Consider the following 288,358-nt stretch of genomic DNA (forward strand, 5'->3'; position numbering starts at 1 on the left):
CAGGTAACTGGGTTTGCGTCGTCTGTTTGCTAAATGGCAGTAATCATCAAAATATTGTACAGAAAAGGTATTAAAGGAAAGGTTAATGCATGCAGCACCTGGAGAACTCATATTTTTAATGATTTTGCGTTGCATCCTCTTCAGGCATGAGGTTAATAAAAGTACATGGTGGAAAAAGGGTGTAAACTCAAGAGTATTTCACTATTGCAATGTTAGGTTGATTCTTGTGTCTTTTTAGGTATTTAAAACCCTGGGAAAAGGGTGTAAACTCAAGAATATTTCACTATTGCAATGTTAGGTTGATTCTTGTGTCCTTTTAGGAATTTAAAATGAACAGAAAAAAGTATAGGGATGTACAAACGTACATGAAGAGTCATTCCTTGAATGCTAATTAGGAGCCCAGATATTCTGTAGTAAATGAGGCATGAAACACATTGCCCAATGTATGATGTCCTAAATATAGTGGCACTAAGTATTTAGCTATGTTACAGGCAATATCATAAATCATGAGAACTCTAAAATGAGTCCAAATCAGTGCTTAAATAATTGCTTTTTCCATAAATGAGTATTTTGATCTCTCATCTTTAAGTGGCAAAAAATCCTTTTGCTCTATAGAAAAATGAAAAAAAAAACCTGACCTACCACATATTGTATTTGTATCTTTTGTTCTATGTCAACTTTTTTTAATCTTGGGAAACTAATACTTTCTTGAAATGGGTAGGAACCCGATCCCAAATGTATTTACAGTAAGTGATATAACACACCAGTCTATTTTTGGTCTGCTATCCCTCAAAAAAAGAAAATATTGTTGCTCAGTTTTTTCTCTGGGGGGAAAAACAAGACCAAAGAACCAACAACACCAAAAAAACCCAGGAAAAATGAAATATAATCAAACACAATCTAACTTAATCTAAAAGATATGTAAGGTAAGATTTCTAGAATAAACTTGATAAAGAGCTCTGTCATTTTCTTGTGGCTCTTTCACAAGTTTTAGAGACTCAGGAGATTAAATTCTGGGGACTTAATAACACCAGTTTTGTGTGGGGATCTGGAGGTTAATCTATTAGTCAAAACACTCTTTAGTCCAAAATTAAAGCCTTTGTTCACTTATTTCTGCTCAGAAAACATAGTTCAGATGGAAATAACTATAAAACGGATTCACTGCTATGCAAAGTGAAAAAACTGAATTTCAGGTCAGAAAAGACTAATTTGGACAATGGGAATGTTGGCTTTGCTTATGTATGGTTAATGATAAAGGTAAGACGTAGTATCATGAGTCATAAGGAAAAGAACTATTGATGAGATAAATTAGGCTTAAATGTATCATATACAAAAGTTATATTCTCCTGAATATTTAATGGTACCTATAGTCTAGACCAAACTGACGCATTGTTGCGAAAATGTTACTACACTGGTTGATTCAGCATGAAAAATACCTGGATTTCCCATATCTAGTTAATCTTAAAATGATGAATTAAAGTTCTATGCATTTTTTATTCTTGTGTAGAGTACACTTTATACCTTTAAAGAATGTATCACTCACAGACTACCTGCTAGACCATTTTAATGGGAGAGTGCCATACTTTTACAAAGTTCTCAGTGTTCACAAAGTTTGTTATTCTCCAGTGATAATAGAGAACCTATGCTTTATAAACTAAGCAGTAACTTAGAAAATTTACTTAATGTAGTATCAATGCAAATTTGAAATATTGGTGTAGAATACTTTTTTAGTAAATGACCTGCAAAATTTGACATTTTCTTTACAAAAATCTTTTTTTTCTACAGTAATATATAATTAGTGAATATCTTGAAATTGACCTATTTATGAATTTATTGATAAATTATCAATTTTTTCCATGCTTCTTGTTTCAGAAATTGTCTATTACCCATATTTTTAAAACCATGGAAGAATTCAGAGATCCAGGCTGAACAAAGTTAAGAGTTGTAGATAGCAGAGCAGTTCCATGATCCTCGTCAAGTCACACAGCATTTTACACCCTGCAATGTGCTGTCACACATGGGTTATAAACAGTTTGAAATACAAATAATGAAAATATATGATAGTATTCAAATTACACCCTTTAAATATGCAATAGTAGCAAGTCACTTCAGGAAAAAAAGAATAATCTGGAAGGCCATTTCTTTAAAAGAAAAATCTCTTCAGTGAAGTAAACATAGGTTACAAGAACTCAAAGCAGACTGTGTGTGAAACCCAGGAACACAGAATTCATACACTCCTATCACTGTGCCATGAGTTCCATATCTGAAAATATTGGCTTGTCCCACCTGGCACAGACAATAAAGGTACCGTTGGCAGTGTTATTTCTTGGCATTTTTTAGTTTCAGGTTCAAATCACACAGAAAAAGAAAGAAAAGAACAAGAAAATGAAAGAGAAGTGACTAATTATTTTCAATAACTATCTGTTTTTCTTTCTATAACCTAATATTAATTGATGAATGAATAATGTTGAAAAATCTAACTAGAGGGGATATTTTAGTCCTCGAGCAAAGTGAAACTCAGGTTTATTAGTATACATTTCCCATGAGCTGAAATCATTATTGCATTTAATTGCTTGACAATTATTTCTGTCACATCAATTTAATGGTTAAACCAATTATTTATATTACAAAACATATTTTTGCACCAAATTCTAATTGAAAAACACAAATGGTTTTTCAGTGTTGCTTAACCTATACATTATTAATATTGCAAGGGCTAGGTTTAAAGATTTTTGGGGAAATTAGAACTCAGTCAGGTGATGAGTTTTTAGAGATTGATTATGTAAGCTCAAAATTACAGCTCTCATAACCCTGTACATGAAATGAATATCAAGTCAGGTAGACCTGATGACTATTATAAACATTTTTTCCTCCTGCATTCAGACAACAAGAGCTACCAGCTCTTAGGAGATTTTTATCCACAAGATGGCAGCTCTGTTTGCGTGGTCACTCCTTTTAGCAATGTTCAACTTGAAAATCATAACATGGTATTTTTTTTTTTAGTTTTATAGCAGAGATGATTTTCTATCAGTGTAGGAATTTTAAAAACATCCCCAAACATGCACAATGGATATACATTGATTAACCCAAATATTGAGGTAAAATTTGATAGGAAGAACATTCAACAGTGCAATATTTAGTTTAGAGTTTTTAAAAAAATCTCCATTAAGACCCATATGTTTTTCATGCTTTAATTTCCAGGCCATCAAACCCAGCGTAACCTTTAACAGATTAAATTTAAAGAGTATAAAAGTTTTTACTGATAGAAAAGGAAATTCTTGTTTGCCTGAAGGAAACATAGGCTAATAGGTTTCCTCTCTAGGTAATGATCTATTTTAGTTTGCTTTATACCTAAACTCATCAAGAATACTTATTTATGTTACTAAAATCTAATAGATATCTTTATTTCTATGTTAAGAAATGCTGAGGATGGATCAACCACAGACAGTTAATAACCATGTGTGCCTTGTGAAATGGAGAAAGTACAGAAAACCACCAATAACAGGGTCTAGCTCTTTCCAAGAGGTTCACTCAGAGCTGAAATGGTTCACAAGAATAGATGTGAAAGAATTTTCTCCATCAATGAAACCCAGTAAATTAAAATGAAGCTTTACTGAAACAATACATAATTTAACATGGAAACAGTTTTCCCCTGGAATAACCATTTCAAAGGAAATTTGGCCTAGCTTCCTGTCTGCATGCAGTCTATGATGGCACTTCTGGAGTGGAATCACTGATCCCTCAGACAGGAGTAAGGAATTCTGTTTCCTAAAATTTATCATTGACCAAGACCCTTTACACATATAATTATAAATCAGTGCACAGGAGCTTACAGGCTTGTAGAAAATGCAGAATTGATTGATTTAGCTTCCATCTTAATGAAAAAGAGATGAACTCTTTTTAAGTAGTTGGGGCAGCAGTACGTGTGTGAATGGTTGTGATGGATCACCTAATGGGCAGTAACTTGTTAACAAGGCAGCAAGGCCAAGATTCATGGCTTAAAGGCTCTTACCTGCTCTCAGTGTTTTACACAATGGAGAAAACACAACTCTGAGATGTGAAATTCCAGAGGACAAGATCATATTTGGCAACTTAGCTCACATCAGCATTGCCTAGGTTGAGGTGAGCAGCAGAAGAGAAGCAGATTAAAAGGGTCTAAGGAGAAAAGGTGATCTGATAGAAGGATAAGGCCATTGGAGATAGTTTAGACTGCTGTGAAGGTAAGGCAAGCTGCCCAATGCACAATATGAACCTGAACTCAGTTATGTCAGAGCAGATGATTCAGTACAAATTACAATCCCAGAAGGAGTGGTTCATATGGCCAACTGTAACAGCACACTACTCGTCAGAGTGTTGTCACAACAGAAGTGCTGGTCTTTCATCAGAGAATGTCAAAATACATTTATGTCACAAAGTTACATGTTCATTCCATAAACTCAACTGCAAAAAGTGTCAGGAGAAAAGACTCAACTCTTCTGTACATGCATATGTGGAGGCGATGCCCTATGTCAGCATAAGTCGGCTGTTATTTTGGGTCTACTGTGAGGGTCTAATTTAATTCACTTCTAAAAAAACCCAAACCCAAACAATTTTATATGGATTAGAATGATGCAATAAAGCTACCTGGGCCAAGTACTGGCAGCATTTTCAATAAGAAAACATGAATGTGAATTTTGAATTTTTACACTGAATAGATAAATTTTCAGAAAAAAGCTACTGAAATGTGGAAATATTTTCTACTTCTCTGATGATCACATCACTGCAGTACTTCAGCTGGTCACAAGGTGGTCACAAGCATCTCCTTGTTAAATGGCTACAATTTTTCTCCAACTGGAACTTTCAGAGAAACATTTTACAAATCTGATTCTAGAGCTGAATGGTATTTATACAAAACCTCTGACAAATTTTCAGATCTCAGACCTATTGAATCTCTGGGAAAAAAATTGTAAGACAAAACTGATAAGAACACAGTTGCATAAATTTTCTACATAAAATAGGATAATTTTGTAAACCACCCACTCAGCACCTAGTTTCCATAATTGCTTTGGAAATGTTTTGAATATTAATCTATTATATTTTGATAATCAATTACTTCATTATTGATGCCTAGATAAGGCATTTAATGTTTCAAAATTGAAATATTATTTGGTAAGGGCAAACAGTAGAATAGAAACTCATAATGACTTCACACATAAGAATATAACCTGAGTTAAAAAACACAAACTTCACAGATTTTTTTTTTAATTTAAATTTCCCTTTTGATAACATTATCTGTGAGTGTAACCCCAAATAGAAAGATCAAAAGCACTGCTGGAAGCTGTGATTGCTTTGTAATATAGTTTACCTAAATTAAGGGTCACAGAGGTAAAAGAATGAGTACAACTTCCTGAAAATCGTGGTTTGAATTCTAATGTTCATTTCAACATCTTGACCTGTAAGATAGTTGACCATTTTGGAGCAGAATTTTCAGACACTACTGTAGCGAGGGAAGCTCTGTCAACATTTAAATCAGCAGAAAAAGGCAATTTTTGTAGATCCAAGTCTGAAATGCTGGTCTTTGAGAACACCTCTCGTGATCACTACAAAATACGATACAGGCATCCACTTCTTGAAGTTTTTCAGCATTGGGCATGCCAAATTCCAATTTGCAAGGGATACTAAAGGTACTCGATATTAATGACAATCTACAAAAGACATAAATTATGTCATAAATTCATCACATGAGATAATAATTTACTAGCTGTACAACCCTTTCTCCTTTACACTGGGATTCAGCTTGTTCTTGAGTTTCATTCTCACATGACAACTTTTTCAGCTGTTCAGTTGAAAGCTTATCAAAGAGGAAATTATTCAGAATAAATATGTCAGTGTTTGGTGTTTTACCAGGAGATTTTGAACCAGTATGAAATGAAGAGCTTGTTTCTGCAGCTAGCATGACAGTGTACAAAACCATGTCACACTAAAAAGGCAGAGGTGAATGATTGAGGTACAGTGTTCTGCTGACTGACCAAACAACCTTTCGGATATGCTAAATGTTAAGATAAATTTGAACTGACAAATAACTACATCTTTGTTATTTATACACAAAAAAGGTTATTTTCAAAAGCATTTATAGCAATATCTAATACAGTCATTATATTATTAAAATAAGCATACTGCAAATACAGAAAAAAAAATTTAAAGAGGATACTAAGCAAGTTATTCATCTTCAGTGTTGATTTTTAAGGGAATACTAAATACAAGATGCAGACCTTGAGGACATTAACATATGAAGTGATTTAGTCTTGAAGACATTATCTTCGTCCTGACATTGGTTTGAGAAACAGAAGTGAAAAGGACAGCTTGTTGTCAGAGGTCTCTGCTGGTGACTGGTGAGATGCATTTAAAAATTGCTGTTATATTCATATTAATATACAAAGTTATATATGGTGTATATGGCATGTCATACAATGCATTTAGGCATATTTTAAAGTAGCGTTTCTGAAGGCAGTAAAAGAAAATTAAAAAAAAATAATAATACAAGTTTTCAGTACTGCTTAATATAACTAATTCTAGGGGACAGTAGTAATGATAGGAGAAGAAAAATATTTTTGAACTAAAATATGGTAGACTTAGATTGCATGTAAGGAAGTAATTCTTTGCTATGATTGTGGTGAGACACTGAAGCACATTGCCCTGAGATGCTGTGGATGCCCAGTCACTGGAAGTATTCAAAGTCAGCTTGGATAGTTTGATCAATGTGACCTGTTGAAAGTTGTCCCTGCTCATGGCTAGGTGATCTCTGAAGTCCCTTCCAATCCCAAACATTCTGTGATTCTATTATTTTGACAAAATCATAATTATCTGCCATCACAGGAAGTGTCTTGAATGTTACAACACTGAGGTGCAATTAGAATTATTATTCAGTAAAGCACACATACAGTTTCCTGTAGATTGAAAAGCACATACAAGATACAATACTAACCACTACTTTATTAAGCACAGTCTATTAAAATGATAACATCTTAGGTTTCAGAACAGCTTTAGTAATTAAAGCTGGTCAAACCATTCTGCACAAAATAGCTGAATTTTGGGAGGAATGTTCAATTAGCCTGCTAGATTAAATCTTTCTTGGTTTAAATCTGTCTGCATGATTTAAAATGCAAAATCTCTGCTATATATGGAGTTCAGTTTTAAATTAACACTCACAAGTTCAGGTATCTACACGTGGGTTAGGTATCTAATCTCACTTTATAATCATGCAGAGCAAATCAATGCAAACATTGGAGCCTAGAAATAATTTCATTTTGCTTTAAAATAGGTATCTTTGGACAGATACAGTTGCCTAAATAAACAACAGTTGTTCTAAATAATGTTTAATATATTTTGAGATGGCCAAGGGTATCTGAAGGATCAACATGCTGCAGTACTTCAGCTGGTCCCAAGGTGGTCACAAGCAACCTAGCCCGCATCAGCTAATTCAGCTACTACATGCCAGTGTAGCTGAATTCTCCTTTCTGAAAAGTGGAGGGTAGACACAGGAGTTAGAGGAAACCTGCAGCCTCCTCATCCAAGGTCTCCAGGCCAGGCAACTAAACAGCACTTTGCAAAAATCCAAAAACCAGTTTTGCAAAGAATGTATGTTTTACTTGTTTTCCCTTTTGGTGTGTACTTAAAAAAATTTAACTGTGAGGTAAAATAAACCCAGTTATTGTAATTCTATGGAGTGTGAGCATAAATTACATATATATCTTACACTTTTAGGTGAAACACAGGAAGAATGGTGACCAATATTATGTTTTATTGTCTCAATATTACCTAAAATACACCAAGGAAGGAAAACCAAATGTATATGGCTATTTTCATCAGCAGGATTGTGAGAATACATGTGCTCTCTGAGGTAGGACTTCTCCATAATGTGTTTGCTTTTGAGTTGTGAGGCTGAGATTTTAACAGCTTTATTTTTGTGATTTTTTTTTCTGAAGAAGACATTAGGATATCTAGAGCAGAGTGTTTGTGCAGAATCATTCTGCACAAAACTGAAATTCAATGTTCTCAAAAGAAAAATCTGAGCAATACGAACATGAAAACACAGGAGTTGCATCCTATCTTTTATACCTTTGCTGTAAGTTTTTTCTCTTGTTTTTTATTTCTGAAGGTCACATCAAGGAATTATATTTGTACACTAGCACCTGTTAGCACAATATCTCACTGCATTTGCAAATTTGTAACACTTTCTTTGGTTAAATGAAATCCACTGCTTCTACATTAATTCTGTTGTGTTTCTCTTGCTTGTAATTAATTTCAGGAAGTAGATTTTTTTGTTTGTTTGTGTCTAGTGAATTGACCCTGTCTGTATGCCAGGCCCCCAACAAGACCATTCTATTACTCCCCTCCAGAAACTGACAGGGGAGAAAAAATATAACAAATGGCTCATGGGTCAAGGTAAGGACGGGGAGAGATCACTCACCAATTGCTGTCGTTGGCAAAACAGACTCAGCTAGGGGATATTAATTGAATTTATCACTAACAAAATCAGAGCAGGGTAATGAGAAGTAAAATAAATCTTAAAAACACCTTCCCCCAACCTGTTCCTCCTTCTTGGGCTCTACCTCCTCTCCCAGCAGCACAGGGAGACAGGGAATGGGGGTCATGGTCAGTTCATCACAGGTTGTTTTTGCTACTGCTCAGGCAGCGGAGACCTTCCCCTGCTTCAGCGTGGAATCTCTCCTGTGAGAGACATGAACAGTCTAAGTCCATCCCAAGGGAAACAGTTCTTCACAAACTGCTGCCATGCGTTCATTACCCAGGGGGTCACAAGTCCTACCAGGAAATCTGCTCCATTGTGGAGACCTGCTCCTCTCTCCAGAGGGCTGCAGGTCCTTGGCAGAAGCCTGTTCCAGCATGGGTTTCAGAGCCTCCCTTCATGCATTCAGCTGCTCTGGCGTGGGTGTCCCCCATGGGCTGCAGGTGGGTCTCTGCCCTGCCATGGACATCCATGGGCTGCAGGGGCACGGCTGCTTCACCACGGCAGCGATGACCACGGTGGAATATCAGCTCTGCCACCTGGAGCACCTCCTCCCCCTCCTTCTCCTTGGTGTCTGCAGAGCTGGTCCTCTCACGTATTCTCATCTGCTCTTCTCTGGCCACAGTTATATCTGAGTAATAGATTTTTTTTTTTGCCTTCCTAAATCTGTCATCACATTCCCATCATTGTTGATTGTCCCAGCCGTGGCCAGCAGCAGGTCCATCTTGGAGCCACTGAGGCTCTGCATGATGTGGAGGAAGGTTCTGGCAGCTTCTCGGAGAAGCCATCCCTTCAGCTCCCTCAGCCACTACCCAAACCTGGCCACACAAAGCCAATAAACTCTGTAAAGCATATCTTTCTTAGTTATAAACATTTTTTACTGCCCCCTCTATATACTGCTGGGTCAGTGAATCTTCCACTTTCAGAGGACATGATAACTATGTAACAATGACAAGTTTTCTTCCTATTTAGAGTGCATGACAGAGGAGTTGCTTGAAATGATGCCAAAACAGACCACTATTTGACTGTGCTGACTTCATGGGTAGAGGCTTTCCCCCACCAGCTCTGCTAAACCAAAACAAAGACTCATGTTTTCCACACTAACCTTGTTTTAATCTAAAAAATTCCCAAAATTTATTCGAAAGTATACCTTTTGATATAACCTTGCTTTGGATTCAATTAATAATTACTCCCTTTTTTGATTATTTTCTGCCTTACTTTAAGTTACAAAATTATATAAATATTATCTATTCTGAGTTTTCTTATTGAAGTTAATGACTCATATATTCCACTTCATCTGCTTAATAAAGTTGGAATCCTATTTTATCTTTTCTTTTCTGAAATTAATAATCTGTATGACCTTTGCAACCTTTCTTTGACTTAATATTAAATCTTCATATCTATTTTTGCTTTCTGTGTCTTGAATTGATGAATCCAGTTTTGTTCCATTCAATAAAATTGTTTCCTTTATTCAGTTGATCTTAATTTTTATTTAGATGAGAGAATCCTTTATTGCAATTTCCTTGCCATAATTTCTCCATTTCCATGAAAGGTATAAAAAAATAACAAATCAAGAAATATTATTTTAAACAATTAATCTATTGCTTTACTACAGAGTTTCTTTCACCTCTGTATCCTCTTCCCATCCCATATATGTTTTTTTAGTTTTTACCCATTTTATGTTTTATTTGAATTTTTAAAATTTTGTTTCTGTTTTGTCTCAGTAAGGTGCACTCTGAGCCTCTTGCAGCACAGCTTTCCTCCCACATGCTCTCTCTGCAAAATCAAATTTGCAGTGTGGCTGTAATTCATCCCTGTGGCAAAAGGTAGGAACAAAGTCCATGAATTGTCTAAGTCCAACGACAGCCTTTAAATAGACTGTATATTATCACTGTGCATACAAATGAGACATGTAAATGGAGTTTCCCCTGTCAATTTGTTTGCCAATGTTAGATATGTACACCCCAAAAGTAGCTCCTTGGGGAAAAAAAAAAACCCACAATGAAAACCAGCAATCCTAACATAAACCAATCAAACCATGACTTTTATAGACTTTCAAAGGTGATATAAATGATATCTCTTATAAAAAAATTAATTTTCACATTATCAGTATTCTTATTGACAAGATGGATGTTTGAGGGTTTTTTCCCTTTATGTATTCAATTGTCTTGAAATTATTAACATGAACTGAACTCGACAGCTGAAATAAATGTCCTTTGTGAACTCACCAAAAACTAAAGGTGAGTTCTAAGTCTGTTTTGTAGGCTAGTTGAAATGTTTATTTACTTCATATTCAAAACTCCAAGATGTCATTTCAGACCTTTGGTCAACCTCCATGCTTAGGACCTTTTCATCAGTCATTATTTCTGTTGCCATGTGATCCCTAAGCTGTGATTGAAGTTTGCATTTTTAAAATCACATTTTACATAAAAATAATTTTAAAACTACATTACCTAGATGTTTCCTAAATAGGAAAGAATCAGAGAATCACAGACTAATAGGATCACAAATGAGTAAGGTTGGAAAGGGCCACAGTGGATCATCTAGTCCAACCTCAAAAATAGCAAGTAATACATGAGAATCATGGAATCATATAATACACTAATCATCGATGTCCATCTCCTGACCCTGTACAGAGTGGCCACAAGAATCACACCATGCACTTGAGAGGATTCTCCAGATGTTCAAACGCTGTCAGGGCTTGTGCTGTGACCACTTCCCTGGGGAGCCTGTTCCTATGCCCAACCACCGTCTGGGTGAAGAACTTTTTTCTAATATCCACCCTAAACACAACTTCACGCCATTCTCTCAGTCCCTGTCACTGGTCACCACAAGGAAGAGATCAGTGCCTGCCCCTCTTCCCCTCACAAGGAAATTTAGGCTGTGATGAAGTCTCCCCTCAGATTCCTCCAGGCTGAACAGACCAAGTGACCTCAGACACTCTTCATGTGGCTTTCCTTCTAGACCCTTCATCCTCGTCACAGCTCTTTAGAAGTTCTCTAATGCCTTAACATCATTTTTGCACTGTGGTACCCTAAATTGCACACAGGACTCAAGGTGAAGCTGTACCAGTGCACAGCAGAGTGGGATGCTGGTGAAAAAAAGTTAGAAAGAAAGTCTACCAATTGAAGGCCTGCTTCTAAATCTATAAAACTAGTATAAAATACACTAGTGTATTAATATAGAAATTCTCAACCTTTTTATTTAGCTTTACCTCAATGTGATAGGGAACACATAATCTATAACAAAATGTTAGTTATTGCCTTCAAGTTAGGTGAGGCTGAATCTCCAGCAGATTTAAACTAGTGTAGCTTTTATTTGTTGAAATTCAGTTGTGTCTTTGTAGATTAAATGGGGCTGTGCCAACATTTCATTTGAAACTTTCACTGTGTACCAAAGCATCTCTTATGAGTGAAATGTCTCTGTAGGTTAATTTGGGGTCATTTAGAAGAAATTTAAAGGAAGATATTTCTAAATTTTTAATCACAAAAAATATGTTAATGAAATGATCTTGTTCATTAGGAAAAGTTCTTTGGGATGTTATCTGGGAGGAATGGTAACTACTTTTAATTATAACACCCTGTCTAGTCTGAATAATTTAACCACAGAGCATTTTGTGTTACAATGAGTCATTGCTGCAGCCTATGATCCTTCATTCTCAAGCAGCTCTTTTAGACCCCTCACTCTCATTCTCCTTCTGTTTGCATTATTCAACACCTTGGAGCACTAGTTAAAAACACTCATAAAGAGGCAATGATTGTGCTTCAAAAGCTTAAAAAGAAAGGAGTTCTTCTTGGTATTTCTTATTTTCCATTGTGAAACACTGTTTTGTACTTGGAACTAACCTTGCTTTGTATTTAAAGAACTGTTCATCAAGATTATTGTGTTCAAGGATGATATTTTTTGTGCACAGTAACTTTCCATGATGAATAATTTCTTTCAGCTGCCTTCAAGAACCCTACTCACAGACATGTGTGGGATCTCAGTCTCTCAGAACTGGGGTGCAGGGTGAACAAGACCCCCCCTGGGGGGCTCGGGAGTCCTGGAATGCTGCCAGAGATGTCTGGTGGCTGGACTTTGATCCCACATGGGAGATGACATCAGTATGAGGACGGGAGGATTTCACTGGGGTGAATGGTGAAGGGACAAGTTAATTGGAGTGTGAGATACAGGGCTTAAGATTTCTGTACAGGGGGGTCTAGAGAAGTAAGATGGAGGAATTGGGGCGTGCCCTTCTCCTTCTTCTTCTTCCTCTAGACCTCCATCTTCTGTGGTGATGTTGGCACTCCGGGATTGGACCTTACTAGGGGAACACTGGTTAATAAGGGTAGAGGGTATTGGAGAAAAATGATAAATATGGTATACGTAACTCCGGGTACAAAGATAGGTGACCGCCCCAGGGGCTTTCAGTGTGTGCCCATGGCTGACTGCTGAGCAGAACTCTGTCAGGCCAAGAGAAAATCTTTTAGATAAGCAATTAATAAACACCAAGACCAAGAACAAATCTGAAGCTTCCTCTCGTCCTTTCGAACCCGGGGGCCCAAGGCCATCTTTGGGCTTTTCCCCAGACCATCTGAACAGCCCAGAAATCCCACAACTGGCGTTCGCTGTGCGGGCTATCTCCCACCAAACCTTTCGGGGGGGGGGAAAGCCCTGAAGAGCTGAAGAGCCAAGAGAACAGCACTGATAACTCCAGAGGAGGGAAGCCTGAAGAAAGAAAGAAGAAAAAGAAAAAACTGGCCGGGAGAAGCTGCAAAAATCAGCAGTCACTGAGAAATCCCATCTCTCAGCTTCTGCTGAAGACAGCTCGTAGCAGAGCGGCCTGGACTGGGACCAGAAAGGCGCCTCTGATCCATCCCTCGTAATCTGCTGGACGGAGAACAAGGGCCTCCAGACCACGCTGGCGACAGATTCGGTAAGAAGGCCAAAATAATATTATGGGGGCAACACTCTCCCAAGAACAACGGGAAATCTTATCCACCTTACAAAGTGTAGCAGAATTATATACAGAAGGGATCCCAAAGAAAGAATTAAAACAGCTGTTATTATGGGCAAGGCTCAATTACCCACTTGCAGAGACATATCTTTTGTTCGAAGTCGGGTTTTGGCAAGAGATTAATAGGCATTTATATATTTTAGCAACAAAAAAAGATGAGACAGCGTTAAAGCTACTCTCGCCGGCAAGAATCATGTTACAAGGTATTGCAGTCCAGTCTAAAAAACTGGAAAAGCAGCGAGAAGCTGCGGTACCCTCAGAGGAGGGGGCGGAGCGGCAGAGCTCCGGAAAAAAAATTGCTCTGGCTTTGAAAGGCCAGGGGGAAAGGGCTCTCGAAAAAAGAGAGCGGGAAAAAATATTAAAACCCCCGATCAAAAAATGCAACAAACCCCAAGGGCGTCCTGAAACTCCAGAGAGTGTGGAGGAGTCAGGAGCAGAAGGGGGGGAGCAGGAAGATAAGGGATCGGGGGGGGGGCCTGCTCGCGGCGAAAGCGGCGACGCGGCGGCGGCGGCGGGCGCGAGCAGCGCCGGTGAGGATGAGGACACGCCCGCGGAGGGCGAAACTCGCAAAAACCGGGGGATAGACTCACATACCAGCGCGGGGGCGGCGAGCGCGCAAGGCGGGCTGAGGGAAAACGCGCAGCCCCGGAGGGCCGCCGCGGCGGGACGCAGGAGGCGCGCGGGTGTGACGTCAAAGCCGGTGCGACGATCAGCTCGAATCGCGGGTAGAGCCGGGGTGCCGGCGGGGGAGGCGAACACAACATCAGAGGAGGAGGGGTCGGATTCTGGGACAGACCGAGGGGCGGGAACCTCGGAGGTGAAACAGGGGGGAGACGATGATGACGTCAGCTTGGGGGACACCGGAAGTAGCTCAGAGAGCACGCACGCGCAGAGAGTAAGACGCGGGCGGGCCCGAGCCCGGTCCCCTGTGACGTCGCGGGTGAGGAGGGGCCGTGTTAGGGATTCTACGTCCCGCGGCTCCACACCGTCTCCAGATCTGGTGCCTTTAGTCTCGAGCCTCGGAGTTTCAGTTCCTTCCCCTCACGGGAGACGCCGAGCCGGAAGAGGAAGTAGGGTAGTCGAGATTGCACCGTCATCCGAGCCAGGGGGGCCGGTGACAGCGCCACCTAGTGGCAGGAGGGCAGAAGTGCACGACATGCCGGGTCGGCTCGGCGGAGCCACAGCGCCATCTCGTGGCGAGACTGCAACAATGCAGCAATTTTTTCCAACAATATATAAAAAGAAAAGCACCTCGAAGAAAACAATGTTAACACGACAAAGGGATTATCCATCCACTTCGGGATTTCATGAAGATGATGAAAGCTCAGATGAAGAACAGCTACAAGGGGAAGATGTCATAAGGATCACAGCATCGGAAGGTGTCCCAACATGGATGCTATCAGCAGCAGAAGCAGCAAAAAGCTTCTTGCATTCATTCGATGCAGTAAAGAAGAAATATCAACAGGATCCTCGAGTTTCCTTTTCGGATTTAGGAGCAAGGCCAAAAACCTCAAGGCAAAAAATGAGACACTATGAATCACCGATGACATCTACAACACCATTATTCATGCAAATCCCAATGGAATCTGATGAAGAGGGGTTTCAAGAGCCGGTGAAGACAATGGATTGGAGGCAAATCAGAAAAGCATTGGAAAAGGAAAAGCATTTATTCCCGGGATCAGGGGATTTGACAATGCCAGTGACATATGATGCCCAGGGACAGAATCCAAGGTGGGAAAGGATGGGTCATGAGACACTCAAAGACCTAGGGAAGGCAGCTCAGACTTTTGGGCTGAACTCACAATACTTCAAACAGCTATTAAGAGGGACATTCTCTATGTATGATCTCACACCATATGACATTCGAAGTATTGTGGCAATGATCCTCACTGACACACAGAGTCTTGTCTGGGAAAAAAGGTGGAGAAAATATCTTGCTGAGTTGCGGAACAGATACCAAGGTGGGCCGAATGCGAACCTCACAGAAGGGCAATTAGCAGGGGATCCTCCAGATGACAATCCAGGGGAACAAGCAGCGCGGCTTCCACGGAGAGTGTTAAGCGACATCAAAGAAGCAGCGCGATTGGCAATCATGCAAATTACGCCGACAGGAGCTCCGGATGTCCCGTTCTCTTGCATCAGGCAAGGTCCCACAGAGCCATTCATGTCATTCATCGACCGACTCACGCAAGCCGTGGATCGACAGGTGACAACAGAAGAAGTGAAGAGGCCTCTCTTGGAGAATTTAGCTTTCGGCAATGCCAACCCGGATTGTCAACGGGTGATTAGCACCATGCCAGGACGGCCATCCTTGGCAGAGATGGTGGAGGCATGCAGCAAGGTGGGGACGCCTCAGCACGTCGCAGCGATTGTAAAGGATGAACTAAAAGAGGAATGGGAGAAACAGCTAAAGGGACGCTCAGAAGGGCAATCAGAGGACAAGACATTGGAGAAGATGTTCGAAAAATTACTTCATCAACAGGACGAAAATATCAACAAAGTTCTTGCGGCAATGCAGAAAAGAAACAGACCCCAAGGAGGACAGTGTTACGGATGTGGGGAATCTGGGCACATGAAAAGGAATTGCCCACGGACACATATACCAACGCCAGTCCAGAGAGCGGAAAGACCAATTTGCGCACGGTGCGGAAGAGGAAGACACTCCGTGAAAGAATGTTATTCCCGGACAGATGTGGAAGGAAATCCGTTGCCGCATCCGGGAAACGGGAAATTGAGCGCGGGAAATCCCCGGCGCGCTCCGACACAAATACTGGCGGTGTCACAAGAACAGACAGGGCAGTCATCAGTGAGCGACAAGCAGATGCCCTCAGCAAAACCCTCAGTCGATTCCACAGTGACCCAGACCTCCTCCCACCAGGGGCACAGTGTGCATTGGCAGCTTCAAAACTAGTATGCTTTCTAGATGAAAGTCATGCGGAGATACCAACAGGTATCCGCGGGGACTCATACAAGAAACAAGATTTTTTGATAGTTGGGCAAGATAAGTGCAGTATTCTTGGGCTCATTGTCTATCCAACAGTTGTCTCAGCAGACAAAAATACAGAGTTAACAGTTTTGGCAAGAGCGCTTCGTCCACCATTGACTGTACCAGAAAATACTGTGGTTGCGAGAGCCTTCGCACTGCCGCCACATGCAGTTGGAGAGGTCATGTCAATCTTCGACGAAGAAGGTCTCCCTATGAAAGAGCATGTTGAAGTACATACAACATGGGTGAAGCACATAGGTCGAGACCGACCCACGCTCACGTGCCAATTGACATGTGGGGACAGGACAATATCGATCAGAGGTATGCTCGACACAGGGGCGGATGTAACAGTAATATCGTACATCTTTTGGCCACGCAATTGGAGTTTGGTCGCGCCATTGGGCTCTCTCTCAGGCATCGGGGGAGCATCTCTGTGTCTGCAAAGTGAGAATTCCGTCGTTGTCACGGGGCCAGGAGATAAGACGGCGATCATTCGTCCTTTTGTCGTCCAAAAGCCGATCACAGTCTGGGGTCGGGACCTTTTGGCACAATGGGGCGCGAAGATCGAAATGGATTTTTAATAGGGGTCACTGCAGCACTCGCCACACTGAAGCTGACATGGAAAACAGATGATCCAGTTTGGGTGGATCAGTGGCCCCTTGAGCGGAAAAAATTGAGTGCTTTGAAAGACCTGGTCCAAGAACAATTGCAGAAGGGACACATCAAGCCAACAGACAGCCCTTGGAATTCTCCGGTGTTTGTCATCAAGAAAAAGTTGTCGGGCAAATGGAGGTTGTTACACGACCTCAGGAAGATCAACGAAGTCATAGAAGACATGGGGCCACTTCAGTTGGGACTTCCATCTGTCTCAATGATTCCCAGAGGTTGGCAGCTTGTGGTCATTGACCTCAAGGATTGCTTTTTCAGTATCCCACTCCATCCAGAGGATGCTCCGAGATTTGCCTTTTCAGTCCCGAGTATCAACAGGGAAACGCCTCTGCAGCGGTACCATTGGGTCTGCCTTCCACAAGGCCTGAAAAATTCTCCGACGATCTGTCAATGGTACGTGGCGCGAGCTTTGGCACCAGCACGAAAGAAATTTCCGAAGGCGAAGATCATTCATTACATGGATGATTTGCTCATCGCAGCATCAACACGACAGGAGCTGCAAGAAGCTCGTGACTGTGTGATCGCAGAGGTGCAAAAGGCAGGTCTGGAAATCAGCATTTCAAAGATTCAAGAGGTTGCACCTTGGAAATATCTAGGGTGGAAAATCTCAGAGAAAACAATAAAGCCTCAAAAGGTGGAGATCAGCACAAAGGTCAACAATTTGCATGATTTGCAACAGCTTTTGGGAGAAATCAACTGGATGAGACCAGTTTTGGGAATCACAAATAGTGACATTCCAGCACTGCTTGATCTCTTGAGAGGAGACACAGACATTCGTTCTCCCAGGACACTCACACCAGAAGCAAGAAAAGAGTTGGAGAAAATCTCGGATGCGATACAGAAAAGGCAGGCACATCGATTTGTTCCATCGTTGCCTTTTCAGTTGGCAGTGCTGGGGAAGAAAACGCAGTTCCATGGTTTGATCTTCCAATGGGATGAATCACAAAAGGACTCTTTGATAATCATAGAGTGGATTTTCCTACCGCACAGGCCCGCGAAAACGATTCTCACAGATCTGGAGATGGCAGCACAAATCATCATAAAGGCGAGAACAAGGCTGCTGACAATGGCAGGAAGAGAATTCTCAGTCATCAGGTTACCTCTGAAACGAGACTACTTCGATTGGGCAATGCAACAATCGAAAGACCTGTTAATCGCATTGTTAGCGTTCCCAGGAGCTTGCACAATCCACTTTCCCCAACACAGAATACTGCAATCGCAAATATGCTATAGAGCAAAACCACAGATAAGTGAAGAACCTTTGGACGGGATCACCGTGTTCACGGATGGCTCGGGGAAGACACACAAGTCAGTGATCACGTGGAGAGACTCAACGACAGGGGATTGGGAATCAGACGTGAGGATGGTTCAGGGCTCTCCACAAATTGTGGAGTTGGCAGCCGTTGTCCGAGCATTTCAGTTGTTCAAACAGCCTCTCAATCTGGTGACAGATTCCGCATATGTTGCGGGTGTGGTCAAGAGATTGGAGGGTTCGCTCTTGAAAGAAGTCAGTAATGAGCTTTTATACTCATACCTGACAAGCTTGAAAACACTGCTAGAGAGCAGGGAAAGGGAGTATTTTATCACACACATTAGAGCGCACACAACACTTCCAGGGTTTTTAGCGGAAGGGAATGCTCGGGCGGACAGGTTGACAATGCCCATTTTGCAAACGCTGCCGGACATTTTTGAGCAGGCAAGGTTAAGTCATGCGTTCTTTCATCAGAATGCGCAAGCACTGATGGAGTCCTTTCGTCTCACAAAGAGTCAGGCGAGGGAGATCATTAGTGCTTGTCCAGACTGTCAGCTTGTGCAGCCACCTTCTTCTACCGGGGCCATCAATCCGCGGGGGCTGCAAAGTCTTCAGTTGTGGCAAGCTGATGTCACAAAATACCCATCTTTTGGGAAGCTCAAAAATGTTCACGTTTCTGTAGATACATTCTCAGGTGCAGTCTTTGCTTCAGCACATGCTGGGGAAACAGCAGACCATGCTTGCCGACACTTTCTGCAGGCATTTGCAGCATTAGGTGTGCCTCAGGAGATAAAAACAGATAATGGTCCAACATACACAGGCAGGGTGCTTGACAGATTCCTGAAAAGATGGGGTGTCAGACACACTTTTGGTATTCCGCATTCACCCACAGGTCAGGCAATCATTGAGAGAACACATCACACCCTAAAATCCCTTCTGGACAGACAGAGAAGGGGTGAGCCAGAGGCAACACCTCACATGAAATTAAATAAGGCATTGTATGTGCTGAATTTCCTAAATAGCTCATCCTCGGAACCTGATCCACCGATCGTGAGACATTTTCTAAACAACACACAGGCAAAGCTAAGGGAAAATCCTTTAGTTTTGATCAGGAACCCAGAGACCGGACAAATAGAGGGTCCTTTCAGACTAATCACTTGGGGAAAGGGTTTTGCTTGTATCTCCACAGATCGAGGTCTGAAGTGGGTGTCAGCGCGGCACGTGAAACCATTCCGAACGCGAGAACACGAGAATGCTGATCCAAGAAGCAGAGAGACGAGTACTCAGACAGAAGTTGAGACTCGGGCTGCGAAAAACGACCCAGAAGAGAAATGAAAAGAAACTAAGGACTTTGGGGGGTTTTCACATAAAAGCAAAAAAAAGGGTGTCTTTTGGTGCAAACAGAAGGGGGAGATGTGGGATCTCAGTCTCTCAGAACTGGGGTGCAGGGTGAACAAGACCCCCCCTGGGGGGCTCGGGAGTCCTGGAATGCTGCCAGAGATGTCTGGTGGCTGGACTTTGATCCCACATGGGAGATGACATCAGTATGAGGACGGGAGGATTTCACTGGGGTGAATGGTGAAGGGACAAGTTAATTGGAGTGTGAGATACAGGGCTTAAGATTTCTGTACAGGGGGGTCTAGAGAAGTAAGATGGAGGAATTGGGGCGTGCCCTTCTCCTTCTTCTTCTTCCTCTAGACCTCCATCTTCTGTGGTGATGTTGGCACTCCGGGATTGGACCTTACTAGGGGAACACTGGTTAATAAGGGTAGAGGGTATTGGAGAAAAATGATAAATATGGTATACGTAACTCCGGGTACAAAGATAGGTGACCGCCCCAGGGGCTTTCAGTGTGTGCCCATGGCTGACTGCTGAGCAGAACTCTGTCAGGCCAAGAGAAAATCTTTTAGATAAGCAATTAATAAACACCAAGACCAAGAACAAATCTGAAGCTTCCTCTCGTCCTTTCGAACCCGGGGGCCCAAGGCCATCTTTGGGCTTTTCCCCAGACCATCTGAACAGCCCAGAAATCCCACAGACATGCAGGAGAACAGCAATTCACTGTGATGGTCAGGAGTGAGCACTGCTGATACCAAGAGAGGAAACATGTTCCAGTATCCTTTAAAATGAAAAATATCTTCCTTGCAGTCCCCTGCTGGTTAAGCAGAATGACTGTTAACTCAAAAATGACTACATGCAGATGAGGAGGGATATTATGGCTTAGATAGGATCTCTCAGTAAAGAGATGAAAATGCCATCATTTTTTAATAAATAATCTGAAATATTTAAAGTCAGATTGTTAGGTGGTTTGTTTTGGTTTTTTGGTTTTTTAAATTCCTTTAGCCAAATTTCAGCAGCTTCTTTCTCATTCAGAATGATAATAATCTGCATGATAGAAAACAGAAATCCAAAAATTCATTTCCTCTAAAAAGTCTCTTAGAATATATATATTATTTTCCACTAAATGTAATTTTCTACAGTGTGTCTTTCAGATTGACAGTACTGAGGGACAGCTACTGAGAGGAAACATGCATTTTCCATTGTAAAACTAGATTTTAGACCTAGTTAGAACATATTTCTTACAGATATGTCAAGTCCTCCTTGGCTTGTTATCCTCCTTGTAGCTGCAGGGATGGCAAATGTTGAAAATTCATAATGTTCTTTCTTTACACAAACAAAACCCAAGAAAATAGTTTTTCTAAAAAAAAGAGGTCATTTCTACTTACACAGTTAAAAGAAAAATAAAAATTTCCATCTGGGTGTTTAGTTCTCAAATGGAAAAGAGCAAAATGCATCCTAGAGAAGTCATTATAAGAGACTATCCAAAAATAATTAATAAGAAGATGTGTAGAAACTGTCATATGTACATATGATGAAAAATAAATTAATAGAGGTTTACATTGCTTTCATTGTTTTCCACAATGAGTGCTGTTCAATTCTATTTGACCTTAATTAGTGTAATTGATAGTAGTTTTAGAGCTGCATGCCATTTTAATAATGTAGTTACAGCTTTCATGACAGAAGAAAAATGAAATAGCAGCTCGGAGTTATCTATTAAGAGTGAGAGAGCAGAAAGGTAAAAGGAAAGACTCCTCTTCCAAGACTCCAGGGCTTTTATGGCGTTAGTAATGAATGCCTAATGTATTCTAAGAGGAGCACACTGATCCCCAAGGATGTAATGAAGGGCAGTAGGAGGTAGGATCAATATGAGTTAGAAATTTTATATCATTAGGAAATCACATGGCTACAAGAGTACACAGATAGACCAGTAAAAATGCCAAAGCTTGAATACAAACCATGTATATACATGCATGTATGAATAGGATTACCTGGGCCTGTGTATTTGGGGCTCAGACTGTGTCAGAGAGAGTGCTTAAAAGTTTTTTTGGGAAAACAGGCAGTGTTACATCTGGTCACAAGGTTAGAGAGAACAACAGGACAATCAAAAATTACTTTGGGATGGATTTGAAATAAGACCAGGGTATAATGAAAAAAAAAAAGACAATGAATGAGAGCAAAACATTCTAAATGAGTAGGTGCATTCATTAGCTTCAAGTGGCAATGTTTTTCTTGAAGGTTTCTCCTATCACTGTTAATGACACTCAGTTTCTGAAGCTTGGAGGCTTTACAAGGAAAGAAAACTTGTTCTACTCTCTCTTTCTCACAGATATGGTTAAAAAAAGCAGCATAAACCAAAATAAACTTCTACCAGTGGTACTCAGTGCATATTATACTGCAAGCATGTCCAGCTAACTGCCAATTATATCTAAATCTGTATTCTACTAAATTCCTCTCTGGCACTACAGTTTGACACAGTACTTTTGTAAAAGTTACAGGGTGTGATGAATTCATTCACAGAGGCTTACTATATTTTTTGTTCTAACAATTATTTTTATTTCTTTAAAATAAAAATAAAAACATGAACATAGAGTTAAAAAATATGGCAAAAGATGGCTGAATGGAAAATGAAAGAATCTGGGGACATATACTAGTTTGTAACTGTACATGTAACTAGCAAAGAACTTAGTTGACTTTAGGAAGACCAGCTTTATCATGAAAATAAATAACAAAACATAGCTCTTATAACTTCAGCAGAATTGTACCTATTTCAAAGACCAAGCAAAAACGTCTGAAGTGAGGTACTGACTACATTATTCATAAAATATTTTTGAAGTTTCTGTCGTGATGGCATTTATATACAAACACACTTAAGAGTATGCAACTCTTACAGACATGTGAACACCCAGATGTAAGAAATAAAAATTTTTCTAAAGATTTGTAAAATAAATTCTCATCCAGCTTTTTTTCTAGTCTTGCAGAATGATTGTTTATTTTCTTTTTCCCTTGTGTTTTTGCTGTCCTGTATTCTTAAACAACAAAATGGACTTTGATAATAGGGATTTTAAAACTTTCATTACCTAGGAAAAGTGAAAAACATTCACCCTGTTGTTAACTCTGTTGTTGTTCCAGCTAAGAGTATATTGTGGCTACATGATGGACAAAGTTCTTTTTTTGAATCAATCAGTCCAAAGAAGGACACACTTTCTTTTTCTGTGTATATCGTTATGACATGTTTTAATATTGGAATTAATACTTAAGGGTCAATTAGATCCAGAAAACAATGAACTCAAGGTTAGACACAGGATTCTGCCTTTGATATGAAAAAATATGCACAACAATTGCTTTTGTTATATAGTTACATCAAATTGGTGCAATATTAGATGACTTTTCCAAAAATTTTAACTATGCATATTTAGTCTTGCACTACTTAATTACTAAACATGCAAACATTATTTGCTTTCTATATCTTCTTCTCCTCTGCTTTAACTCAAGAGTCCTTTAGCTGTAGCCACCATGTGCTTCAGAAAGTTAAATCTTTCAATAAAAGGGCAATGTACAAGAGAACCAGAGGTGATATTTGAAATCAGGTCACAGCTCTGATTTGGGACAGCACCTTGATTTCAATATGGTTTTCCCTTCACAATTATATAAATCATGAAAAATAACTAGCATTTTTGATTCCTCCTTTGTCTTATACACTGCTTACTCAGTCCAAGTACAAATTAAAATTTCAGAGATTTACCTAAAATTTATTTTCTGAGTTCCTTATAGGTATTCAAATCTACTTATTAATCAGTGAAAAGCATAGCATTCGCTCTCTGAAAAAATGGAAACCTCTTTTTTTGATTCAAAGCCTCATTTTGGTCTAGATGATTTAATTTACTGGGGGAATTGTAGCAACATCAGTATCATCCTCCAATCAATAAAACCAAAACCACCACAAATCCCAGAGCATTTTTATCTATATAATACTTAACCATCATCTGTAAATGTTTCTCTGAATGAGACAGTGTGAGTTTCCTGGTGGATAGTTATGCTGTTATGTTCTTGACTACTCTGTGTACTGAATCATAAATTGAACTGTGCAACAAAATCTGCTTGGCATGAGCAGGTTTGTAAACTCACCTGCAAACTCCCTAAATTACTCTACTTTCTCCTTCTGGTTAAGGATGGAATTACCTTGTAGGGACTTGAAAATATGATTGTGGCAAGGTATTTGCTATTTTATCCTGAAATAATCATGAACCACTTTAGACATGTAAATCCTGGACTTAAGCTACTTTGGGTTTTCAGAACATCTTGGTGACTGAATTAACTAAAGCTTAAAAACACAAGATTTTTAGCTTGTGAGTATAAAATAGGTCGATTCATATTTCATGTTTCATATATGAGGACATTTATTACAATAGTGGTATTCTTTTCACAGCACCTCATATGTTGCAAGCTGGGGTTGTCTGAGACTGACTTATCATCTTACATGGCAACATGAACAGGATTTTAGCTTGTCATTGAGAAAGTGAAAGGTATGTAAAGAATTTGAATTTTTTGGGGTTTTTTTTGTTTGTTTATTTGTTTTAATCGGATGACTACAGTAATAATCACGGAATATTTTTTTCTCTGAAAGGTCACATGAAGTATTTGTTTGCACAGTACATCAAGTGGCTGTTGCTGGAAATGTATTTCAGCCTTTCCTGGTAATATATGAGGATAAAGACTCTCAGGTATATAATACTGCATTCTTAACTTAGCCTTCTTAAGCAGTAATTACATCAGAAGATTGGGGTGAACAAGAAGCAGAGTAAGCAAATAATCCATTTCTAAGATAAATATTTCATAAAACTTGTCTTAAAAAAAAAAGCTAAAATAAACCCTTTGACATAGATTAAAATCAAAGTTTTCCATTTTCAATCTTCAATTTCAATTTACTGAACAAACAGTTTGGACATCTTTCTTTCTTTTTTACTTTCTGGCCTGACTCCATTTTTATCAAATGTTAAGTGATTTGTAAAAACCTCTTATATTTACATAGTAATAAAGAAATGACATTTTTTTCCATCTTACATGTAAAAAACTGCTAACTTTATGTCTTAGGTTGCAAATGCAAGATATTGCCGAGGGTACATATTCTTCCACCACTTTCATCTGTTAGAGGTGGGGCTGTTATCTTCTGTTAATAGGCCACTTGTTAAAATCAGGTGGGGCAGTTTACTTTATCTCTTCCACAACTCATCCTCCCTCTGAGAAATATCTCCTGTTAATGGGCCCTTGAGTCCTGCTGCATGACTGATAAAATTACATCATCCCGTTGTGGCATGCTCTGCCCAGGGGGAGGAGCCAAGCATTCCTAACTGGATATAATCTGAGATTTGGAACACCACAGGCAGCCTTTTCCCACTGGATTCCCAGAGGAAGATAAGGCCCATCTGCACCACCACTGGACCTTCAGAGGAAAACTACACACTTCTACAGATCACTGCTTCAGCACAACCACATCTGCCACTCCAGGAGGACTGCAGCCACCATTCAGCACTCTGACCCACAGGGTCAGAGTATTCTGACAGGTCGTATTCTGACTCTGTCAGTGTTGTTTTGTATTACTGCATTTTTAAAAATTATTTTTCCTAATAAAGAACTGCTATTCCTACTCCCATATCTTTGCCTGAGAGACCCTTAATTTCAAAATTATAATAATTTGGAGGGAGGGGTTTACATTTTCAAGAGACACGCTTGCCTTACTTAGTAGACAACTATCTTTTCAAACCAAGACACTTTACTATACTATATATCTATATATCTATATGTCTGTATAGATATACATCACTGACTTTATTATTGAGGATAAGAAATTGACAACTGCTTCACACTAGGAATCTAAATATAATGATCATATTTGGCCAAAGAAAAACCCAGTTTCTTCTAATAAAAGAAAAAGGGAAGCAGAAAATTTTAGTCTGTAGGTGATATTTTATGATACAAGTTATAACACCAGTAAACAAGAAGTTAGGAGTTGCTGGTGCTTGGCCAAGTGTAAAAGTATTGCCTTCAAAAATAAAAAAAAATCCACGCCCAATTATTTTGTCTGGTACACACAATATTAGCCATCTGAATAACACATTTTCCCAGAAACAGATATTTGGATCCACCCAATGATTCAACATGTTTAAAAATTCTCTCATTATCTCTTTTAACTGAACAATTGAGAGAAGGAGTTATAGAAACTCACTGCTGTTGAAAACCTCTTCATCCTGGTTGTTAGATAAAGATTCTACATTTGGAACTGGGCATGTTGAGAGATGTAGTTAGCAGCATAGACCAATATGTGTATTTTTACATACTTTTATATGTATTTTATATATATAGAGAGAGTTATATCTATATCTTCCTTGCCTCTCTTTCCATCAGTATTTTACTTTCTTTACAGGCTCTTCCATATGAAACCAGATGAACAAACTTTTGCAAGTCTGAATACAGCATGTTCCTAAATTTCTTTTATTCATTACATTTTTGACATCTACGCTTTAAATGAAGAACTGAGGGAAAGATGTTTATTTTTGGGGTTTTTTTGTAGACAACATATATTGTCTATGTTGGGTATATTTCATTATTTCATAGTATTCTAAGTCCCATTTTTTAATTATTTTTTGAACAGCAAGTTGTCACATATTGATGTAAAGACTGGCCCTGCTTCAGCAGCAGGGTGGGACCAAGTGGCCTCCAGAGGTCCTGTCCAAACTCAACAATTCTGCATGATTCAGTGAAATCAGTGCACAGTTACAATTTTAGCTTAGCAAACATTTGAGCCATTTAGCTGCTTGGAGTAAGGGACTGTATCTTTCTATTGTCAGCTCAGTCACTGCACAGTTAAGCTTTTTTACACTTCTGTGTATATACCATCTGGAGTGGTGACTCTCTGCTTTTGAAGTTGTTGGTTTACTCCAAAAATGCTGTGTCTGTCAAGTCATCCTCTGAGGATTCTTCATGTGAAATATTAAACAAGCCAGGTCCAAACTGCTGCATTGTGGTGGTAAGAAGCAATCCACTTCTCAGCATTGTCTGCATTTTGTGTAGCTGTTTCTTTTAACCCTTTCATATAGCAAACCAGTCTTCCCCTTCTTAAAGAACATGTTTTTTGCAAAACATCAAGATTCCATTTTGGTAGTTCTGATTTCCTCTGATTTTAATCATAAATCATTAAACATTCCTCTCCTTTTTCTCCAGTAAGCATATTTCTAGAAGAAATGTGATAGGGCACATGTCGTGAAAAAGACATGGTATGTGTGTGTACATTAGCAACAGCATTTTTCCTGGTGACCAGTGTATAGAAATATTAGGCCCTGTGTTTGTAACAGCTTTGTTTTCAAGTACCTTATAGGCATGAGCATCAGAAAAAGTACCTCCTTGATTTCTGAGACTTACACTGACTACTGCTAAAAACTGTTGTGGGGAGCAGTAAATCACCTAGTTGGTATCATAATCAGAGTTCTTTGAAAGATAAAAAGTACCTTTACCCCCCTTTCTATGAAAAAGCTCCCGCTGGTGATTTTACAAGAGGAATTTGTTTTGGGCATGTTTTTTTTCAGAGTTTGTCAGGGAGGTGGAGGGGTGGGGAGTTTCTTCTTTAATTTCCTTTTAGTTTTTCTCTCTTCTATACACTTGCAGTTTCTCTCAGGAAATGGAGTCTGTTCAATCCAGATTATCAGAGTTTAAACTAAATTGCCACATAAATCTTCTAAAACACTCTTCTGCTTCTTTTCACATCACTATGATGACAGCTAGTCATCCTTCTAAGGAACTTACATATTCTTCATGCTCTAGATCTCCTTGTCTAAATATGTTAGGGATAGATGGATGCTTTTCCCTAACTTTTCTTCAGTTTGAACCTGCTTGGTCCTCCCTTGTGGAATTGAAAAGCTGGCATCATTTGTTAGATCCTCCATGCTTTCTTTTGGCTGGATGTTAGTAGAGAGTGAATTAGGTGCTGTATTGAATTCATGAAACAGGTTTTACTTTTGATTCCAAGCAGGCAGAAAAACATCACAAAGCCATTGCATTCCTAGTAAATTGAAGAAAGAAGATAGGGAAATGGTATCTTCTAAGCAAAAAGACTTGGCAAAAACTAAACATTTCTGGAATTTATTAAAAAAACCCTTAAAAATAATAGAGTTTGGTTTTATAAATTATGCTGTTTACTACATAAATAAATAAACCATCATAGAAACAACATTTCACTTGTTTGAAGTTCAGACAATTCAAAGACCCTTGCACAGTATTATTTCAGTAGTCTTTGGTAGATTCTTTGTAATATGACCCTAAGCTACATGACTGCAGTCTTATTATAGCTTTGGCATCTTCAGATCCAATGTCTTAGTTGTTGCCTTCTCAGATGAAGTTTTTCAATCAGTTTAGTTTCCAGACTTGCCTCTCTCCTAGTTACTGCTGCATACTTGCCCATGCCCCATCATATAGGCTGACTCTATAAATCAGCCTCAGTCTCCCTGTTGAGAAGAGAAAACTCTCCTAAATTTCAGAACTTATGTTCATATTCAAAATACTAATTTCTTCTCTTAATTTAGAGACATGGCAAAAGTGGGCTTCTCTTAAAAAAAACCAAAAACCCCAAAAACTTGACAAAAGAGGACAAATATTTCCATACACACAGTTGAAGCAAGAAGAGATCCCACAACTGATGGATTACCTAGAAATTCAATATTAAATGCAAAAACCTATGTTAATTCTATATTAAGTATGCACCATTAAATCTCAAAGTCAACCAGTTCAAAGGTTAAGAGTTTCACACATCAATAGCATTAACAGAATATATTTAATAGAAAATTGAATAAAAAAAATGAAGCATGCAGAATAGAATCTCCAACAGAGAATATATGGAACATGTGGCATAATAAGGTAGAGAAATCAAATAGAAAAGTAACTATATGAAAGAGCAATTATATTGCTTTGAAACAATAAAATAAAATTTTTTAAATGTACTAAACTGTTGAAGTTAAAGAAAAAACATCAACTAAAATCAAATTAGTATTATCAAAAAATTCTGCAAGTAATTTCTTTTCATTCTCTAGCAATGGGAATATGTGACCACATATACATCATTCTTATGGACTCTTCAGATTCTTCAGAAACATTGTACTTAAAAGAATGGCTTCAGGATACAAAGGTAATTATCGTAACAGCTGAAAACTTTAGTTTTCAGTGTTGATCATAAAGTTCAGAAAATGTAGCAATCTCAAAGCTGAAACCTTCTTTGTATTTTCTGCTTTATATTTAAAATCCTACAATTTAAATGCACTCATAGTTTACATATAACTATGTTTATATATTAGTTTTAATATTGTGACACTGTGACTGCTTTTATAATAGAGAACATATGTCTGATATTTCTCCAGTAGGCAGTAGAATTGCAATATGTGATGCCCCAATTTGTTTAAGTCTCTAAGTATATTTAGATTAAGTAATTAAAGCTAGCACTTGGCTATTGGTAAGGTTTTCATGAATTCAGGCCATTTTGGTAAGAAATGTTTGACGTATGCTGTATGTTAAAGTAGTAACATTAATGGGACTATAATGCAAACAGAAATCAAACATCACTGAATCGATACAATAAAGATTTTGCGACCCTCACATTTATTTGTTGCATCACAGATGCCATAAATAGTTTCTTAATCTATATGCAAATTAGATTATTTCATACTAGGAAACTGCATTAAACAACTGCTGGAGTGTCTTTAAAACAGCATTTGGGTGCCTGTAAAAAAAGATGGCTTTTGTACATGAGTTATGAACCACAAGACAAAACTTTCTCTTTCCCTTTAGTTTGGTTTAAACTTTTGCATGGTATTCTATATAACTATAGATTTTAGGTCCTCTGAATGTTCTTAATGAACCAGTGCTTGCCTCTGTGTTTCAAGACTCACAGATCTGAATTATCTGCTGCCATGCCTAAGCATCTACCTTTGGAAACACATGAATGCTTTTGCAAGATCAGTGACACCACTACTGTACTTCACTGGTATTTCAGAAATTGTTTTTATAGTGATTAATAGACTTTTACACCTGTAGAAGCACACAACAAGCAACAAATTGTAATCCATCCTTTCTACTGTGAAGCAAACTGTCCCTCGCTACTGCATGCGTTTCCTCCAGCTTGCTTTTCAAGATAGACTCATCAGTAATGACCAGGCCAATCTCTTTAACTTTCCTTATGTATAATACAAATATCACCTTCTGGGCTCCTACCACAAAGGTGCTAAAAGGAAGTCAAATCTTTAACTGCTCACTAGTCCTCCTGTGGTTTTCCACTGCATATCTGAATCCAGCCATGAGGAGCTGCTGAAAAATATAGACTGCATTGCATTAGTTGTACTACAAAGTTCAAGTCTTGATTCTTTGTTTTTCAGCACATAAAAGAGGATAAATTTTGTCAGTTACTACTGAGCAGATGTAATCTAACCCTCCCCTGTCTGAGTGGTGATTTCAGGTAGACTTCTCCCCTTGACAGGCATTTCTGCTACTTACAGATAAATCTGATGTACTGAGCTTCTGAAGATTGAGTACTTTCCTCCTGCTATGGGAGCCTCTTTGGGCCTGCTGAACATCTATGGGTCACATCCAAATGAATGTGTTTGCTCTTAAACTATTTGAACCATGCCCCCATACAGACTGTCCTGTCAGTGTTAGGCTGGAGATTCAGGGTAACATTTTTAAAGGACAAAATATTTATGTATCAGTTGCATTCAGTCATTCACAGAGAAACCTTAACAGAAAAGAACTGTGTTTGTTAGAACTATAAACCAAACAGGATAGATTGTAAGAAAAAAAAGGTACAGCAGTGTTTTTTCAAATTTCCGAAGGTAAACAGGTCTGAAATTTTTAAGCACAGTTGGTTAAACATTGTGCATGGACAGACAATCTACTTATATTACAGAGTGTGTTAACTACTGAGTACTTAAAAACAGAGAGACAAACCACAAATAAATACCCCTGAAGCAAACTCTTCTATGTCTAAAAGAGGACTGAAAAAAAACCAAACAAAAAATCCCCCAAAAAATACACAACAAAAAAATTATTCTTAAGATCTGTCATGACAGCAACATGAATTCTAATTTGAGATCTGATTTTCCTATTTGCGTGTATGCATTTGAAAGAAAGCATCAGAGGAAACAGGCATACCTGTCTGAGTTATAATTTAATTTGCCAGTTATTTCTAATCACTTCTTTCTTGATAGGTAAAAATTGTCATTGAGAACCTGCACATGTACTAACCTGATCTGATTGTTAGTCAGCACTGACAGTTTGCCTGCACAAATACAGCTGGAAGTTGACCTGTATTACTTCTGCAATACCACCAACATGCCACATACCAGAAACTCTTCTATAGCTATATTTTAGACAGTAACATTTCAAAAGACAATGAAACAGCAAAACAACAAAAGATGAACTTAGAACTGGTTACTTAACTTCACATGTAAATATTTTAACAAGATTTCTATTCAAACACAATGACGTTTTCCATATATAGATTAAGGCTTTATTTTAACTTCTGACAGAGAAAGTATCAAGATATCATCATGCACCTATACAGAATACCCCTAGCCTTGGATTACACCTGTGGCCAAGGAAAGATGCAAAACTGATAGATGAGTCTGACAAAGCTAGCCTAGCTTATTGAAAATAACCCATCTGAACATAAATTTAGAAATATGTAGAAACAGAGTGATATAAAACTTTTACAATAGATGTTTTCAGTAAATGGTGCATTTTTGGAGCCATACATTTCCATTCTACAGTTCATTTTCATTTTTGTCTCCAATACATCTAAGGGCTGTCTGCCTGAGTTGTATATTTTATTCTACTATTTCTTCCTCCAATCACAAAGATATGTAGAATATAAAGTATATTGAATATTAGGGATATAAAGCTTTCAAGATTTCAGCTTCCGTTATAAATTACAAAGATAAAAAAACATAAATGTAAGTTTAAGTTCTATAGAGTTGAGAGAAATATATTCTCTTTTGAATAATCCCTGCCCTAAGGAGGGCATAGACTACCTAGATATTATTTTCGTTTTTTGGTATAGATAAAGGAAATAAAAAAACTTCCTTATATACATCTTAAATTACAAATTGCATGATCTCATTTAAAATATTATATTCAATGATTTTAAATTACTTTTATTGTAAATGGAAATAATCCTACATGTTTTGAATGTATCTTTTATACACTTGTATTGAATAGAATATATAAAGAAATAAATAGCTACATATACCTAGTGGTATACCAGAAGAGCAGGGCAGTACAGAACATGCAAAATGTTGTTACCCTTACATCAACAGTAGCATGGTATGTGTTCTGTGTCCACCAAAATTGGTGAATTTATGAATCAAGAGTAACCAGAGAGCTGCATTACAAAATCTCAAATCTAACAATGGTCTTGGAATGGTCACTGGTTATTTTTATAGTTATTTTGTGAAGCATAAATAACTAGAAGGCTTCAAAGAGCCCAGATGAACTCCCTCTACCTTTTCCAACCCTTTCCTGTCATATCGTAGTCTAAGAATCATTCCAGTCTACGCTGTTATATTGACAACTATTTCTAGTCACTGCAAAAACTATATAACCGTGCACCTTAATAATATATTCCATATTTGGGGACCAGCAATGTAAACAACATATATCCACAATTATTATCTAAAGTCCTTCCACTGCATTGTTCTTCTCTCCATAGTATTTTCTTCAATTAATATAAAATACTATAATTAAATTTATTGAATTTTTCTACCAATCCACATTTGTGAAAATGGATACAAGGAGAAAAAGATTGTCTTACATCTGAATGACAACTTCAAATACTATTAGATCTATTATATTTTTGAATAAAAATCATTGGTAGACATTGTAGGCATATTCCAGGTGAAATTTGCTTTCATTATATACAGATAGAAGTACCAGAAAAGTGGTCAAACAGGATAAAAGGCAGGACTTCAATTACATTTCAAGGCAAACTATGTTCATGAATATCAGTATCTGCCTTTCATGAAAAGATTATGTCATTAAAAATTGCTGGAGAGCAAACCCCCAACACAAAAAACAGATGAGAGATGTCCAGCACTCTGACAACTTCCTCAAGGGAACAGATATTAAAATGAATCCTAAGTCATACTATTAATTACTTTGTAATTTCAGTAAGTGATTCATGGTATGATTTGATCTTCACAAATTCCTTAGAGCAAAAATTATGACTTTGTTCAGTTCCAGGAAGTAAATGATTTTGCTATTGAAAAATAAATTGCTTCAATTAAGAACAATTTCCAAGACTGAGTTCCTCAGCACAGACTTTCAATTGTTCTTATTTAGCTCCTTTTTCTTTTATACCTGACTTAATATATTGACCTAAAAATTCAGATTTATTTTTTCATTTGAATGCAATTTCTTCTGCTTTTTTAATGACAGAAGATTGTCTCCTGCTCTGTACAATAACTTTTTAAGTAACTATACTAAACTACTTAGTTTAGTAAAATGGCAGGAATGTAAAAAAATTAAAGTTATTTATAAATACACATGTAATAGAATAGAATTAGAATAGAATTCAGATTAAGATTGATTCCACAGCATTAACCCTCCATTTATGATCAATCATAAAGGCCATTTATAAAAAATATTTCATTCTTTAATGTTTTGATCTTGTGAACATTACTGGGAATATTTTCATTTTAATATCCAAACACCCTGAGAATATTAAATTTGGTTTCCATTCCCAGCATGTGTGTGAAACCCTCTTGTATTTATAATGCTATTGGAGATATTTGTAGATATGTTGTCTTTAAAGGTAGCTACTTTGTAATGTAGTTATTGATGCATACAGGAATTTCTTAGAGCTTGTTTGTCATAGGTAAAATGAAGACTATTTCGTAGGATGGGAATACTTATACATACTTACGCCCTTTTCTCTTTGGCTTTCATTTGTTAAAAAAGTGATATTTTGATGGATTTTTTTTCTTTTTTTGTTATGCACAATTATTTATACAATTAGTAAGCAAAACCAAAGATGTATATGTCATGCAACATAGAAACATGGTCATATTCACAAATATATTTTCATCTTTCTTACATGTTTTGGGTTTTTTTCACCAATATCTGATTTCCATTGTTTGCAGCACTTATTCCTAGGAGCAAAAATCAAAACATTTTGTGTTTATAGTACCACCCATTATTCACAATTTGTATGCAATCAAATAATTAGCTGCAAATTCAGAAATTGACACCAGCTACAGGAGAACTCAACAAAACATGTCATGTGTAGAAGACAGCTGCTTTAGTGTATGTGAGTCAGAAATGTGTCACTGGATCCTTAGTTCTGCACCTTTCCCTCTGACTTGTTTCTTTACTTACTCATTTAAGATGCTCAATGTTTTTGAAACAATTTTATACAATGAAGCATTTCTTTTCATTTCATCAGCTTTCTTACTAAAAATAAACAAACATTGCCTCTTCATATTCTCCAAATAAATTTGACTTTTTAATGAAAACAAAACCTTGTGAGCATCAAGAGGTGATTTCATGATAAGAGGTGTTTGGTGGAAATACCAACTGAAACTATTCCACATCCTTCTTGTAATGAGGACAGAAGGTGGGATTACTCATTTTAAAACCTGAATCAGTTTGCTGTTCCCACTCACCAAATGACTCCGCCAGCAGCTGCTGCCAACAAATTGTGGCTGGTTAAGGAGCCACAGGCAGTACGGATGGAACAGCAAACACCAGTGGTGGGGAATGGAAAGAAAAAGTGGGAGCATCTTAAACCAGGATTACTGGATCCTTTGGACCAAGAAATTACAGCAGACAACATTTGATATCGTGAACAGTACAACAAATATTTGGGGCGCAAGAGAGGGAAAAAAGCTACTAAGGTTTTCCATGAATACTTTGATATAAACATAGAGTTTGGAAATGCCTGAGTCAGCCCTGTTTTCTGTATGTGATGAAGCCAGATAAGTAACCGCACTTTTCCACTGGAGTTCACGGTTCGTAAAGCTGTCACCGCTGACACTTGCCTGATAGCACTGGGGAAATGACCGCTCACAGCACAACAAGAATGCAGATTGAATTGCTTTGACTATGGGTGTCTTGGGACGTTGCTAAACATTTTATCCAGGAACCAAGTCCTGTCAGTTCTTAAAACAACTGGAAAAACTGCCCTGTGATACAGATCCTACTCTCCACATCTTTTAGACTACTAATCTCAATTCCATTTAACAAAAACAATGGCATCCAAACCGACAGCTCTACTTGCTGAAAGTATTCTTAAATTAATTTGCATTATGCATAATTCAGTGTTGGAAAAGACAAAACTTGATTCTAGAATTAGTTGAATTAATGTGCAGAAAATAATGAAGAAATAATGAACTTCATATCTAATTTTAGCTTTAGCTTGAATGACCTTTTGCACGTAAAGACTTCTTTGGAAATTTTAGAACAAGTTAAACCAAGTTAGAAGGACTCACACTGTTCCCTAAAATATAAGCATTTAGTGTTTGCATGTTGTTAGCCCAAAATTGGAGGAAGGTTTCTGAAAATGTAAGTATGCACTGGAAATTAAATCTTCTGGTTCTCCATAAAGTTAAAAATTCAGTCAGAATATTTTTATTGTGATTTCCTGTACAGAATATCCACAGAGTAGATGTCTGAGAGACTGAAATGTTATGGTTCATGGCTTAAACATTGGTGTGAAGGACTTTTGAAATCTTTATAAAAAGCTGTGACCACTGAAGCCCACCTGTGCTTAAAGATGCCTCCTGAGTGAAACTTTGGACTGTGAGTTAAGACACCTAAGGGAACTTAAGGTAAAGGTGACACTATTCAATCACTTCAGGTCTAAGAAAAAACAAACAAGGCTGAGGGAGAAAAATGTATCCACAAGAAAGCCAAACCCAGCAGCTGCTCTGGAAATCTGGTCTGGCTGAGTTCAGAGTGGGGGAGGCCATAGCCCACAGGCTCATCTGCTGAGGCCAGGTTTGCACACTCTCCCACCAGCCCAGGCGGGAAGAGGAGAATTTTGGATGTGTGTCGTAACCACTGGTGAGAGGCAGTGAGCACTCATCCTCCCTCGCACAAACCGGATGAGCTGTATACCTCCCCAGCCCAGGAAGGCCACATCCACGGGACAGTCACATGAGGGGCGGCAGAGGCGGTGTCATAACCCCTCAGGGACCCACCAAAGTGCCTCCAGATTCCAGAGACCTTGCAGCACAGGACTGTGCATGATACAAAGTGAAAAACCAGAACTGCTTCAGAAGTCTGCTGCAGCAGACTGTGTCAAACTTGCTTCCCCTCAGGAAAGCTATCTGGGCATTCCCACCTGGCTAATTAATATGTATATTAATCCATTGGCCTCGGTGGGTTTTTGCCAAGAAGACCAGACGGAGAGGATTAACAGGACATCACTGGGATCCTCTGAATGGTGATATTTTCCTTAGTCTGTCCTGTCACTATTTTTCTTTCCCCTCATCTCTTTTCTATTTCTTTCTCTTCCCCAGCCCCCCCCATCCCCTGCCCCATCTCTCATTTTTTAAAGTTTTAGTTTTCTTTTTTAACTTCCAAAGAAATGCAAGGAAAAATCATCACTTCTAAATCTCACTGCAAATGACTATACTATAGAGTCGAAGCTGCAAAAAATAATTTTAAAATATTCTTTTTGGATAGAGGATCAAAGCGAAATATCTACCAGAATTAGAACTGAAATGGGTTTGAATTCTGTAGTCCCTCCACAAAACTACTTATTTGACTTTGATTATATTAAAATGAAAAGTATGCAACTCACTTTCATATGATCTAATTGAATAAATTATAAATAAAGGAAAGTAAAAGGGAAAAAAAATAACAGTGTCTCAAGTAAATATGCACGTCTGTGGTGATGGTGTATTCCTCTGATGCAAAATTCATTCATCACTTCACCCTTCATACATGTACACTCACCCAGTTAAATTTATTCATTATTTAAAATTATAAATATAATGTATACATTATATGGGGTGGTTATTGGAATAACTCTAACTATATACTTTTTAAACCTCCTTTTTGTGTAAAATTTATGATGTACAATTGTAAAATGTGTACAATTCAATGTTATATATACAAACAGTTCATGTTTCCAGTGCATACATATCGTAATACGCTGAAATATACCTTATTTTTATTACCTTATATATTACCTGCATATACATAACTGTATAATATATATTACCTGTACGTATAATACTATAATTTATTTAAATATATATCTTATACAATCATAGAATGGTTTGAGTTGGTAGGGACGGCAAAAAGCATCTAGTTCTAGCCCTCTGACATATGCAGGGATGGCATTCACTACACCAGGTTGCTCAGAATTCCATCCAGTTTGACCTGAATACTTCCAGGGATGAGCATCCACAACTTCTCTGGGCAACCTTTTCCAGTGCCTCACCAACCTCACAGTAAAGAATTTCTTCCCAATATTCAATCTAAAATTACTCTCTTTCAGTTGGAAGCTATTCCCCCTTGTCCTGTCAGCACATACCCTTCAGCTGTTGGAAGGTAACCATTAGGTCACCCAGAATCCTTCTCTTTTCCAGGCTGAACAATCCCAAACCTCTCAGGTTTTCCTCATAGGAGAAGTGCTCCGTCCCTCTAATTATCTTGGTGTCCTCTGGACTGTGTGGACTGTCTCCAGCAGGTCCCTGTCCTTCCTGTGCTGGGATCCCAGAGCTGATGCAGCCCTGCAGGTGGGGTCCCACAGGAGCAGAGGGGCAGAATCCCCTCCCTCCCCTGCTGCCCACACTGCTTTGGATGCAGCCCAGGACACCTTTGGCTCTCTGGGCTGGGAGTGCCATGGCTGGGTCATGTCCAGCCTCTCATCCACCTGCATCCCCAAGTCCTTCTCAGCAGGGCTGCTGTCCATCTGTCCATCCCCCGGTTTGGATTTGTAATGGCAGTTGCCCTGACCCAGGTGTAGCTCATTGCACTTGCTCTTATTAAATCTCAAAAGATTCCCATGGACACATTTTTCAAGCCTGTCCAGGTGTTTGGATGGTATCCAGTCCTTCAGGTGTGCCTACATCACTCAGCTTTGTGTCATCTACAAACTTGTTGACGATGCACTCAGTCCCTTCATCTATGTAATCAATAAAGATATTAAATAATACTGGTGTGTAGGTATATATATACACACACAAAAAAATAAGAAAACAAAACCAAAACCAAACCCTCAATAAAATAAAGAAATTATACAGTTCATTGAGAAGACACTGACATATAGGTATCACTAGTACTTTCCAAAAGTGAGAAATTGCTCAATATTATGCTCAAAGAGTTACATGTCATTTCAATGAGTAGCTTAAAAAAACAATTCTTACAATTTTTCTCAAACAATCCACTACCCAGTCAAATGTAGCAATGTGCAGAATGGTGTAATACACAAAACTAAATGTCATATTTTTTTTGGATTTTCATATACCAGTTTTATTCTGATTAAATAATACAACTTCTTAAAGTAGAAGCTTCCATTTTTATTATTTTTAATTAGTTCATGCAGAAAGATGAAAAAATTAGATTATACTCACAAAATGTTATTTATTTCATAACAATTTTTTTTCTAATGAAGAAAAATGAAAGGGGAAATGATTGGTAATGTAATTGGACTTTGCATTTATATTTCACATAATATAATGTGTGAAATATTACCAGAGTACCTGAAAGGAAGATAAGCAGACAAGTGCAGAAAAGTGCCAATTCAGGTCTATATTTGAAAGACTTTTTGATATCTCAATAGTATAAAATGCAGTAAAAATGTATATGAAAAAGAAATCATTAGTATTCCAGATTATGAATAGATGTATTTGACTGTGGGAACCTGAATAAAAGTTATAGGCCATTTGAAACCCACTTGATTTTGAATCAAAGTCAGATCAGTGGTGCCATGATATGCTATTTAAGAACGGAGTAACTAACCTGAAGAGTAGAAGTTTTAAAGTGTTTTCATGTAGTTTTGAAAAAAGATAAATGTTTGCTTCAGATTTGGATCTATTACTAAAAATAAGATACTTCTATCACCTGCTGTTATGATAGAGCTAGGATTGTCATACCTGCCATACGCAGTCATTTATCAAACACTACATTATGTATGAGAACAGGTGATTGCTTCAGTGTTCCTGAGAATACATGGAAACATGGAAAAATGCATGGAGAAGCCTTTGAATAGTGATCTAATTCTGGGTAGTATGAAATGAATTAAAATACGAACAACATAAAAGTACATGATTTTTCATGTTTTAATTCAGTACTGTATAAACCTCTATATGTATAATATGTAAAAGAAATTGGACAACAGGATCTGTTTCCTTGAATATGAAGAGTTTATTCTGAGTAGAGTTTGAGAATTTAGGGAGGTAAAAGAAGATTAATCATTTTGATTCTGTGTATACAAAATGGGAAGACAAAGTCAGGGCAAGACAAAGATATAATGACACAAAAGAAAGAAAAAAACCTTCAGATTTTCCTCACAGATGATGTTATATGACTTGAAATATGTAAAGTAGGAGGTTCTCATAGAATAAAAATCATTGTGAGCGTGAAAAAAAAAATATTGTGAAAGTTAGGGTTTCTGATAAAGAATTTCAACAAATTCTTCCAGGACTGGGACATTAGCATCACAGGGAGAGGTGGAAATGAGAGCTGAAAGGACATGGGAAATTGGCCCTTCAATCATATCTGAAAGGAATTATAAATGTCTTTTTTGAATGTGATATCAGAATGCCAAACTGACTGTCCAGGGCTACTTAACATGTTAAAAAGGAATAAGTAATCTAAAAGAACGTATGGATTATCTGGCACAGTATAATGTATTCAGGTGGTTATGTCATGGAGGTCAGGCGCAGGCACTGATAGTGAGATTTTTAAATCACATTAAGGGAAGCATCCTTTATTTCTTGCTAATATATTTTAAATGTTAATTTAATATTTGAAAATACATTATATACAGCATAGCCACAGAATTTAAGTGTATTATTTTGATAAAGTACAGCTAAAATAAAGATTATTCTATTCTATTAAGTCAAGTTGGTAAGAATTTTTATATGGTATCTATGATTATATCTAGCAACTCACTTCAAAGTTACAATTGCCAAAAAGAAAAGTTATTAATTTCTTGTGAGCTAGGTCTAAAGAACATTAATCCTACTTGGAAGTTATCACCAGGGAAAATTTAAGAAATTTATGTTCAGGTCATGATCAATATCCTTGATTTAACTAACAGAGACAAACTCTGGCTCCCCAGAGTCTTCTTCTTTGCCAAGGAACTTAACCTAGAAAAAAAGACAAACCTTACTCTCTCATTTTTTACAATTATAACACTATTAAAAAGAAGTTTTAAATGAGAAGCTAATAACCAAGGGAAACAAGTAATTGTACCTAATGACTTAAAAATCCCAAGGTAAAGGTAATAAGAGTCACAGTTCTTAACTGTGGACTGAATATACATGTAAATGTTGACATGCATAAAGAAATTATTTGGAAGACCTGAGAAGTAACTGAGAAATTATCATTAAAGTCAGGTTCAGTAGCTCTTCCTCTCTGAGGATTTGTTTATTGGGACAGTTTTCTTTAATGAAATTAGGGTTGATATGATCTGAATTTTTGTTACAGTTAAATTTAATCATCAGCTGAGGAGGAACTTTTAATGTTTAGCAGACCATTTTCATTTGTGCTTCCTAACACCTATCTATAAAATATTTCTTCACCTTTTTTTTACTGTGTACTATATTATTCTCTTGCTGTATGTTTTTGTAAAGAAGACAGGAAATGAAGGCTACTTTTAATAATTAGAGAGAAGCATGTTCAGACTTAGAATACTACAAAAATATACTCCTTTATGCAAAGCTAAAATACTGTGGACTTAAGTGAGGTTAGAATTGTCCCTGTTTGAAAAAATTCATGTGTCATGAGAAAATAAATACTAATAGGGGTGGCACAAATTGCATTGCTAAATGCAACTACAGACATGAACACATCTCAATAGTGAATAATAGATGCACATAGAACCCCATTTATTTCTACAACTTCAAAACAACTATGGAATAGTATGAATTCATACAAAAGAGGTTGGAAAAAATCAAAAACACACATGCACACATCCTCTTTAATTCATGTTCCTTCCAACAATGTCACATTTGCCACAAATTATGTAGCCATAATATACAGGTAATTTTCCTTCACTCCATCGGACAACATGTGCAACATACCCTTACCCTCCTGTCAGGAGGTATAAACTTAAATATCTCCATTAATCAAAATTGTTGTCAAATTTAATATTGTTGATCAGGTTCACTCTGCAGTACTGTCAGCTGTAAGTAATGAGAAAATTTTGGTTTCTCACTTGTAAATTAGTCCCTGGGTCTTCTAGTGTTTATGATCATCTTGTTTATGATAATTCAAAAACTTCAGTACTTCAAGAGCAAAAGCATTATACAGAAGTGGATAGTATTTGTACAAAATCTTTATGATAGTACTAATGTCCATCATGTCATTTCTATTCACCTTTTTCACGAACAGGTATCCAAAAAATTGTGAAGAATCTTTTAGGTATGCTATATGTTACATCAGATGGTTTAAGTAGATACTGTTAAGGAAGAAGCTGCAAATACAACAGCATCTTGTCTTCCACTCACTGAATGTCACCTATGATCTCTGAGTTGAACCAAAATCTATCAAGTGCCATTAAAGTATAGTACATGTGGCTCTAGACTGAAACATACTGCACTCTAGTAAAGCACAGCTCCTGCCAAGCAATTGGGACTTTCTTCAAGACACTGTCATTACTTGTCTTACCACCCTTCTTCATTGTCTTGACAAAATTGGAATGTAACTGATGGGAGTACCAGTGAGTCCAAACATTTTTGTTCAATCCCTTTCAGCTGATGACCAGTCTACTTATGGAACTCAGTGCAATAGTCTTGATTGTAGGGCTACATAAACAGACTGCTTTGGGTCTTGTTCTCACTAAACTGACTATGGGTTGGGTAGCAATGCTTGGCTCTTAAAGTGTTCCATGTTCCCCTTTCCAATAGATTAGAGTGTAGATTCAGGCAATTGCTTATCTACCACCAGACACCTTTGCTCTGTGATTCTCCTTTGAATTCATCTCCAATATGTATGTGGCAAAACAAGGAGGAAGAGAGGAAAAATAAATGGAAAGTTGTGTCAGCAGAGATGCGAACTAGTCTGAGTGATGCCATTTTTTAGACTGAGGTGTCTTGATCTATGGATGCATTGCTGAGAGTGAGTGTTTGGTTGAGGGCAATGGTTTCTATAACTATAATAGAAAAGAGAATTTTATTAAAAGAACATTGAATTAAACCATTGGATGGATAGAAGGGATTGAGAGGGTCTTTATTATTTACTTATACCCACTTACATATCCATTACTATTACTGGCTTTAGCTAAAAATTTTCCTTTTCTATCTCATGCTAGCTTTGTAAAATTTCTGCAAGTCTCATGGACAGCAAAAGATCTAGAAAATAAATTTTTTGAATGGGCATTAATCATATACATTTATATTTTTTATGAATTCTTTAGCAGTCTGACATATAACTTAGCTAGATGAGGCCATGCAACTCAATAATTGTTGTGTCACCTAGTCATTTCAAAAAGGAGTAAACACTTAATATGAGATCAATGCTTAGTGAGTAGTTCTCTGAATTATTTTAGGCAGACAAAACAGACATTTTCGTTGCAATCTAGGACTTCTTCATCCTTCTTAATCCTGCCAGCATTACTGTAATTTGTTTTATAGTAAGAAGCCAACCTCTTGAAAAAAACTTCCAGGAATGCATTAATTTCAAGAATTATAGTCAGTAGTACTGTGTGTTAGAGGCATATCAATATTACAATAGCCTAGAGATGGATGAGAATTTGATTGGCATCAGTAATGAGAATTAGGGAATTGGAAAGTATACAACAGATTAGATAATAAGGAGGGAAAAACAACTACTTAGGGAATCTACCTATTAGCTAAGAAGGGCTTTGATGCAAAATCAAAACAATCACAGCAAACTTGCATGTTTCCTGTTATAATGTTCATTTAATCACTCAGCCCACAGCCAGTGAGACCTCAGGCACACTGGGCTTGATTCTGAAGTGTGAGTGCTTTGCTCACACATAGCGGCCAAACACAGTCACTTCTGGAAGATGCCTGCAGCAGCCTGGGAATAAGTTGCACAGAAATCTCTGTCTGTATCCATAATCATAGCAGCATGACTATGGATTATTGGCTCTTACTGACCAGAAATATAGAGTTAATCACATCAGACCCGTTATTCTATGTAGCAGAATGATAAAGAACTCTACCAAGTGTTATCCAAATCACTAGAAATTCTCCAAATCACTCTCTTCAGTATATTTGCTTATTAACCTATATTAACAGGCAGCTGTTATACAGGATGGATTGGCAAAATAACACAGAATTAGCACTTTATAAAAAATGTTCATCACAACGAGAATTAATACACACATTAAAATGTATTAGTAGTTCACATCATCCACACATTAATGTAGTGCTTCCTCCCTGTATTATTTGGATTATTCCTTCTGGCATTTTGCATTGTCAAGCGGTATGTTCTATGCCCAGAACACTGTTGTTAATTTTAGTAATCTACATAGATATCTGAAGAGCCCGTACTGAAAATTACTCCCTGGAGAAGATAGTGTTTATCAGTGATGATGAAAGATGTGACAACACTATATATTTCACTGGTTTGGCAATAAGCATAGTATAGAATTTGCATACCAATGATTTTTTATATTTGCTTATTTTTCATGCAGGGCTTGTATTATCAAATTAATACATGCATTGGAATTGGCTTTTTTCCTAAGTTTTCTTCTAGGGTTTCAGCAATTTTAAATGAATGTTTTTATACAACATCCTTGTTATTACCTCACTGAACTGTGCATATATATACATACATATATATATATATATATATATATATATATATATATATACACACACACACATATATATATATATATATATATATATATATATATATATATATATATATATATAATAATCATAATTCCCCCCGAAGGACATTAAAAAATATTACAACATAAATTTAAATTGAAAAAACCTTCTAACTTGACTCTATAATTATTGATTTTATATGAGGGTGTCTACTGACTGTAAATTTATTGAATCACATAGGTAGAAAGCAAAATACTTCATTTTGGTAATTTAAAATGTAATTACAAGGAAAAAGATTAATTTCTATTGGACATTGATTTATAGGCACTTGCAAACTTAAAGTCTTGAAATATATTTTGGGATTAGAGAACTTTATAATCTATACATTTCAGGACATATTCATCGTTACAAGTAGCCTTTTTTGAATGACCATGAAATTTGAAGTCAACAGCACATTCATTAACTCACTGTTTTGCCCATCAAGACAGCTAAAATTTATTTCATTATAGCTTCCAAAAATATTGAAATGCCTAAATATAGTGATGTATTAATTTTGATAAGAAAAAGTATTAAAATCTCTTTAAGTTAAGGTGTATTTTTGGAAGTACATTCTGACCTAATTTATGAGGTGCTCTTCTAGAGAGTTGTACACTTTTCCAGTTGAAATAGAGATCTTCTAAATCTGGCAGTAAGTATGTGCTAGTACCTTGAACAGTTAGCATCTGGCCAAAGAAGAGTAAACCAAGAACTGGAATAAATAGTCATTTTAAAATTCCTTGGTGACCTTTCAGGGAATCTATGCTTTTTAATATAATCCTAGGTATATGACCTGGAAAAGGTATTAAACAATGATGTATATATGATGATATTAAAATTATTTAGAAAGGTTAAAGTTGACAGCAAAGAATTGCAGAAGTGGTTTATGATACTAAGTAACTGAACCATAAAATGACAGAAGAAATTCAGTGTAATCACTGTTAAGAAAAAATATGGGAAAAAGTTTTTTTGTGCATATATTTGAAAATGGGTCCTAAACTAATCTCTTAGAAAAAGCATTAAGGTTATTAAGGTTAATGTTATGAAAACAGCTCCTAGCAGCAATCAAAATTGTGACAAGAAAAAAGTATACAATAAAATTATAAAGCATTGCTGCAATGTTTCACAATTGTGTAATTCCTATGTATCTTGAATGCTGAATATCTTTCAGGTCTCCCTAACTAATAGAAAAAAGTATGAGTAAAAAGGAAGTATGAAAAGTATTGTGTATGAAGAGATATTAAATCAATTGGGATTCTGGAAAAAGATTATTGAGAAGAATATAAGATTGCAGCTGAGAAAGATAAGTGTTATTCATCATTTCCCACAATATTAAACTAAAAAATAATCAAAAGAAGTATTCAAGAACTAGTCTTGAACTAACTGAAATTTGTTTTCGTTTTTTTTTTACTCAATGTGTAAATGACTTGTGAAACTTATTGGCAACATGCTGTGCCAATATAACTGCTGCTGCAGTTATTAAGTGATATCAAACAGAAGGATGTAGAGACAAATTCCAGTTCAGAAGGTACTAAACTACAGGATGTCAGTAGCTGTGAGGTTAAACTGAGTGAAGCATTAATTTATTCTTGCATCCACAATTGATCACTGTCTAACACAAGATCTTGAAGTAGAAGTCTTTTATCTTGCCCATTATCGTCACTTTTATGATCATTTCACAGTCTGATCAGTTTCTTGAAGTAAGAAAGTTAAGTATTTGACTTGTGCATTTTTTATATGGTCCTGTGCATGAGTAAAATTAATGAACTGAAGCCCAGTAAATTTAGATGGCTCTATCTGCAGACATGCAAAGAACTTGTATCTTGTTTTGGCTATTATTAATTAGATGAAAATCCTAAATAGTCATAGTGCTATAGACAGTGATAAATAGAGATAAGAATGAAAGACAAGGCCACATAAATGATTAGAAAAATCTTTCCCTTTAGTAACAATCTGAGTACAAAAACTTGATTTTCTTAATATGTGCCATTCAAAAATTGCATATATTGTTGTGGTAAGTACTGTATTCTGATTTACTTTTTAAGAACATCACAAAGCTGAACACATTGAGCTAGGAGAAATTCAAGTTTGTAGAAGTGGCAGATTTTTTTTCTTCCTAAAACTTGCAGAAGAATGACAAAGTACAGCTTCAGAGTTTCCTGTGATTCTATTCAAAGAATTCCTGCATGTTTGAAAGGTTTCAGCCTGTGCAGCTGAGAAAGATAAACTAGTATAGACTCAGATATTCTGTAAGAAAATGGAGAAGTAAAAGACCTACAAGATTGCTATGGCCTTTATTCCATCAGTGCAGAATTGTTGTCTGATGTGTACTTCAGGCATTGGACTAGTTTGCCTTGAAAGACTGAGCAATAAGTTGATGTACTGCTTATTACAGCGAATACTATTTTATGGTTTAAAATGGATATATATTTTAAAACCATTACCCGAATTTACAGTACCATTTCAGTCACATTTCTCTTGGAAACCCCTCCTTGCATGTTCATCAGAACCATACAGATTGCTATTCTGGAGGAAAAGAACAGCAACAGATATTAAAAAAAGAAAACAATTAAATTTTTCCTATATCTTTATATACTTCTCAACTCTTACCCTTTTATGAGGAGTTTTAACACGTTATATTCCTTTTCACTCCTTGTGCATAAGGGATTATGAAATTGAATTTTAAGTTAAGATCTCTTAGTATTTATCTTACTGTTATTAAATCTGGTTGAAGAGGTACAGGAGTATAATATTTTGCTTTTTTGTTTTAAGCTAAAGAAAAAAAAATGATGCTTGTGTTATTAAATTTATATGTGCCAATCTGATTGTGATATCTTCACCAGATTGATGAACACTAACTGGTTCTAGCCTATTGCACCTTGCTCTCCTTCACATGCTGATCTGATAAGAGAAAGTAGGCTTCATGTATAATAAAGTCAATCTTTTGTGGGCCTCTTTTCCTATAAACAGCCCAAGACAGAATTTAATTTTAAAAAATCAATCATCCAGAATAATAGAAGCTCCTGATTCCCAAGGACCTGATCTAGATGAGACAAATCAATAAACCAGTATTTCCTCCAGCAGCATGGAAGACAATAATAGTCACGGTGCTTTCATAAGCAGTGTGTTCAGTGAACAGATCTTTCATATGATTTCTGGGTTTGACATCAGATCTGTAAAGTTAAATTTTATCAAAGGTTGTAGTTTAAAGAATTTTGTGGATTTTCAAATTATTTATTATTTTCACATCTTCCTTTGTAACATGAATATGAAAATTTCCCTCAATAGAAATATGTTAAACTTCATTTGGGTTTAACACATTTACTGCAGATTTCCTTTGGTACATATGGATTTTGAGATGCAGCCAGTGCCTCAGACAAGAAAAGTACTTTTCAAAATACCTTAAGTCTGCTGTAAGAGGATATCTGTGTTTCAGTTTGCATAGAGCAGCAATAGAGCAAAGTACTTTTTACAGTGGCATATACTCATAGATCAATTATTTTCCAATATATTATAGAATAGCTATACATACAACAATTCAGAATTGTTACACATACAACAATTTGGAACAGTTTTATAATGGAACTTCAAATAAAAAAATGCTCTGAACTACTGTCCTTGAAAGATCAAAGGGGGTCACAGAATAATATATTTTGAAGACAACTGTATGGTTGTAAGCCATGCAAAAGATAGCACTGAATTGAGATATATGTACATAATAGATGAATTCAATGATCTTGGAGGTTTTTTCCAATCTTAATGATTTTATGATTACTTCCAATCCTTATGATTATTGAACATTAATTCTGGCATTCCCAATAGCCCATGAGATCTGGATAAATTTTTTTCTGGATCTAAATTCCTTGTTAAGAGACAGTGTAAGTATTGTGCTTTTTATTTATTTTCTCTCTTCAACACATCCATAGGCTGTCACCTAGAGATGTACATTGCACTGTGCTGTTTGCATTAACAGTGTCTTCAAGAGTTAATAATTAATGGGTTCAGGCACAAACATTTTCTGCAGTTTTCACCTCATTCCAAGACTGTTCAGTTTTCTGCCAATTTTAAAAATTCAGACACCAAAAAAAAAATCAATGATGCTGAATACAGTAATGCATATTTAGAAAGATATATGGAATAAATAAATTTGTTCTTCAATGGCTTGTGAAAAATCCAGATTTTATTTACTTATTGGAGTCTTTACTTATTCCACACCTAAAAATTCAACATACAAATTCTGGGCATGCAGAATTCTTCAGAGAATTCTTAAAATGCTATATAGCTTGCACAGCATATCTTTGTCTATACAAATCCTGATTTTCAGATCAAACAGAAGGGAGAAAATTTTTTAAGCTGCCTTTATTGCCATGCCAAAACCCTCATCTCCAAGGCCTTGTATAAAGCTGAACTTGTCAATTTGTAATTAAATCTTATAGGATACAGCAGTGATACTCGTCAAAGAAAAGGCCTTTTATAGTCTGCAATCTTATGTTCAACTAACAGGATGACACAAAAGTCACATTTCACAGAAGTTTTATGTCTGTTATTTCATGCTGGAATAATGCTGCATAAACTAATTAGCCAGTATAATAGTGTCAGGGTATACTCAGAGAAAAAAATGGATCTGGCAAAATACCTCTGACTTTCTAATATTTATAATGACCTGTGTATTACTGAGACAATATTCTTACACTTGAAGGGTTAGTCTTTTGCAGTGCTAAGAAATAAATCTTATTTAGTCTAAGGCACTCAAAATCTCTCAGTCTAAGGCACTTAGATCATACATAATTAATGTAGGATGGTGTAGCTACCATTTCACAAATCACTTTTTTTTTTTTACAGTTTGAAACAATGGCCACAGTTCTGGAAAAACCAAAGCTGGAAAAAAGCTAGTAAAATTAAAGACAAATATCATTACAACATAGGTCCTTCAGTTAATTCATCCACTGAAGTAGATAGAATGCAATAAATGAGATAACACAATAAGTTTTTCAAGGAGTTGAATTAAAGCAGCAATGCACTGAGGGTAGCAAGAAGGTTTTTCATATCTGTGAATTCTTGGCATGTATTTTTTGCTGTTTTTTTTTTTTCTGTTGTTGTTTGGGGTTTTGTTTTTTGATTTTTGGTTTTTTTAGGGTTTTGGGGGGCTTTTTTGTGAGTTTTTTTGGTTTGATTTGGTTAATTTGATTTTTGGTGGGGGGTTTAGGGGTTTTTTGGGGTTGTGTTTATTGGTTTCTCTTTTGTCTTTTTGTTTGAAAGACAACCCATTAAGGAATATCACAGAAAAAGGCAGGAAGATGGAAAAGAAAGAAGATTGAAAGAGTAATGAAGGATTTGAAGGCAGGTGAATTTACTGCTTTAAATTTATCACAGAGTTCTAACTCCCAGAAAACTTCTTTCTTCAGATTCTTGTAGATTTGCAGGTAGTTAAGATATGTATAAACTTTTAGAGGCATGATGAATGTTTGTAAAGCACATCTGTCTTTCAAATAAATGAATGAAGATGATACTGGATTCTCAGAAAACCACCAATCCCTGCAAGATCTACTAAAATGAAGTCATAATATTGGTATAGTTTCACAATAGCAAGTGAGTTTCAAAAATTGGAAAACTAAATAAATGTGTAGGAAACTGTCACATGTAAATATTTTTCCTGTGACTACATGACTTTTCCAGGGAGTTACAAAGCTCTTCATATTGCTGCATCCGTGTAAGCAATCTCAGTATCTGTAAGGATGAATGGAAAAAACATTCACACAGATCCTGACCAGCAGCTCCTCTTTTGTAGTCAGTGTGGAGAACATTTTCAGTCCAAATCTGTATATCATTTGGATATTTATATTGTTGCTCTCTTATCCTGACAAGAAATTTAGACTTTTATCAAAATACCAACATATTTATATGACAATTTCTGCTACTAGAAAGCAGTGGCAACTTTACCCTTTTTAGATATTTGATACTGCTTTAAAAGGATGACTATTCCAGATTCACATTTAAAAAGCCTGTATTTTTATGCATTCAGAAAGGACAGCCAGGTATATTAATTAATGTCAAAAAGATTTACAGTAGGATTTAAATGTTCTTTTCAGCAGAGGCCAACAAAACAAGTTGTAAAAAAGAAAAAAAAAATTATAGCAGTTTTTAACTATAGAATTATGAGTTATGGAGTAAGTATTTTACTTCATTCAGCAGGAGGTTAATATCTTCATGTCTTTCTTCCTTTCTTTAAAAAGAAAATCAGGCTTAAAGAAATTAGAAAATTGAAATATTACTGTGAAATTACCAGATAGCCCATCTTTCTGATAGCTTATGGAGCACAAGAAGAAAATTGAAATTAGTCAGTGAAACATTAATTTCTACAACTAGGACTAAAATTTTAATTTCCAAATCTACTGCTGATGTTCTAAAGTGCTCAGAAAATCATGTATATGTTTTAGCTTAAGTAGTAATGTAGTTAGGACAGATTAACTCCTTGTGCCTAGTTTGCTTTACTTTTTATGCATTACATGAAAATTAACACAGCTGGGATAAGAAAATTAAAAAAAAAAAAACAAAAAACCAAACCATCAATGAAAGAGAGAAGCATTGAAATAATATCTGTGATATTTAGGTGACATGTCCCAGATTAAAAATGGAAGTAAAAATGTTAGCCAAAAATGTTTTCATCTTCAAAGGAAAAACATTATGAATTACTGTGTATAGATTTTTTAGTATTCAGGAAGTTTATCATCTTTAGCAATGCTCAAAAGCCAACTAAGACAGAATGTTTAATATCTCTAAAGGAGAAAAAATGTCGGCTTTTCATGAGATGCAATTTCCTGTTCATGCCTGACTTGCAAATCTCTAAGTAACTGGACATGTTTCAGTTTTGTGTTCTTGAGAAAGAGTTATGAATTTAACAATTTAAAAATAATTATGTCTCTATAAATGCTTTTAAATTGGTCGCCAGTACTTATTAGATGGAAACACAAGGTTGAAGTTCCTAGTTTAACTTACAGATTTTTCATTTAAATACTGTGAATTCTAAATTATTGATTTAATAATCTATCTTTCATTAGGCCTTAATAAGTACTGATATATAAAAAAATTATAATTTAACTGTGGAAGTGATGGGGAAGGAATTCTAAATCCATGCAGTTTAAGGTTTTTCCTTTGGTCTACAGTATACTGTTATTTTAAAGTGGAAAGAAACTACTTCCATTTGGTTTGTGCTTCATCCCAGTATAGAACATGAACTTCTCGACTGAAAAAAACCAATCAATTTCTGGATATATTTTGCAGCTATAAAGACTGCAATAAAAAATCATAATAAAAAACCCCAAACAAACAAACAAAAAAACCCCAGATATAACAATCTTATAATATATTTTACTTTTCCTTTATTGCATTAATTTCTTATCATGTATAGGGAAATGGAAGCATAATAAAGCATTTTCTAATACCCCCACTAGGAGAAGAAACGTAATTTCCAACAAAAATTATATTTTGAGTAAATGTAACCTTTATCCATTGAAAGCATGCTGATTGACTTTTAGGAAAAAAATGCATTATTTCCAAATTAAATGATTATTCATTTGCAGGGATCAGGACTTCAGGAGGTTTTTAGAACAGACTTAGGCTTGAATAAGACTACACCAAAAGGAGTAGATTTATCTCTGCAGCTCTGTAGCACATCCCCCTGACCCCAGAAAGAGGACCCAGTGACAAAGCAAGAAATTGAGTCTATCTTTAATTGCTACAAAAAGGTTTGCTAGTGGATACCAAAAAATTCATTAAGAATCTTGACGGAATAATTACTGGCTATTCAGTGGCTACATCAGAGATAGAATTAAACTACCCATTGAATGACTTTTATCTATCTACATGGTATTAAATAAAGATCAGCTTTTCCAGAATAATATTAGAAAAGATAATCCGGTGTAAAGTCTCCTGAATAGCTGAAGATTTGAGACACGAAGTTCTTGATAGAAACAGCCTGTCTGAATCAAACATGTTCCACCCAGGAACATGGTTCTGATGACCCCCGAATATGACCTACTCCCAGTGGAAAACAATTTAATGCTCTACTGCACACAGAACAGTGTATATGAATACTGGGGAGCTGGGGAGAACCCAAACAGATTAATTACTGACAGGTACATTTGAATGTGACTGCTTCTTAGGCACTTGTCTGCAGCCAGGCAAGATTGTTTCACCTCAGTCAGAGAAACATGGCAGGCTCTGCAAGCTCTCATTAGGCAAACGGCCTCCATTGTCCATTAGAGGGAAAATCCCCCTATTATTTAAGGAAATGTGACAGCAGTGGAGCTGAAGTTTTGGCAGGAAATTCATCAGTGCATTACAAAGCTTTTTGCCTTCTACAACTTTCACCAGCCTCTTTCCACTCTTTTATCTGACAGCTCAAATGCCTCAGGGTTGTGGTCATGGCAAAGGTCAAGAACATAACAGCGGGACTGTAAAAAAGAGATTCTTTCAGGGGGAGAAGCTGCCATACACAAGCAAGGTAATTGAGCACAAGACAATGAGATGAAAGCTCACATCTCAAAAAAATATCTAATTAGTTACCGTTACTTCTGAAAAACCATTAAGAATCTTAAAAAATTATTTAGAACTCTTACATACTCTCTGAAACCTAATGCAAGTAAGGAATATGAAATTATCCATTATAACATAAATATTGGAAAGCCTCCTATGTTGGGAACAATTGCAAACATGCATAAATAATAAGTAGTCCTTTTTTAGAAAAAAACCCATGACAGTTGCAAACTATTAATTTAAAATATAATAAAATAATGTATTGCTTATACCAAGATGACTTAATTCGTATACAAATGTGTGTTTTACTGAAGACTAATTTACTTCAGCAAGATGCTTAATTAAATAAGAACCTGAAAATGTGTATTTCTGTTATTAAAAAAATTTGCAATGTTATAGTGGTCGAGTTTAAAGCTAAGAAGTTTGCTATGTCTTTAATTACTTATCATCAGTGGTAGCAATGAGGTGAATTTGAATTATCTGTCACAATGCCCAGTTGTACGCTTATCAGGTCAAGGAACAGGTTGACTATCTGATTAAAAAAGCCACAAAGAAAAAACAGAATCTTAACTTCCTATTCCATCAAACAATAATTTTTAAACATACACATATTCAGTGTGTGCAAGGAATAAAGGAATTTAACAAGAATGAAATAGTTTTTGTATGTACATTCATTCAGATATGAATTTGACAATGGACCAAAGTGTCCATTGTCAGTACTTGGTTCCTATTAATATGCACACATCACATTAAAACATACTTGAAAGTAACTCACCCAGTAAAAATTCTTAGGCTCAAACACCAATGGTTTTAAGTATAGGTGTAGTTATACCAACATCTTTCATTCTCCAGATTGTATAATAAAATGCATTATTCAAACAAGAATGGACTGACCTCAGAGAGATAAATAGTCTTTATTTTTAAACTGGTTTTATAAGATTCATTTTTCCAACTAATCCCCACACATATAGATACCTACAAAATATGCTGCTGGATGAGATAAATAACATCACATTTAGAGACCTGAGATTCTTCTGATCTTCATTTATAGATTTCATACAGGTGTTCTAGTCTGGATGAGATGTTTAAATTGGGAAGCTTGGATGAAAAATGATGTATGTTTTTTTTGAACATACATCTGTGTTGTTCTCTATTGTTATGACTGGTATTAAGGAGACCATCTAAGGAAGTATATTTCATTATTCCATCTTTATCTAGTCTACATTCAGAACACAGTAATAATAATATTAATAATAATAATAATAATAATAATAATAATAATAATAATAATAATAATAAAAAAAATATTAACAATTATTTTAAAGTTTGAAATATTGTCATAAACTATGTCAGGCAAAAATAGCTGATTTTGCAGAAAGAAACTGAATTAATTTATCTTGAAATATATTAGCAAGAATTGGTTTCTACTGCACTGTCTGCAAAATATGTTATCTTAATTTTATATGTAATACTTCAATATCTGTACAATCTAAATGAAACTCTTGGAAAACAGCAGAGTGACCATTACTGTTAGAATTTGCTGAAAAAATGCTTATCAAATATTTAGTTGCCTTAGACTTTACAATCAGCAATGGCACTATGCAGATTGATTAGGCCTATCTAGTTGTAAAAGTTATAACAAATGCTTGTTGCTTTCAGTGCATTTATCTCATCTGCAATATCTTATGATAATTATTTCACCTCTTTAATTTTTTTTCTGGAGCTGATTCTTTCTATGAAATACTTGAATAAAACACAATTGTATACATGTTCTGAAATTCCAGGAAATGTATTTCAGATATTTCAATATTCTAAAATTAAAAAATTCATGATGTACCTTGCTGGCCCTTGAGTTTCATTAATCTATTTTCACAGTGTACATTTTATGCTGAGTAGACTAAAATGAGTTTAAAGAAGGAAAAATTATAAATATTTATATTTGTTAGCATTTGTACATATAATACAGAAATTTATAAATCCCTTAAAAAGATTTTATTTTGCCATATGTGTCACGTAACACACCTTCTTACATTATATAAGTGAGATCGCTAGTTTTATGCCAAGAAATATTTTGGGAGTATTTCACACTAATAAAAGCAGGATATTTTCCTGCAGATATTGTATATTACGTGCATTTCTGTATCTGTGAATTGCTCAACCTCTGTTTTTCTATCTACCTTTATGTTTGTGTATGTAGAAACATATGTATGTAACTAAATTCAACAGGATGTGCAAAAAGCAAGGGAGCACTATTCCTCTCCTTTTCCTGTCATCATTACCATGGCTCAGAATGGCACACAGTCTCCTGATGTGCAGTCTATGCACACTCACTCCACTCACTGAAGGTGCTATTACCAGCTTTGGAGATGCCTGAAGCTGATTTCTTTGGGCACCACTACATACTTATGTGGGTTAAGCTAATAGGCCCTAAATCACTCTTTTATGTGGTCAACGGAGAGCAGATGGCCTACAGTATCACTGAGTCAAGAATTTGAATATTTCCCCTTAAATCTTGGGTTACCAGAAGACAAGAAAACAATAGAGAAGACATTTTTTTTCAAAGGTAATCAGCACAATGGAAACAATGGCAAGCAAAAAAATTAGAATCAAGAAGGGTTGTCTTGGAAAGAGAACATGAAGGAAAAGGCAGCAGAGAGGAGGGCTGGCAGGGAACCTGATCCCCTGACTACCTCCAGCATGAATGCAAGGAGAACTGGTCTTCCCATCTCGAAGATAACAATTTCTGATATATTAGTGATGCAATGAACTTCTAACATATCCACCAACAGAAAAGGTAAAATTATAAAAATAACAAAAGAAATGCCTGTAAACCTCCTCAGTCCCAGTGAAGGGAAAATACACCTAAACCTCTTAAACTTAATTTCTATTTGAGCGGTCGTATGCGAGAGAGAAGCATTTACAGTTTGTAGAGCAGTGTAATTTCAAGGACAGAAAGTGTTTATTTTAATAAAATAAAACAAACATAGTCTAATTATTTACAATATTAAGCTTTCATGACTAATGCTGAAAGCATGGCTAACTGTAATGCATACTCTAAAAAAGGATTAATTCAAACTTAAAATTCATGTAGGAAATATTATTTAGATCAAAATTAGGACTTAAAGAATAAATCATCATTAAAGTGACAACAAATTATATTATATAGTGAGGTAATTCTCCAGTGTTTTTAACATGTCCAATAATACGCTGCAATAAAAAATAAGAGTCAATTATAAGAAGAGCTACTATTTGTAGTGAAACCTTGACCCTATTTGAAGATGTTTTAGTACAATTTTTAGAAAAAATTAAAGATGACACAGTCATAAAATACATAAGCTCTGGCAATTTGTTGGAGGAGCCACAATTTTTTATAATTGTCAAATCTTTATTTATATTTGTGGCAATACCATCAATCATAAAGATTCAGCTTGGTATATTTACACATGAATAGGACCTGTTATCACAATTATTTTCCATTTTCTGCTAGCTTTTAAAAAGTAATTTTGGATAAGCATTGTAAGAAACATGTATAACAATACATAAATCAAGATGAAATCTAATTTTGATGCATTTAAGGTATTGCAGGAAGTCACATAACTCTCTGCCTAACAGGACCTCATTCCTCAACTAGGAATAAGATTTTATCTATTTCTCAAAAATAAAAACCTAATTTTATATTTGGAAAACATAGATAAAAGCTAAAACTGGAACAAGCATATCCCTGAAAATAAAGTTCTAGGGTAAAAAGGAACTGAACTAGATTCTGTGTTGTTGGGAAAATATGGTAGCAAGAAGTACTTTATTTGGGGAAAAAAAGCCAATGGGCTGGATTAAATTTTTTTCATGCATAAATATGGGAGATGCCAAGGACGTCAGGGTAATTAAACTTCACAGACTAATAATCCATGGCTGCATGTTGGTGAACATTCTTGTTATGATACACGAGGTATCTATCTGCAAGAGGATGTGAAACTTAATCAACTAAAGAGCTGCCGATATTTTGGTTTCAAAGGTCTGAATCTTACCAAAAAGCATACTAGAAGGTTGTGATAACAGATGAAGTTTAAGCTTTATGATGATGTGTCTCAGGGAAAAAGAACAACAGCACAAATTTGTGCACATTAAGAAATGTTACTGTTCTCTATCTTTCATACTGTTATATCTTGTAAATTCTTGATAGTGCTAAAAGAGTTCAGAAAGAGGTCTTGAGGGTATGAAGACGCATAACTAGATTTCTCACTTACATGAATTCTAATATAAATTTAAAGCATCTCAATTTCAAAGTTCAAAAAATAAATGAGGCTATTTCAAGAAAACAAATCAAAAAGCAGCCAAGAGGTAAAATGCATAACTTTTACTCTCTCTCAGGCACTATATTCTGCCGTTACATTATGAGAAATATATTTTGTCTTCAGATAAAGTTATAAAGTCAACTTATTGTCACATCACTTTTTTATTCTTACACATCTGAATAAAAGTTTGAGAAGAACGACTAAAGAGTAGTATTTCTCATACAAGAAATATAGGCCTTCCTCCCCTGATTTCATTGTTAAAATTTAAAAGACGTAAAGCAGAACAATATACTGTCATTTTTACAAAAATCATCATTCAAAGATAGATTGGTCTAGTCAGACTAAGCAAATTACAAGAAACCTGATAGTCTTAAAATGGCAAGAGAAATTACTTCTGAAGATCTCAAAGCGGGTGATCAGGCTAACTATACTTATCACAGTTCTTTCTTGAACTATCTGTAAGAAAATGCATCCTTTTCTTTGATGCAATGCTTTAACAATCAAATAACTAAAAAATATTTTTTCTTGACTATTTTTAATAATAAGAATTTATTAAAGCCATCAATAACTCCCCAGTGTTTCATTAATATCAGTGACCTCACAGGAAGTTGTAACTCATAGTAACACACTCCAACATTCATGATTATGCAGTGATCTTATTTAATATTATGCAAAAGAGAGGTTAGATAGGGTCTCCCTAAAGGTTTAAAACACAATTCTGATACTGTGTCTATTTTCACAAGTAGTGGGATGATTACAAGTGAATTAGCAGGTCAAAGCAGAGAAGACCCTACAGCTAAATTGTGTTACATGGCATTATAGTTAATTTGACCACCAGGACTAAGTGCAATCCACGCTGAGGTTGCACAAGGCCAGCATCTCCCTCTGGGCTGGGGGAAGAGGAGGGAACACGTGGCAGGCAATAGGGCAGGTTCTGGCACCCTGGCTTGCCCAGCCAGGAACAGGGCATCCCTCCCACAGGCGCTGGGGCTGCTCCATGGACAGGGTGAGGATCTGACCTGGTGAGGGGAACCAGTGTCTCACAAAACCCTGAAGCAACTTAATTTTCTCCAAATGATGGACTCAGGCTGGAGCTGGGTCAGGACATCAGCCCACAGGCTGGACTCATATGAGACACTTTTTCTCACATATGAAACACTTTCTCACAACTACAGGAAAAACTACACTTGAACCTTTGGTAAGCCAAACAGAGAGAAGCCGGCAAAGAAAGAAGCAATGAAAAAGAATACAAAAAACCCCGTAAAGGGATTCAGTAACAAGATACAGTAGCCAAAGAAAAGGCAAGGACAGAAATTACATCAAGACAAGAAAAAATCTCTGTGGACAGCAAAGGAATGGGCTGTAAAACCAGAGGGCTGGTGACTGACAAATTAGTTTTGGCTTCATATAGAGCATTTCAAATATGATGATGTTTCTCAGTGGTTAGAAAGCTTTATTTTCACGTGAGTGCTTTGTAAACACTGATGTAAGCCACACAATCCCAGTATTTCAGATGCTCCGGTCTGCACTACATGAAAAACCAGTGTTCTGCTGGAGTGAGTTTTCCAGTTAATTTTACTCTGAAAGTAATCTTGCTTTGACTTGGCAGACGCAACCCAACACAATAAATGAGGAAGTTCAGAAGGGTTGTTTCAGAATTGCATTACTGCTCCAAACCAAAATGCTAATAAGGATTGATCTTCTGTCAAATATAAGTGTGGGGAAAGCTAGAACAAGTGCTAGACAAACATCCTCATCAACATGACTTTTCCCTGCTTTTCTGTTGTAGGGCTGTCCCTAGAGAAACTGGGGACTCTGATCATCTTCTAAGAGCATGGAACTTCCATGCTGTGTTCCAGTAGTAGCAACAGATACTGGCTCAAACTCATGAATCTTGGAGAGCACAAACAAAGAATATTCAAAATCAGGAGACCTTAATGTCTTATCAGATACCATAGAACTAGATCATTTCAGTTCAGAATGAGATGAATATAAAGGGACATAGATTATCTCAAATATATTAAAGAAGTGATTAACCAGATAGGAATGTTGCAAAATTGAGACCAAAAAATGCAGTAACTTTAAAAAAAAAATCTTATCCACTATCCACACAATGAAATATATTTCCTATTCTTCCTATTCTTTTGCTACTATTCAGTTTTATGTCAGCAGCATATTTATTTATGAATTCGCATTATAAGTAGCATACATATTAGGAAAAATTACTGTTTCTCTTTCCCTACCTTTTCTTTCCACTTTCTGTTAACAGAGCAAGACATCTACCAGGATAGTAATTTTAAAAAATAGCAGATCTTTTTTTAAAAAAAAAACAGAACCACAGATCTATAAACCTAGCACTTATAGAACTACAGACAGGGGGGGTTTAGTGATTCAGTATGAAAAAGGCCCACTTCTGTATGCTTTATATAATTTCAGAAAAATATGTAATTAGCTGAATGTGAGACACTTTCTTTTCCCTGAAAAACATTTAGGCAGTTATCTAAGGAAGTACAGACATACCACTCCTTGACAGTAAATGAAATTTTCTGACCTCAAGAAAACAGGCCCACAAGCAGATATATATATATATTTATTAAAAATTAGGAGAAATCTTATAAATGATAAAGACAGTGTGGCTTTTTGAATGCCATTCCATAGTTCCATCAGAGAAATTACATCTTGAAAATTCATACATTGGCTATTTAAATTTTTGAGGTTACTTTACTTCAGTTTCTCTCTGAAAACTTTCTCTTCTGCTCCTCTGCCCAATAGTTAAGTATATGTGGGGAGACAGTTGTTGAAAATGGAAAATTGGTGAGAAGAAAGAAAATTAGGCTAGTTTTAGAATTTTTTGTGCTGAAATACCATCCTTGCATCTGGGAGAAGCTAAAAATACTCAGTGTAGAAAATTTCACATATATGTGTTTGCTTTAGGTTGTTTTCTGTCTGCTGAAAATAAATGGAAGTCTCTCAAATCAGATAACAGGATGCTCTTAGAGACTTAAAAGCATTTTTCCCATAGACTTGGCCCTCCTTGTAAGGGAGGAAGAGAGATGAGAAATTTGGAGATTGTAAAGTACAGCCATGTGAAGGATTGTGCTTGTGTCAGACCTTTTTTTTAACATGGGGTTGGACAGAGCGCTTGCACTTTTGGCCCCTGCTAAGTTTGAGTTAACTTAGCAGTGCATGTGTCCCCATTCTGCCAGTGTAGTGATGGAATAAACCTACTTTTTACACTTCAGGTGTGGATTTTGCTCTTCTTTGTTACGTGCAGATATTTGGTTCACACTGTATATTTTGTTGCAAAGATTGTGGCTTTTTCGAATTGGATTACACAATAATCGGCATTCCACTTTACGTACATTTGAAAAATATTTTGCAATGAAAAATGTTTTCAACATGTGAAATAATACACAGGTGATTGTCTAAATGATTTTTAGAAGACAACAGAATCAGGCACAATGATATATATTTCCTAATCAGAAATAGAAAGAAGATGGCTTTTTATCACTGTCTCCATTATCCCTCATTATTTCTAATGATCTCCTCTTTTATTAGTTGTGAAGTCTAACAGAAAATTGATGTAATTTAAAAATGTAATATTGATCAAAGATGGATCCACAGGTGCCTTACTTCACCACCAATAGGTGTAAAAATCTATTTTTACTTGGAACACGTTTGCAAAACTTGGTGCTCTGAAGGGAACAATAGTAGTGCTCTGTGCTTTCTGATGCATCTCTGAGAATCTTTAGAAAGTCTTATAATTGTAATTTCAGTTAATTACTTCTTGAAAAACTCTTTTTGTATTACTTAAATTAAGTAATAACAATATTCCTAGTTTAAATGTTAGAAAAATTTTACCATACCATGGTAAAATTCGAAACAAAATATTATTTTTCTGAATTTAAAAAAAATTTTCTTTATTGCCTAGCTGAAAAATGCAGGGAATTTTTATAATAGAGGGATCATATGCAGGTATATGTTTTACCTGTCTATTTGCAGTACTATCTTTTCTGTTCAGATTTCCAATCGCCAAAAAAGATATAATTTAAAAAATCCTACTGAGCAAATAATTTTAGCCAGTTGCATGAGGGAGGGGGAGTGAAAAATGGCAATAACAATAATACTTGTGTAGCTACCAAGAAAGATTGTAAATTAAGTAAAAAATGTTCATCTTGAAATATATCTATTTAGAGACAGTACAAACATTCTGATTCTAAGTATTTTACTTTTTCTATTAATAGACTAGACATCTGTCCTTATATTTGGAATGATTTTTCATGTTAAATTTATTTTAATATTTAAAGCACATTAGTTATATTTAGATAAAAAATAAATAAACAAAAATATAATCTTTTTTCTGTTCTTCTCCAAAACTGCCAGCAAATTGATAGATGGAAGCAGAACTAGCCACAGAAATTCAAGAAAAACAACTGCAGAACAGTTTGAAATAATTTTATGAGATATTCACTTTTTTGAGAATGACTTTTGCCTAAGGAAATGCCTGCTTTTCAGCCTGGGGTTAACTACCACTTTAGACAGACTCTTGTGCTTAATGTTTCTCATTAATTAACTCCAGGCATACCCTGTGGGAATATTAGGTTCCTAGACTCTCATTAGTCAACAGAGCAAGGATAGAGTATTTGGTCTATCTTCAAACTGTTTTGAAAAGGAGGCTACTTCTCTTCAGAGCAAGATTATTGCCTGCCTACAAAGAACACCTGCTTTCTAACAGAGCATACAGTTCCCTAATGTCCAACTTTTGAAACCTAAAATGGAATATAGCTTCCTTTATACACCTGAAAATTGAGAAAATTTAACATTTTCGTATTGAATTGCCTGTACTTTTCAGAAACATCAAAAATCTTTTCCCACTCATCAAATTTATTCTGCAATATTAGTGTATACAAAAAAGATTTATGAACATCCAATCCTAGTCAAACATACTTGTAGGGTTTCAGCCATGCTGATGGAATATACAGATTTGTCTATATTACAGACAATTTTTCAAAATCCTCAAAAATTATCGAAACAAGAATTACAGGTATTAACAACAATATGTGCAGGTAATTCAGAGATGACGGCAGTATTTCTGTACATCACTGGCACATTTTCTTATAAACCGTTAATATTCTAAATTACTTACAGACTCATTTTGTTAGTTTATTCCTGTATAAGAAGCTTTTTGTATTCTGCATTCAAATCCCAGATGGAATGGAAGAAATTCTTAAATCTCAAAGTTTACTGGACATGAAGAGAAAATAGCGCATCTCACACAACCAACTAAAATGATGTGGATGTATTTATGCACGTAGACACAGATGATTAAATATAATTATCTCTCTAGACATCAGCTTCATCTCACATAGTTCCAACATTTTAATTGGAATTAAGACACATGAGACTGTGCTTTATTGATTCATTAACAACTGCATCAAGAGTACTGTCAAGCATAAGGCTAAAGTTTGCATACTTCTAGCCTCCTGAGAGATTTATTATTCAATCACTTCTAAAAAACCCAGTGTAGGTCATTATTACAATATGGCATAGAATTATTGCATATATCTTAGAGAAATGGCACATAGCAACAACTTTGGAAAGTCTTCCAATTGCTGAAAACAATTCTCAGGGTGGAAGATGGCAAGTGATAGAAAAATTCAGGTGACCAGACTCTCGGAGACACAGAGCTGGCAGCCCCCAGGTTTTAACAGGCTTAGATGGTGAGGGTTAAAAACCACATGGCCTTCTCTAGAGCTCTGCCTGGGATTTGGTAAAGATCTACCGCTAAATAACTGTGGACTTTTGGACTCTGCCATTATTTCAGTTATCCCCTGCTGTCTAAAATGTTTACGTCTCCCTGTGTTCTCATTTAACACTGCCCTATTTACTTATTACTCCCTTTTGCATTGAAAAAGCCCATGGTTATCAGACAACCTCAATGAAGCAGATGCTTTCACCTATAACTATTTTACAGTCTTTTTTACTGAATTCAAGATTACCCGTCTGCCCTTTTGACTTCCACCTATTACAAAAATGATCAACACAAAGCCACAAAAAGAAAATAATTTTTTGTTCAGCAGAGGAGACAGTTGCTTCTGTCTCTTCACGAACAACTAATGACCCCGTGATCATCCACCCACTTATTGCTCTCATTTTACTACCTCTCCAAAGTCCATTATTGCTTGCTCAGTACTCATACCCAACAGACATATAGTCTGTTAGGCTTTCAATCTGTTATGCAAACACTGACATTTATCATTGGCTAACTTACTTGAAAAACAAAGAAAGCACCATTTTTCTCTATTTCTGTAGATGCTTTCTTATATCCCATTAATGAGCTAATTCCTTCTGGATGCCTAAGGAGCAGACTTAACAATTTCAGTTTTCTGCCTAGAGCTCCTTTGTGCCTTTTTCCCTCCACATGTGTCAACCATAGGCTCACTTAATGAACCCCTTCTTTACCTTATCTCATCCAGACTTTGTATTGCCTTTCTGAATCCAAGACTTCTGCTTGAAATTTCCTTCACTTTTTGAAATGCTTTTATCTAATACTTTCTCAAATTGCCTTACACTTCATTTTTTTTCTTTCCAACAGGAAAGATGTTTAGAGAATACCACATATAATCCATGAATTAATGCAACAAAATACACTTTGCAGAAGAGGTACTTTGATTTAGTTACCTTTCAGTAGACTATTGTCTGTTTTGTTAATGCTGTCTTTTTTACTGTACTGATTTTACAGGAAAACCATTTCCCTCATTGATTTGACAAATCAGTCTTGAAGCAATGCTTTTAATTACTCTGTTTGAAAGAAAAAACCTGAAGTGTCTTTATGCTATAACACTGTAGAAGCAACATGATGAACGATAGTAAAAAAAAAGTAAAATCACTGAAACACTGTATAACTGTATAGCTGACATGAAAGTAATTTTGTATTAGGAATTGCAAAATGTCCCTGAGTAAGGCATTCTGAAATTCATATCTTAAGTTATTGCAGAATGATTTCTCTTGTTCAAATGCCCCAGTTTCATATCTTTGCTTAGGAAGAGCTCCAGGGCTTGCTTTGTTTTACTTCTTTTTAACATCAACAGCTGCCATAAGAATGATAGTTCAGCTAACCATGTTCACTCATTTCTAGGTCTAGGAGAAGGAAAGGATATTTATACATCTGGATTCTTTCTGTTATTTCTTCCAATCTTGGTTTTATTCATTCCATCAGACCTCTGTTAATCAAACACAACATCCATCTGCATAGCATACTGAAATTCTCTTTCTATGGCACCCCACATATAAAAAAGTAGGATACCATGGGTACATCTTACTTGTTGCAGAATAAGAATGGCAGCCAACCTATATTCACTTAGCTCATGTGAAGTGAAAGTCAGAAATAATCCTAAATCCTGCAGCTAACTGTAGAGTTTTTCTTCTCAAATTCCTTAGCTGAAAAAATATAATAAATAATATTTTCCTCCTTAACATTAAAAATTTATGAACACCAAAAGATTATAAAATATTTGTTAACAAAAAATTGATAGAGTCAAATGTAATATTTTCGATACTGTTCTAAGGACCTTAAATTATTACAGATATTCATGTTGAGCTGGACATAGGACATCCAGAGAAGTTTTTTATTTTATCAGTAATAACCTATGGATTTCACATCAGGCAAGCATTTAAGATGTTTCTAGATATGTCCATACAGTCAAGGATATTGCACTCAGTGTCTCATGGATCAGATGTCATAGTCACACATGGTTGAGAACACAAGTGTTCCTACAGAATTGGAGCTTAAGAAAAAAAAAAAACCCATAAAGTTTAAGAAAAAAATTGGTTTTCATTTATTATTTTTGAGGCAAAGGAATAAAACTAAGGAAACGCTCTGATCACTCTTATGTGTACAAATATTCCTGAGCATGCACAATTAAATATTCTTATCAATAAGACATGTTACTCAAGTCACTGAGTGCACTATATTCAGCAGTACTGCAGTCAATAGTCATAGATATGATTCAGAGTTATTGCCTAAAATTTTGACAAAATTGTGAACTAAAGAGACATCAAGATAAAATTAATGTGCTGTTTTGTTAATATTACTTATTTCCCTACTAAAATTATGCCAGCCATTACTTGATCAACTACTCTAGCTTTCTAAATTGTGTTGCACACTGTTTATTATAAATAGCATAGATTTTTTTATATACCTCTTTAAATTTTCTATAATTCCATTTCCAAATGAAAACTGCAAACCTCTCTCTGCTTTGAAACTTGAATATGCTTTCAAATCAAAGTTAGGAGTCATAGTAATGCAAAACTCAGATTTGACATTTTCATACTACAAGACGTGTATTTGTTAAAGCTTTCCTTGCCCTGTCACAGGTCAATACCAAGGAACTTCTAAAAACTATCAGTTTTAATGCCAAGAAATGGTCTCTTCATATTCAGGAAAATATAAAGTTATAGAACCAAAATTCCATATTCTATTTGCATATTCAATCAGGAATTTGAGTCATAATCTTCTTAAGAACAACAGTCACTATGTAATCTGATTAGCTTCTGTTTGTTTGTTGGGTTGTTGGGGTTTTTCTTAAGTTTTCGTTTTTTGGATTTGGAAGAATACTCTGATCTTTTTTCCCAAATAATCCATGAAAAAACAATCACAGCAATGAAAGATGCAGTAACAATCCATTTGGCTAATCCTTCCACAATCCTGGCATTGTTAATAAAATTCATCAATTGCTTGTCTAAGATACCAACTGGGTAGTAATAATAAAAGTTCAGCATTTGGTCTGAGTGCTGTATTACCACATCAGCATAATGATTCTTGATAGTCATGACAGAAAATGTGAATCACTAGAATAAAGGAAATCCTATAATTAAATTTCCATTTGCCTAAATACGAGAATAATTTAAATATCTCTGTGTGTGTGTGTATGTATGTATATATAACACACAGCCATGTTGCTCAATAAGTTCAATAAGCATAGTATTTATAAGTAAGATGAGGTTATTTCAAAGAATGGAACTTACAGTTTCCATTTCACCTGTTGTGACACTTCACATTACACTTCGAAGAGATAAGGAAAAATTACTAATTTTCACACATATGCCAGTAGAATTTAAATGGTTAGCATTGAAATTTTTATTCAGTTTTTCTCTTTTGTCAGAATTATATTCAATTGGGATAAAAGAGTCAGGTTAAATTAGAATAAACCATTTTTTCCCTCCCTATCCAAGAAGGTCTAAGTCTTAATATTACTCTATATCCTTTGACATATGCCCTAGTCAGAAGCACTGCTTCTTAAGAATCTGACGCACTAAGGTTTTGTAAGGTAGATATAAGTGGTGAAAGCAGAAGAAACACCTCACAATATAAGCATTTATGTAAGGATTTTATTAAATCTTAAAAATACGAGAGTTACTGTGCTCTACGTCACCTCAGAAGCCTTACCAATGGTTTGGAGTTTTTTCTGGAGAGGAATAAATTGTTTTAAGCTGACTGTGGCATAGTTGCTAATATCTGTACTGCAGCTGCAGCACAGTTTTGAGGCAGAAATGTCAATGGGCTTTATGCAGATATGCAGATATGTATGTGCATGTACACATATCCATAGATATCTTGGTATATGTACATATGTTTCAGTATAGACATATAGAGACATGTATAGGGTGTTGGTTTTGTTTTATGGATTTTGAAGTCTTCAGGTGTTTTGGTGTGTGGCTGTTCAGTTTGGGTCTTTTTTGAGGGTGGGGGGGAAGTTGTGGGGTTTTTGTATTGTTAATTGGCTTCTTTTTCAAATAAGTGAAATTGTGTACATAGTGTTCTAGAGCTGCATTTAGTGACTTTAATGAGTTTATCAGACTTACTGGGTGATACAATGAAAAAAAGGATCTTAAGATTTTTTTCTGAAATGTAAGAGAGGGTGCTATGATAAGACAGTCACAGTCAGGACAATGTGACTGTTATAAAAAAAATTGATAATAAAGGTTTGGTCTTCATTTTCTGTTCTCTCAGCTTACTAAATGGATACCAATAAGAATAGGGACCAATGAAGTGGGAGGCAATACTCCAATGTTAATGATGCCATAATTTGCAAATACAGGATAGAGGATTTATGCTGGTTTCATTTTGCTTGTAAGTGCATCTGATTGACCCCAAAATATATGGTTGTCAGATACCTAATGGTCACCAGAGACTTGACAACCTGAATTGCTTAGGTCTAATGAAGATAAATAGCATTCTAGATACAAATGCATACTACATACCGAAGGGAAAATGACACGGATGTTGTTGCTAGGCAACTCATCTCCCCATGTACAACACACATTCCTATGATTTTACTGTATATGTAGCCAGAAAAAGATGGGGATGGAGGGCAGGGGATACACTAGTATCCTCTTTCACTGAATTACTACTGCATAGTAACATATCAGATTAAAAAAAAAAATATTCACTAGTTTTACTGTGTTTTTAAATATAAGACACTAATTCCTTTTTATGGCTTTTGTATATAAAACAGGATAAGAAAACACCTACACTGCTCATCAGTTTTAAAAAGTTATATTGTACATTTTTAATTGAATAATGATGCTCTCTTTAGCAATTTATGTTGGTAGCAATTTACTTGATACAGTGCCAATGATTTTCTGTAGCTGGATGAAATTGTATTTTGTCCCAGTTCAAACAGTAAGGATAAAGGATTCAGCTTTATCACCATTTATTCTGTATGCAGCCAATTTATGACAGATTTTTGTTTTCTGTTTTATCCTCTTTCTCCTCTTATAGAATACGTCTTTGATTGTTCTTGTTACACGGAGGTTTTCTGAGTGCTATACAAGCACTGCATAAGCTTCATAATTGAGATTTATTTCCAAAAAAAGCAAAATTGAATTACCATTAAGAGAAGTGTATAAAGCTAAATGATATTCTAGCAAAGCTCAGAAACCCATCCCATGACAATCATTTCCCTAAGAACCTGCTCTCTAAGATTTTCTTGGTTGCACTTCATCGCCGATTAATGCAGAAGTAGAATGAAGATTGTTTACAGTAAAAGCAATTGTCATTTTGCATTCCATTCCACTTTGATTCTTTGTTTTAGAAACCACTTTAATGTACTTTGTTCCTGCATTTTCACATAGCTACTTGGTGACAAGAATAAAGCTATAGAAAGACATCAGCACACTTACTATAGTGTAACAAATACAGTGAATTTAAAATTAGTTCAGCAGTGTACTTGATAAAAAGCTGCATGTTCTTTGATACTGGCCCTGACTGTCTTCTAGAGAGTCTTCTATGGCAACTATAATAAATATTCAACATTTTTAAGATGCCAGAGGAATGTTTCTTATTTTTACATAAACCAGACTCAGACGCAGTTTTCCTCACAGCTAATGCTGAGATAGGTAATTGGGAAAATCCTAATTTAGTAGCCTCCAGATCAAGCCATGATACCACCCACATGCAGTTATATTTTCAAGAATCTTAAACCTAAAACTGAAATCAAGCATTCAAAGAATTATTATTTTTTGATTCATTTTTAAACACTGTTTGTCATCATTTAGGTCACTGAACAATAAAAATTTTACGATCACTTTAAAAGTAAAATACTGATTGAAGTTTGATTTAATGCTGTATCCAACACTGAACAGGAGAATGTGTAGAACCTCCTGTAACTTAAGTCTCAAGGCTATACATTGTGATATGGCTCTCTAAAATAACTAAGTTTTTTTTCCACTTTTAATATGAAAAATATAACGTCCTCTATGTTTTTTTCTAAGATTTTTGTTTCCGCTTTTGCATCTGGCTTGGAACTGTGTTTAATATTGTAACTATAACTTCTTGTGCTACATTTTGCTGCAATGTGATGCTGCACAATGCCCGTTATAGCATGCTTTATGGCAGTGCTGTAGTGGTCAGATAAGTAGAATAAACTATACTTGTAGGTCCCTCTCATCTGGAACTATTCAAATAGCACACATATTGCATTGAAATGCCATAAAAATGTTGATCAACTTAAGCCATAGCTTCTGCATCAGAACTAAAGAAAAATATGTGGAAAACATGGCGTATTGCATTGACTCTTCCATGCTGCAAGCTGTATGTAACTCTTTCCTTTCTCTGCTGCTTTTAAATGGAATTCTTACTGCCCTGCTTAGGAATTACCCAGGGCTGAAAATGGAAATGATATTTTTTTAGTTGTCCTATTCCATTCTTCTGAAAAATACATATTGGCTTTGGACACTAAACTCAGATTGAGTCAGGTATACAATATCTGTCACAAAGAAGACTCAGAGGGTCAATTTTTTTCTTAGTAAGTGCATTTAAGAGAGTTAAGGCAATGGACGTGGAGTTGGTTCCCCCTATGCCATTGAAGGCAGGAAATTTATGCCTCTTTACTTTGGTGGAGCAGGGCCTTTTAGAAGGCATGAGTTCTTTTGCTTTACTCAATTATACACACTGGAAAGGAATACAGTTTGATAGGATTTTCTGTTGCCATTTGGTGAGGACAACATAAGGAATACTTAGTGCTTTGCAAATATCTCAGTTTTCATACCAGAGAGTATGTCTCAATGTAGCAGAAATGCAAGATGGGCAAAGCTGAAGAGCAAAGAGGTTCACACACTTTTATCCAGCAAAGATTACTTTCAACTGTAAAAAAATGTCCCATTATCCTGGACTTAGTCCTAGTATTAAGTGGTCACTGGATGCAAACAGAATAACCTACAAGGAATGCCTTTCCTCAAAATATTCAGTGTTATTAATTTCTTCAAAAATTCCTTAGCCTTTTGATTTTATCCTTATAACATATGCTGATGAAATTTGTTGAAGATTATGCACAGTGGGATGCAGGCTTCATCATATGATAATCTTTTATTTCTAATGTTCATTTATAATCAATGAGATTATTTAAAGTTAAAATTCACAATATTATTACTGGAACCACTAGGTTCCAGAACTGGGTACCACTAAGATAAAAGATCAGGGACTTTGAACGATGCTGTATTATTAAGTAATTCAAGAATTTACCAATAGCTCTATCTGCTTTCTTTTGCTGGCTAACTTAACAACAACACAGGAATTAGGAAGAGATACTTAGAAGTGAAGTGATTAGAGTGTCTTTTAAATGTTTTCATGCTTAATTAAATATATCAAGAATATTCAGATATTAAAGGAATAGTCATATATAATTATGCTTTTAATATTGACATGAACTATAGCACATCAATACAATGGAATTTATACACTGAAGAATGGCACAGAAGAAAGAATGCAGAAAACCTGAAACTTCTGTATCTTTGAATTTAGAACTAGGCTTTGTGGTTTTAGGCAGATTTCAGCTGTACCTTCAGAAAAAGTTTATTCTTTCTGTAGTAGGAAATAGCAAGAGGAATTATACAGGAGTAAGATATTTTTAACATTTTTATTGGTGAGGCAAGTATGTGACATAGTTATGTTAAACAATGTAACAGAACTGTGGAGAAAAGACTTTATGAAAAACCGCTTCATTTCTGTGCCCATGTAGGATAAAGGCCCTCTGGAGGCTACAGACTTACAGGCAACAAAAGATTTGACACATACAAATTCATAACAAGGTAGATATATATAGTCAAAAGTAGAACTTTAAGAAAATATTTCCCATATAAAAGATTTTCATAAAAACTAGGTTTAATTTATTGTATTGGTACTGTGGTGAAGCAATGTAATTCATAATTAAATTTTTTTAAAATATTTTTTTCTTTTGTCTTCTGCCTAACATGTAATTTGCTAAAAGTTATCTTATAAAGTAGCTATAAATATTCCAAAATAAAGAAATAGATCATCAGGATGTTAATTATATTATTACCACTGCACTATTATTTAATTCTTTAATTTTAAAAAATTTAAAATATCAGGTGTTTTTCAGAAATTGTCAAGAAAATAATATGGTTGGTATCATAAAGGGGCTTGGACTGTTAGGCATATAAATAATTTTATAATAATTTTTAATAAAACAGGTTTTAGAACATCTGTAAGGTCTTAACAGATATTTATCCACTGAAGTTTTTAACAATTTTCTTGTAGAAAGTTGAAATGGAAAGTTTATCTTATACCCTATACTAATTCCCTTTTCTGTAAACATACTCTCTCACCTCCATGCAATGAAATGACACGTTTTCTCTTTAAGTCTTCCAAGAACTATTTCTAGGAAGAAAAAATTAAAGTGAAAAAATCTCTTGGACTGTATTTTAAGAGGGATCAGTGTTTCTGACAAGGGAAAACATGCTTTCTAAATATACTGCTTTAATGCTCCAAAACAGTCCAACTGGAACTACGACAAAATAAAATAAAACTGTGCCTTGTAGCACAGTTCCACATTGGCAATTGCAATTGCCTAATTATTGACAAAAAAATTCATTTTAGAGTCAGGCACATGAACCAATTAGGACACAAAAGAAGTCAAGCCATTCCATGAATTTTACTGAAAAGAGAATTCAGATCAACAAGTACGACAATAATTTGCTATTCAGTTACAACCAAAGATATATAGATGCTGATGTCATTAACACTGCAGTGTGTAGTGTATCCTAAATTATTCAGCAAGTTTGAAGAATGATTTTGAGTCTGGGGAGAAAGCCTTGGTCTCACACTATATATCCTAAGTTCAAATATTTGAAACTACCTTCCTTTGTTTAGACTCTGCTTGTTTGTATGTTTGTTTGTTTTAATTGGAAGAGAAGGCTTAATCTCAAGTTATTCATAAAACTTCTACTTGAAAAAAATGTGACCTCCCCTCTCTACTGGTTTGCTGTTTCTTAGTGGGGGCTATGTAGCCTTAAATATTATATGAACTGCCTCATTGGAGGATTCAAAAACATCACTTTGAGCACAAGACCCAGTCTTCAACAACTACAAGGAAATAAAACATATGGAGGGTCTTCAGCTGCATTCTTTGTGGGAAAATCTATATTGCCAAGGGGATGTTTGTAACTTGATGATCATAGAGTAAAATAAGCAAGCTAAATATTCGTTTAGTTTACTCAATATTTCTTCTGCCTGTGTTAATAGAATTTGTTTTCCCTTCATCAAAGCTTACGTGGCAGAAATCCTTCACTGAGGCATGCTGTACAGATAAATTCTACAGTTTATGTCTGTATAATATAAAAACAATCTATTTGGCATCTATTGTTGAATCCCATCATGTAATTGTCCACATTTTCCTTAAAATTTTTCCAAGATTAAGGTTTCCTGCTTTGTTGAGGGTGTAGAAATCTGTGTTGTCAGAGAGATTTCCAGTAAGCAAGCTTAGACATATTAGAACTCTTCCAGCTGCCCAGTAATCACAGAGTCTTGAGCATAGAAAAACCCAGGAATTTTCTTTTCCTCCATTGTGACCACTGAACATAATGTCTTCCTGATGCAATTGGCTGGACTAGGCAGGATTTCTGTGGCTGAGACTCCAACCTTTTTCACTGCAGGCTTATTACTAGTTAAAGAATGATGAGAATGAATTTTGTCGGTCACTAAGAGATCCTATATATACAATTAATGAACTGGTCAGTAATTAATATTGAAACTTTCAGCCATAGGAGATATTGCGGAGTTAAGAATAATCTGAAACATATAGCTTATGTGTTTGCAATAACTATGTAAAAGTAATTACAATAATTCAGATATTCTCACAGAATCTATTCCAGCTTTAATAAACCTTAAGTTTGTTTTGCTCCATGTTTTTAATGCTTGAATTTAAAGTACCGCTTGATGGCAAAACATTATGCAAATACTGTTGTGCAATATGCACTACAACTTTATTTGTCTAAAATTGACATTGCTACATCTTTCAAATGACAATTCATCATACTGACATTTCATAAAACATTAACAATTCAAAAACTACTCTATGGCTCACAAGTGAAATGCATGCTCGACTGACGACTTTGTAAGAGATGCAAAGGCCTATTCTTCGCTGTGATCATAATGAGAAATAGAAAAAGGTTGTGTCATCAGTTACTAATTGAATCAGCCACAAAATTTATTCTTACAGCTCTTGTTAAAAATATCACCTTAAGAATTCTGTAAAATTCTGCTTGGTTTATAAAAAATGTTTTTTTCTATTATATTCTATGTCTGTTTGTATACAGCATTCCAAATGTCATTTGTTGGTACTGCTTCTCTGATATTTTATTAATTTTAACCTGTATGTATTTAATTCTGTCATATTTTGTAAATACAGTATACCAAAACAAGTTAAAAGAAAATGAAATGTTTGCACTAAAGGCAAAATTTTAGTTGTCTTTAAATCAATATTTATGGACTTGCTTAGTGTGATACCAGTTTAGACCACATAGAGACTTTTGAGAAATAAATAAATAACACGATAATGGCTATATAAAACTTGATTTTCAACTTATTTCCCTTCCCCTTTCAAATCTAGTTAAAAACCTTCTCAATCAGCTCTGCAGCACACGGGCTAGAATACTTTTGTCCTTCCTGGACAGATGAAGCCCATCCAACTCTAGCAGGCCTAGTGCTGTTAAAAATTGCCCCATGATCAAAGAAACCAAAATTTCACTGGTGACACCAGCCCTTAAGTCACTTACTGATAACGTGGGTTTGTCACTTCTAACCTGGACAACCAGCAGTGGGTAATGATCAGAGGGATGAATCAGTTCAGGGAGTGTCCTGGTAAGATCTCATACCCCAAGAGGGCAAGCACTGCTCGATCAGCTCCTTTAAATCACCTCAAAGTGACCCTCTGACCATCCCCTGATCACCTGAATAGCTAGCAAGAGGTGGATATGAAATAATTTTCACAAATATATAAAAACTCTAACAGTCCCCATGGAATCAAGCCATTTTCAATGATGAAAGAAAACATTCTGAAAATTTTCTGCATTCAAGTATAGGGAAATGGCATGAAAGCTAAAGGTGATTTTTAAGAAGGAGCAACTTTAACTATTGCAAATGTTTTAATAATGAAGACCCATGGCCACAACAATAGCAACAGCTGGTATACGTGGCATAAAAACATTGCAGAAGTGTGGGTCTGATAACTTAGAGCAAATGAGTACTAACAAAATTTGTTAGGTAGCTGTCTTTTAAATTGTCATATCTTCTTAAGAAAATTATGATTTGGATTTCCATGGTTATTGTCTATCATTGATAAGAATAAAGATGGGAGAAAGCATAAAATATATTGGATATGTAAAATCAGAGTTGATCTTATCAACATAAAGAACATTTAATTTCATTAATGTGTTCAAAGAACATCCTTATTGACAGGCCAAAAATACACAATTGCATATATTGCTCTTTCCACTGTTTTTCTAGTTATTCAATGGAAAGGAAGATATTAATAGCGCATGATTGTGAATTGTTCAATGCAATAATGACATCTGCTAAGAATCCAGTTGCAGTATCTCAGTACCTTAGGATTCCTGAACAATCTCTTTGCAAGTTTTGTTACTAACTAAATCTCATTGTGTACTAAAGAAATGATTTATGGACCTAATTGCTAATGCATAAAGCCACATCTTTTTTCATTTACTTCAATGAGTAATAGATGTTTGTACTTTGGGTTTTGACATTGTATGGAAAGATTAGCAGAAGTGTTGACTTTCGCAAATCATGTCTATTAAGCTTTAACTTAAAGAACCAACTGTATTATGTCTACTGCAACAAGTCCATCCTGAGCTCTGTTTATGTGGGCTTTTTTGGAAAGTAATCTAGATACTAACTTCAAAAGAAATATAATCACATATCCATGTCTTTTTTTGCAAGTTTTTATTGCTTGTGCTAATTTAAGTCCAATCTGTTCTAAAGATATTATCTGTGGACCTAACTAACAATACATTTAAGCAGTTTCAGAATTTATATTTTAAACATTGATCATTTATAACAGGGCAATTTTGAAATATTTACAAAGGGTTCTCCCACAAGCCCCACAAAAGCAGCAACAGAGATAGACAATCCCATTGTTTGTGCTTTCCCAGTATACAAAATTAATTAGGTAACTGAACACTGGTTTTCTGTGCATTCAAAGGGTTTATGTGGTGTAGAATCTAGGAATTGCCTTTCACAGAATTATAGAAACAGTTTTCAACTGAATTTGAATCTATGTTTTATTTAATTACTTTGAAATTTAATCAGTAAAGAAAGCAAATTGTTCCAATTGAAAGTTCCTACTTTTATTCAGAATTAGGAGTTTCCAATTGAATTTTGTATAAAATATTAAACACAATCACAGCCATGACAATTCCATTACTTATGGAAATGTAACATTTACTTGGATAGCTGTAGCACAGCAGAGAATTCAAGAGAATCTCAGGAAATGCTGAGTTGGATTGGACCCACAAGGATCAGTAAATCCAACTCCAGGAGTCCAGGAGTGGGTTCCAGTGCCTGAAAAACCTCTCTCTGGGTGAAAAGACATTTTCTAATATCCTCCATAAACCTCCCATGACATAACTTCAGGCAGATTGATCATGATACTTTCCGTTAACCTGTTCTTGGAAATTACAAAATATTATCCAAGTTAGATTGAAAATAGGAACAAAAACATTTCCTTAATTACTTCAGTAGAATTAAGTGCTTCTCTAGTCTGATGTTTTTATTGACTCTTATTCTAGCCTATATTAATTTTCTTCTGCATTGTTAATGCTTCATTTAGGTATATTATATTTTAAATAAATCTTCAGACAAAGACAGAAAAAGAAAATATGAAACCACAGCCCAAACTGGATATTTAGGGTAGTTTCTCCCCTGTTCTATATCTGTTATATCAGTTACCAAACCTGAAATCAGGGCATAGAGAGAATTCTGAGGAATAGCGAGAATTCTGAGGAAGAATATCATGCTGACAGCAGAATCTGGAAAATCCATCACTTCTAAGTGTCCCAAACTTTGTTGCATTGCTAGGATTTTTTTTTAAAACTTGATTTTTTCTCAAAAACTCCAGCATAGCAGCCTGAAATAAGTTTTGAAGAAAATTCAACTCTGTAACATTGCAGCTTAAGTATCATCAAAATTATTGACAGCTTCAAGTAATTTTCTCCAGATAGTTTTCTTGGAATCAATTTCATTTTTCCAAGGGGCTACAAGAGCAATAATTATTGAACTGAAAAATGAGGAGGAAAATGTGAGATCAGTCAGTTTAAGATGTGAAACACTCATATTTCCTATGGTGGAAGAGAAAATTTAAGCCAAGTTTTCCCCATGCTACATGCCTAAGTTTTAAGGAAGATGACGATGGCAATGATTGCATTTCTAGCCATTCTTCTATTTTTCTTTTCTTTTATTGTTTTACTTTGGATATTCCACTAAATCTACAGGAAATCAGGGGAAAAAATAAACCTAGATATATTTATTTTACTGTCTTTTAATCAAAAGCAAAATTTTCCACTCTTTTTTTTGATGTAAACTCAAGAGAGGATTTAGAAATAAAATAAAAAATGTAGAAGTTCAACTCAAAGGAAATGCTGAAACACAGCTCTTGTATTCTTTAAAAAAATTTTATTTCACTCTTACGCACATCAAAATACAAACTTATAATCTGAGTGCATGTAGATATTTTCACACTGTTTTAAACTCAGATTCTGTAAAGTATCATGTATCCTTTGCGTAACACCCCTGTTTGTAAACCCTATAAAAATCTTAACTTTCGTTTCCCACATTTAACTGGAATGAGTAATTTACTAAGAAAAAGGTTCTTCAGATACATAAAATCTGTTGCTAGTGCACGTAAAGTATTATATGTCCCATATCATATGACTCTCATAAAAAAAAAATAAAGAAAAAAAGAAGAACCCTTATAAAATTCCTTTTGCAAAAGCAGGGGTGTATATTATGTATTATGACCATGAAACATCTTTACAGAAGTCATCAACAGAGGCAGAGCCTTTCATGGATGTATGGCAATACAGAGGTTTTTTTCCAAAAAATTATAACTTGAAGTGAAAGTAAATAAATTACTGGTGTTTCCTAGAAATACAGTACATGTTGAAAGATAGTTAGTTTACTGTGACAAAGAACCTTCCATTACTTTGTTTAGTATGATAACCACAGTGGTTTTGAAGATGTATTCCTATAAAATATTTCAGATTCTTCCTCTAACCTATTTTAGGTTCATCTTGGCCAATATACTAGTAAGACTAGAAAACAGCAGACCAAAAAACCATAACTTGAGTAAACTGTCTGGATCCGACATATTTAGGACATACTGAAAAAAAGTATTTGAAAATTGAATCTATAGTCTGACAAGAACCATCAAAAGTCACTTTTAGTATTCTTCATTTGGTTTAGATATTTTGTATTTCCTGACCTGTAATATGTTCTTCATTTTCAGATGAAGTTTTAAAGAAAGCATATAGGAGAATAGAAAAAAATCAAAATAATATAAACTAGTACTTTTGCTTATTATGGCTAATAAGAGATGCTTTTTGTGCTTAAGTGAATAGAATCACCTTTCATCCCATAAATGTATTCACTGACTACCACTGCATCACTGATTATTTATCTATGGCACAACAACTGTGACAATCCAGTTTTCTAACTGAAGACATGAGAATTGGATGGCTACTTCTTCTTCATCATCAAAAGCGGTCTTTTTAGGTTCTCCCAAATAAACACATCCATTCCAAATTTTTTTGCCTCTTAGTGAAGGCCCTTTATTAAAGCATTAGAGTCTTCTAATACTCAAAAATGGAAAACTGACATGTTTTTATTTATTTAGTATGCCTTGTTAAAGATTTTGTAAGCCTTATGACAAGACCCCCCCTTTAAGCTTCTGAGTTTTTAATCATTAAGTTGACCCCTCACACAAAAGACAAGACATTCATAGACCATATTTAAAAAGAATCAGAACACTCACTTTCAAAAGAGAGAAAATGAATAAAATAAGTAAAAGAATCCATATGCAAATAAAAAAGTGCTACTCATTATCCTAATATAACATAAATGATTAAATTATAAGAGGCATAAATATGTAAAAAGATATAAAAATAGAAATAAATGTGGATATCTTTCCAAACCCAGTGAAACATTAGTATTCATCCTAATTTAAAGCTGTGCTACCAGAAAGTTATTTAAAACTATGCTGAATTTCAGCAGCAGTCCGAGAAATTGAAGGAATTTAGAATGAGCTGTTAAAACTTGAAAATCAACTATTAGATGGCCGTTTCCTCACTGACATGCAGAAGACAATGCAATAGGAACAAGGAGACAGAACAAAAATTTCAATTAAATATCAAAAAAAAAAAAAAGACTAGATGTGGCACTCAGTGTCATGGGTTAGTTGATGAGATTTTAGGTCGTAAGTCGGACTTTATGGTCTCAAAGGTCTTTTCCAACCTTTCATGCTGTGATTCTGTAAAGAAAAACCTTTTACACCATGAGTGATTAAACATGGACCAGCCTCTTCAGAGATGGAGTGAAATCTTGCCCAAAAAACCTCAAAGTTCAGCCCAATAAGACAGAGGGAAATCTGGCTCTAGCTCTGAATTCAGCCCTTCTCTGGGCAAAAGGTTGGCCTAGATGATCCTCCAAATAGAACAGCAAGATGTATCTGCCTGCCATAGTGTTTTTACGCTTCAAGACCTAAAATGGTGAGGTTAATCCTATATCAGTAATATTTTTTGTTCAAAATGTAAAGCTATTGTCTGTTTCAGAAAACCTGAGTTTAATCAAATTGCACCCAACCTAAAAGAAATCCAAAGAAAGCCAAAACTCATGCATTTGTCAGACAGATTAAAAAAGATAACTTGTTGCAATGATTTATTGATGTTGTTTTTGGGGATAACAAAACTGGAATCAAAAAGGTGGGCTCAGAAGAACAAATAAACACTATGAAAACACCAAATTCTCAGAAGGAGAAAAAAAAGTTTATTAAGATTTTATGAACTTCAAAAGAGATTATATGAGGTTCAGAAACTGTAAGCCCATGTGCATTTGACTTTGATCATATACTAGATTCTGCTCAAATGTATTTGCTTGTATCTGCATCAAATCATAACAAAGTGCAGTGCACATCAAGCAGATTTTGACCTTTAGTTCACCTGCCCCTGCTATGCAGCAAAGTGCTTTTGCAGCAGCTTGCAGATCCAGATTATTTTCAAAGATTTCAGCAATGCTTCATGTACTGAAGAAAGAGATAGACAGTCATGTGGGTATAGGATGCAAAAGGCCTACAGTCTTAAAAATTTGTTGTAAAAATTAGAACCCTAAAGACTGCATTAATTATTCATTCATTTCCCCATCCAGAACCAAGCATGATCTCAGGGATGAAAACTGTAGTACAAAAATTTAAAAATATCTTTCAAATGCGAAAAATCTGTGTGCATTTAAGAACTTAAGGCAACTTTAAAATCACAAAATCTAGTGTGATTCAAGGTTTTAAATGCAGTGCTGAAATAGAGATGCTAATTTCAGCTTGCAAGTGACCTCTTGCTAACATGCATCAGAGTTTGGTTATGGCCCTGGATCACAGCACGTTGTACCCGGACACCTTATATAATCACATCACTCTTGAATTTATCAGCTCTTCCTCCCTGTCAAGTTCTAAGCAGTTTGCTTTATTTTTTTTCAGTATTTTCTCAAAAGCATTTAGGGGAGTGGAAAGTTAAAAAATAGCTTTGATTTGTCATTTCTTTTTTTAGTGAACAATGAAACAAATTGAACTATTTTCCCAGGGATTTGTGTTGTTTCTACCTACGACGCATCTGCTTTGTGGCGTCTTCAGTTTACCACTTTGCTTCTCGCCTACCTTGTGTGTATTTCTGGTTCTTTCTATGCCTTTTTCCCACCTATCACCTTGGCAGGAGTGAACAGGAATTGCCAGGGTTCAAGTCAACCCAAGTCATCCTAGCACTGAGAAAGAATAAATAACTCCTGAGCTCCTGAAGAAGTTTTCTTTTCAATATGGTGTATATTTTTTCTTTCTACTCACCTGTGAATTTTAAAAACTCAGAACCATATATTTGCTTTAAGCTCTGTAGTTCTGTGTCAAATTTTGTTTAAACTGACCAGCAGTTAAAGGGTTATTAGAGAAAAGGGAAAGACAGATGGATAAGTGATTGCACAAACTCTTCTTAATGAAATTGGACTAAAAAGGAGAAGAGAAGGTAAAAACCTTTTCATTTTATGGACATTCAAAATTGTATCTTCAGCACTCAAACTCCAAGATACTTTGTAAAATATCTTTTTAAGTTATCTTTGAATAAGAAATACTCCCTTTCAAGGCATATAAGACAGTCCCAGGGGACAGAATTCAGTTTTATGAGTTTCTGTTGTCTGCGAAATACAAGCATGGTTTGTCTGCAATTGCTCTGAGAGTAGGGTCCTTTTAAATCTTTTCAAAGTAAAAAAGGAGAAGATGTGGAAAATTAATATTATTTTTAAAATATTTTTTTATAAATGTGGAATTGGTTTTGACTTACAGTTTTGGGTTTTGAGGGTTAAAATTCAGTATTTTTTCCTGCAAATTTGAACTGAAGAAAGAAAATAAGTAAAATTAGGTAATGAACTCAATACCAATTCAATACTAAAGATACTAAACCTGATAAATGATAAATGTCCAATTTGGATGCAAAGTAAGCAATTTTCTTATACAGAAATTCCCAGTAAAACTTGTAAATTAACATAAATTTAAGTCATCACTTTTAGAGTCCTTTTCCTCTTTGGAATCAGGTAATGTTCACTTCCAACACTGCCCTTCTCCATTTTTTTGGAGTTAATATTTGAATTAGAGTACTCCCATAAATTCATGGAGTTTGCAGTTATACCTACTAACGAAGGATGGATTGTCTTAAGGTCTGAAGGTGAAGACATATAGAGGACCTTCAGGCTATAATTTAATGGAACTGCTATTCCCATTCCAAAATGTGACTCAGCTGAACTGAGTTATTTCTCTGGAAAAGGGGAATTCTACATATCTTTGTCCAATACAGAGGAAATTCTTCAATTACTACAGATCTCCAGTTTAAGATTCATAAATGTCATGGATATACCAAGAAGCTTATTAGCAGCTGTATAGGACTAACATGAAACTAAATTCTACCAGAGACAAAGCACATTGTTGAAGACATTTATTAATTTGAATTTCCATGAAGACACCTGCACTACCCAAAAGCAATAAAAAAGTTATTGAATGCTATAGCTAGTTTGACTAAAATCCTATCTAAAAAAAAGTTTTGTCTTACTTGTCTACTGTTTTTATAAATTGAATATGAAAATGTCCTAGACAGAAGGAGAAAAATCTTCCAGATTAATTGCAGGCACCTGCACTTTTAGGTCAAGCTCTGGAGAATATAGGCATCTTATTTTGTAATAGTTTCTTTTCAATCATATCTAGCCAAATACTGCCGCAACTTCAAAGAGAAAGAAAATCATATGTTAATTTATTCCATCGCAGACATACTGGACAGAGGTTTCAGACTCTAGAGATTCTTCCTGGTGATGAAGCTGTCAAAACCTTGCTAGAGTTTCTTCACTCCTAAAGGAATGATGATGTCTCTGATAAAATCAAAACATATTTGTACTGTAAAAACTTTGCTAAGGCAGAAGAAAGGCTTGGTCTTTTTTCAAATTTTCACCTCATCATTCTTTGTGAAGAGGTATGCAATTATTTGTTTGAATATTTATTAGGCCCCAAAATAATTGAAAGAAATTCCAAATTGGATATGAAAAAAAATCCAGCTTTGAAAACTTGGAAATGGCAAAGTAGGTCTGTCAATCACTGTCTTCAAGTTCGTTAAAAATACAGTACAAAAGTCAACAGTGGCTGCTTTTCATCTAAGATAAAATTTTTCCAGCACCTATCTGACTCTGAACATCCAACTAAAGAATTAACTCAATACCAGAACTATTTCTTAGCTTTTATTTGACTTAGAAAATCTGGGAAGCAGCACAACTCTGTGATAACTCTGGCCAAAGAGAAAAAAAAGAAAGAAACACCCCAAAATCCTGACTAACTACAAGACATAAAAAACTCAAATCAAAAGAACAATAAAAAAAACCAAAACCTGATTCATTGGTCATGCCTCTGACAACAAAAAGACATGAACTCTCTATTTTGCACAGCAAGCTATGGTTTTGTACATGCACACGTCACATAACTACTCTTATTCTGTTTAGAAATTAGAATGCAACCAATATTTAGATATAAATATCATAGGTTTGCTGGCATCTTTTTCAGGCTGTAAAAGGTCATTGACATTAGTAATAGTACAACATGTACATGTAAAAAGTGTATGTAACAATGCAAAAACCTTTTTCTACTGTTTTTTTTCCAATGCTGATTCTAATTTGCTTCCTTTTTTACTGTGCTGCCCCTAAACCATTGGTTAATATTCCCTATAATTACAAATACTGTGTCCTTCACCTTTTTGAATGCACCAAAGGAAAACCAAAACTCTATAATCAAACCTAAATATATAGGTGTATAAAGAAAATTTGTAAAGCTTAAGCAACCTTGTTAGGCGCATGTCATTAAAATGCTAATCTAAAAGAAATAGTGAAGTTAGGATTAAATGAAGTTGCTTAAAGCATGAATTATGCAGTTTGTCAAAGTCACTGTAATGTTAAGAATTTTGCAGGAGTCAGTTTGAATTATTAATAGTATATACTTGACTTCAGCAGTTGTCCAGGGAAATAGTGGTTTTGGTCTGAATGATTCTGACTGTAATTTATGGGTTTCAGAAGCAGGCTGTCCTCAGCATATTCTGAAGTTACTGACTTATACATCTAGGAGGGTATTCAAAAACCTCAAAGGCAGTGTATATGTTCTATGGCTGTTGTTGATCTACTAGAAATAGCAGGGATATTAAAAAAATATCTTCAGTAATGGCATTCAAATTCTGTCTATTCTTTTCATTAAAAATCCATATATGTAAATCAGAAGAGTTACAAAAACTGATAAAAGTAAAATGTCAGGTTTGCACGTTTTTTCACAGACAGTCCTTTGGAAGAATGAGAATTTCAAAGATGATAAATGATGAATATTATGAATACGGGGCTGTATGATGAATTTCCATATGAAAATTAATTTCCTGGATGATAGTTACTGTAAATGAGTAGCATAAACTGTACATTTTCAGAAATATGACTTCAAGGTGTGCATGGAATTAGGAAGGAGTTTTATGCACATTTGGAGTAACAGGATAGTGTATGGTGTTTATGCCTTTCTCAAGAGGCAACGACAAAATTTTAACTTACAGGAAAGAATCTCCAAAATAGCAAATGAAAAAAAAGACATTGAGGACTTGAGGCCAGACAAAATAGGGTCTCACACGCAAGTTATGTCACAGACAGTACCTTCCCTGGTTGAAAACTTATATTGCTTTATCATCTACACTTTCTCAACAATGTTGCTATCTCAAATGAAATGCTTTTTGAAAAATACTACATTAGTAAATGTAGTAATTAACACCCATCTACTCAGAAAAAGAACAAATTCTGCGATACTAACTTAATTTCAGAACTGATAATGTCATTGAAGTGAACTGTAAGAGGTTTACACTCTTAAGTCTTATCACCAGCCCACTGTTGGAAAACTGTTGACTAGAAGTCTGAAAGTGAAGATGGGATATAGATGACTCATGAAGAAATCGAAAATACAACTGCGTGCTAATCAGTCAGCCAAAGAAACAACCAAACAGACAGTAATGCAGCAAAAAATACTGCAGTTAAACTTCTAAAATGAACTTTCAAATATTTCCCTGTTAAAATTAAAATTATTTGGATGGAGAGGTTTTTTTTATTTTTAATCAAAATATCAGGGAACTGAATCATTTGTGATCACACTGAGCTGTCTTTCAATCACTTCTTTCTTTGGGTGCAAGGATGTTTTCCTGTTACTAACTCATGTAACACGAGATTCTTAGTTGCATTCCAAAGCTGCTTAATGTCCAGCAGTATTTACGTATTTATATCTTATTCCTTAAGGCTACTGGGTGATGGGGCTCCTTTTCATTCAGACTGAATAGAACAGATGGTGAAACACTTAGATTTATTTTATTTTGGCTTTTAAATGACCTCAGTATAATAGCAGTTAGTTTACTAGGAAGTGAATTTCTGATGCATTAGAATTAATTGCTAGATATACGTATTTCTGTTCTCAAAAGATAAAATTTTCAGTAGTTTTTTTTCTTTTAAGTAAAAATTATGAGGATTACAGCTATTTAAATTAATGGGAGTGATTCAGAAAAAGGCACTAATACTAATGTATTCTGTTGCCTGAAGCATGGCTCCACATTATGAAACGATTGACCAAAGTTCCAGCTTAATGCATTCTTGCTCCTCTCAGTCTCTATTATGAGCCCCTGCTCCCTGTCTGAGAAGCACTTGCCTCCATAGGTTTTTTTCAGTCTGCCTTTTAGTTGTGTACTTCCTTATAAAACCCTAGAAAAGTGACATCCCACAGATAATACTAGCTTGTTTCTCCAGGGAAAAAGAAAGGACCCAGACCAGACATACTGAACCCCAAGTACTCTTAATTTATTGTTTTCCCACACAAGGATGCTTGCTCTTTGCCTCTCAACAATGTTATCTAGCCAGGAAAACAAATAAGGAGGCTGAAAGGAAGGGAAAAAAAAAACAAAACCAAAACTTTGCAAAAATACTAGACATATTTATGATTGTAATGTGGAGACAGGATCAAGTGGAGGTGAAGGAGATAGAAGGTTTTGTGTTCCTTCCTAAAATCAGTTCCAAGATTATTTCTGCATTTTTTGTTAGACACCACAAGAATAAAAATCGAAACAAAAAATTGGTTTCTAAGTGAATGAATATTGTATCAGTAATTTCAGAGTGACCTTATTTTCACAAAATGATAATTTCAGGGTTTGATGACTTTTAATTTGAGAATAGTAGAGTCCCTTCCCACCAGATCTTCAAGCATAAAATCTTATTTTTTACCTCTATTAAGAATAGCTAAAGCAGATATTGGCACCAAACCTGTCACCACAACACTGAAACACAAAGTTTTAACTGAAATATAAAATATGCTGCATCTGTCTGTTGAGATTCTCATCAGATTAAAGTGGCTTCAGTAGTTTTTGGCTTGATTATTGGGATGTTCACTATTTTAAAAATAATGTTTGAATTGACTTAATATATATTAATATCCCATCAAAGTAATGAAAATTACAGAATAGCTTATGTTACCTTATAGAAGCAGCAGAATTAAACACTGCCTTGTCTTACTGGTTTTTCAGGTAGACAGTGAGTTGAAAAAAGTCATCTTAATTAAAGACAGATCTGAAATACACAAGAACAAAAGAAACAAAGTGCCAGTACTTTCAATTTGTATTGGTGAGTATTTCTGAGATAGGACACTATTAAAAAATAACAATTTGTGGAAGATTGACAGAATCACAATGGGAAGAACACATTTTTCTTTCTTAATGCTGTAAATAATATCATTATTTCCTCCTTTTTTGACTGAAGAAGTGGCAAACCCCTCCCAGCTACTAACACATATTACTTCACTTTAGGGCAGACTGAAATTAGATATGTTTCTTTGGTAAACAGGACAGGACGCAGAGAGAAAAGCATTTCCCTCTTGGATAGAATTAATTAAGTATCCAAGTTATAGATATGCAGACATTTCTCTGGGGAGATTTATGTTGATCTCCAAGTCACATGAAAGACAAAAGTTCTCTGCCTTAGTTCAGAGAATGCAGTTGCTCATATTTGCTCATGTCTGAAAGCTTAAGAACTCCTAGGAAAAATGCAAATGCTTAAACTGTATCATAACAGTAAGGTTACCTCATAGGGCCATGTTCCTGTGTTTAAGAGAGTCTTCTGATTAAGCAGCATGCAGAAAGCCCTACTTCTTGATTCTTAGTAAAAATGTGTGCATATAGTGTGCCCCTCTCTCTGTCACAAACAGGAAGGTAGACATACATCATTTGAGAATTTATATCATTCATGGAGAAAGAACAGTGAAGAAAATCATTATGTACTGTAATGTCTCTTGCTGGTTTGTGTTAGGGAAATGCTGAGAGACAAATAGAACTCAATATTTATAAATAATTCCTCAATACTTATTGTTATTTTATTTTATGGTAGATATTCTAAGACATTCCAGGCAGAATTGGACTGTATGCTGCTAGGTATTCGATAGATTTATGACAAAGTGCCTTCCCTGTTGAAATTTACAATCTAATTATAAGAGAAAATAGATGGGTACACTGTCCTGAAACAAGTAAATTGTGGTTACACAACTATGGATCTTGTTTTATTATGCCTCATGTCATAATAGGTTTCATATTTTTTCTCAACTACATGTCTTAAAAGAAATAAAGTTGTAATTACTCTGGCACAAAGTTACTATTTAAGAGAAAGGACAGAAAATTAATGTGCTGCTTATTGTTTTGATTTGTTCTGCTTTAGTGTCAAATTTAATAAAAAAAGAAGTAATGAATTCAGAAAGGTAAAGGAAAACATAGGAAAAGGAGGGATTCCTTGAATGAATATATGATTGAAAATCAAAGGGTATGCTAAGAAAAAGAAATGTTCCAGGAATTTCTACTGGGAGAAGAAAAGACACATAGAAGTTCATTTTGGGTCAAAAATAGATCTAATTTTGCTTTACTTTATGAAATTATCAAAATTCAACAGCCTTCTTCATACACCACTTCAGCATGGATTGCTCATCAGTCACTGTCTTAAAAACTATAAACCCAAATCCAAAATAATCTCTTATTTTTAATAAAAGATGCAAAAGTTTATTCTTAATAAAACACAAATCATAGACTAGCTAAATTATAATTATTATCATGTTAGCTATTCTTGCTTGCAACCTGCATAATCAATTGAAAATTTCAGGCAAACTCACATAAAGTAAAGGTTTTCTGATGCAGGGCAGCATTCCTATATAGAATATAGAGCTTTGGAACTAGAAGAACACCTTTTAAAATGAACTGTTTTATGGTTTCATATGATAGTTATTGACCTTGGGAATAAAAAAGGCAGAAAAAATATGAGTGTACCACCAGAAAATAAGGGGTTGACTGTGTATAAAAATCCTTATTATTAAAGGATTTCTGTAATAATTCATTGACTTCCTTTTCTCTCATAATTTTGGAGTAATATTTTTGTTGGTGGTGTATTTTTGGGGTTTTTTTTCAACATGTAGGCTACTTTCTAGTTTACAATGTACAGTGGAATTTATGTTTGCAGTTCACATATGTTTTGCAAGAGAGAAATCATTCCTTAGTATCCTTAACAATATAGTCAGTACAAACATGGAAAGGCAAATGGAATATAGCACATCAAACACAACTTCTTTGAAATAGAGAAAAGAAGACAAGTACTGAATTAAAATGGACTTACAGATCAATCAAAGCTTTATGAGTATAATTTTATACAACAATGTATATTGACAACTTGCAAAAATATTCAAGACACCCAAAATGGAAGTGGAATAAGAAAAGGGTTTGCTACAAAGAAAGAATAATAGATTCTTAGTAAAATAATATGTATTTTAAAAAATCATATTATTTAGAAAACTATATGTAAATTATCTAGATAAAAGAAAAAAAGATACTTTATTATTCTAGGAAATTATCACAGATATATTTGCTCTTACATGAAATTCTATATTCTCACCAGCCTCTTTCATATGGTTTGTTCTTTCTATGGTATTTTAGTTGTCCTCTAAAAGTTTTAATCTAAATATATAATTTGCTTTCAATTTCATTGAATTGAAGAGTGATTGCAATTGAAAACAGGAAAAATGGTCTTCTTCCTTTTCAATATGTTATTAGGCTTTGTGATGATAATAAAAAAGACATAGAACTGTCAGTTTCAATGAGATTTTTACTTAGATTTCAGGATACAATGATCCAGTGATGATGTTTAACTGAAGAACTACCCATATAGACTGTTCTGTAGTAGTATTATTTCTACATTATAAAGTTTTCAAAATATTTCCAGATAATTTTTCATTTAAAAAATGTATTCTATTATGATTCTTCTAATTAAAAAATATTCAGAACCCTCCTTCTGCGTCATAAGAATTTTCTTCTGTGACAGAAGATTTTTCTTTCTATTTTTTTTAAGAAGTATTAAAGACACAGCTCAGCCTGTGTTCTACACCACTATGGGTAACATTCAGAGAATGTCAGCTGGGACATCTAAATTTGCCCACAGGAAAAAAAAATGGGAAAGGTACTAATGAGCTTTACTAAAATGACCAATATGCAACCAATGTACAAGACCGATCCTACAATAAAAGAGGAATGTGAAGAGTACCATTTTTTTTTTCCCAAACAGTAACAAAATAAACAATATTTTTTGTGCTGGATAAAGCACTGAATAATCATTTTATTTTACTGAATAACTAATTATTCAACCTGGACCAGAACTGGATTCTCAGCAAATGAAAATGCAAAATTACTTATTACATTCTTTGAACAACTGTGTGACATGCATTTTTATAAACCAGATCATTAGAGGAATATAGTTTTAGACATGTAGATTAATCTTATATTAACAATGTTTTTTTAAATGTTTATAAAACTACTTGAGAATTTGGAAAGGCTAGCAATGGAGAATATTAAATTTAAAATGGATTAGCTTTTAGTAACTACAAATGAGACTGTTTGCAGACAATTAGGTACTCTGAACTACAGGGGAAAGTGTATGAACCAAAGATGGGAGACTCACAGTCCTCACTAGGATGAAAACTTTTAAAACTCACTGCTTAATCTAAAGCATCCGTGTTAATGTATACAAAACAATAATTGGATCTTCTAATGCAAAGACAATGAAAACAGCAACATAGACAAAGGTAATCCATCTTCCAAACTATATAATTATGAAGAATGTCAGTGCTTGAGGTTTGAATTTATCAGTGATTTCACTTTGTCTCTCATTCATTTCCAAATAATGCAGAGAACCTGTTTACTGAGAAAATTATTGAAGTAAGTGAAATGAAAACTGTATTCCAGCTAGTTTGCAATAGGAAGCACATACCACTGTAGTTTTTCCAAACTTAAAAAGCACTCAGGTTTATAATTCAATCATTCTCCTTGATGATTGGAAAATGAGATATGCAATATTCTGGTTTATACTTTTTCCCTATATGCTAAGCAATCCCCTGCTCTACGAATTCAGAGATTCATAATTCTTTTATTATTCATAACTATTCAGAGGTCCAGATCTATAAATCACAGCATGTTGATCCATCACCATATGGCTCCATCTAGACTTGCATTGCCTCCCTTGTTGGCAGCACTGCACCATTGCCTTTCTGGCGTTCCACTGAGAACTTTCAGAAGGTGCAGGGGAAATTGTCTCCTTAATATAAAACTGATTGCAGAATAAAGATGATATAAAACCAGCCGAAAAATTTTTGACAAGAGTTTCAGAAAGAGGTTAAATGGTCCATAGAACTAAAGCAGAATTGCAGTGCTACTTGCATCACAGAAAATTTTGAGCCAGTTCTCTCTTCTGTTATCCTTCATCTTACCTTTCTGACTTCTATTTTCCACTAGGCTAATGAGTGCTGTGTGCGTTCTAAGGTGTTTGGGATGTACTCATTAGAGTAAGATTTCCCAAAATATTAAAATCTTTTGAAAACCTTTCAATCTGAAATCTCTCCACTCTGTCACCTTTCCCAGTCAGAAAGAAAGCTGGACAGGAGATCATCATGATTGCTTTGCCTGCCAAGCAAAGTGTAGATTAGTGTTTTAGTTCATACCAGGAGTGAGGTATTGCATTAGTTATACCCACTTAGTGTACATTGGTTCAAATTTCAGATGTAGACTTGAAGACTGGATTATGAGTTTGGTTTTGATAATGCAGAACCAGATTATGTTTTCTAAGAGCACAGCTAATGATGCCAAAACTCTCATGTAGTTAAGAGGAGCAAACAAAATGCAATAAACTAAAACCACACAACATGTATGTAGTAATGACCTCACCTCCATCTCCCAAACAGCCATGTTATTGGGCTGAAGTAGACCACCTTGCAAGTACTTTGATGAGAAAGAATAATTTCAGACTGAATTTTAATTAAAAAACTGTCCTGGTCGAAGTGATATTTTGGAATGATTTATGGCAAAAGCAGTATTTCCCTTCAGTTAAAAATAGATTTTCATAACATATATAATATACTGGAATATAAAGAGAAGCATTATTTTACACCTTATTATTTTAAGATGATCAGAGACACAAATTCTCAGTTCACATATTGGATGGTTTCAAGATGTGGAATAAATTATCGAATTATGCCAAACAGCATAGATATAACTCTCAGTTTTACTTTATCTACAATACAAGGCACTTACAAATTTTAAAATAAGGATGACCATATGAGCATGATTGGTTTTTTAACCAATCAGGGTTTAATTTCTTCAGTAATCTATATTTTGCACAGGCAGCTACTCAGCAAAGGGAAAGGAAGTTAATTAACAAGAATTGTTCCCAAAGCTCCACAGATATAATTAATAATGTAGGTATACACAGACACAAATTATGAAGAGGAATACTGAATTGTCTAATATGAAAAATGAGGGGGAAAACCCGTCGGTAACAGTAGTTTTGGCAGAGACCATCCTACTTTGTAAAGGAAGCTTTTAATACTTTTGCACCCAGGAGAAAACATACAATGCTCTGTTTAGGTTTTGGAAAGTTATTCTCACACGCACACAATTCAAAGAATGGCACTTAGAATAAGGTAATGGTTTGAACAATAGCTTCTAAGTCTTTGCATGGGGTAAACTACAGGATAGTAATTTAACCTTCAATAGTTATTGATCTGTGTCTAGCGCTTGTCCACACACAGAATTCTACTCTCCCTCGTCATTTAAGTGTTGTATTAGGTAAAGATGGATGAGGCTTTTCATTTGAGATCTGGACACTGCTTACTCTTTGAATCACTTCCTATTCCTGGTAAGAAATCTGAAACAATAGGTCACTCAATATATTCCTTATGGGGTACTTGGGGTTTTTTTTCACTTCTGTAACAATTATGCCAGAAGTATTACTTTACTTTGAAAAGCACAAAGTGTTTTAAATGAACAGTCTTAGGTAAGTGGGTTTGCTAGTCTCCTGTGAGCTAAGGCGTAAGCAGTGCTGATTCCAAATCAACCTTTCAAACAACAGCAGGAAAACATTAGCAGGTGCGTGTATGTGAACACATCGCAGCCAAGGCAGAGTAGCTCATGTGGTGCTATTGCTCCTGAAATGATAAAGCACTGGAGTGATGCTCCATTATAAGCATCAGACTAAGATGTAACCTCAATCATCTGAGCAGCTACTCAATCCAAAAGACATAAAACATTCCTGGTGCAAAATGCAAGCTATTCTGGAAAATGTAGGGGTGTTGTTCTTATTGAGCATCAAAATTGGCAGCATATTAAGTAGTACTAGTTTTTAAAATTCTTTCTTATTTCAAATTGCAAGGAGAGTAATTTAAAATGTGTGATACTTACTGGTAACTGCCCATGAAGGTTGAATTAGAGAATTGGAATAGAACGTGTCGCCAGAAAGGGGCCAACCATTGATATATTTGCTGACATCATATGAAAGATCTGTAGCTTGAAATCTGGAGGTGAAAGAAAAGCCACTTATACAGGAAATGAATATATAAGAGACATGACAGCAATCTCTTCAGGAGAACCATGCCATTAAGGTAACATAAGTGATCTTGTAGAGTAACAGATGGATGAGAGGAGAGATGGCTTTAGCTGTAGGTATATGAGAAGAAAGACATGAAACTGCTGAGGCTCCAGCCTGCTCAGTTTTAATGTCTATATTTTGGACAAAAGGGGAGAAAAATTAGAATAAAGAAAACTACAGTAAGATTTCAAGGAAGTAAAAATTGTCCCTTGTCAATAGGAAACAGCAACCAAGTAAAATCAGAGCTAGACATGAGGAATCTGTGGGTCAGAAATCTTGGAAAAAATCATAACTTCATCCATTCTATGCATCTTATATAGAAACTGCCTCTATTGAGATATTGCCAAAGTTATTTAACTTAACCTGCACAACTGAGATGGCATACAAAAATTAAAAGTAAGCATTTTTAATTGAGATCATGACATTTTAAAAAGTGAAGGAATTTTAAAAGTATGAAATGCAATTTAAATTCTTAATGTTCAAACTTTTAAAATTGATTTCTGATATAAAAGAAAGAAAATTTGCTAGACAAAGAAAAAAATCTCTAAGTATATAACAAGAGCGGTGGGTGAAGCATAAGACAATTTTATATTCAGCCTGTGATAAGTAATTTCATATTCATGGACCAAAGCTAAAAAATTATATATTGTTGAAGTAACGCTGTACTCAAGCCACACCAGAGGTGTTCAAGGTTTATTGGAAAATATCAGAGTGGAAGGTTTAACTATTTTACTGGATATTATGGATGACTTGTATCAAATAAAGGGCATTCAGATGAAATATAAGTATATTTCCATCAAGAGTTAGGAGAAAAAATGTCTTGCCTACAAATAATAATGTTACTAAAAAAACCCTAGACACAATAAAGACAAATCTACACAAATAAGTTATATTGCTACCACATCTATTGAAAAACAAGAATCACCTAGAACTAGCTTTTCCACACAGGTGATGTACACTCTAAGAGTTTACAATTTCTGTTTAGCTTACACTAAATGAGTACCTCCTTTCAGGTTATGTGGTTTATCCCTTAAGCACAACAACAGCATTCTTATTACAAGTTTGACACATCTCCAGTGGTAGGACCTGAGGGAATGGCAAGAATCTCTGCCAGGAGAGGTTTAGGTTAGATATCAGCATAAATCAAATCAGAAAATGGTTCTTCACCCACAGGGTGGCTGGACACTGGCACAGGGTCCACAGAGAATTGGTCACTGCCCCAACGTGGAAGAGTTGAAGAAGTGTTTGGACAATGCTGTCAGGCACAGGGTGTAACCCTTGGGGTGTCCTGTGCAGGGCCAGGAGCCGGACTCAATTATCCTTGTGGGTCCCTTCTAACGCAGGATATTCTATAAGTTATTCAATGTAACAAATATCGCAGGGCCTAAAAGAGGGCCTTGCTGAACAGGTTTAGAAATACCATATTGTAGGGAAGATGTCAAGGTCATCAAAACACAGCTCAGGATCAGAAGGAACCTATTCCTTGTACTGAGTCTTTTTTATTTGCAGAAATGAAAATACTTTGACATAAAACAATTTCTCAAATATACCCAGGCAGAATGAGGACTTAGTTTTCAAATATGGTAGAAAATTATACATGTGGTAGCATTATATTTATGGTCATGTACAATATACATAAACAACATGAGTACAATGTGGTTGAAACCCAAGCTGGTCACACCCAAAGAGGACTCAGACCTTGGTGGCATGTAAATCATGGCATATCACACTGCATTAGAGTTTGATGAAATAATCTAGACATAATAAAGACATTATATATTGCCTTATATGGTTGCCAGATCAGAGCACAGGAATAGGAATTTCTTGAATGCGGCAAATAATTTCTAAATTTTATTAACTTCTTAAATCACATGTATTTATCTGAGTTAGATATTGTTTTGACCTCCCACAGTAATAGTATTATAGGCTGCTGTGCTATTATTCTATTTTATTTTTAACAACTTAACCCCACAGGAATAAAGGAAGCTTCGTTAGGATAAAATTGCAGTGAAAACATAGATTTTATTGATCAAAATATCTCAAGATACTTTTTTTCTTTAATAATGAGGAGTAGAAGAATATTATATCCTCTCTTGTATGTTGTTTTTGAATAAGACAGCACAGGAGATTTTTCTTTCAATTTGAGTGGTGAGAAAAATTCTATAGAGAAACCAGAACACAGTTCTAGGCATATTTGGAGGAGAAAAAGAGAGAGATATGTAGTGAGATCACAAATCATTGTCATTGACTGGCATAGCCAGGTATTGATGCAACACTAGTTCTATGGAATGAAAGCATTTGAAAAATAGAAGAAAATGAACAATTTTACCAATAGAGATAACAGGGAAGGAAAGGTCAGAATTGGAAAAAAAAAAGAAAGTCAGAAACTATGTCAAAGAAATGGATCTATAGGAAAGTTGGGTGATCGACAATGCTAAAAGAGGTAGAAATAAAAAATAGCAAGTATGAAATAGAGCTGAAAGAAAAGTAGGTGTTTATTTTGTTTCAGCACTTCAGTTCACCTTAAGACATTTAGCATTCTACTGCAATGTAATGCATGACAGCAACAATAAAATAAAATGTCATTGACCCACATCAATTGACATAATCCAGTACAGCTGTTCTGTTAGCAATGCAACCACTATGGTTCATACCTGTGTAGGGGGACTAAACAATGAAAGGAGAAAGCTTCAGCCTGCCTGTCACAATTTTAAAAATATGAATTTCTACCCTGCCTTCCTTACTTTCCCCACCTTCCCTCTCAGAGAAATTATGTTCCAAGATTTTATTAGGTCTCATCAGGTAATCCAAATACAATGAAATAGAGGGGAAAAAGATAGACAATATGTGTTTTAATTGCGTACCATATTTTGTCAGGTATTTATAAATCTGCTTTTTCTGTTAATCCTTTTCTGACCATAAAGCTTATTCAAATACATTTATAGAAGGACCATGGCTGTACTTAATGCAAAAGATGGCTTCATCAAAGTGTAATATGCACTCTGCTGCCCACTGCAACCTAGATGATTGAAAAGAACAAAAACTTGAATGGACTAGAACTAAGAAAGATTTTGTACTACAGACATGTTCATAAGAACATGTTATCCTTATTTCTCTTGATCAAGTTGCAAATAGATCACATGTATTTCTAAAATTTTGTAGACTGTCCTTTCAGATGTTTACATCTTGGATGTGAGACCTTATTTAAAGATAACTGTTCACATATGCCCCTATAGCAGTATTCTGTTGGTATTCTCAGTGGATCTTTCATTTTTCTCTTTTTATTTCTATTGTATAGTATTCTAAAGCTATTGTGATAAGAGCATTTTTCAACACAAAAATGAACTCACATCAGAAGAAAGAAACTGGGAAAAAAAGCCAAAGAGCAACAGGAAGAGCAGTAGGCAATCCAATCCCACACACAGAAAAATGTTCAAATTATTTTTGCAAATAAATTCATATTCTTGGCCATACAGTGAAGTCTTTGATATATCTTAAAACTTAATTTTCAAAATTTAAGAGCAGCTCTTTGGTTTTTTGTTTGGTTTTATTTTTCATTTCTATTGAAAAAAACAAATACAAAATTCACAGCTATAGTCTCATTTCTTTAAGTTGGCTTCATTTTGAAAAGAAAAAGAAAATTACCTCATTAATAAATGGAAGGACTTTGAAATTTTTTAGCCTTCCAATAAAAGTGCCACAAGCTGAAGTTAAGGGATTTTCTTATTTGCAAACTTTTCATACTGAAGTGCAAAATACATTAGTAATAAAAAGGTATCATAAGAACAGCAAATTCTTTCTTTTCAAATATCCTTGACTACAAGACGTTAGTGTAAGGGAGATTAATTTACTGCATTTAAATTATTCACATTATTTTCACTGAATGGATTGGATTTAATCTAAGAGAAAAGAAAACTTTCAGTATGATAGTGAAATAAAAGAGCAATACATATTGGAAGTACAGTGTTAAAACTGAAGACTTATAATAATACTTGATAAAGTACAGTCATGATGGATTTTCTGAGGTATTAAATAATTTCCTTTTCGTCCATCAGATCAAGATATGGATGCTCATAGATTTGAAATATGATGGTTAAGACCCAAGGTGAAGCTCAAAAACTATGTCCAATTTGAAGAAATTGAAAATAAAATAAAATTAAGTTGAAAACTATAAGTTAAGCTACTATTGATTTAATCAAAGCTTATTTATTCCCAGTAGGGAGTAAGGCAGAAGACGAACTGATTGAAATTTCAAGTATTTTCATGTAAATGATTATGCAAATTAGTTGTAGCCCTCTGGTCCCTGAAAAGTTGCCAGTGTGGCTTTTTGTATGATGGAGGCTGTAATCCATTGATCTATGCAACAGGAGAAGACCACAGTTTGAGCGAAAGCCAGAAAGAGCAATTTAAGGAATTAAAACCAAACAAATTAGAGAAACAACAGCATCAGAAATGTCCTCTAGGTAGGCATATTTTTTCTTTCATTTCCTCATTATGCTCCTTAGTTGTTTCTGAAGCACTCAAGTGATACTAGAGTTAGGTATTAGCTCTTCATTCTGTTTAGTTCTTTGTATACTGACAGAAGTTTCTTATAAAGAAATTAGTCAGATTTTATTATCACATTGAAGTATTTTGGCAAGACTAACAGCATACATTTGGCTCTTCCTCCACCACAGTTGTGCTTTTTCTTAATCCTGAATAGAAAGTTGTTCCCGTGCTATTGTCAGTTGCGCCAATTGCATTCCTGCCCTTTATTTACCTTTATTAAAAAAAAAAAAACTAAAAAGAAAATGTGCATATATTTTTGCTTCCTTCTTTCTGTTATGCTTATAAAACACATCATAAATCGATGAAAAGGATTTCTTGTTGCAGTTTATCTCACCTCAGCCTACTTCCTCCCTTGTCCATGTGCACGAAGGCACATGCTCCCTCACACGCCCATTTCCCAGCCAATTAGTCATGAGGAAGAAGAAGAAACTGAACCACAGCAGAAGACAGGGCAAGGATGGAAATGTGAAGCCAGAATGAGTAACTGGAAAGGTAACAACCACAAGAACATGCACACAAGTTATGTCACCGATCCTGCTACCTGAAGATACCCCTGCCTCTGAGACTCACCACTGACAAAGCAAACGGTCATAAAAGGTTCATTGTCTGTTCATGAATTTCTGTGTGCTGGGCATGAAACAGAGACTTTGCTTTTGTGGTTATGGCAGTTACTATGTGTGGTCCCCCTGGATGATTTGGCCTGAACTTGCTGGTTGTACTTTTATGTCAATAGAAGGATACAGATAGCAATTTTCTGAGTCTTTGCCTCGTTAGATTTGGACTTTCTATGACCAGAGTATGATCCCTGGAAACAACTTCATCAACAGATTGGTTTAATTGCCTTCTCTTTGGAAGGAGACAGCCTCTACTAGGTCTTGAACCTTCAAATGCAGAAGGGCATGGCTGAAGCCTTCTGATATAATTGTTTTATACAATTTTGCACAGCTTTATTTTAAATAGGAGTCTTTGAGGATCTTTTAATTGTAGAGAAAAAAAATGACTAGGTGAAGTTTTTAATCCCTCACTAGCTATGAATTAATGAATGATCAGTTGGAGAGGACACCTTACAGATTTCCTCCTTGATGAAGTATTTGAGAGATATTGATGATACCATCCAAATATGGAAGGCATATCTCCTCTCATTACTCATCTCTTTTCTTCTCCGTGCTTTCCTGGTGTGGGGGTGGTGTTGACAAGCTCCAAATTTCAGTGATAAACCCACTCCAGGATACCCATGATTGCATAAAGCACAGTTTTTGAAAGGCTTCCCAGAAAGAATGCAAAACAGCTGAGTTCTGTTACTTTGCCCCAGAATCAAGGGAGATGATGACACCTTTCTCAGCAAGACAGAGACATTTTCATCCCCAATATCAACTTGTTTAGGGGAGATATTATACTCCAGCAACACTGATGATAGAACAGATGATGATAGAACATATTGTGACATTTATTTGCATGTCACATGGCTGTAAAACATGGTTTTGATTGCCTGAGTGCAAAGTGACTTCACATAACAGATCAGACACCAGCATTTTCAGTATTTTCTAATTATGGGTGCCAGATGTTTCTTGCACAGTCTCTGGTGAAATTTTCTATTCAGACCAGAAGTTTAAGGATCCAGTTTTCTCAGGAGCTATATGGTCAGATATCCACATAATCTGCAAGGACTCAGGGCGCCTAGAATAGCACTCCATTCAGTGTGCTTTCAAAACAAGAAATAATCTGAGTGTTAAGGAGATTAAATAGGATGAAAGTAATGTAGCTGTACCTCAATGCCTTTGGATTTTTTTCCTTTTGATAAAGATTGATGAACAACATGTTCCATTTCCTTGGAGTCCTGTGACATCACAGTGGAATGTCTTTTTGAAAACATCAAAAAGGGAGATCAGGAACAAACAATCTTTTCAAGAAGGGGCAACTGAACATAGGGCATGTAAAGACAAAAAAGAATACTGAGACAAGAGGAAGATGGGATCGATGAGGAAAGAACAAGAGGAGTTACTAAGGAAATTGAGTGCAACAGCAAATATAAAAATGTATGAGACGTGTTTTATATCACATAAGATGTACTCCGAAGTGTGTGCTGAGATCCTAATTTGCTCAAAACTTTCTGTCAGCACACATGAGCTAGTGCATTCTGGAAAATTGTACCCAATCATTGATCCATTTTTTTTCCCTCATTAAAGAAACTCCTGATTATCTCTCACCCTCTGTTTTCAGTCAGGGGAATCTGCTCACCTGCACAAAGCCCAACCACAACCCAGAAAGTGGACATGAAAATGGATCCACTAAAAAAGCACATTACTCTGGAAATGCATTGACACCAGGCACTGCTAGAAATTTTTCATATCAGGAAAATATTTACTTAGAAGTAAATGGTATATAGCAAAATATAGAAAAAGTCAAATGGCACATTTTTTTACACATGATATTAATTGGGATAACTGGTCTTTTAAAATCTAAATGGATAAATACATTTATGAAATATTGGCAACTTTACTTTCTAACACAAATAATTAAGATGCCCTAAAATTGATCTGACTTACACTTGTGGCAACTGATGCTCATTCACTCTTGAGACCAAGGATGCTTATCTTAAGTCTGAGCTAAAGTGCTAGATGAGGAATATATTCAAGCAATGCTTAGAAATTGAGTTAGTAACACTAGCTGAGATAGAACTCATAGCATACAATTAGTAAGTGCAATTTTCAACAGTTTGATTTGTTATGAACACTAAATTTGCATAACTTCAAAAAAAGTCTTGCCTTGAAAGAAAGTATTTTAAAAACAACTTATATAGTAGTCTTTCCTTTTGGTGACACAAGCAGATGAACTAAAAGTTATTTAAAGTGCACAAGGCAGTCTAAACATCATGTTTAAAGTACAGAAAAACCCCACCTTGCAGTGAGTAATAGTAATTACCCAGTAGGTATGAATCACATTAAGAAAGTAATTGATTATTTTTGTTTTATGTCAAGTGTTGTTTTCTGGTTTGGTTTTTTTTGTTGTTTTTTTGGGTTTTTGTCAGCTGGTGTCAATTATTTATTCACAGTGGAGAAACTAAAATTTATGCATGACTTGAAAAGATCTGTGGTTTTTCTAGATGAAAAATAAATTATAGTTTTCTTTTACATAAGTAGAGAAAATTTCACTTTTTTCTGCATTACTTCATATGTTAATACTTCATACTTTAAAAAATATTCTTTAACTGAAACAATAGTTTTCCCATTACTTATGTATCTTATATAATGAAATTGGGCAGAGATCCTTTAACGTCCAGTTGTAATAGTGGTGGAAAAAAGGTTGGGGAATAAAATTTAAAGATATTCTTATGAAATCTAGTTCAAATACAAACATTCTAAGGCATATAGATATCCAATGAAAGAACAACAGTTTTTTTCTACATCATAGGAGCAGTGAATGAATTGGGGTGTCGGGAAAATTAAAGATCATCTACTTCCAATCCTTCTGTGGACAGGGATGCCACCCACCAGACCAGGTTGCTCAGAGCCCCATCCAACCTGGTCTTGAGCACTTCCAGTGATGTGGCACCCACACCTTCTCTGGGCAATTTGTTTAACTACCTCATCAACCTCACAGTCAAGAATTTCTTCCTAATATAAAATCTAAGCCTACTTTCTTTCAATTTGAAGCCATTTCTGCTTGTCCTGTCACTACATACCCTTGAAAAAGTCTGTCTCCACCTTTCTTGTAGGTTTCCTTTAGGTAGTTGAAGACTGCCAACTAGATGACCTTGAAGTCTTTTCTTTTCCAGGCTGAACAACCCAAATTCTCACAGCCTGTTGTCATAGGAGAGGCGCTCCATCCCTCTGAACACCTTCACAATCTCCTTCTTGACCTGCTTTAACAGACTCATGTCTTTCTCCTGCTGAGGATGAATACCCCAAACAGGCTCTCACGAGGGCAGAGTAGAGGGGCAGAATCCCCTCTCAACCTGCGGGCCACTCTTTTGCTACAGCCCAGGATGTGCCTGGCTTCCTGGGCTGTGAGCACACGCTGTTGGCTTTTGTTCAGCTGTTCATCTACCAGAACAGCCAAGTCCTTCTCTACAGGGCTGCTCTGAGTGAATTTTCCCATTCTGTGTGCATGTCAGGTATTGCCCAGAAGCAGGTGAAACATCTTGTAATTGGACTTGTTAAACTTCATGAGACTCTCATGAAGTAGCTGCCTTTGTTTCCCTGTTCATCTAACCTAGCTTGCTTTTCTCATTTGTGGTTGATCTGTAAATTAGGGTTAGAGCATCTCCATTTTGATTATACAATAGTGGTGAAAACCCCTGTTTGGATTTTTTTTTTAAAGGAGTAAAAGAAAGGTTAAATGTATCAAACTTCAAATACATCTGGTTTTCTTTTTGAGATTTGATCTGACCATTTTTCAGTTCATCTCATGTTGGGCTTCCACTATGTATTTAAGAAAACAATGCATTAATCTTTCTTTTCAGAATGGTCACAATAAAGCTAAGGAGATTAGATTATAAATGAAGAAAGAGAGGAAAAAATTGCCATTGCCTGGCAAAATCTTTTTATTTTCCTGAGAAAAACCTTGCAAATTCATTTTCTTGCCAGCTTGAATGATTTTTTTATGCCCATGTCCAGATCTTGTTTTTGAAGGCCTGGGAAAGACAGATGAGTTCACAAAATACTAAGGTACACAGGAGACAGTGCTGGGTGCTCAAGCCTGTCTGATCTCTACCCATGAGATTGACTATGATGCAATGCCTTAAAAAGAATTTATTGCTGCGCACTGTAACATTCTATGTATTTAAAAGAAAAAGGAGAATAAACCAGAACATTTTGCTATCTGAATATCTGAAAAAAGTCTGATATTTTAAACAGTCTTTGGAATGAAAGTACATGTAAAAATTTAAATAAAATGATACCTTCAGTTTGTTAAATTGCCCTTCACTCGTTCACTAAGTTTATCTGTGAGAACACTCAGAGATTTATCTCAGAAATACAATGATATTTTATTTACATGTTTATTAAATATGTACTTTCTCAAAGATATTTCTCCATAAATTCATAGAGAAGCAGATAGCCTACCGTGTAATTTAACCCCCTCAACATACAAGGTTGACAAGGTTATTTATCTTTCCATGAAAAAAAAAAAATATTAGTCTTTGTGTAGCGTTGCCACCATTTGTGGTGAATGATTTCAAATATGACCTAAAAAATATCAGAGACAGAAAAATGAAAGATTATGCAAAGTTAGGAGGATATATGATGCAATGCAGCTGGTTGTCAGAGGGCTCAGTATGCACAGTCCATCTCACCTGCACTATTCGTTTTGGAATAAGATTATCCCTGCAAAGAATGCACTGCAATGTTATATAAAAGGAGTATTAACATTTTAGGGATGCATGTGATTTAAGTGTTTTGGACTGTGATAATACATTTAAAACTGTGCAATATCCAGGCTAGTCTGTGGCATTCTAAAATCCTCAGTGATACAGTACTGGTGTCAAACAGATCTGAGTAACTCACAGAAATTCTAAATATCATCTATTCTGCAGAAGTCTGCAAGACCTAGATAGACAATATCCATTATGTTTCAGCCATTCGTTTTTGACAGAGTAGTTCTACAACAGAACATGAATTTATTCATTCCAGAAAGTAGAAATAACAAAGTATAAAAATGGAAAGTCAAATTATTTTTCCATATGTTCAAGTAGAGATATCTTTAAAGGAAACATTGGTGCTGACCCAAGGAATATGAATAAGCATTCCCTTTTCCAACAGGAACTTGGAATGCAAGACTTATTTAAAGTCCATTTTATATACTTTAAAATTTTAAAGATCAATAAATTTTTTTAACCTAAATTAATAGTTTTAAAAAAGTTTAATATCGAATTTAATGTTTAGAAGAATCTTTTTCCTTAAATTTTGGCTAGGTATATATATTGACATTCTAAAATATTCAAAGGGAAAGATCCTTTAGTTTTAGATTCTCTTTGTGTGTCCTGATTTTGTCAAAATCAGACATTAACAGACAACAGTCATACCGTGAAAGGGATGGAAAGTAAAAACTATCACCTGCAACACTGACAGTGACTAGATATCTTCTAAAACATCTATTTTTAACCCTTTTTTCCAGGAACTTAGTGAGTTTTCTATTTTAACTCTTCTTAAATACAGAGGCATGGATGAGGATAGCCAATGTCCCAAGTATTGATTTAGTTATGTGCTGTATATTAGGAATCTACTTGTATGAAGCCCATTCAAAAACTTTTAAAAATGTACTTAATGTATGGACTGATATAAAATACAGTCAACATAGACAAGTTATACTGAAAGATACTGCATGAGTTGCTTATGAAGGACCACTTGTCGAGTCTAGAAATTGTTATGCTAAAGTCAAGGTCAGAAACTGTAATCTGGTTTGACAAAGGAGTATGTTTTATATGTATACCTAAAAGCATGAAACAAGACTTAATTTGGTTCTTTCTTTCAAAAAGTATAGATAGATGTATATATGCTTGGGGGAGAAAAAAAATACACTAGATTGGCAGAAAAGTGTGAAATGTATTTCTGTGGTTTTTTAGAGGACTCCATACTTTCCAAAAAGTATGTGAGCTGTGCAAACAGACTTCCTACTGTAGAAGAAAAGTGTATCTGATATCATCTGACATGTGGGATATATGTACAAAGAGGACCCATGGTGAGATGTGTGTCAGAAAAGAATTTATCATGAATTAGTTGGTTTTAACAGAATAAGACTTTACTGTTTTAAATCAAATGCAGATAGATGGAGTGTTTTTCCTCTTATGTTTTCATGTATTTTATAAATAGATCATCTTACGCATATTTTGATATCATAAGTGCTCTTACATATCTGTAAACTTAATTTGGCTCAAGTTAAAAGTCAATTACAGCCTAATAAAAATTGTTGACAATGTCTACTGGGGCATTTTTTCTAGTGGAAGGTGTCCCTGCCCATGGAAGGTAGGTTGGTCTCAATAATTTGGGAGATCCTTTTCAACCCAGATCACTTTGTGCTGCTTTATATGGACTCTGCATAAGTATCACTGCATATCTAGAATGTTTTCTAATCTTCTCACTATACAGAAATGTTGTGAAGAGGAGAGAATGAGATTGTTTTGGCCTACTATACCTATGTTTAGATATTATCATACAGTTGCTGACTTGATAACCTCAGGGAAAATGCTGCCTTAGGTGTTGATTTTGGAAAGATTTTTGAGAATTCCATGTCTGTAAGGAATTTGGTATTTTCTTCTAAATGAGTAGCCATTTTTCCTATAATAAGATTTCTGCCCTTTAGTTTAAATATCCTTTTTATCTCCTCAAATCTTGTTTTCAGATATCAAAACTCCATCCTGTTGTTGTATACAGAGTAGCCATGATTCAAGACAAGACAAGAAAATGAAAAATTCCAATAGACCCACTCAGAAGTAAATTGGAGATATTAATCAAAAACAGGCTTTTGGAAACAAGTAGGGCCAACATAAATTGTGCAGACAAGATCTGTTTGAACAGAGTGCTTACAATATTGAGAACATGAGTTAATTTGAAATTAGTTTAATTGAAATATTTTTTTTCTGGAGGCTAGAAGATAAAAAAAAAATACAGTAAAGAGGGAGCCTAGTCTTCTGCTCTTTGTTTAACAAAAACAAACTCTCCTTGTTTCTTCACTGCATTCTATGTAAATTTTTATGAAAATAGGTAACCATATATTTTTTTCAGATTAAAATGGCAGTAATGCAAATTATGTGCATTTGTGCATTATTTTAATGCACTGTGTTTGTGAATTATTTTTATTTAATTTGTTAATGCCCGCACACTAAAAAACTGGCATTGAGAAATAATTATCTCCACAGAAAAGTGGATTAACTGAAAAATTTGCCTTATTTTTGCTGTAGTAATATTCTCAAAAAGGATTAAGTGGAGTAGCATTAGATAAATTGCAACATGAGAAGTTTATTAAAATGACAGATGCTTAATTAATGTAGGAAGTCAATATTTGCACCATCTATAAAGGAAAGTAACAGCATTTATAAAAAAAATTCATTGTAATGATTGTGTTCTGTATACTAATTGTGCATCTAATTATCTTACAGTAACATATTGTTGTTACTACTTACAGGGATATCTTTATGTAAAAGTTGTAAAAATAATTTAAACTCTGTAAAATAATTTAAATATAATTATCTACTTTTGAAAAGTTCAATTGCCTTGAATACCAGTTTTGACAAGAATAGAATTTTTGACATAGTTCTACCATCATTCAAGCAAGGATTATGGTATGTTCTTTTCTTTAATGATTTTGTCCCCCACTCTGGTCAACCTAGAAAATCTCTCCAATAATTTAATTATTTTTGGCACAAGATTTGTCCTAAATACATTCTCCTAACATCTTTATTCTATCTAAGATATAGCTCTGATGGGAAGAGTTGTAAGCTTTGAGCTACAATATTCTACTCTATCTTCCTGTGTCTTGAGACCAACAAATTGGAAATGATTGCTAAAATCAAGCCATGTAATTAGACAGCATAACATCTAATATACTCCTTTTGTCAGCTGGCCAGAAAGAGAATTTCAGTAAATGATACATTACACCGTGAAAAAACTCTTTCAAACAAGCCTGTTAATGATGATAAATAAAGAACTTGTGCAAAACCAAGCAATTAATCCTTTGGAAGCTTTCCATTGAAGTTGCTATTAAGGCATCAAGCAATGCAAGCACATTACATAAACAAATCCTTTGGGAATATTCCACTTTAGGTTAGTGCATTTTCTTGCAAACCCATCTGTAGTTAACTTATTCTATAGAATTTCTTATTCACTAAAATATTGTCTTTATTTTAATAAAGCAACAATCAACAGCCATTCATAGTGGGAAGAATCAGTTAAAAAATACATCACAAGATGTAAGAATTTTAAACGTTCAGAGACATTGCATTTTATTTTCAGAGAAACAATATTGATTTATTTACTTGTGAAGCATGGGTATTTTTTACTTTTCTACAGGGATGGAGCAGATTGCAATATTCTGGCATTAATAATGCATTGGAAATAAAGAGGAATGGTAAGCAAAAATTTATTCTGCAGCTTGTAAAAAATGTGAGGTGTCAAAAGGTTATGGAAAAATCCTCCCAGTAAACACTATTTCAAATTACAATCTTGTAAAGCAGTTTCTCAGCATGCAGGCAACTAAGTAGATCAATGTCTCAGTACATGAGAGGATGGTGTACATTGGTTCTCAGTAAATTTTTTTTTCATAGGTAGGTCCACCAAATTATTCCCTGTTCATATTATGATCTCTGGCTAGAAGCATAAAAGAAAGTAAAGAATGGTTTAGCAATTTTCTACTTTGTAAACACAGAACTGTTCAGATTCCCTATTATTATTAGATATGTGGAAAATCATTTGGATGTTTGGTTTTAGTATAAATCCCATAAAATAACAAAAAAATAACAAATGTGATTATCACAATGATGTATGGAGGATTTTTGTTATGTCTAGCATAAAAGAGATATGGATATCAAACAGATAAGCGTGGGGTTTTTTGGTTTTGGTTTTGTTTTTTTTTTTGATTTTTTTTGTTTGTTTTTTTTTTTTTTTAACAAAATAGACTGTCAGATTATTCTAACAAATGCAATTTTAAGTTAAAATCTAAACACTTTTTCAGGTATGGGTTGTATCAGAAGCCTGTCATTGACTGCTTGCAGTTTAAGGCTATTTTCTTCATTTACAAGATACCTTTCAAATAAAGAGAAATGCTAAACCTGGTGTTTTTCCAAATTAAATAAAGAACGGTAAGAATGCAATAGATAAATTGATCGGTTCTATTATATTGCAGCAGGAGTTGTAGCAAAACCATAATAAAAGTACTTTGAAGAGGACAATGGTCATGACCATTGGGGATTTCCTCATATCTGTAAAGACTGATAATGGAGAATACGGACATTGAATACTTATTTTTCTCCAAAGAATGCAATTGTGTAGCAGAAAAAAATAACAGTGAAAATTCCTGAAAACACTGACTCAAAAAATCATCATATTGTAGATTGGTTGAAGTTGAAAGACATCTCTGGAGATCATTTAGTCTAACCCCCCTGGCTCAAACATGGCCATCCAGAGCCAGTTTTCCAGGACCTTGTCCAGGCAGCTTTTGACAAGAAGAATAAGACTCCACTGTGGTCAGCCTTTGCCAGAGTTCAGTTACCCTCACGGTAAAATTTTCCTGATATTCATGGTGAACCTCAAGTGTTTTTGTTTGTCTTTTGCCTCCTGCCTTCTCACTCTGTCTTCTTTGAATTCTTTTAAATATTCAGTGGAAATTTGAATATGAATCAGCAGAACCATCCCATCCAGGAAGGCCACACCAGGTCCTGGGGTCCATCAGGCACAGCATTGCCAGCCAGGCGAGGGAGGGGATTGTCTACTCTGCTCTGTGCTGGGACAGCCTCACCTCGAGTGCTGGGGGAAGTTTTGGGCACCACAATATGAGAAAAATATTAAAGTATTCTAGAGCATGCAACAGAGGGCAAAAAAGATGGTGAAGGGCCTAGAGGGGAAGATGTATGAGAAGTGTCTGAGGTCACTTGGTCTGTTCAGCCTGGAGAAAAGGAGACTGAGGGGAGACCTCATTGCAGTCTGAGACTTTCTCAAGAGTGGAAGAGAAGGCACTGATCTCTTTTCTCTGGTGATCAGACTGGAAGGAATGGCCTGAAGTTATGTCAAGGAAGGTATAGGTTGGATATTAGGAAAGATTCTTCACTCAGGTTTGATTGGAATAGGCTCCCCAGGGAAGTGGTTCCATTATTCACAGAGTTCAAAAAATGTTTGGACAATGCTCCCTGGTACACGGTGTGACTCTTGGGGATGGTACTGTGCAGAGCTGGGAGCAAGACTTAACGGTCCTTGTGGGTCCCATCAGCTTATTCTGTGATTCTGGGATTTAGACACTTCAGGCTAAGATCTCTCTTGAACCTTCTCTTCTCCAGATCAAATCATTCCATCTTCTTAAGCCTCATCTCATAGGAGAGATGCTCCAGTCCCTTAATCATCTTTGTGACTTTCTTGCTTCACTTTATCAGTCTCTTTTGTACTGGGGAATTCAATACTGGATACAGTACTCCAGATATCTCTTCAGATCCAGTGCTTAGTACAGTGGATGGATCCCCTCTCTCAACCTGCTTGCAGGACTCCCAAAAATATTATGCAGTCCAAGCTAATGTTAGCCTCCCTTGTGGAAAGTAAGTATTACTGGCTTCTGACAAATTTGGTGACACTAGGATTTATGGGTCATCTTCTTCCTCTTTTTAGTTCTAAAATGTAAGATATTTCTGGCTATTTTAGCACTGCTTTCTATTAGTCTCCTGTGGTGACTGAGATGCTGCTATATAGTAAGATGTGGGTCAACTAAGTGCAATTGTGAAATACATGACCTCTGTCTGCCTAAATGGAAACCATTATTAGGTAGCTGTTATTTTCTGTAAATATTATTCATTTAGTGTATCTGGACTAGAAGAAGGAAAGACACTAAGTGGAGAATATCATAATGTATTCACTCAATGAAATATCTGTTAATACACATTTAATTATCCAAATGATTAATAAAGTCAATATTTATTCTCTTTGTTTTTATTAAGAGACTGATCTTTCTGACACATCTCTTACAGAGACTGATACATACAAAATTAAATTCCTAGCACACTAAAATTGTAAATAATATTAAACCATTTTTAACCAGGGAGTTGTACTGTTGTGCTTAAATCTCTCTTAATATATTAAGCTAGTTTGCATTTAAGAAAAATGGCTTAAATAGAACAAAAGCAAAAAAAAAGACACCTCATCATGTTCTGTACTACATAGCCACAAGCATAAAATCTGAGTGCCTGCTGAATGTACTGTGAAAAAAATATACCATGTTTCAAAAGGGGGATGAGTGTGTGCAGAATCTACTGGGAAAGATATATACTATGCTGTGTCAAGGTGGGGGGGATGGAAAGAGTGGAAATAAAAGTGTTTAAATTTGAAGGGGAGAAATATTTTTGCTCTGACTCTAAATTCAGTAAATTTTATTGATAAGAGGAGGCTGAGGGAAATGCAAAGTAAAAATAAGTGTGGAAGAAAAGCTATGTCATCCTTTTCTTTTATTTTTCTTTTTTGGTGCATGGAGTAATGACTAGCCTTTCTACCCTCTTTCCACAGTAAATGCAGAAATGTACTTAGTAGCCATCATGCTTATGTACAAGACTATTTTAACCATTCTTTTTTCTGCTAAAAAGTAATATTTTTCTTCACAGACTATCCGCAGATTTATTGGGAGTATTTTCTTTCTCAAACAAGTGTTTTTACACCTGGTTAAATGACAAATGTATTCTCCCAATACAAGTGCCTCAGCTGAGAAAGAACTACAGACTGGAAAGTTTTACCCTCAGTGGAGATTGATTTAGACACTCTGTCTTTCAAGTTTTTATTATGTCTGTGAGATAAGTAGTCATCTTGGGCTATTGTGAGGAATTCCATGTTTGGGGCTCAAAAAAAGAGCAGCCAGTCAGTTTTCATATATCAGAAATAACCTAGAGGGGTTGACTCATTTTGGCAAGGATGATCTGCTGGGGATTGCAACAGGAATTCAATCTGCTTGGCAGAAATAAGAGACATGGTTTACCTTTTGGGCCACATGTCACAACATTTATCACTTTGAAAATAATAAAAAAAAGTTTTACTGTGATTATTGCACATCCTCACTCATTATTATAAACTCTGAAAAACTATGATAAACCTAGGATGACTGAATGGTGTTTCCAAAAATAAGTTCCCAATTTTTAAAATTGTCTCAGGAAGGGGAAAAAGATGCTCATCTTTATGCTGACTTGTGATAAGTCTTAGAAGACTTGCGTTTTCTGATTATATAGAATAGTAAAGACATGGATTTTTTCTTTAAATAGGAGTACACTATCCTTCTCTGATCCCAGCTCACCACCATTTTGACTTGTCCTTTTTTTCTTGAAGCATAAACAAAAAAGAGGCTTTTGAAAGGAAAAAAGAAACTCCTCGTAATCACGCAGGCATTTTCTACTTTCTATTTCTACTGGGGAAGTGATTTAACATTTGATTCTCTGGACCTTTGATGTACATTTTACATAAGACATTAGTGTATATGAATGCGTTTTACCTCTAAATTTGCATTTTCTACAAGCAAACAGTCTATATTTGTAGAGATAATGGTCTACATACAATACATACCAACAAAATCTGGGTGAAAATGTGCTTTTTACTTTACAGGGTGCAATCAGTTAAGATACTTCTAATCTCTCTGGATGAATTTTCTAAGAATGTCCATGATTCCTTTTCATTGTCATTTTATTGAAGTATTTCTTTGAATGCATGAGGGTATTCATTTAATTTAATTTTTCCAAGCTTACACTCAAAATATAATAATTACCTTTTCATTCCAATGTATAACCTTGAGGATAAGTTTACAATTGTACATGCTTCCAGAAATTCTGTCTGGTGGAGGCTGAACTAATTTACATTGTTTGTCTCAGTTGAGTGAAATCAGTGTCAATTTTAATGTTACTTTTACGTCAGGGAGGAGATGCTAGCCCTATCTGAGAATTTTCCTACTAATACAGTTATGAAAATCAAGGATCTTCTAAGAGCAAACTATCATTTAGACTTATGATTTCTTCAGGAATTCAGATAATTATGTGAAGACAAACATACTAGACATCATGAGAATAAAATACACAGAAAATTACAATTAAATACACTGAGAATCTATAAGAAAGATCTTATATATCCCTTAGTTCTTCACTTCAATGCTTCCTAAATGTATGATGTTAAAATGCAAGTATGAGGCTGAAAGGATATGTGGAAGTGTATCTTTAGATAATTTTGAGTGTAATCTGGATTTCACAGAAAACCAGCCTCTAAAAATAAATTGTATTCATTTTGTTTTTCTTTCTTCTTTACTTGATCTACTCAACATTTTTCTTAGTGAGATCCAGAGCTTGCAGATTGCAGTGCAATTAGCACAGAAAACAATGCATAGTGTTAAATTGCTATCTGGGCAATTCTTCATATACAGATTCATTTACTTCTGAAGCCACAAATTTTGTCCTAGCTGAAACCCATACAGAAGACAATTTCTTGCAAATAGCAGGTGCTTTTTTTGGTCTTTTGTTATTTTTTTGACATTTCACTAAACACACTCGTAGCTTAAAAAGAAATTATACTTTTTTTGATTACTGGATAATAAATTTTTCATTTATTTCATTGACAAAAGGCTTTTCACTACTAAAATGCTTTTATTAATTACATGTCTGTATATAACCAGATGCATCTTATTTTTCTATCATGTTTTTGCCTTTATCTTCTAGTTATTAACTTCTTCTAGTGAACTATTTGTACATTAATTTTTCAAAGTATTTTGTTTCACAATCAGAAGCATTTTATAGGGCTGTTTTTGTGTGGAGATTCCTTCCCTGTTACATGAAAGGACAAAATGCACACTAATGGGTGTTTGGATTGTTTAGGCATTTTCAGTCTCAATGGTATGTTAAAAGAAAGGAGAAAAAGAAAAAAAACAAAGGTAAAATTTCTAGTTCATGAGAAATTGTACAATCTCTCTTGACTGAAGAGGAAATTAAGGAGTTCCTGCCCTTCTGCAGTGCTTAGAGAAACTCATAGGTTTCTACCAGAGATTTCACTTAAAAAATTATGTATTTTCAGTAATTCTATTAGCTATGTGTGTGAGAGAGATTATTTGGATGAAAAAAGAGCAGTAATAGGACTAAAGCATTGTTCCAAACTTGTGCCATGCTTAACCTTTTTGAGACAGTCCATCTACTGTGCAAAGTCCATGATACCTCAACTTAAATTCTTTTTCAGTTTTGTTGCTTTTGGAGAATAAAAATTAAATGAAATTAAACCCCAATATCTAGTGGCGTACTTGTACTTTCTGTTTTCTGTTTTCAAACATGCTCACGGCTTACCATGCTCTAATGCTGTATATGAAGTTAAGAAATTATTAAATTCCCCATGTATATCATCTAGTCCAAATATTTGTGCATTTAAGTTGTGCCTCATCTTGCAAATAACTCTAGACTTTGTGGTCTGACAAACTCTCTAAGTGGGGAAAGACTTCAAATCCATGCACAGATTCCAGATGGAAAGGCCTGGGGGCTTTTATTGTCCTTCAGTAACCATTCCTGAAAGCCGAGGGACCTTGGCCATGACTGAATGCAGGATTCAGGACTGAAAAACAACTGGATGGCAGATTACCTCTATTTTAAGAAATTACACCACCAATTACATTTTCTCTTTCCAGGGCTCATTAAGTTGGAAAAGGTAAGTCACAGTGGTGTCACTATGGGTGGAGTTGTATCTACACCCAAATCATACAATTACTGCCATTTGATAAGAGAGTAGGAACAATATCAGTACTTTGTGACTAATTCTGGTATCATTTGGAGTTCTTCATTAAACATTTAATTTGTAAACTCTGCTGTAGAAGTAGCCTTCCAATTAATCTAGAATGGGGCTTGATGCACATAAAAAATATTTATCTTGAATCATATTTTTGTTGCTCTAATTATTCCATTTATATGAGTTAGATAACTAGATTATATCCAAATTTACAAGCACATATTATATTTGTAATATGGGCAGATATAAAAGAATATAAAATATTACATCTTTGAACAAATTTTCACCAAAAATATCTAATTAATCATGTATATATGAATGAAAATTTGCCATGGTTCCATTATGAAAATATGTCTTTGTTACATTCTTTTACTGTCACATGGATAGAAGTTGGTATTTCAATTTTAATTTTATTTTTAAAATAATTCTGAAGTCAATGATAACTCTACTATTCCTTTTTACTAAGCCTGCAGAAATATTTTTTGCATTTGTGTTGATATTGCATTTATGCTTCAAGATACTCTGAAATAAAGTTAGAATATGAATGTATCAAGTAAAGATTTCACATTGTAGCTTTAACTATAGAGCAAATCTTTGACACATATGGTAATTTTCTAAACATTATTTAGTACTATAATAATGCATTCTTATATCTAAGCAAGTTGTCAGTGTGGGCTGAATGGCTTTCATCCAATCTGGCAAATATATGTGATGTTGACGCTCTATACTTTTACAATGTTCCCCCCTTCTTTCATGTACTAACAGTTACAGAGACTATAAAGTTATTTTGTATAAAAAAATTACATTTTTAAAAATAGATTGGTATTGTTTGTGCCTGTGTTAAGCTTATTATAAAGTAACCCTTAGCCCCAGAACAGATAATTGAAAAGATAATAAATGCACTAAATTGTGACTAAAGCATGTGAGAAATTTTGAGTGAATTAATTTATAAATGTTGTACACTACCCATCCTGCCATTAACTGCAACCCATGATGTTCATTATATAGTTAGGAATAAAAGAATAGGAAAGCACTTATAAACCTCTTGATATAACATATCTTATTAAACAAATACCTTATCAGAATATAAAAACATACATAATATCTTTTCATAGATATTTATTTAAATTGGAGAAAATTACATACATATATGGGAAGAGTGGCTTTTAAGAAGGGTTTATCAAGTGAATGATGCTATTATTCAGACTGTTTAACGGAAAGAGAATCCTGAAAACTTCATAGGCTTTATTCATGCTGTGCAAATTTTTGGTATTTCTGTTTTGGCAGTCAAATAGAATTTAAAGGAAGAGTAGATTAACCCAAAATCTAGAAGACAACAATATTTTACAAGTATGTCTTTTATTTAAATATCAAGCAAAAAAAAGGTGATTCATTGTTTGGGAAGAGAAATTTTAGTACTTGTTAATATAAAACTTAAAGTACTCTCTCTTTTTCTGTTTTGCAGGGGATGTAAATCTTCAAGCTGAATTTAAACGTATTACACTGGGGTTTTTTGGCTTAGAAGTAATTTTTCAATTGATAAAGCATTTTTTAAACAGCCTTATAAAAATTGAATTGGCAAGGCTCAGATTAATAATCTTATCTTTTAGATAATTGTATCAAAGTCCTTAGATTTCTCAAGCCTCTGATTTTAAGTAGAGTGAGATGATGTGCTAAAGAAGAAATACATTTTTCTGTACATCACCTTTTTCTTCAATTAGATGACTTTTGCTGAATTATTTGTGACTGATCTTCAAACATTAGCCAGTTTTAATGAGCACAAATTGGGTATTTTTTTCTTGTTATTCCCTGCTGTCAAGCTTGAAAAATTTGTACTTAAGTGCTAAAAGAGTATTTCAGATATTTTCAAGTGCTATATAAATACTTGTGTTCTAAATGGACTATTCTGCACTACTTGATAACATCTGGAAATAAATAAGGTCTTTAGGGAAATGAAAGGTGGGAAAAGAAGCTTCAAAGAAATATATATATAAAATATAGAGATACGAAAATACTGGTGTATGGATAAATTTTTATAGATCGATCCTGAATTTGTGCAGCTGATGCGCCCTTTTTTGCATTGATCAAGTTTAATTTTATATTTTTTTACATCAAGTTTTAAAATCTTCTTTGATAATGGATGATGCTTTAAAATCAATAATCATGGAGGCAATGGAAGTCTTTATGAATATGTTTTCAGTTTACAGCTGGAGCCCCTGTACTAATATCTCCAGAATTCACCAACAGTCTCACTAACAAAGTTCAGTAGCCTGCAGACCCTCACCTGGTTTTGATGGCTATTTTCCATCTTCTCATACAACTCAATATACTGTGCTAAAGCCTTTAGAAGCTGTTTAATGTTTTAAGGTAAGGAGGATTTTAACCTAGTGATGGTGGGAGAGGAAGAAAGTTGAGAACAGCGCTGTGCGAGAGAGGCAGACAGGATTGCTGAGCAGAGGGTCTGGAATGATGTGAATGGAAGGGAATGAAAAATCAACCAGAGATCAGGAGGGGTCACCTGCAGCATTTGCATGCAAACAAGCCACCATTACAGAAAAAGTGCCAACTAGATTGCCTCTGGGAAATCAACAGATTGAGGTGTCTCTCTCAAATGCATAAACTTTACCCCCAACTAAAATCTAATTCAACCACACCTGGAGCATGCTACACAAAGTCTAAACTGGATTAATTTTAAACATTCAACATAAAATACAAAGAGAAGCTATCAGAGGTTTTCTTATATTATTTAGCAGACCACCCTCAGTCATGAGTAAACATGTAAAATTAATTCATATTGCAGAACAAATACATATTAAAGACTTAAAATTGTTCAAAGCACTAAACCTGCCTTTAATGACATTAAAAAAATTTGAAAAATATGTCTTCTGTCCCTACTAGACAATACTATTCCTTTAACAAAAATTATAATTATCACTTGACTACAGAAACTTTATAAATTTAGCTTTTTTTTCCTACAGACTGTACTTATTTGTAGATCTTATATGAATATACAGCCATTGAATTATAGCTGACCTTATTTGTGAGAGTGTAAGAATCTGAAATAAGCTTCTCCTTTTCAGTGTGTAATCCAATCATTTTACTTTTGCTGATTTCTAAGCTCATACAAGTTTAAAAGTTTTGGAATTTTTGAAGTTATTCCTCAATTTAGAGCACTGTATTTAGTCTGTTAAAATATTAAATTGTGTTCTCTGTTAAAGCTGGCTGCGGTTGAAGCCTTAGTAAATGGTCTTCTTTCAAGTGAAGAAGGGAGAAGAAAGAAAGAGTGCTCTAAATTGTAAGGTAATGGAGCATAAAATGTTCATTATTTAGTACTCTGAATGATAAAAGATTAGTCATAATAATTCCATATTTTTATATTGTCCTACAACTTCAGAAAGACAAACTCTTTATAATACACTCTTAAATATTATTTGAAAATGGGCTTTCACTTAAACAAGTCTCATATAGTGCCTTTTGAAAATCAGATATCTTCAGCAAATTGAATATCAGCATTATTCTTTTTGGTAATGCACACAACTACATGAAAGCAGAAACAATAAATACTGTTTCATCTTAAAACAATGGAATAAAAACTTTTCCTTTGAAAATTAGCATAAGTTTTAGTGAAAGAGGCATTATTTTAAAGTAATTATTATATATAATTGAGAAATGCATAATTTTTTGCTCTCTTAATAGCTGAAAGCACAGTAATTTCTCCCTTCATCAAATATTTGCTTTTATTTACAATGTCAGTCTATTTATCATGGAAAAACCTTGATGCTTTTTGTATGCTTTATGACTAAGAATTATCAGATTCAGACTCGGATTATTTCAGAAGAAATAATTAACTTGGTTAGCAACTTTTAACTAAATTACCAATTAATAACTTCATTAACTGGGTTAATCTTTCAATTTCTGTGGGACAAGATTGAATTAGAAGTGCAAAAATAACAGTAAAAAAAAAAAAAAGAAATCAAAAAGAAACAAATACTTTAGGTTTCCCATCCCAAAGTTTCTGTACCTCACTGGTAATTAGGAATAGAGAACTAGTAAATGCCATGCTTATTTTTTTTCCTAAATGCATGGGACACATCTTCAATTTACAACAGAACTTGCTCATTTGTTTTTAAGACTTTATGACTGGCCTGACAGCCAAGCAAGGCAATTTTCCTTGCTTCTCCAAGCAGCCACATGAAGAACTGTTGCACCATAGGCTCCAGGGCTCTAACTCTACAACACAAATCTCATTCACAGAAAACCCATTGGTAAGAAGGAGGTAGAAAATAACATAATTAAAATTAAACATAGAGATATTTATATAACCATAGAATGGTCTGGGTTCCAATACTGGAACTTTCATCTAGTTCCAAAGCCCTTGCCATGGACAGAGGTGCCACCCACTAGAGCAGGTTGCTCAAGGCCCATCCAGCCTGGCCTTGAACACTTCCCACTTCCAGGAATGGGTCAAGTTCTCTGGACGTGTTACTAGTATAAGAATATTGTAGTTGGGTATGTTTTGCTGGCATAACCCACACTGGTAAGAACCCTTTGGAAGTGGATGATGTGTCAAGCAGAATTTGCGATGGTTCTAGATCTGTTCAATATTTTTATAAAATACTTGTATAATGTAATAAGAAATATCCTATTTATAGGCAATTTAAAACAATGAAGCATGTTCTAGGGCATGCAAGGAGACAAAATAGTTTTCAAAAATGTTATAGGCCAATAAGGGAAAAAAACCCATCGCCTTCTTTGTAACTGAGATTAATAGAAAAAGAGCTAATATGTGGATTAAAAAGTTTTAAAATGTGAGATTGTTCTTATTTCAAAAAAACCCACTCAAAGTAGGTCTTCTCTTTAAAACTGTAACAGAGAGGTACAATAGTTGGCAGACAAAATCTTCATGTAATAGAATGATTCACTGGTGATTAAACGTACGTTCTCCTTCATAGTTTGATGGTCCTAGCCAGATCTCCAACAGTTACTAGTTAGTAACCAGTACAACACATCTGAAAATTGCCACCTTTATCTTAAAGACAATTTGTTAATCCCAATGTACCAAGCTCAGCCAGTCGTTACACTTTGGTCAGTGTACAGGTATTCAGGGTTCTGGAGCTCACATTTTCACACTTTTTTACTCTGTTTTGGTGGTGGTTTGGTTTGGTTAGTTGGGTTTCTTTGTATTTCTTCCTGATATGCAAGTTTTATTCCATGCTCTAATCAAAATTAAATTTCTGCCAGGTCACTTGGAAGCCCCATTTTCATGTCACTTTACTAAGCCTTATTGTTTAAAATAAAAGATGACATTTCTAAATCAAGTTCATTGATTTCAAAAGAAAATTTCTCCCAGCAAGGAAAGTAGACTGAAAATCCTATGTACATATTAGTACAAAAACTCTGAAAAACCTAATGCTGCTTTTCTGCTGGAGTTCTAACTAGTAGTATGACATTTATTAATTAAAACTCACTACTTAAGTGAGAATATTTGTTTGTTTTATCAACTATTGAAAATAAATGCAGATCTTAATGATCTATTTATTTTAATAAAATCTTTTTGTCCTTTTCACAGCTAGGTATAAATACACTTCAGAAATTAGAACAATTGAGGAAGAACTTTGGCAAATTGAAATGAGAAAGCATAATATAAAAAAAATAAATTTTAAAGATCAAATTAGATATAGCAATACTTTACTGAATAAGTAATTTCCATTCAAATTAAAATATTAATGAGAACTTTCCCAGGGACAAACTTTCAAGAATTTTGAAATAATTGTAGACAAGGTGTGATAATGATGATAGTGTGGTGGTGATCTTTGCTGTTATTATTTAGACAAACATGCATCTACAGATATGCATCTGAATTTCTTATTTACTTGCACAATTGATTATTGATTAATATCTCTTACACTTCCCAGATTCCTTCACAATTAATATCTCTTCCACTTTCCAGATTCCATTTTCATTGATATGTCTTGATAAAATAGAAATAATCATGAAGGCAACTGATAGAAATAATAAAATTATAAAACCATTTTTTTTTTTAGATCTTCAGTAAGTATTCAAGTCAACAAAACAGTAGTGCAGTATTGTCTGAGGCAGAAAATTCTAGTAATGTATATGTTTAGTGACTCAGTGAATATTTGCTATTTTGCACTAGTAGCTCATTTCCATAGCACATGAATAGATGCAATAATTACTAGGAAAAAAATGAAATACATTATTACATTTTTGTTGCTGTTGTTAAAAAATCATGATTAAACAATAGTCATGTTATAAAACCCTGAAAATGTAGGCTGTTCTTAATATATTAGAATGGCTGGAACTTCAGGAAAGCCAAAGGCTGCTTAATCTAGCATTGAAACAAAATATATTCATTTGACGGAGTTGAGGAAAATATCGTCAAAAAACCCAATAAAAACCCAACAAAAACCATCCAAACAATGAAACAATCCAAAAAACCAAACAAACCCCCTCACAAAAAATGAATTGGTGGTGCATTCCAGTGTTAAATATGTTTAGTCCTAATGGTTGTTGCAAAACAAGCAATTCTCACATCTTTCCCATTCCTCTTCCTCCCCACTCCTGCCATAGTGTTGCCTCCTTAATTCTGTCATTAGAGTGATGCCTCTGAGATCTGAGTATGCAGGAAATTTTTATTTGTTTTTCCCCCTATGGTATGATCTAGGCCTACTAGGTAGAACTAATTTGTGAAGGGATAAGATGTGCACATTATGGAGCAACAGAGCTAGAAGTTATATTCAGCTGAGAATAGAAAAGGAAGTAAGGAAAAGAGACTGATATGTTGAGATTTCCTCAGTTATATCACCAGTATGCAATCAGGTAATTTTGGGGGGTCTTATCTGTGTGTATATATATAAAAATATATATGCATGGCTTGATTTTATGCTTGATATTAATAGAAATTGTACATGACATCAAAGAGGGAAAATAAGCATTTTAAAGCAATTAGTAGTTATTACTTTTAGAGATATTTAATCTATGATGGTTGTCTGTGATAAAGAGAATAGAAAAACAAGAGAACTTCCAAAAGTATTTATCCTTTCTAAGAGATTTTGTTTCTTTCTTGAGGAATAAAAAAATAATCTTTTATTCTTGTATGTTCTGAAAACCCTCCAATGCACCACCAGGAAAGCTCTCATCTCCTCAGTAGGCTAAAAGGACCTTATTATTACAAGTTGTCTTTTTTATAAGAGGAGCTTTAACTTCTTAATTTCTTCCTTATTCCTACAGTTCCACACAATTTTGGAATTGTTTTGGAAAGAGAAAGCTCCCAAGAGTTCCAGTTTGTTTTACAGAATCTGAGAGCACAAAGCCAACAGTAAGACCCACAGAATAATAAAACTAAAAAGTGACAAAGATATTAAAAGCCAGAACTGGACACCAAATTTATGACAGTTATGAAAATTCAAACTGAAGAGAGAATATTTCTTGCTCAGACTAGGAAGCTGAAAAAATTGCCATTAGACAAGTATGCTGGCACTTGTTCTACCATATTCAGAGTTTGGTAAACTTAGCCTGATTTAGGTCAAAGCCTTTCCAATATATCAGAAATTATGCAGTTGCAATTTACCCATTACATTTCACCCTTTCTTTGCAACTTCCATCACAGTATCAGCAATTAACCTAATTGTACAACCACTGCCAATTCTCATTCATATGTAATAGTTACAGGTCAGGAAGGTCAGGCTTTTTCTACATAGTCATAGAAATTAATAAATCTATGCTATTCCCTTCATTTCTGAATTATCACAATCTACTTTCTAGATCTTTGTGTGTTTTCTCTTTTGCATAGATGCTGTTGTCTCCTCTTGGAGAGACATTAGCTTTTTGTTATTATCTGTAATAAAAATACATGTACCCACTAAGAAATACACACTTAACTCCAAATTTTATGATCACTTAGTCATTTATTTCTTTCATCCTTAAGAATGCTTCTGTTACTGTCTTTATCTACTGTCAACTTGTTCCATGTTACTTATCGCTTCACTCCAGCAGACCAAGATATGCCATTCAAGGGTGTAGTCCTCTTGCAAGGAGTGTTCTTGCTCAGGACATAAGCATGGCCATATAACTCCAGGTATCATAGAGGAAAAAAAAATCTTGCAGATTTTTACTTATGTAAGATAGCATTTTTACTTTAAAAGATAGCATTTTTAAAAGACAGCATTTTTAAAAAATTACTTTGCCATATGATGACACACAGCATATCAAAAAATCAACTGAGAGTGAACTGAATATTCAATTACTTTTTCAATTTAAAAAAAGTTATAAAGAGAGCTCCTGTAGACAGGCAACTGTTTTACAGAGTATTACTGTTCTTTGCAAGAAAAGTATTATACATATTTTTCTCTGCTCATTGAATGCATTTTCCTGCCACTATATAACTCAGCTTAATTTCTCAATGTCAAATCATTGCTGATCCTGCATTCCTTGCCAGCTTTCAAAGCAGACTATTTGTTTTGCAGAAGCTGTGTACAATATTTTACTGATAGGGCAGGTTTGTTATTCTTTCTACAAAATTAAAAAAATTAAAATATTTTTTAAAGTGATAATGCAACACCTCTTAATGCAACATCTGTTAAATAGAAAAGTATCTTTTGGTAACATTTCCCTTTCTCACTGACACATTTTAAGAACACAATTCTTCACTTCCTAGTCTCTTGTATCTAGTGACCATTACTCCAAGAAATTTGTGTCCTTCTACTAATTTATAAGTGAATGTGTGGTAAAGTTCACATTTATTGGTTGTTTTGTATGTGATAAAATGTCTAAAACTTACTCTGAGTTCTTACAGCCAAAGAACCATGTTTAGAGATAAGAGATTTTGGGGTAATTTCCCTTCCCTAAATAATTCTTACAATGCAATTCTTTAATAAAAAACCCTAGTAAACAGTTAATAAAAATCAAATCTGCAAAACACAGAAATAAAAGTATTTAAGACAATCAAATTGGCTTTTGGCTTGTTTGTCTCCTTGAATAGTAAGTAAACAACCTAAGAACTAAAAATAACCAAATTAGCATCACTAATGCTTCAAGATTTGAAATATGAGATTAGATCCTGATCTCAGAATTTCCATGTGTTCTCATGCAAATTTTTCATAGCACTTCCATAATTTCTCATCACTAACAATTATTTTATTATAAAGTTGCAGATTTTTTTTTAAATAGCAGATATCGTCAAAAGTAGTATAAAAGAGTTTACATTTGCATAGGGAGTTTTAGGTAGGGGATTGCATCTGCACCTAAATTGCGTTCAGTAGTTGTAGCAAATTCTCTGCAAACTCTATACCTGTTTGCAGATGGAAGAATATTGCATCAGGAGATCAACCCTTACAAATTACAATAGTTTGTGATGCTCACCTGCATTTTAATCAGATATAAAAGATTTACTCCTGAAATACATCAAGAAACCCTATTTTCACTTCCTCAAATACATCAGAGAGTTTACAGTCATCAAGGAAAATATCTTGCGCATTTTTACATTCTCTATCTTCCTCTCTTAGGTATACAGTATTACATGCATGTAGGTGTCAATGATTTTATTAGCAAATATATATGATCTAATCAAAATAGAAAACAAGAAGTGGTTTCATATGTCAAATCCCCCTTGTTAAGGATTTGACTTCTGAGTTCAACAAAAAAAGATGAATTTATGGTTACATTAGAAACATTTTATTTTCTGCAAAATGCATTGCAATGTAATACCATCAGACAGATAAAGCAGACCATGTGTAGTCAGACATTAGGAACACTATGTGGTTTGAAGGTATAGAGAGTAAAGACTTGTCATGTTTCTTCTTGTGACCAGAGAAAGCATAAATTGCAATTGGTTTTGTCAGGTACAAGGACTGAACTGCAAAATACATCATCTGAATAATTTTATCTCACGTTCTTGACAAATAAGCATCAAACAGATATTGCTAAAATAGTCTTATACTGACAAATATTTAAAGAAAATTGTTTTCTCTATTGAATTATAAATTTTTTAACTAATAAAAAGTAGTAAGTCAAATGTCAGTGAAATTCAATGAACTAAACAAATTGTGTACTTTGCAGTAATAAACAAAATGGAATATTCTGTGTAATAAATGAAAGCATATTGCTAATAGTGATATTTAATTCAAGCATTGAAGAAAAAACTTTCATCAATATTAAGAAGGTATTTTCTAACAATGTTGTCTGAAGAATGAGCTACTAATAATAGAAATGAAGTTTTTTTTGAGAAGTAATACAGAGTAAAAACTTGTTGCCATCACCTCATTGAAAAATTACCTGTATTGGTGGCCACAGGCATTAGAGGTGGAATCATTGATGATACCCATTAATCCTAAATGTACACTTGGTTCCTAAGTTATCCTTACCTTTTCTTAATCTAGCAAATTATTTTCCACATATTAACTTGTTTTATTTTTCTGGACCATAAATGTAATGACATAAAAGTCTTATTAGCTTCTGGGCTCAGTTCTGACAGGAGTTTTTAACATGTACTTCAAAAAAGATTTAAAAGTATAGTGCAATAATTTATTTACAGTAGTCTGGATGGGAAAACTAGCATCATCGTATTAGATCTGTTGTTAGAATTTCCTAATAGTTTGATACAGTAGGAAAAGTATTTTTCTCTAGAGACTTTTCCCCACTATCAATTTATTGACAATAATATTAACGTACAATTAGTCCTTTTGTTACTCTAGGTTTAGTATGTCATTATGATGATTTTTACCCTGCTTATGAGGTTCAGACAAGAACTTGTTTGGTTATATTCCCTAAAATTCCAAGTAAAAACTCTCTTTCCAGACACGCAATAGAATTATAGAGTGTTTTTTTTGTTGGAAGGGACCTTATGAGACCTTCTAGCAAACCTACCTGCCATGGGCAGAGACATCTTTCACTAGATCACATTGCTTGAAGTTCCTCCATCTTGACCTTGACCACTTCCAGGGATGGGGCATCTACAACTCCTCTGGGCAATCTGCTTCAGTGTCCCACAACCCTCATTATAAAAAATTTTTTCAGTATGTCCAATGTAAACCTACACTCTTTCAATGAAAAGTCATTGCCTCTTGTCCTTTCTGTGCAAGAGCTGGTTAAAAGCCTTTCTCCATCTTTCTTATAACTGTTCCTCTATATATATTAAAAGACCGTGGTAAGATGCCCCTTAAGTCTTTTCTTCTACAGACTGAACAACTGCAACTCTCTCAGCCTGTCTTCACAGGTCAGATGTTCCTGACCTGCATTATTTTTGTGGCCCTCTTCTGCACATTCTCTAAAAGATCCATGTCCTTCCCAAATACAAGAGAAAGGCCTTCTTTTATAAGCAATATTCCCTGGAATATGTTGCACGTAACTAGCCCTGAAAGCATGTCTTAGTGCTCTCATCAGAAGCAAAAATGGTGATTCGTAAATTATTCATAACCTCCTTTCTCCTTGAGGCAATATCTGACCCACAAATATGTAAGGGATGAAAAATGTCTCTCTTAGAGATAAAAGAAATGCTGATTTATATAGCACTCATTTAATTCCCCTTGATTTAAATTAATGTTTTAAGTGAGCATTTTACATATTATGTTTAATGTAAAGGACTGATTAAATAGATATGCTTTCTGTACTCTGTCTAGTAAAATAGCAAAATAGGTAATCTTGATGACACTGCTTTTACTGAATCTTATTTCACAAGACATTCAGCATCACGTAAATGACCAAGACTTGACAAGTCAGCTTTGTTTCCTGTGTGCTTAATTAACTCTTTCCATTCCACTTGATTACTTCAGTTACGCTTGGACAGTTTTTTTTGTTTTCTGTGTTAGAAGAAGAAAAAAGAAAAACACTAAAATCCCCAAACAAACAAAAACATAACAGATAATTGCATTTGTCTAATATGTACACTACAGTTTTTATACCCTATTTCAGTCGCCCTCATGTCACATCTTGATTTGAAACCTGAAATTTTGTGTTAATGATACCAAGTTACATAGAAGACAATATGATTGCAATTCCACTTCCTTATTTCCTTCATGTAGGTGTTTTATTTTAACTTATAACTTAGAAACTACCATGAGAAATTTTAAAAAAGCAATAAATTTTGAGAGTGCAAAGAACCCTTTACAGTATGGATGTCATTTATGTTAATGCATAATATTAATAACAATGTTTACTAAATACTGAGGTTTCTGTTTTCTCATAGTGATTTACTTTAACATTATATATTTAGCATTAAATATTTCACTTACCTTTTAACCTTGCCAGATCTAGTAGCTATCTGAAGAGCCTGACGCTAAGTTTTAAGGTCACACAATGAAATCCAAGCTATGGCTGCTTCACTTAAAATAATCTGTAGAGAAAAAAGAAATCCATGTAAATAATTAAGAATATTTTTTCTTCGTTTTTCTTTTTTACACAGTGGTTCACTTTACAAAATCATCCTATTGTGTACAAAATAGCTAAACTTTTTTAGGATAACATCCCTTACCTGTCATGGGTTGGTCCACACATTGTGTAATTCTTGAGGATAAAAACTTTCCAGAGATAAATGAATATTCTAGGGACAGAACCACAGAATTTGCATTCCTTACATGTGGTGACTGTTCTGGGAGAATTCATACACATAGTCTCATAGACCCAGTGGAGCACTGACATTTCCATATGCAAAAGTGCAAGGCAAAATTCGAATGAGCCTTTTTTCTAACTAGAATAGAGAAGAACAACAGTTTCTCATCTGTGTGATGAAGTATTTCAGTGGTGTAGTAGAAAAACACTTGCACACAGTCCATTTAGAATGACAGAATTAAGATTCTGAATATGAATAGTTTGGGGTTGGAAGAGACCTTCAAAAACCTTCTGGTTATTTCTTGGCAAATTGCCAAATTATAGTTTGCTTTTAGAAATAGAAATGACATTTGAGATGGGTTTTGTGGACAAAAAATGCTTCTGCTGTATTATAGGGAAGGACTTGGATTGTGGAGTCACAAAGTAGTCACGGAAAGTTATGAATTAAGCTGCCCTTAAGCGCTTCTCATCTCTCAGTAGTAGCCTGTCCACTAAAACAAGATTGCTTAAGTTAAATATGTTGTGCAAGTATACCATAATTTTCTCTTTAATAAATGTTTTCTGAATTGCAGGGCTTGGAAACTATGTGTATTGAAAGGGGGGGGCACAATGCACAAAAAAATTCATTCCATAAGATGGCGTACAATTCAGGCAGAAATGCATTTATTTTCTATGAGAAAATTCAGCAAAATAAATTAGCTAAAATATTGTATTTCAGACTGCTACCCCCAGTGATGGGATACAACTAGTTTTAGTTTTTCTCTTGGGAATTCTTTATGCTGGAAAACTTTAATTTAGCTATAAAAGTGTTCTTCTAAATGTATAACAAAATTATTTTCATAAATATAATTTTTAGAGGAAATATCCCTTTATATTGCTCTTAGATATGTCTTTTTTTGAGATGAAAATTCACCATCCAAGCAATGAAAAAAATCTAAAATAAACAGAAACTAAAATATAGATAAGTGATACAACAAAATTGATGGAAGGTTTTATTACTATAATCAATGTATCCTATTCTCTGTGACAGAGTGCTCTAGGTTGGTATTTAAAGTCTAGTTAAGATTTTTGTTATGCATAACAAGAGAAACCTGTAAGGAAAATGTCTCAAAGCTTGTAAAAGACAAGTAAGAGATAATTGATAAATTCAGAGTTTCTCAGGTACAGAGAATGATCGCCAGGTAACATGAGAAACACTATTAGGAAGCCAATCATGATGTTGGGGTTTTGTGGTTTTTTTGGTTAAAGCACAGAAAAGAAAAGGGAAGTGGTCAAAGTGAAGACAAATTCAAAACAAAAACAGTATGGGAGTCTCCCAAAGAAACAGCCTCTACCTGTACCAGTACTAATTCAAGTTTATCTATAAACGAAAAATTTCCCCTCCGAAACAAGAGATTATATTCAAGTTCAAGATTTTTGAGCAAAACAAAACTATGATCTTTTTCAGGATGAAGCTGCATTAAAACCAGAACTCTCCTTATTCTTCAAACATCTCTCTCTGTAGGTACGTCTATACAAAAAATAGCAACACGCCAACTTAAGTAAAGTGTCTCTGTCACTTGAACTTCTCAAGCTTTGAGGGATATAAACAGCTGCACATACTTTCTTATAGCGGTGTGCTGATTTTAGCATGAAACTTCCAGTGAAAGGATTTAAGCTTTTTTTGTTAAGAGACTTAAGAAAACATACGTTTAAAAATTCACATTATACACAATACTTATTAAATTTCCAAAAATAAAAAAGGCACACAGTAAAATCTTGAAGTAACTTGAAAGTTATAACCAACAAACAAACTAAAAATCACTGAAACCTGCCTTACCACTTTCTTTGTAGTGGAATATTGTGAGGGAAGTATTAGTACATATAAAGTAAGAAAATACATTGAAGAAAAGTCTTTGAAAATATTAGACCAACTCTATCTACTGGCTGTAATAATTTCTATGAGTCTAAGGAAAGAAAATATAAATTGGAATGAAAAAAATCATATATGTGAAATACAGACTGATAAATTGACATGAAAAATCTTTCTTTCTACAAAATAGATAGGAAAAAGGGTTTATAGAAATAGGTTTATTCTGACTATGGAGAAACATATAAATTTAGAAAATACATGATATAGCACCTATTAGGTCAAGTACTCTTGCAAGAGATGTACAGTACTGGTAACTTAACCGACACTGCAGAGAAGCTAATGCTAATATAGGTGTTCTTTGTTTAGCAACATCTGTCCTTCAATCACATATGAAAGAAATTCTAGTTATCCAATACTGAATTATCACCAAAGAAAAGAATTTTTGATACTAAAAGAGCACTCAGAAATAGACAAAAACTAAAGTAGAAAGCAGGGATTGTTCATGGCAATGTGTGCCCAGAACAAGAGGGTTTTTTGTTGCTGTCACTGAACCACTGCTCATCTGGAGACATGATTGCCAGCCACCTGGTTCAGAAATATAGAGACATATGGTACAGTTATTAATACTGACCCAAAGTTATTCCAGTGAGCATATTCCAAGTTTGAAAAAAACAAACCCTGATAAATATTCATTTAAATTTGTAAATAAATGTATTCTATTATAAATTCTATTCTATAAACACACATGCTTCCAGTGCCAAATCCAAACCTCCTAAATGCTCGGAGTTCACAATAGTTTTGGGATATCCAATAAAATCAAATCTAGAGGAGAGCAGTAAAATAAAAATATAACAACATGCTGATCAGCATTCAAATACAAAATGTGGCTGAGATTTGAATTAGCATAGCTGCTTTGCAAATACAGCTATAAATCTTATTGTGGTCTTAAGCAACAAGCCAAAATTAATGAATGAATGTATTAGAAACAAAATGGTAGAAATTGCAATCCTGCTAATCAGAAAAGGAAAACCCAGAACTAAATAACAGTTATAAAAACAGCTCAGATTTCTCATACTTATTCCATTTACAGATCTCATTCCATATTTTCCATTCAATGTGCATTTTTCCAATATGAGTTTCCCCAAACAAACCATTTTATTGAAATGCTTGTACAATTTTCAGCTGTGCTTAAATTATACAGTTAACTATTCTAATAAAGTTACAGGCAGAATTATGCATCAAAGGTGGGAAAATAAATAAATGGGATTGGTCTTGGGCAGGGCTCATAAAGTACCAGTAGGATTATGAGCCATATGCAGGTATTAAGTTCTTTCTTTTCAGGTATTTGATTTTGGTCCAAATGAAATGAAGAATGTTCCTCTCAAACTTCCCATGATGAAAAATATCTTAGGTTTTTCCAGTTGCTCTTTCTTGGAGATTTTTTGCCCAAATCAACAGATTTTCCAGGTTAAAGTGTATAGCTCCGCATCAAGAACCAATAAAATTGTTATCATTCTTCCTTCTACATACATTGGTGCCAGCTCAAGTTGCAGAAGCAGGTGCTCCAATACAAACATGTGATGGGAGGGTGTGGAACAGTGTCATACTCTCCTCAGTGGTGCCCAGCAGCAGGACAAGAAGCATTAGACACAAACTGAATTCCATTTAAGTATGAGAAGTGACTTAACTGTAAGAATGGTCAAACACTGGACCAGGTTACTGAGAGAGCTTAGCCTGTGGTGCGTCTATCCCTGGAGATATTGGAAACCTGTTGTTTGAAGCCCTGAAGAACCTGTTCTCACTAACTCTGATATGAGCAGTGGGACTGGACTAGAAGATGCCCAGAGATCAGTGCCATTCCCTGCTGCTCTGTGATTTAATGGAACAGAAATAGAAGTCCTATAACATGGTCAATGCACCCAAACTGTGGCCTTTGTAGTCCTGAGGGTTATGCTAGGAGGCAGTTATTGCACACCATGACCAGGATTCCATTGCCTACAGGGAGGGTCCTCAATTTCTGGCAAGGCATCCAGTGGCCCAGGAAGAGCGGCCTGTCGAAATGTTTTCCTGAATTTAAGTACTCTGCAAATCATTTTGGGTGAAACTCTTCAAAGACGAAACCCAACCAAATCAAACCACATCCTAAACTGCTACACTTGAGTTTGAACTTCAGTTAATGAAGTTGATATGTTGTTTTGCAGATAGCAAATATGTAGGAATAAAGACAGACCATTATTTTCACAAAAATAACCAAACTGAAAAATATTGTAAAAAATGCAAACCACTTTTCCTCCAACCATCTGCACTGCCCTTTAAAGAGTACTTTAATATTTAGTAAAATGTATTCCATAATATAGATCAATGAAGTGGTTTGATTTATGCTATCGTGCTTGTCTCAAGAGCCAAAACAAATGTCCTGCATAAGAGTTTCTCAAGTACATTAACATGTAATCAACAGACAACCTGTTTTAAAAAGAAACGGCATATTAACCTTTTATATTCAGTACAAAAATTGTAAATCATGCACATGAGTTTATGTAAATGTGTGTGCTCATATATAACCAGTATTTTTGGGGGTAATGTTTGTGGAAGAAATACATCATCTTGTAGGAGATAATTTTGTTTTCAAACTAGACAGCTGAAACATATCAAGGCCCTATAATCCTAAATTATACCTTTTTTAATAGCCAAACTGCATGTAAACTGACTAGCAATGCAGAGTTCCATATTTTACTTTTACTCTTCTCTTTTTAATCTGTCCTGCTACTCCTTTTCTTATTAGCATAACTGCTTAACTTTACATATTTCAGCAAAAGATAACTTAGTGTAATAAGCCTATTACAGGCTCATTAATGTCAGGCCTCTAAGGAAAGATGCGTATCACTTGTCTTTTATCATTCTCCTTTCAGTTTCTTTCTTATTCTTCCTCAAAACTCTCCTGTTAGGGTGAGAGACTGAATGAGCACTTTATTCATTTGCTGCCTGTCCACTGACCCTTACCATCTTACTCTTTAGACTCTTGCTTTCCCAACTCTGTTACAGGTCAGCTTTATCTTCTATCCTTCACTTATCTTGGAGATATTCTTTTGTTTCATGAAAAGTTTTTATTCATGATATTTAACCTCTGTTAAATATTTCAAATCAACCCATACCTTCCCCATTGTGAAAGTTATGTCACTTTTGTTGCTGCAACTGTCATAAGATTTTGAGCATCAGCCCTCTCCTACATGATGTTCTCTCTGATCCTGAGAGAATGCATTCAGTTTTCATGCAAACAAAAATTGGCAAAAATCCTCCTTTGAATTCTTTACAAACTATGCTCTTCCTATCACACTGTAGCCCAAATAATCTTGCGGATAGATGTTTGTGCATCAAAACACCAACCTGTCTATTCTTCACATGGATTATGCCAAGTGTATGAGAATGTCAACATGGTTCAGAAAAATAAGAGGTCTCTGAAACCCCCAAATAAAAGTTCTGTAGTTATAACATATTAGAGTGCCTAAATGACGCTTATATCTTTATATCTTATTTCTTTTATATGCAAAAATATGGCCCTAATTTAAGTTTGGAGCTCAGTGCCATTTTTTTATTTCATTGTATTTCTATTTCTGAGGCTGCCTAGATGATTCACAATGTTAAAGCTTTCCTAATGGGTCCCAGAGAGCAAGGCTGATAAAGGTATACATTTATCAAAAATTCTACTTAAGCCACCTGCATGTTCATCAGAGATGACAATACATTTCTAGTAGGGGCTCTCAGGAATTCTGGATGCTCATTAAATGCACTACTGAATGACAATTGTATAATAAAAGAAAAAGGTCACCTCTTTGTTAATTGGTTTTCTGTGTTGCATTACAAATGTTTACATATCTTTCACCACATTAAGAGCCAGTCAGCAAAAGTAAAACATTTATCTGGATCCACACTGTTGATTAGCTAGAGAAAGGTATTGATGACTACCTCGTGTTAAAATATCATATAAAGATGCAAATCAGAACAGGAAACAAAAACTATGCACATAGAAAATATTTTCTTTTGGTATATATTAAGTGTTTTGAAACTTTAAAAATTTACCTTGGAAGAACGTATGATAATCTTTTAGTGAAAAGGAATACTAAATTTATTAAAGAAATAATAAAATAGGGTTTAGCATATTTAGGAACAAATCACCCACAACAGTAAAGGAATGAATTTGATAATAAATAAGAATCCTTCAATGCATTAGTGTTCCAACATTTACCATACAACATAACCTGTTTTGTAAGCAGATCCTCACCAACAAAATATGAGATCTTACATTCTAAAACTCTGATAACACTGTAATGATCTTTGAATTGGGCATAAGTTTCAAAAAAGTTCTTACATTATGACTCTTCACTGCAACAGAAAAACAAAACCAAGATCCTTTCCTTGCCAAGGGCTTGCTGAAAAAAGACAATCCTGATGGCTGGCAATATAGTGTGAGTTTCCTGGTTTTAAATTATTTGCATTTTATACAGTGAACATTATTAACATATTACTGTTATACTCACTGTTAACTTCAATACTTTAATTTTTGCTTTGATGCCAGTACATTTAACACAAAGAGACCTATATGACCAGACCAAAAAAGATACTTAAAGGTACCAGCAGAGGAGTATAAACAAAGCATCTCACAAACAGTGTTAGTTTAGTCAGCTAAATCAGGCTTCCTTTGTGCCCTACAATTGCTGAGGAACTGAGTTTAGTCAATCAAAGTCAATAAGCTTTGTTGCAATTGCATATTCAGAGTGTCAGATATCTTTTCATAAGATCTACAATTAGTGATGGTGTTTTTAAACATTTCATGGTCCTATCCCTAAATGCAGCACAGACCAAGGCAAGGAAAACAGCAGAGAAATAACTACAATAACCTGACACATGTTTGAATACATTACATTCAAGTGTTGCACTAGTACAACACTTTTTGCATCAAAATAATTTGACTATTATTAAATCCTGGGAAACACCTTGAGTTAGATGCTTCAGGTTTTTTCATCTCTGATTTATTATCTCTCCAAGGTCCAAATCCTCTTTTCCAAGAGTTAGATAAAAGCTTAATATTAGCAATACACTATTAATATATAAAAAGGACCTACATACTTAAAGAACAGAAAAAAGGAAAAAGAGGAAAACAAAATTCCATGAAGAAGTACTTAGGGCATCAAAACTATAAATATTCAGTAAGGTGTTCTTTTCCCCTCACTGAGTTAGTTGAGTAGATCTAGTCATATAAAGATCTTCATATAAAGAATTTTAAATATTCTTAGAAGAAAGTCAGTCATGCATACTTGACAAGCTGCTTGTCATCCAACAACAAGTAAACAGGATGCTTTATGCATAAACATTGGCATATAATGAAAATACATTGCTGAAATAGCATGCTGAAAAATTTCCATTATCCTAGAAATCTATATTGCAGTGTAATGAAACAAATAAACAAAACCTTAAGCAATTGTTTTTGTAAACATCAATTACAGATCACAGACTATTTAACAAAACAATAACTAAAAAGGGAAGACATTCACTGTGCTACACAGGCTGTGAGATGTGAAATTAGAGAAAATGGGACATGACGAAAAACAATGACACCAAAACAAAACCAGACTTGGTGACATTTCTGGGAAAACAAAAAAGAATATCAAGTTGACAAAAGACAGAGGGTTTGTATCTTAATTCTTAGATGAGCTGCAGTAATTATTTCAATACTAACAAAATTTTCATTACGTGGCACATTTGTTTGCTCATGTCTTCATGTCATAAATTATATGAGAGGCAAAATTTTCTGTTAATTAGAAATACAAACAAATCTGAAAGTCTTTGGAAGAACATTCAATTTCATGCTCTGAATTCTATCACAAGTCTTCCTAGTGTTGCTACAAATTATATACTAGACAAGGATAAATTCTTGTCTGTCAAATCGTCATAGATATGTAAGGTAAACCTTAATTTTACAGGGCTTTTCTTTCAAAATCAAGACCTAGCTCCATTGCATATTTCAGTTTTTCATGTTGATGGAAACATTTCACATTGTAAACTACTCCAAGAATAAGTAAGGCAGAAAAAATAATAAAATAAAAAATTACGTTCTTCAACATATTTACATATGTAGGGGTAGTTAAGCGACAAAATATAAAACAATTACAGGTTTTATCAAAGTTCAATTTTATACATTCATCTTAAAATTTTATATGTAAAAAAATATACATATAAAAACAAAATATAAAGAGATTTGTGTTTGAAAATATAGAGGAAACAAGCAAAAAAAAATTTTCATCAAATTCTTGTTATCTATATGCAACTTCTATCTGACAAATGTCCTTATAATGGAATTTTTTTTTTGCCATGTTTAGAATAATTTCAAAGCTGTGAAGTTTCATAAAACCAAAGTTACTGACAGTAACAGTAAGTGACCTTTTATGGATATTTCTCTTTTGTATGTTTATTTTCTAGATGCTGGGTCTCTTTGGTGTTTTAACGAAAGTCAGTCATGGATTCACTCTGAAGAAAGTGAGTCATATCATATCTGAAGCTTGAATGAGTTGATCTTTAAAGACTTGGTAAAATCCATATCAAAATTTCAGTAGTTCTCACAGTTCATTAAACCCTGGATTTCTGTAAAAAATCTTAACACTCCTAAATTGAGGGTATGCAAGTTATTAATAAAACTAAAACCAGAAACACAGTTCCAAAGTTTTGAAAATTTGCATCAGGAAAGAATTTTCTTCTGGTTGGGCTCACATGTTCACTCATCAACACGTGCCACACCAGGATCTGGAGATAAAAAAAATAAACAGTGCACCCTGCAGATTCCCAAAAGCATTTAAAAATAGACACAAATACACAAGCACTCCCCTTATTACAGAATTGCCTAAAATGCAGTCTTAAACTGTCTTAGATGTCGTGAACATTGTTTTTGATGCATGAAACTACTGAAACAACAGTCCATATGTACTAGAATGATTTAGAAAAATCACAGCAGTGCTGGGAATGATTTTGGGATTATTTGAGCATCTGTGTTCTCAGAGTACACTCTGTGGTGAAAAAACAAAATAAAAAGAAAATAAGAATTTTGATTCATCATCTACTTTGTTTCTCAGTGACTTGGGGAATGGAGTGGTGGTCAGTCACCCCTCCAACTGACAGATTTTGAACCCCCCATCATTCAGTGATTGACACCAGTCACAAAAGTGAAATCTTCAAGAAAAGAAAATTGGTCTATTTCCTGAAAATCGGGGGGGGGGGGGGGGGGGGGAACGCAACACCCAACAAACCCTACTTTAATGTGTCTTCATCGTAGATCCCTCAGCACTTTGTCATGTAGACACCACGGAACAATGATAGCAAGGAAAGCTTAATGAAGAAGCTAAAAGAAATAATTTAGTTTCTTTTCCTATACTTTTTCTCTGTAGAACTTCATTGGGTGTAACTTATGAAGTCTGAAGGGTACCAAGAAAGTCTGTGTACATATTGCCACAGAATTACTGAAAATCACCAATGAAAAAATAAGTAAACCAGAGTGTATTTGGGTTTTATTTTATTTACTTAACCTCTCTTCCACATTATTCAAAAATTTCTGCAAGAAGCTGAGCAATTCTTTGGACTCTTAATGCTGGTAAAAGTACTCAAGTCACAAAAATCAAACCCCAGTGTCTTTCACAGATTCATCAGGATTTATAGAGGAAGATCTCCAGGACATTAAAAGAGAACAAAGCACACAAACTGTTGAAATACATTAAAAACCAAAAATGTTTTAAGTCAGTGTCACAAGATTTGCCCATCAGCTCCTTAGTCATCAGACTGGAAAATTGAAAAAGGCAGGCTCTGATAAGAGCTATATCTGAGGACAAAATTTTAATTAAACTATGCTTTTGAGCTTTAAATTTTAAAATACCCTTCCTATGTTTTGTATTTTAAAATTCTGTACACAGATGTGATGAAAATCAGATTTTTGGGTTACCTTCTCAACAATGACAAAGGCAAGGATTTGCCAACACCAAAACTAACACTGTAGCAAATACTAAGTGACTACACTTTACATTTAGGAAAAAAGAGACAGAGATTGACTTTGTAGCAATCCCAGACAATCCCATTTTGGTGCAAAAGGGATTTACTGAAACAGGAAAGGTAGCATAACTGTATTTGTAGGACTTTCATGAATATGTTTTGCAATATTTCAAGTTATTTTTAAATTGATAACTATCTTTGTCAGCTCTGGAGAAAAAAAAAAACCCCTACAAGTACCAGTAAGACAAGACTCAAGCCTACCAGACTGTGTAACACCACTCACAAAAAGACAGATACACTCACAAATACAAATTGATACTTCCATGGAATTATGGCCTGGCTCTTAGTGCCTGACAACCTTGCAACTGAATGAATTTCTAATACCAGACACTATTCTGAGACTTTCCTTTTAGCTCATATCAAATCCCTGTTAGACTTGATTCCAAAAAAGTTTGAAATGCCAGCAAAGCCTGCAGACTTTAATGACACTTGGAATAACAAGCCTGATTTAATATCACTTTAAGTTTCTACCATCTATGAGAAAACTCTTAAAATTATTTTCAGTGATTGCTAGTATTTTGCTTAGGGGGTTATAAGAAGCACTGGGCATTTAGGGGATTTTGAGAAGTATAATATTAGCAACTGAATCAGCTTTTGATGTTTTCCTTTAAGTAGATTAGGTACATTTTCCATTTAGTTTGTGGATTTAAGGGTCAGAAAACTAAAACTCAGTTAAGAGATCATATTGAGTGAAAATTGAGAAGAGTTACATTTTAGGCAAGTAATTCTCTCTTCAATACAATGAAAATATAAAGCCTATAAAGGCAACCAGTACTAATATATTACACAGTCTGACCAGCTTGGATTTTACAAAACCTTGTAAAGGGAAATATTAAAACATCTACTTGCCTTTATAAAAAGTTTTACATCTACAATAAAAGTCTCCAGAACGAAAGAGATTTAAATCTATCAGAAATTTCTGAAGCTGAATTGTATAAAGCCCTCTTTGCTCTTGTCCTAGGAAACCTTTTTTTATCAAATAGAAGAAAAATTGAGTAAATTTATTGCTTGTTTGTTCGTGGCTTTTTAATTTTGATTTTCAGAGAAGCAGGAGCAAGTGCATTACCTTCCCAAAAGAAAAGCTTGTCTTTTTTTGGTTTTTTTTGTTTTTTTTTTTGTTTTGTTTTGTTTTGTTTTTTGGGTTTTTTTTTGGTTTTTTGGGTTTTTTTTTTTTTGTAAAGCTTTGTGTTTAAAATAAAGCTGTCGTGATGTGCAAGGCTTGTGTAATGTGTAAGGCGAGTTACAGCATGTACAGAGACAGCACTTTCTGTCTGCAAAGCAAGTCTTTTGTTTTCCTCAAGCCTCTTCCTGTCAGATAAAAGATCTATTATATTTCCAAAGGTCTTGAGTGGAGGAAGGTGAACTTGGTGTTGTTTTTCAAAGTCTTAATCCTGAGGTAAATTGATCTTCATTAGAACAGACACCTGTATTTCCTTTGAGCTTACTGTGGATGTTTTTCTCAATTCAAGGATACACAGCTGCTGAGGTAGCTAACATCCAATCAGACAAGATATCAGTGGTTACAGAGTGCTGGATGAGACAAAGAGAAAAAGTGGTTTACTGGAAAAGAGTGATATCAGTTCATCTAATGCTCTTGCACAGCCCATGGAATTCCTACTTGTGGTAAATACTTCCTTTGGAGAGTCAAGCCATTGAAATTAAAATTTTCACTGAGAGTAATCTATTTTAAAAAACTCAAAATCCTTATAAATTACTATTTTTCATGTGCAACCTAATTATAAATGATGATGAGAGTAAAAATGAAAGAAGTAACTTACCTGAAGCAGAGATATGCGTGCTATTTCTGGCTGCATGTAATCACTTCAGAATTGGGTTAGATGTTCATTTGTTTGGAGTGAATTGATAAAAAGAGAAAGAGGCAACTAGATGTGTTATTTAGCTTTTAACTTTCAGCATAATTTCTGGACTACAATGGTTCCTGGTGTCACTCTAAGCAGAAACATATTTGCTTGTTTCAGCTTTGGGCTTCTACCACTCCTTTAAAAAGTTATGTATATGCAATGCTGTAGAATAATCATCAGCCATTAAGTATGACAACTAAAATATCTTTTATATCTGGTGTATTGAATACATGCTACAGTTCAAAAAAGACAGTTTATCTTCCTCAGTGAAAAAAATCTACATAAAATAACCTATTAATTATTTTTGTGTACTATGATCTACAGACCCATAAGCACAGCAAGGAACATGTGATTGAACACTTCAGGTGCAGAATTCTATATAGGATAAGAAAAAATGTGAGATGATTTGTAGGGCTTAAGAGTGAGTGAAGTGCGAAATGATAGACAAGATGCCTCCAGCACTAAAAAGCCCTCTGAATGCTTTCAATAATTAGTAATTACAAACAGAAACATGTAAGTATTTGCTAGCCTGCAACAGAATATATTTCTTCAGAATAACTTCATTCCAGCTGAAAGACAAAAACTGACTGCTAGATTACAATCAATAATTTCTTGCCTATTAGGGATCCCGTCCAACTTGTGTTAAGTTCATGAGATGCAATGAATATTATTTTAAAATCACTATTTATGGACTCACCACTGGCCAAGCCCATCAGTGATAGTGGCAGTGTCTCAGTGATAACAGATTTTAGAAAGGGTTAAAAAATCCTAAGGCATTAGCAAGCAGAGATGTGAGTAAGAACATGTCAGAGACACACCCTGCAGACACCAAGGTGGGTGAAGGAGGGGCAGAATGTGCCAGAGGAGCTGGAGCAGGGATTCCCCTGCAGCCCTGAAGACTGTGGAGGTGCAGCTGTGCCCCAGGAACCTTTGGCAGTATCTTCTGTCACCTCCCCAGCAGAGGAGGGGAGGGACAGATTTGGTGAGCACCTGATGTCCAGTCATGGTCAACCATGAAGTTACTTTCTTCACCAGTGACATGATTATTGCACAGAGTGTGTCTGTCCAGACTGCAAAAAAATTGCAAAAAACTCTGCAAAGTGCTGCGGAGTATTCAAACACATGTATAAGAGGCATCAAAAATTGAATATATATATGTATATACATTTTTTTACTATTCAAGTCCAGTTTCAAGGAACTCAGTCAAGGCGGTGTATCAGGAGCAATTTCATGCTATCTTTAAATACCTCTCTAGAGAACATAAATTTCCCAATAGGGAGCTCCCAATCTGGCATATAAAGTTATGATAAAGCATCAAGCTGGAGCAAACTACAAATACTGCAAATAAAAGTTTTTATAGCCAATAGAAGGCCATTTTCTTCAGAACAATTAAGTAAGGCTGAGCTAAATTCTCTACGATGGGAATTTTTTTTAGATCAAGATTTTGTTAGATAATTCAAAAGCAGTATGAAACATGTCACAATAATAGGGTCTTTGTCTCATTATGCAAGAAATGACGTTACATGATCAGCATGAAGTTTTATGACTCCATGAAGCCACTGAGAAAAGAAAAATAAAATTCTAAAAATAGACTAAGATTAATCAATTCAGCATTAAAAAATGCAGACTCCATGGTAATTTTTTTACTATCTCATCTTTACCATAATCCTTACCTTCTTTTTTTTTTTTTTTTATGATGTATTTTTAAAAATAATTAATTAGAAAATATGTAGATATACGTCTGTTTGCATTGGGTGAACCTTCTAGTAAATGAAAACAGGAAAATCTGGTGATGGGAATTACGCTAAATGCAACCAAAACTGTTCTATCAGGACCTAAGCAATGTACGTACAGGATCTTTTCAGTTGGAAGGGGCCCTAAACAATCATCATGTCCCACCCTAAAGTGAGTGGCCTGTACAGGGATTATACCCATAACCCTGCTGTTTCCAGCACCATGCTGTAATCAACTGAGCTAATTTCAGGGATTTAGTTCTGTAGTGGTTTATCATAAAAATAATTATTTTTTCTAGCCAATTAGAGAAAAAAATTCCCAAAATCTTGACTTTCATATGATTTAGTTTTATATGTAGTAGGAGAGGTGACTTAAAATACAAGCCTACTGAAGAAACTGTCCAATGCAGTTCTGAAAAATACTCCCTTCTATATGTTAAATTCTAGTTTGTTCTCATCAGTGCCCTTTCAGCTCCAATTATTTTATAGGAGAGCAGGGAAAACAGAAAGAAAAAATGGTGTTAACCATACTAGTATTTTATTTTGCAGCCTTTAGGTGGAAGTGGAAAAAAGCATTGCATGCTATCTGTACTCCTTATCTTTTAGAAGAGGCGAATTTTTACAGCTGTGCTAAAAGGAATGAAAAAGTTCTACGTTCTATAAACATTTTGCTAGTCATTTTACAGCTGTTAGGCGTTAATTTAATAAACTCTTTTTTTTTTCACAAAAATGGAAATGCTCATAAACAAAAACTCACTGAGGAGTTGCTAGATAATACTGAATTTATTTAAATTTTGTTTACATTTAGAAAAGTGTTCCACCCAGTCAGCAACTTTCACCACTGCTTATATTTAGATATAAACCCAACATATAAGGGTAGCTTTGGAGCCTCTTTGACTGTTATTTCTTTAAAACAAAAAGCCTCTTCCCTCAAGTTCCATAGCAGAACAATCCGCCTTACTTCAGCTAAGATTTTGACACGTCAATTTCTACACACCCACCTTTTTTCTGCCATTTTTACTGCTGTCCACCATATAGATAAACCCACTCTGGGAATACCTCAATCAGTCTCTGCCTGAATTCTAAGTTTCCTTCAGAAGTTTCATTTTCTCTCATTTCTCAAACTTCTTCTAAAAACAAAATTAATAACCATGGAACAATAGTAATATCATCCTATAGATAGACCCTAAACACTACAGAAAATTTAGTTGTATATATAATAAATGCCAGAAATATTTAATATCACTTTATACAAGCACAGTATGTAACAATAGAATTTCATTCAGATTTTACTGCTGTTTAACTATATATCAAATGCATAATTAGATGAGACATTTTTCATCCCATTTGATGTTAGAAATATGTATTTTCACTTGGTAGAAATCAAGACTGTCCTCTCCCACTATATCTCAGAAGTAGATATAAGCTAGTAATTATTAGCATTAATATAACTGTATAGATATACCTATAATTTTTATTAGTATAATTTTACCCTCCAGGCAACACTAAAAAACATAATTTCAAATTTAGCTTAAAGGCACTAATCTAATTTATTTTCAGGCATATGTTCATTAATAGAATGATCTGGAATTAAGCCTTCACACATTTCAAGTGCATATTGAATAATTAAAATCAATATTTAATTGCTGCTTATGATATGTGGGAAAAATCACGGTTTGCACCTATGTTTTTTTTCTCACTTTTAGCAACACTTGCATGTCTAGAATGCAAATCTAGTTACAAGTTCTACTTTGTTTTCCTCTCTGCTATCCCTTTTTCTTCATGTATATATAGAGAGAAAATATCGAAAATGTTTGTAAAGCAATCATTGGATAAATAATGGTTGTTCATCTCATGCTGGCAGATCTTCAGTCAGATGAAATACTATTCATATAATTGCATTGAGACTCCAGCCAAGAAGTTCTGAAAGTCCTGGTTATGGGGGAAAATTAAATTATATCTCCTGGGAATAACTGCTTCAGAGGAAAACAGGCAAATGGGACTGAAGATGAAACTATTTCATCTGAAATAAAATAAACAAACACACAAATCCCAAACACCAAGGAAAAAAACCCAGACAAAACCCAACAATCACAACAGATCATGCATCTGAATTCTAAGGTGCTATGAAGCCACAGTTGGAGCTTTAAAGAAGCTTCCTCTTAATCTCCTAATAGGATTTAGTGGCCACCGTCAATTCCAAATGGAAAGATGCATATCCAAGAAAAGATTATGTCTGAAGAAGCTTGGAAGCCTCCCTCAGGATCTACAGGACTTTCACTGATGTGATCCTTTCAAAACAGAGAAAGCTGATAACTGGACAGGCTTACTTGGGTAACACCAAAATTCATTTCCTTGAAATGACAACTAACATAATTATATAATTGTTTTTAATGAAACTTTTAGATATAGTTCTGATTATCTTCCCATAATGCTGGCATTCCATGAGCTCCAAAACTGAAATATTCCCTAGACTGTATCTGTGTGAACAGAGGTAAGAATGTGAAATCTTTTCCCCCCGCTATTTGTCAAAGATTCTAAATAATTTTGTTTTCTGAAAGCAATTCTAACTATGGAATATTTTACTGACATTAGAGATTTGTCTAGAGAGGATTAAAAAAAAAATTATAGGAGGTCATTGCATTATTCGGTTAAGCAGCTGAAAAAAATTCAGGCACCTCACATTAACACTTAATTTGCATGAAAATTCAGGGTACTTTGGAATCCCAGCCTGACAGTTGGTCCGCTGCCAAAGCACATACTTCTGTTTACCTCTTCTTTTTCATTTAAAAATGTCTGCCAGTATAAGAAAAACATTGAATGTTTGAAACCAGGACTAATTGCAGAAAGCATAACTCTGTCTAAAGTCCCTACCAGAAACATCAGAAACCAGTTCTGCCTCTTGCAAGAGTGACAACAGTGTTGTATTATTAATTGATATCTTTATTTCTTTAGAATATCTGACAACAAAAGTGATATTTGCAATTTAACAATAGCAAGTCATATTAATAACACTAGTGGATTAATAGTGATTTGTCATTGGATTTGATAAAGGAAGGTACATTTAATTTAAGCTTTAAAAAAAGCATTTTTCTAGGGCAGAGATATAATCTTGCAATTTTTTTTCCACTTAAAGGGAATCTATACTAAAATCTCGAATACTTACTTTATTAAAATGAGTTAATTAATAGAAGACATTTATACTGATTAGATAAAGCCAGAATTTGTTTATCTTTCATAAGTTTTCACTTAGCTTTTGCTACAGAATATTAGACATGAATAACTGATCATTCAAATTCTTTCATCCCATAAGAAATCTGAAATTATTGCACCTCTCTCTTCAAAAGTTAGGGATGAAACTAGTATTATTAGAATAATTTTATCAATATTAAAAACAATGATAACATATTAATAATAAAACCAAATAATAACAAATTTTGCAGTCTGACTCCTTTAAATTTAAAGAATACATTTTGCATTTCTACGTAAAATAACCCAGACTTTTTGAAAATACTTCAATGAGTAAAAATCTCACAATTTCATTTATTAAGACATGGTTAAAAGAGACTCCTGGTATTCAAACCAAACATGTCCAATAAAATATATTGATTTTTGGCAATACAATCCTTCTGAGAAGTAGTATTTAGGTTTTACAAGTTCAAAGAAAGAAGAAACAATAAATTCTTATGTAGCTATACTTCATGCCTTGTACATGCCAGCAAATTGTGTTAAAAATAGGAAGTGTTTGCCCATGATCATTTTATTAAGAGGAGCTATTATTTACTAATCTATAGTGCAGGAAAAGCTATCTACTGCTTTCAATTTTAGTAATGCCTGACTAAAACCAGGTGAAACTGGCAATGAGATTGCCTTGCCTTCCTCTCTGTGGAATGGAATGACTCGTGCCTCTGTGGAAACAGCAGTCCTCATGGCACACCGGGCAGGGGAATGCCCTGAGAGAAAACCTGACTCATGGAAAAACTAGCCACTCCGCAAATGGCTTCTTTCAATCTACCAATTTACAGCAAATAGCCAAAAGGATGGAAAGTTTTTGGATTTTAGGGTCAGAAGTACATTTTTCATTGGGTTTCCTACCCCCCAAATCATAGATAACTTTGCATTTCTCAAGACTGCAATGCTCTTTGAAATTAGAATTAAGACACTGAGTTTCTGATAAACAAATATTGTCTGAATAACTCATGTATCTGTTTTTAATTTAATTTAAAAAATGCTTTTACTCTGATATTAATTCTAAACTTATCTGGCATTATTCAATTTTCTCTCCACTTTTTGGCTTGTCAGCTGAGCATTTCTATATATGTTTGTTGATTAACTAAATGTTTGACATGAAATCTAAATTGGACCATCTACTTTCTTCCTTTTCCCACTATTGGAATAAAAGTTATAGACTTCAAATTAAAAAGAAATCCATAGCAAACAAAGAGGTTCCACTGAAGTTTTTTATATCTCCACCAAGGTTCTTCTTCATTGTTTTTTAGGCTAAGTTTAAGCCTGATAATTTGTAAAGCAAAGTTGCTATTGAAAACTAAACTATTTTTAGGGTAGAGGTAAATAAAAATAAGGTTCATTGTTTTATTTATAACTGAATTTAAGAAGTACAGGGTGAAATTAATTTATTCAGTTAACACACCAATCAATAGAAAAACTTTCGTTTCATAGAAAATAGTAAATTTCTTTCATAAAAGACAATATTGGAATAAATACTCTGAGCACTGGATTTTGAAGAAAAGCTCTACAATGTGTTTAAATGTTACAATTTGTTTAAGAGAAGTGGCACAATGCCACTTCTCTTCTGCATCAGTAAGTAAAAAAGCATTTGTACACACAGTGATGGCAGGCTGAGAAGTGAAAGAATAGAAACAAGTAGTGAAAAAAAAATCAAGACCAAAATTACAAAAAATATAGACCAGAAATAGAGTGAGAAAAGCCTCACTTCAAGTACATAAGAAAGAAAAAAATCATGTTTTGTAATCACCATAAAGTGCACATAAATTACGCTTGTGACATGTTTTTAAAAATAAATTACTTGAAAGTGAGAATTCAAGTATAAGGCCAGGCCATTGGTACACATCGCTCACAGTTTGTCGTCTTGCTCTCCTCAGACAGGTAGCAACTGATCTTACCAAGTTATTGTTAGATATATTAAGACAAAATATAAAAAACATACTTGTATAAATGGAAGATGTTCAATTTTCAAAAATGAAATTAATTCAGAGGCAGTAAATGTCTTTTGATGAAGCTCTCCTGTGTTTGTGAGGGCATTGCCAAAAGCAACAATGCACTCCCTTATTGCTGAGTTCAGCCTCCTCCTTCTCGAGATGTCCTCAACTGCAATACAGTTGACTTTTGCACAGAACAAGATTTCCTTTACTTTATGACTTGGTCATCCCCTCACTAATCCTCTTTCTCTCTAATCTCTCTCCTCACCATCTTTCTTTACCTTCAGAATTAGGCAAAAAATCCAGAGGTTTTGTCTTGATCCCTTTCTTCTCACCTTTATTTTACAAATACATGAACTACTATGACAGCATAACAATTTTTTTGCTATACAAACCAATCCCTGGTTGAGCTGCTTTTCCTTGTACAGACTGGCCATCAGCTCCACTTCCAATGAGTCCAGTGAAACTCTACCCATTGCCTCCTACTTTTTCATGGCCACTTAAATGGACAAAACACCTAACTGATAATTAATCCTAATTATGAACTGATAATATTAATTTTATATTGCTTGCAATGAATAGTCATGAGTGACATATTTTCATTCTACGTCTTTCTCTGAAATTATCATTTTCATGTAACAGATTTGGTAATTTTTTTTCAATATCTTCTGCTCAATATTTTTTTTACCTACACACAAATGCAACAATGAAACAGAGGTGTCTGAAAAAAATCCTTTGAATTTCTAATAGATGATTGAAAAAAAGTATTTAGAATAAAATTAAATTTCAAGCCAATGCTTACTGATCCAAAAAAATCTAATTATGCACAAGATTTTCTTTCTGCTTTTTAAATTGAAGCTTTTCAATGTACAAATGAAACCATGCATAAGGTAGGCCAATAACTAGATAACATTGATATGGGTATGATAGACCAAAAAAATTAAATAAAAAATCACAGAATTCCGCAGTCTGAAAAAAATTCTTGCCTCAACTTTGGGAAGAAACTTCATATTGCACTTCCTGCTTAAACGCAATTATTCCTCACTTATATTTCGCCACTGAAAACAAGGGAATAAATTTGAAAATATCTCCCATATAAGTGAATATTTTACTTGAAAAATCTTTTTGAACTATCCCTAAAAAATTTCCTATGGGGAAAAAGTGAAGAGATTCCATTAATCAAATTTGTTTTCTTTGGTTATGGGCTTCCTAAGCAGAAAATGAATGTGCTTCTGTGAAAACTGGATATGCTCTGGCTAAATCTACAGAAAATAATTCAGAATTTAGTTGTAAAAGTTTTAATTAATTTATTTTATTTTAAAATATTATTTTTTCCAGCTAGGCCCAGTTCTTAATTCTAAATTACCTATCACTAGCTTAAGATAGCTTTGTCAGTCATTGCTTTATAAGAAAATTCCTCTCTTTTTTTTGGTATGACTTCTCAAGGGTAATAGTTTATATAAAACTTTTTTAAAAAAACTCTTGGCTATCTTTTACTGCAGTACACTTTCTAAACCTTTATCTTTTCTGTGGCTCTTCTGAACACCCTCAAATTTTTAATCTTCTTTTTGAATTCTGGGTGCCAGAGCTAGACAAAGAAATACACCTGAAATTCTATAAATACCAAGTGCAACTCCTGGTTTTGGCCATATTCTTCACTGGGAATCCAATGTTATACATGTAATGAAGTCCTTTTGTAGTCTGTTGCTTATCTCACATGGTCTAAGTTTTCCCACAGTCACTGCTTCCCAAGATGAAGATGTCTGCATTTTGTGCATCCTTAGATTTCTTAATTTCTACACCAGTCAGTTGACACCAGGATGCAGTGATACACTTGTTGCCTGTATTAATTCTGTCTGCTTGGCAATTCAGATAACTGTCATGTTTAATTGCCTACACCTATCCCAGTCTTCATCCCACATTCACATTTCGTCAGTGACACTTCTGTGTTCCTTATAAACAAAGAGATAAAAACTAGATTAATACCACAAAAGCTATAGAAATAATATAGAAACACATCTGCCAGCTACTACCCAGAAAAACATTTTAAAATGTATCAGATGGTCTCCAAATTGTGGGTTAAATATGATTTTGCTTTTTCGATGATTTACCATGTGAATTCCAGTGTCACAAAGCAGCTTAAATAAATTTCTATAGTCAAAATGGTAGCAAGGTTTTATTAATAAATAAATGAAAGTTGATGAAACTATAATTCTCAGATTTGTATTAATCAGAATGAACTATTTTAAACATCTGTTCATTGTTCCCTCTTCTTTAACCTGCTAATATTTGCTTGTTCACATAAGTATATTACTCAACTTTGATATCAAGCATGTTATTTCTCTCCCTCTTTAAAAAGTTAGTTTATTTTTGCTCTATTTCTGTTGATTTTCTCTGCTATTCTACAATTTATGGACACTAACACAGGAAGACTTGGGAGTCTCAAACTCTTGGGTATGGTCTATTTCTATTCACAGTCTTATCTAAATGTTTTAACCCAGTGTCACTTAACATACAAGATTTTGCTGTGTATAATGAAAAAGAGCATGAAATGTGAACATTTGTACACAGGTGAGATTTTATACACATAGGAATCATCTTGCCTTTTTTACACTATTGAAAAGAATATATATTAAACCCTAATACACATACATAAATATCAGAAATATCACCCACAGAGTATTATTTAAAAGCAGACCTAGAAACTGAAATATGAGCACACTCCATTAACAAAGTATCATAGCGGCTCAGCTACCTTAAAAGCATATTGGCAGCATCTAGAACATAGGATCCTGAGTTATGAACAGATATTTTCACAAATCTATTAACACCAGCAGTGCTCCAATTTTAAGTGACAAACATATAGTTAGTGACAGATCTGTCATTTATGTCATTTAAACTCAAGTTGGTTTTCTGCATTCCCAATATGTTTATTTTAAAAATTTCAGGGATTTGGACTTATTCCTTATATATTGTACTAAGGAAGGAGTGCTGAATAGAATTTATCAAGTCCTACTACAGTTGATTACCACAGCCATTTTAAAAGTCAGTCAGTCTATTTTTCACATATAAGAGAGAATTATTAGCACTAGTCTAGTTCACATGTTCCACTCTGCTTGGCTGTACTACAAAAGGTAGCCTCTGAACACCAATCACTTCAAAATTATCTCATGTTTAATAACACAAAATGAAAAGTAGCTATTTTTTTCAAATATCTTTTCATATAGTATATAAACCCCTGTATTTTATTAGAATTTTTATGCAGACTGAATTATGTGCATGTTGCCTCAGGTCCTTAGACAGAAAAACTATCTAAGGTGCAACTCGTCACCTACCACAAATGTTGTACAATAATATAAAGAAGATTAAAAATAATGTGCAATTTGAACATTTTTTCATTGTTTGCAAAAAGTATTTGCATATATTGATATTCATACTTATTTATTCAGTGCATATGCCTCTTCTCCTGCAGTATCATCCAGTCTTGTGTTGAGGAAACTTTCCTGTCTGACCATCCAGAAGCCACCCTGGCAGACTCCCTCGCACCACCTGAAGTAGGACCAAAGTCCCTTTGCAAAGGGCTGCTACAGTGAGACAATGGGTGCCTCCTCACCTGGCTCCCTACACATAACACATTCACACAGATGAAATATGGGAAAGCACACAAGAAAGATTTAGATTATTGTTTATCTCTCTGGATTTTTATCCTGCAAAGAACTAGTGTAGAAAAGTCAATAGTTCACAGGACTTAAATCTCAAAACCTATTGCAAAAGAGCAATAATTTCAGGGTTTTTTTACAGCTTGTAATGGCAAGTAAGGAAGTCTCTGAAGGTTTCATTATCTAAATTTGTGCCTGGTTTGTGAGAAAAACCAATACATGATTAAATACAAACAATTGAATAATTACTCTTCAGCTTCTTCAAAGAATAAAGAGAATCCCCTACAGTGACACTGTTTTGATTTGTTTACAATGCTTCAACATCAGGCACAGATGTGAATCACAAGGAAATCTGAGACAAGAAAATTGTGACATTTGAGCACAAAGCAGGAGTAACAAGCAAGTAGTAAACTAAAGATGTAGTTTGGTTTGTTTCTAAATCTTCAGAAGTCGTTTTATTTCCTCATGCGGTTCTGGAAAGAATGGGAGGAAACTGCGCACTAATGCAGGAGAAAATATCTCCTTTATATCATGTAATTTCCAAATGAAGCTTGTTAGACCCACTAAACTAATTTAAATAAAATCAAATTCAATCAAAAATCTAAATATCAATCACAGTCTCAACTCTAAGACTGCTGAGAAGGCTGGCTGGATTTTCCTAGGACAAACAGATTCTTGCATGTTTTGTAAACCTTGATGAAATAAAAAGAAATTCTGTTGAAGGTGTGTTTGGGGCTACAGTTATTTTGTAAGTAAATGCAGAGATATAATTCTGATGGGGGTTTGTACATGTCTTTGTTTTGAATTTTTATTGAGTTGTTTTAGGCTTTCTTCTGCAGATCAATTTCTCGTTAAATATATTGTTTTGCCTCTTCACAAAAATGTCCTAATCTTCTCCCCCTTGTTTGTATAATGACTTTGTTTCTAACATCCCTAATTGTTTTCTTAATGATCTCTGGAGGTAAAAGTTATGTGTTCAAAAGCCACATCTGGAATAAAAAGCAGCAGAAGGAAAGAAGGAAAGCAGCTATTTGAAACTCCAGCACTTGTATTTGTACGTGACAGTACGGTTATGTGCAAAAGAAGTCTGCACTCATACGAGTGCTACAGAAGTTCATTTCAATCACATTTAGTTTATTCATTCTGTTTCAGTCTGAAGGAACAAATTCATTCTGATCATTTCATCTATGGCTGAGAAAATTGAACTCTAACAGATTGCAGTCCCAGAAGAAATTGCTTGGTGTTAGAGCTGCAAGTAATTGTTAAACTCCCACGTGCCTCAGGGGCGAAGGCATGTCCTTGATTAGAAAAACAAGTAGGGGGAGAGAGGGGATGGGGGAAAGTGTGCTTGTAGCTACTGAGTATGATGGCATTATGTATGAAACACTCTGGACATAAGTTAAACTAAACAAACTAATAAACTGATAAACTAAATATAACTAAGTTATACTTTCTGCTTTTAACTAGAATAATATTTTATATTTAAAGTAAAAATTAATATGAAGAGGTAGGTTTTTTTTCCTATTTAAAGGTATCTTTATCCATTTAAAAGATGAAAAATTAGCTGTTAGTAAGCAGATAAACACACAGTGCTAAGATACCCCTCATTCATTCTTGTTCTCATTAAGTTATGTACTTCTGGCAGCTCAGCATTGAAGACATGTTTAGTTACTCTATCTAAAAACATATATTGCGGAAAATCCAACCCATGGCAACAAGAATATTTTCATTGTGAAGAACATGAGTATTGAAACTTATGTGAAGGTGAATATTTTTCATCTTTCTGATTATATTCCAAGTAAGACTCGTTTACACACCAACCATCCTGAATGACAGAAGAGTTGCAAAGGCCCAAGTTACTTCCAGACTAAAGATTTGCATGCACCTTTCTTTGGATTCAAAATCCTAGATATGTATATACTGTGACAACAGTGTTTATTAGCTATTTTCTTAAAAGGTATTTCATTTTCATATTGAAATTTGGGAACAGTGCAATTATACTAGATACCTAGAAATCTTCACTACTATTGAACAGAAGGATTATATAGCATAAATACTCTTGAATTTTCAGATTTTGAGAAGGTAGGTGAAGGACATGAGTAGAAGGAGAAGTAAATTTATGCGTGAGATTCCCTAGTTAGAAGCTTACAAAGCTTCAAATAATAACAGGTGAAGCTTCTCACACAAATAAGGAAGATTCTTTTTTACCCTAGATCTCTAAATCTTGGGAGCATTGAGAAACTGATGTCTGTAGTTCTCAGAGGAAACTCAGGTTTTGTTTCAGGAAACACAGAATATTTATTCCTAATTTTTCCTGTAAGAATTAGAGCTTCTGATGCAAACTTGTTTGGGGCAGTTAACTATCATATTCCTCCAAGCAGCAGGAATTTGGAGCTATGGGATTTTCAAGCTTGATACAGGGCCTATGTTTTCCTTAATATCTAATAGGCAGGGGAGTCCTTTTGCATCAGGAAAGCCTCATTTCTTTTCTTGCATTCAAGGACAGACTGTTTTTCAAGCCACAGTTAGAGGACAGAAGTGTACGCACACAAGAATCAAAGAATTCCATTCTCAGAGGAAGTCTTCACAGATTCATGCAGATATAAGATATTTATATTTTATTCTTTCCCTAGCCTGCTCAGATCATGACTCACATTCAGAAAAGTGACTCTATTTCATCCTTCCCTATAACCTGGTGGAAAGAATATTTTCCAGCAGAGCTAAAATGAATGGACTGAACCTCCAGAAGTCCATTAAAAGCCAAAAGCCTAGACATCCCCTACCAAGACTGCCAATTAATTTATAAAAATGTGAAAAAAACCCACACTCATTCTTTTTTTTACATTTCCTCATATAAAGAATTTTCTGAGTCAGTTCAGTTACTTGAAATATCTTGCTCTTATCGGCTAATTCTATGTAGCTCCCTCCCTCCTTCCCTCCTTCCCTCCTTCCTTCCTTCCCTCCTTCCCTCCTTCCCTCCTTCCTTCCTTCCCTCCTTCCTTCCCTCCTTCCCTCCTTCTGTCCTTCCATCCGTCCTTCCTTCCTTCCTTCCTTCCTTCCTTCCTTCCTTCCTTCCTTCCCTTATTTTTTATTCCCAGAATGTTCATTATAGCTTTTAATTGAGAGGCACAGATGCAGATTCCTGTTAGGTAAAGGAAAGTAAAAGTTTCCCCTAATTGAAACCTATGGTGCTGAACTATTGAATATATGGGAAACACCACATTTTTCTCTTATAGTTTTGCAAATTGTTATTTCTTTAGATATTTCAATCAGGGATATTAAGGTAATCACATATCATTAAGGTAACCATTAATAACTTAGATAAACTACTATTAAAAATTTCCCTCACTAATTTCTTAGCATGAAGGCCACACTTTAAAAAGTTTTCACTTTAGATATCCTAAAATATCTGATGCCTTTTTCAGGAGAAAACTGTTAGCAAGTCAAGCATCACATAAGCAGTATCTAATACATCCTAAAAGTATAGACTGGGGCTGCATTGATCCATTTTAGCATAGCAGAAAGGACTGATCTAAAAACTTTAATTATAGGTACTGCAGTAAGGAAATCAATAGCATCCTCATTTGCAAATAGCTGAAAGTATTCAAAGGTTTTTCAGTATTCTTGAGATTAAGCACAGTACACCTATTTCCAGATTTATTTCTAGCATTAACTCTCTTTTACAGAGATAAGGAAATGAGCACCACAGGTGAGAAGTATAATTTGTTTATTGTATTAGTTTTCTCCAAATCTACCAACAATGTAAAACAAGTGGAAATTAAGTAAAGTAAATCAATTAGTAAACAAGCAAACCCAACCTCTTTCTAACCATTATGCTGTTGGTAAACTAATGAAAAATATGTTAAGTTACCAATAAACCACTTGGGTTCATTAAGGCAAGAAGAAGAACATTTGAAGTCACATCATGAGGACACTGAAAACTAACCTCTTGCATTAGCATTCCAAACAAACCTTAATGCATTTTTATTACCTTCTCTACAGTTTGGAAATATTAATTGTGTTATAAAATTACTTCAGAAATGCCATTTGTTCTCCCAGGTATAAGTCCAAGATAAAATCTGTAAATTTACGTTCTTGAGAATAATTGTGGTTTCCGTTTGTATAATTACATTATGTCTGCAGCCTTTGAAATGCCAGCCAGAATATCTACATAAACACTGACAGCCTATGCCTTGATATGTTGATAACTAGATGTATCTATATTGCTAAAATCCAATGAAATTTTAAGTTTCTGATTTAAAAAGTTAATAGAGTGAGTGCACTTACTATTTGATTTTTTGGGTATTTAACAATAACACAAGTAAAAAATGAAGAGCGCTTTGAATATTATTATTTCAACCACAAACCTAATTTACAAAATTTTTTTCAGAATTATTTTACTATATTTTCAGTATCTGCTTATACACAACCACATTTCTGAAATCCATGAAAATTATAGTAGTATGATAGTAGTAAAGAAGTTCTCTAAATTTTTAATTCCTAATCCAGAATTTTGCATCTGATGATCTTCCTTGGAATTTTCTCAAATATTGAAGATCTTCAGTCTGCTACCCATGACAAACAAAAATGCAGTTCATTTTTACAAGATTTAACACATCAGATATAGTATTATTTTCAATAGTACTTGTGAAGAACTAATACTTAGTAAAATAATCCAGCTAACATTCATGGCAAAAATGTTTAGAAAGCAATTTTCACTAAACATGGAACTTTAAATGTATCAAATAATTTAATAAATATTTATATAAAGGAATTATCTTATTTTTCTGCTTAACTGCAATGACTCCTACTCTATTTCAGTACATATTGAAATGTGAATGAATTTCTGCTTTCATTGTAAGGTTTGAGTTGTACTGTTATTACAGATTTATGTTGATATAACTCAGAAAATATTATTCCAATGAGACTTTTCTTAAATAATTATTCTAGAACTTGATCTTCATTTGATACAATAATGTGTTAATGTATTATCAGGAAAGAGAAGACTATTTCTATTTAACTGAAGAAAAAAACCCTACATCATTATATCAGATCAACAGCAATCATATACAATTCTACACAATGCCTTTATATCAAAAATAAAAACTCAGTTACCACCAGTCAAGAAAATATAAAAATGACTTTTCAAACTTCCCTTATTCAAAGTTTCAAAATAGTTTGAAAAGTTTCAAATATACTACAGTATAGAAATAGAGAGACTTCACAAAAAAAGGAGATTGAAATTGCTGTTCAATTTGTCCAGGATGCAGAAATCCTACAGGTAGATTCTCAAGGGCTTTCTAGATTATCTAGGCAGCAAAAATTGGTTCAACTTCTATCCAAATATGCAGCAAAAGTATTTCTAAACTTTCTCCTATTCTTATGCAAAATATATATCAAGACAAAATGCCATCGTGTTGTGAACCACTTCTATATTGTTTTGCAGAATGTTTTTTTGATATTAATATTTGTTTGAATCTGCACGCAGATTCAATATTTTAATATTTGTTTGATACTTCATCTCTTTGCTCTATAATGTACTCTAGGACCTATATGCCATTTATATCACTCACATATAGTACTACTTCCTTTGTATTTCATTTACACCGATCTTATATAGTATTGCAGCTTTTTTAAATACTGTGAAAAACTGTTTTTTAGTTTGATATGCTCTTAAACAAATGTCAGTAATATAGAGCTAATTCTTTCAGCAAGACTAGCAAGGAAAATTATTTATTCATAAGGTATCGCACAAAATTCATTAGCACAGCTGTTACCGCCTGCACAAAGAATTCCAAATGAACATGATGGGTTATAAATTTAAATTAAAATTGATTATTAATGCAAATCTTAATGACTGCAGAAACAGGACTGTGTAAAGTCATGACATTGTGTACAGTTTTCCTCTCTCATGAGTTATTTTAAAATATGGATATTTTAAATCATGGATAGTGCCAAACTGCGTCTATGGAGGAATGTGAGAAATGAGCCCAGACTCACACATACCATTAGTGGCAAAAGCAACTGCTTACTGAACTCACCTGTTGGTGAATATTTCCTGCCAGGAGGAGCAGCCTTGTTTAGCACTCTTTCCAGGGCACTTTTGGAACATGTGAATTATGTTTCTCTGCTTTCATTTTCATTGGCAGTTTAGCTAATGCCTTTAATGCTGTTAATCTATTTACTTAAATGCTTAATATCTCAAATAATCTGTCCATTTCCAAAAGAAATAAACATACTGTGAGACTCAGGTAATGTGTTATTCTGCTTAAAGGTGTTTTGTTATACGGATATATACTTTTCAATCTGTATTACAAAATGTGGTTGGTTAAATTAGCTTTATAAAAACATAGTTAAAATTCACATATTCAGCTGAAACACTACTGGAATACTAAATCTTGTCTCTAATTAGAGCATCCTTTGATACACTTATTAATTACATATTACATTTCAAACACTTCCAGAGATTAGAGAGAGGAGAAAAAAGTACATTGTAAGAATAGAGGCTGCAGTTTGAATCCATGGATTTTATATCATTTCTCTTATTTTGTTACTGAGGCTGTTATACTTGCCAATCACGCAGATACTGAGTTCTACTTAAATATTGCTTTATGATCTGTAAACCTACATTTAATTTTTACAATTAGGATCTAGGTCATGATTTTGAAGCCACATATGAATGTTCAAAGCAAGGGGTTTAATCTGTCTCAGTTATAGCTATAAGATCATGTTCGTACTCAGGAAGAACTTTATTGTGGCTAGTTTCAAGGAAAGCATACACTGCAGGCTCAAATGATCAAGACATTGCCTTGACCTTGCAGCTAAATGCCACAAAATTATTTCTCTTTTGAATATATACTTGTGATGGACAGTACTTAGTTACATAGCAGACTGGAACAACTCAAATTCAGGAAATGAATACAAAAAATAAATTTGAAATTAAAAAAAAAATTAAAAGCAAGTTCTTTTTGCAAACTAACCAGGAATTTTGATAAATATGGGACAACTGGGCAGGATGTATGAAAAGTCAGATATAAAGTGGAACAAGCATAGGAAGAAATGAGATAAAGAGGGGAGTGGCATATATGTGGAAAAGTAGGGGGAGGGAAACAATGAGTGTATTATTGGGATAGAATGGCAGTAGTAAGGATGTGAAGAAGTATAAAATAATTTCTTATAAATGAGTAAAAGCTGCATGACTATGTAAAAATATTCTATAGCTCTAAAAATGGGAGGTAAGCATAAGCAATTGGCAGATTTTGTCACTTGCAAATTACATGAGTCATGTCAGAAAAGTGTTGATGAGAAATCTATCGTGCACAAGAATGCAATTCTTCGTAAATCACATGTTTTACAAGAATAAAGATTAGGATCAGGTCCACTTTTAAAGTAGATTTGGACTTATATATATATATATAAATATATATATATATATATATATATATATATATATATATATAAATATATATATATATACATATATAAAATAAGAGCAAACCCAGAATTCATCTTGAGATACAGAAGCTCTATGCTGACTACAAAGAGGGCGGAAAATTAAAACAAGAAAATACATAGTCATTTGTAAATCTTCTACATTTCCTGGATGAAATTTCTGTGTTCTTCACATCTAAAATATTTTGGTATTGCAAGATTTTGAGAAGTTACAATTCTCTTAATAAATATTTTCAGTCATTTGGCACCTTGTCATCCATGAGTCTTATGTACATTTTTAATGCAAACTGCATCTCTAATCTAAGGGATAATTTCTTAAATTCTTAAGCCTACATTTCTATGTTATAAGACATTTGATTAGACTACTTTGTCTTCTTCTTTGTCAAAATAGACAAGAATTTGGATTAACAATAAATGTACAAACCCACAACTTTTCAATTTAAGCAACTACCCTGTGAGTAATGGCCATGTGTATGTACATGTTTAAAATTAATCTTAAATTTTAGCCCTCACAAAGCTAAGGATTGAAGGCAAACAACATCAACAATATAGAGAAATAAAATAACCAAGAGACATTAATTGAAATTATTAATTTACCAGTGAATTATGATTAAATAATAATGTCATTTAATATGGAAGGAAATTTAACAGCACAATTTTTAATTTAAGTCTTGAAGCAAAAGATAAGGAGCAGTGAACAGAAGCCTGGTAAAATGTTAGAAGGAACGCTAATAAGAGAAGAATAATGTTTGCATAGGAAAGTTCACTAATGAACCTTTATAAGTTAAAAATGATGAATTAATAGTGACAGATAAGTAGTTGTAGATAGGTTACTGACAAAAGAAGAAAATGAAATTAGGGAAAAAAAAGCAAAGGAAGATCATTTTATATGAGATGGTCCACATCTTGTGCATGATTTGCTACTAAAAAAATAACTGAGTTTGGCTAATAGTGGTGTTTGAAAAATAAATAGACCCAGAATATTAAAAGGACATCAGTGTGTTGGAAAAATGTTCTTCCCATGCATGTAATCAAAACTGCTCCCTCCTGATAGAGAGTAAAGTAAGTCCTGAGCACCTAATGCCTATGGCAAACATCTGAAATATAATCATCAAAACCAGGAATCTTAGCTTGCTTTTAAAACCTTATTATAAAATTAAACTCTTAGTCTTCACTACAACATTTTAAAGAGAAAAATCTACTTCAACTGAAATGATTGGGTGGGAAAACAAGGGGTTAGTTTAAAATTATTACTAATTAATATATCTCAGGACATATTAATAGATTTTAGATTGACTGAATACACTTGCCTCTTTTTAAAAGCCTTCACTAGGTTATATTTTCAGTATTTGATATCTTCCTTCACTATTTTTAATCTACTTTCTTTCCATCTTTTGAATTACATATAACTTTATGGTCCTTTATAGACCTATGTTTAGACTTGGAACCACCTCCCAGAGATTGCAAGTATTTCCAATCTGCTCCCAGGTCTGCTGGAAATATAGCTTTCCTCAGATGCATTTTATCCTTGTGATCTTGTTGGACTTCAGTAGTAAATTTCAAAAATCAGCTTATAGTTTTCCATCTTATGCTTTTAGGCTGCTCGTGGAAACTAACAGTTTACATCATATATTGTATAAACTTTTGGTATCTCTCTTTCTTATGACTGGCTGAGAAACAAAATTTTCCAAATTTTGACATAAGTTTTTATCCACCATTTCTGTGCAAATAAACAAAGTGGATAATTTTTTGTGGGAAAGGAAAATAAAAATAACAATTCCTGTAATGTTGTACTGAACAGACTTATTTCTTCTGGATGAATGCAAGTTCAACATGTCTCTCATCTTATTAAGAGAGAAACTCAGTTGCTGTAAAGCCATCTACCTTTCATGCTGCAAAGGTATCTACTTCTTCTTTTTGATCTTATTTTCTTTATGTTATCAAATATTCCAAAGGTAATAGAAAAGCTAAAAAAAAATTCACAAATCTTTTTTATTTTGGATTGGAATATCACAAAAATGAACAAAGGTGAACTCATTCCAAAAATTGGAAGAGGGAGGACGGAAACAGAGAGAGAAGTATTTTTGTCTAGAACCCCTACAGACAAAAAAAGCTTCCTTGTCATCATCTGCATGCAGACATGACAAGACATTCAGTCTCAGTTAGCTTCCACAACTTCTACAATTATTTCTTTTATTAAAACAACTTTTTTAAAATGAAAGGATGTATATGCACTGACTTGACATTTTTCTATTTTGCTTAATAGTTCTCAACCGTACCTCTTACAAAAATCATGTATAAAATAACATAAAAGTAGTTAAAATTTATCTAAATTTTGATTACCACAACAGCTCTACTTGACTAAATTTTCATCTAAAACTTGCAAACAGAAAATCTTATGCAGTATAGTAAGTAGAGAATAAGAAATTATAAATAGAAGATCACAGTCAAAATATTCATTTATCTTCTTACACACTGTAGGGAAATAATCTTTGATATCCCCAAAAGTAGTAGCCTTTCAGTTTACAAAGAATGATTCCTTTTTCATAAATAAAAAGCTAATTTCTAATTGCTTAGACATATATTTACATATACCTAAACAAAATAAAAAACAAAGGAATTCTGTGCAATTACTCAGGTAGGTTAATCTATTTGAAATTATATCAGGAATAGGCAAAATCAGTAAAACATTGCTGGAAAATAGACTATACTTAGGATTCAGATCATCTCCTCTTTGAAAAGTTCTTTTTAGCATGTCCTGGATTTTTTTTTTCTGTTTATATTTCTTTTTCATATATATTACTATTGGAAAAAGACACAAAGTAGTAGAAATCACTGATTTTATAAAACATGCTTTTACAAAAACCACCAAATACAGCTACAATTGCAAGACTATGCTTATTACAATAGACTAGTGGAATGGAGGAGGTAGTTAAGTAGAAAGAAAAAAAATCTTTCACTTCATGAGTTACTTACCTCAGAGGTTGAGTTTTTTCAACGATGATGTGAAAAAATAAATCTTGAATAATAAGAACTCATTAATACACTTCCAAGAGTGATTTTTTTCAGAGCATGTATTGCCTCCATTTTCAGTCTTTAATCCATCATTTTGCAGAATACCATGGCGTACATATTTTTATACGATACTAGTTATGACTTTAGTTGCTAGTCATACTAATATTCTACCTTGTATATTCTTCATCTGTTGCTAAATCAAACCATAGATCAAACTCTTTCTCTTCACACTAGTCCTCTGCACCTTTGCAGCCACACTTATAAACATACCCAACAAGTCCTACTTCCGTGTTGATAAAATATTAATTGTGATAAAATTATCATGAGGGCACATCTGTAGCTCTTCTCAGTGAGAGGTGATCATCACTTGAAAATAGGGTACCTGCAGTGCCATTGACAACTGTAATCAGAAAATAAATTGTTCTTTTTCCTTTTATTTCCTTTTTTTCACTTCAAAGCATGTGTAATGAATTGAGTCATGACTGACTCATGCATTCTCTCTGAAAATAAATTCATTGGTAAATGAAAACAACTATAGGGACAGAAACAGAAGCTACAGGATCTGTTGACAAAACCAGTATTTTATCTGGAGCTCATCTTAAGATGCCAAATGCCTTAACTGAAAGGCATCAGAGTAGTACAGAATCATAGCATCGTTAAGAATTATAGAAATGTAATGACATCTAAGATCACATCAACCATCACAACCATTATCATAGCACTTTCCTGCTCACCATTAGACCATGTTCTCAAGTGACACATCCAGATGGTTTTTTGACATTTCTAGGGAGGAAAATTCTACCCTTCTCTGGACAGCCCGTTTCAGTGCTCAATAACACTTTTAGTGAAGAAGTGAGGTCTTCACTAAACCTCCTCTTCTTCAGGCTGACCAGCCCCAGCTTTCTCAGCCTGTCTTCATAAGGGACTTGCTCTAGTCTGCTGATCAACTTCTTGGTCCTTCTCTGGACTTGCTCCAAAAGTTTCATGTCCTTACTATCCTGGGAACACCAGAACTGTATGCAGTACTGCAGGTGGGGTCTCACAAGAGCAGAGTAGAGAGGTAAAATCATCTCCTTCGACTTGCTGGCCACTCTGCTTTTGGCACAGCCCAGGATTCTGCTGGCTTTCTGGGCTGTGAGCACACACAGATAGCTCATTGAGTGTTTCATCAACCATCGCCCTCAAGTCTTTCTCTGCAGGGCAGCTTTCAATCACTTCTCCACTCAGCCTGTGGTGGGCCTGAGATTGCCATGACCCACTTGTAGGACATGGCACTTGACCTTGTTGAGCTTCATGAGGTTCACATGGGCCCACATCTTAAGCCAGACAAGGTCCCCCTGGATGGCATCTCTTCCCTGTAGTGCGTCAACTGCACCATATGGCTCGGTGATGTCAGTGAACTTGCTGAAGGTGTGCTTCATCCCATCGCCCATGTTGCCAACAAAGATGTTGGACAATACTGGCCCCAGTACTGACCCCTGAGGGGCTCCACTGGTCACTGCTCTCCACGTGGGCAATGAGCCATTGACCACCGCTCTTTGTGTGTGACCATCCAGCCAGTTCTTTATCCACTGAGTGGTCCATCCATCAAATCCATGTCTTATTTACACTTTTGAATTCAGTAATATGCAGTAAAAATTTGCAAAGTGTAATGCAATATTTCAGTAGAAGGTTCAATTCTCTTCTTCCCCAAGACATACCATTAAATAAATTATTTCTTATTTTATACCTCTGTGGTTTTGCTTAACTCCATGGTATTCTTGTCACAGGAGTTAATGAACTCGTGAAAAAGCAAGACTGGTACATTCATATCACATCATTCCTGACAAAGACCTTTGTTGCAAATAATCCTATATATTCATGCACCTTATACACATACACAGTACATATGAACTCCTTCTTCAGCTATATCCTATGGAATTTCTCTTATTTTCCACACCACTAGTTATTTATCTTAGAGAATAGATATGGCTCTCGTAGTTTTTGTATTTTTATGCCTATTCAAAGATGTCAGAACTGTTGGGGCTGACATATTTATGTGTTTGCTTTGGCGGTTTTAACAGTGAAATTATTTATTGTTTATGTTTATAAAAAATATACAGTAAAGATTTATAAAATCTAATGCAATATTTAGCTAGTTTTTTAGAATGTTGATCCACAAAGGCCTGCATCTGAAACTCTGATAATCATTATACCAAATGTTAGCTTTTGTTTTTCAAGGTATTTAATTCTTTTTAAATTAGTAATTTAAGTGAGCATATAATGTTTAGCTACAAATTCTAAAAAAACACTAGTAATTTAGTCTGTCCACTTGCCTTCAAATGGTATTAACTATGTGCACTAAAAGTGTTTGACCAATTGAGTAGCTCAATTCTTGTGGATGGAAACATATAAGTGTTAAAATAATTGTCGTGAAGAAAGACAAGGTCTTTATAGATCATATGCCATAGAATCACAGGATAGTTTTGGTTGGAAGGAGCCTTTAAAGATCATCTATTCCACTCCCTCTGCAATGCACAGGGACATCTTCAACTAGATTAAGTTGCTCAGAGCCCTGACCAACCTGACTTTGAATGTTTCCAGAGATGGTACATCTACCATCTCTCTGGGCAATCTGTGCCAGTGTTTCACCACCCTCTCTGTAAAAAATTTCTTCCTTATATCTAGTCTTAGTCTACGCTCTGTTAGTTTGAAACCATTATCCCTTTTCCTGTCATTACAGGGTCTTTTTCTTATCAGCCTCCTTCAAGTACTGAAAGGCTGCATTAAGGTCAACCCAAGTCTTTTCTTCTGCAAGTTGAACAACCCCAAATTTTTCAGCCTTTCCTTGAGGCACATATGTTTCATCCCTCTTGTCATCCTCACGACCCCCTTTTGGACCTGCTCCAACAGACCCATGTCTTTCCTGCATTGAGGACGCCGGGGCTGCATGTAGTGACCCAGATGGGGTCTCACAAGGCCAGAGTAGAGAGGCAAAATCCCCTCCCTCAAATTGATCATGCCTCTATGGATGCAGCTCAGCATACAGTTGGCTTTCTGGGCTGTGAGTGCACTTTGGCAGGTCATGTTCAATTTTATATCCTTCTCAGTGGGAGTACTCTCCATCCTTTCATCCCCAAATCTACGTTTAAATTCAGAGTTGCGCTGAACCACGTTCAGCACCTGCATGTCACCTGAAATTTACAATTAGAAATGTTAGGATCAAGAAAATAAATTTACTGTCTCAAGAAGATTATTCCAAACTGAGGGACTGGTATTTGAAAATATCTGAACTTCTGAACCTGAAGCAATTAAAAAATAAGAATAGATGATGACTGGATTTGTCTAGCATGGTGTTTTAGGATGTTTGACAATGCACTGAAAAATTGGATCACTGGTTTACAAATTTAGGGAGAAAATTTGAGATTTTTTTGTACTGAAGTTTATTATGTTAATTCCAACATTTAAATCAGAAACATATAATGTACACAGAATGTACATCTTCATCAATATCAAAGCAGGTAATAAATTCATATTCTTGGAAGGAACATTTTCAGACAACATATTCATTGGTTTAACAGCCTTTGATATTCTTGAAATCTTTTTAATTCTACTGTATATCTGACAGTAATACCCATGTATTGATCCTGGTGCTCAAAGCACAAGAATTGCTGTTTTAATATAGACATTTTAAGATAGTATTACTTTTACACCAAGTAAGAATTCTCAGTTTTGAAAAGCTTTCTCTGACATTTGAATTCATACGTTCTCTGAAGATCCTCAGAATTTTTATGTTTGTATTGATGAATTAAGTCTCTAGAGGAGATACAATTTGTTTTGCAATTAATCTTGTTCTGTTAAAACTGTATCTGCATTAAATTAATGGCAATTCTTATATAAATCATAGTAGGTAAGTACCTTTTCAACTACTATCACTGCAAAATGGAATTATACAATTGATTTTTCAATCTGACAGATTAGTAGAACACAGTTCAAACAAACTCTAATTGAGGCCAAGAATGGAATGAATCTATTCAAGCATCAAGAGTAAAACAAAATACTGATTTAGTTTAACAGCAAATTAACAAGCTAGGGGACCTGTCTGCGGATCACATTTCATATAAGATTAATTCCTGGTGCCCCAGAATGGATTGAAACATGCAATTATAATAATTAGCAACAATTTTGCCCCCTACTAGGACTCAAGGGTGGGAAAGTTACTTTATGAAATGATTACTCTCAAGAGAACCTATCAAAATAAATTCAAGGAGGAGGAAGCACACAAAGCTGCTCACTGCAGAAATCCAGGGCTCTCTGCCACTTGACTGACAATGCATACAAATGATATCTGCTCATGCCACTACACAGTGTTTATTACAAACCACTGCCGCACTCAGAATTTGTGAAACAGACAGGATGAATCAAGAAAACAAATTTCTACTACATTTAAAGCTAAAAATATCTAGGTATAATTTTTAATAGATATAGATATTTAAAAATATCTAGGTATAATTTTAATAGAGATATTCTAAATATAATCCAGATAGGCAACTATGCTACATTATCAAAATATAAAAGACACAGAAAAACTCACAAAAATTTGGTGGAACTGGATAAAATTCCTATTTCCTTGGAAATTATTAGGAATTTCCTTCTGATTCATAAGCTTGGTGTTTCATCTTTGCCTAGCAACCTCTACTCTAATGTCTTTTTTTCACATTAGAAGCCAAAGAATATATTCTTGCCAAAGGTACTATTTTGGAAAAAAAAAGTCAAAATAAGTAATCAGATTAATGTAATATTTTTTTCTAATTTACATCTAAATGTGTGTGTGTGTGTTCAGTGCTGTCAGATAGAGAAGAGAAAAGAAAAAAATTATTTACTTCAGGAGGGAAGAAAGCGAGGCAGGACAGGAAATGAAGTTGCAAATACAAATGTTTCTAATCTTCCACTGCAAGAAAATTAACTTGTTGTCTTTTTACACCTACAATTGCATTGAAATATTTTATTTGGTTTAATGTTTTGAGGTTTCTTACATGTAAGTGAATATGAAGATAATTTTGAAAATATTCAGAGGCAAAAAATCCACTTGGTTAAGGTATTTTCAAGCTTTATGTCATTATATCAGAAAAATGCAGTATGGGCCGATATAACATGACATGAAAAGTGTGCTAGTATCTCCCAATGCAACTGATTTAACATTTTTTCAATGCATAAAATAGAAAGATATTAGAAAGACATTTATTAAACAGTAATAAAATGAGATAGTAGTTAATATCCAATTTACTGATTTAGGATTTTTCTATTTTTAAAAAATATTTGCAGATGACGAACATTTCACTCTAAATCAGCTGAACAGTTGCATGTGGAAAGCATTTACAATGTGGAATTGAACTAACAAACATATTCTTGAGTATCACCTATTATTACTGAAAGCCTAGATGTTTTATTGTAAAGACTGGGAAAGCAAGTGTTGGGTGCAATAATATTGAAAAGAGCAAATGCAGAGAAGAAGATAGACCAAACTCAAACCAACTTCACCATCTGATATTGAAAATTAAATGGATCCATGCTCTATGTACAGTGCTCCATAAAATAAATTTTCCAAATGAAAGTTTCTGAACAGAAATAAGAGTAAAATTGAAGCTTTTCCATAAGCACACTAGGAGAAAATTAAAAGTATTTTAGGGAGAAGTGGAGGGCTGGATGGGGGTGGATGGGGATGGTGGAAAGGGGAGCAAGGAAGGTGAGAGAATGATGTTTTTAATGTTGGTGCTGTTAGTGAAATACAGATCTGCATTATTTGTGTTTCATGTCTCTCAACCAAAGCATCTTCATTGGAATAGTGAGAATTTTTTATGTCTAAGTGTGGTCCTCACAGAAAGTTGTACCTTTCTCTTACATAACAGAGGAGAAACACTGTTAAAATAACTGACACTTACAGTTTGTGCATTTACTACCTCTCCTATCATACATATTACTCATCTTCCCCCAAAAAAACATTATAACATAGTTCTTAATACTCTCAGAATTGGCACAGTATTGTACCAATTGAGTATTTAAGGAAAGAAATTCATCACATTGAGACAACAAGTGTCAAAACAAACTAGAAACAGTGCATTTTTTTCTCTGGAGTACCAAAAGAATATGATTTCTTAAATCTTATCTGTCCTTCACCAACAGGCTTGAAAGCCTCTAAGGTCCAAAACAGATCTAGAGTTGAATCCAACTTTCAGTGAAATAAATGGCAAAACTCCTATCAAGACTGGGCAAGTCACTTAGAACTCCTAAATAAAAGATCCCAAAATCATAAAAAATACATTTCACACAAGATTCTTGACAACTGCCAGAGAAAAAGGTCTTATGGGTTTTTTGGTCTGCTGAGTTCTATCTCAAAATTGTACAGAATTTTTTCTTTTTATTTCCACAATTTTTTATATTTTCCAGTTATTTCATGAAAGTAGAATAAAAAATGGTGCACATCAGAATTTGTTCTTGATGTTATTGTCTTTCAGCATTTTTATGATCCTAGAGGATACAAGACTGGTGCAGAAGTGCAGTATTAAAGTCATATTTAGACTGCGTTTTTTGATTGTACTTATGTTATTTGACATATTTTTAAATCTTGTAAAAGAATGAATGATGCATCACTGAAGTTCAGTTTGGATTAGTTTTTCTTCTATTCATAAATACTGCATTTATATGTGGTTTTCCTCCTCACAGGCAATCAGGAAGTAAGAATCAAAATTATATTATCATAACAAGGGGAAAAACTGGAAATCATGCCTCAAAGGTGTTAAAAGCATAATAAGAAAAATAATACTTATATCTCATATTTTCTAACATAAAGATGACTTAAATTTATAACTCTTCAACATTTTCTGATGGAATGTCTCAAAAATTATGTCAGTGAACAAGCATAGAGGCAAGCATCAACAGTAACTCAAAATACCTCCAGCAAGATTTCCCACTTACAGAGAATTTTTATTTTCAAAACATAGAATGTAATCTTAATATTAAATCAACAACTCATGCAATGACTCAGCTTTTGCTCACAGGCTTCTGAACTTTGGAAGCTTTTAAAAAATATTTCTAAGCCACAAAAGCTTTCTGGAAACTTAATTCACACTTCTTAAAAGGTCATTATCTAAGGATACAATCAAAAATAAAAATACATAATACTTTCTGTACACAAATCTCTAGATCCTTGTATCAGGCTGGATTTTACTCTTGACTTGCTACTCATTTGTTTGGTAGATAAAAAATAAAAATAAAAAAATTATAGAAGTAACTGAAGGAAATTTATCCAAAAGGTTGATAAGTGATGAAGTAACTTACATTGATAGATTGTATATATGTATGAAACATCTATAACAATTACTTGACTGAAATACACAGGGGCAGATTTTTGGGTTTTTTTCTTCACTTTATCCAGTGGTTTGATTTTGATTTGTTTGGTTTTTTGTTTGTTTTATTTTACCACCTGAAGGATCATGAAGAGGCTTATAGTCAATGTACCCATAAAAACTACCACCACAAAATCTGCATATCTGAATGATATGTGTCTTTTTGTTTGCCCATGACAGAAATACGAATTAAAAATTCTAACAAGTCTTTTTTACATAAACCTTGTAGAAAGTAGGCTGTGTAATGTTTATACCCTCACTATAGCATGCTGTGGTCCTAAGGCAACTTAATGTGGATTCAATACTCCAAATAACCATATAAATGATTTTTTAATGTACATCAGAGCAACTCTTTTTAAGTGCAAAAGGATAATTTCATTCCAGCTGAGAGGAGTGCCTCATTAGTGTGATTACAGTGGACCATGATTAACAAATCTTGGCAGAAAAGAAACATCCTATTATTATTTTGTCACTACACGGTACTGTGTAATGACTATTGAAAAATTCATTCTTTGATGTGAAGTTTTCTTTTTTTTACCTTTCCTTTAAGCAAATATACTTAATGTTTCCTTTGACTTCTTAATGAAAGGTTAAGAATAAGGTAGCTATGTAGAGTTGAGATGAAAGTCATGCCTACTCACTGTTATACAGATCATAAGTGTAGATATCTCATTTCTGTCTCCTCTTAGGGAGTTAGACTCCATGCACAATAATGTAAAATCAATTTTTCCCACATCTTGCAAAGTTATTTGGTACTTTAAAACTGTATACTCACTTTATACTTTTCTTTTTTACCTAATTAGAAAAAAAAATCCAAGGTACTGTGTTTCAATGTAGATGAATATAGTAAATTCATTGACATTAAAAAAAAAAAAAGGCAGATGAATGCCATGTATCACATATTTACCATCAGTATCCTTGCTGTATTCAATAAAGAGACAACCCTAGAAATATAGGAAAAAATAAACTGTGCTTCATAGCTTTTTTCTCCGCATTATTTTTCTGTTTCATTTTAAATATGAGGGAAAAGAAGTGCTGCAACTAAAACAAGGCCAGTTAAAGAGAAAAAGACAACGTGCAACCTTTTTGATAACATTAACTTGTTATTTAGTTTATATTCATATTAGCCAAAGATCAAAGTAATTATAAAGTCCCTTAACCAAACTACAGAAGATACTTCAGAAAAAACTTGTCAAGGCAAAGAGCACAGCTAGTGTACACCACTTAAGTACTTTTGAAATAAATATTCAAGAAGCAATAACATTTTAATTAGAACTAACAGTCATATTTACACTCACTTCAGAAAAATAACAACAAAAAAAAAGTCTGAAAGTGGTGCCTTAAATTCAAGTTTTGTATATCTCAAGAACCAAAACAGAAACTTTGTCATTAAGTTAGTCAATATCTAAATGAAGTTGTTGCTAATAAAATTAATTGCCTTTCTTGCAGACAAACTTTAATGCACCAGGGAAGGTCTTAAAAATGTAGAGCTTTTTCTGCTCTATGCAAAATATTGGTGAGCTCTCTGATGAGCAGCTCCTCATGCCACTAAAATAATCTTTTCAGAAAATAATTTTATTAAGCTATGCCGGGTTAAAAATAAGTTTTGTTGCCATGCTGAGGGTCCCAAATTGAAATACATGACTTATGCAAACTGACTGAAAGCATACAGTTCCAAGATTCAATTCAAGAAACATGAGGATGGGAAGCTGCAAGTCCTCAAAAGGTTGATACTTGAGGGATGGCCAGAGGCAAAGAAAGAAGCTTCATGCTTAATTCATCATTGCTGGTCTGTTTGTGATTAACTGATGGTTGTTGGCAGTTATGAAGGAAAAGAAAAACAGTGATTTAAAGCTTCAGGAGGAAAGGAAAATAAAAAGTAACTTTCATGAAGGACATTAAAGTATTGAATTATTTAATAAGTAAATTCATTAAAAGTGAAGGACTTTTTCTTCACTATAAACAGAGCAAATAAACAAATTGATGTTATAATTTGTTAGTATTCAAACAGTCTGGTGTATTGACTGAAACAGTCCAGAGAACCTTTATATTCTCAGCAAGTACTAGAATAACCTTGGTGGAACAGCACTGACTATTTTTATATCTTAAGGAAAAAAAAAAGTGTAACACTTGGTGGGACAGTATACAGAGATCCTTGATCTAAGAGCTACAAAGATGTTGTATTGACATTGTACTGCACAGTAGAAAGCAATATTATTTTTTTTTATCACCTATAAGAATATTCTTGTACAAAACATTTCACAAAGGAAGAGAAAAAATCTTGGAAAATTCCAAGCTGATTTTGCAGTAGGTAAAATTTAAAAACTAAAGACACAAAGATAGGTTAGGAGGAAGATATAAAAGGAATACTGAAAATTACATGGGACATCAGAATTAATAAGTAATCTGTCAAGGATCATGCTCATATTAAAAATACATCTGAGCATAATCAATACACCCATCTATATGCTATAGGGTGAAGTTATTTCCAAATGAAAAAAGGTACCTGGTACAAGACAGACAAGTATGTAAAATAATTACTAAGCTGCCATGTCCAAATTTGTACTTTCTTGTCCTGTCTTCTCAGCTATAGCAGCCACGTGATCAGTGGTTATGATGGGTATTCTGGCAACAATGTCTATTAAAGTCAAAGCAATTTACTGTGCAAATGATGATTAGCAGCAGTGGTGAGCTGCTTTGAATTCTTGGAATTCCTTGATTCATTTCTAGAGATGGAATAGGGAGCATAAATGCATTTAAATTGAGAGCTCCTTTTACTAGCAGCAGTGACAGCCATTTCTCCCATCAGACTACTATTCCTTAGCCTAAGAAAGGAAAATAGCTAATTCTTTTTTTCATTGTTCTTTCACTGTTATCTCAGTGATGAACAAAGCTTATGTCAGGACTTTTAAGTTATGTGTCAAGAGGTGTCTGTAAATGGCTGCTCATTTGGTAGTAGAAGCTCAAAAGATTTTTGATTCTAATGCAATTTCCAGGATGTATGTCATCCATTTTCCTGTAACAACTTTAATGTCTCTGAATCCTTTAAAAGTGCTGCATATTAAACATTTGTCCTCGTAAGCTCCACCATGATTTTTTAAATTAACTTCAATAAAGCCAAAATTATATTTACAGTCTTCCAAGAAATAGACTGATAATTCTTGCCGAAGATTCTCACATTTACAAAGTCACATATCAGCTGCACTGCTATGAAATGAGTCAAACACAAGGTTAAGAATAATGCTTTCTTCATTACAGATTAATCATTGAATAATCACCCTTAATTGGCATTGAATTAACTTTTCCTTCCAGTTTGTAATAGCTCTGAACTTATTAATTTCAAATACTGTTCTTTGGTCTCACTCAGGACTTTTATAATGGGTTCAGCTGGCCCAGATAATGCTTGTGACAACAGTGATATCAAACAAAACTCCTTTCTAAAAAGTGTAGTTGATGTCCCTAATCTTAGTAAGAAGAAAAAACCCAAAGCAGAATGCTGATATTTTTAGAGTTTTCTCTTTCTGTTGGAAATATTACTAGAAACCATTTGAGTGTGTGATTCTAAGTCATATCAAGGTTGCTTAACTGAAATTAATTAGAAGTACCAATTGCAAAATAAAAGCACAGAATTTTGCTGTCCTTTGCTATTTGTTGCAAGACTCTTTCAGAAAATATTTTAGCAGTAAAACCAAAACAAAATAAAAATTCACCAGCTACATAGGCAGGTATTGTAGAATGTAGCTAAAGTCAGACCTTCAGTTAAATTTAATAAAAATATAGACTGATTTTCAGTAAGGCAGACCGTTTATGTGCTTTCACAGAAGATAGAAGCATTTCTTGGTACACAAGAGAACACTTTCTTCCAAAGACCTTCTTCATCTTTTTTTCATGAATTTAAAAATATAGAATATAAACTTTGATAGAAAATTAATTTCACCAAAAATGTATTTGGAAGATCACTCACATTCTGGAATTGTACACACATGCATAAAGTTATGCCTTCATTGTTTAAAAATAGAAAAGAATACCCTGTTACCGAAACAGTGACCCAGACAGTGGAACTGATTTCTTGACTGACTTATTTTCAAGAGATGGCCAGAATATTGTTTGATGGCCATAGATTGTTTTGCTACTACTTTTTGTATTATTTTATTAATTTTTAATTTAAAATATTGTAAAATTATTCATGAAAAAAGAAAGTCTAAATTATTTTTTAAATACCAGCTAATATTTGGGAAGGTAACACATACTTTTATTTAACCAGAATTAAGGAAAGAAGAAAATAAGCAAAAATCCACTTATGATTATTTGGAACACTTTCCTAAAAGCAAATTATAATGCAGTTCTGCTTGACTGAATGGGCACTGTAATGTACTCAGACAATAAGCCAATATAAACAGCTGGGGATCCTGACTTTATTCCCCCTTTAAAACTTTCTGATATTTATTTTATTTCTTGAGATATATATATAACTCTATAAAAAATATCTTCTTAATATTCCAAATCTGCTAAAGAGACCGTGGTTCCAAATGACAGATTATCTCTTTAAGGTAAATACAATTATCATAAAGTGTTGTATAAACACAATAACCTGCCAATGCCTGGTTTGTTTTTTACAAAATGAAACAATTTTGTGAACCTTTTTCTTCTCGAATTCTAAGTATAAAAGACATTCGATATATTTATAATTTAGGAAATTACAATCTACTTCAAAATTTCCTTTAAAACTATCAACTTTCTTTGAAAATTAAAGCTGTCTCAGTAGTGAGCTGTTTATAGCATTTCTCTTCTTCAGAACTGTCAGAAAGGCTCTGATTTCTCTCCTAAGTACAGGTAAACAGGGAAAGTACAGCAGCATCATGCACTCTCCTCTGCAAGAAAAAAGGAGAAGAGATGTTTATTGTAACCTATTGCAGCAGCAGTATGGAAACAAAAAGAAAGAAGCCCTGCTAGAGTCCTTGGTTTTCTTTCTGATCCCTGTCAATTTGTGGCTTTGATCTGCAACAAACAGCTATTCTGTGAATTGTAGAGGAATAAAAGATGAGAAGATCTCCACTTCTACCTAAAGTATGCTTTGGAGAAATAGATTGTTTTGGTTTTTTTTCCTTCGTGTCCCTTTCTCTGAAGCACTTTGGAGATTTCCTACAATGTGAGGCTAGAAAATAAAAGAAGTATGCCAATATTTATTTGAGAATTCTTATAAAGACCCTTATTTTTAATTAAGAAATTTTAAAAATCACTGTGTTCCTCTTAAACTGCCTATTACAGTACACCTAAAATAGTTAATATCTATCAGTATATGCATATGTATTACTGCTGTCCATTAAATAAAAAAAGCCATGTTAAACCAAACTCCAAATTTCATTTTCATTTCAGGAAAAATTGAATCAAACAAATAAATAAATAAAATAAAAGAGTTGGTTCAGTTTCTACAAAAATATAAGTCGTGATTTATAAAGATATTTTCAAGAGCTTATGGTACAGAATTCAACAAATGTGAAGATATGTTTTATAGTAGAGTTCAAAAATCTCTGCAAGATTTGTGCCTATCCTTCCATGTATGGAGAAAGTGACAAACACAGGAAGATCTCAAGGGCTCTTGGAGATCTCCAGGCTGCAGACCAAAAGATTATTTGTCTGAGGTCTGTGATAAGAGGCCAAAGGTACCAAAACAACTGAGTTCTGGAGCCAGAGGAAGGTTGTAGTTATAAAAATCATATAAGTAAATAGAAACCTGCATTCTCAGAACTGATGTAAAATATCTTTAGGTCCTATCTTAGGCAAAGTCCCTGTTCCTTCAGGGATGCTTTTTGAATCCATAACGAATAAATCCATACCATGCTTTCCAGCAAGGCACATGAAGTTTGCCTAACATTAATGCGTTCACAGGACTGTTCTCTGGGGGGAAGAAGCTTCAATAAGGTAAATGCAGCTACCTGCCCACAACAGAAAGTTTAAAAGATACCCTTGAACCCTCAGCCAAATACCAAGTCTGAAACATTTTGTCCCATCATCACTGAGAACTGCTTTTCCACTCCATTTCATGCCAGGCTGTCTAGCTGTGAAACCATTACATGTTGCTTCTGCACCTGCCCACAAACAGGGCTCACTTTGAGAATAGCACATTTAATATAAGACCTGAACTTCCACTCAGAAGCTATGAATAGAGGAGAAACTAATTTTAGGGAAAGTTCTGACCAAAAAAATATATTACTCTATAAACCCACCACCTATACTCTCAGTTAATTAAAAAATATATAATTGTCATACAGACTGCTTGCTGTTATATAATTTAGGCTCTTAATAAGGCCTTTCTGTTTTATGAAAGAAATTTCCTTTTCTTCTCAACCTGAGAAATAGAACCACGATAGGACCATGCTTCATATAAACAGCAACTATGCATCATACTTGTTAGGGAAATATTTATTAACAATGAATACACATAAGGGTAAAAAATAAGAGGGGTGTGGGAGAAATGGCATCTTGCAGATGACTGTGAATTAACTAAGATTTAGAGTAATACTTTTTACCCATGCAAATTCTACTGCTATTTTCGATTAATTAATGTAATTGATAACAGTTATAAAGATATCTGGCATTTTAATCATGCAGATATGTCTTTTGCTGTCAGAAGAGAAAATTAAAACAGCTAGAAGCCTTTTATTTGCAGAGTTAGCTGGAGAGGAAATTTAAAAGAGCAGATAATAAATGAGTAATACATTCAATTTAAGAGATCACAGATACAGGTCACAAGGTTAGAGGACTCAGAGAGGGACCATGACCCTAAAACTGTGTTTCTTTCCAGATGTGAGTGCAAACATAAACTAATGGGCTTTGTAGATCATAATGCTACAATTAATAGAAAGATTTACAATTTATTTAATGTCATTATCATGAAAGAACAGTTAAAATACCAAAGCAACCACTGTACAAGTTACACTTCTCATAGGGATTTTTTTTCATTTAACTTCATATGCAGAGATTCCATTTTTTAAAGAAATTTAGTATATTGTTATATAATTAATACACCAGGTTCTTCAAAAAAAGAAAGCAATTTTAAATTAAGTGGAATATGAGTCATGTTAAAAAGTCAAGAAGCTCTGATCACAAGTGGAAATGGAAAATTTCAAATGCAGAGTGAGACCTGAACTGGGCATTTTCCTCTGACCATTTACAAAATCCAACAGTAGGGAATAATTTTGTCCCTGCTGAAAGAGTGATGCCCTTAACCATCCCTTTCTTTAGGGAGACATCAAAGAAACACTGAAAAATTAAGAGATGAGTACTCTAAAGGAGTCACTAAAATCTTGGATTTCCATAATATATGTGCCTAGGTCTTTTGGGTATTCTAGTTCAAAGACAGAAGACAGACAAATGTTCCTCAATACTTTACCAATTATTTTGTGATGGCCTTGACAAAGAAGCCCTTTTGCTGTTTGTGGATATTTTTCCTACTCACAGTAGATGAAATAGGCAAAGCACTAATCTCATTCTTGTATGACATAATTCCAATTCATTGTTTTCTTTCTGAGGATATCTATCATAAATCCATTCATCTTCTGCATTGTCTATTACTTTTTCAATTAATAAAACTAAAATGGTGTGGTATATAGAACTAATAGAGCAGTCACCTGGCTTAGGTGCCAGGTTGCAGAATTTTAGGTCGTTCCTTAGCAACAGAGGGGGCTAACAAGTAGAAAGAAAAATCTGGGTAAATTTCCACTGTGGCTTTTCTTTTTCAGAAAGATACTGAAACCTAAAGATGTCTTGATGCTTAAATCAAACAGAAAATCATGCGCTGCCTTTTCTGAAGGAATCCCATTTTCCTCAGGCTGTTCTGGCTCAAAACCAGTGAGAAATACTGTGTGGATATCACACAGACTAACAGAAGGTTAGCCAAGACTTGTGGAAAAATTTAATTATGAATGGACATATGTGGCCATCAGCAAGTATCACACACCCCAGCCAGCATCCAAACTGGTAAAATAAGCTGAAAAATTCAAAATAAATGGAAGGAAAAAAAATTTTTCTTTTTTTTTTTCCCACTTCAGAGGTCACAGACATGAGTCACAGAAGAGTACACAAAGAATTACCTTGCCAAATAAAATGTCTCTCTGTTTCTCCTAGAGACACCCTGAAACTGAAACACCCAGTTTTCCGAAATCAGCATTTCTGAAATCGTTATTTTGCTCTATGAATCATATGATAGTTACAAAGGAAAAAAAATATGTTGTTTTTCAATAGGAACTGAGAAAGGAAACACTTGAGGGTCTCATTCATCAGGTTGACTTTCTTAATATGCTTGAGGAAGTGATATGTGTGTTCTGTTGTACAGCGTCTCCGTATGTGCTTCCCAGATATATTTAACATTTCAGTGAGAAATCAACTAGCTTTTTACTAAAATAAGACATACTGAATCTATGCTACCACCAATAGACATCTTTCTGGAGATAATTTAAACCCAACATGCACAAAAACCATCAGTAGCAAATTTCCATCTACCTGCACACAAGAGACTGATTAGCTACTTATTGCTTTGTAACTGCAGAGCCCTCAGTCAGCCATAGAATCTTGGTGCTGGAGAAGAGCATTTGAAAACTTAATTGTGGTGCTGTACTATCATACTGCTGACAGTGAGATTTTGTTACTTTTAGGGCTTTTATTTCATTGAAATATACATATACATCTGTTACAGGGCTCGCAAGGGTTTTCAGGGTGAAGAGAGAGGCGAGAATGTTGGCCTCATGTTCAGAAGGCTTGATTTATTATTTTATGCTGTATATTACATCATTACTATGCTAATAGGAATAGAGAGAAAAGTTCTCAGAAGCTTGCTAAGCTAAGAATAGAAAAGGAAATGAATAAACAAAGATCTGTGTCTCAGCACAGAGTGAGACCCAGCTCTGCCGTGAGTGGTCAGTAAATCCAAACATTCACCCAAGACCAATCATGGACGCACCTGTTGCATTCCACAGCAGCAGATAACCATTGTTTACATTTTGTTACTGAGGCCACAGCTTCTCAGAAGGGGGAAAAATCCTAAAGAAAGGATTTTTCACAGAAGATGTCTGTGACATGCGTCTTTGTTGCATGTTGTACTGAGAGCCAACATTTATTACAACTCCATATTGCTATGTTGAATTTAGAAGGGTTTGAGTTCTTTTTTAAAACATTGCTTCTTTTATCAATGAAACTTGAAAGAGAGAATGAAATCAGGTAGCATCTGCATATCTGATTTTAATAACAAGAAATTTTTGTAATAAATGGGACAGAAATAAAAGTAATTTTTATCCTTCTATAACTTATCAAAACTTATAAAACAATAACTCAGGTAGAAATACAAACACACACGCAAACACACACAAAAATTAAAACAAAAAAACCCAAAAACAAAATCAAAAAACAAGCAAAATAAAACCCCAGAAAACAAGACAAGCTATCATTTTCTTAAATCTGGTACACAAATATACTCCTATTGAAAACAAATCAAATCTATAGGAAGACCTTGAATGCACCTTGTAAACACTGCAATAAATATTCACATTATCATTTAAGTAAAAATCTCAGATTGAGTGAATCCTTTTGGAAATATTGTTTAGAAACAGCATTTCAGTTGAAATGGTAGTGTTCTTATGAGGTTTGGTGCTGACTTAGCAGATATGTCTTTTTGAACAAATGCTCTATGTGTGTGTAAGCACAAATAGAGTCATCTTTGTGTTCTCTTAAGTTTAGAATCCAGCAAATCAGCCATAGTTGAAAAAAAAAAAAGAAGATAGCTGAGATTAAATATCTTTAAAAAAGGGATTTTCTTTAAAATCTAGAATTTTTAGACAATCAGATTGAAATAGAAGAAAAAAAGTAAAAAAGCCAACACCCAGCATCCGTTTATTTTGACTTCATTTCTAGTTAAAAAGCATGGAGGGGGGAAAAAGTGAACAGAATATTACTGGAAGACAACAGTAAAGAATAAATTACAGGAGTGATGTTTTCAGAAAATATTTAATTCTATGACCCAAAATATTATTTTTTAATCTTTAAAATCAGCAAATTTAAGAAATTCTTTCTTAATTACTTTTCTTCATTTTTCTAAGGTAGATTAAATAAAATTTTCCCCATTTATAATGTAATTTTAATTCCTAGTTGTATCTAATACTCTCTCCCTTTGAACTTTTTTAGTTTGAGTAAGCACAGTGGTCAATTCATCAAGGTAAAACAACTACAATGTGGGGAAAATGTTATCCTTTATTTAAGGATATTTCTTCCTTGTAGTGATAGATGGGCTTGTAAGAGTCAACACACTTCAAAGAGTGTATTACCAGAGCTGCAAATGAGAGATTGTGTGGTATTATTTACTTTGTGTGGAGGCATAGGCAATTCTCAAACAGATATTGAAAAACTTTCATAAGTGCCAGAGAGGAGACACTCAATGTCTTTTGAAATTCAGGATCCTAAAAAATATACTAGATAACGGATGTTTAATAAAGATATAATTCCAGCAATATTAAAATGAAATGTTAATAATGAATTTTGTATAAAAAAACTATGCTGCGAAACCATTAACTGTTCAAAGTAGCTTTAGTAGTTACAGATTTCTTTTCATTTTAGACTGCTAGTGTGAGTGATTGTTGTGCATAGATACAGTACTTGCTTTCACCTGCTGCGACCTGAATGCAGGATGCTGAAGTAAAGTGTCTGGCAAGCATCAAGACCTTTCCTGCAGTTTTAACCAGCTTTGGACTCTCTAGGGAGGTTTTTCTAAGCCCTCTAAAGCAAGCTGATGTACACACAGAAAGTACTTTTGTTTGTTTTATGCTATCAAGTATCAAAGTGTCTACAGTGTGTTCCCTCTTGTAGAATGTTTGCTGAACTTTGATTACAAAGCCACATTTTAGGATATCAGGCAAGGAAGCCATTCAAGGATATCAGCCAAATTTCACATCTCACTAGTGGATGGTATAAACATAAAAACCCCTGTAACATTGAAGAGGCTCATATTTAATTCAATGATTCACTTTGGGATTCAAAAAGTCAGGAAAACATGAGCAAATTACCAAAAACAAATTGGACCTTCCCCCAGGCATCCTTAAATTATTCATTAATCTTTTTAGTAAAAATAGTTAAACATATTTTAATCCATTTAGAAGCTATTTCATGTATTTTTGCTCTTAATGTAAAATACATTAGATAAAATTTCTGCTGGTGTAAGCAGAGATATTTAGAATTGACATTCAATTCCTAGATAAATAAAGGATTCTTTTGGTACTACTCAAGCCAATATAAGAAAACACATTTTTTTAATGTTAGAACATGCATAAATTTCTATGCCAAAATTAAAATCAGTTACAAATAATTGGGAAAAAATAGAAAGGGAGAACTAAGCAAGGATATATTGAACAAAAATATATCATGTTATAGGTAACAGAGTGGAATATTAGGCAGGTAGAAAATGCTATCAGGAAGAAAATCTCTCCAGAAGGAGCACGAACCAATCAGTAGTGGCCACTCATGCAGTAGCAGATACCCAGAGTGGAAAACAGCAAGATAAACTGCCACTGTATATCAAAGATACAGCATATGCAGTGTTTAAGCTAAGATGAATTATCATCTGTCCCTGAAAGGGAAGAAGAAATATTGTATTTAGTTGTTAGAAAACTCTGGGAATTCAATAATACAAGCTGTATGTGTTGCTTAAGTGCCATGTATTCAGTTTTATAAACAGTAATGACAAAATTTTACTGACCTACTGTTGTGGGAAATGGCTGGATTCCTATTTTGCAATGAGATTTTTAAGTATACAAAAAAAATTACTTTCTTTGGTTTATAAATATGTTCTATACATAGAGAGAAAAATTGCAATAGAAAAGTAGAATAAAAAACCCACCTGATACCAAAAAAATGGTAAGATTATATGTTTTACCTTGCTTAGGACTTCAATCCACAAACACAAAAAAAGTGCATTGTACTCAAACATAAATTCCTCATTTATTTGCAGGTCAAAAGAGATTATTTGTTCTTCCTATAGTTTCTCTTCTTTTTTTCCTTTCCTAAGCCTTGATTTATATCAGTCTAGCTTTAGTTAAATAGAGATGCTATAATGCAAAAATCTTTCACATCTGGTGCTTTAACATGTTTTCCACCCTTTCAGGTCAGGTTTATCAATATATCCTTTTTCCATTAATTGTTCTTTCCTATTTTTTACTCTATGGTGATAGACTCCTGTAATAACTGCTGTAATAACTGCAGAGTCCTAAATCCAGGAAATCAATGAAAAATGTTCATAAGGGCAATTTCTGAAACATAAAGCTTAGCATGTGTTTTCCTGGCTTTGTTGGTTTGGTTGTTGTTTTTAAACAGAGCCATTTATACAGAACAAGACTGGCAGGAAATAAATCATGACAGAAATAGTGTTAAACCTCACTGGACACTGTTAGTCTATGTGAAAATAAGTAGGTGGTATGTGTCAAGTTAAAAAAAATTATCCAGACAGAGTAAAACTCCAGGGCAATCTGCTTTTAACCACTAGAAAAAATAGAGTGAAGGAAATAAAGTGTTACCTGTTCCTGATCCTTATTTAATTTTTTAAAGATTATGTAGAGTCTCATTCACCCCTTTAATATTACTATAATTACTTATTTGTGTAAATAACTTTATATTTTTCTCTTTTTTTCCACATCAAAACAATAATGTATTTACACACCATCTATAGCAATATTTTCCACAGCATGATAATTAAGTTGTCCTTCAAAATGAAAAATCCTAGCTACAGTCAAACCTTGGAAGCAGTCTCTTTCTGAAAACTTTTCACTCCAAGAATCTCCTTGTCCAAATATGAAATATTCTCAGCTGATTCGTATATCCATAAAATTTTCTATACATGGGATAAGTTTTCAATTCTAAAACAATTACATTCTGATATCAGTTCAATATGTTTTAGCTACAAAAAGGTAGGTTCTATTATTCTGCCAGAATAGAGGCATTTTTCTAAGAAATGAATATAAGTAATCTACCACCTGTTGTACTATAAGACAACAGCATGGTCCTATTCTCTATTCTGTTTTACATATACCAAGTGTCATTCCATTCTTCATAAGTTCTTTTATTCCTCTAAAGTTCAATAATTCCTGTGATGGAATTTTCTACTAAGGAAAAAAAAACCTTAGAGAATGCTGAAATTATTTTTCCATTTTTATTTTTTGCGGTCATAAGGAAAAATAAATCATTACTTCTTAAACACATTAAAATATTTGGTAAAAAAAAAAGCATCAGTATTTCACAAAACAGTACCAGTGAAAGAAAAAGTGCTACTTATAAAACACAATTACTGAAAGGCTTATTCTTAATCAATTTAGATACTAAGTATAGGTAAAAGCAGAAGACAGAGCTAGCCCAAGATGGCTCTGCAGCACAGGGTATACCTATTCCCTAAGCAGAGATTTATCTCTGAAAGTTTCCTTGCAGAAGGTTTGCAGGTTGCTACTGCAAAAGTTTGTCTAATATGTGAACAGCAGTACCAAACTTTTCTGTGGAAATTGATTCCTTTAAACCTCAAATTACTTAAATTATATTTGAATACAAATCTTTGAAGGAAGGAAAAAAAGAAGACTTTCCTCCCACATTTGTACTGATAAACTGTTCTCTGGCTTCACAGCAAATTATATGGCCTGTTCATATGATCCCTATTGAGCATTTGCTCTGACAGCTCATCTGGGCTCAGTGTGATCGCAGAATCAGAAAGCCACAGAATGGGTTGGGTTGGAAGGGGCCTTTAAAGATCATCTAGCCCAGCCTCACCTCTGTGGGAGGGGATACATTCCATTGGATCAAGGTGCTCAAAGTCTCACCCAACTGGGTCTTTGCAAAACCCGTTCCAGTGCCCTATTACCCTCATCATAAAAAATGTCTTCCTTATGTCCACTTTAACTCTACCCTCTTTCAATTTAAAACCATGTCCCCTTTTCCTATCACTACAAGCTTTGGTTAATAACCTTTCTCCATCTTCCTTATAAGTCATCTTTATGTATTGGAAGGCCACAATAAGATTCACCCAGAGCCTTTTCTACTGCAGACTAAGCAACCCCAACTCTCAGCTTTTCTCCATAGGAATGGTGCTCCATCCTACTGTTTTCATAGAACTCATCTGTATTCCCTTTAACCAGTCCATATCTTTGTCATACTGGGAAACCCAGAGTAGGATGCAGTATTCCAGATGGAGTTTCACATGAGCAGAGGAGAATAAACTCCTTCGACCTGCAAGCCACACTTCTTTTGAAGGGCTGAAAGAGCACAGTGCTGGCTCACACCCATTTTTCTTCCATTTTTACTCTTCAATCCTTATCTGCAGGGCTGTTCTCAATCAATTCATCCCCCAGATTACATAGAAATTGATAATTGCCCTGACCCAGGTGCAGAATCTTGCACTTGGCTTTGTTGAACTTTATGAGGTTTGCATGGAATGTAAGTGTTGAATGCCCAAGTTTGTGACTTAAAGCTATGGAGGAGATATTGAAATTGCTGAGACAGGTTGGATTAAGGGCGGACAGTCAAGCAGGATGCAGGTGTCTTCTCCAAACATAGCCCTGAGAGTGGTGGTTTCTACCACTTTTCTCTGAATGCCTCAAAGGAAATTGTTTGAGAAAGCCTTACCTGGAAACTACACAAATGATGTTTTAACTTTTGAATACTGCTTGATATGTCATCCAAATGAAGGATGAGTGCACATCATATAACTTCAGGCACTTAGTCATGTACTCTAAAGATCTTAGCAGATACCTTCTCTACTCAATAGAGAAGGCTTTCACTGCCTTCATGACTATTACAAGCAGAAGCATCTTTCAGATCACTGGTTATAGAACAAGGTAAGATTAGTCCTCTGAAATCTAATTTTCCAAGATGTGACTGTTAGAAATTTTTTCTTTCCCTCAATTATAGATTATTGAACAGAGGTGGTGAAAGACAAGTTTTATTTAATATTAATTACTCAATTAAAAAGTAAGGACTGATAGAAAAAAGGTGAAGGAAGAAAGAAAGGAAGAAAAAACAGTTAACACAGAACACATTCTGCTGAGGAGAATATTTTTTTCCTTAATTGGACAAAAGCTAAAACTTACCAAGTGTTCTCATATTCAGAGGCTGATGCTTGTAAATGTAAAAAGCAAAAGGTCAGTTGATCACTTAGAGAGATGAATAGTAAAGCATTTTTCTACATACTTTCTGACAATTATGGTTCTTTAAAAGACCATCAACAGCATGAGCATGAGTATATTCAAAAGTCTCAATTTCATACATTCTATCATATAGTAAATTACAACTTAGACATTTGCCTATAGATGAATTACATTGTGCAATGTGAGATGAAGTCCCAGTTCTGCTCTGAGTATTAGACATAAAGTATATATTTCTGAGGGTCCTTTTACTGAAGGCCTGTTCAATAAGGATTTTCCTTAAGTGGTACAGGGCCACCATGCAGCCTCATACATTACAAAGCATGTCCATCTTTGCACCAGGAGCCCTTGGAAAAGTCTGCAAGCAGCACACAGAGAAAAAAAATCCTACTGCCTGCACAATAGCTGTTTGCATGCTGTTATAGTTATTCCTGCTCTGAATTTATACCCATCTCTGTATTTATACCCATTTATACCCACAGAGTCCATCAAACATTTGCCATGAATCACATCCACCAAGTACAGGAAAGGACCAGTTCCACAGCTGCAACTTCCTATCCACCTGTTTAAAACAATGAATTTTTCTTATTGTTTCAGTGAAATAAATTTTGGACACTACCACATGTTGTATCTTACAATTGCAAGCAGGAGTCTGGTCATACTCACAGCAAGAGGACTCCCCCTCACTCAAATAAAATTAACTCCAAGAACTGAGTATCATCTGAGGCAAAGTACAGGAAAACTCCCATGATGAGACCTCCAAGGTGTCCTTTTCACCAGCATTGTCAGCTGATAGTTCTAAGTATCTAAATTTTGAATACTATAAATATTCAAGGTAGCTTCTTTCCCCCACCTATTTACAAGATTCCTGAAATGGCAATTTTAGAAGATTCCCTAAAGAAGTGATTGTCTGGAAGTTTTGGCTGAATCTTTTGAGACAGATAATCCAATATTTTCAATTTTTTGTAGACGTTCATTGAAATCAATAACACACATTATAATATAGATTATTAAGGGTCTAATACAGAGTTCATGTCCCCTAACTACTCTGTGGTGTAATTTCTGCTTACCATGGCTGAGATAATTACAAAGATAGCTCCTAAATTACTTTGTCAATTTGCCTGCAACAGATTTTTACTTAAATGATACACTTTAGTGCTGTAGACACATAACATTGACCAGGGTAATGAGGGAAGATTTCTTATTTTGCTTGAAAAAAATTATCCATCTTACAATAGAGCTGTGTCTGGATTCTTTGAAGTTTATAATTATTTTCATCTCATAGTTTCTTTGGGTTTTCTCCCTTTTAAGAGAAATTCTGATAATGTTAGAGCTTAAGTATAAAAGTATCAACTGGTTATTACTTTGAATATGATCAGCTTTCTCTCCTCTTATTCTTCACAAACAGACTTATTTATCTTCCTATTACCAGTTGTCATGTTTTTTTTTCCATTTTGGAGCAGATAAAAATTTACCAGTCTGCCTGCTACAGACACACACATTTTGGTGCTTGTGAGTTTGCGCATTTGACTGTGAAAATGTGCATAAGTGAAATCAGTTTTGCTTTAAAATAAAAAAAAAACAAAACACCTCTCCATCTTTCAAGATCTTTCACTGAGATTTTCTACAATGTTTCAGTTTTTGTCCCTACATAGCTGTCTACACACCCATTTCTAACCAAATTGGTTTCTCTTGTCATCCTCTTTCGCAGCCTCTCTTTGCTTACAGTCTCACATTGTTCTTTACTATATTTACCATGGAGAGGAGAGTGAGTTCCAGGTATCAGTTCCAGGAGAGTCATTTCAAGGTATCTGCATTTTAAATCCTGTAATAACTGTTAAATTCCTAAATTTTACAGTAAGTCTGAATCTATTCTTAGATCAAAAAGTATAATTCCATATATTTATAGGGTTATCAGCCAATCGTCCTTGATCATCCTACCATCAAGCTCATTAATTGCCACTCATATTCAAATTTTCAAAGAAGAATCAGTCAGAAGAAGGAGAGATAGGTGTAAAAACAAAGACATATGAACACAGAAATTTTTAGATAACAGAAACTTTAGTATTCTCATTAGTAAATCAAATTACTTTTGGTCTCTTAAGCAGTGTTGAGTGTCACTATCCTGTCAAAGCCAAAAATAACACAATGGAAAGTAGGGAATTTTGTGGTATTATAGTTTGCAGGAGGAGATATAAAGAAGGTAAGATAATGCAGGTATGAGGTGAAGCATGATTTTGATAAATGCTTTTAGAAGCCCACCAAATTACACAAACTGAACATTCCTGCTCTGAATTTATCCCCATCTCTGGATTTATACCCATCTGTAAATCCTTAGTAATAACCAAAAAGAACCACAGATGCACTTTTTGAAAATAATTTTTCAAGGAATCATAAAAACATTTAGAATGTTTTAAGTTGGAAGAGACCTTAAAAATCATGTAATTTTCCCTACCTTACTGTGGACCGTGAAACCTTCCACTAAACCAGGCTGCTCAGAGCCCCATCCATCCTGGCCTTGAACATGTCCAGGGATAGGGCATCCAAAACTTCTCTGGGAAACCTGTTCCGGTGTCTTACTATAAAGAATATAACTTTAGCATGATTTTTTTTTCTCAAGGATTTAGAATCTAGTCCTAAGTCACTCGCTAGAAGCAGATATTTTCTCTTACAATAAAAGATATTTTGACTTCCTAATTATATTTTCTGATGTAGGTTAACAAGTCAGCAACATAATAGTCATAGTATAATTCATTTTAATGATGTTACTGATTTAGGATTATCAAAAACAAATAAAATCTGTAGCTCAGATATTTCTCCAATGTGCTCATTCCTGTTCCTCTGCTTATTTATCTCTTCTGAAGTGTCCAGTCTCTTTTTTACCTACATCTGTCACTACCATTTCTGTACAAACAAGGTTTAATGTGGATAAGAGAAAATATCCCTCACAGGTATCTTATCTATCTTGGTTACTTCTCCAGGTCTGATTTAAAATATTAAATTGTTCAAGAAGGTTTCTGGTGCCTGCAACATTTTTAATTATGGTATTAATACCAATTGCTTTATTTTTTTTAATAATGTAGTGAAAAATTATTACACAGCAATTTTTTCATATTTAAAAAATTATGAAACTTATTGCTAGAATTTTATTTGCTCTTAAGTGTTCCTTTTTGGAAAACCCCTTTCCCACTCACATTTTCTTAAAAAATGAAAGATCAGCTATTGCCAGGGAGAACTGGTGGATATGCAACCTGTACAATCATTTCCAGCATGAATTGCATTCAGGTACAGGAAAGCAACAAACTGTAGCAGAAACATCTTACATCTCTAGCAAATACTGATAGTTCTATTGACTTTCTAATGATAAATACTAGTATCTGGCCCAAATTAATACTCTGCTTCATGCATTCTTTTTATGCAGTATTCCAAGAAGAACAATCAATGATAGCTATTTCTTCAGAAGTTAAAATGCAGCAGAAAAGGAACTAGGAAAGCATTATTGACTGTATTTCTTTAGTAGTGTACCAGTTTCAAAGATGTATGGTTAGTTTGTGTGGGAAATGGAAGCACTTTACAAGTCTTATATGTGGCCTTATCCCTCATTCTGGCCTGAGCTCCGTGACTGGAGAAGATTTAATTTTGCTTTGCTCCTCACATTTCAGTGCTAAGGAAGGCCAGGCTTTGGTTCTAACAGGATGTTCAACCTTTGCCCAGGCACCAAGTTGTAGAAGCGAGCGGGAGACAACCCATCCTCTGATCAGCATCGAACTCCGATTTATTCATCCACCATGCACATTTTATAACAGTGTTAATTCAGTTCATACATATTGCAAAACCCGAGCTCATCATTGGTTACCGATTACAGATCAACCCCTCCTTTTGTTTTCAATACCTGTGGTTTGTTATTGAGACCAAGACTTGTTTGTCTCATCCTGTTATGAACGGTTCTCAAGGCCTCCATGTTTGTCACTCTGCTTTCCCATAACTATCCAAGGACAAAATATTTACTTGTTATTAAAAAACAACCTCAGAACTTCTGCTGTTTACAGAAATGTGCCTGAGAATTTTGTTGTTTACAGGAACAGGCTTGAGAATTGCTGCTTACAGCTGCCTTTTACTTTTCCATCAGCTGTATATGATTATGGCATGTCTGAACAAAACTCTCCAACACCGAGTGCAGAGCCCAGTGCCTGTGCATTTCCTCACCAGTATTAGCTTCAGGGGGCAATGAGGACCAAGCTGAAGAGTCAGAAGGTCAGAGCCTGGAGCCTGGGCCCTTATATAGCTCAGTTGGGTATGGCGGGACTCCGAGCAGAAGAGAAAAAGTGGAAGAGAGCAGAAGTTTGCAAGTTCAGAACATTTAAGATATCTTAAATGAGATTGTGTGAAATTCACCTAAAAGAATAAAAGAAGGGATCTTTACTACTGTTTTTTTGTTTGAGGACTGCATATAATAGGTGCCAATATAAACAAACAAATTTTAAGGCTAAAGAAAATAAAGTCTGGATGCTTTTTTATCTTACCAAAAGAAATTATTAATAAATAAAGCAATGAAGAAATGAAAAGAAATCAGTGTGTTATGTCAAATGCAATTACAAAGTTGATTTTTTAACCACAAAAGCCTCAATGTAATATGAAAAAGAAAATCGAAAAAGGTATTATGACTTCTTTGTTTTGCTATTATAGAAATAAAGTATTCCTCTGTCTGATAATCTTTCTCTTTAACAGGAGTACACCTTGGCATTCTATGGCAGAATAGAATTTTCTTTGGTAAAGCAAATATTAAGAAGTATGTAATTTAAATGAGAAATTACAGCGAATTCTAACATAACATACAATAACTTCACTGATTTTCAGTTATTAAAAAAAAAATCTTGAACTTCAGTTATTGCAAATCTGGGGCAGTCATGTTTGCTGGTTTTAAAATTAAATTCACACTCCCAAATTTCCCCTGGCAGAACCAATATTTAGAATAATCTTTTTGAGTGTCAGGAAAACTATGAAATTCTGGGTTTGGAGGATTCTCTTCAGCACTTTTAGTTGGAGAGTTCGTGTTAACATATTCCAGACACTTCAAAGCTTGAAACTTAAATTTTCTTTTCAGCACTTTTCTACTGCCAGAGTATATTAGAAAGAGATAACATCACAGAGTAATACTGCAAAATCTACACATTAATGTGGGGTCTATTAAGAAAAATGTGAAAGGATTGGGTTTTTTTCAGATGTTTATTTCAGCAGATCTACATCATATTATTTTCTATTCACAAAGGGAATTAGGGAATTACATATTTTGAAAATGACAAAATAATATATTACTGAATTAAAAAATAATTTAATTAGTAAACAAGAAGTGGTATCATTCTTTAGATACAATAACACTGGAAAAATCTTACAGTGAAAGAACCATGTATCTGTTTCAGAGAACTCAACACAAACATATCTCAATGAAATTTGTTAAATTTTTTGTTTAAATTAGTTGCAACAATGAAGTAAGAAGTACTAATAACAGGAGATAAAATAAAAAAAATCTCAAAACATATAATTGAATCACTTGCTGAGAAAATGAATGCAAATACATTAGAAAGTCCTTTAATTACTTCCTGTTATGATTATTCTTTATGCTAATTTTCTCCATTCTTAGTATCAAGAGAAAACCTGAAAAAAAAAGACTACTTTAGATACATGACAGTAATCTAGATTCAAACAACTTGTCATTCAAGCAATATATTAAAGAAACACAAATTTAACCTGCATTTTCTTGTATAGAGCAAAAGCTTTTACCTGTCAGTTCAGTTAGTCTCAAAAAGTTCTCAAAAGACACCAAGTCATCATTCTTCTCTGAAGTCATAATGATATTTCTCAAGATCTTCAAAATATATCAGAAATATTTGCTGTATGCATCCATGTAAACTGCAAATTGTTTAAATCTTTTAAAAAGGATTCAGTCCTGTACTTGGATATAATCTTAATAGGAAGCAATTTCAGATAAGAAATCACACTTTAGAAAGCCACGTTGAAGAACTATAGCTCTTTCTGGAAATTAACACCTTGTTTTTGACCAACACTTCTTTGTTGAAGTTATCACCTCCAATTTATATTATCTATAAAAACTTTTCTTACCTTAACAGCTAAATATTTTGAAATCAAAGTAATTCTGCAGATTGAAACTTCATCTCTTAGAGGAGTAGTGGTTGCACAGTCACACCAAACAACCTAATGCATTTGTCATATTGAGTCACTGAAATAAGCTGTCTTCACTGAATCTTGACCATGCTAATTTTGACTAAATTTTCAAGTCTGACTTTTAAGTTTCTGAAATTTTACACCCATAATCATTGGACTAAATCACCTTCACTAAATAGGCAATTTTCTGCATTGAGAACTTGTGCAATAATGGTTAAAAATCAAAATGATAAAGAAGAAATTAAAATCAATCATGCAAAAGGCAGTAAGCTGTCTCAGACCCTTTCAGCTCTTGCAAATGAATCATATATGCCAGTATAAGCACACACTTCTCCTGGTAGTTTTTGTTTGGAAGAAATACAGGAAATATATTACCATTTTGAAGAAAAAAAAAAACAAACCAAAAAACGAACTGATTTTATACTCTTTTTGCCCCAAAAAACTCTCATTTTCTTTCACTGGCATAAGTTTTGTCACTGCTGTTTGTCGAAGCATGTGCACACACTTGCCACAAAATAATTTTAGCATTCCCTTATCCATCTATGTTACCTTTTAAATTAATAGAACCACAAAATCCCCTTAAAACACAGATGTTTTGTTCCTTGCTCTTTCCATTAGTTTTTTGAGTGACAATAAATTTAGAACAAACATAGGATTTTTCTTTCCTTTGAACCTGAGTCACTTTATTCTCAATGCCAATGTTCACAGTTCTGTGTGAATCCTGGAAATACTAAGGAAAGTTCCTAACTTATAAGGGTTAGAATATCCTTTTTATGGTTTGGATTACAGACACATCAACTCAAAGGCAATGAAGGAGTCTTTTTACCATAATCAAGATCTTAATTTTATTCATGTGTAGAAGCAAACAGTTACTTCATTTTTCAGATATTGTTACAGAAAAAGAGAATGTTTCCCATTAACACACTGTCTAAAATTCCATGTAAAGATGCATTCACAATTTCATCTTTCCTGAGAAGCACTGGAAAAATGTCAATTTTTTGACATTTTTCATACATTTGTGAGTCAATCGCAAGTTTGAGATGGGCATTTTCATCCTACTACCTCTTTTTTTCTTCATGTAATCTTGCCAATAGGTAAAATATAGGTGTAATTTAGGTTTTAGCAAAGCACAGAAAATAAGATATTGAAGAAAATAAATTAAATAAAATATCTGATAAGCAATTGTAACCATTTCAATGGTTTGTTGGAGGAAATGTCACTCTCTTAATTCTTTCTTCTATTTCAGAATCTTTTTTGATTTACAGAGGAATAATTTCCATGTCCCTCCGGCAAATCTCAAAAAAAGTTTCTTGTGCTTGTGACTTTCCAGCTGAAAAACTGCTCTGCTCCTTTCAGCAATCTCCCACCTATTCCAATTTTGCAGACTTTCTTCATGTTCTGTATGTTTCACATAATACTCCAGAAGTTCTCCTGAATTCAGTGTTGTGTATTCGCAGGGAAGAAGAACTTTCTCCCCTATGAAAAATTGCTCCTGTTTAAACTGGAATCAGTGACAATACCACAGTCAGGAACATTCCTCTCTGCTATTTGGCTACATCCTTTTAACCAAAAAAGCACGTATACAAGAAACTGAATGAGCAAGCTAGGCAGTTAGACCATCTGTTAGCATCACAGAATAATTGATCACATGCCATTTTGCTTTCTCTAATTAAGTATTTACATTTTGGGACATTGAATGAGCAGAAATAATTCAAAACACTTCAAACCTTAAGTGCTACTATCATTGTCAGTCTGCTAAGTAAGGACAGAGCCCTTATGTAAAATTCCATGTTGTAGGCTTGGCTACAGACTTAACTGAAGCATAAAAATGCAACAGATCTGTGTAACACTGGTAGAATTATTGTTGGCTGAAGGAATGCTATAATTCTGCTTTTACTTTGATCAGGCCCTGGATTCATTGTTGACTCTCATAGTGTAACATGCAGTTAATTAATGAAAACTAAATGTGTGGATCATGTTAGCACTTAAAAGCTCTGGAGGAATCTAAAGGTTATCTATTACCAAAACCAATTGGTTTACTGACACACTGTCCCTTAAAATCTTAGGAATTGCTTAAAATAATGAAATTCTACTATAGAAGCAACTAGGAAAAATGCTGTGCAAATAATATCAATTTAGGCATAGTGTTAATGTTGGATTCTTATTTTCTCAAAAATCTCAGTATGATAATAAAAAACTATTGTGAAATGAGAAGCAAATAAGAATTTAAATTCATATGATTGAAGTGTATCCAAATGTATAGAGGTCATTTGGGGAAGAAAATCTCTACTAATTTTTATAGATACTAGCAGCACAGCAGTACAATAAGCATGAAAAAATGTAGTAATCTGATACATTTCTAACAATAGAGTTTAAAAGCTGCTCTGCCATGGATATAACTTTAACTGGAAAGTATTTTTTTTCCCTCTGTACAAGTTGAAATACTACACAGAAATATTTTATCATGCTAAGGATAAAAAAACCGCAAATAACCAAGGATCATTTTTGTTAAGCGTGAAAATTATCCACCCCTATCTTTATGGGCTGATACATAAGTATATTAATGAATTTAAACAAGCAACTTGGAAATGTGCTCTCTAGAAGAGAGACTGCTAGAATTTGACTGGAATGTGATCTGCCTAAGAACTAGCTGCTAAAGGTGTGTAATCAGCCCATAAATCCCCAACTGTACTCTTGTCAGTTGCTGCCATGGAGAGAGACACTCATTGGCGTGACGCTTGCTATTTGGGGACTGTCCGAGGGAAAACCTCATTGTACATGTGCACATTTTTAGTACTGAGAGGATTTTGGCTCTCCTCTTACCCGGAGTGCCTGAATAACTCAGAAAGGATTCCTGTGTCTGAGCACCTAGCAACAAGACAGGTGGGCATTAAAGAACAAAGATCTGCCAAACTCCACAGTGATACTCTTTGCACTGGCACCTAATTTAGTATCTGCTTACATATTTGCTTTGAAAACACTGAAGATTTTGGTAGGAATTTGGATAAAAATAACTAAAAGGAAGATGGGATATTGATGAATTAGGCTAAGTAAAAATTATTTCATTGCTTGATAAAGCAAGCGGTAATAAAGACTGAAAATTCTACATAAGTATTGTATACTACACATAATACATTCTATTTGTATAGGTAAACATTTATGACAAGATAATAAAATTACCTGTGCTTGAATAAATGTTCTACATTGTTTTGTTTTGGTTTTTTTTTTCCTTCTTAAATAGAGTATTAAATGTGAAGATATTTTCAGAAAAAGGCAACATCACGCCCCTAAAATTGAACAATTATATTTTCTACTGTCAGAAAATGTATCAATGATCTTCTACAGTTCTGATTTTTTACACATAATTTTTCAGCTGTTTACCAGAATAAGATATTACTTTTAGGACATGTCTAACATTGTCAAAGGAAGTCGTTAGAGAAATTTTTTATTTAGCTAAAAATGTAACCATTTTGTATGTGATATGGGCTGATCATAATTCATCATTTCTTGCAAGAAAGTCAACATCTTTTCAAATAGTTGCTTTCCCTACTTAGTGACACTTTAATATTATTCTATGTATATTCTAAGTCAAGGCAAACTATCACTGTTCTGAAAAAATAATTTTGAGAAAGCTGTCTATTATCTATCAGCTTATGCAGGGAATGAATATAAATCACACAGTCAGTGATTCTCAAAGATCAAGCTTCTTCAGACTCCAAAAATATATCAAGCCAAGAATGACAGCCAAGAAAAGGTGACAGACATTTACAGGTGAGTAAGGAGAACATAAAAAAATTTAAACATAAATGGAAAGCATACAAGAAGTGAAACCAGGGCCTGGTCACCAGAATGAATATAAAAGGCACTTGTCCAAAAATGAAAGGGATAGTGTAAGGAAAGAAAAAGTCCACCTGGACTTGTGAAGCTGCTGAGGTACATGCAGGGAAAGCGGGACTCCTCCAAATGTATCATCAGCAAAAGGAAGATGAGGAAAAATGAAGGCCCACGATCATCCCTGCTGGTTAGAGAAGAAGAACTGGTGACAAAGAACATGGGAAATGTTGAAGTATCCTATGCCTTTTTCACTTTTGTCCTTGCTGGTTATATATGCTTTCAGTGATTACTGGCCAATAATAGAGACAAAGGTTTTTTACTTCTTCATTAATGATATGGATGATTTTTAAAAACCGTGCAGAGTGTCAAGAATGCAGGAGATGGGTGCACTGCCTTACGAAGGGACCACAGAGGGACCTCAAAGCTGGGAGAAATGTGCACATTGGATCATGAAGTTCCACAAAGGAAAATACCTATGACCTGTGACCAGGGAAGAACAACATCAAGCTCTAATACACACTGGTGGTCAGCTGGCTAAGAATCAGCTTTTCAGAGAAGGTCTTGGAGGTACTGGTGAAAAAGCTGACCATGAAATACCAATGTGGCCTTGCAGCAAAGAAGTCCAAGAGCACCCTGGAATGCATTATTAAGAGTACTGCCACCAGGTTAGGTGATCCTTTCCCCCTTCGCAGCCCTGAAGAGACACACCTGGAGCACTCTGTTCTGGATTCCCCAGTCCAGGAGAGAAGTGGACCTACTAGAGCAAGCACATCAACATACCAGAAAGATAACTAAGATAATTAAGGCATTGAAGAATCTTTCATATAAAGAGAGTCTGAGGCCTGGGTCTTTTCAGCTTGGAGAAGAGAGGCCACCTTATCCATCCATGTTCAAGAGAGCTGTGAAGAAAGCAGAGCCAGGCTCTTTTTTGGTGTTTTTTTAGTGACTGGACAAGAGGCAAATACAAGAAATTCCTCTAAAACATAATAAAGATATTTTCACTATGAGGGTGATCAAACACAGAAAATTTGTCATTTATTTTGTGGCATCCCCATCCCTAGAGATGGTCAAAACCCAACAGGACACAGACCTCCTTAACCTACACTAGCTGGCCGTGCTTTGAGCATGTGAGTTGGAGCAGATGATCTGCAGATATCTGGAGCAGATATGTGCAGATATCCTTGCTAACCTCAGTCATTCTGCAGTTCTGCAACATTGTTTTTTGTGTTTATACTCTTTTAAAAATGTACACATGCTCAAATAATTTTATTACATAGACTCACAGGTTTATAGATTAATTTAGGGAGGAAGGATACACAAATGCCATTTGACTTAACCTCCCCAGTCAGAGCAGGGATATTATATGGCTAAACTAAAGTGAATGTGCCACCAGTTCTTCAAAAGGGTCTGGAAGAAAACACAGTGATTTATCAAGGTGCCCATTTCCCTCATGTACTCCCTCATATCATTAGTTAGAATGTGTTGTGAAACATTATGTGGCTGATTCAGTTTTATAAAAAGCACAATACTTCATACAAGTATGAAGCTTCAAAATTGTTGGCTTCCTGGATAGAGATACTCTTAAGAAAAAGAGTGGTTCTGCTAGTTCTTGTCCAGCATCACTTTAGCTCATTCCAAATAAGTATGTAGGATGATAAAGATAAGAAATTTTGTTTACTCTGTCCTTTAAGTCATTGAGTTATAAGAAACTACTAAACTGAACAGATAAAAGAATGAAAACATATTTGATATTTGAAAAAAAAGTTTCTGAAATATTTTACTTCTTCCAGAAAAGGTCTCATCCAAAATACAGTGATATTTAACTAAAGGAATGGGTATCAAGAGCCTTGGTACCTTTTAACAATATATAATATAAAATATTTATAAAATAAAGTTAGATATTTTTTTCATTTTTACATCTTAAATAAAAAGCAAATTTTACAATATGGCTTTAAAACCACAATCTTGCCATGGATTGATAGTATTTAGTATTTTTCATATATTACTCTTTGATTGGCCATTATAAAGATTTCGGTCAAAGCAAGGCTGGAAGATTGCTGCATCTCAAAGCTCAGCATGAATTCAATTGTAGATTATTTCACATAGCTGTAGCTTACTGAAGTAATTTTGCCAAAGATTGCTTGAAATAACATATAGGATTGTCTTCTGCTTTATTTCAAGCACTGTTTTTCTCCCATGTATATGGACAGCCTAAGAAGTATAAATTGCTCCTGACAAATGGAATAGCTTTGTCTTTTTTCTCTGTGTTATTCACCTTGTTTTTGTTCTTTCTCTATAGCCCCAGAGCTTTATGCCCTGCTGAGTGCCTGAAGCTGATAAGTTGCCTCAAGAAAGCAAAACAATTAAGCCCCAAATCAAGTAATGAATTTTCTGTCAGTCACTGTTTGATACTGTGGGTGACACCTGCCTGACACCATCAGCTCTGGTTGACATGGATTTCATGTTAACATGAATCTCTTGAGTCAATGATTAGATATAAAGCCATGAGTCCATCAACTCCTACGCACAAAAGTATTTTTTCTGCTTCAGCATGATTGTTAGCATGTCTATGCTGATGACTTGGGAAGAGAAGTTGTCATTCACTGCACTAAATTATTACTAGAAAGCCAGATCCTGTATTCTGATAGCTTTTGAGGAAAATGGTAACAGTTCAAGACATTACTTAGACCTGAACACAGTAAAACTAAGTATTCATCATCTCCAAAGTCTTTTTTGGTGAAAAAATTCTACCCTTTTGTATAGGGAATAATTCTAGGGAATTTCATCATATGAAATATGTTTCCATTTAATTTTCTGGCAAAAACACTTCTCACATTTGCCTAAATGAGCAGCATGAATTTCCTCATGGACAAATTTTTGTTTGTTTTACATTTCTGACCTGCTAAGTTATGTCATATCAAATTATGGCAAATTACAGGATGTCACATCATGTTACATAGTTTACATTAAAAGTCAATTCAACTTGACACAGTATGACCAAGTAATGCAATATATCAGTTTTATAAGCACATTCATTAAGTAATGAGATAACATTTCAGCACACAAACCAGGGCACCTATTTAGTATTAAATATTCATCATCTGCTTCCACAGCAGCGTGTGGAGCAATTGGATCTACTGAAAGGAGATATTTTTGTGCTTTCTCCGCTAATTGATTAAACAGTACTGTGCGAGCATTCTGTCCATATTGTAAAAACTAATTTCATTAAAACACTCACTCTACATGTCAACACTCTGGGAACAGTACATATTCCATTTGATAAATTATGTGTTATTGAAACATAGAACATGAGTTTTAAGCAGCACTGGTCTTCATTAAAACTATGAGTGAAGCTGGTATTTCAGTAATCAAACTTCTGTTATACCTTAAATACTAGTGCAAGACTGTGGTATGACCAAAATGTTTTCAGGGCTAAAAACTTAAAATAAATTTTCTCAGTAAAGATATGCCAGTCAATTGTAGTAGAAATCTGTATAAAATATCTGGCAGGAGTGACCAGACTACTTGTCCCTGTCTCCATACAGCAAACACTAAGCAAGATGCTGGTCACATTTGCATTACCTCACCACTCATGTTCTCAGGATTCACCTGGACTGCAAGGGCCCAGTAACAACACTGCATCATTAAGGAGGTGCAATATATGTTTACATTAAGATTGCCATGTGAAACACAGGTACTTTTAACTTGGTTTAGTAACAGGGAGGAATTTGAGCTGTGATGTGGGACTCCATATGAATTTGAATGGTAACCTACTCAGTTTCTGGAGAGTGACCAAATCTCTGTGCTACTAACATGGAATTTCTCCTGGTTGCACTGTACTACATTAAAAAGAGAAGTTGTTCCTGCCCATGAACCACTCAACAGGAGAAACCCTTACAAAGGTCAAAGGGCTTTTAATCACTGCCCCTTTAAGCATCTGCTATAGTGAAAGGAAAAGAGTGAAGAACAGACAGAATGCTAATAAAGCAGACTATTTTCAAAGCCATTATCCCACAAGATTCTCCAATTAGATGGCTTAAATGGAAAGGAAAAATATTTCTGAAAGGCACTATTTCTTTGATATTTTCAGTTTAGCTAGCCATATAGCCATCTGTACATCCCTTTTTGCCATATTGATAAGAGAAGAAATGTCAGGAGAAAATTTTGAGAGACAGAAGGCTGCCTAACCCAGCATCTTAGACAGGATGTTGGTGGCTGAATTATGAATCAATGAAGAAATGGGGATATATGGAGGAGAAAGGAAAACAGACAAATGTTACATGAAATAGACCAGTTAGAATTTCAGCAATTTTGGACTAAAAGGTATAGATGCTTCTATATGTAAGAAATTATTTCATCCTATCCTTTGCAAAAAATGGCTTCTAGGCAAAATACAATTTTTTTTATCCAGAAAATTATTTTTGGATCTTATTCTTGACTCCCAAAAATGTACGTTGAAATATATTTCCACTTTTCAGAAAAATCATTATGTAGGCAAATAAGTATAATTTGTGTTTTACAAAATAGTCTATTTAAGCTATTTTTTAAACCATACCAGAAATCTCTGAAAAGTAAAAGTCTTTTAACAGTCTATTATATAACACAGTTATCTCTCAATCTAAGAATACTAATCAGAACACAGCTAACCAGTCTTTTAATTGCTAAGTAGAGCACCTTTTGTTTCAGATAGGTTGTTTAAAGTTTATATGTGAAGTTTACAGAAAAAAAGAGGTTTTTATAGTTTTAAATGTAAGATTGTTGTTGATCTTGAAACTAATTTTCATAAGAAATTAAAATGTTCCATTTGCATTTCAAAGTCACAAGATATTATTTTTCATTATCGTTCTTATCTATCTATCTATCCATCTGTCTATCTATCTATCTATCACAAGCATGCACACAAAAAATCCTTGCCATCTAACATTAGGAGCAAGTCTATTTTGGTCACCCATTTTTGTTTGTTTCCTTTTTGAATAAGAATGGAGTTTTAGTTTAAGTAAAAAGGCAGAGAACACAAATTAACAGCTCATAAAAGTTGCATCATCCTTTGTCATAAATACTGAAAATAATGCACTTGAAAATAAAGTTAGAGACGTACTGAACACACCAATTCTGTATGGTAAATTTGTAATATGTTCTCTAAAAAGTGTAACAATTTTTTTGGATTAATAGTTCAATGACAAGGAATACAATTTGAGGTTGTTACATTACTTCAATTTGGCACGATGTACTGGTAAATTTCAGCAATTATGCTTTTCCATTTCTTTGCCAAACAGATTTTCACTTTACGATGAAGTGATGTTTTATATTGCATATAACCAAATCTAAATTAAAAACAAAAAAAAAAAAAACAAACAACAAAAAAATTTACACAACTAAAAATTAAATCCTTTTCAAGGCTTTTCAAACATCTGCATGAGCCCTTGTGTATGTTTTACTTGGGTAAGATGGGTTTCATTTGAAGCTGAGAATTTTGACATGCAGTACTGGCACTGAACTAAGGGTGCTTACTTGCAGATCTTATATCTGTGCCTGGGAATGGGCTGTGCATTCTGGAGATTCTGCTACACCATTTGACAGTACTGGAAAATCTAACTCCTCGTTACAGAGCAGGTAAAGAATCTACAGGAAATCTCAAACAGGAATCTCTGGTTACGGAACAAACCTAGCATAAAGAAGATCCAGTGCTATTGAACATCTTTTTGGGACACTCACAAGAAAAGATTCACTCCCTCAGTTAAGTATGTCTGAGACTGGAAAGTTTCAAGCTATTAAAAATAAATAGATTGCCCTTATGTGTTCATAAAAATACTGGATTGGAAAAGATAACCTACAGATTTTGTTCAGGAGAATAGTCAGTTACCTGCATGGAATTGTGGATTAAGTTTTTGAGCATTTTTTAAAATTTTTCCTGAGTTTGAGTCCTGACTGGGTTTGTCTACTGATTTAGCAATACAGAATTTCTTTTTCATATTAATTTCTAGAAAGAGTTAGTAAGTTTCATCTGCATGTACTTACAAGACTGCTGCTGCATACAGAGACCAAGTATTTCTCCAAAATGACCTGGAAGTCTGCCATTCATACACTATTAGAGATACTGTTTGCAGTACTTTTATTTTGAATAAATGCACCACATCCAGTAAGTGATCTTTATTGTCTCAAGATGTAATTGCTTGATCTTTATGGTTCAATCCATACACCCTGGCATTTTTCTCTACCAAGATCATTATGAAACAATGCACTATAGTGAATGTTGCCATGTGTTCAGTATTTCTGCTCACATGTTTTTCTGAGATTTCTATCCATTTCTTCTTCTGCACTCCTTCATTTCATATGTAGAGATACTTTCAGTATGGAATTTGAACTCTTTCTGTTAATGTAAATATTTATCAATATTTACACAAAATCAGTGTGAGAAAATATGTCAGTGTTATGTTTATATATGCAGGTAATTTCAGTTTTAGGTAAGAATTTTTCTTTCATTTCTCTTTTTTTAAAAATTGTTTAAAATTTTTCTTCAATAATAATAAACTTAATGAAGCAACTAAGAGAATTACATATATTTATATATGATAAAGTTCTGCTTGATATCTTCATAGTGGTGAATGGTGCTACATCAGGCTGGCAGATGGTCACTAGAGAGGTTTCACATGGCTCAGTTTAGGGTCAGTCCTGTTTAATGTCTTTATCATTACCCCTCAGACTCCCTTATTGCAAAGCAGCCAAAGCCAAAGTCCTTATCTGCTGCTCACAATACATTCCCCTCAGCCCTTTCATCCATGTCCTCTAGAGGCATTGAAGGACTCTCATTCCTTAAATCACAGGGCCTAGAGCTGCACACAGCGCTCACAGTGAGGCTGCACTGAGTGCAGTGAGACAATCACCTCTTTCTCTCAGCTGTCATGCAGTGTTTGGTGGACCCTAGAATGCATTGTGTCCTCTGGGCTGTGAAGGACCACTGCTGATGCGTGTAGAACCTGCTGCTGAGCAGCATCCTCACGTCCCTTCCTGCAGGGCTGCTGTCCAGCCACTCCTCTTGCAATTTATACTAGAGCCAGGCAATACTCTGCCCCAGGTGCAGAATTACAGAATTGGGCATTTTAGACTTGTTAATATTCATGCCAATATTTATAGCTGAGTGCTCTAATCTCTCTAGATTCTTTCTCAAGGCCAAGTCCTCAGCATCTCCCTGCTTGGTATCATCAGAAAATTTGCTAATAGTATATTAAACTTCTGCTTGCATATTGTTGAAAAATATATCAAATAGAACCATCACTAGAACTGAACCCTTAGAAACACTGCTGGTGATCACTTGTGACATCATATTTCTGCAGTGTACCTAGGAATCATTAGCATAGGACAAAAGAAAGGGAACAAACAGCTTGATTTTCTGATTAAAATCATAGTTCTTAATGTCTTAATTTTTAAAATTTATTTAGGAAAATGAATTAAATAATGTGGCCTGGGGTCCTCAAAACAATTTGAGATGTATATATAAAGAAAGAAAATTTTATAGTCTTTTTAAGCAATGTATTATTTTATTTCATTGAGGGAAGCGCAAAGTCGTGCATCTGGGGAAGAGCAACCCATGCAACAATATATGCCAGGAGACACACAGCAGGAAAGAAGCTTGCTAGAAAAATACCAGGGGTCTTGATGGACACTGAATTGATCAGGAGCCAGTAATGGTGCCTTTGCCGTGAAGGAGGTTTCCAGCTTGCATGAGGCAAAGCACTGTCAGTACATGGAGATAGGTACTGCCTGTGCTCTACCCAGCACTGATGAGACCACATCTGGAATACTGTGTCCAGTTCCAGGCTCCCCAGTACAAGAGACACTGACAAGTTGGAGCCAGTTCAGTGTAGATCTGCAAAGATAATGAAAGGGCTGGACCATTTCTTCTGTGAGAAAATTCTGACAAAAATGGGACTGTTCAGCTTGGAGTAGAGAAGCCTCAAGGCAGATTTTACTAATGTGCACAAATGCTCAGAGAGATAGTGCAAGTAAGATGGAGCCAGGGTCTTTTCAGTGGTGTCTACCAACAGGACCAGAGGCAATGGGCACAAGTTAAAGCACAGAAGGTATCCTCTGAGCACTGGGAGTCACTTCCTTACTGTGAGTGTGACATGAGCACTCACACAATGCTGACATAGAGTCTCTGTCCTTGGAGGTATTCAGAAGCTGACAGAACATGATGGTGGAATTCAGTTTCAGGTCACCCCAGAGAGGCTGGACCAGTTTACCTCCAAAAGTCCCTTCTCACCTCACTCATTTCTGATTCTGTGATTCTGTTTTATTGTATTAGGAATTCCACGCAAGACCTTTGGTCTAGATGCCTGAAAAGAAAGAAGTTCCTGATCAAGCTGAAGATTAAGATGCAGCAACACACACTGTACAAACTTGGAAACTCTTAAAGCATTGCCCATTTTAAGATGCACACGTAGGTTTAGCTTAGTGTGCCTAGTCCCTTCAATCTCCAGCATTTTGGAAGCCACAAACAAAGAAGAAAAAAACAAAAAAAACCCAACAGACCAAATAACCAACCAAATCCCCAGACTTTGAAGTTCTCACAGAGGGCTGACAGATCCAAATTACAAAAAACAAGCAAAGAAGTTTTTAGAAAAACTTACTTAAAAAAACCAACACAAGAAACAAAACCAAAACAAACAAAACAAACCAACAAGAACAAAAACAGCAAAAACCAAGAACAAACTACTTTGCTATCAAGTATGGAGTGAAGTACTTTTATAAAACTGATCAGATCTGGGGTTTGCTCCACTAGATCAGGTAAACTGTACAGATCTTTACAACTCTTAAAGATCCTTATTGACTCAGCAGTTTGACTAATATTGCAGCAGGTGTTTTGGTGGCAAGGGAAGTATCAGAACTCTAGGTGATTTCACCCTGCCTGTCTGGCTGCCAGTCTGCTTTTCCCCAGAGAGGAACACACCAGAGAAATAAGTTCTTTTCTGAAAGTGAGTTTTTCCTCATTTTTCCTCCCCTGACACTTTTTGACAGGAGGTAGGGTGTAGCAGCATGTGGCTACAAAGATGAGATCGTGTCCAGGGAGGCCACAGCCTATGGCAGGAGAAACAGATGAGATGAGTTTCTTCATTGTTTAGCACAGGAGCCCATTTTATTGCAGGGGAGACATGCAAAGAGTGAAAGGCACTTTTAAGGTGAGGTTAAATGTCATGGCTGTTGTAATTTAACAGTTTACTGCTGAAAAAAAATAGGGAATTCCTCCTTCCACCTCATTACTCTGACAGCCTCAGTCTCCCTGGTATTTTGATACTGTGATTCAGGTCTCAGATTCATCAGATCCTTATGATTCACATTACTAAACTATTGAAAAACTATCCCATTTTTTCCACAAAGCTAGTTTTTTTATCAGACTTATTCTTGCTGGCTGGAGGGCAGAGCTTCAAGTCAAAGCCATTCCAGGAGAAGAAAGGCCTAGCATGATATTTCTTTTGGTGTTGGCAAGATGCTGAAGTGGCTGCTGTTGCATCATACTGAAGCACAAACTCATAATAGTGCAATAAGCAATAGTAAAGCATACCATATGATGAGTAACATAGATTTTACCATAGGAGGGTGGGAATCAACTGCTGAGTGTGAAAGGCCATTTATGGGAGTAATATTTCAGTAATTTCAAAGTGCTAAAAATCATCCCTAAATTCCAGAGACTGTGCTGCATTATTCACAACAGTTTATTAACGTCCTTGAGAATACAGAACACAGAAAAGAGAACAAAATATTTTTCCTAGTGTCTTAATATATTTTGTGAATCTGTTTTTTCTTATTGTTGTTTGGTTGTTTATTTGGTTTTTTAATTTTCTCCATTTTATCTATTCTCTATTCTTTATGACTTTGCAAGCAGAGAATAGATGAGATATGAACGCCTTTCATTCCTACACTGTATATGAGCAAACAGGTAGGGAAAGCCTATTGGTCCCTCTATTTCTTCAAAAATAGTAGTTATAAAAAGTAAAACCTCTTAAATTTGACTTTCTCTAACTTTTTCCATATAATATCAGAAAAGTTCAACCCGAAAAATGAAAGTTGATGAAATAGGATTAGAGGAAATACTGGAGAAAGGAGGTAAATCTTCACCAAAGATAGTTAGCAACTCCTCCTTTTTGTTTTTGTTTCAGACAAAATGAAACGCTTTTTGTTTCACACAAAAATTTTCATGCTTACCAATTTTTTTTAAAGTTAATTGCTGCTCCAAAATAGTCAAAGAATATTAAAAGTGTTTCAATATAAATTTTTGTGATGACAACACACCTCAGAAGTGTCCTTCAAACTATCCATATGAAATACACAGTTCACTCACTTCAAATAATGAAAGTTTTGGGCATCAAAGACAATAAGAAGTAATCAAGGAACTCTTCACAGTTTTTTGAAATATAATTTTTTCATGTGCCTTAACTTCTGATTAAGTAGTTTTCAAAATTTGAGAAGCTATGGACTCTTGAAAAGTTTTGCCAGTCTTCAGCAGCAGCTGGAAAAGCAAAGCATAAGCAGTTTTATGTTCAAACAAATCATGTACCTTTCAAAGCCTTACTAACAGACACAATTTAAGATAGAAACTTATTGCTAGTGCATGTTAAGGGTCAGCTGGAATACTTAAACATAAGGAATCTGATTTCACTGTCATTTGTTCCATTGCCTTCAATGTAGTGACTTCCAGAAGTGTAAGAAAGAGGAAAACAGGATATTAAAAGACACTCTAGAACAAGATCTATCACTATAATCTCTTCAGTAATGTTATTTATCTCTCTATGTCATACAGTAATTGTAATGACAGAATAAGGTTAGAAAAGCAATATTGAATTCCCCCGAACAAACCAAATTTTAATTGCACCTGAAAATACATACTGCAGAAAATTCTGCATATTTATTGACAAGAAGAAGAGACCAGTGCAGGATATTTTAGAATAACTTCTCTGCTCAGCAATGCATAAAAGAAAGAAAAAGTGCAAGAAAAGATTAAAGATATTCTTACTTTTTTAGTCATATTTACTTTCTACTGCATAGCAAGGTGGAACAAGATTCAAATTTACAGTAAAAAGTTTATTTTAAATTACCTTTGAAACATATAGGTTTTCTTGCTCTAACATTTGGGTTTTCCAGAAATGTAATAGGGGTAGCTATTACAGATTTTCAAATGTGTTTCATAGCATTTCATTGGTGCAGAGTGGGTGAGGCACACAAACAGAAAACCCCAAATCTTTGCAAGTGTTTCAAAACAAAATGCTTTACTTAAAATATGTTAAACTAAGGTAATGATTGAACAAGAGAATTAGTGTACACTTTAAAATTAACTTTATAATGCATAATCTGAAAGATATTACCTGTGAATCAAAATTAATTCATTTAATCACATACTTTTCAATATTTTTGTGAGGCATGTGCCTTTCAACAGGAATACCAGCTGCTTTATACTTTGTCTATTAGGACAATATAAGTCATTAAAATTGTGTTATTATTTGATCTGAATTCTCTCAAGAGGTGGAGACAAAGTAAATAAGGAGAAGTGAATTCTGGTGCCTGTTTATATTTTTTAAAATTTATTAGGATATGAACACATATATCTACTCAGTCAAATATTAATGTTTACTAAAATTTCATATATTTTGCATAACTAAAATAATGGGCTAAAAGATACAACACAAAATTTGCGTGAGGCTTTGGACTTGCCCCTGTAGCTAGGCAAGGTAACCCACAATTTAAGGAGCTGGATCACACTTTGAGAGCATGCTGAGGCATTTCAATCAAAATAAGGCAACTTGTCAAATGTGAACTAGCTTTGCATCTTATTTCTACCACGGTTTCTTGAATTTCTTTACAATAATCAAACATGATTTTCAGGGAAAACCATCTTTTCACTCTTGTTCACTCAAAATTATGAAATTATGTGTGTGAAAACACAGATTTTCTGTAGGTCATTAGGCTACTTAAATCTTAGCAGAATTAACATATAATTGAATATGTCCTCTAGTTAATGGTCTGTGTAAATGATACATATGAAACAAAATAATTGATTTAATTAATACTTGAACAGCAGCAAATCAGTCCTGAAACCTAGAAAGACATAAAAAGGGAAGAAATAAATCAGGTCATAGCACATCCTAATCTTGGAAATACCCAGGTTTTGCCTGAGAACATTCATTTTGTCATTATCCATGCCCTTAGGTCTTTCTTCTTCTAAGCACTTTTCCCACAAGTTACCTGCTAGAGTTCAAAGAACAGATGATTTTAAATAACCATTAGTTACTTTTTTCCAAAACATGTTCATAGAAATATTATTTTTATCCATTACATAGAATTATGTGTTATCACAAACATAGTGCCAAATCTAGAATAAGTAAGAAGGAAGAAGAATGACACAAATAAGAAGCTGCCTTTTTTGTATCAATTCAGGGTAATATTTTTACCTTCTAGAGGCTCACTCTGGGAGAAGAGCAAATTCTTAACTCAGATGTTAAATAAACACGAGGGAAAACCAGAAGCATTGCATAAAACAGTCAAATTTTTTCCTTTTGTTTTTATGATTTGTGTGGAACACAGTAGAACAGGGAGTAGAACCTATGGTATCAAGGAATGAATAGAGTCAACATATAAGCTGACTTCAGCAAAATTTGGCACAGGAGATAACCAGTGTTGGCTAAGGATTGCTGAAGAATGTAAATAAAATAGGTTTATTTGTTACATTGCTGCAAATTCTTATGCATAACTTTTTTTCTTTTTTTTTATGAACTTAATGTAGGAAAGAAGAAAGAACAGTAAAGTAAAGGTGGAACAGGAATACCAGTGGAACCAGGACAGGCAGAAAACTACAAAGTATAAATTTAACACCATAACAATTTTTGCTTCAGCTTTCTTCCCAGACTATTTTCATCCATTTATGCTATTCCACATTTTGTAACACAGTTCTTTACAAAAATAGTCTAAAAGGATATCAGAAGGCAGTAGAAATATCCACCTGAGAACACCATAATGTGTGGATACATCAGAATTGTCTAGCAGGAGAATGGGGGAGAGCTATTACTGCACATCATGATAGAAAAAAGGAAAATAAAATGCAAAGGTAAAAATGAAACATAAAGCTATTAATCTTCATTTTTTTTCTATTCTTTATTATCACCCTCCCATTTAAATCTAGTTTTAGTGTGTTTCGTCTTGCTTTAGAGAAAAGATCAACATACTTTTGTGTTGCTCTTGGTTACTCCCCAGTCACATATATCAGAAACAATTATATTTAAAAAGCTAGTAGTTAAAGTAGCTAAACATTTAAACATATATTTGAACCCAAAGAAGACCAAATGGAATGTGATCTGGAAAAGCTAGTTTTTCATATGAACAATATATAATAAGAAGAGCCTGTATTACCCTCTAGGTTGTGACATTTGTTAGTGATTACACAAAATGCTGAAATATCCATGGATATCCAGAAGCGTGTTATGATGCCTCTGTATGTATAAGTGAAAAGTTTGAGAGACTGGGGAAAAGACAGCTATTGCACACACTTCCTTTAAAAAATATCTTGATGATGGTAGGACCCTCTAGGGAGAGCTTAATGGAAGCGTCTTTGCCTGAGTCTTTCTGAGGTCCATAGGAAAGGAAGTGTTTTAAGAGAGTTCATTGGAAATGCAATAGAATCAATCTCTCCACTTTTTTCTTCAGCCTTTCCAAGGCACTAGGAGAAAGGAACTTTGAGGTGTTACATACAGAAGCAACATGTACTACTGTAATTTTTAGCAATGCCTTGAACATACTATATTCCTTAAACAGAGGAAGATAAACATACTGAAAATGATCTTGTCACACATTTACTTCTTTTAACCAATACAGGCTTTTGATACCCCCTTCATACCCCAGCTTTGTATTTATCTCTATCTTATTGCTTTCTGTCAGCAGCATGTTCAAAAATATGACAAACATCTATCTTGTGACTAAAAATCCAGTTCAGCATATCCACTGCACTATCAAGTACACCAGAGACAAGCTCATACATCATTTACTCTTGGTAGCATGACAGCAGCCCAGCCAGTGCACTGGACAAGAAGCTACAGATAAGCATTTTTATTTTCTCAGGGCTTAACTCCTGCTTAGCCCTGCACCTGCCAATTTGTGCTTAAGTCTCAGAGTTTGCACTCAGGTAGAGTGCCAACTTGGAAATGAAACAAGGCCAGGACTTTAACTTAAACGTGGCAGTGCTTTTTCCATCTCTGCAGCAACTCCCGCGCTTGGAAGAGTTCAAAAATGTCTAGCTGCTTCTGCAATTTAGAGATCTTTCATTTTTAGGTCAGGCTGCCTCACAAGCTACAGACATGCAGTAAGCAATTCAGATTAAGAGGAACAGGCTGTAATTCATATAAACACAGAAGTTTAAAAGGCAAGAAATTCTTTACAGATTTTATTTTTAAATCTCCAGTTATGGTATATAATCCTTATGCTTTTCTAAGAAGCTCCTGGAGTGTGGCAGTACAGATGCAACAACAGACTTCTGTCACATATCTGTCAGAGATTTTCAGAATGAAATATTGTAACTCCCCATGTGAAAGGTTGGAACATTATAGTAAACAAGCAAATGTCTAACTCCAGAATTAATCTGCAGTACTTTAAGGGTAGTTCTGCATATATCCAGGTTGGAAAATATTTTTGCAAAATTAATACTCATTTATAACAAATTTAAAATCAGACATATGATTTTGCTATTTTTTATTTATTGTTTCAGAAAACAACATTCTCTGGACAATCAGCATAAACTTGTGGCAATATTATATGCAGCACAATGGATTTTTGCTTTTTTGTTTAAAGGCTAGGGATTGGTTTTGCTTGAGGGGATTGCTGACAAAGCACTTGGCAGCAGGTACGACACATCTACAGTAAGTAGATCAGAGTATTTTACCTGCAAACATGCTGCAATAAAGTGCCATCATTCAATCAATACAGACTACTTAGTTAACATTTTTCTTAATGTATCTGGATTACCAGTTCATTAGATCATTACCTGATAAATAGTGTGGGTAATGAATCGCGAGAGTAACTACATACCTTCAGGAAGAACCTGCCCGATAACAATAATCCATTAGGAAAACTGGCAGTATCCTCTGATCTATTGCCCGCAAAGCTATGACTTGATGGAGAGTTTCATTCCCTCTGCTCAGCACTCCAGAAGAAAATCAGCACAATTTAAATATTTCTCAGGATGTGACAGCTCTCTAGATCCCTGGCTGCTTTCTTTTCCCAGGGGTTGACAATCTGGTGTTCCAGTGTGCATAGAGCAGTGAAGATGAATTGAAAAAGCTTGAGATAAATTAGGGATGGCTAAGTTAAAATTGTCTCTGCTCCCGAGTCTCTCATCTGCAGTCTGCAAGCCTATTTTGCTGTGAAAAAGCTAGATGGCAGGCTGCCTCAGTGAGTTCTTCTTAAGCGACAGGGAGCATTTTCAATGAAGAAAAATTCTCCCATTATCTAAGCTAATGTGACTGCAGCTAAATCTAGTCTTAAAAGTGTCTACTAGCATGAAATTCATTCTCACTGCTGCTTCCTTTCAAGCCACAGGTTAAAAAAGAGAAAGGAAGAGAAAAAAAACCAAACAAAAAATCCCCACAATAAACCATAAAAGCACCACCCTAGATTTTTCTATATGAAAAAAAACCCCTCAAACTTTTAAAAGTTGATAAATGGCAACACATTTCATAACTATGCCCAAAAATCGAAGTGTTGGGAATTATCACCATTTCCAAAAGTTTATCTGTTTGCACTCAGTTCATTTTTCCAGTATCCTTTCTATTTTGTTTTTAATAGATATCATGTTGTTGCAATTGTCTTAATTTTCAATGTTCTAAGAAAGGAAAGAGCAGTATTTTCCCCTTGTTGGCAAAAAATGAAGGGACAGCTAAAATTCTGAACAATCACCATGTTTAACCTTAGTAGTTAATCCTGGATAATCCTCCAAAAAAAAAAGTGATTGATATTTTGCCATGCATCTAAAAAACATTGTGTAGCATTTTTTTAATTATGAGCCACTTCTCACCCTATTTCACAAAAAGAGATAGAATAAAGTTTTCTGAATATCACTTTAGTGCCAAAGCTATTTGATAAAGTAACTAATATCTGCTGTTACGTAAAAAGTTTTTACATTGAAAACACTAGGGCAGGAGTTTTTCATTGAACATATCAAATGAAGATTTTTATCCTCTAAAACACTGGATACAACTAATAAAAAAAGATTTAATTTCAAAGAGTCATGCTCCCTAGTAAGCAGAAATTTCTGCAAATCCTCCCTGTAGCTTCAACTGATCTAGTTTGCTGAAGTCCTAGATAACTGCCAGGAATGACTTTCTCACACTTGATTTCTCAATATCATGGAAATTCGGCCCCCCACCCTAAGCTATAAATAAACAGAGATGCACCTGAATACATATGAATACAGCCTTAGTGTCAGAGCATTTTGAGAATGATAAATAAATATATTGCCAAGAAAAAGATATAAACCCTGCTTTCATCAAACAGGCATGAAGAGACTCTAAATCCATAGGACGTGACTACAGAGGCCTCATCTTTTCCCCACGCCCTGGGGCAAAACATTCACTCACATTAACAGAACTCTACCAGGTGGAGTGAAAAGGCATGATCAACATTTACAAATTTCCTTGGGGCTTAAGTTACTAAAGCCACAGCCCCACAGAACCTATATGTTTTACACTGAAGGCATTCTGCCCAGCCTATTTTTTTTTTTTTTTTTTGAAGAGAAGCTCCTTTGGCCTGTTCCTAATAACCACCCCTTGAAGCACATGCAAGTACTTGACCAGATGCAATTGTTCAGTACATTCAGTGCACCTAAATATACCCCAAAGTAACATATAATCCAAAGGGATTAAGAATTTCCCCATGCTGCCTTGCTCTAAGATTATTTAGGGCGTTGTAACACTCACACTTCTAAGTGATAGTGGCTGTGTTACAGTTCCTGTCATTAATATTTTTACATTTTCCACATAAACAGATAATAATACCACAAGTCACAGAATCATAGAATGGATTTGGTTGGAAGAGACCTTCAAGATCCTCTAGTCCAAACCCCTCAACTCTAGCTGGCCCTGTTTGAGCAGGGAATTTTGTCTACATGACCTCCAGAAATCCCTTCCACCCTCAACAATTCTGCAATTTTCACTGCTGTTTAGGAACCACCAAAATCCTCAGTTCACAGTTCCAGTGATGTTCTGTTTAAATGTTTCCTAATTTTGTTAGCCTTTATTTTTCAAAACATCTTCCCTTAATTATTTTAGATTGTTAGATTCCTCTTTTTCCTGCTCATAAAATTACAGCATCTGCTGCTGAAACTAATAAAACTGCTGAGACCTCATTGTGCAGCAGCCCAGCCTTAAATTTCCCAATTTCTCATCACAATAAAGAAAAAGCTGAAAGCCACCTGCTAGCCTTAAAGACAGTGCTGGTTTGTGTGCTATTTATTAATTTTAGAATGAGAATCACTCATATCTCCCTGATCTCAGCATCTACTGCTTCAGCCAGAGCCATCAGTGCCAATCTGCTGCGTTTCTTGGAGCCTCAGCAACTTGGGTCAAACAGCAATACCAGTGTCTCAAGTTTCTATTCATAAAAATCTACTATCTTGAACAAATTAAAAATATATAATAATTGTAATTCACTATTTCTAGTGGTATTGTTATTTTAGAAGGTATGATTCATTCATATTCACTGGTTTGAATAATTAACATTGGCATGTCAGCTTCTAGGAGGTTTCTGATGAATTTTGGGGGGTGACATGGAAGGAAATAGAAAACCAATTTACCAGCAAAACATAGTAATCCAAAACACCTCAGTAAAATTCTGACCTTTGACTACATATTCTTCTCAGCTTCCTTTTTTTTAGCATCAGATGAAGAAAGGGAGAATGTAACAGTTGGTTTTTTCCAAGAAAAAAAGGTTTAATAATCCTTGAAGATGTTTAGGGATTTGGTCCAGACACCCAGCAAAGCATACTCACTTGGTTTGCAGAGTATTAGAGCAAGACCTAGATTCACAAGAATTTCTCAGACATTTCCAGGACAAAAATTTATAGGGGTAGGTTTATTATTTGGTTTATTATTTTGGCTTGGTTTAGTTTTGATGGGGTTTATTTTTGTTTGCTCGTTTGTTGTTTGGGTTTTTTCCTTTCCAAATTATCTACTGGAAGCTATCTAGTTTAATAAATTTTTGGAATCAATCAGAGAGACCCAGATGGACGCAGAGGTGACACTGTTGGCTTAGCATGCTAGATATTTTTGGTGTCCTGTAATCCAGGACACAAAAAAAAATCTTATGAAAACTTGTTTCAATACCTCAAAAGACAGCAACATCCAAATGAGCAGTGGGTGAAAAAGGTGATAGTGGAGTGGTACATATTGTAACACTGTGACATGTTCACACAGAATCACAGAATTTCTAGGTTGGAAGAGACCTTTAAGATCATCGAGTCCAACCCATGTTCTAACACCTCAACTAGATCATGGCACCAAGTGCCACATCCAGTCTTTTTTTTAAACACATCAAGGGATGGCGACTCCACCACTTCCCTGGGCAGATGATTCCGGTATTTGACCACTCTTTCTGTGAAAAACTTCCTCCTTAATTCTAGCCTGTATCTCCCTGGCACAGCTTGAGACTGTGTCCTCTTCCCTGGGTAACAGAAGCTGTAATTGCTATAAGAGTACTTTGACCTGGGTGCCTCAAAACTTTAGGAAAGTTGATTTCTATAAACCACATTTATACATTGCGCATATTTAATTTTTAAACACAGTTCACAAGGCTGATTTCTATAGAATATTAAAACCACTTCTATATAATAGGACACACTAAAAATATATATATTTGGCTAAATCTTCAGAATGAATAGTCTCCTGCAACTGGCGATTCTTACTAAGTAAAGGAACTCATTTACTTAAATGTTTATATTACCTATTTCTCTGTCATTCTTCACTGCAGACAAAATACTGGATCATAAATTTAGAAAATATTCTCCTTGCTTTACCCTGCCTGTCTTGAATTAGATTTTCATAGCAGAGAAAAACTTCTAATGGGGAACTCCAGCGGGATTAAAGATATGCAATTCAAAGATGAAAACTTCAGTGACAGAAAGTGAGACTTTGCTACTGTATATTGTATTTTGCATACATATGTAATAACTGAAAAAAACTGCAATGTGGATGCATATAGGCAGTTAACCTCTTGAAGTCTCTCTTTCATTATTGTTAAATGAACCCTGGCTTAGTTTTAGATGTGTCATATATTTCTTTACTGTTTGTTCTTGGAATACCTGTGGTCAGTGTTTGCATGGTTTTGGGCCATAGCTTGCTGCTATTTTTTCTCTTTTAGATTAATAGAGGAATATGCCTGGATGAAAATAAATCACATATAAAAATATTTTGCCTAATCTTAAGAGTTAATAGTTGAAAGTGTTGTATTCTGAGTGCACCTTAATGCCCTTCTCCCAGTGGTTTTCATACAGTAACCACTTATTATAGAGGAAATGACATTCCAGACAGAAGTATGTAAATTTGAAGAGAAAATTGAGACCTAGATGTGCTTTTTGGGTTACACTTACCAAATTCTGTGGGAGAATTTACTCAAGCCTCTCCTCAAAATTGTCTTCCATGTGGTTCCCAGAAGAAATAAATTTCCCTTAGTGAGGGAAAGAAGGATGAAAATAGATGACCTTAACATGCTGACACTTATTCTCCTTTTTGATTACTGTAAACTTCCTTTTTTCTTTCCTTCCTCGTTGTGCATTTTAAAGACAAAAGAAAGAAAATAAATAATAACATGCAGAAACATGTAGTGTTAAACAGTAAGGAGACATATGTGTTTCTAAAATTTCAATATTCGATGAAAGATTCTTCAAATTTCCTGGAATCAATCTTTTAGCTAAATATTTTCTCCCTACAGCCCTTATTTGCATTATAGTGAATGGGGTCTTACTTTGAATTCATACATCAACTTTCATCTCAAAAACTCAGGGCAAGTTTATTAGTTCTCTCTTGAAACCCACAGAACTTGTGTTAATGCAGCTCAAAGTCTCAGCAGTTCTGTGTGAACAGAGACCAAAAGATAAAGGTACTAGAGAAAAATAAAACAAAACAAAAGCCCTATTACATAATTCCAGACAAATGGGGGAGGGCATTTAGACACTACTATAATGTAATTAAACAGTTAACAACAAAAAAAAGTCTAAAAAAATAAGATGGAAAAAACCCCATAATATAAACACCATGTACCCTGTGGGAGTACAGTGCAGAATTCAGAGCACGTTCAAGCATGTCCAAACCTTTTAGTTTGTTCAGAAAGCTTTTTCCTTAGCTCTGGGGTACTGTTGAGTGGTTTTACAGTGATAAAGCTAGATAAACCTTCCCTGAACATCCTGATTACCAATAAATAAATAAATAATAAAAATATATAATGATAATAAAGATTAAAAGGACCGTAGACTGCTACTTGTTTTATTGAAATGGAATAATTGTTTTTAGTCTTTAGATTACCTTATGAAAAAGGTAATATTTTTACTCCTTATGTGTAAGGAGTTAAAACAAGGTGTAAGGAGTGAAAACAAGGCATAAGGAGTAAAACCCCCTCATTTTACCTTGTTTTATCATTTCATATTCATAATCACAAGCAGATTGTTTAAGGATTATGTAGGGAAAATAATGGGAGAGTTCACATCTTTTTTCCAGTACTCTCATCAAAACAGAAGAATGAAAAAACGATTATATATTATACATAAAAATAGATTATTTCAGGCTTTTACTGAAAACTTCAAGGCATTATTCTTCATGTTTTGTCTAATATGTATAACATAGATATGACTCCTAAAAACTAAGAAAAAGTAGAGTCTATCTTGATTAAAAGCTCTCATTTTGAATTTATAGCAAATTTGTAGAAAATAGCAATCCTTTGACATAAGAAACCCTCTTTCTCTAATGAAAATATTGGACCGGTGAAGAGATATCCTTGGATGTATCCATTGCTGAGAACTGCCTAATAATTCTTTCATGGACAAGAATTCAGGATATAAAACTTAATTTCTAATATAAATTATCTCCTGCTATACACATTTTTCAGTAGATTACATTATAAAAAGGAAATTGAATGAAGGTGGCTGTATTTCAAAAGAAATCTTTCCAAATAAACCATGTCTGCTATCATTGAACACAGTTCTCCATGTTCTGTGTTCCTGGATTTGATTCTGAAACATGTTTCAGATACTTGCACTTCATATGCAAAGTGCCAGGCAGAGTTTAAACAGAACACATGTGAATTCTAAATAGACCTATAATTTAAGACAAATCAGAAAAAATGAAAAAAAAATCAAAACAAGCTTCATTTCAGTTTCCTTGTCTTTGACTTCATTAGAAAAACACCTTTATAGAGTCACAAAAGCACAGCTTTCTATGCACTTGTCATGCCAAAAAGAAATTATCATTTGTTCCAGTAACGGATATGGAGGTGTCTTAGTAAATCTTATTTAATGCACTAATGCCTTCTCATATTGGAGAGCTCTATGAGCACAACCAACTCTGTTGCACAAAATTCCAGTGATAGATATGTTCCAAGCATGAAGAATACATGCATGTTTGGAAAATGAAATAAATTTTGAATGCAATGAATTTTTTTAATCAAATGAAAACAAAAATTAAAAAACCAAAACATCAAATAACTCTTTTATATGACCCTATAGATAAAAGCAATCAACTATAGAATATATGTAAATGGTATGTTGCACAAGAATTTCAGACCAAAGAAATCAATAAAAAGACCCAAAAGCAAAAAACCCTCAAGAAAGCAAAGCCATTGAAATTGACTATATGGGACCCAATTCTCGCTTTTCAAAATTTGCACTAAAATAACATTTTTGGTTACTAGGAGATCAATTTAGGCTTCAAAGAAGGTTCAAACTTCTATTGTACAAAATGGAGGTTTTAGTCTGAAATCTGATAAATGTGATTCGTAAAATTGTCTCTATGTTGGAATAGCAGCCAGCTGGAACTCAGACTTTGACTCCTGGACTGTGCTTTTTTTAGTACAATCGCACAGAGTTTTTGATAAGGGAATACCAAACTCACCGGAAAAAACCAACCAAACAAAAAGTTTTCCTTAAAATGAGTTTGTCTGTTTCAAGATATTTTTGAAAAAATGGAATCCCATTGCATGTGATTCAACATGATGCATGCAGTGGGCAGCACAAAATTTTTCTTTGAAAGAAATTAAATATAATCTGATTCCTTTTTCTTTCCCCTAAGAATTGTAACATGCAATGAGACCTAACATGGGCCTCAGAAAAACTGGGCAGACCTAAAGTAAATCTTAGTGATTTATGTCTTGTTGCCAATTCATAGCAAAGTCCTTTCTTGTGGTGACAGGCTATGTCTTTTAAATGAATGAGGTGGTCAAATCCTTTAATGCTTGCCTAAAGTATTTAGGATTTCTATCAGTAAGAATTTAGGCAGGCCTGTTGTACATATTTATGCAGGAAATTAGTTTGATCAGTCCAGTTGTATTTTATGGATTTTAGAAAGCAGCCGATTAATTACTTGCGGGTCAGTCTCCCTCTGAGACTGGCACGTCTCTGCTTAAACAGCTGCTAAGGCTTTCGTTTACTCATCCTGATGGCTGATGGTGTGACTACTGTTGCTCTCAAATCCTTTTCATTTTGATGCATTGTTTTGCATAAAAAACAGACCTCTCACCATCATAGTACCACCAAAAAGTCTCCCAGATGTCTAATTCAGGCATGTTTTAATTGTTCTGCTGTAGTATGTCATCATCTGAAAAGGGCAGTAGTTGGACAACTCAGTCTCAAAAAGCCTCCTGTATACTGAACTGCAGATTTGTTGTACTGGTTACTATTTTGTGGACACTGATGCACTCTCCAAAGAATTTAGTGAGTGCACTTAAAATAATTTACAAACATATCTTTACCTCACTATAAAAAGAGTTCATTGGTCAGAAGCTCCCTCCTTCTTTGGGAGGTAAAATGAAAAATTTCTACATAATCATTGATTTTCAACCTTCATTGTAATTAATTCTCCCACAAATGCCAGCTTGACTATATAACTTTTTCCCCTGTACCAAGTACATTTTTATGTACTAAATTTAGCCTTAATGGAATTCTCTATGAAAAATTTGGGGGTACATGAGAGGAGAATAACAACAAAATATATACACACTCCAATGAAACATGAAAATATATTTATTTAAATCCAGCATACAGCAGAGCTTATTTTACTCTCACAGTGTCTTTTCTACTGTGAAATAAATTAATGTGGCAGTTTCCTTCTCAGTGGTGAAAACAATATTGGTTCTTTCATAGTTTGCATATGTAAAAAGGAACTAATTCCTCACACAAAGATTTTTGTTTGTACTTGCACAGATTTTTTAAAATACTTCCCTACCATAACTACTCCACAGGCCTTATTGCTCACTGCCCTGCCCTTCCCCACCCTACAGGTTTATTACTGGGCTATTTTTAGAATCATGGTCTTGACATTTTTTTAGAAAATAGCTTCTTATAAACAAATTGTTTTTTAAGCAAGCAGCTGTACATGGTGTGACAGCAACTTCTCTTTAGAAGCATGTTCGTGCTTGCTGTTGTCTGTGGGGCACACAGATGATTAGAATAGGACAAAGGTCTTCCTGGTAGATATGCTACCTTTCAAGGGCTTTTTCCAAAGCCCAGGGTGTGGATTATGAAGCAGTGCCGGAGACTATGGTCTCTTACAAACTCCAGCACACAGCATTCTCAGACCCCAGCATCCAAAGGTCCAGACAAGCTGCAGGCTTAGCAGTGTGCTCACTTTCACATTTCCCAAAGTACATCTCCTCTGGGGTCCAACTTCCAGCCAAACAGCTTTCACCTTTCTGAATCAAACATAACGCTAACATCCATCAACAGTGTAGAAAGCAAAACTGAATAAAGGTTCTTTGTATGTTTTGTTTTTTCCCTTCAGCACCCATCTTCTGTGTCCTGGAGGCTGCTGCTTTATTTAGCACTAAGCTAGTAGCAACAACATTACAGGTAAACCTATTCTTTCATGTCTGTTTTCTCTTTCTTTCTTTCTTTCTTCCTGGCACCTCCTTTTCCCCGTCTTGCTCCTCTGGACAATTTCTAGTGTAATTTGGAATGCCTGCACAGAATGCATAAATGAAAACAACTAATATTAAGCAACATTATCTGAAGATATCCAACCATTCCCTTTGAAACAAAAAAGAAATTATCCTTTCTTTTCAGCTCTGGAGTACCTTCTTATCAGGATTATTAAAAAAAAAAGAAACAAAAAACCAAAACAACCCCAATAGAACCTAAGCTTTTAATGCTACATTTGTTATGATAGTCTGTTTTAAATATTTAAGAGCAAATGTACTGTATTTACCATAAATTCAGTGAAGTTACATGTGTGATTATATTCATTTTATTAGCTTTCATTATTCTGAAACCTTTCATGCAGTACATTTTCATACAATAAGACACAGCAAGTTATATTCTTGATGCATTTAATAGCTTAGATTATTACTATTTCAAAGCAACTTCCCCCCTCCCCCATTTAGTTACAGTTAATGTAGCATGCTTTGTGTGGGAGATCTTCTTTTCTCACCTGAGTGCTAATGTATCTGATAAATCAAATGTCATTAAAGCTGCTAATCATATTCCAGCCCACATGATCTTAACCAAATCTATTCACTTAATGACACATTCCAGATAATATCAGGAGATTATGTCCCCAAAATAAATATAAATGTAAAAAATTTAAACCAAACACTTTTTATAGGTAGATTCAAGCATGTCTTAGTGTTCTTGAATGCTTTGCAATTGAGTTCTTTGGGCAGTAAAGGACTAAAATAAGTATATGACATTGAATAATCTATTTTTTTTTTTACTTACATGCAAATGTATCTAACTGATCATATGTATTCACAAACAAAAAGAATTCTACTGATTTCCCCATTCCACATTCTTGCTTAAAAATATCTACATATTCAGATTTTTTAAATGAGATAATATTAATTTGAAAATGTTTCTTGTTGCTCACATACTTTTCATCAGAAGGAAATCCATGCAGTGGTACCTTGGAGTTGACATCTAAATCAGAGAAAGCGCATTGAGATTGAAATGGAAAATACAGTACTCCATGTAATTAACCATTTTTGGGTGGTTCATTTCAACATGAAACAGTGGACAACAGAATTTACACCAATGACCAATGAGATTTCTTTAGTTCTTCCTTTTTGCTTTACTAAAATTTACTCCTACTCATTTACTCAGGAAAAATTTCTAGGGGTAAGAAGGGAGCATATATTTTTGGCTGTAATTTATGCCACAAAATATTTGACATTCCATTACCAACACATACATATAAGTCATTAAATTTAGAAATGCATCTTTTGAAGAAAAAATATGAAATAAATTTTCAGCTGGTACTGAATTTCAATTTTCTTTTTCTCAGTCCATATGCTACCTTTTACTATGACTCAGAAAATTACTATTACAATGTATTTAAGCTGTGATACACACTGTACTGAATTTGATTAACAGCAATTAGAAATATTTGCAGTAGATTATAGTCAGTATATGGCTTTCAGTATAATAAAAAAAAGGGGCATTGTTTTATGAAAGTAGTTTAGTTAGGTGTGCACTATTGAAAAATATTCAAAAAACATATTGCAAGTTTGGAACACTACATTTCCCTTGTATTGCACATCACAGAAATTATACCAGTGTATTATCCAAACTTAGAATTTACTATGCTGGGAGTACCTTATTTAAAAGTATAAAATAATTCTAAAATAAGAAAATAGTTACCTGACTGATCCATGTCAGATTCTACTCTTTTTATCTCATCAGGCTTGCCTTGGAGCTGTGCAGCAAGGTCAATTTCTGAAAGACTGTATCCTCACCTAATGTATAAGTCCTTTTGAAAATATTGTTAGATAATGCATTTGGAATTACTTTAAGATTATTTTATCTTGTGCAACATCCAACCAGATCATCGTCTATAGCAAAGCACAGATGTTTATTTAAATTCTTTTTCCCACTATGATGTCAGATGCACTGAGGACACTTTTGACAGCTCCTAAAACTGGTATAAAAATTTTCGTTCAAAAACATGTCTTCCAGAATTTCCAGATTCAAAAAGTATTTCACGGCTATCTGACACTTCCGGATAGAGATCTTGCCTGTGGCTAATTTCTTGGATAGTTAAACATTCCTAATTAATTATCCGCAAAAGAATGTGTACATAGAATGAAAATGAATCATTTAACTTTGTTACTATTTCTGTGCCCTCTGGAAGCCCAAACCCATGAAGGCAGAAGTAGAAAAGAAAGATTCCATCCACCCACTCAAGTTGCAGATGACACTGGGCATACCATGACCATAAGAACAACTTTGGTACTTGCATCGTTTGCTGAGATTTCTGAGGCTGACAATTTTTTTTCATATGTAATCTGCTTTGTAAAATTTTTTGCAATATTTGACATTTTGATTTAAATCTGTGAACCCACATGCACGTCCTTTCCCTCAAACCCACTTCTGAATGTAAAAATAATGGAATTCACAGTAGCAGCAAAAAAAAAATACTTCAAGCTGATCTTTTTGTTAAACCTAAACCATTAGATATTTTTATGGAGCAGTCTTAAGAAAGAGGGGAAGAAAAAGGAGTTTCATGCAAAAAGATGCAACTTGATGATCATACAATCATCGAGGCAAAGTTACTCAGTTTGAGGATGGTTCCTGATCACAAAAAGTGATGACAAAGAGTGAGAAATTATATGGGTGGGAAGAAGAGAACAGGTGATCCTGAGTAGAGCAGTGAATAGATACCCAGCCAGACTTCACAGGAGGTTGAAAAGACTTCTCTCTCCTCTTGGACACCCAGAGGTACCTGCATGGCATTTCCTGCAACCACAAAAATCAGTGAAGGTTGCTGTATGAAAAACAAGACTGAAGGAAAAGAGCAGTATTAGAAATGCACAGGCTCAGAAGGACTTATGAGTTACTTGTTACATCTACATCTATTTTAGTAATTCCCCACCTGTGTAGCTCTAACTGAAGTTAGAAGGTAACAGAAGTAAAACTATTTACACCAGCACTTGTACACATTTCACTTGGGATATCGCTCATACTTCTGCTTGAAAATGTAAACAATGTATATAGCATGGTGAATAAAAACAAGAGATTATTTTAGGACTCAATAATCATGTGGCAACACACACTGTAATGAATTATTTGTTCTCTTTTTTCCATTTTTCCTCTCAACACACATGATCCATTACTCTGACATTTTTATTTCATATTAATTTCCTCTTCTAATTATTTCTCATAGCTTCCTCAGCTCTATTATATCTTCTATAACAAGAAGACTGATGTTAAATAAAAGTTGGATCCAATTAATCACAAACTGTACACCACAAATTATTTTATACTCACTCTGAGATGGGGAAGATAATGTGCTTCAGGTAGTGTTTGGCAAGACTTTGGCATTATAAAATCCTCTATTTACAAGCAGGCTCCCTATTGCTGTCAACAGGAAATTATTGTTGGTAGAGTAATTTTGTTTTAGAAATGTCACCCATAACTATGCACTTTCTATTGGGAGCTGTCCTGGTGTGACTTTATGATGCTGATCTGTGTCCCCATTTGTCTGTTTAGCCTAGAATTCAGTTTTGCAGCTTTAGAACTAGATCTGAGAGTGAAGGGGAGGGAGAAGAGAAGCAGTGGAATGTCTGAGGTAGCTGTATTTAAAAACATAAGAGTTCATCTCTTGGTGCGTGTTGTCTGCAGCCCAGACAGCGCAAGAGTGCTAGCCTTTGCTTTTAGTAAATTTTTTAATCTAGCTGAGGCAGAGAAGTTCCCCAGGTGGTGGCTTTTCTTTTTCTTGGAACTCATTGGCCCTACTCTGGACTTAAAACCCAGAAAAACACCAGCAGCTCACACCTGTGGGTGCACCTGGATGTGGCATTTTCCAGCGGAGGAGGGACTGACAAAGAGACTGAGTGAGCTGGGCTACACCCCATGAAAAGGACTCTCTGAATTTGTCTTTTCTTCAGAACAAATAGAAGTTCCATTGTTTAATTTTACTCTTTTTTAAAATTCTTGTGAGTACTTTGCTTGTTAAATAAACAGTTTTTTCCACTTTTCTGCAAGGAAATATTTTCCTGAACCGGCTGGGGGAGAGGCCCCTTGAATCTTCTTTCTGGAGGGACCCCTTTGGAAGTTTCCTCCCAAATTTGCCCTAAACCAGGACAGGAGCAAAAAGAAATAAAGGTTTAGCACAAGTTTTGTTGAATTATTCAACAGTTGCTACAAAGCATGTCAGTTAAGCTCAGTGCTCCTTAGTAGCTCTGACCATTTCTGGTTTATTATTATACTGCTCCATTCTTGCAATATATGCATAAGAAGAAAATAAATAATAGTAATGAAAGAAAATAACAGCAAGTAACTACTCATTTTTTATTTTCTTTAGCTCCTCTCAGCACTAAACCAAGCTACACATATACCTGTATGTATATGACAAACCTTGTATTTGTCAAAGCTCTGAAATTATGCCAGGGCATGCATCCACATCTGTATAACACTAAGATACTAAAGGCAGCTGTGAAATGCAAGTTTTTGAAATGCATTTCAAAATAAGATGTTCAGGTGTCATGGAAATTCAAGACTTGGACATGGAAATATTTAGGTTGATGATTGAATTAACATATACAAGGAGCTCTAGGAACATCGAGAAATTATATAAACTGAACATATTTAGTACTATATAATAAATATAAAAAAGCTGATTCAAGTGTAAAGCTGATTCAACATTTTTCCACCTGATTGCAAAAAGATATTATATAATACATATATATTGTTTCTAGGGGATTGCATATTCCCATGCAGCAGCGATAAAGTGGGAGAAAACCAAGGAGATAGAATGTTCCTGCCCAGTAGTCACTTTATCATATTGCAATTCCACAATGTTGCCTATACAACAGACCTTTCAGCTAGCCAAGGTAAAATCAATATCATATATTCTGTTTATTTCCATGAAGTGAGCTACCATTTATCAGAGACTGGAAGATCAGCTGCTAGAACAGTAAGCACACTTTAAAGGCTTGTATTTGTAGGCTATCACTGGAATTAGCCAAGGTTTTGAGATACTACCTGTTTCTCACAAGGACTTTACGCTTTCATTTCCTCCTCCGTTAACAATTAAAATTGGCATATGGGGAAGGGAAAGGGAGTAGGGAATAGTTGTGGCATTCAGTGGCTGGCATCTCACATGCCACACATGATTTTTCATGTAGGCAGGAAAGTTTTAATCCTGCCTGGTGCTCTGCAAGGAAAAACTGACCAGAGCTCTGGAGATTTCAGCCAAGGGGAAGGAACATCAGTCTTGGGGGAATACTATTACACTGAATGATGTCTTGTACAGAGAAAAACCTGAGAGGGTAGCCACAAAAGCCCACTTGGAGGGTGCGAAACTATTTAGGCTATAATATACCACTAAAAATAATTTGTTTGTACTACTTAAACTCTGGGGAAATCTGGCTCAGCAATAAAGCCCAGCTGTTGCTATTCAATATATTTTGATTTTGGACTTCTTGCAGTTCAGATAATGTTGAAGAAATGCAGTTGGGAGCTGCTCTGATCAGCAATAATTTGTACCTGGGGTGATGTAAAAGTGAGTTGAGCTGCTACAATTTTTTCTTTCCATTTATAATATCATTTGTATACTTTCATAAGCAAAAAGTTATCAACACTACTCCCAAACAGGGAAAGTTGGTATGAGAGTTTCTTTCCTGTTCTCCAGCTGGCTGTACAAGATAGCTACATAAAGAACTTGGTCTGACACAAGGCATTCTACCTCTAAATAAACTCCACAGTGAGTAATTTGAAAAGTCACAATGGAATAAACATAAAGAGTTTTACATATTTATTTCTAATATCTTGCATTATTGATTTCCCGTGTTTTGCTGACACCAACAACTGCGACTAAAATCTCTGTCTAGTAGCATGAAGACATAATATGGTACTCCACAAGCCAGTGTTTTATGTTAATTTCAGTGTTAATATTTCTAAGTATTTCAGATTTTGCCAGCTGGAAGAGCAAGGCCAGAGGAGATATAAAAGAGATATAACTAATTAAGAAGACTATAATTTAGTTAAATTGGTGAGTCAGGAATAAAAGAGTTGTTCATCCAATTCTCCCTCTAGAAGCTTCTACAGGATAGATCTTAGCAAAACTAGAACAGTTATTAAATAACAGTGCCACTTAGGCATAGGACAGATTAATCAACGGACAGATTCAACAAGTTTTGTCCTAATTAAAAAAGATTATGCTTCCTTCTAACAACAAAGATTTTCTCAAGCCAGAACTAAAAAATTTATTATTCTGCTATGGATTTTCACAGAAGAATATTATAAGAGCCTTGTGCAGTCTTGGAATTACGTAAATTATATGAAGTCACAGAAGTTTAATTAACTGCCATTTTATTAATCAGAATTCATCATCAATATCTGTATCAGACTGACAAAAATCAGAAATACTTCTGGTGAATCTAGACTGTGGACTTGCAAAGAGAAAAGCAAAACAGACACAAACACATAAGACATAAAAGATCCTCAACATTATGCAGTAATTTTCACTAATCAATCAATCTGTCCAGACTTCACCCCCAAGGGTCACAGAAGAGAGAGTGAAAAACAGCCAGCTTACCTAAAGGAAGCAAATAGATTCTGCCCACCACAGGCAAAAGCCTCTGTATTCAGAAAGACTGAATGATGGGGTGAACTGGGAACGAAAGACGTGGTTATTCTGTGTAGCATTTGTTTTGTAACAGGTGAGGAGTACATTAAAATTGTTTATCTATAGAATTACTCATGTCATTGTTTGAAGAACTGATGTCCACTTGATGTCCAATTCAGGGGAGTTAAACCCTTACAAAAGTAGAGTATTTCTAGTGTAAGACCACTCAGCAGAGGATAAAGAATAAACCTCTGAAAGGGGTTTTGTATTTTAGATATTTAGTGACTTATTTATTTGATAAGTTTATCAAAACTAATTTCACTTTTAAGTAAGAACCATAGGGATTTTTCTTGGATTTTTTGTTTGTTTGCTTTTATTTTGTTTACTTTTGCTTTTTTCCCCAGTAATATGCTCTCTTTTTAAAATTTAATTCTATAAATAAGTCATTTTGAGAGAAAATAAAGAAAGTAAAACTTGCTTTTCTTTTACATTTATATAAAATATAAATCATTACTTAAAGATTAATATGTTAAATTTACTAGCCCATATTTTACTTTTTGGATATTTAGAAGGAAAGGAAAGGAAAGGAAAGGAAAGGAAAGGAAAGGAAAGGAAAGGAAAGGAAAGGCATTATTGAAATAGTTTTGTCATGTGAGATGACTAATTTCATTTTGATTCAGCAGCCTCGATTTTGCCTGATAGCAAATTCTTTCCAGACCCATCCTCAAATCCTTTACCCACTTCAGTTTCTTTTCTCTGTAAAGACAGCCAGCCTGCCAGCTATTACATCAATGGCCTATTAATGTGTTTTTGGTAAAAAAACCTCATTTCTTCAAGGGTGCATTTGTTGTCCCAAAACTTTGAAATTAATCTGGGTAAACTGGCTAAAGTTTAAAGTACAACCTGGCTCAAGATGAAGTTTCTGCAACACCTGCTGCTACGGCGTCTGTCACCTCTAGAAGTATGTGTTCTGCCAACTTTTTCAGGTGTGTGGTGTGGTAATCTATTTTTTGTTTTGCCAACAGATATAATACAGGCTATACAGAATAGCACACTAATGTAAGAGAAATCACAGGCAAAAATAAAAAGCTGTGTCCTTTCTGAGCCCTGAGATACAGGTACAGAATAAATACATATTTTGAGTTATGATCCTCTATAGTATCTCAAAAACAGATCTTGTCACTTTTCTGTTGGCACGTTTCCTCTGCATGAATTGACTTGTAACAACTTGTTTGATCCCTGCTGCTCCCTACCTTAGTGTAGGAGTCTGACATGCTTTCCAACTACAAGGAATCAGTTTAAAATAATAGTATCAAAACCTAATATTATGTTCAGGTAACATGTTGAAGGAGATGTAGTAGTTTAATCTGGGCTTTTTAAGTTATCTGCGTGCAGAGTTTCCATTTTCACCACATCTTTCTGTAGACTGTCATTTGGGGTTTTTTCTCTGGTTGGTTGGTTTGGTTTGTTGTTGTGTTAATTAAAAGCTGCCAAAAAATATAGGGCTGTAAAACACATTGATGTATCGGTAACATTTTTCCTTTTCAAAGTATCTCCTCTGTAGTCCAGAATTTCTATCTCACCAGAATAATCACATCCCTGAAATGTTAAACTTGGCATGATTTTTTCCTGGTCTAATACTTATTCATCATGAGTATGGCCTACTTTTTTGCACATATGTTAATAACTTTTGAACTAAGATGCAAAAAGCAGTGTATAAGAGACGGAAATGACAGACAACAAAAGAGTAGCATAACATTTCTCAGATACTTAGGGAAAAATTCGAGAACAGAGCCCAGCTGGAGATAAACCCAGCAAGAAATATTAGAGATAAGAAAAAAAAGGCTCTTGCAGCTGAACTAATTGCAAAAGGGAGTTCAGGGAAAAGGTGGTTCGCTGATGGGTAGGGGAACTAACAAGTGCGAGATGGCATGGGGCGGGCTAAAGAACTCAATGCCTTTATATCTTGATCTTCATAGGCATTGCCTGTTTTCACACCTCTGTGTGTAACAGCTTAGTCTGAGGAGTGAGACAGCTATCATCTGGGAGTAACACCTTAGAAGTACCTAGAGAAACTGGATATTTTTAAATTCACCAGCTTGAACAGCAGGAACATTTCATCAACTATTTCGGCGTGAAAGTGCTGAAAGGGTTGGTGGATTGTGATTGTAATGTGCCTGTATGTCTTCAGTGAAAAAGAGTGACAGCTGGAGGAGGGATCCATGACTGGGAAAAAATCTTCATGTTATTCCCTTCATTAAGACATGCCAGAAGGAGTGCCTCAATAACTGTGGGTTGCACAAGCTCTTCTTTCTCCTTGGAGGAGAGCATGTCACTTTGGAATACATATCCAGGCACGTGCAGGAGAGGGAGTAATGAGGAGTATTCAACATAGATTTAACAATGACAAATTATGTTGGATGAACTGATAGTTTTTTCAGCAAGACTGGCTATGTGGATAAAGCAGAGAGCTGGAACATCTATATTTTGACCTCTCCTGGTCTTCTGTCACTATGTGTCACAATATTCTCTTTTGACAGATAAGAAAATATGGCTTTGAAATAATTAGCCTGTTGGAGTGAGTCCAAAGAAATTAAAAAAAATTAACCTTTCTTAAAGACTCTGTTAAAAATCTTAGTATAAAACATCCAGTATTCTTTTATAGAACAATATTTTTCTGGAAAACTTTAAAAAAAAATTGAAATCTGATATGGGCTTTCATTTTTATCAGTGTTATTTTGCCAACATGATAATTACATTAGCATTCTTTTTACTTGCAAATTCTAAGGTCATTAATGGCAAAGTATAAGGTCACATTGTATGTCTAGTGGCATAAAGTCACACATTAATCCTCCTAATTAATTTACATACCGATCGAATAAAGGCTTTTGTAGCCCCAGTCTAAATGTTACTGTACAAGTAGTCTTTAAGCTGTGAAATTATACTGCTTCTATTGAAAAGGAACCTAAATAAAGCTGTCAGCAGTGATTAACAAGAAACAAGATTACGTGACTTTAATTAGACTGTAATTTGAAAATAAATTTAATTGCAATTAATTTTTATAAAGATGTAGTTTCTTTTACAAATTTCCAAAATGTCATCTTCATTAAAGTTCATCTTACAGGTAAAAGAAATTTTCATGATTAGGAAAGAATTCATTACAGATTTGATAAAAAAATCTGAAGTATTCAGATTATATTTTCAGTCCATTTAAAATTCCTTATCTTTATACTGCATTATTTTTTGAAGAACAGAATTGCTGTTAGAAAGATTCCCATTGGGTGCTGATTTGTGCATCTTTCTTATTTCATGCAAAGGGGAAGGAAAAAAATGCACACTCTTAAAGAAAAGAAGCACCATTAACTCAGGGAATGGCAACATCTGAAAGAACATGTGGACTAAGTGCTCCAAAAAACGCTCTGGCATTAAGACATTTCTGCTGTTTTTCCTCTGCTTTCCATTGTATTTGGAGAAATAGCATTTTGTGCCATCTTTGTAAACAGGATTGCATTAAAAAAACACCATGTTTACTTTCGTCTCCTAGTGGAAAAAATCTATAACTCCCCAAATGTGGTAAAATGCTGAAGAGAGAATGGAACATTGCATTCTGATCAGTTTGATTTGCCTGCTAAGTGAAGGGAAGAAGCAGCATGGTATCTGAGACAGGGACAGATTGTATGTTTAAACTGCTCATACTGCATAAAGGTGTCTCTGCAAGCAGAATGTACAACTCTTGCTGAAGGGACGAGGGATCATGCAACACAAGGAGGAAACAATCACCACCAACAGGGTTGAGAGTTGCTCTTGGAAAACTTCTGAAATTATCATTACTGCTCTGTACAAAAGAAGCCAGAAAATAACTGTAAGTAGATTGTTATGCATGATCACAAATTACTAGTTTCATGGAGGCAAAATTCCAATTTCTATGGGATCCATATGTGTTAGCTTTCTGTAGAAAATAATTAAGAGAAAAGAGTAGAAGGAATATGCAAAGACTGTCACTGTGTTATATATAAATGTAACTGAACATGAGCCAGCCGTGTATGCAGAAGTTAGTGGAATCACTGACCTGTATCAGAATAGTGTGTCCAGCAGGACTAGGAAAATTATTTTCTCCCTGTACTCAGCACTGGTGAGGCAACACCTCAAATCCTGTGTTCAGTTTTGGGCCCCTCACTTCAATAAAGACACTGAGTTGATGGAGACAGTCCAGCAAAGGGCAACAATGCTGGTGAAGCATCTGAAGCACAAGTCTTATACAGAGTTAATGAAAGAGGACCTTATCCCTCTCTACAACTACCTGAAAGGAGGTTGTAGCCAGTGGAGTTTGTCTCTTTCCTAATTATAAGACAAGAGGAAATAGCTTCAAATTGTTCGAGGGGAGGTTTAAATTGGATATGAGGAAAAAATTCTTCACCAAAAGAGTTATCAAGCACTGGAACAGGCTCACCAGGGAAGCAGAGGAATCAGCATCCCCGGAGGTAGATGAGGCACTTAGAGGCATGCTTGAGCGTCGCAATAGAGCGACAAAGACACTGCATGACAGATGCGACACTTTCAAAGTGGCAAAAAGCCTCTGCTTCAATGTTACAGCCTATTTTTATACAGTTTTCAAAATTATCATGTTTAATTCTACTTGGTTAGTAACTTTTTTGCCACTCAATGCATTGGTTAGAAGGTGCTTGGGTGATTCTCATGGATTCTCATGGATAGAATCTTCTTCACAGATGTGAACTGATTTTTTTTTTTTCTTTAGAAGAATAGATTTTTGTACAAACTGATTCTCATTTTTATAATTCTTTTCTCATGGGAATTTAACAGGTTAGCTTAGCCAAAATTGCAAGAGCTGAATTATGTCTTACAAGGCCTTTCTATTCTAAGGTTTTACCTATATGCAACAGTTGAGTGATGAGCTAGGCAATGCTAGGTTTACTATTGAACTCCATTATCTTAAATAACTTTTCCAATCTAATTGATTCTACATAAAGTTCTGATTCTATCTTAAACCATAATGGCAATGTTTTGGTGTTTAATGCTTTTACCAGTACAGTTATGACATGTCTGCCAAGGGCACCACTGACTAAGGAGTTTTGGTGTATTAACTTCCCAGAGTTTTGGGAACTCTTTGTTAAACAAATACCAGGACATAGTTGTTAATAACATAAGATTTTTGTAAACCTCAAAAAACAACTTCAAAATTGATTGACAGTGGAATTAAGTATTTCAAATTTGCCTATTACTCATTTTCAGAACATATCACTGAGTAAGACCTTAATACTGTCTTAAATGAGATCAAAGACAAAATTACCATGAAGTAAATAGATGTTGGGTGTACTTGGGAGCCTATAGAGTGAACTGAACTGGGAGATTGCCTATTATGTTTTTAGTTGAAGGCAAAAGATATGACAGATCTATCAGCATTGCATGCTCCTCTTCTAGGCCTTCAGTGTAGCAGTCACTCCACCACCCAACTACAATTTGAAAAGAGGCATCAAAAAAAAAAAGAAAAAAGAAGAAACCATCAGGTTGTAAGTAGTCACTAAAAATAACAAACTCCTGGGAAGTAACAGTATTTCTGCTTTGAAAAAAAATGGCAGTAGGAGTCTGACAATCTGTTCTGTGTATCTTCACTGACATAGGAATCATCAGCAAACCACTTGATTCTGGTTGCTACACAGTCATAGACACCATTATTAAAATTGATTTAATTCATCATGTGCAATTAATCCTACATTTTAAATTGGTAGAATGCTTTCAAATAATTGAATAAACAACAGTAAAAGAAAACCAAGCATAATTTAAACTTTTACCTTACCATGAACATCTGTCAGCTTCAGAAACAGCAATGATAAGCATATTAATTTATATTATAGGAGATTGATAAATGTATTGCCAGGACATTCCAGAAAAAAATTGAGATATATTACATGTCTCTGACTTGTTTTTTTTCCAAACATTTAAATACCTAAGCCATTCCATATTTACTGTAGAATGCTGTCAACTATGTCCAAAAACGCCTTCTACTCCCTATGACAGTAACTATGACAGCACACTTGTTCAACAGCATAAGCAGTATGGTGTAGCAATGTAACGTAGACTTGAATGGGCAGAGGGATGACCTGTACCATACCCCATCCAAGAGATGGAAATGCTAGCCATTTTTAACTTCAAAATTACATCTGTTTACTAGATTGTATCTTTATTACTAAGGTGGATGAATGCAAACATCTCCTTGCAATTAACATCCAATTTTATTAGCAACTTAGAATATTTTGCTCACATGATATTTTAGTACATTATGCCAGTCTCAAATATATCCTGTTTGTTCTGTTTCTCTGAGAGAGTAGGGTTTTTGTTTTCCCATGAACTTCCAATGGTCCAGCTTTTCCTTCACTATTAGAAAGCATTATTAACCATAAGGATTCTAGTAGTTTCCCTAATGTTCTGCAGTGTCTAACTTTAAACATGGTTTTCTCAGAAATTATTTGCTACAAAACACATTATGATCATACAAGTCTGAGGCCCTTACAGGTACCGCATAAATCACAATGGAAGTCACAAAAGTATGGACTAAGAAAGTACTATGACTTAGAAAAACAATGTAAAATGATACATGTAGAATAAATTCTTCAAAATGAGAGAGTCATTATTTGCATTCTGGAAGAATGATCATAATCCCTAGACAAATTTAAACTTTAGCAATTCCCTATTGCCTAAAAATTTTTCTGATGGGAAAACACAGAAGATTACTAATATGAAATGAACATATAGTACTTTTTTCAAATAAATAACCCACAGAATTTAAATATTTAATTACAACTTCATTTGGACTGGATGAGCAATAATAGCAAAATAAAAAAGGAAAAATAATTTACATTGGCCACAGCAAGAAGTTGGACATCTGACAAAAGTATCTTGCCAAAGAAAAGTTAGATTCATCCACAACAAATATGGAGAACAGGTTATAAAGTAACAAATTATCAGACCTCTGGTTTTCCAGCATCTATCTTTAACTTTATTTTGATGTAAAGTCAGTGTTTAATCTGTAATTTACCTGAATAAATTATATTTTCTCAAAGCAACAAATCTGGTGTTAAACTCAGTGAGAACAAACAACTCAACGCTTCTTAAAAACTGTGAGCTTACCTTAAAAGAGATACTGAAAAAATGAACTATCAAGAAGTTATGAGTAGTCTCAATAACATGAATCACCATATGATTTCTTTCTAACTGCAGGACACAGTTTTCCAAATTTTCCTAATTCCAGTATGCTGCTTCTATGTTGCTGAAATATAGATTCATAAATTATGAAGTGCTCTCCATTTGTTGTCCACACTTATATTTCTTTTCTTCATTGACCACCTAATTCCTATAAAGCACTTGCCTCTGGCATGATCAAATTTATTTTCAACCTTTGAAAAAAAGTCACAACCTCTTCGGAATCAAATAAAAAACTTATATGTAGCCTCTGCTGTGTCTGTCAACACTACGGACTGGTAATGAGGAAATCTCACTGTATTATAATAACTTCCAATATTTTGTGGAGCTCAAAGGTCAATAGTCATGTCATTCTTAAAACGTTGGTATTTATGATTTTTCCATTACTTCAATGGACGACCACTGAAAAATGAACAGTACCAGAGGATGCTATGTTGTCCCACTTAACAAGTTCAGGAAGGAGACATGACCTTCATCTTTTAGAATTCGAACGCACTGAAGAAGAGCTATTACTATAAAATTGTGTTCTCATCTAACTAAGTCAAAAACAATTCTACTGATTGTAAAACATCATCTCTGCATTTTAAATAATATATGTAAATTTAAAATCAATTAATGTATTAGCCATGTAACTCAATGTACTGATGAGCAACCAGAGGCAAAATCAGAATAAGACAAAATAAGATTATTTATCTTAGGGTTATAGATGACAGGTCTCTATCTATAGAAACACAATCTGTACAGCTCTTTTTTTCAAAGTAGTGAATTTGTTTTTATAGCAGGAAAAAAAACTCTCATACCTGTTCTGAGAGTTCTAAGTCCCTGCTGGAAATACATCTGTACTTCACTGAAAGGCTTTCTTTGTTCTACATTCTTTCACAGTACCATATCTTGAAGTCTCATACTGCAGAGTGAATTTTGAACACTTACATCTTTCTCTGCATTTTTTAAAGGGTAATGTTCACTCAATAGCACAACACCAGAAGTACATAATTATAAAGGGTGAAAGAAGCTGCATTCAAATTACCCATGAGTCTAAATGCTTGGCTCTGTATAATTACTTTCAAATTATTTCTGTCAAACACACGTTATAGTTGAGTTAGTAATTTATATTTTAAAAAGAAAATTAAGAAAATCAAGGAAGAACTTATTCAGAATTTTTAATAAGCACAGCTTATTCTTTAACAAAAGGTATCAGGTTTTTAAGCAACTTATTACTCAGCCAGTTATGTTCAGTGGATAGTCCAAGAAGCACATTAACACATTAGAGACTACAATTCCAGCTTTCAGTATGGAAAATATAATAATCTATCATAGATATATTATAAAATAGAAGCACGTTTCTGTGTGAAACATTTGCATATTTTAAATAAATTTTTCCTTTTTCTGAATTGGTACCTTTTACTCTTCTCACACCCTTCAGTGAGTGGGTTCACTTGGAACCATAATATTGTGATATATACCACATTGTCTTTCAGGTAGTTGATGTGTTCATGTTTTGGACAGGAGGCAAAAGAAAATAAAAAAACCTTCCATCGTATTCACTGAATTTGTATTTATGATCACCAAGACCATCTATTCTGTGAACTTCAAATCTATTTGCAAGGAAAGAGGCAACTGCACATTTGCAAAGAGGAACAGCAGGGCATCTTCAAGGGCTCAGCTGGATTGTCTTTTCCTGATATATCAACCTTTAAAAAAATCTGTATATATAGAAACCAAAATAAAACCATTTAGAATTTAGAACACACCACATGATTTCTTTCTAGTTGTAAACCACATTTTACAGAAAAATTAAAACCTTCTGAACTGCTGAAGTGTTCAAATATTTATTGGTCCATTTCTCATCTTGTTGTTGTAGTTAAAATTCTACATCTACAGTCAAAGATTTCTTGAGACTTAAGACACATCCTTCACTACTAAGTCAGTTGAACTTGGCAGATGCTCCTGAGAAGGCTAATGAAATGCTCAAAGAGTTGTAATGTCAGAGCATTTCAGATAAAAAGTGTTTGTCTCCGATACTACTTTAAATGTGTACTTCATACAGTGAGGAAACACTTCAGATTTTTTATTTATATAAAGCTTCCTTTTCCAAATCTCTTAAAATACAGAGATCGCCTTTAACATCATCTGTGGTGGGTTGGAAAGCAAAGTGGCCTAACTTAAATCTTATCATTGACCAGAGAATCCATTGGATTATATCATGCTAAAACAAAAAGGAAAAAAACCTGTGTGGAACACTGGTAGGTTTTGGGTGGGTTTGAGCAGTACCGGTGTTTCAGCTGTGTGCTGGCTGTACAGGGGGTCTGGGGCAGGTTTCTGGGGCAGGCCAGAGTTCACAGCTACACTCTCTGTCCCTATTAGCTTTCTTCCTTGGAGTATCCTCCTACAGACATTAGGATGTTCACCTTATATGACATGCAATATTCTTTATGTCCATAGTGAAATCCTTCGGCCAGGATTTTGAGATACTCTAAATCTGAGGTTGTTGACTGAACTGGAAATAGAGTTCATAAAATGAAATGTTGTTTAATGCCACTGACGTTGTTTTAAAGGTTAAATTACATAAATGCAAAGTCTGCCAGTGCTTTCCCAGTGCATGTTTTCCTTACTTCATATGAGTGAACTCCATACAGCAAAATTTCCTAAGAATCCAGATTTATTTGAATGAAAGTGCACACTGCCAAACAAATATGAAACAATCACCACATTTGGTGCTGAGTGGCTAGACTAGAGTAGGTAAGCAAACCAAGTATCTGTAACCTCCTTTTCTGATCCCTAGGAGATAATAGCATTAGTGTGTAGCACAGGATTGTCACAGGAGTGACAGGGAAAAGCATCTTGGGCTGTGATGTGTGTCAGAAACTCAACTGATGCAATCTGTAGTATTATTAAGAAAATATTTATGAGCAGGAATGCTTTTCTCTAGGAAGAATCAGAAAAAAAAAACAACTCTTTTATAACTAGGTATATTTCAATGCAATTATAGCATATTCCATGATGGAAAAAATTACACAAAATCACAAGTGCCATAAAAATGTTACCTAACATTATATAAATCTCCTTTAAAAATGTGTGGGTTTATTCCACTAAAGAAAGATTTTTTTTGAGCTGATAAGAATATTGTTGTGATCTGTTTTCCGGGAGAATTTTTCTGTAATTAATTAAAATGAAGAAATACATTCTAAACTGCAGTGTCTTCAGGGAGCCATGTGGGTGCTGGAATTCACAAACTTAATATTCTCTGAAGAAATAAAGCATACAGTACAGATATTAATATGGTTGATATGTAGTTCTTAAATATAGAACAACTTTTTGATTCTGAGTAAGCACCCACTTGATTTGAGTACATCACATTAAAATTACTGTGAAGCAAAAGTGCTATGAATTCACAATTTAACAAAAATATTATTAAAAAATTCACATTGTAAGGAAACCATTTGATTTCTTCTGCAAAATTCCTAAACACCAGTCAGCTTACACCAAACTCCTCAGAATGTGCTTTCAGGCTGAAGGTACTGTTTATTAATTGGCAAAAAATACTAAATACATTTATCTCAATTCTTCAGAACTACATGTTTTAGCAATAATTTGGTTGTTAAGTTATAGTGACATATCCTTCCTGGGGGAAAGGGAAACCAGCAGGAGATTGGACGTAACTGCAACAAAAATTCATTTTTTTCAGCTTCAGTGGAACTTAGTTTTGGATGGCATGACTATTTAGTGCTAACTGGTTAGAGTATGAAAGTTATAATATAAATTCTGACACTTTTAAATGGAAAAAAGACAGCATTGTAATTAAGACTCACAATAATGGTGTGGTGAGGTGTGAAAAATAGGAGGCTTATTCAGCACCGAGATAAATTATTGTAAATCTGTAGTAGGTGTATGTCAAAGATGAATTCAAAGTGCACCGCAGAAGATTTTTTATTACTTCTAAAATGCATGATGCTGCAAGTTTTTCTGCTGACTGCTGTGTTCAGGAATTAGGTTGGGGATAAGGGATACTAACTAAACTGTAACTGAAAGTCTTCAATGTGTATTATCCATATGAATACTATAAAACCAGAGTGTTGAAGAGAGAAAAATTTGTTTCACTGCATCATTCCTTTCACTTTGTTGTATAGCAATATTTAAATTCTCAATCCCTATTAAGTGAAAAAATCAGAATAAAAAGAAACAAAACCCCTCAAACACTAATACACTAACACTAACATTTTTATTAATAGAAAGAATTTAGACAAAGTCTATAGAACATATATTTTTGGAAAAAAGTAATTCTTCTAGAAACTGGGAATTTGCTTTCCTCTTCATATAACTATTTCAAGTAGCATTCAAAAGTGAAGGAAAATAATTTGAATCTAGAAAAAAATCTTGTAATGCATCTTAGCCAAAATAATAGTCTAAGGGAGGTATCTGAATATGTGATTCCCAACACAAAACTTTGTGTTTAAGTCAGTAAATACATAATCTAAAACCACATTCCTTGCAGAACTATCAGAAAGGACTTGAATGTCATAGCCATTCGCATGGAACTTGAATGATTGGAATATTCAAATGTGGACACTTTGTTGCAACTCATCAAATTGAGTGCAATTTACTAGCTGGATTAAGCGCAGCAATTCTAGAGAGGTTTATCATTGTAAAAGAAAGACAAAAACGTAACCCAAAAGTTTCTGTCATAATGATCAGTAAATAACCATCTTGGTGAACTGAAGTAATTACTTTCATAAATCAGAGCCCTTATTTTGCTTTGAAATAAGAATCTCCTTGCCGGAGCTCCTAACAGTGTAGTTGCTGTCTTGTAAAATGTTTCTTCTTAATCTCTTTAGAAAATTATTTATACTTTCTGCTCACAGCCAGAGAGGAAATGCACTAAGACTCAATTGGATATGTATTTAACTTAATAAATTAATAAAAAATATTAACTGCTACTAAATTGGGAGTTTAAGTTTTGAAACTATAGAGATGACTACAGAAAAGAAATCTCTGCTTTGCAGCCTACTGGGAATTCAAACCTGTGGTCTACTTTGTGACATGAACATAGTCACCAAATATGTGAAATAAATTTTCTCTAAACTAAATTTGCTTAATAATCAGTTTTCTTTCTGTGTATTTTAAATATGGGAGGGTCTGGGGAAGAAAGAACAAAGTCTAAACAATCAAGTTGAGGAAAAAAAGAGGTTTTTTTAAGACTTCCAACTATTTAATTTCAGAATTATTCCTGACTTTTGTTTGCTTAGTATTCTTTAAAACAGTAAATTATAAAGACATTAAGAAAATGGGATGAAATAAACTGTAAAACCAAGAAATTGAAAAGTTTTATGAAAAGTAATGCAGATTTTATCTTTTTCAAAAAGAACATTCCATTTCTTACTCTGTAATGAATAAATAAAATTGGTCTACCAATTCAGGATAATGCTCCTCTTATCATCTTATAAAACCTTCTAGATTTGAGTGAATTATCTATGGAAGCTAGCCTGGGAATACATTTTGAAAGGAAATGTTGACATGCATCTGCATCAGTACCACACGTGAGAAACTTTTATGCTTCTTTCCTTGTTTAACCATTAGAAAGAAAAAATGAAGACAAAAATTAGGTCTAACTCCTCAGCTTAGCATTAGAAAATTGCTTTCAAGTATCCTCATATGAAAGATAGATTTTACTGAATCAGAGGCTGTGATGAATTTTTCCTGTAGATTATGGAAGAAAAACAGAAGTCATTTGGCTAAGGTTAGGATATATCAACCAGTAGAAAAAAAAGATTTTGTTTATTAAGGAAGACAGCAGGACTTTCTGACAATATGGTATATGCTGATAATCTGACAGAATGGAATTTAATAATTTAAATAATTTATAAGCCGTAGTTACCTTATATGCTACCAACATAAGAAAGTGATTCCAAATGACTGCAGACTAGAGCATGGACAATGACATAAAAGGCAGACACAGAGGGGGTTGCACACATTCAAAAATGCTGGACTTTTTGTTGTTATACAAAATGCTGGACTGTTTGCTGTTATACAACTGTGATGTCTTGTTCTTATGTCTGGGGCTGTTTGATGAAACAGAACTACAGGAACTATTTTAATTAAAACTTATCTGACCACTGTTATCAGTTCCACAGACAAATTACCTGTTCATCTACTGTACTGTGGATAGATCTTGAATTCTTTTATTTTGTTAACAAATACAGCGGTGATAGCCTTCATGTTTACTTATAAAACCTTTGACCTGAATGTAGAACAAACCCATAGTGTGCTACATTTACCTAAGGTTTGAAAGTGAAGGAGGATTTAGTGCCATTTGCAGCTACCCATTATGACATTAACCCCCTTCCAACCCTGTGTCACCTCAGTTGTGGAGAGCCATCAGCCTCATCCCCTGAGGAAGAAACAGCAGGCACACCTGCTGAGTACAAGACAGTGCAGTTGTCTGAGACATAACGCTGATTTGATCAGACAGTCATGAATGGAAGCTGTGAGCCATGTGAACTTTCGGTATTGTAAATGCAGTTTTATATTATTCAGTGTACATGGAGAATTATCTTCATACTTTCCTTATTCTGCACCTTTTCTTTTGAAAAATGTAAGGAAGAAATAGAACCGTTTTATAAACTTAACACTGGAAAAATGAAAGAATTTGATTTTATGAGATCTCACACTGAAAGCCCATGACATAGTTTCTGTGGGATCAAAGTGTCAGGAGTTGAATCCTTTCTTCTGAAACCATACAAGATCTTTTTTTCTAATACTATGAATGCTAATAGGATCCAAAATACTGTTGAAATAAGCTCTCATGAAAGGAATCTCTGTTCAGAAGCAGAAGAGGTTACCAGAGGTAAGAGATATTTTGGAAGTGAACAAAATGTTCTTTTTATGGCTCTTCTGTCATTGTTAATGTTTTTCCAGTCTTCTAGAAATAATGAATAGCTACCATAAAGGATGAGGGAAATGTAAAAATCCTGAGAGGTATGTCAGAGTCATTTATACAAGAATCAAGCTGATGATTTTGATGGAGGTAGCAACTGATTAGAAGCTTTTGTTACAGTTTAAAAAGATCTCTATCTGGGATTTGGTTGGGTTTTATTAGAAGAACCTCAGCAAGTATCAGTGCGACAAAATGAAGAATAATGAGTTCTCTGTTCTGTGGAAAAGTCTCTTTTACTGAAATATGTATCATTGTCCATAAATATGAAGATCATGTACCCCCATTTGAATTAACATAAAATTAACTTTTTCTTCTTTTTTTTTTTTTTCCTGACAACTTAGATTATTACAAAATATTTCTTTTTAATTTTTGGTAATTTTTTCAAGGAAAAGCTGGATAGGAAGAAAAGAGTATGCAGATCAGGTGAAGGGGAAGCAGAATATTTTTTGGTATTTTGTAAAATTTTCCCCAGCTGAGTAATTATCTGAACTTATGGTAGCTTTGTTGCTTTGTTTGTTTTCTCTTTCCAGACAGATTGTCACACTTTTATAAATATAAGGGGAAGTAGGTAACCGGTATATCTGGGAACCATGAAGTACAGAATTTTTTGTATGAAACAGCTTTTCCCATTTCATATTCATAAAAGTTCAGGATATGATAGTGATAAGCCTATACTTGCAGAACTTAAGTAGTGGACTGCACTGAATATACATAACAATGGGATAATTCACAGCATGTTTAATAAAGCTTTTCCTTCCTACAGCTATTGAGTCAAACTGTGAAAGTTTGAAAAGTAGTGCTTAAAATCAATTGCTCACAATTTTTTGTGGTGGAATATTTTCTGAGAAACTGGTTTTCATCAATAGAAATTACAAGAATAATTTCAATGTTCTTGATTAGAAGTACATTAATAGGGTAAAAATGATCAGACTCGTGAACAGACTACAGACACTGCATAGGAGAATACTGGAATATAAATGTTCTCGTGTTCTACTCTTAGTTTAGCAGAACTATTACAAGGTTCTCATTAAAAACTAATATTAAAATTGAAATTTGCAAACTCAGTGTTACACAAATCTCACTGTCTGGTACTCACCTTTAAAAGTGAAAAAGGACAGAGCACTCAGCTGGTGCAAATTGCCATTCACTTTCAGTCACTCCTGCCATTGGTATATGAAGTGTTCATCTATATTTTGCATCTCACATTTTTATATCAATGGAGTTTTAGAATCCAATAGCTTTTTGCCAACATTACAATATCCTTCTGTTTTATATAGAGTTATAGCTGAGATTTCAGTGAGGAGCTTCCCTTTGTTGCTGCTCCTGGTAAAACAATATCCTAGAATATCATCCAAAATGCACTAATGCCGCTAAGTGATGTAGACAGACTTTGACTGAAATCCTTACTGTACTTGATGAAGTTTGATGAAGTATGATGAAATATGTGATGTAAAACACAGCATCTTTTAAGAGTACTGGATATTTTGCTTTTTTCTGGACTGTATTTATGGTTAGTTTTTGACTGCTTCACGTATTTAGTTCAAGTGATTCAAGACCCCACAAGCTCAGACTCAGTTTACAGGGAGATAGGAAGATGGGAGAGCTTGGGTGAGCTGTATTTGCGTTAATATGCATCAACTCTTAAGTCATCCTTTTGAGTCATCCCCAAAATATTCAAGTATATTTTATACCAGTGTCCCTTAATTTAATTTTAACATTAAAATTATTTTTTTTCCATTGATGAACATGGGAAATGAATCAAATGTATTGCATTTGGTTGTTCAGAAGTTAAATACCATCCATCCATTAAGACGAGACCTCATCTCATACTGACATCTCAAATCCTCGGAACTCCTCTTTGCAGTATCTACTATTCACTGGGAGAACCTCATGTAATATAAATAGCATCACCCAACATGATGTCAGTGAGGAGATGCACAAGAAGCTGGGAGGGAGCATGGTCAAAGGGATATTCCATATCATAATATGGCATGCTCAGTGCATAAACTGGGAGAGTTGGCCAGGAAGAGATGATCATTCCATCTGTAAGTGGCCAGCCAGCAGTGGTATTGTGCATAATTTTTTCCTCTGGCATTTTATTCCTCTTTCTCTTTTTCATTACTATTCTTTCACAATTCAATGTTTTCCAGCTTTTCTTGACTAAACCTAACCTGTTTTAACATTGGAAATGGTTATAGGAAAGGTTTTAGCAGTGGCTTAGAGTGTTATGTTTTCCATTCCAATTTCTAGGCTCTTTTTTCACAAGAGTTGTTTTTTGAGATAAGTCATAGAGTTTTTTATGACTGATTTTTACTCCTATCTTTTAAAGACTAATAATTCATACAAGGTAGCCTTTGTTTTCCAAAGGTGCTACCTACATTTTATAAACTTAACTCTAGTTGTCGGCGCATCATTAGCCATTTGTTTTGTTGTTTAATGGTGCGGACTTCCCCAAACAAATATATAGACTGCTTGTTGAAGTTGGTATTTATCATAACCATTTGTTTGGAATAGTAAAACAAATCAACCAAATAAAATCTTCTCAGTTACATCACAGGAAAAAAAAAATGCACAAAGAAAATCCCAATCAAAAAAAGTTCTACTGTGTTTGGAAACAATCTGCACTCGAGAAATTAATTTGATTTTGTCTTAATCTGTGACATATGAAATATTGTTATGGCTATCTTAATGGGGATAGAAAATATGCTAGCCTCTATAAAAATGAAGGAGGCTAGGAATTTCTAGGAGCTAAATATTTTAAAAATAGTTTTGTTTGAAGTATCTCACTTTTTTCTCAGCCTAATTAAGTGAGATGAATCATTTATCATCATTGATTGTATCAACATTGCTTTCAAAATGATGGAATACCAGTACTAGAAAGCTTGGGGAACATGTATCATCATTTCACCATTCTGATTGAGCATTAAAAAGTGAACAAGAGAATATATCAGAAATTAAAGCTTAGATTTCCGAGGTCTTTACTCATACACAAGGGGAATTAGTCTCTATTTTATTCTACAAGGTCACACAACTTTCTTACATATAGAATGTGTGTTGTTGTGAAATACCTGTGTAATTTTAACCGTAGGAGATTAGAAATAAGATGATAGTTGAGTTAATGTGTTGATACCAGTATAATATTCTGTCGTGGTTTGACCGGAAATGGGACATCTTGGATATGTTGTTTTTGCTGTGGTTACCAATGGGTGGTCGGATTTTAAGATGAGCACCTGGTTTGTCCAGTGGGGTATTGGATCCGCCTCTTGAGACTACAAACCCAAGGAGTTAAAAGCAGGGCTCCTTTCCTTCAGAGCCCTCTTGGGATTTCCGGCGGGAAGGAGTTGGGTCTCTCTTCCCCGGCCCAGTTTCTGGCTGGGCTGGGGGAGGGGAGAGCCACGTGGCCCATCTACGGTAGGTCAGACTCGGTGGAAGGGTGGGGGAGCATCGAGCAACCTGTTTCCCCCCTCCCCCCCCCGCCTTTTGGAGACGGAGAGAATGCAGCCTGTGCTTGAACTGTTGTCTTGAAACTTGATATCATGTGCCGGGAGAGCTTTTAACCCTTGTGGATAATGAGAACTTCACGGAACATTACCTTTCCTAGGAAAGGGATAAGAGTGGAAGATGAAGGAGGAAATAGGCCAGTAAGGGGGTCTGGCAAAGAGAAAGAGAGATGTTGAAGGAATGGAGGAAGATGGAGTGGCAATTTTTGCTGGACTCTTTTGTTGTATATCCATGGACTGTTTCCTGGTGATACAGAGGCTGCATTGTGAGGGGAAGCGGAGGCTCGGAATCAAGAGAGTTTGGTGTCGAGACCCCTCAGCCCCAGGGGGTATAGAAGAAATGGGGGGGGACAAAGGTCCCAGAGATGAGACTGTGCTCTGCTTGGAACAAGACGAGGCATCCTTAAAAAGGTCCACTCTGAAAACAGGCCTCTGCCCCATCCCATGCCTGGTGGTGAGAGCACCTTGGCATGGGAAGAAGATGTCACGAGATAGCAGGACTCCGGGCGGTGCTAATTGTGACAAGAAGTCCGTGGCACAAGGAAGGACTCCATCTACTCTTCATGAGCTGAAGATTTGATTTTTCTAAAGGGTGGTGCCAGACCGAGTGGGGATAATTTTGGGAAATGAAATGTACTGGGGATCTGGGAGGAGGAGGAGGGGGAAGTGTTTCTGTGTAGTTTTCATTCTCCTTGTGTTTCTTTTTTTCCCTTTGTAGTTTAGTTTTTTTTGTAGTTTAGTTAATAAAGTTTTTTTTCCTTTTTCCTTAAGCAGGAGCCTGCTTTGCTTATTTCCGGGTACCACCTCACAGTGGATGCCAGGGAGAGGGAATTTTCATGGGGGCATTGGCATTGTGCCAGTGTCTAAACCATAACACATTCCAACTACTTAGAGTACAATATTTAATGAGCATAACAGAAAAATATCTCATGAGTTATCTTTTATTGTACTGCCAAGTTCAAGATATCATTCATATCAGCCTTGGAGTTCACTACAAATAGAAATCAAATTCTTCCAGTACCAGTGGAGTTTGTGGTCTCATGCAAGAGGATATTTTTTCTTCACCATTATAGAGTTAAATAATGTGGTTTTCCTTCTTGCTGAGGTTGTTGAGGGGAACACTGTGTCCATGGCACCTGTCAGTACTGACTTCAGGATCTTCATTAAAACAGATGAGAAAATTTGGAAATAATATTCTAATATCTCTCAATTATCATGCTTGTACAGCTGTTTAAAAAACCACATATTAATTTTCTTGTCCCCTATTTAAATTTGAAGTTGTAAAAAACACATCATGAGTTGGAAATCACGCTTCCTACTAGTGAATATTATATAATCTGCAAAAAAACTTTAATTCAGGTGATTCTGGGATTAAAGGGTTAAAAATGGGATACTAGTGAGGAGAAATAGGTTTTTTAGAATTCTTTTCACTCCAGATGACTTTGCAGGTGGGAAATGCTAAGAATATGCAGTCTGGAATATTTCTCATTGTTTTCTTTCTGACTTGAGAAATGAAATTTCTGTAAAAGATAATAGAATGCTGCAAAAGAAGTAAAAAGCACTCTCCATGGGACTAGGCCTCCTGGTATGAGAGGAGGGGAAGAGAGATTAGAAACTCAGGGGCTGTAAAATCACAGCCTTGCAAAGGAATGTGCATGTGCCAGGCCAAATGTAATATCCAAGCAGGGAATGGGCCTGTAAAGTTTGGGTTAAGTTAGTAGTGTAATGTGCCTGTCTGCCAGTGAAGCAGTGGAATAAATATTTTATTTATTTCCCCATAGCTGTGGTTTGTGGCAGTCTTGCTGTTACCTGCATATATCATCTCACATGGGTGTTGCTTCATATTTCAGGAAGCTCCAGCTCAAAAATAAGTATTTTATTTAAAAATGGTTGGAGTTTGGGTTAGTTTGTTAGATTTTTGGGTTTTTTTTTTTGGGGGGGGGGGATTGGGTTTGGTTTATTTTCTACAAGGTAAGGCTTTTCTATTTTGAAATTAAGACTTGTTTGGAGCATAGTTTGTCATAAAATAGACTAAGAAAATCGTCAATACCTTTTTGTATTGTATTTGCTCTGTTTGTGTCACAGCTGCACACTGCTTTATGCCTCTGCAGGAAGCTTCATGTAGAGGCAGTGCTTGAAAGGTTAATGGGAGTTACTGAATTGCTAATCTATTCTTTAAACCACTGATTAGCATTGAAATTGATTCCCAGCTCCTGGTGGCTGAAATGACATTAATCTAGTCTCTCCTATTAAAAACGTTACACCTTTCCTATGTTACCAGGTGATAACACATCATTAATTTGATAGCTTCCATTGTTCTGTCCTTCATTGGAACACCTATAAATGTGAGCAATGAGCAAAAATTTAATGTATTCATTCAGAAAGAAAAAAAAAAAATTTCACCAAGTACATTTGAAATGTGAAGGACAAGTATTTTTTGTAACTGTCAAGTATCCAAACATGTGGGTACAGGTATTAAGTTGTGGTCAGATAGATACAACATTATTATAGTTACAGAACTTGCAAATGCAGTCTTACTGTGACCATATTGAAAGGTGAGTGGACAGTACCCAATTTTCAACTACCATTGTGCTATCTCTATATGGCATTCAAATTGCAAAAAAAAAAAAAGGTAATTTCCTGTTTTATTCATAAGAACAAACAAGTTGCCCGAATCCACAATGAAAACATTGTACATCAAAGAATATGTACTCTTCAAAGCTCCTTTCAGTTTCCAAACACCAAGCACAACCTTGCCTTTACACAATTGGATTAGATTCACACAGGATGACATATCTTTTGGCTGCGTAAAGTCCTGTGGCTTAGCTGTCTTGTCCAGAATCCTACTTTCATTATTAAATGAAATGGATTTTAAAGCCACAATCTATTCAGCAAGATGGGTTTGGGTTTTTTTCTGCCAATCCTAATTGGTATCAAAAGTAAAAACCTTTCATAACAATTTATGCATTAATCTATAGCCTCATTTTTAAGCTGTACAAAATGATCTGTCCTTGATGGAAAGATAGGTGATAAACAACATGTTGCCTCTTTGCAAATATTCACACCTGGCTTATGAACTTCCTGGCGTAAGCTTTTAATCAAAATTATCACAGAATGCTGAACAAATTAACTTCACACTATCTTGAAAACAAATCTGCTCTAGGGCTTCTTCACTCTAGTGAGCCAGCTGAAAAAAACATGATGGTCTCAGTGATGTCACTGACAGTGTATTTTAAATATCTAATTCAAGCACTTTGCTTTATGTGACAGACATATGTTCACCTTGAAAATAAAATAAGAAAGCAATAGAATTGCCGTTTTTGTAAACAGTATTAATTTATGACAGTACTTATGACACATTTAACGTCAAAAAATGAGAAGTTATAAAATATCAGAATTTCAAACCAAGCAAATTAAAACAAAATAATAAAAGCATTCATAGGACTCGTCTGCAAGTTATGAAATGCAGATGAAATTTGCACAAAAACCAGAAAGAAAATGAGCTGCTGGGTCAAGAGAGCTCTAGAAATCTCTCAATAACAGAAGTATTTTATTTAAAATAAGAAAAATATCTCACAATTAATAGTGTTGAACCATTGTATTGAAAAAGAAAACTATGAGATTTTAAAACACTTAGGGAGGGTCAGGACTAAGCAAAATCTGTATTTTAGAATGTGACATAACATAAATTTCATCAAAGGAACAAAACAAGAAAGTTATTAAATTTCTATTAACTTTCTTATTAATTCTTATCCTAGGAAGGTCCTGTTGTTCAGAAAAAAAAGATATACAAGTGTAATTCATTTGAGAATTAGAAAACCCAAAAGAAGGACGTACCAAGATAGTTTGAATTTTGAAGGATAGGGCAAAAATGTCCATAAAGGCATTAAGACTGCAGGTCACTACAAAGTGTGCACATTTTCATTAACCATCATTCTGCATTCTACAAAAAGAAAACTTTCCACAGATTATGGTGAAAATATGTATGCACAGAGTGAAGAATACATACAAATTGACGGAGAGGCAAACAGGGAAAGATGAATCTGAGAGATTAATCTGTACATATTAGTATCATCTTTTTTATAGACTAAAATTTTTCTTCTGTCATATTTAGGATGAAGAAGAAAAAGTACAAAATAATGTCTGTAGATACCTTAGTTATTTTTATCATTAAAAGAAAAAAAAAATAGCCCAAGATAGTTAGGGAACTGTTCTGTGCTTAGCATTGTCATTTTGTATTGAATGAAGGGGCAAATAAAAATTCAGAAGGGAAAAAAATGCTTTGAAAAATGTGTACTAATATAGAAAATTGTCCTGGTGAGAAATGCATAATTAGTGAAGCAGGGCCAGGTTACCCATCTGTCTAGTCCAGTTATTTGTCTCCATCAAGAGCCTGTGCCAGCTTTATTAGGAGATTGTGAGAAAAATATCCTGGAAAATGCTTATAAGAGGTCTCTCCTAAAGAAGGCTTCCATTCATTTAAAGGTCACTAGCTTTTAGAACAAGTAGAATTCATATTGATTCCAAATATTTTTGTAATATCTGTTTAGTTGGGCACTGTGTTTTTAAGTACTTTGGATAATGTCTATCTGTGCATGTATTACCAATCCCTTTGTGAAGTCAGCTTTCAAAGATATTTAGGAATATACCAATGAAAAGTGTTTATTTCATAAGCAAGTTCTGGTGCTTACCCAATTAAGTATTTATTATTTTCTTTTGACAGCAATCTTTCAATTTAGTTGGTATTCTCTTCAACTTGAGATAAAAGAATGCAATCTAGCTCTTGATGACAGAACTGTAATTTACCATGTAGTTTTTCAAAATAATTCCTACTATTTTCAGTCCTGGTATTGGCTTTAAGTTTGAGGTTTGTTTTGGTTTGGTTTGGTTTTTTTCTCCCAAATGGCTCTGCATATTCAGAACACACTTCCTGAACTTCTTCAGTTATTTCATTTCTGAAAAACTTTTCATGTGAAAATAAACATACTGGCAGAAAAAACCCTTAAATTTCACAGCCAGACCATACTAAGTCACATTCCCCAACCAAATTGATATAAATTCTGATTCAAGTAGGAAATACAGGACTCCATCCCTATAAAATACTTACATTAAAAAAATTAAAATGATACAAAAATCAAAGTGAATAAATGTTCAAAAATAAAAAAATCAAAACTGTATGTTAAAACTTCCTAAGATTAAATACAAGAGAACTCCAAGTTTACCCAAAACTCTGCTAATGCTATAGAACAGAAAACTCAAATTCTTAAGATGGGAGAGATAAATGTGATCAATGAATGTGAACAATAAGATAACTGAATGTAATATGGTAGAAATATACTGTTTTGATAATAAATTTTAATCATGCAAACTTAATAGTAAATCCAGAGACAATTTTTTGAGCCATACAATGAAAAAATGCACGGTCTTAGCAATTTAGATTTCTAATTTCTGATACAAGATTTTTGAGATACCTCTGATAGAGTTTTTTACTGTTTTTTCCTGCATTTCTATTTCTATGGGATAAAGATATATAAACAATCAGACAGACGAAGAGATAAAATTTCTTAGCAGATGGTGGCTGAGATGTCAGATAAAGCAATGACCTGGTTCTAAACAGCAGAGGAAGAGATGATAGCTCAGGGGGCTTCTTTTAAGAGAATTAAAACTAGGCAGATGGTGTCCATTCTCACCCAGAGCTGAGGTGTTGCAGTAATATTATGTCATCACAAATTTATAGCTGAAACAGTACTTATGCACTTTTTCTACTCCTTTAGTGATTCTGTGAAGTGCAGAATAAAATAAATTCAATGTCTCTGGTCGTATTACCTTTTGCTCTGAATATTTGATACTAGAAGTATCAGATATTGTTACTTTCTAATCTTCATTTTTGCAGTAAGTATTAAAATTCATCCAGATTTGTTATAATCATAGACTATACTGAGTCATAAATGACCCACAAGGATCATTGAGTCCAACTCCTGGCCCTGCACAGGACACCCCAAGTCACACCCTGTGGCTGAGAGTGCTGTCCAAACACTTCTTGAACTCTGTCAAATTTGGTGCTGAGACCACAGCCCTGGGGAGCCTGTTCCAGTGCCCAAACACCACCTGGATAAAAAAACTGTTTCCTAATATTTAATCTAAACCTCCCTCAACTCAGCTTCATGCCCTTTCTTTGAGTTCTGTCACTGGTCATGAGAATGAAGAGATCGCTGTCTGCCCCTCGTCTTCGCCTCACAATGAAGTTGCATATTGCAGTCAGATCTCCCCTCAGTGTCCTCCAGGCTGGACAGACCAAGTGACCTCAGACGCTCTTTGTACAGCTTCTCCTCAAGGCCCTTCACCATGTTCGTTGCCTTCCTTTGGACATTCTCTAATAGTTGAATATCTCTTTCATATTGTGGCATCCAAAACAGCCCCAGCACTCGAAGTGAGGCTGCCCCAGTGCAGAGCAGAGGGGACAATCCCCTCCCTTGCCTGGCTGGTGATGCTGTGCCTGATTCTCCCAGGACACCCCAGGTTGGCCCTCCTGACTGCCAGGACACTGCTGATTCATATTCAACTTTCTGTCCACCAGGATACCCAGGTCCCTCTCCACATTTCTGCTCTTCAGCCTCTTGGTCCCTACATTAGACTGCTTAGTGAAAGATATAGAACTTATAGAGAGAAAAAAAAAAATAATCTATTAGACCAAATCAGATCTTTAACTGAACATGATTGCGATTTTTTTTTTGGCACACACATTTTCTAAAATTATATTGTTTAGTTGTTATTGAATAGGAACTATGTAAACCAAGCACTGGTATTGAAACACAATTTAAAGAGTTAGAACAAGCATATGAAAACTTTCCTTTGTACTCTTAGATGGAAATTTATCATCTGTTTTGGTAGTTTTATGTCCTCAAGTTCATACTCACAAAGTTCAGCCTCAGCTCCCTTTAAAAAACTTCACATGTTCGGATTTGCTAGATAGACTCTTTAATGCTGCTAGTCTAGCCTATACATGTAACTCCACCATATTCTAGACTTCTGATCAATAGCAGCCTCAATATACAAATAGATGCAGTTGCAGCAATAAATTATTCAAACTCTTCCATAAGCAGAAAGGTTGTTTACTGTCGCAGACATCTTTTCATGAAAAATCCTTTCCTTAGGATTTTTCCTCCTGAGAAGCCGAGAGGCCTCAGGACCAAACTGTAAACAATGGTTATCTGCAGCTGTGGAATGCAACAGGTTCATCTGTGATTGGTATCATGTGGTTGTTTGTAATTAATGGCCAATCACAGCCCAGCTGGCTCGGGCTCTCTGTCCGAGCCACAAACCTTTGTGATGATTCCTTTCTATTCTTAGCTTAGCTAGCCTTCTGATGAAACCTTTTCCTCTATTATTTTAGTATTGTTTTAAGTAATATATATGATAAAATACTAAATCAAGTCTTCTGAAACATGGAGTCAACATTCTCGTCTCTTCCCTCATCCAGGAACACCTGTGAACACCATCACAGTTTACTATCAAAACCTTATAAAATTTTACAAAATACATGGTTCCTTGCTTTTGTTTCAGATATTAGTGTTAGTAATGGGATTTTGGTTAACTTTTTGTTTGTTATGAATGGCTCAAGACATCATTAACTTTAATGGAACAAAGAATTAAAAATAAAGAAGGCTTTTTCCCTGTGTAAGCAGATTTCATAATATGGATATGATGGCAGCTCTGAGCGATAAATGTCACAAATTTAATGATTTATTTAAGCTCTACGTAGTAATTATAAAAAAAAAAAAGCATATATGTGGTAGTGAAATGTATCAATGTGGTAGCAAGATCCTACTTTTTTCTCCTTTTTTATCCTGGCCTTGGCATTTCATTTAAAACATTATTATTTACTTAGTATTACCTGCATAAATGAGCAATGAAATCTCTGGTGTTGCGACAGCTTTGAACAGAATCTAAATTAGTTCACACTTGGAACAAGATATGGAATATACTGTGAAGATTCTTGAGCTTGTCAAAAGGAGATGGAACATATTTCAAACTCCAAACTCAGTGTCATTATGCTTTCATTATAAACATAGACTGCTTTGTGTACTCAGACACTCCCATAGCTCACATCCTTTTTTGTTTGGTTTTGCTTTTGGTGTTGATAGTGCAGTAACAGGGCCAGTCAATAGCAATCTGGAGAGCCTGCCAAGGTCATCCACTTAAGAATAGATGAAAGTGTTAAGAACATCCTAATTCCCATAAAAATGGATTTGAAATTGTGGTCTGTATCCCTATTGACAACTACCCATGAGCATGTCCAGAAGCGGTATTTTCCGCATCCAAGGAAGCTTTGAAAGAAAAGAAACAGAGGCATGAGTGCTGTAATGTTCTGTATTAGAAATCTCAATGCATATAGGCAAGTCTTTCCTAGACCATGATATAAATATAAAAGAAAAGAAAGAAGTAGGCTCTGAGCATTCCATACTGCCTACTGAGTGTTCAGTCATATAAGGAATATTTTTATTTCTGTCATAACTCAACATCTGCCACAAAGTCTGATGTTGCATAAATGCACGGTGGATGGCATTACCTGCTAAGCAGTGATTGCCATAGCAGCATAAAATACAAGGTAATTCTTAATCTTGTATTAAATAAAAGCAGTGTTAACACAAGTATCTTTAGCAATAAAAGCTAAATTGTTTAACCACTTTATTGATCAAAATAATTGTATTTGTGTAATATAAGACATGTAACTCCATGTTTTTTCTCAATAAAATAAATAACCTGATTGTTTACTGGACTGGTTCAGAGATTGTCAAAGAGTACAGCTGTTGAGAGAGAAATAAAATAGATTTTCTACCTAGGGGCTGTTTCGTTATTCCAGACAACACTTTGTATTGATCCCTCTCCATTTATTTCTAATTTTGTTGTCCCTGATTGAGCAGAGCTCTAAATCTTGTGATGGCTTACACGCTGTTAGGATGCAGTATGGTATCATGAAGTCCAAGGTAGCAGTGTTCTCATTTTAAGTTGCAATTTAGTCTGATTTGCAACAAATTAGGCTTTCTAAAGTAGCACTTTAGTGCAGAGAGACAATTTGCTTCATATGTTTTCCATAGCACACATAGAAATTCCTTGGAACTCAGTGAATATTTTTTGTTAGTTTTGCAAGATTCCTGGGAATTAACTATTTTTTTATTAGCATTTCATATCTAAATTTCTCACTTTTTATAGCAATAGAACAACTATTTCACATCACTTCATCATTTTAGTAAGTCACAGAGAACAGAGAAGGTCTAAGTACCAGGTTTTTCAGGCTTTTCTGGATTTTAAATATATACTCAATTGTTTTACCAGAACGCTTTTGCTTCCTACTTTTGTACATCACAGCATCATTGCCTTACAAAAAGTCTTCCATGGAGAAGTTGGCTCCTGATCAGTAAAGACAAACTGGTAAAAATCAAATTGCATTATAATTCTATGCAGTACTTTATTCATATATCCAAAAATAATTAAAAAAGAATATATTACTAATTTAAAGAACTGTACTTTTCCTTTAATGTCATCAGTTTTACACCCTTTCTTGGCAAAGCACATTCCTAATGTACTCATGCAATATATTTGGCTACATAAGTGAAAAAGAAAATGCAAGCATTTGTTAATGCTTGCCATGAATTTTTAAAAGGAGAAAAGCTTAGGAAGGAAAAAAAATCATGTAAAGTATATAATTTCCAATCTAATAAACCTCACTCATTTTATTGCAGATGACACAGATGATCATCCTGGGACTAAAAGTCTGCTAGCTAGCATTTTATTAAGCTAGTTGGCTTCTTTGAACATTTCATCCAAATTGAAAGAAATACATGCTTCTCAGGGGGGTACAAAGACCAGCAAAAAAACACTCTCAAAGAACTGTGTGAGCTATTTAAAACAAATTTTATAGTAATATATTTACACTGTTCCATACATCTTCTTAAAGGCTTTTTCTTTAGGGAGATGTATTATAAAGAAAAGGGAAGTAAATTTAGAATTTTGGATTATTTTAGCTAGTTTTTTAATTGTAAAAATCTATATTTTCATGCTTCTAACTTTATTTGGCAATCATGGTCTCAATTTTTTCAATCAAAGAAAGATAATGCCAGAAGAAGGTATTCTCTTACTAGATAAAAGTTTATAAAAGTCTAGACAATTAACAGGTTTTCTCTTCTCCATCTGTTGGCATAGTTTAGTCGTGGATGAATAAATAAATTTCTTTTGCTAAAGAGAGGTCACATTATAAAAAAAAAAATCTAGCTTTATGTACTCTTATCGTTACGCTGGTAAGAAATGTAAATATTTTTCAATTTTAACTGACCAGATGGTAAGACTCTGAACTGTATATTTGGATATTTTTTTATGCAACCCAGTTAGTTATGCTTAGAAGAAAAAGATTTCTGATATCTTGGGTGGAACTGGGTAGGGGGAAATTTACTTTCCTAGCTGTCCCTATTTTACCACACTTCTGCTGAAAGATTAGATAGGGAGCTAATTCAGTTCTGCCCATCCATGCCCATCCATGTCCATGGAATATGAAGTGTCACAGCTCAAAAGGAGCTGCCTAATGTGGTCTGAACCCAGTTTATGTGTAGCCTGTCTGTTAACACTGCTCTTTCATACATGGTTAGCCACAGTGAAAGGAGATTTTTTTAAAAAAAAACTTTACTCTGACCTTAAATGGAATCTATCTCTTACCTTAAAACAAAAACATAGTAATAACCTGAGCTCATTCAAATTGATAAAAATTAAAGCCCAAAAATTATTATAATGAAGCGCTCCGTTAAGCTTTAATTTTGGCAATATATTGTAGGCTGAAATCACTAAAGCTTTATTTGAAGAGGGATATAATTTCAGGTATGAAGTTCTCATCTTTACACAATGATGTCTCTGTTAACGCCTTAAAGATATGTTTGACTCTTTTCTAAATTATGTCTAAAATAGAAAAAAACCCAGTATTTGTTGGTGAGAATATTTCTATATTTTATCGTAACTTTGAAGGCCATTCAGCACAATGCAAGCACAATATATTCTGAAAAAAAGCTATGAACTGTAGAGAGTCACAACTAAGAGAGAGGAGCGAAACTCACTCAGTCGGGGAGGTTTGCCGCTGTGATTAACAATTAGCATCACATAATCCTAATCTTCTGGTGGAGTAGAAAAAATAATGTAAAGGAAACTAAACAATTATGAAAAATGCCAGCATTTCAAAGCTGTGAGTGAAGAGATGCTCTTGGGTCAGAAGAGATTTTTCTACAAATTTGATTTTGTTGGTCTTAATGGAGCCATGGTGTTTCACCTCTTCCCCAAAACTAGTGAGTTTAACCCAAACTCTTTAACAAATATTTTGCACCTTTTGGACTCACTTCAGCTTAAGCTTTGGTTTGTACACTGACTATCAAGCTCAGCTATTTCATTGAATATAGGTTTCATAAAAGAAAACAATAATGTGATATTGAAGAGACGGCTATCGGAGAAATAGGATGGTCAGCCTAGAAGTTGCAGGATGTCACTTAAACAAGAAAAAACAATTTGGTATCAGCAGACAAGAAGCAGAAAATTATTAAGAAATATATCTTTTTTCCTTTTCAATTTTCTATTCTTTCTGTATTTCTCTTTTCTTCATTTGCCATTCTTAATTGTCATTTGTATCTCTGTATTTCATACTTATGTGTAGCTAAGGAAAGGAAGTCCATCTTTGTCATATTTTGAAAACTACCAGCACTGATGTCTTCTTGTGGAATTCATGGCTCATGACAACCATGCAAAGCTGCAGCTGGACATATGTTCTATAAAAACGTCTATTATCTATGAAATACTGCATTGTACCACCTGTTTCCAGGTTACTCTGCAGTTATTAATGCAGAGTAAAGTTACCTTGGGGAAGGTGAGTAATGTTTCTTAACTTTGCTCTTTATAGTTTGTAAAATATTTGAACCCTATTTGCACAGACTAAAGGTAGTAGGAATTTTGCCATAAGAGTTAATGGGACAAGCTTTCACTCCACCACAGTACACTTCCAGCATAAATGTTTCCTCTTTCTTCTGGTGAAATGATCTCCCCACATTTAATTTCTTACCAGGTTCATAAAGGTTAAATATTTCTTTTGTTTGTTTCCTTTTCCTTCCTAACTTCATTTTTCCATGCAAATATATGCAACACACAAGTACATAAAGTCTATGAATCTTTTCCTTACTTTTCTAAATTGTCTGATTTTGGCGATTGCTATCATGCATATAATTTCACAGCAAATAACTAAACCTGGTTTTGTTTCATTTTCCCCACTTCCTTTGAAAACAACCAGGTGTTTAAGTCTGTGCTTAGTATATAGTACAGCAAAATTTTGGTGTGTAAAGGGCAATGAAACCAAACACAGACCTAGGCCAGTGTAACTCTGTAAGAGACTGAAAGAAGTTAGACTCTTTTCCTCAATGGAATTGACACATATATATATCATATTGCCTTTTTTTAAAATTTCTTTACTTTTTTCCATAAGGAATTAACCTGAAAAAATTAGACACATCTAAAAATCTTAGAAATGAAAGACAAATACCATTTTCTTCTTTGCGTGTATTACCTGGAATGTACTGTCCCTTAAATCTTCTCTGATCAGGGTGAAAATGGAACAAAATTGTCAAAATCTTCCTCCCTCCCAGTAGAGAAGTTAAAATGTAGAGGCAATTTATGATCTTTGTTTATAAGACTATGCAGATTTTTAACCTAGGGAAAAGAGCATCACAGATAGAACATTTAAAATTTACACTGGTAAAACTTCGTTAACAATAATGTGCCAACTTATAAAGAGTGAGACTAATCATAGAAATGAAATAATTTACAAAGGAATTTATGAATTTTCTGTCACTGCAGTTCTTGAGAGAAATTAAATGTTATTTGAAAGAACATAGTCATTTTTTGTAGAGAACACAGCCTTATATAATTTTTTCTTCAATTGGAATTCCTTGTCACATTATGCAATAGGTCAAACCAAATTATCATACAAAAGTTCTGTTTTATTTCTAAATCTGGGAAAGATGCCACAAATAAAATTATTCTACCAATAAACTATTACATTCCTTAGGAATTTACATTCCACTAAATCCTGAAAATGTAAAATAAGCAGACTATTTAACTTTCAAAAAACCCAGATACACTTCAGCTCTCTCCTTTTCAGAAATACTAACAGAAGCATCCTATATACATACTGTTTGCGTAAATATGCATCCATTTTGTACTTTTTATCATATAGACATTTATATTAAATAATAATAATTTGTCTTCATTTTCCTTTCTTTTTAGTGAAAAAATTCCTACTGCTCTCTGAGAGTGTTTCCTCATGGAAGAGCACTAATTTAATAGAGTAAAAATTCACTTCTATTCAGCTGTCCTAAATGTTACAATTTTGATTATAGATCCTCACCTCTTTTCTCTGCTCTGTGTAGTTTTCAGCCACAGATTCCTTGGAAAATTTGTTAGAAGTTTTAATTCATTATCATAAAGGGATTTTTAAAAGAAAATAATTCAAATATGAAACATTTTAAATGGCTTGTGATATGACAGTGAAAATTTTGAAGAAAACTGCCATGTTACTTCTATCTCCATGCGCACCTCATTGAAAAATTGAGAAGTAAAAAGTTAATAGGCCAAAAAGAAGTTATTGAATGTGATGAGTTCTGTGACCAGTATCCATATATCTTGACCATGCCATTTTTGTCCATTGTATAAAAAGATGGATAAACTTGCTGCATTCCTCCAAGTGCAAATAGGTGATGTAAGAGCATAGGACTATTAAAGGGCAGACCAAAGGAGAGAAGGGGGTTGCTTTCATGTTTTACCAAATGAATATAACCTTGCTATGAATGATGAGACAACACTCTTATTAATCAAATTCAGCTGCTCTTGAATTCAGTGTCCTATTGACCATTTCTGTGTTTCACTTACAAGTGCAACTGTCTTTTAAATGAGAAATGATTGTAAACATAAATCGGCACACCTTCAGTAGCATTCATCAAAGAATATGATGAATACCCAAGAAATTTCAGCACTTAGTGTATTCTTTATTATTGATAAGAAGGCGATGCTCACTCCATGGAGAAATAATATACATAGAGCTGGAATTTATGGAATATTAAATTCTAAATCCAAATAAGTTTCCTAATGTTAAACTTTTCTCAAAAGACTACGAAGAAATCCCAAGATTATTGAATGTGTCAGGTTTTTCAGAGATAAAATACTGATTTTATTAAAATGAAATATTTATAGTGATTTTTTTTTGTGGCCTATATTTAAACTGCTTTACTGCTGTTTGCTTCATAATTAGGGGGGATTGCTCCCATAAGGGTATTTCTATGCCCTGTATCAGTAACTTGTTCAGTAATATGACTAGAATCTGGGTCAAATTTTAAATAAAATGAATTCTTTTAAAGACTTTCAAATAACTGTAGCTGAATTAGGCATGTAAGGGCTATTAGATATTGCATAAACTTTCATAGTCAATAGGGCCAAAACTCTGCTCCAGTATCAAACTTTGTATATGTGGATTTCATTTTATGGGTCCTTGTATTATCCTATTCTTTTAGTCTACTACTATTTGAGTAAAAGAGGAGAGAGTATGCTTGACAAGAATTTAGGAACTATTTATAAGAAATATTGATATCTTGAATTATATCTCAATTACATAACACCTCTGAAATCTATAAATATAACCAGTGGATTATATTTATAGATTTTTCTATTGTAAGTTTGGTACCATATGTTTTTCTACTGTAAGTCTACTGTAATATTGCTTAAATATGTATGGAAGCTGATCCTAAATCATGGCATTTGAGAAAATATCCACTTAAAGTTCTGTAAACAGGTTATGATAGTTTTTTATATATATATATATATATATATATATATATATATATATATATATATATATATATACAACCACAAGCAGAGGTACATATCTAAATCTATGCATGTATCTGAATTTTTTGTTGGAAGAACTGTATATCCCTCAGAAAACTTTATTTTATTGAAAGCTTTCCTCCCTCTACTGACACGGCAAAGCAAAAGAGAAACATCATTTGGTTGTATCCTCAGGGGTTGTTATCTATTTAAGGCTGCCTAGCATAGAAAAATTCCTGAGTAAGCATGGCAAAATATATTGGTTTTAATCTCCCAGACATCTCTAAAGCTATATAAAAGGATTATTATTTTATAAGCTTCTTTTAATACTGTATCAATATTGATCTTATCATGTAATTATAGAAGATTCCCCTACCCTGTTTTCCTGGGATGGAATGGAACTGCTTCACAATTATATTTAAGCAGTTTAAAATTTGTTTCACCGGAACTGAATGTGCCAGAATAAACCATGAGTTCAGATTTTTTCCCGCTCTAAGCTTTTCATGTCCTCCAACCATAGTCACAATGAAAATCCATTTTATTTTCTGTAAGTGTAAAGTAAGGACCAGGGTCAATAAAATTGCTTTCCAACATAGTCACAGACATGGATAAAAACAGGCAAAAGGTTTTGAATGATTATATTTGCATTTAATAACCATTTGGCAGCCTGGCTAACTCTCTGATGGCTAGCACATGGATAACGTCAGAACTCCTCTTCCCGAATGGGAAACTGGTTTAGTTGAGGTGATCTTCTAGCTTTCCAAGTCCAAGGCCATGACATACATTTGAAATGCAGTCAAACCTGCATCTTCTTTCTGGAAATCTGCCATCCTGTTCTGATCTGTTACCAAAAGCTATCATACTCCTCCTGCTGCTGGATTGTAACATTTTACAATAGTATTCTGCACAACCATGGGCTGGAATTCACATCCTAGGTGGATAAGAAAAAATGTTATATTATATGTTAATCTTATATTATATGATATATGGTGTGAAAAACCAGAGTAAGAGTATGAAGAGTAAAATGGGAGGGGCAAGGGGGGGACGGTTGAGACATTTCTTGTTTTCCAGAGTTTTGCTGGAAGACAAAAATGTCAGAAATATCAGCCTTCAAAGACAAAAATAGGAGGAAAAAGATCTAAAGGAAAAAAACACGTCTTCAAAATTTGGCCCCTTATGAAGCATAGATATCAATGCTCCAGGACTATACAGACTGTTTTATGGATTTCACTAGAATTAAGAAGTGCTCCTCACAGCTTCAGAAAACCCTGAAACTTCCTGTGTACAAAACACACACAAACACAGAACTCAGCAAAAATCTATCAAAAATAAGCATTATATTGTGATATCTGATAAGGTTTATATCTGCAACTACAATAAAGAAATGCTTGCTAAATAGGTATTAAACATCATAAAAATATAGCTCTACACAAATAAGTGAGAGTATTGTGAGCTGTTCATGTTGATCTCTTCAAAGTGGTAAAATATTATTTTACATTGTCATGTGCTTATCTTAGGTGAAAGAAGAAACCAAAATAAATCACACAGCAATTTTGTTCAGAAAATAATTTAGTTTAGTTTAATTTAGTTTAAAATAAATCTACAGATAATTTTTGCAATACACTTTATGTTCTTCTGTTATCTCACATTAATGGAGAAGATACTGAATATACAGTAATTGCAGTCATGGAAATGTCAGACTTTTCAGGTTTTGATTACTGATAGCAAAAGAGGTTTTTCCCCCTTGCAAATAATAATTTCCATGCATATTGCAGCAGAAACAAATGTCACATATTTGTTGAGAGAGTAATTTTGGCCCATTCTTTGCTCGGTTTTTGTACATTCAATTGATTTCTATAATAAATGTTCCATCATTCTACTAGGTTTCAAGTATGTGCTGTACATTTATATGTCAAGGTAATTTTTAACTCATGTTGTCAAGTCAATGTACTGGTCCTATATTAATACATATTTTCAGTTAGATTAATTTCAAAAGAAAATGAAGGCATTTCATTCTTCAATACAAATTATCAGAATTTTAAATTCTAAGAGAGACATTGCCTCCCAAATGCTGGTAGCACTTCAATGATTTCCATTATTAAAGTTATTAAATATTTTAACAGCCCTAAGTAAAAGCATTCAAACTAGGAAATTATTAAAGTAAAATTATTTGTACAACTTACCACCCGTGGATTCTTTGTGCAAGCACATTTAAAGTAAAGCTATGATTATACAATCTGTTAATTATATTGAATTTATTTTTCTTTTTTGGCTCTATATATGGTAATATATAGGGCATTGGCCAGTAGCTAGGAACTCATATGGTTAGTTCCACAAAAATTAGGAGAAATGTAAACTCAGACTTCATATAAGTACCTGAAAGGACATAAAATACTCTTAAACGTAGGGTCCATCCCTCAGTTATAGCTATAATCTTCTATGAAGAGATGAAAAATGTTATATGTGAAGTAAACAAATGTAGAAAACTTACTGGAAACATCAATTAAAATATCTATGATTATTAACTAAAAGTACCCCTGATTATTGTTTAAATTCCAATTGTAAAATTGCTATAAACAAGTATTAATAAAGCACAGAAAGTCAGGGGGAGAAAAAGAAATTTATGCAGTATTAAAAAACAATGCGGGTTTCTTCAAGTGAAAAATTAGTCAAAATCACAACATGTTTCATGATCCAAACATTTCCTTTCTACCTTCTTTAGGTTTCTTGAGTGTGGAAAAAATCAGATCTAGCATCAAACTCAAGACACATTTGTGAAAATCAGTTTGCAGCTGTTACCTAGGTGAAGGAGGAACACATTCTAGGATAGGACTGCAATTTGCAGGTCTTTGTCATTACTCAGGAAATAGGCAGTTCACTTGGTTAGGGAGCCTACTGAGGACATTTTCATTTGTCATGAGCAACTCTGTATAGAACTAAATTACAGAAACTTGTCTGATGTGCTGATGTGCAGAAGAAAGTTATGAATCACTGTAGTTCATTTTCAGTCCCAAGCTTGAGCAGATGAGATGCTGAAGACTGGAGATAGATGTCTTTTGGAAATGTCAATTTCATAAACTGTTGTTCTCAAGCTAATGTTTTTCTTTAATTGGAAAAAACCTACATTTATGATTCTTACTAATCTTTGTTTCATTGCAAAATTACTATAATATCCCTCTATACCCCTCTGCCTCATTTTCTGTTATTTGCTTTAAACATATTCTAGATGTTGCATACACTTATTTGTCTGCAATATATTTTACTTCTGATTGAGTCTAGGTGCTTAAGAAATGAATTCTTAGGAAAGGTGTCTGTTTAAGAGCAGAGTGAAAAGCCCCTTCCAGCATATGCAAAAACCTCAAAAGAGAAGGGCGACTTTCAAAGGTAATCTTTTATGCAGTCTCTAAATCTCAGCCTCCTTGTATATTTATCTGCAGGTTAGGATTAATGAAAAGCAGTTTGAACAGCAGGATTCGCCTGACATAATTCATTTGGGATTTTTTTGGTCGATGATGAAAATGTGTGCATAGAAGCATACTGGAACTGCCTATGAAGTACTACCTTACTCCTAAGCCTTCAAAGGATGTTTTTTCAAATATTGATCTTCCATTCCTGTGGTTGTGCAAAAAAAGGTGATTTCAAATTATTTTTCAATATATTTAAAATATAAAATAGTGGGTCAATTTTTTCCTTCCAGAAAGCTTTAAAGAAAGTAACAGCTATTGTTATATGCTGTCCCTTTACAGAAGTAAAACATCTGCAGGCTTTGCTGCTTTTGTTTTTTCTGTATGAATTAGAGTTCACAAATTGAATCCTACACTATTCAGATAGGAACAAAGACACAGGCAATCCACTGTTAGCCATCTCTCAAATGTTAGTCCTTTAAAAATGGGAATTTCTTCTCTAATTAGTCATCTTAGTCTATTTTCATGGATAGTTTATATTGTATGGTCACAGAAATTCTGCCTAGCTCTAGACATCAAGTTCACAAACAGCAGAACTAATGAATCCTTCATTTCTATAGATCTACAGTCTTCTACTAATAGTCTTTGCTAATTTACCACTACCTAGAGCTGGTAGGGAAGATATCTCTGAGATTACACCATTTTAGCATTCAGTGGGGACCATTTATAAGAAAACCAGCGTAATGAGTTAGCAGGAAAGGAATGAAGAATAAAATAAATACAGGAAATGACTGTACCGATCTATGATTTACCCATTCCTTAAACGCTGTGTGCAGTTCTGGTTCCTTTATTTCAAAAAGGCTAAAATGGCACTCAAAAAGACCTAGATGGCATTACTGCAAATGATGAAAGGTGTGAAAAGGCTTCTGACAATCAAAAAAGTAAGCTAGAATTCTTTAGATTATCAAAGACAGAGCACCAGACATCCATTCTAACTTAGATTATTTTTGTCATTCTAGAATATGATAAAGAATAAATCCCAATGGGGGTAATAGCTTCAATGTTTCTTCTTTCCCCAAGATGACTATTTTTCCTGGACTATGTAAAGCCTTCAAAGCTTTAAAGTATTTTATTTTACTGCACTTACTTTTCACACATCAGTGAAATTTTGGCTGAAACTTGTGTAAGCATACTTGATACAACTCACAGATGGACAGATGTATGGCAGTGTTTAAATGAGACAGGACAGTTAGAGGTCTTTCTACTTCAACTACAATCTACTCTTGAAATAATAAAAATGTTGAAAAGCCAATGTCACCCTGGTGAGCCTAGGGAGGGAAGAGATGTTTAGAAACTGACAAATTCCATGTCTACAACAGCACTGTAGATTATCATGCTTCTATAATGAGTAAATATTTTAAAATTCTCTGCATGTATTTCTTTTCTTACATCTCTAAAGTCAGCAATTTAGTTTGTGTAAGAAGGATGAGAGAATTAGGTTAACTTCAGAATTATTTCCTGCTGGTTAGATTAACTTAATTCATTTCAGACAGCGTGCTTTAGATGCTGATTTTCTTGCCTGACTAGGAATGTGTGTTCAGTGATTTAAAGACACAGCTAGGTAAATCTAGTTTTTATCTTACCTCATCAACAACTACTCTATTCTCAGGCTTCTTTATGTAAAATCTCTTGACTCCAGTACTCTTCCCTTGAGGCAGTGTGTCAGTTTCCTTTTCTTGGAAACATTTATTCTCTAAAAAAATGAAGTCTCCTGTTTCAGTTTCCAAAATATTCACATCCCTATTTCTTTCACATTTTTCTGTTTTCTAAGGTTTTTCATGTCCCTTTTATTCAAGCTATTTAAGCTTCTTATCTCATCATGTGGTGTTCAATCTTTCATTGTTAAGAGGTGGTAGTGAACCTACAATTCTGGGTACGTCTGCAGCGACTTTGGGGGATAGGGATGTGCCAAGTTTTTTGTCCCTTTGAATGACTCATATTTCCCAAAGCTCTTATAAAACCTTCAGGTATCTCATCTCTCTCACTGCCTCTAATTAAGGGCTATAAACACTTAATATGTAAGAATACATTAGTAATGAAAAGAAATGTAAAATCTGCTCTTTAAGATCTGTAGAATTGTAAAAATATTCTCTATGGGAAAAAAATATCATATTATAGTTTTAAAACATCCATACAGCCTTTCTTGTATCAACACCTTAATGCCTTCTTTGTGTCACTCTTTAAAGAATGATCATTGTTAGGGCAAGCAGCCCCTGAGCCTGTAGACAGGAACCATTACCCTTGTAATCCAGGAGGAAGTAGTTACCTCCTGAGCCACCTATACACTCACAAACATCAGGGATCAGATGGAATTCAGTGAGGGTACCAAATGAGCTGGAGGAATAGCTCACCAAGCCACCCTCTATCACTTATCATCAGTCCTGATTAACTGGGGAAGTCCCAGATGACTGGAGGCTGGCCAATGTGACATCCATCCACCAGGAGGGTCACAGGGGGGATCTGGAGAACTATAGGCCTGCCAGCCTGACTCCAGGGCCGAGGAACATTATGAACAGATCATCTTGAGAGCAACTGCACTGCAAGTGCAGAACAAACAAGGCATAAGGCCCAGCCAGCATGGGTTTAGGAAAGGCAGGTCCTGCTTGATCAACCTATTCTCCTGTGACCAGGTGACCCACCTGGTGGATGAGGAAAAGCCTGTGGATGTTGCCTTCCAGGACAGTGAAGCCTTTGACAGATTATCCCACAGAATTCTCCTAGAAAAGCTGGCAGCCCATGGCTTGGAAAGGTGAAACCCTTACTGGATTAAAGCTGACAGGATGACTAAGCCCAGAGAGTGGCAGTGAATTGTTGTGCATCCAGTGCATGATCACTGGTGGGATTCCTGAAGGCTCAGTATTTGGGTCAGCCCTCTTTAATATATATGTTGCTGATCTGCCCCTTACTCCTCCTTACCAGAGAGGAGGCTAGGTGTGCACAAGGAGCTAGGAGGGGACACAGTTGGAGCAGGTGGCCCCAACAGACCAAAGAGGTATTCCAGACCGTGGGACGTCATGCTCAGCATATAAAGTGGGGGAAAGAACAAAGAAAGGCATACAATAGGAGTGATGACATTTGTCTTCCCAAGAAACAGTTAGGTGTGTTGGGGCCCTGCTCTCCTGGACATGGCTGAACACATGCCTGTCCATGGCAAGAGATGAAGGAATTCCTTGTCTTGCTTTACTTACATGTGTAATAACTTGTCTTTATCTCAACCCAGGCTTTTTCCATCCTTTAACCCTTCTGGTTCTCCCCTTGATCATGGGTAAGAGGTTGTGTGAGGTTTGGTTGCTGGCTGGTGCTAAACCACAACACAATGAGTCATCGTGCTCTTTTTTATAATTCATTGAATTACATTGACAATATAGTATGCAATTTTTTGACCTTCACCCTGGTTGAAACATTATACTGATGACAAGATAACTTTTGCTCTTTAACCAGGACTTATCAAAATTAAGCAAATTTCAAATCTAAATAATGTACAAAAGGAAATAGTTTGGCAATGTGACCATGAAAAGAGAGGTAGAGATCTTCTCCTGCATTTACTGTAAAATTCATAATCAGTCTTTCAAAATACAACATAGTCTGACAATACTATTTCTAGAACTAGCATTAAATTTTGCATTAAAGTTACCTCTAGAGGGAGAACAAAAACTGTAATTCTTCCTATCTGGGATTAAATCTTTAGTCAAATAACTCCCTCCCACAGGTACACTAGGAAAATGCATATAAACATGCATAGCATTTACTCATCTTAAGTCTTAGTAATTTTTCCCCCCTTCCTAAACACATTTCAAAATAAATTAATCTTGTCAATAAAACAGGTGAGATTGTATTTATGCTATCACAGTGAGAAGTGTTAAGCAGAAAAAACAATCATGTTCTTGTTTCTTACGCTTTTTGGGTAATTTAACACCCACTAAATAAAACGAAGTTAAAACAAAAAATAACTAAGAACAAACTGTGGATTCCATTTTTGCAGGTTAATGCTTCTTGCTAGGAAAAGTAATAGATTTTAAGTGCTAGTAAATTGAAAAAGAGGATTTATTCTTCACTGACTGATGGAAACAAGTATTGGATGAGACATTAAATGAAAGGCCTTACCAGATCCTTTGATTTATCATTCATTGAAGAAACATAGTTTGTTATTCTTCTGATGCAAACTGCTGAGAGGTGATTTAAATTAGTCTGGTTTATAATCTCCAAAATGCAATTCAGCATGCATTTAAGGAGTAATTACAAGTCCCTTTGTTAAACTTATATCTGGTTACTTAACAACTGGGGTTATTTAAGCACATTCAGACAAAACACAACAAACAGAATTGATTTTCTCCTTGAATTTTCAAATCTAAATGAATACAATTTTCTTCCGTGCAGGTTTTTGGGTTTTTGGGTTTTTTTTGTAAGAGAAATGTACATAATCTGCACCTCATTGTACACAGAATATCAGTGGACAACCAGGGAGGCACTCCACACACTGCATGTCACTCAACAAAACATATTTTACATTTTTTTTTGAGTAATATATTCATCAGCAAAGAAAGAAAGTCATGTCAATGAAGAAAAGTAATTGAAACTCTTATTTTTAGGGCCTTGAGCAGAGCACGTCTCTGCAGCTTTTACCCACGTGGGCTATGGCTGTGCTCAAGGCCAGCTTTGCTCACAGCGCAGCGGAGCCGCCATGGATCGGACCGCTGGGAGAAATCCCAGTGAGGAAGCTGAGTTGGGCACCTTTGTCCTGTGCCTCGGGCACCCAGCACTTTGCCCTGGCTGGGGCTGTGTTTCAGGCATGCCAAGCCCATCCCTGTCCCTGGCCTGGCTGATCTGAGCTGGCCTGACTTTGGATGCTGTGTGCTGCAGCTGTGCTCGCATCCCGCTCACACCAGGCTGTGCCTGACCTTGGCTGTCCCTGCCAGCTCTGCTTCTCCTCAGGTACTGGCTGGCTAATCGCGTGCTTGAACACTGTATGGTCATTAAAAATGGAGTCTCTGCCTACAAGAAAACATAATTAAATCACCCAGTCAGCTATTACTTTGCTAATGATGATCTGAGTTGGAGTAAATTTATATCTCCAGTCTTATTATTTTCAGTTATGATATGACTCCAATGACACTTAAATTGATAATTGTAGATACAAAGAATTTATTTCCCAATGCTGTGCGAGTAGGCAAACCCTAAGAAAAAAGACGCTTTTTGGAGATGTACAACTAATTTCTCCACCAAAAACAAAGTTTAAAAACAAGTTCCTAAACCAATGCGTAAACTTCTAAAATGGTTAACTTAGCCAGGATTGCACTGCAAACAGCATATTAGTTAATGCAGAGATAAGAACTTTCACAATTTACATTAAAAAAAAATCAGTGAAAATTCAATGGGATTTTATTCTGAAAATACAAACAACAATTCTTTAATTTTTTTTGTTCCATTTATGTGACTTTCAAGATCTAAATTCTGTTTTTTTTTCCTAGTGTTGAAATCAGTGACATGATTTAGAGAGCAATATTAAGCAAGTACTTCCATAAGAAGTGATACCAATTCAGTCCAATCTCTTAAGAATTTATTTAGAGTCCCAGATGAAAAGATAGCTTTCTTTAAACTTTCATTTTCAAGAAGACATTTAATACTGGAAAGTTATCCCAGGATGGCTTAACCCTTGTTAGAAACCCTCTCATACCTACATGATGCTCTAAGTGAATACCTAGATCTAGACCAGCTGTTGATTGAACTCCTTAATTTGATTGTATCAAAACAGGTAATTGACCTCCTAAATTAAATCAATAAGCAATTAAGATCTTTTTCAGTGATGTACCCAACAAGAAATCTATATCAAAGGGCAGGCATATGAAAATCAATCTGAGTTCCTTTCTTAGCTACTTAATCCTCCTGAATCTAGTTGACATGCAGATTCAAATTTTAAACTGCCTAAATTTCCCAAAAATGCATTATTGGGTAATTATTATACTAATGCATTTGCAGTGGCATACTATGTTTTTGACAACTGTAATTATTTTTCTTCCCTTTGCAATTTTATAAAAATATTGAAATTTAGAGAAGAAAACATCATTGCTCTTTATAACTTACACCAGAATAAATATGGAAACTCCAGATTGCTTTTTTCCCCTTCTTTTTTAATCCTTTCTTAAACAATATAAAAGTTTTGAAATTTATTGAAGACATTTTATTTTGAGGACACACCCACACCCCCATTTTTCATCTAACAAACCTCAATATCTTACAATGTAAAGTATTAGACTACCAAGTTCTTTATACTTTTACTGTCTTTTTATAAAGCAGAATACACACTTCTGTCTCCTTAAAAAAAATTGCACTCTTAAATCTAATATGTACTAACAGCTTTATTTGGAAAATTTTTTATGTCTTAAGAAACTATGTTCTTACTGCAGATAATTACTGCAAATCCCTCTTTTTGATTGACCATAATCAGAGCAAATTATTAAAGTTGCACATAGGAATTCAGTAATGAGTGTCTGATGGGAATTAGTGATTTTGAAAACCTTTTGAAATCTCCAACATTGAGTTGTTTTAGGTAGAAGTTTCAAGGATCCATTCTAAGCATGAACAGTTTTGTATTTCAATATGTTCTTGGTAGTCTAGAAATATTCTACTTAAATGAAAGCAATTTATTCTTTTTTTGCTTCATTTTGAGTAGGCAAATGACGATAATTTCAAACACTAGTTTGAATTTCTTACAAAAAACTTAAGTACACATATAAAAAAACTTAGGTAGGCCAAACTTGAATGTTTTTCTTGACTACAGATTTCAATACTAAGTTAAACATTTCGGTGAATCAAAAATGAATTTTTTTCAAAACTTTAACATAAGTATGAACTTTTGCAGAAAATATTGCATCATAAACCAAAAATTGACATGGTGCACCTGTGTTGATTTTCAGCTCCTCCAATTTTAATTGAAATTATATGCCTCCAAATCCTCTGAAAGATCAGGTCATAATAGGGGATGACACTGTTTCTACCGGATAATACTGCATAAAATACTTAACAGAAAGGTATTTTTCAGAGGCCAAGATTGGGACAAACACTGTTTAACTTGTTTTCTGGCAGCATGGACTGTGTGTTTGAGTACACCCTCAGCAAACTGTTGATGACACCAAGCTGTATGCTGCAGTTGACACATTGGAGGGAAGGGAACACATCCAGAGGGACCGTCACAGCCTTGAGATCTGGACCTGGAAGAACCTCAGGGGTTCCAACAAGGCCAAGTGCAAGGTCTAGCAAGTGGTTTGAGGAAACCTGAAGCACAAATGCAGGCTGGGAAAACAATGGATTGAGAGTAGCCCCGCCAAGAAGGACTTGGTGGTGTCAGCTGACAAGTTCAATGTGGCATGGCCCAGAAAGCCAATTGCATCCTGTGCTGCACAAAAAGCAGACAGCAGGTGCTTTCGGAGGCGGCTCCCTACCCCTACTCCGATCTCATGAGATCTCACCTGGAGTACTGTGTCCAGCTCTGGGATTTGGAGCATAAGAAAAATATGGACCTGCTGGAGTGAGTCCCGAGAATGGCCATGAAGATAATCAGGGGGCTGGAGCACTTCTCCCCTGAAGCAGAACTGTGAGAGCTGGCATTGCTCTGACCGGAGAAGTGGAGGCTCTGGGAAAACGTTATAGCACCTTCTGGCACATTCTGGTACATAAAGGGGACTTACAAGAGGGCTGGAGAGGGGCTTTTTACGAGTCCATGTAGTGACAGGACAAGGGGAAATGCCTCTGGACTTCAAGACAGCAGGTTTAGATTCGATATGAGGAAGAAATCCTTTACTGTGAGGGTAAGGAGTCACTGGAACAGGTTGTCCAGAGAAGTTATGGATGGCACAGCCCTGGCAGTGTTCAAGGCCAGGTTGGATGGGACTCTGAGCAACGTGTGTAATGTGTCTCTACCCATGGCAAGGGGTTAGGACTAGATGATCTTTAAGGTCTCTCCCAATCATTCTATGAATCTAGAAGATGATGTTTTTTAAAAAATATAAGATTATTTTAAAGCATACCAGAATATCTTCTTATAGTAATGTGCATTTTTTCTCAAATTATTTTAGAGTGAAATTTGAGAGAAGGAAGGCAAATTCCCTCGCTGAGGAAGGTATGTATAGTCATATCACTGGTCAGATATACAAACACCAGCAGTTTTCAGGAAAATCTACCAAATGACCACTGATATAGCTTTGTGCTTGAACAATTTGGCAGAGTAAAAAATCAAACACTGTGACCTTTTCGTCATTTCTGAATTGAAGATAATTTCTGCTGAATATGGCTGAAAAAATTAATGTACAAAATTGTAGAGTATAGGTATCTGATCTCATTTCATCATTATGGTACAAGTAGTGAATCGCATGAAGATTACACTTTGATTTTAATTTAAATGGATTTCACTGGTAAATTGGATTTTGTCATGCTTCATAAGAATATATTTCGTAAAGCAAGCTGAATTGCCTACCTTTACAAATTGATATGGATCAGAAGAGAAACTTCATTTCATGCAACCTTTGAAATACCCATAAACAAATGTAAAATTTACTCTTGCAAGTCATCTGTGGCTCTAATGCAGTAAAAATTATTTTTATCTAACCAGATGCAAAAGTTTGCTTTATATTTATCATATTTGTTTTATCTTCATCTCCAACAACAAGCAGTACCTTAAATATAATATTTGTGTATTTTCAAAAATATTAGTATTAATTTCTTCGTTCTAACCATTATAAATTTGCCTCAATTTCCTGTTTTATTCCTATGTCTCATTCAAGCTAATCTTTTCCAAGTAATTTGAAATACTTCTTCACTCATGACATACCAAGTGTGAATTTTTTACAAAACATAACTCTGCTTTTCTGAAAATTTCAATAAAGCAGAATATGCTTGTTTCATTCTACTTTTCCCATAGGATTCTATGTACGATTTTTCGCATGGCTTCACTCATGCCATAAAACGAATGTTATATGGCATGCCAGTAAACATTCTAAAATTATAAAGCATTTTAATTGCATGTACATTAAACATGAATGTTTTATTGAAGAAGTATTAAACTAGGTAGACACAGGTATCTAATATTCCATATACAAAACAGAAACCCCTAAAAATGGAAAGCATTTAAGTTATTGTAGAACTAAACTGGTAAAAACTGTTTTCATGCTGTAGTTAGAAAACAATACATAAAGAATTCTTCTATTTGCTTAAATTAGTAGTTTCTTATAACCTAGAGAAGTATTGTTTGTATTTATCTATAATATTAATGTATTTTAGTATATTTTATTCTATTATACTACTTTTGGTTTGACTATATGAATATTTCAGGGTATTAACAGTACATTAGCATATCTACTTGTAAATCATCTACTGACAAAAATATCATAATACTCCCACATATATTAGCCTGAAACTATATATCCAGAAAGTATCTAACAAAATTACGTTTCAAAATGCCTAAACTGCAGCGTTTTCAAGGTATACTTAAAAAAACCCCAAAACACAAAAATCAGCTATTATAGGTAGTTACTCCTATTGCTAAGTAAAAATCTTACTCAAAATCATTTGATATACTAAAAGTATTACCTGTTACACATTAAATGATGTACCTTAAAAGGTAGCTATAGTGCCAGCTAGTCTCTAAATATCGTGTCCTGTAATGTGGCATTATAAGGGTATCTGCAAGGAGCAGTCTGATGAAGGCAAAGATCAGTTCCACACAGAGACCAGATCTCACTCTTGTCAAGGATCACACACAGAACCAGGGTAGAGGTTGGGGTCAGCTCTGGATTTGGTGATCCACAAAGCTTCCAAGTTCAGGAGGACTGGGTCGAGGTCATTCTAAAAGCTATGTGTGCCCGGGTGATTATACCTACACATTTTTCAATGTGCTTTTCCATAACAGCTAGCCATATTCTAATCCAAAGTTGCTTTTCTCTCCCACCACACTGAATGACCAAAGCATTTTAGAAAGATCGACTTGTACAAACAGTCAAACATATAATAAATTTTTGCTCATAAACTTAAGGTACATTTTTCTGATACCATGCCCTTCCTGCACTAATAATGGTCTTGTAGCATTGTTATGGAGTCAAGGCAGTGTATATTAAGTGAATAAATTTTTATAAATATCTGTAAGTTTTGTCTTATTATATCTCTTTCCAAGGGGATTAAAGTTAATATTTCCCTTGTCTTAAAGAGAAAAATGAAAACGCATTCTTCTTTCAGAGAACACACAGAGATAAGTTTGTGGTCAACAAAAATATTGTGAGTGCTGTTGCCTAGCAACCTTCATGTGAGGAGAATTATATTCCTGAGCACAATTTACACTGTAATATATGATTGTAGGATACCTATAAAATGTTTAAAGCTATAACATTGTTTCTGTAAAACGAACACTGCATTCTATACTATATAGGATGTCAATTTTAATTCTTACTAAGAGTATTATTTGTTCACCAAAAAAAATACAAGCTATATAAATACTAATTAATGGGAAAAAATGTAAAGATTCACATCATTAGTCACTAGGGAAAACACACTCAAGCCCATAATTAACACTGAGTTCTTATTCCAAGATCTATGCCATGGTGTTTGGGGATTTTTTAAGTAATGATAAATGTTGCTATCTTAAAGAAAGAGATTATTTTGTTAAAGTGCATCATAGTGCGGCAAAAAGCTTATATGTATATTTTTCAGTAATATTAAGGCTACTTATCGGATGAATTTTCCCTCTTACCCAGCTTTATGCATTCACAGGGTGGCTCCATTAGAGTGTTAACTGCACTCGCTCTATGTTTCATCTTCTACTCCATTTCAGATAAAAAATAATTAGGATAAAAATCGTCAATATTTTGAAGAATTTTGGTATAGGAGGTGGCAAAAAAGTTGATTTTGTCCCCAAGTATAATCAACACATAGAGATTAGCAAAGCAAATTTAACACTGCAAATAATGTCTATTCAGCATAAAGAAAATATTCAAGCAATGCTTCTTGATAAAACAAAATCTGATGATAACCAGTGAGAACAAAGTACCAGAAAACAAATTTCAGAGCATTAAAATTTAAGGGACATAATCTCAGCTGTCTGACCAGTTTAGGATTGACCATTCTAGAAGTGCCAGACCCACCAAGAAGAACTAGAGCAGGATTCAATGGCTAGCTCTTCCCCAGAAGCTTAAGGATTTGGGGTAGTTATTTCTTTTCAATCTCTAGGTTTCTCTACAAATTCCTAAAGAATTTAGGGTCTTAGATGACACCGCACACAGGTGATAAGAGCAGGAGGAAACTTATGTTTTAATAGTATGTATAGATATTGCCTGTTTCTTAAATTTTGAAAATCCACCACAGTCAAGAGTTAAATTTAGCTTTAGACACAGCTGGAGGTCTATTCCATCTCACTGAATTTTTTCTGCACTGAAAAGCAAAAAGGTAAATTTATGCAGATATTATAAGATATGTAGAAGATATGTAGATTTAATTTTCTAAATTATTTTATTTTTTTAATTCAGGTGGAAATTTGCTTTTGTTTTTAGATGGGATTTTTGAGTGGTCTTTGCCTTTTTAAGAAAGGAAAATAAACTAAATAGGTCATGTCACCACATAGTGAAATTGGAGAAAGAAAAACATTCACTGCATCTCCCTGCTGTCCTTTGAGATAAAACATGCATAGGAAATTCTCTCAATTTTCCAATACACAAGTTCAGTTTCAGAAGCTTGCTCATCGTCAGGGAAGAGCTGTTCCCAATGACTGTAAATAACCCTTCCCTCTTGTCAGTTCTGCTGCTGCAGTAACACTGCCAGAAGATATCGGCCTCAAGGTATCTGCGGTACAGAACCAGGGAAATTTTTCACTGTGAATAATGTATTTTGGCAGATGCTTGATCTTATCTTTTAAAAGTAAAGCTGAAAGTAGACTTCCACAGAGTTCAGACATTTCATCTTTTTGAAAAGCTCCCTTTGACAAAGTAATAGATAGCTGGATATCCTGTGTCTCTTTTTCTCTTACTGCATCAAGATATTAAGCTGTAGAACTGTGATGAGCATGCCATTCCTTTAAAAAATCACAGAAAAATGTTTCAAAATATCTATTAAAATAGGCTATCTACAAAGGTTACCTCCTTATATGTCAGATCTCAGCTAGGCATTCCATCAGGTTCTGTTCTTTATTTTGCAGCTTAAGAATCCCACTGGAACTTGAATTTGAGAGCAAGACCTGAATAAATTCAGTATTCAGTAGGTAGAAGACTGAAAAAGGGTCACTGGAATTTGAGTACTTTCAACATACAATCTCATGATCTCTCCATTAGTGGAAAGAGCAATCACAGGAAAACACACCTGAAGTAAAACAAAATGAGAAAAATAGAGACAGTACCCAAGGGAAAAAAAAAAAAGAGATATTATCTGTATAAATATGTATGTGAACTGCATGTGGAAAGAAGAATGAAAGCAGAGAAGTGAAGAAATGCAACCAAAGATATTGGAGAGAGAAGAGATTAAAAGGAAAAATAGCTAGAGACCATTTAAATTGGAAAAAAAAGAAACAATTTTCTTAAACATGGAAACAAAAAGAGATCCAAGAAACTAATATACACTTAACAGAAACAAAATTAATAAAAAATAAATAAATAGAGATGACAAATAATTTATAATTAGACATGCTTAGGAAAAAGAAGACAGAAGAAATTATGTGAATAATAAAAGACAGCACAAAAAAATTAAATAAAAATCAGAGTAGTGGAATAATTTTTATTAAAATATAGATTAGTAACAAGTTGAGGTTATTATTTTAGGGTTTTTTCTGCATAAGGACACCTAAAATTTTCAGTTGTGTAGCTTACATAGCCTATTGCTCTAAAAATTAGCAATTTTTTAAAAAAACATCCCAATAATGGATGGCATTTTCAGTATAAGTTTTTTTTTTTTTTTTAATTGGGTCAAGTAGTAGGAAAAGATTTGAGAAAGTGGAGAAAGAAAACCCCATAACGCTTCTGAGATCCATTTTAGATCTTGCAAATAAAATGAGGAAAATATATGTCTAATCATTTTGTTTACATGCTTCAACTTTTTGAATATTTACTTTAAGTACAATCTTGTCTTTTTCTTATTTCTGCTCCTTTCTTCTGTAAATTATGCAGTGAAATATTTTTTTGTAGTCAATATAATTTCTCACTGATGCAGTTTCTAAAAGCAGATATTAGTCTTCTTTAAGAGGACTCACATCTAGGTTAAGAATCGAAAATTTAGGTGTCCATATTTTAGCTGTGTTTGAATCACTCTTTAGCCTCATGTTGCAGTAGGAGCATTTATAAGTAGATATTTCAACAAAACCCAATGAAGGGCTTATTAGTAATCATGCCACTATTCTTCCAAGTAACAGTGGCCCACGCTAAGGCCATGACTTCCCAAAAATGTCTAAACATCTGCAGCTGGTGGGGAGGAAGGAAGGAAATTCCTCTTTTGTTTGGCTTGCATTCAGAGCTTTGCTTCATCTCTTAAATTGTGTTTATTGCAACCCCCAAGTTTTCAGCTTTTCTCCTTCTGATCCTCCCCTCCATCCCGCTGAGGCAGAAGTGGGGAGTGTCTGGGTGGTTGCATAAGTGCTGGCTGGGGTCAACCCACCCCAATAAAAACTGAATAGAGCCCTTTGTTTATCTAAAAGCACCTACACAAAGGTATACCAGTGCTTCATATAATATTCTTTACTTTCAGGAGTCATACTGGACTTTCTGTATAGAAACTGTTTCCTTATTCAGTTTTGAAACAGTTAATTCAAGAACTCCAAAGTCTCAGTGGATTATCTGAAGGTTGTAATTTTTCCCTATTTCACTTTTTACCATCGCTAGTGCACTTCTTCCTCTTGAATATTTAGCTTCCCAACCGCTTTATAGTGCTGAACAGCAAAAATCAAGTTACACAAAACACATCACATTTATTTTTACACAGTCTTAATGCTGTTATTGCATGATCTGATCACTGAAAATTGTGTATAGGCTGGACAAAAGCATAAGTCTCGTGGGCAGAAAGGAATGCCTAATTCAGCATTTATTTATATCAGCAAATGATTGCTTCCCCCACAAGCATTGAACACCTAACTTGATTATGAATCCAGCATTTGACAGCCTGCATGATCTGTGAGTCAATAGGTGCAGCAGTACTTTCTGGATAGATTAAATCTTGAAGTGGAGTGGGCGGGGGGAGAAACTGTGAAGGAAAAGATAATTTAATGAAACTAAGAAGTAAAATCACAGCCACTGAAATACACTTAATTAAATATTTCTAACTGTTAAAGTATATGTGGGGCATAAAATTACTAACGCTGGAAAATTGAACTGACTTCTAGGAAGGTTAGGGTAAGAAATTTTGTTCTCAATTGCTTTAGTCAATTATTCTATTCATTGATGCAAATCAGCCAACTCTAGGATTGCAATGACATAAATGAGGGCAAGTAGATTCAGATATTCAGAGAATGACCTTTCTTTAAAGGAAAACTTATTTTTGATTTATTTTTTTTAGTACAAACTTAAACCTAGAGAAAGAAATAATTTAATTAATATAGGAAAACTGAAGTGGATGAAAAAAGAAAATCTTATGACCATTTAGTCTACTTTGAATATTATATATGATAATTACATAATAGACACATAAAATTTTAAATTAAATCTATTACTTGGATATATATTATACATAGAAAGCCTCATGTACATATATATAATCAACATTTTTATACTTTTTATACACACAAATGTAAGGCATTTTTATTGGAAAAACAATTGATAAATAGCTATTTTTCTCCTCAAATTAAGCATTACTTTTTTTTTTTTTTTGAAAAGGAGAAATATCAAATGCTTTAAAATCAATGTTTTTTAGATAAAACAGATCATCAATGTGCATTTTATGATAGAAAACTAGCTTGGTGGAAGTGTTTAAAACTTAGGAATGTACCCTTTTTACCAAGTCTAAACAAGTGAAATGTGTCCTTAATATCTAGCCCCCTGAAAGAAGGAATTTTTCTTGAATTCAAACAATAAGGCTAAAATTTTATTCCTCATTCCTTCCTTTTTCCATTAAAAATTCTGGAGGGGAGACATGGCAGATTTTTAAAACTATATGAAGTAAAAATTCAGTTCATTAAAATACAACAGTAGGGCATTTGCTGAGTATCAGAAGTATTTTTCCATCCCAATGAGCCAAAGTAGAACTTGCACTGTGGAGCTAATCATTAAGAATTCTAATCATCTTAAATTCTTCACTCCATGGGTGCTGATCTGATGGGTCCATAATTCAATACATAAGAATGGGACTACATTAGAATTTAAAAAGAACAGTCTTCATGGTCACAGAGGGCCAGTTTTAGGCCTTCATGAATAATACATAGACAGGGAACAGAAGAGATTTCACTCAGCATTCTAACCTGAACAATTATAGAAGAGTTTTGGAATAAAATTAGTTTCTTTGATTCTATTCAGCTTTAAAGCTTTCACAATCAGCACATTCTAAATTTACTACCAATGTAGAAATAAGCTATAAGTACTGAATAACTTATTTTCACCAAATGACATTGGTTCCATACAATGTTGTATTACTTCAATTTAATTAAATTAACTAAAGATATATTTATTATTTTTATTATTATTATAGCCACCAAATGAAAAGCTATAGCTTATAATTATTATTATAGCCACAAAAGGAAACTGGTTATGCAAATTATTAGTTCTGCAAAACACTGCTCTTGTCCCTGGAAACTGATTCTGTAGTACCTTGTTATTTCTCCTTGCCCCTTGAATTTCAATGAAACTTATATTTTCCATGCTTGACCAGATCGAGAAAGTTGGGATTCTTAAAAGAATCCCAACTTAACTTAAACGAATCCCAACTGGTGTAATAAGAAGATTCTTCTTATTACAACAGTTCTCTCTATAAATGTAAATTACAAAATCCTATCGAGATACAGCTCTAAATTATAAAATCCTATCGAGAATTTAGAGAAAGCAATGTTGGTCTCATCTAGAAAGGAAGAACAAGGAGAGAGAGAGAGCACAAAAAAACCCACAGAGACAGCAGTATGTGAACAACTCATAAAATGTGGTCCTGGCCTTTAAGGAAAGCCATGGCAGTGGAAACTTCTGAAACTACTCTGATACCATGTCTATCCATCATCATTCACCTTTTAAAGGGGTCCATGAAATTATTATGAGAAAAATTACCAATGTATTCATTAATCCAAGCATTCCCTTTACTTTGGAACTTGATCAAAACAGCGATTTTAATAATGTTTTATCTCTTCTCCTAAAGCTCTTTTAGCTTCTAAAATATATACAAAATTTAGTAATCTATTTTTTTAAATAGCAACAACATTTAAATTAAGTAATTCCTTTCATGAATGATTAAGGAATGAAAAAGGAATAAGAAAAATAAAAAGGAAGAAACATAGAAGTGTCAGTATCAGTTCCAGTGCATGATAATTCATTCCCTCCAGAGAAAGAAACCTATTTCCAAAGCTAATATGTGTCAACATATCTCTAGAACTTTCTATCCAATAACAAATACCTCAGAAAAATCATGTTGGTCCTGTGGCTTTTTTTTTGTCATTTCTCTCTGCTATCTTAGTGCCTACTTCCATCTTTTTCATTGGATAAAGTGCTTGCATTTCCATTTACTCTTTGATTTTGTTATACTTTTCAGGTCTGTGCACACCTCTGTAAAAAACCTCCTGTCACCAGTGAGAAATATGTCTGAGAGAGAGACCCAACATTTTGTAAAGAAATAAGGTGTTTTTTTTTTTTTTTTTAATATAGTGCATCACTATAATATTTTCTATTGCTTTCAGACCAATGGGACATTATATACATCATATGTTAAATGCCTTATTCTATATTAAAATCATACATTAAAAGGATATAATAATAAAAGTGATATTGAATATAATCTTTGTCTTGAGATTGCCTATACTGTTGATTTTAATTAAAATTGCCTCAATTTTTTTCCTTTTATTTGCAATACTTGTTCCATTCACCCTTTGGGCTGTCTGAATTTTATTTCTTTTTGATATGAAACATTTTAGGAACAAGCAAATGAGTTCAGGAAAGAATAGAATGGTTCATTGTTCACATCAAGTAAGGTTGCTGGTAAGCATCTTGATATCCCTCTGGAACAAAACTGATAAAATAGAGAATGTAGTTTAGGAGCACTTTCTAATTGAAAGTAATAGAAAAATGGTTAGTTATGGAAGTGATAATGTGATTAAAAGTTTAGAATTTACAAGTACATCGTTTTTTGTTCTAAAGAAAATTTTTCTGTGGAAGTAAAGATGTGAATGTGAAATGTACTAAATACCTCCTTGATTATCTCATTCAAAAGACAGGTAGTGTTAATCTGCTTTAGCTTCATCACTTTGAGTGAAGGGAAGAGGCTTCCATACAAGAATTTAATGCTCTTTAAATGCGCATCATTAATTAGCAGAACTATCCTAAATGTAGAATAGACTTGCCCTAAAAGACAGAATGATCAAGAACATTGAAAGTTGCACTGGGATTAATTTAAATAGAAGATTTCAGGAAATCTGCTGCTGAGAGGTACTTTGCCAGCTCATGTCATTTTACTGACTACTTAGGAAAGGGCAGTCTCAGCACTAATAAAACAACTTTTCAGCAATGAAAAACACTTGCTTTGAGCAAAGATAGGTCATAGAAGAGCAATTGTTCAGAGAAATGTGCATTAAGGCATTAAGGATTCCAGATAAAGTAAAGGGTGAACCAACTGAGAGCTAAATTCTTTATTAGCATTTTTATTTTAATATTTTTACTATTGACTTTTAATAGGCAAAAAAAAATTAGACAAAAATAATTTGGTTTATTGGAGGCAAGAACAGTTCAAAGAAAACAACTATGTCAACAGAGGTATGAGGGACCAGCATCTGAAAAAAGAGGAGTGAATCCTGGAAAAAAATTCTAAATGGCATTTTGTAAGTGTAATTGAAACAATTAAACATGTGTACATCCAAATGATAATAAAGAGCACTGCCTTGAATAAAGTAGCAAATAATTAATAATGATATTTCAAAGGAAAGGTTGGAAAACAAAAGAAGATTCTTTTTTATTCCCATTTGCTTTCCAGTAGCTTCTTATAGACAGCACAGAAAGATTTTTGTATATTCAATACTCTCATTAACTATTTTCATATTTAATACTGTTTTGTTAAGGAATCTAGAAACATGAAAGGATGTTGCTGAAATTTCCAATGTACTAGTTAAGACATACTTAAAAAGGCATTTCCTATTTGGGATGCATGTACAAAACAGGGCTTTAATATTTCCTACATCTTTTCTCATTAATTCTGGGCCAATTGGGAAGGGGAAGTGGGGAAGGAACTTTTTTCCTATAAATGTATTTCCATATTTCTGATCAGGTATGGCCTTTTCTGCACTCCTGCTGCTAGTTCAGTCTAGCGCTGCAGCACTGCCTTTCTCCCATTTCCCTCCCATGTGCTCCCACCCCAACCTGGTCCAACAAGGCCAGAGCAGGGGTGGGAATGCAGTGTCCAGGGGTCACTACTCACTCCTGGGGCTCCCCGTGCTGGCAGCAGTCCTGCCTCTCCTTTGGCCAAGCACAGAAGCCAGACTTGGAGGCAATGCTTACTGGGGGTGGCCAGTAAGGGAGGGCAAGGGAGGCGGTTCCATCTCAGAAGAACGGGAGGCCGTCATGGTGTTACAGAATCTGCTGCCTGCTGTAGCCTCCTCCATGGGCAGAGAATCTGGAATGTCACAGACATCTTTTGTGAAAAATCCTTTCTTTAGGATTTTTCCCTTTTCTGGGAAGCTGAGGCCCTAGAAGGAGAATGTAAACAATGGAACAATGGTTATCTGCTGCTGTGAAATGCAACAGGTGCACCTGTGATTGGCCCATGTTGGTGTTTACAATTAAGGGCCAATCAGAGACCAAGCTCTCAGGGACAGAATCAGAGAAAGCTCCTTTGTTGATTCATTCCTTTTCTATTCTTAGTTTAGCAAGCTTCTGAACTTTTCTCTCTATTCCTATTAGCATAGTCATAATGTAACATATATCATAAATTAATAAATCCAGCCTTCTGATCATGAAGTCAAGATTCTCATCTATCTCTTCACTCCTGCAACCCTTGCAAGCCTAGCAACACTGGAAGAAAAGGATGCTTATAAGAATACAGAAATCACAGTCCTCAGCCATAATCAAGCCAAATCCAAATTTTGATTTCTTCTTAAAACAGTTTAAATTACTGCAGTTCTTTGTATTGTAATACTGTTTAATTTATTTTAAGATAAACAAAACTTTAAAACTGGCATAAAATGAATCCATGGGTTAAGAGCTAGCAATTTTGAGTCATTATTTTCCATAAAGATTTATAAAGATGGATAAAATTAAAGTCTGAGTAATAACTGTATTGGTATCCACAACTGTTAAGTCCTATTAAACTGTAGGAGAATTATTTATGAGTTTTCAGAGAGACTGCATACAAAAAGGACTAAGATATTAATTGAAATAACTAGAAATGAGGTTTTTTTCATTATTAGTCTAACAATCTTGGAAAGAATACAAGTATGTTAAGAGTAAAAACTATGTAAAAAGATAAAGCTGTGAGACAATTCACATGCACTGAAGTAAAAAAGCCTCTTGCTCTTACCAGGTAACAGCCATCAAAGTATTCCATCCTGCAACTAAATCATCATAAGAAATGTGAACACAATGAAAGCAAAAAATAATCTTTGCAGCTAGTAATAAAGATTTATAACTTTCTTACTAATTTATGTCTCTGTCCAAAATTTTGCAGAATTTTATTTATTACAGGGAAATTTTATTTATTCAATCACTGTGAACAGTGATGCGACTGTCTTGGTTCTGGCCAGACAGAAGAGACTTGGTTCTGTTAATTTTTGCAGTATCCAGTAGAAGGTATAGCCAGGACCCAGAGATTATTCCATACCACCTCATGTCATTTGCTGGGGATGGGAGGGGAGCAAGGAAGGAGGGATCTCTTCCAGGGAGAAGGGGTTCCTTCTGGTTGAGGTAGCATGGCTGAGGTTGGGTGGGTCAGGCTCTGTGGTGAGCATCTTGCGTGTGAAACTGAAAGAGCTGGTGTATCAAGGACCACTTCCTGCATTCCTATGGCTCTAGCTCATTTGAATTTTTAATTTACAAGAACATGACTGACTTTCATCCTAATTAAATTCTCATTCCAATGCAGAAATTGGAGAAGAGGAATACATAAAAAATATAGCAGTGCAGTTAATCCTTCACCTAAGTAAATAGTTAAACACCTGATTATGTAAGGAAGCCCAATTAACATCAGTAGAGCTACCCAGCTCCTTAAAGTTAATGCCTGTTTACTAACTTTGGTGGACTGTGACCTTAAAAAAGTAATTTTTATGCTCACATCTTTTTTCTATACACAGACAAATGATAAATTTTGTGAGTTAACCGATAAATCTTGAGACTCAAAATGCTTTTCTTGAAATTTTATGAGCATCAAGAACAAGGTGGTGTCATCCATCACAGAGATAGTGTCCCTAACAAAGTTATTTTTTTAATGCTTTGAGACATGCTGTTGTAAGGAATGTAAGGAGTGTCACAGGCCTAACAGCCTCTCAGAAGAATTCATGATAAGACACGATAAGTTTCGTACTGAAGTAGATATCATCAGACTATCCGACACAGCTCCAGTGAAGCTATGAAGCCATGTAGTTTTACCCCAAAGAAGAAACGGATTGTGAAACTCTTCCACATGCCAAACATAATTTTGGATTAAAATTCTGTCAATGTCTAATAGAATACTTAATTTCAGGTACAAATGAATATATTTTTTTTATCCTAACAATGAGTACATACTTTTGTATTCAGGACAGTTTACTTATATGCCTAATATCTATTTTGCATTGTAGAATAAAACTGTACTACCCAAAGTAGCAATGTAGGTAAGAACCTTTTATAATGCACAACAGTTTGCACATTTAGTAAAATCTGATATCTGAAAATCATTAGGAACATAATTCAAAGAGGCACTGGGTTTCTATCTATTTCCACTAACTAATGCCATTTGATTTGTCAATCTTTTGGAAAGCCAACACAAAGTAAATTATTTCAATATCTATTTACTTTTTAGGGAAATATTCCCACTGTTGATCAATTGAAAATGCAGTATTGCCTTAATAGGAAGCATAGCAAGTTATTGACTAATATCCCTAGGCTTGCCCAAAGAAAACTGAATACTGATTTTAAGGACAAACTATAAAGTCTGAGAAATCTTTTCTTTTCTTTTCTTTTCTTTTCTTTTCTTTTCTTTTCTTTTCTTTTCTTTTCTTTTCTTTTCTTTTCTTTTCTTTTCTTTTTTCTTTTCTTTTTTCTTTTCTTCTCTTCTCTTCTCTTTTCTTTTCTTCTCTTTTCTTCTCTTTTTCTCTTTTTCTTTTTCTTTTTCTTTTTCCTTCTGTTTAATTTTGATTCTTTCTTTTTCCCATATAATTTAATTCAGTACTTCAGGATGATGTCCATTCTGCAAACTTCATTTAAATCCTGTTGCTGTTCATGTGATTACATAGTGGCATTAATAACTACAAACCAAGAGAAGTAAAAAGATAAGAAATATATTTCTTGATTTCTTATCTGTGTTTCAAATCACAATTATTCCCTTTTTCTTTCATCACTAAAACACTCAGCAATAGAAAACAGAAAATTTATCCTGGCAACCAAACTGAGGACATGACAGACAATGGATTTGCAAGATTCCACACTTGAATACTTTTCTTTTCCCACCTTCACTCCCATTAAACCTTTACCATATATCAACACTATCATCAAAATTATATATTTGCATGACATTATGCTTGTAATATAGGAGGCTGAACAAATCCTTAAAAAACCTCCAACCGATAAAAACCCCACAAAGCCTCATACTTCTAGTGACTTATGACAAAGATTAGGAATTGAAACCAAGTGCTTTACAAGATTGCATTATCTGTATTCCAATTGAACAAGCAAAAGCCATAAAATGGCTCACAATAAATTTCTGTTACAAAAGACCAAGGTAAATCAGCAACTCTCCAAAGTATCTCACAGCTGCAGAATAGAAATCCTAGTTACCAAAAGCAAATGAAAGGCAGAAGACCAATAAATATCATGAACAAGCCAGCATCTAGTGCTTAGATAGTGATACTCATCCCCTAGGGATTTTAGCACAGACATTAATTATGTCTTCAGCAGAGCACTGTGCCATTTACTAAAGCAGACCTCATTTCACACCGATAACTAAAATCTCACTTAAAGAATGGTAAGTGATGAGCTAAATTCTGTTCTGAATTCCCTGGGTCCCTACTATCAAACACTGTGCCAGCAAGCATCAGACATGAAGGTCTGATGCTATGCAAGCATGGAAAATTATGACCAATATCAACTTAGTGGGCTATAATTCCATTAATGATATACATAGTGACCTGAAATTCTAGAGCTCTGACTATATTACTAGATCTTGCAACAGAACAGAAAGAAATCTTGACATATAAAGAAAATAAAAAATAGAAAATGAAAGAAATATACATGAAACAGAGGTGATTTAGTATTCAAAAAAGGACACTCTTGGCTTCAACAGAATCAGTATGAAGATCATAAAAATGTTACAATACATTTTTCATTTGATATTGGACTCAGTCATATCCTAACAATTCATTGAAGTCATAATTATTCTTTACAGAAATGGATCCACAACGTCTTCTGTATTGCAGCCCTGAAAAATTGAAATTATCACTCATATGCAAGTGTACATTGGATGCAAAAGGCCTAAAAGGAATTCATTAAGTCCCCTCTGGCTCTGTCGAATGTCTCTATATCCAGACTAGGAATTTATCATCTATTGCTCCCTCTCAAAATGCCATATGCATGGGAAAGAAAGCAAAGGAAAGGGCATCAAGACACACACAAAAAATATTTTTCTCAGATAAGTATCCTGATACATGGTGTTAGATAAAGATAGAACATTCACAGAAGTGTAGCCTCAGTCATGGAAACAGAAATTTTAAAATTGAAGGGAGACACTGGTATCTGAAATCTGCATTAATTACTTTACCTTTTTCAATATTCTGCATTTTGTGGCCATTTTTTTTCTGTATTTTCTTACAGATTGCTAAAGCAGTAATCATGAAAAATTGTCACTAGCAAATGAAATTTCAAAAAGCTAAAAAAATCAAAGGTAATTCTGTTTACTACTATCTTTCAAGGACTCTATAACAGTTTTGACAGTCATCGCAGCAAATGTGAAATGTCATAAACCTGTTATCATAACAAAGATTTTCTCAGCAATTGAAAATAGTATCAACTCTGTACAAGCATGACAATATTTTGTAACAAATTATTCGAGCCCCATTCATTATGACTGATAGTCGTGAAAGGATGTACACCTGGACTGCAAGATTTGCTTTGGATCATATTTCACCTGTGGCTAACACAGATTCTCTAACCTCCGGCCAAAAAGGTTGACAATGTTGGATTTTAATGAGGGAGAGGAGAAGAGAAAAAGAGCAGAAAGCAGTAAGAGAGAAGGAAATAGTTGTTTTGAACATTTAAATGCTTTTCTTCTCTGCTGTTAGAGGAACCATGACAAATTAGCTCAGAACATAGCTGCTCTTTTTGTTTCTTACAGAAATACAAAAAGGCTGTAAATATTTTTGAAGATCTGTACATGACAACTGCAACAGGATTAGGGCAGAACTGCTGAAAACCCCTTTGTGATTTTAAAGATAAATTTGAAGATAAAAATTTTTTTTCCTTTTCAAGACTCAGTGAAATTTCACTGTCAATTGTCTCAGGAGATGGGGAAGAGTCAGATAACTTCATTACATAAGTCAAGGAAACACTCAAATGCCAATGAAATGTAAACATACTAATTAAATAAACTGCAACAGTATTGCAAAGAGTATATTAAAATATTGGCTAGTAATTGACTGGCACTTTTTTATACAACATCTAAACACCACATAGTTTCACAAAAATTGTTCTGCGTTTGAAATAAATGAAAGGTTTTGGAAGAAAAATCATATATAATAAACTGATCAGAGAAACTGGGGCACAGGTTCTTATCTTCATCTTGACCATAACTATGACATTTTAATCAAAATGCAATAATCATATTTTCTCCACACTTATACTCTTTGTACCTTAGTACTAGAAATAAAAGCTAGTGTTCTGCCATGTTCAAGAAAAACAATAAAATTTTTGAGAGGAGCAGTCCTGAGAAGCAGTTTTTTCTCATAATTTCCAAAAAATGACCCTGAATTCAAGCCATTTTTTCACTTTTGAACAAGTTTACCTTGCTCTGCTATAACATCATTTTATTTTCACAGCTCTGCATCTCTGTCAAAGACATTGGGGAGATGTGCTAATTCCTGCATGTTCTATCCTGATTTATGCAATTCCAGTGCAAGTTCCATACTGCAGTGCATCAAAACGTTTATGAATGGTACCAAGCTATTTCACTCCTTATCTGAACACAACCAATCATCAGCTATAAACTTTATTCATCAATACAGCAAGACATTGACAAGTGATGTCTGTACACAGCAATAGCTTTGGTTTTATTGTCATTTAGCAACTTCATCCCTTTTCAATCCATAGTATATTAATTTTAGCTCCTTTAGAAGTTCATCAAGTAACTTTATGTTTACACATGCATGCAGTACACCACTAGTATAAGCTATATTATACTTTCTCGTGTTTCAAGAAAAACTTATTCATAAACTGATCATAATTTTAGCTTCACAGTAATTACATCTATTACAGGTCAATGTGACTAATGACATGTTGATCTAACAATTCAGATCTTTGATTACTGCTTCTGTAGACATATCTGAGTTACCCTAGGCACTAATGATAGCTTATCTATGATGATATAAGGATTAGTGTGGGCTGAAAATTCAACCTAGGCACTAGAACATTTTGTTTGTATTTAGTTCTGTTCAGAGCTGGCTACACAAATTAACTGCCTGCTTTCTAGTTTAAAATAAATCTCATGGCTAATTATACTACAATCTACATTTGAATTGCAGGGTGAAGGAATGTTTCAGCCCAAACAAATGCTTTTAGGTGAAGAAGTAGCAATTCTTACCTGTTTGCTCTTGTGAAAAGAATCAGCACAAATGCTGTGCTTTAGCACAGACTTCACATACAACTTGTGCTACAGGTATCATAGATTTATTTAACAGAATTTAGGAGAAATATTTTATCCCATGTGATAAAATGCTTCAGATAAAAAAAAACAAGCAAACAAACAAACAAACAAAAAAGACAACAAACCAAACCAAAAAGAAAACAAAAAAAAACAACCAAGAAAAAAAAAGAAGCCAAAAAACCCCAAAAGAAATGAAACAAAAATGTAGATCAGGTATATAAATAAGTAATGTCAGCGATTTCACAATCAAGTAGTGAATATTTTAATATTGAAATATTTTATCCAAAGATAAGACTCTATATAAAGTAAACAATGAAAATATAAATTGCTTGATCAAAATTTTCCATTCAAAACTCATTTACTATATAACTATTCTGCTAGATCCCTGCATCAGTGCAACAGGATTTTTCTATGCTCTTTTAGGATAACAGCAAGAAATAGAGAATTAGTTGCCCTTATGATCAAATCTTCACAGTACACATCTGAGGTCCTTGCTGGATCAACTGAGAACTCTTTTGATGTGGCAAATAATTGGACTCCATCAGTTTCATTTGTTGGTGGTCCCTTCTAGAGAAAATTTGCCTCTCTTAACACAGCAAAAAGATGTCAGATTGATATACAGTAGTTTAAACTTAAGCATTCAACAAGACATAACCATGTGGTGTTTACCTCTCTTCCCTTTCCCCCATTCAATAAATACCTAGTACCTGATGTACAGAGTTCAAATATGAACTCTATTAACATAAGAACACAGATTACTCTACTTGAGTCCTTAGATTTGAATTCATCTCTTCAGGGAAAATGCTCCCTATGTCATTGTACTCCAGGAGAGAGCAAGAGGTGGCATGAACATGGTCATGACTGTCATAGTCATGGTGATTCAATTCCAGCAGAAAATTTCCAAACCCATGAAAAACTTTTCACAGTCTGTTCAATTAATAGCTGGTTTTTTGTGTCTAAAAGAGGAAAAAAAAGTAGGAAATTCTAAATCATTTCAGAGAGAAATAGATGGTTTTTGTGTTGCAGACATTATATCTAGTAATGACTTTGAATGCAAAAATTTGATTTGCAAAGTAGAGGAAATGAAGGTATTTTACATAAAACTTTATATGTAAAGAGTTTTTATTCCCACTGGAATGAAATGGCTAAGGGAAAAAAAGGATTAAGTCTACATAATGATCTTTGGAAAACACAATGCAAGATTGATTTTCTAATTTTTTCTTTAAAATACATTTTCTATTTTGTTCACATTGTACTAAAACTATAAATTTTTTGGTTCATATGCTTGAAATATTTAAATACTACCCTAGTACAGAGGCAATTTTGGTCTGAATTGTATGAATATGGCTGAATGAAGAAAAGAAGGCAATTAATGGGATTTGTATGGGAATAATTTATATATTTATGTATTTTTATATATATATATATATATATATATATATATATATATATATACACTGATAGAATAAGATGTGTGAGATGTGGCCTTTTTCTGTAAACTTCATGTGTAAAAATCAAGAGGAAAGAGAACAATGATACTTTTTGTCCATACACAATTACATGCTATCTGAAGAAAGTTTAAAGGATTAAATAGCAGGACTCCACCTAAAATACCTCTGCATTAAAATCTAAATTCTAAATTTTATCAGAAAATTTAGGATTTTTAGTCCTACAAAGTATGTTTGAGTCTGAAGCAAAGCTGAACCAGGGCCAAATACAAAGAGCTGAAACTGAGGCATCTTTGCACCAAAAATCTTCCCTTACTATGTAATTCTGAGTGATGTTATCAGAACTCACGTGCTGGAGAGATAGCTGCTACCACAACTAATTCGAAATGAACTTTTCTTTAGTAGAAGTCTTACATGGACAACATTATTAGCGATATCCTCACACTCTGTGTACAGATAGAAACTCAAAACTAATTCTTCTCTCCACAGATTGTGTTACAAATTTTCCACAGTTGTTCCACATCTTTTGGACACGACATTAGCAGAGACTACAACAATGTGAGTAGTTGCCAATCATATTGATACTTTTTGCAAGTTAAAATGCAAATTTGGAGGAAGCAATAACTCTGGGGTCAACTGTAACCTTATCCTGGGCTCAACAGCCAGTTTCAGGCATAAACTGATTAGGAAACTGATCCAGGCAGCCAGCACACTCATGATCACTCCCAAGGCTTCTCTTTATATACAGTCTCAACAATGAATTTGATATCAAATGAAGAGAAGAATCTGAGGAATTTGCTAACTAAGATTACATTTAAATAGAGAACACCTAGTATTTAAAATAAAATTTATGTACCTAAGCTTCTAAACATTCAAATTAAAAATACAGTGCTGCTTATTTTGAGCATAACAGTGAAGTCTATATACAGAGTTCAGTGTTGGTGTGCAGGTATCTAAAATCATGAGAAAAATGAAATGAATCCTGATAAAGACTTTACAAGCAAAAAACTATAAATGTGTAATAGATGTTAGGAAACTACTCTTTAAGTCTGGGGACTTTTAGACACCAAGAATTTAAGAGCAAAACAAAAATTTACTGTTGTGAGAGCTGTATGAATAAAATCCCATACTCTTTCTACAAAATTCAGTAATGTACCAGAATCACGCAAAAACTGATGGCTCTAGACCTGTGCATGGATTCTGTAGCTTAAAACCACATTCAGGCTCTGAGGTAAGAAAAATATTAATTCACAATATAAACATTAAGATAGAAACAATATAGATTTTTCAAACCTCTATGGAAATAAAATGTTATATATAATTGCCTATATATAGAGAGTGATAATTTTCTCCTGCATTATGAAATATATAAAAAAAATTAGTTACATACTTATCTAGTAAAAAGGTTTTATTCACCTCACAAAGGAACAAATATTATTCACCTAAAATATTTTCAAAACATATTACTTGGAATATACATTCTCAGAACAATACCAATTTGACTAATCATTTCACTCCACTGATGGTTAAAGACCTTAGTACCATGATTTCTTTGACGTGAATTTAAATAACACAGTCTTCTGAGCTCATTTAGAAAAGAGTAAATGTTATTGTCAAAATAAGAGAAGAGCCAGTTCTATTATTTCTGCTCCACCAGGCTTTACGAAAGTGACACAGGTTCATATTTCTATTTCATGAATTTCATTTCCCCTTATATCGATCATTATACCAATAATCTTGTTGATTAAGGAAAGTGGATACGCACAAAGCTGTATTCCCAGTTCTCTGTTAGTAGGATATATCCAATTCAAGGTCATCTGGCAAAATAAAAGGGATAAGAAGAGGTCATATGGGAAGCAGAAAAGGCCTTCCAATATGAAGCTTCTCCTGGGGTTCCTCTTTTCTGCAGCGAGAGAATTGGAATTGAAATAGCATCCAATCACAACAAGAAATACCCTGGCACTTTTTCCTCCATACAATATTACCTTCTATAGACACTCAATTTTTCTATTGATCTTTGTTTCATGGCACAGCTGGGACCGATGTTTAACCAGGTACAATTGTTATGTATGCCCTGGTTGTCTTAAATGTGATTATAGTTTAATATATATTGTATATTAAAATTAATATTTTTTCTTATTATCTATTTTATATTTGTAATATGGAACAACAACTTAGAAGTCTACAGATAGAATGGTGAAGGAGAAGATGGGAGCACTGTGAGAATCTGAAACTATAAAGCAAGGCAGAAGGAAGACTGTGGGCAGACAGGATGTCTTAGAGACTAAAAGCATTTCTTTCCTTGGGTTAACCATAACAACGACTCACAAAGCCACAGCAATAGGACCACTTGAAATTCCTAGCCAAGGATTATCAGCTGCCCCAGAACAGTGCCAGGATGTGGAGGTGACAGCTTTCAAGTAGAAAAACAGATTGAAAACAGAAATTGAAATCTTTTAGCAATACAAAAGTTTTTATATCCAAAGAACAATATACATATTGATGTTTCAATGCATTCATTTCCAGATAAAAAAAATGTGCTAGACAATCTGATTACTTGTCTTGTCATGGGAATAAAAACATATTGGCCAAAGAAAAGAAATAAAGGATATGATAAAATATGGATGGGGGTTTGGGGGGACAGTCAGGTGAGGTGGGGGTGGTTCCTCTGCATATTTAGACTCATAAATAACATCTCCACCTTCAAAACTTTGAAAGGAATATTGTATTTGAACATCAATAAAGCATGTCATTTCCACTGTCCCTAGATGGATGCCACATCCATGACTTAGACATTTTAGTCTATAATTATTCAAAAGTATTCCTAAATGTGGTATGAAGGGAATAATGTTGGGGAGTGTTTTTCCAAACAACTTAGTTTTCATTTTTTGCAAGCAGCCACACTTTGCTACAAGTAAAACACTTCTCAAAGCTCTCATAGGAAAAGAGGGAAGCTGATAATAATTTTCAGGTGCCCAGTCCAATTCAATTTGAGTAAAGAGTGAAACTCAGGCTACCTATGTACTAAGTTTTTCTTTTACTTAATAAGGAACAGGACACACAATAACGTTTCACATGTCCTAATTGTCATACCAATTGTTTTGAAATTTTTCCTGATTGATATGAGCTCAACTAATATAAAAGTCTTTACTGATTAAAATGCAATTGAAACTAGAATAGCTCCATGAATAGTTTTGATGACAAACTTACTGAACTATCACCTGAAAACTAACCAAATGAGATAATAATCTATAAAATATATTTCTCAAAATATTGTGATTTCTTCCTTTACATTGAAACAGACATTTTTGTTTAGCAATGTGGATGTCATTTTAGCTATTGATTTATTCATTATTACATGAGAAATTATGACTCCAAGTCTTTTGTAAATTTACGATGCTGCAGTACCTCTGTGAAGTGAGCAAACAGTATTTGACATTCATTTGTCAATTGTGCCCATTGGTGGTCTCACATGGTGTTGTCTTTCTCATCTTGTCTGCCTCACTTCCTGGTTTATTTTCCTCTTTTTAAAACCTGAGTTCCAATTCATTGACTGCATGCATGCACTAAGGCCAGTAGTATATTATGTCAGTACAAACAAAAGCTGACTGCCTGAGATTTCATTTTAGGAGAGAGAAATAAAAATGTAAAACCAGCAGTTCTCTTACATGTTGATTAGTATTTGTTATTTATAATACTACTCACCCACATAAATAATGCATACACTAATGACCATGTGGACTGATCTAAAAAATCTACGATAAATACATGACATTTTGATCTACCTTACTATCAGGCACATGGGAAAGTAAGCTGTCATTGTCCACATGTATATGCAGAAATGTAATACAATAGCATAAAATATGATTAATACCTCTAAAATATGAACTGTGAAAACCAAAAATAAGTATGGTAATTACATTTTAAAAGTTTATTATTGTGAGATTATCTGAGTGAGACTGGAAAGGAAGATAATTTGTAATGTGATTTTATTTGAATCACAGAATCAGAAAATCATAGAATCCCAGGTTGGAAGAGACATCAAGAATCATCTGGTACAGCCTTTCTTGGCAAAAGCACAATCTAGAAAAGGGGGCCTAGCATCCTGTCCAGACACTCTTAAAAGTGTCCCATATTGGGAATCCACTTCTTCCCTGGGCAGATTATTCCAACTGATGATTGTTCTCATTGCGCAAAATTTTCCTTTTCTGTCCGGTCAGAATCTCTCCATGAGTTAATTGCACCTATTCTCCCTCTTCTTTTCCATGTGACTTCTCAGAAACATGGAGTCTCCATCTTCTTGGAGTCTCCATCTAAAGAGTCTCCATCTTTAGCCTTCCTCTAAATACTGCAAAATGAAGGTCTAGCCTCAGTCTTCTTTTCTCAAGGTTGAACAAACCCAGTTAACCCAGTTCTCTTAGCCTTTCCTCACATGGCAGGCTTCCCAGCCCCCTGATCATATCTATGGCCCTTCTCTAGACTTTCTCTGGCATGTCCACAGTTATTTTGAATAGCAGGGACCAAAAAATAAGAGGGTTTGTCAGGTGTGGACTAAGAGCACTGAATAGAGTGGGATAATAACTTTATCACTGCTGGTGATGCCCTTGTTGATGTAGCATTCTGCTGGCTTTCTGTGCTGCAGGAGCTTGTCCACCAGCACCCCCAGAGCCCCATTTGGGTAAATCCCAGCCTGTTTGCACTCTTGGGTTAGGTTTCCCAGGCTTGAGACTTTACACTTGGTCCTTCATGATGAGCTTTCTGCCTATCCAGGTCTTTATGCAGAGTAGTTCTCCCTTCTGAAGTGTCCACTTCCCCATTCACTTGGCAACATCAGTAAACTTTATCAGGGTACACTCAATCCTGCTGTACAGATCACTTCTGAAGATATTAAACAGCATTAGGCCCAATATCAATCCCTGGAGGATGCCAAGTGTGACAGGATGCCACTTCAAAAAGGGGATATTTATCACCAACCTCTGGAATATTTTAGATTAGTTCTATGACTCTGACTTGTAGAACATTAAAAATTTCTGCAGTATTTGTTGTTTGACAACAGGAAAGATTAGGAACAGGAAACTATAGGTTACCTTTAATTGCAAGAGAAATGCTGCTCAGTCAGAGTCATTTTCAAAGAGAAACAAATAGCAAGGATTAAGGTTACAACCCAGGTAATTACTGTGCTTACAATTAAGGTAGCAGTTAGATTATTTGACCTGTATCTTGTACATACTTTTATTATGCAGCAAACTGAATTATGCTGTGCATCTGGAATGGAGTGTTACAGGATTATTTACATTATAAGGTCTTGTCCTATTGAGAAGTTATTAAAGAATCTCTCAGACTTTCCTTTTGAAAGATAAATGGACCAGTCCATCTTTGATAAAGAGTAGCTAGGATTGAAATATGTATGACAAGCCATTACGTATAAAGTGCAGATAAATTTCTTTCCAATTGCATGACAGTGCAGTCACTAAACAGAATATAAATTCCATACTAAGCTTCTTTAAGCAGCATTTAAAAGTTATACAAATATTTGTGAAACTATACTGTATAAGAAGTTTCATATTTCATTATGCCAAGCCTATAGATTCCTGAGAGAAATTTTTTTATCCTTCAACTTATAATCAAAGCTACTGCAACTTATTTTAAATTTTTGTTGAGTTTTGTTTTGTTTTGTTTCTTTGTCTATCTTCAGCATTTTACTGCTCAAAGGGAGGAGTATTTAAATTACATGTGATCATAGCTGCCTTCAAGAAAACATTTACAGGTGAGTCAG

At 34.5% G+C, this 288,358-nt stretch overlaps 1 long non-coding RNA gene across 1 annotated transcript; it reads right to left on the bottom strand.

The window, feature by feature from the left end:
• Positions 1–52,807: 52,807 nt before the first annotated feature.
• Positions 52,808–204,508, bottom strand: LOC128939552 (uncharacterized). The gene is made up of 3 exons (XR_008483226.1): positions 204,220–204,508; positions 123,434–123,534; positions 52,808–52,861 (listed from the first exon to the last, which is right to left on the bottom strand). It is a non-coding gene; the product is annotated as an uncharacterized LOC128939552 (long non-coding RNA).
• Positions 204,509–288,358: the final 83,850 nt, after the last annotated feature.

Source organism: Melozone crissalis, unplaced genomic scaffold (genome assembly GCF_028551555.1).
Source record: "Melozone crissalis strain CALT ecotype California unplaced genomic scaffold, PUWL_Pcris_2 ptg000004l_1, whole genome shotgun sequence".
Classification (NCBI taxonomy): Eukaryota; Metazoa; Chordata; class Aves; order Passeriformes; family Passerellidae; genus Melozone; species Melozone crissalis.